The sequence below is a fragment of the Dasypus novemcinctus genome, chromosome 7 (genome assembly GCF_030445035.2).
Source record: "Dasypus novemcinctus isolate mDasNov1 chromosome 7, mDasNov1.1.hap2, whole genome shotgun sequence".
NCBI classification, from domain to species: Eukaryota; Metazoa; Chordata; class Mammalia; order Cingulata; family Dasypodidae; genus Dasypus; species Dasypus novemcinctus.
Window position 1 is genome coordinate 54,957,835 of NC_080679.1, and position 243,793 is coordinate 55,201,627.

Genomic DNA, 243,793 nt, shown 5'->3' on the forward strand with positions numbered 1-243,793 from the left:
GTTTCAAACCACCATAACCACCATCCATGACCAAAATTTTCCCATCATTACAGATAGGAACACTGTACATTTTAAGTTTTAACTTCCTATTCCCTATCCCTGTCCTGTCCTCTGGTAAACTATATTCTAGATTCTAACATTATAAATTCACTCATTCTAATTGTTTCAAAACAGTGAGATCATATAATATTTGTCCTTTTATATCTGCCTTATTTCAACTCAGCATGATGTCTTCAAGATTCATCCATGTAGCCACATGTATCAGGAATTCATTCCTTTTTACTGCTAAATAATATTCAGCAGTAATTTATATAACACATTTATATATATGTATATATATATTGTATTTATATATCACATTTTATTTATCCATTCATCTGTTGATGGACACTTGGGTTGTTTCCTTCTTTTGGCAACTGTGAATAATGCCATTATGAACATTGGTGTGCAAATATTTCTTTGAGGCCCCACTTTCTGGGATTCTATATTGGGGTATGTAGCAGTTTGATATGGTTATGAATTCCAAATATAGATATTGGATTATGTTTGTAATCTGATCTGTACCTGGGCCTGATTGAGTTACAATTAGGGCTTTGATTGGGCTACATTATTAGGGTGTTGAGTCCCCACCTCTTGGTGGGTAGGGACTCACAGATAAAAAGCATGGCAAAAGACAGAGTTGTGGGTTTCTGATGTTGGAGTTTTGATGTTGGAGTTTGATGCTGAAGTCTTAAGCTGGAGTCCCAGGGAAAGAGACAAAGCTGTTTGCCTGATAGTCTACAGCTGACCTTGTGGAGGAAACAGAGGCACTGAGCCCAGAGGAACCCAGAAAGCCTGAACCCTCACAGATATCAGCAGCCATCTTGCTCTAACACGTGGAAATAGACTTTGGTGAGGGAAGTGACTTATGTTTTATGGCCTGGTATCTGTAAGCTCCTACCCCAAATAAATACCCTTTATAATGCCCAACAGATTTCTGGTATTTTGCATCAGCACCCCTTCGGCTGACTAATACAGGGTGTACACCTAGCTGTGAGATGCTTATTCATATGGTAATTCTATATTTAACCTTCTGAGGAACTGCCAAACTGTCTTCCAAAGCAGCTGCATCATTTTACATTGTCACTAATCATGAATGGGTGTTCCTATTTCTTCATATCCTCTCCAACACTTATTTTTCATTTTTTAAAAATAACAGCCATTCTAATGCATGTGAAATGGTATCTTGTTTGGTTTTGATCTGTATTTCCCTGATGGCTAATGATATTGAGCATCTTTTTATGTGCTTGCTGGTCATTTGCATATTTTCGTTGGAAAGATGTCTATTCAAAATTTTTGCCCAGTTTTTAATTGGGTTGTTTGTCTTTTTTCTGTAAAGTTGAAGGATTTATTTATACATTCTATATATTAAGGCTGTATCACATATGTGGTTTCCAAATATCTTCTCTCATTTTGTAGGTTGCTCTTTTACTTTCATGATACAATTCTTTGAGGAACAAAAGCTTTTAATTTTGAATTCCCATTTATCTAGTTTTTTGTTGTTGTTGTTTTCTAATGTTTTGGGTATAGAGTTTAAGAAACCAGTAACTAATACAAGGTCCTGATGATGCTTCCCCATGTTTTCTTCTAGGGGTTTGATTAAAAAACAAAATCATTTGGCCATAAATGTGAGAGTTGAGTTCTGAGCTTTCAGTTCTATTCCATTAGTCTCTTATTTCTGTCCCTGTGCCAGTATCATGCTGTTTTGATTACTATGGATTTGTAATAAATTTCAAGATCTAGAAGTATGAGTCCTCCAAATTTATTCTTGTTTTTCAATATGGCTTTAGCTATTCAGGGACCGTTACCCTTTCACATAAATCTGATGATTGGCTTTTCCATTTATGTAAAGAAAGTTGTTGGAATTTTTATTTGGATTACATTGAATACATAAAATGCTTTGGGTAGGATTGACATCTTAATGGTTTTTAGTCTTCCAGTCTATGACCTGGAATATCTTTCCATTCATTTAGGTCTTCTTTAATTTCTTTTAGTAATGTTTTCTAGTTTTCTATGTATAAGTCCTTTGCATTCTTGGTTAGATTTATTCCAAGATATTTGATTCTTTGAGTTGCTATTGTGAATGGGATTTTTTTTTTTCTTGATTTCTTCTTTCAATTGTTCTTTGCTTGTATATAGAAACACTGCTGTTGGGGTTATTGATCTTGTACTCTGTCACTTTGCTTCTTGTACCCCATCACGTTGCTTTCATTGTGGTTTTAATTTCAGTTCCCTAATTACTAGTGATGTTGAGTATTTTTCTTCATGTGTTTATTTGCTATCCATATGTCTTCTCTGGTGAAACGTTGAAATCTCTTGCATGATATTAATTGTGTTGTTTGTTTTTCATTGTTGAGTTTTGAGACTTCTTTATACATTCTGGATAAAAGTCCTTTGTCAGATATATGATTCATAAATATTTTCTTCAAGTCTGTGCTTTGTCTTTTCATTTTCATAACAGTACCTTTAGCTGAGCAAAAGGTTTTCATTTTGATGATGTCAGATCTATCAATATTTTTTTTTATGGATCAGATTTGTGATGGTGTATTGAAGAAAACCTTTCCTAACACAAGACAACAGTGTTTTTTCCTAGAAATTTTATGTTTTACATTTATTTTATAGTTTTAGGTTTATGTTATGATTGATTTTTATTTAATTTTTCATGTGGTGCAAGGTATAAAGAGAAGTTAATTTTTGCAAAAGGTTATGCAACCTTTCTGTTGAAAAGACTATGCTTTTTTCCCTGAATCACTTTATACATGTGTCAAAATGAGTTGTCCAGGCAAGTCTATATCTGGATCCTCCTTTCCATTCCATTGATCTATTTATCTATCTTTGCACCAATACCATACTCTCTTGATTACTACAGCTTTATAATAAGCCTGGAAATGAGACAGTGTTGGTTCCCTAATTTTGTTCTTTTTCAAAGTTGTTTTGACTATTCTAGGTCCTTTGTGTTACCATATGAATTTTAGAATTGGTTTGTCAATTTCTACAAAAAAAAAGCATGTTGTGATTTTGACTGGGATTGGATTGAATTTACAGATAACTTTGGGAGAATTGACATTTTAACACACTCCAATATTAAGTTTTCCAACCTATGAACACCAGGGTATACCTCAATTTATTCAGATCTTTATTTTTTCTCAGCAATATTTTGTAGTTTGGGTGCAAAGCTTTGCCCACCTTTTGTCAGATTTATCTAAGAATTTCATGTTTTTGACGCTTTGTATATGGTATTGTTTTTTAAACTTCAATTTCTGATTGTTTGATGCAAAGTAGAGAAATAGCATTATAGTTATATGTTGATTCTGTACTCTGAAAATGATAAACTCACCTACTAGTTCCAGAAGCTTTTTGTAGAATCCATTGGGTTTTCTTCATAGATGATCACATTGTCTACGTGGAAAAGACAGTTTTCTTTCTTTCTTTCAAATTCGGATGGCTTCTATTTTCTTTTCTTCTTTAAATCTCCAGTGCAATGTTGAACAGAAGTAATTCTTTATTCAAAATTTAAATTAACATTGTTTTTGTTATTATTATTATTTTTAAAAGCTACCTGGAGCATTGCTAGGAGATCAGAAAAACAAAATTATAAAGAAAACTCCTATGTGTAATGAAAGGGTTATAAGAATGGGGAATTGGCACTTTGTGTCCAAAACGTTCAGCAATTTTCCCAGCTTACTGAATTGTGGGAACTCAGCTTTTCCAGGGAATAAATATGCTATTTTTAACATTTTTATTATACAATTTGTCACAGGCTGTCTCAAGAGAGTATCAAAAATCAGTTTCAAACAGAATCCAACCACAAACACTTCTCCACACGTGACTTGGAACATCTGGCCTTTCCCAGTCTCCTCCATGTCGGGCGGGTACGAGCAGTCTGAATGTGATTCTTACACTCTTGAAATCCTTTGTCATACTTCCCAAAGTGAAAATGAAGTGGGGTGAGAGCCATCATTAAGGTGCTAGTGTTACACAAGCCTGTGACGTGAACCTCCATTTTCCCTCCTTTAAGACTGCAGGCCCTTTCTGAGGGAGTCATGTGCTGCATTCCATGAATATCACTGACTCAGTGATTTATGTGGCATTTTCCCTAATGGTTCAAGATGAAAGCGTTGATCTAGAAAAATTTCAACCAGCAACCTCTAAGCTGAAGAGATCATAATGAGGACAGAATGTATCAAGCAGGAGGTGCAAATTCTTAAAATGTGCAGTGCTGCTATGTTGATCCCACCTTCATACAATGAAGAAAAGACTCATGACTGGAAAAATGAAAAGAGAAAATGTACTTGCTCAATCAGAAGGGATAAAGCAATGAAAGAACAGAAGCGTATCCAAGTGATCTAGTGGGAGGAGAGAATTATGTAAAGGCACCCCAAAAAAGGCTTACCTCCCGTTAAAGCAATTTCAGTGCCTCTGAAAAGTTAGAAATTGAACATTAAAAATTCACTGAGGTTGTTGGCTATCTAAAAAAAGCTATATAGTAAATTCTTCCCTAAAGAGAAGAAATCTTTAATGAAATGAAAACTCCTAAATTATGTTTTCCAAGTACGGGACTCAATACCAATTTTCCTTGAATTGAGGGGTGCCTGTAGAAGATTCTAGTTCCTAAAAGATGTGGAGTCTTCAAAATGATACCTTGGGAGCAGATGTAGCTAAGTGGTTGACTGCCTGCTTCCCATGTATGAGGTCCTGGGTTCAATCTCTGGTACCTTCTAAAAATTAAAAAATTAAAAAAAAAAAAAAAAAGGTAACCATTTACATGGTAGCAAATGCTTGTTGGACACTTTGGCTCACCTGCATTCAGTAGTAAACACACTACACCTCACACTACGCAATTATCACATGAGAATGCACATACCTGGGTGTTCTCAGCAATATTAACGAGACTCATAAGAAAGCATTTACCTCAGCAGGAAACAGATTTTGTCTTTAAAAGGGTTATTATCATAATTGTCACATTCTCCAGTGGATATTTAGCAATCCAAATTCCTCAAACACACCTAGTCTTAAAGGATTTTGTCAATTCTTAAGTGGTAAATTTATTCCTTTGTTTCTATCAAGGTGTTTGTGCATAGTTCTATAACTTTCATTTAATAATTGTTGGGGAGTGTACTATAACAAATTGTCTTATAGCTAAATACAAGTTCCCAGTTTACTTTGATATTGCCAGTTACAGAATGCTTAGTACTAACTTTCAGGTAAAAGGCACCTTATCTTTACCCATTCAATATATGTTTATTGATATGCATTTTGTATTGATACCTATAAGACACATTGTTAGGTATATCAGGGATTATGGAACTTGATGTAAAGTTGAATTTTAAATAAAAAATTTTAATGCAGATAAAATTTTAAAAAGTGTTATTAACAAAGAGTTTGAAAATATTTAAGCAAAACTGATATAAGTAAAATATTTACTCTGATTAAATATATATTTGAATGAATATATGCCATTCTTCTATCATATTAAATCTTTTTTTTTTTTTTTTTTTCATATCATTTTTTTTATTGACTTTGTAATAATATTACATTAAAAATATATATGTGAGGTCCCATTCAACCCCACCCCCCCACCCCACCTCTCCCCCCCCCCCCCCCCAGCAACACTCGTTCCCATCATCATGACACATCCATTGGATTTGGTAAGTACATCTTTGGGCACCTCTGCACCTCATAGTCAATGGTCCACATCATGGCCCATACTCTCCTCCATTCCATCCAGTGGGCCCTGTGAGGATTTACAATGTCCGGTGATTGCCTCTGAAGCACCATCCAGGGCAGCTCCATGTCCCAAAGCCTCCACCTCTCATCTCTGCATGCTCATTGCTTTTTGGCTTTGCCACACTTAGCAATTCTATAAAATAGATGGCAGAGAAGAGAGTGAAAGTTTCAACTTGAGTTAAGTCCAGTTTGGAGACACTGCTACCATAACTTTAACTTCAGACCTTCAACAGCAATGACAATGTCACATGTAGCATTTGTACATATTTTGGTCATAGGAAACAATTTATATTTCCAGGTTAGTGGGAGAGTATTATACACCTTTTAGGTTGTTACACAGACATCACAATATTCCTCTATGTGAGTGTTTGATGGATGACTTAACAAATGAATGAATGAAAAGGAAGCAATAATGCAAGAAGATCAATAAAATTAATTCCACAAAAGCAATATAGTATTTTCATTAGGTGGAGGTTCTTGCAAAATATCTTTTAATTTTAATACCTATTGAGAATTCACGTGACTTGTTGAAGACGTTTTCCCACCAATAGACTTCCAAATACGCAGAGGCAGCACCTGATTCGTTTGCTTTTGCCTTTTGGAAGATGAGAAGCCTGAGGAGGCAGCACTAATATGCATGTCTTGCAGGGTTATTCTCAAGTTTTCCCTCTTGATAATTGTGTTTTTGGGAAAATGAATAGATGAACTATTTATGTCCATTAAGAAAAAAGCAAGGTTTCTAACACTCAGCAATGATTCTTTCAATATTTCTTTGGTTTTGATTGTGCTTGAAATCCTGTTACCACAAGTAGGCTATATTTCAAGAGTCAAGTTCATTGTTAAAGACCATGGATATATGTTCCCATATAAATTGTTGTAAATGATGGTCAAAGCCTATTCGTGTCAAAATAAAGCTGAACCACCTCATAAGTGCAATGGCGCATAGTTGAAAATATTATTATAATATTAGTCATTAAGAGAGAAAAATAAAGTGAAAATAAATATTTCAACTTGAAAGCTGCCACTCAAGAAAAAGTTTTAACTAGAAAAAGTTGAAAAGATAGAATCTTATGTATATTTTCAAGGATTTTAGGGTTCATCATACTGGTTTGTAACGGTAATTCTTGTCATTTAAAATGCTTTTTCTTTTATTTAAATGAGGACAATTTGATCCACTCATTTATTAGAACATAAGCTTGACGAGCCTGGGGACTTAGTTTTATTTGCTATTATATCCCCAGTACCTAGAAAAGTATCTGACATGAAATAGGTGCTCAATAAATATCTATTACATTCATTCATTCAATACTTCAACAACATTTCTTTTTAGGAGGTACTGGAGATTGAACCCAGGACCTCATACATGGGAAGCAAGCGTTCAACCACTTGTGCTACAGCTGTTCCAGCAAATATTTATTGAGTGCCTATCATGTGCCTAGCACTTTAAAGGAGCTGGGATTTATTTATTTATTTTTTTCCAATGAGAAAAATCAACTCACTGAGTTACCTTTTTTTTAGGGAAGAGAGAGAAATTCATCAAAAATTCACAAATGAATGTAAACTTTCAAAGTTGAGTGAGTACTCTAAAGGAAGGGGTTACTTTGCCATGATTTGCACACTTTCTCTCAGATGCTATCAACATGAAAAAGGAATGTAATTCTGAGGAACCCGAGCAGCTAAAGAGTAAGGTGGAAGGAGGTTATAAGAGTGTATACATACAGAAGAGAAAGAGCTTTCCAGACAGGCAGTGATTCCAGCCAAGAAAGCCGAAAGACAGAGACCAAGTATGGAGCCCAGTCCTAGACATCATTCCTAGGTGGGGCTGGGGGTGAAAGGACACGTGGGGAGAAGAAGAGCCAGGACACCAGGTGATGTGTCTACAGGCGTTCCTTGAGGTTGCAATGGTGGGGAGTAGAAAGGCAGGGTGCAACTTTATTCATATATACAGGAGGTTTCATCACTTAGAATGCTTCCACGTTCAGTCTTCCTGAAAAGTCATTTTATGATTTTGACAAATAGCCTTTTTTTTTTAAGGATTTATTTCTCTCTCCTTCCCTGCTCTTGTCCGCTCTCTGTGTCGATTTGCTATGTTCTTCTTTGTCCGTTTGTATTCTCGGCAGCACAAAGAATCAGTTTCTCTTCTTGGTTGTGTCATCTTGCTGCATCAGCTCTTCGTGTGTACAGCGCCACTCCTGGGCAGGTTGTACTTTTCTCATGACTGGCAGCTCAGTGTGGGGCACACTCCTTGTGTGTGGGGCTCCCTTACGCAGGGGACACCCCTGCATGGCATAGCACTCCTTGTGCGTGGCAGCGCTGCGCATAGGCAAACTTATGACATGGGCCAGGAGACCTTGGGTTTGAACCCTGGACCTCCCATATGGTAGGTGGATGCTCTATCAGTTGAATCACGTCCACTTCCCTAGACATATAGCTTTTTTTTTTTAAGATATATTTTTTATTTCTCTCCCCTTCCCCATTTCCCCCCCCCCCCCCCCGCCCCAGTTGTCTGCTGTGTCCATTCACTGTGTGTTCTTCTGTGTCTGCCTTTATTCTTGTTAGTGGCACCCAGAATCTGTATATCTTTTTGTTGCATCATCTTGTTGTGTCAGCTCTCCATGTGTGTAGTGCCATTCCTGGGCAGGCTGCACTTTCTTTCGCTCTGGGCGGCTCTCCTTACGGGGTGCACTCCTTGCATGTGTGGGGCTCCCCTATGCGGGGGGCACTCCTGCATGGCACAGCACTCCTTGCACGCATCAGCACTGCGCATGGACCAGCTCATCACATGGGTTAGGAGGCCCTGGGTTTGCACCATGTGGTAGGTGGATGCCCTATCCATTGGGCTAAATCTGCTTCCTGACAAATAGCTTTTGATTTAATAAAATCATTTATGCATTTTATAATTGAGTTCTAGAAGACTAATTTGAAGGAGAAATGTAAGGATGTAATTGAACACTTTTCATTAATTTGAGTTTTTTAAGGCATCCAGCTCTAACAGTTTCTTTGCCATTGAAGCACTGAAATTCTCAAGCTCTCAACCTTGACCCAGGTGGCCCTGCCTTGCCTGCCACTCTGTTCATACAGCTGAGCTACATCTCTGCCTTCAGGTTGCCATCATTGATTCTCTCATCTCACTCTACTTCCCCACCGATGTGTCGGAATGGTCTAGAAGATGGGTTCTTAACCAGGGGTCCATGGAAAGATTGCAGGGGGGCTGAGCTTTAATTGAAAACTCAAAAAAACATTATTTTTGTGGAGACATGTTGGTGCAGGTGTGATATATTTATGCAATAATACATGGTATAGTGTGGACTTAGTATGATTTTTATTTTGATGTAGCATGTTCTGAGTGCAGTAGATAACAGCCCGCAAAAAAGTTGGTAAGGGTGGCGGAGATGGTTTTATGACACTATGGGAAAACTTGAATTATAAATATTCACCGAAAATGATGGTTTGAACAGATGTTGAACCATGTTGGATTATTATTGGGTATTAAAATTATGGGAAAGTTGTAAAACATAATTTTGAATAATCCTAAAATTTAATTTAAAGACATGCCGACATTAAGTGTCATATAACTATCTGCCATTACATTCTGAGAAGGGGTCTAAGGTTTTTACCTGACTAGCAAAGGCATCTGTGGAACAAAAAAAGGCTAAGAACCCTTGGTCTAGAACACACTGGCCAATCAGACTGACTGATAGAGAGCAATGGAGCATTTTCTTGATGGCATGAAAAGAAGCTACATTTTTCCAGTAGTGGGGGAAGGAATTAGCAATGACCTTGAGGGGCCTGAAGTCTGGAACTTTGATAGGTCAATATGGTGGATACAGTTCAAGCCAGCATCATGGAATTCTATTTTGTTCTTTTGTGTTTTTTATTTTGACCCAAGTGTTAGGAACTTTGAGAGACAGGACATATTGTTTTCAAAGAAGGCAGAAGATGTAGCATCATATTGCAAAATAGTTACAAAAATATTTCCACTGTTTCCTGATAAGATGCAGCCATAGATGAGATCTGCCTGCTTGAAAGATAAGGTTAAATAAAGTTCAAAGAAGTGAGAACATAGCAAGGATTTTTCCTTCTTTTAAAAATGTATATCATGTGCATATGCACACACACAAACACACACACCATCCTCAGAACTGAGAATTCTGGGCACATTTTAGTTTGGAAAACAAATATGGTTTCAAATAATAAAATATATTTGATTATATTAAATATCCATCTGTCAGTCACAAGCGTGGAAATGTTATGCACAGTACTGCTAAATCAAGAAAAGCCATGCATCTAAAATTTAAATGCAAATAAATATCTTAAATATTCTCATATTGAATAAGTGTTAGACACAAAAGGAGTAAGAAGCTATAAAAGGAGTAAGAAGCTATATAGTTAACTTTAGTATCTGAGCCCCAATGTTTAAAGGTGAACAGCAGTAAGCTATTCCCAATAATATTCTTTAATTTAATATTAAATAAAGCATAAATAAAACTCTGCAGATGCAATTATTTCTCTTTTTGGTCCAAAGCACCAGCTGTGTAGGTTAAAGTGCCATTTGGAGTCAGGCAGTTTGCCTATCTCTGCCCTATTAACTGTCATTCATACCAAGTGCTGAAGGACATACTTAAGATGCTAAAACCACTGTCCTCTTACTCCCAACTCCAGTATTTGCAAAAATATTTTCAAAGCTGTTAAGTCGCCACTTTTTTTTAAAGAAAATATATATTTGATCAGATTATTTTAACTTTCTTCTGTAACACATTTTATTAGGGGGCATACAACAGAAGAGGGAAGCAACAGAAAAATTAGTCTCCTTTTTCTTTTAACCACCTGCTATACGGAACACATTTATCAACAACAAAATCTGTCCTTAATGGAATAATACACACATGCCTTTCTTTTACAGATGGCATATTATAAAAAGATTAGCATTTTTGTAAATTTTCCATCTCATTTTACATTTTTATTTCTGATATCATATTTTTATTTTTGGTTTTTCTCTAACTGGGACTGGCTTCAAACATGTCAGCTCCTCCAGAAGTGTAGAACCTGAGGTTGTCACATTGATGAGTGCTGTGCTTAATTCACTTTAAGAGGGACGCTGACTAGCCTGAGTGCAGGGCGGCTAGTGCGGACACCCCCGGGAGAGTACCGTTCTATATTTTTTTTACGATTTATTATTTATTTATTTCTCTCCATTTCCTTGCCCACCCCCCCGCCCCCATCCCCATTGTCTGCTCTGTGTCCATTCGCTGTGTGTGTTCTTCTGTGTCCACTTGTATTCTTGTCTCCCCTATGCGGGGGGCACTGTGTGGCACAGCACTCCTTGTGGGCATCAGCACTGCATGGGCCAGCGCATCACATGGGTTAGGAGGCCCTGGGTTTGAATCTTGAACCTCCCACGTGGTAGGCAGACACCCTATCCGTTGGGCTAAAATGAGGATAGGATGCTGTTGTCATGTTGAAGAGAGTAGACTTCTCTAGAATTGCCTCAGAAGAGAACTAAGGCAAACTATTGAAAGTCGGAGACATTGACATCTTAAATCCAGTGGTTCTTCAAATTTTCATCTGCAACACATTTTATTGTGTGCCATTTAATCTTTGTCAATTTAATTCTTTTTTTTTTTAACTGGCTTTTGAAGCTTTAATATGGATGTGATTTCTGATAGGCTTTTACAAATATTGAAAAAACACAGACTTCAGCTCCTACACTTTGACTTATTGGACTTACTCCACTCAGCTAACATGGAGTTGAAGAAGGTCAACCACCACAACATGGAGCCTAGAGTGTCTACAACTAGAAGCGGGAAGAGTGCATCCAGTACCCATGTGCAATCTAAGCCCTCACTTGACATAGGTGTGCAATGGACACAACCAATCCAATGTCCACAGAGAAAATGTGGAATGAGTGTGGGAACGGTAGCCATGGGGGCTGCTGGGTGTGGGGAACGGGAGGAAGAGATGAGATGTGGAGGCGTTTTCGGGACGTGGAGTTGTCCTGGATAGTGCTTCACGGACAATTACGGGACACTGTAGATCCCCCCAGGGCCCACTGGATGGAACGTGAGAGAGTCTGGGCTATGATGTGGACCATTGACTATGGGGTGCAGTGATGCTCAGAGATGAACTTACCAGGTGCAATGGATGTATCACGATGATGGGAGAGAGTGTTGCTGTGGGGGGAGTGGGGGGGGGCGGTGGGGTTGAATGGGACCTCATATATTTTTTTTAATGTAATTAAAAATAATAATAATAAATAAATATTTAAAAAAAAAAAAAAACAAAAAAAAAAAAAACAAATATTGAAAATAGCTCCCAGATCCTTTTTCTTCTTTTAAGGATCTTTGGAGATTCACATGAGCTACCGGATTTGAGGAGTGCATTTATCATCAATGTTCTGGAGAGAAAAGCATTCACTGACTTCTTAAAATTATAATCAACACCAATAAATTACAAGTCTTGATTATTCCTACATATTTTTTCATAAAAGGCTCGGTATAGTTTTAAAAAGACAAAGTGCATTTTTTTTTTGCATTTAGATAAGCATTTTAAAATATAAGGCAAGACTACAAAGTAGTGTGAGAAGCATTCTTCTACTACTTGTAAACTGGATTAGAAGGCAATCCCTAGAATTCCAGAAATGTTCTGAACAAGTAAAGCATGAATAGAAATACTATCATTTTAATTTTCAATCAGGATAAACTACATTCAACCAGGAATCAAGGGATCTGGGTTCTAGTCACCACCTTGCATGGTATAATTTTAAGTCTCTCAATTCTGGATACCAGAGGCTCCATCATAAAATGAAAGAAATGAAGTGATGTCATCATGAACATCCTTTCCAACTTTGTTGTTTCGTAGTGCCATGAAATCATAGTTATATGCTCCAAGCTGTTTTGGGTCAGGGATTTAAAGCCCTGTAACCAACGTATAGTACTTTTAAAATTTCTACTTCTTTTTTCAAGCCTTGTTCTTAATTTAAAAATACATTTCATATTTTTCTGTGCATTTAAGTCTGTTTTCCTACTCAACAGCCTCTTCATTTTCAGCAATAAAAAAGTTTTTCAAGGATGATTTTTGCATTTCTGGCCTGTCTGTTTTCAGCTTGGTTTTTTAATTTCTCCAAGATCTCCTCTGGAGTTGTGGAAGTCAAAAGCTTCACCACCTTGTCATGAGATTTACCACCCTTATCCAAAACCGCATCACTCTTCCTGGGTTCTAAGACCTTGGAAAGGCACCGACAGAGCTCAGCATTAGCCTCTCCTTCTGAGGGAGGCGCTGCAATAGCTACATTTACGGCTTCAGGTATCAAATCTGTTATAGCATTTTGCTTGGAGCCAGGTTTGGCATGGATGGCTGTGGTGACACAACCTTTAGGATCAACTGCCACAGGACTAGAGGCAGGAAGTGCTTTTACCCTTGTTCGTGCACCAGCTTTCTTAGGCATCTCAACGCCAAAAGGGAGCCCAGCGCTGGTTGGAGTACCGGCTCTCGCCGGGAGGGAAGCCCAGGGAGCCAATTTAATTCTGAGTTACTAATTTTCTATGAGAAATCGTGAGCAAGTTGTCTCAGATACCCCAGGATTGCTTCAGGGCCAAACAGCAAGGCCAATAATGTGGGCTCAAATACAGAACTTTGCATTTGTCCTGAGAAAGTGGGCAGCGGGGAGGGGGTGGGTGGAGGGACAAGGGATTACAGAAATTGAGATGGGCAAGAGGAGTAACAAAGCAAAGTGAGCTTTAGTTAAGGCTTGCCCTTGAAGAACAAAGAACCAGTGTGTGCTGCAGATGCCCTGGGAGGTGTGTTTATAAAATCAGGATTAAGATCTAATGAAGTAGGCTCTAGGAGAAACTTCCAATCTGCTCTAAAATGCTCTCCCTAAAAAATAAGATATTAGGAGGGCAATACAAATCTCTACACATACCATCACTACTTTGTCCATTAGAGGTAATTGGCATTGACTTACTTTAGCCTCATGAAGCTCAATGTTTTCCTGACCGTCCCTAGTAAGTAAGTGGTATGTGTTGCAAGCAGCCACAGTTATTTTCAAACAAAAACAATTAAACAAACAAGACATGATGTGTAAAGTTCTCATACAGACTTAAGTATTTCTGCTTTATATCTAGGCACGATGACATACATTTAAGACAATTTTCCTTAAGAATCAAAATATCTAAAAGCTCTGTCTTTTCTGGTGGTACCTGAAGGTATCTAGTCTTCTTCATTTTGAGACATATTAGAAGATCATAATCAGGAATTTACTAAAAGACCACTGAATTCAGGAAAGGAGAATGTGAAATAATGCTTGTTCTTCCTGACAAGAACCACTCAATTCAAGCAGCTTCACTCTCCCTTGGCAAGTCTATTGGCTCTTCCACAAAAATCAAATCCTTTGGGACTCAAGTTACAATGTTCATGGAGGTGGGGAAGATACAAATGTGTTTCTAAAATGGATGTTCATGCTGTGGGATAGTTTATACCTAAGATATTAAAGATATAATTTAATATAATTAGATATAATTTCTTAATTGGCTTAGGAAAAAACTCCTATAATATCAGAAAGAATGAAGACCAGGAAAAAACTTTAATTGTCCACATCCATGTTACTTTCCTTAGGACTTCGATCGCAAGAGAGAAAGTTTCTGAAACTTCTGCCTGGGTCAGAAGGACTGATAGTAACCAATCTGTTTGTACTGCGTTCTGTCAAGGGAATGGTCCACAGGAGAGGAAGGCAATCCCATAGTTATTATAAAAAGCTATAGTGCTTGAGAAGGGTAGAGGGGAAAAGAAATTGGGTTGTTGTAAATAAATATCTTTGGGGGACAGCAAGCTTGAATACTTAATTTTGTAACTTGAGTGAACAAGCACAACGGAAAACTTCATATTTAAGGTTCCTGGAAGGCTCAGGAAGGACGGAGGGTTAGATATGGAAAGGAAGTTGCATTTCCATCTTCTTTATTTATCAAGCAATTACTATGTGCCTGATAGTGCTAGTTATTGGCTTCTACATTGGGGTCCCATCTTTCCTGCACCTTTTTAAAAATTACAGTATCTTCCATTAATATTCACCACTTAAATGAAAACTCCAGATTCTGGGCATCTTTTCCTAATCTTCATAGAGAAGACTATTATGGGTAGTGGGAAAAAAAACAACAACAGAAGACATGGGTTGCAGTTTAACTCTGCCAGTAACACAAAACCTTGGAAAAATCTTTGGATATCTCTGAGCCCAGATTTGCCTATCTATAAAGTGAAAGGATTAGATTGGTAATTCCTATACTGTGGGAACATAAAGCTGCTTCCATTACTAGAAAATATAATGAAATCCTGAACTGGTTGCCCCAGAGATGTAGTATTCAAAGCCGAGTTTGCTTTGGGAGTAAAGTGACAATAGTGTGACTAATGGTGACTTACAAGCTTTCCGGGATGAGTAAAGCAGTCCCGTATCAATTTTCCTAATTAGCCACATGGGCCCATCAGAAATGGAATCTTTAGACAGGGATATGAATGATGTGTATGCATTTTTATGTATCAAACCGCACTTCTGAAATAAACGCTTTCAAACAAACTTTGCCTATGTGTTGGTGGTTTGGGGGCAGTTCAAGTCACCATACATGCCATCTTCATCTGCTTTTTCCTACTGGAAAGAACAAATTGGTGGGTGGATTTCCTTCCTCTTTAATAATGTTCCATTGACGGCTCCCAAGTGCTTTTCATTTAATGTTACCAGGTCCCATTTCTTTTTCAGCTCCAAGTCTAATTTGTGCTAGGAAGTAAAGACAGCTGTTACCAAACAGCCTCAGAATGATCAGAAAGACTGGATTCCAAATATCGCCATTTCCTGGATTGCTAAATTACTTTGTCAAATTTGTTCATGATAATACCCAGACATGAGAACTCTTTACCCATTTATATTCAATTGTTGCAAAATAGACCTTAAGGTAGGAATAAGTTTTCTCTCCAACTAAGTAAATGGCATTAAGCCGCCTTAAACTAGTAAAACCCTTTTTGAACTTGATTTTTAAAAATGCTGGGCTGGCCTTCTGAATAGAAACATTTGATTTTCATCCACCAGAAAGTATTGGGTAGTTTCATTTGAAGAAAACAGTACTGAGCCCTACATAGTAGATATACTTGTATCTTCTAAGAGCTTCTATTCTAAAAGCCTATCCTTTCAAACTTTAGGGAACTCATTCTCAGGTAATTTTCAGGACTTTATCAAGGAGAATGAGTCTTGATGATTGTGTTGCTTAAATATAACACTATCCCATTTCTAGAAGTTAGTATTTAAGAAATAGCAGAAGGAAAATAGTAGCAAATAAATTATACTTCTGAATAAACAAAGAAGGTGAGTTTGCAATATATCACAGCTCAAAGACTGTAGATCCTGAAGAATGGAGGAAAATTTCAGTTTTCTACAATGCACTGTTTCAACAATTCCTTCCTGTTTCCTGCAGTATAGTACAAACTTATTTCCTATCTGACTTATAGACATGCTAACCTTTCCAGTGAATTATTTTACGGAATATAGAACAAAAACATTAACTATTTTCCTTTGTTTATAAATTGCTCATGAGAAAAAATAATGCATATGCCTTTAGTGCTACAAAAAAAGTTAAAATGTCTTTTCAGTACTGTTATTCCCTGTCAATTAAAATCCCAGTTTCAGGAAAGCTAAACTTGCAGAGATTATTTTACTTTTATTATTTAAAAAAAAATTTTTTTTGATGGTATTGGGGATTGAACTTGGGACCTTGTATGTGGGAAGCAGGCGCTCAACCACTGAGCTAAAACCAGTTAAAATTTTTTAAGAAAGGGCAATTCTAAATTTAACTAGCTCAGAACTGCATGCAAGAGAATGGATTGGGTGGTTACTGGGAAATGATTTAGGGAAAATTGATTTCAATAATAAAAAAGCACAGGAGTACTAGAAGTCAAAGACCCAAATTCTAGCACCATCTGGCCTCATCCATAAACTATGAGTACTGCACAAGATAACCAACTGAAACATTTACAAATTAGAAAAACCCTCAGAAATCATCCACCACAAGAACCAAATCTAAGAGAGGGAAACATGCTGTCGTACCTAAAAAAAGAATTAAATAATTCACATTCACTTATACATGACAGTAAATTCATAAAGGCTTTCTGGAAAATTTGAAATGGGGATGATATAGTACTATGGATAGAAGCCACTGAATCAATGAAAACCCAAAATGTCACATTACATGTCATCAATTTATTTCAAGGAAACATCTAATATTTTCCTCATATGATCCCATTAGGAACATCCATGTACTAATCCCTGTAGTTAAGGGAAAAAGCTGGTTTTATGTTCATATAAAAACTGATGAACTATCACTATTCCAAATACCTGAAAATGCGTATTTATTAGTTTTAATGTTTCTTCCTCTCCTGCCACATTAAATTTATGACCTCTCATTAAACCAAGAGTTATAAACTTCACTTCTTTAAGACTACTTAAACATACTGCAAAGCTACAAAAATTAACAGTTTACCATCAACACAAGGATAGATAAGTAAATCGATGGAATAGAAAATCTAGAAACCATGCAGTAGGATAAGAAAGTATTTTCAATGAAAGGTGCTAGATCCACTGGATATCCATATGGGAGAAAAAAATACAGAATTCTGTCCTCTGACCTTACACAATCCCAAAATTAGATCCCAGGTATCCTGAAGATCTAAATGTGTAAACGTAAAAACAATAAAGCTTCTAAAAGAAAACAGGAGAATATCTTCATAAACTTGGGGAAGTAAACATTTCATGAACAGGAAACAAACAGTACTAGCCATAAAGAAGAAGACTAAAAAACTGGACTACATTAAGATGTAGTCAAAAAACAATGGTAAGAATATATAAAGAACAGCAAAGCAACTAAAATAAAAAAGACAGTCCCAACAGAAAAAGAAAATTGGCAAATACTTGAGCAGGCACTTCACAAATGATATCCAAATAGCCAATACTGAAAAGATGTTCAAGCTCATAAATCATAGAGGGAATTCAAATTAAAGCTAAAATCGGGAGCCCATGTATCTCAGTGGTTGAGCGTCTGCCTCCTACATATGAGGTCCCAGGTTCAATCCCAGGTACCTCCTTAAAAAAAAAAAAAAAAAAAAAGAAATAATAAAGCTAAAATCTCCCAGAAGGACCAATATTTAAAAGCTTGACAACATCAAGTATGGTAAGGATAAAGAGAAACTACAACCTTCATACACTGCTGGTGGGAGTATAAACCGGTACAATTCCTTAGGAAATCAGGGTGGCAGAATCTACTAACTGAACATATTTTTACTCTGTGTCCCAGTAATTCTCTTTCCAGGTATATATCCTGTGAAAAAGTGACATGTACAGACAGGTAAAAGAGAAATTTACAGCCACACTATACGTAAGAGCAAAAAATTACCCAAGTGGCCATCAACAGGAAAATGGACTACAAAACTGTAATATACCTACAAGATGAATATTATGCAGCAGAATGAACAAACTTAAGCTTCATGCAACAATGTGAATGGATTTCACAATATTGAGTGGTAAATGAGTACATGCTATATGATGCCATTTACGTAAAATTAAACATGGGCAAGATTAATATATGGAATTAGAACATGGGATAATAGTTACCTTTGTGGGCAGTTATGACTGGGATGGAGAAGGAGGATTTGAGTCTCGTTTTGGGGGTGCTTCTTGTTTTGGGTGCTAGCATACATAGGTATGTACAACCTTGTAAAAATTGAGAGGTATATTTATGATTTGTGCTCATTTCTGATGTATGCTCTATGTCACTAAACATATTTAAAGGAAAGAATATGCCATATCCATTAATCAGTGGTGCAAGAGTAACAAAAAAAAGAAAGAAAAATAAAGTAGGCAGGGGTAGGGGTGAGATTATAAAGTAAGTGTAACAACAAGGTGGTTCGCATACTAACTAGAAATAGCTGATGTTTCCCCCAGTACTGCCAGATCTTTGGTGAATATGGAATTAAATTCTGTTTCCAGGTCCTTCCTTAAAACACTGAAAAGCTGAGTCTATTTTCCTTGGTTACAAAGTTAGATTTTTGCTGAATTTTATGGAACTGAGAAGAGAGGAACTTGGCCACCAAAACAGTAAGAAAAAAAAAAGTTAATGCAGAAGAGATTATGGCTTGTACTGTACTGTGATTAACTCCAGATTTTGAAATGATCTTCAAACCAAAGAGAATGAGGCAAACATTCCAAGATTTAGAGGAATCAAAATCAAAAGCAATTAATTTTCTACTGTGTGGCTATTGGAATCGAAGTTGTTGAGATCAGCTCGTCAAGAGGCTTCTTAGTGTTTAGGTAACGAAAAATTGGGAAAGAGCACATAATGGAATTATTAAAATGAGATCCAAAGGAGTCTCTCCAATAACAAAACTCTCAACATAAAATCTTCAAATGGACAATGAAACCCCACAGCTGTTTTTCTCACCAGGAGGAAAGAACAAAAGGACTACCCTTTGTTCTCTTCACTTCCACTCCCTGCCTCTAACTGTTGTAGTGAATTTGAGTGATGCAGATTTAACAAAAAATGCCCGCCTTAAAAAGTCTCTTGCAACAATGCATTCTGGTCAAAATTTAATATAAGAATAAAGACACTAAGAAATCTACCAAATCTTTCCCCTGCAAAGTAACTTTATTTTGTAAAGAGTACTTGCTTTTTACTGCACGGACAGATGCAGGACATTATATACCCTGCCATAACCCACTGAATGGACTTGGAGAGAGTGTAAACTACAATGTAAACCCTCTATAATCCATGCTGTGCAGCAGTGCTCCAAAATGTATCCGTCAATTGCAATCTAATGAAAGAAGTTGTTGATGTGGGAAAAGTGGGGGTGTGGGGAGTGGGGAATATGGGAACCTCCTATATTTTTCAATGTAACATTGTGTGATCTATGTATCTTTTCAAAATAAAATATATATATATATGTAAAAAAAAAAAAAGACTACTTGCTTTTGAAGGTTTCAAAGAGCCTAAGAATTACCTTCAGCTATTACATGAAAAATAACATGCAGGGAAAAAAAAACTATTTAGACTAAAAAGATTTTAAACCATGCTTTCATGACCATAATTATACTAAATTACATGCACTTGAGAATTCTAATTCAGCACATTAATTAAAATATGATAAAAAATGATTCATTTTCCCAGATTTCAGCTAAATCCCCAATACTGATGACATGACCACGACTCTCATGATTCTTGGCTTTGGTGCTTTGCCACTACAGGCACAGCCCACTGATGAGCAAAGGTATTAAAACTTGAACTGAAGACCTTACGTTTGAGTTATCCAAAAACACAAAATACAAAACTGTCATCAGTGGGTGAGGAGAAAGTAACTATTCCCATGTTCCTTCCTTGCCCTGTGGAAGACAGAAATCAAAGTCAAGAACAACTTATGTCAACCACACTACACACCTTGGCAACTACCACGAACTAGCTTTTGGTACCCATCACCTATTTATTTTCTTCAAGCACATCTGTTAGTCTAGACCTAGAAGTCACCACAGTGGTTGGGTAACTGATCCGTAGTGTTTGGGGACAGTTTGGACCATGTGGTGAGGCCAGCATGCACAGGAATTCTGGAGAGTGGTAACACAACATACTTGGCTATTATAAGTTGTTTGCTTTCTGTAATAGAGCAACACTACAGCTATCAGTAACTTCTAGCTGGTTATTGGGGTGAGGGAGGAAGAGTACTTGCAGGTCAGGCCAGTGACACACCGCTGCAGAGAAGCTATGGACACTTGGGTGTGCATCAGAATAACCTGCAGGGGAAGTGGATTTGGCCCAACAGTAAGGGCATCCACCTACCACATGGGAGATCCAGGGTTCAAACCCTAGGCCTCCTGACCCATGTGATGAGCTGGCCCATGCGCAGAGCTGATGTGTGCAAGGAGTGCCATGCCACACAGGGGTGTCCCTCGCGTAGGGGAGCCCCACGCGCAAGGAGTACGCCCTGTAAGGAGAGCCGCCCAGCGTGAAAAAAGTGCCACCTGCCCCTGAATGGTGCCGCCCACATGAAGAGCTGACACAATAAGATAACGCAACAAAAAGACAGATTCTGGGTGCCGCTAACAAGAATACGGGCGGACACTGAAGAACACACAGCGAATGGACAGAGAGCACACAACCAGGGGCAGGGGGGCGAGAGAAAAAAAATCTTAAAAGAAAAAAAGGAATAACCTGTAGGACTTGTTAAGATGCAGGTGCCTCTTTATTGTGACACTAAACAAAAGCTCTAGCCATTTTTCTTAATTGTTCTTAAACTTGAATGTGCATGAATCACTTGGAGGTTCTCCTTAAGATGTCTATTTTTAAACTCTATTTCCAGAAATTGTGATTCAGTTGAAAGGACATGTATCCAGTAATCTGCATGTATTTATGTTTGTTTGTTTTTAAAACAAGCCCCCCTTATGATTTTTATGCAGGTTGACTCTCTGTGACATTTTGGGAAATACTGCTCTAATGTGGGTCCGATGGGCCATGGCGGCTCTCTCTTCATTTCTACAGTGGTCAGGTTATCACTGCTCTTTTTCCGTATAGAGGAATGTGTAGGTCTTTCAAATAGAAAACCTATTTAGGCTTCTCTGAGCAGTAGTCAACGCTAAGCACAGGACTGAGAATCAGGGTTTCATATTTGATTTCACAACTGAAAACTTCTAAATAATGTGCTCATTGTTAGTTTGTTACCCATGGAAAAGAAAGCGGGGCATTGCCACCTGCATATGAAGCAGTAAGAGCTCTCTGATTGTGCTGTTCTGGGATGCTCTCCTCCACTGGATGGCTTGGAAAGGTCTAAGGAGGCAAAGCTCACCCTGGCACAGCAGGAAGCTTTCAGCAAACTTTTCCCACCAAGTAAAATCACAACCCATGAAGAATGATTTTCATGATCAAAAATTATTGAATACTCCAGTGCCGAGAAGATAAAACTATTTTACTCTGCTATATCACCTGTAAGTGATGGACATATATGCAAAAATATCATTCCTGGGCAGGCTGCACTTTCTTTCACGCTGGGCGGACATTTAAAACTACTTTGTAGAGCCTTTTAAAATCCTTGCGGAACATAGACCATGAAGTCTGAGGTTAAACGGCTTCTCTAGTAGAGACAAACTTTGGAAAATGTATGTTGAAACCACACTGCTATTGTTGCTAACCATCACAATGGTCTGCAAATAAAGCACCTGGGGAAATTTTAAAAGTAAACCCATGATTGTTCCTACGTGGCTGAGCCCTGAGGTCCAGCAGACAGGAGCCCAACTCCTGCTCTCCAGGTCTTCAGGCCTGCCCTGGACACTAACAAAACGATGATGAGGGACCAACCCATCCCCAAAGCAAGGAGTATCTTCACCTGCCAGCAAAACCACCCATTCCTTTGCACCATAACAGCTACGTCCCTTCTTAGCCCAAAGCAGTCAGAGAGGACATTGCCCCAAATCCCTCAAGATTAAGGAATGAACAAAAATAAGGGGGGAGTTAACTAAAGCAGACTTATTGTTATTGTAGTTACCTTGTGTTAACCGAGCTTTCAACATTGATATAAAAAGTAAATTTTTAAATAATTTTTTAAAAAGTAAACCTATGGAATATTGGAGCCTCTCTATCTTGGATTGAAACTTCCATTTAAGAAACAACCCAATGATCATCAGGAGGGGAATGGTTAAATACATTACAGCACATCCACGCAAAGGGTGACCATACTGCTGCAAAAAGAATGAGAAGTTCTTCGTGATATTCTGCTAAATGAAAAAGGCAAGGTAGGTGGTGGACTTGGCCCAGCGATTAGGGCGTCCGTCTACCATGTGGGAGGTCTGCAGTTCAAACCCCAGGCCTCCTTGACCCGTGTGGAGCTGGCCCATGCGCAGTGCTGATGCACACAAGGAGTGCCATGCCACGCAGGGGTGTCCCCCGTGTAGGGGAGCCCCACACGCAAGGAGTACACCCCTTAAGGAGAGCCGCGCAGTGCGAAAGAAAGTGCAGCCTGCCCAAGAATGGTGCCGCCCACACGGAGAGCTGACACAACAAGATGACGCAGCAAAAAGAAACACAGGTTCCCGTAATGCTGACAACAACAGAAGCAGACAAAGAAGACGACACGGCAAATAGACATAGAGAACAGACAACCGGGGTGGGGGAGAAGGAGAGAGAAATAAATAAATAAATCTTAAAAAAAAAAGAATTAATGTGATTTGCATTTAAAAAAAAGGCAAGATAAAGTATAATGTGTATAAAATAACAGCTTTTGTCTACTAATGAGCATTGGAGATAAGAATCTATATAATTTTTTTTTTGCTCTTGCAAGCATATACATAAAGGAACACAATTAAAGACAATGATTAACTTTGATGTGGTGGGAACTGGGCAGATGGGTAACTGACGGGAGAGAGAAGTTTTATTGTTTACCTTCCAACTTTTTGAATAATGTGAATCAATTACAAATCAAGAGAGTTAAAAAAAAAACAACACTTCTCAAATTCAAATTTCTACTCACCTTATCAGGAGCCATCAGTCTAACACTTCAGGCACATGTTAGAGAAGGAAAACTAAAAAAAGTAATTATACCCTCTACCTGTACCAACAGACAGAAAGGCTTCTAAGAATTTATGTGAGTAACTTTTTTAAAGTACAAATTTAAAAGGAAATCCCCAGAAAATACTTTCAATGATAGTTCTGGTTTATAAAAGATAAATGAAATTCAATTACACAGAGAACATATGTTTGGATTGTAAAGCCTTTCTGTGCAACAATACATTGACGTACAACATAAGAAAATAGCTAGAAATAGAAAAATAGTTATGATCCAGCAAATGGCACCAAATTAGAACAATTTTATTATTTAACATAATACCAATGTATATACATTATCTTCCTAAATAAGAAACAGTTGATTCCAAAATTTAAATGTAGTTTCCAAAATGAACCCTTAGTGTAAATTTGAAAGAAAAAAAAAAGCCCTGTGAATTAACACAAATTTATTTTTAATTCTCAACTAAAATATGCACCCATTACCAATCACCCCCTCATACAAAATGTATATTATAAATAAAACTTTCAAAAAAGATCTTGGATGTTTTATTGCACATTGTACAGAATGTTTGCCACTATCTGAAAAGCCGTCAGCCTTTCACTATACTAGTCTGTTTAAAATATCTATTCATATTTGGGTGAAAACAGGTATCTGCAGATACTAGCATATCTAAGATCCTATCTGATGTTAACTAGAAACAGGAAAATATAATCTTACTGGACTGTTTCTGTCACTTTTTCTAATATAAGAATGACTGTTTTCTACTCTTAAAAGCAATTAATTATAAGAGATCTGAACAAATTTAAACGTCCGTTTTTTTTACTTCAAATAGAAATCACATATAGGGGCAGTTTACCCAGTCATATATTTCTAATCCTTAGTAGGATCAGCCCTTCTTGTAGTATGTATTCTTAAAGACCCTAATTCAGGGTTCCTAACAATGCTATCATTAAGTTACCGCTTGATCGCAACATTTTCAAACCCTCTTAGTCCTACCTAAACCAGCACAAATCAGGCAGAATGTAATGGCCTTAAAAACAAAAGATGGTTCCTAAACAAATTTTCATACCATCTAGCACAGAGCCTACCAAAGAGTAGGCATTCAATAAATATTTGATGAGTAGATGCACTATTTTTTAAGACCATTTCCTATAATTAGATGTATTAATGATTTATGAGTAAAATGTTGATTTCTGGCACATAGATCTAATGTGATGACTAAACAAAGAGCAGAATTGGCATGGCATAGACACTGTTAGGTTCTACAGTCCTGTCCCTGGACAAACCGTACATGTACTTTAAGGGTTAAAACTATTCCAATAATAAAAATTGATTAGTCAAATATTTTTATTTTGCCAAGGGACTCTAACAGTATCTGCCTTTGGCAATTCCCACACATACAATGAACCCCTAATAAAACAAGACTCAAATTGCACTATTACAAAGAAACAAGTCCATGAAAGCAGAGAAGGCGCCAGTTAAGGGACAGCAACTTCAAGGAGACGATTGTTTTTCCTTTTGCACATTGGGACACTCCCATTTTTCTGGTTGCCCTGAATGAACTTCACACATACTTTATCCTGTCTGAACTGTACCAGGAACCTAGGAGAAAAGAATAAAACAAATTAAAGTAATGTGTATATATAATAAATAGCTGATGATCACACTATCACTAACTTTAATTTTTAAAATGGATATTTATCTTGACAAGCATCATACTGTTCCATTAGCACTTCTGTAAGTAGAATTTTATCATCTTATCACTACCGTTTACTTCCAATAGTCATCCTTTAATACTAAGTATACTGACGTTCATTAACTCATATTTCAATAAAAGGCTAATATTTCAATATTTCCCATGAAAAGACAAACACATTACAGTTCAGTTTTTATCTGTTTCTGGGTGGCAAGAAAAAGAAATAAATTGGGGGAGGGTGTCCTATTAAATGATTTAAAAAAACTGAGATAATGAAATAAAGAATTAGAAAAGGAAGGAGTCTTAGAGATGATGATGACCTTTAGATGATGGTTTTTCATATTAATCATTCACACATTTCCTACACAATTTTTACCATATCCATGTACTTTTTAATTGCTCTTTTTAACCTAAACTAATGTACTTCAAAATAGTTGTGACCTGTGCAATAATATTGACAAAATCGCCAGTTTGATATAGTATATTTTTCTAATACATATTAATACATACATATGTAAAAACCCACCAGTTACTATCTAAAACCATCAGTCTCATCCTGTCAGTGGCATATATGGTGTACTGTGGGAAATACTATTCTGGTCCAAATCTTTCCTTTCACAGCTCAGCAGAGGTCAAGTGACAGTCCACAAGAATATTCTCCACATCTTCCTACAACTAACACATCACTTGCTTCCTCCTCTGCTAGATTCTGTGCAGGGCAGCCTGATAAATAAACCGAAGTCCCTGCCCTGCCCATCAGGGAGGTATCATAAGGGAGGAGTTAGAGCAGAGCGCTGAAATCGCACCTGGGTTTTCCCACCTTGAAGCCAATGTTCTTTCTCTCTCCAGCAACGCAATCAGTGTCATGTTACAACGTTCTCAGTACGTTTTTCTGGAAAAGGGTTTGTGAGTAACTAGCATACTAAGTGAGTCAACTTAAACACGCGGCTGATCACATACTGGCTGACAGCAGCAATAAGAACTGCAGCAAAAATCTACACAGCTCTGCTCAGTATGCATTATTCTCAGTTTCAAGGGCTAAAAAGCCCATGTTTTGCAAACATAATCTAGTAGAGTGAAACGTGACAGGTAAGCTTCTAATTCATGTTGTTTTAAAGAGAGAATACTTCTGAGCTTTTAAGCGGGCTGTTTCTTTTCAACCTGAAAGCACTCCAAAAAAAAAAGCTCTAATTACAGACATACATTTATCTATGTGAGGTATCTCTCTGGAATACATGCTTATATCTATGTGCCTCAAAGCAAAAAAGACATCCCTCAAACATACACATTTTAAAAATCAAATACGTACATGTTCTTTTTCAAAGAAAATGCTTAGTGTAATAAATGTGCAGGAACTCCTTTTCCCATTAACTTTAGCATACATTAGCTTTCTGTCTATATTTACAATGCATGATTATGATGCACACTAGAAATAATGGCTAACACATATTGAGTGTTTACCATGTATCATACTGTTTATAGCAATTTACTTATATTAACTCAATTTTAAAACATCGTTTTGAGTTAAGTATTATTATTTGTCTCCATTTTATACAAGAGAAAACTGAAGCATGGTCTACAATGAGGAAGCATGAAATCATCCTAAAGATGACAATAATGTGGAATGTATTATTATTTCACAGTATTAATATCAGTTTTAAGCCACAATAAAAGATACATAGATTAACTGCCTGAATTAAAAATACTCCTAAAAATAACTGTGCAACTTAAATGATATACATACATATGTATGTCCATATATGCATATTTAAAATGCTTAATAGCAATCATTTTCACTAGATTCAAACTTCATTTTCAGAAATGCTTTATATCTTATAGGTTATACTTAAAATGTAATCTATTTACAGATTGAATTAGGTTGGGAGTTTAAGCACAAGGAGTCACATGTCAATTGAGAATATTCCACTCAGTGAATTCAATTCTCACTTCTGCATGGGTAGGTTAAAACTACACTATGGAGTAAACAAGACTTTGACCCTCCTTCCGTAAACTGTGATCCTGTTAATCTACAATGATTAGAAATTGGGTTTGTTGGAGTAATGACATCTACTTCTGAAAAGGATTCACTGAGGAAGGTTTTGGTCACTGAACTGCATGCTGTTTACAACGCTAATGCTATATAACTGGCAGTAAAATGGAGTAAAGCTACTTAAGGGACTGAAAAATCCAGGCACAGGGACCCCTACCCAGGACTTTGAAAAGTTTTGTTTAAATCTGAAATACTCTCTATGGAGATGTATCATCCCTGCCTAATAGCAAGGGGTTATGAAAAAGAGGCTGCAATGGAATCTAGCTCTCCAGGCTTCCTGTGTTAACTGGGAAGGGATTCACAGGGGCCAGGCAAGATTCCACTGGCTATTTTATTTTTATGAGACCAACCACTAATTAGGAACTAGAGAAGGAAACATGTATGGACTGCTTGATAATGTTACCAAATGTTTTTCTTCATGTGGCCAACGTGGAAAACTTCACTCAGACAACCACATTTCCTGAAGGCCCATAGCATCCAGAATATCACATATCTCTGTGTGCCAAGGTGGGGTCCCTGCTGTCAGCCAGGGTACAATTCCCCTCTGCTTTTCCCAGACTGTGTGCCCCAGAACAAAAACGCTGAGAGTGACTGTAGGGGTTCTGTGGTTGACTACATTTGGGAAACATACCACACTCTATCCCCAAGCCCCATCACGAGAGTCACAATATGCACCAAAATTTCTGGGTTCTGAGAAGTGCTATTGTAGAGAAAGATTTTCAGTTTCCAAGTATGCAAAGTGTTTATACATGGAAAATTTTAAAACTTTGCTGAAAGAATTAAAAAAAGATTTAAATACATGGGAGGACATTCCATGCTCATGGATTAGAAGACTAAATATTGTTGTAGCAGTTTGATATTGTTTATAACTTCCAAAAATAGATATTGGATTATGTTTGTAAACTGGTCTGTTCCTCTGGGTGTGTTATAGTGTATTAATTTCTGAGGTTTCACTTTTACTTGATTAAATTATGATTAGGACTTTGATTGGGTCACATCAGAAGGACAATGAGTCCCCACCCTCTTTATGGATGGGGACTCAGAGAGAAAAAACATGGCAGAGGAGAGAGAGGGAGTTACAGTTTTGTGCTGGAACTCCAGGAAGTAAACACACAGAAAAAGAACACAGAGGAAGAGAGACAGCTCCAAGGACAGGACAGAGGCCCTGGGAAAACAGAGAGCCTGATAGTCTACAGCTGACTCTGTGGAGAGAACAGAGCAGCTGAGCCTGGAAAGGATCAAGCCCTGGGGATAGAGAAAAGACTTATGCTGAGATCAGAAGGAACTGAGGCCACAGAGCCTTAGGAGGAAGAGGAAGCCTGAACCCTCACAGAGACTGGCAGCCATCTTGCTCTACCACATGGCAACAGACTTTGGTGAGGGAAGTAACTTATGTTTTATGGCCTTGTGACGGTAAGCTTCTATCCCAAATAAATACCCTTTATGAAAGCCAACAGATTTCTGGTATTTTGCATCAGCACCCCTTTGGCTGACTAATACAACTGTTAAGATGTCAATTCTACCCAAACTGATTTACAGATTCAATGCAAGCTGAATCAAAATTTCAACAGCCTACTCTGCAAAAACGGAAAAGCCAATCATCAAATTTATTTGGATGGGTAAAAGGCCCCAAATAGCCAAAAACATCTTGAAAAAAAATCAAGTTAGAGGACTCACACTTCTTGACTTTAAAACTTATTACAAAGCTACAGTGGTCAAAACCACATGGTACTGGCACAAGGATAAATCTATACATCATGAAATAGACCTCCACATCTATGGCCAATTGATTTTTAACAAGGTTGTCAAGTCCACTCAATTGGGAAAGAATAGTCTCTTCAACAAATGGTGCTGGGAGAACTAGATATCCTATGTACAAGAGTGAAGAAGGGCTGCTATCTCATACCACATATAAAAATTAACTCAAAATGGATCAAAAACCTAAATATAAGAACTGGGACTATAAAAATCCTAGAAGAAAATGTAGGGAACCATCTTCAGGATTTTGGTTTCTTAGACTTTAAACGCAAAACACATGGAACAAAGTTAAAAATAGATAAATGGAACTTCATCAAAATTAAAAACTTTTGTGTACCAAAGGACTTAACACAAAAGAAGAAAAAGACAACCTACTCAGTAGGAGAAAGTATTTGGAAAACACACATCCGATAAGGGTTTATTATCCAGAACATATAAAGAAATCCAACAACTCAGCAATAAAAGGGAAAGTGTAAGGTCCTGTATATTACTAAAAGGAAAGCTAGAAAATGTAACATGGGACTGCACAGCTTAGTGAAACCTCATGTGAAATATGAATATAGGTAATACTGCATATATAATACTGTTTTTCTTTGAAACAGAACAAAGGTATGCTAATGTTATAAGATGTTATAACATTATAACATAACAGGCAAAAATACAACCAAAGCAAAGTATGGACAATAATGTATACTAATATGTTCATAATTTTCCACTAAGGGTTAAAAATAAAAGGTAATATACAAAGTGAAAGGAACTAGACAAAAGTTACTACATATTGTCTGACTCCATCTACACAAAATATAAATGAAAATAAATTAGATGGTCACAGAATAGCAACTATGTATGGCAAGGGAAGGACAGAGAAATTGAGAGGTGATTATTAAGGGAAAGAGTTTTTTGTCTGTTTTTTGTTTATTATTATGAGAGTAAAGAAAATGCCCTAATATTGAATGAAGTGATGAATGCCAACTCTGTGATTATACCAAATATCCTTGATTGTAAACTTTTGATGGTTTGGGATTGCATGTTTTATGAATATGTATCAATGAAATTGATTTTTTTAAAAAGGTAAAAAAAAAAAAAAAAGACAACCCAATTGGAAAATGGACAGACGACTTGAATAGACATTTCTCCAAAGAAGATATAAAAAACACACAAAGGGAAGTGGACATGGCTCAACTGATAGTGTCTGTCTATCATATGGAGAGGTCCAGGGTTCGATCCCCTGGGCCTTCTGACCTGTGTGGTAAGCTAGCCCACGCACAGCACTGCCGCACGCAAGGAGAGCCATGCCACGCAGGGGTGTCCCTGCGTAGCGGTACTCCACGCACAGGGAGTACGCCCCGCAAGGAGAGCTGCCCCTCGTGAAAAAAGCACAGCCCGCCCAGGAATGGCGCCACATACGACACGGAGAACTGATGCAGCAAGATGATGCAACAAAAAAAGAGACGCAGTTTCCCAGTGCTGCCAGATAATGCAAGCAGTCACAGAAGAACACACAGCAAATGGACACAGAGAGTTGACAACAGGGGAGGGGGTGAAGGGGAGAGAAATAAATAAATAATAAATCTTTTTTTAAAAAAAGCACATGAAAAGATGCTATTAGCTATTAGGGGAATGCAAATCAAAACAATAATGAAAAAATATATAATGAAATACCATTTCACACCTACTAGAAAGGCTACTATTGAAAAAAAACAGAAAATTACAAGTGTTGGAGAAAATGTGGAAAGATAGGAAAAATCATTCATTGCTGGTGGGAATGGAAATGGTACAGCCACTGTGAAAGACAGTTTGGCAGTTCCACAGAAAGCTAAGTACAAAATTACCATATGACCTGGCAATCCCACTACTAGGGATATTCCCCAAAATACTGAAAACAGGGACTCAAACAGATACATGCACAATGATGTTCATAGTGACATTATTCACAATTGTCAGAAGATGGAAGCAACCCAAGGGTCAATCAACCAATGAATGGATAAACAAAATGTGGTCTATACATATAATGCAATATTATTTAGGATTAAGAAGGTATGAACCTGAATCTCAGCAGAGTTGCAGCCAATACCTACTCTCTAGTTCACTGGACTTGTTAAAGACAACTAACAAAAGGATGATGATGTCAACACCCATCCCAAAACACAGATTATCTATAACTGTAAGCAAGACATTTCCATCCATCTGCCCTATGGGATCTAAGCCCCTCTTAATCATAAGCACAGTGTGCATCACCATTCCTAAATCCTCAAGACTGAGGAATGAACAAACCTAAGAAGGAAATGCAACAATGGACCAAAGTAGACTTACTAATATTATTATTCTAGTAAAGGAAAAATTTGTAACATTGATATAAAGATGGTGGTCACCAGAGGTTCTGAGGGGAGGGAGAGGGAAGAAAGGTGTAACATGGGGCATTTTGGGGACATTGGAGTTGTTCTGCATGACATTGCAATGACAGATACAGGCCATTATACATTTTGTCAAAACCTGTAAAATTGTGAGGCACAAAGTGTAAAGAGTAAACAACAGACCATGGTTAACAGCAAGGCTTCAATATTTGTCCATCAATTTTAACAAATGTACCACACTAATGATAGATGTTGTTAATGGGGGAAAGTGTGGGAGGGGGAGAGGGAGGGTATCTGGGAATCCCCTATATTTTCAATGTAACTTTTATGTAATCTGAAATTTCTTTAAAAAGAAAAGAAAAACAGGAATGAAGTTCTGATTCATGTGACAACATGGGTGGACCTTGAAGACATTAGGTTGAGTGAAATAAGTCAGACACAAAAAGACAAATATTGTACGATCTCACTGATAGGAAATAATTACAACAAGCAAACTCAGAGTCAGAATCTAGAATACAGGTTACCAGGGGCTGGGTTGGGGGTAAGGAATGGAAAGTTAATGCTTAAATTGTACAGAGTTTCTTTTGGAGTTGACTGTAAAGTTTTGGTAATGAATCATGGTGATGGTAACACAACACTGTGAAAGTAATAATTAACAGCACTTAAATATATATGTGAATGTGGTTAAAAGGGGAAATTTTAGGTCATAAAGATATTACTAGAATGAAAATTGAAAGAAAGGACTGTACAATACAAGGAACCCTACTATAAATGATGGACTACTGTTAATAGTACAATTATAACAATGTGCTACCATCAACTGTAATAAAAGTTCTACAACAATGCAAGGTGTTAGTGGTAGTCTGGCATACAGGAATCCTGTATTTTATGCATTATTGGTCTGTAAACCCACAACTTGTCTAATAATGAAAGGGGAAAAAAAAGTTCTTTCATGAATTATAACAAATGTACCTTACTAATGCAAAGTGTTAATCATAGGGTGGTATATAGGAGCTCTGTATTTTATATATTTTATGTATTTCTGTAAACCTACAGTTTCTCTAAGTAAAACAAAATCCTGAATTAAAAAAAGCTATCACAATGTGAAAAACACAGAAAGTACATGCATACATATGCACAGAAAGAAAGAAGAAAAATTAGCTTGATAAGTGGGGTCAAAACTGCCTATTTTATCTCAATGATCACAGCACTCAGGTGAGGGAGTTTTTAATCTCAAAGGCTTTGAAATTATAGCTCAGTGCTTAGACATTACAAAAGTTTTAAAGAAGCTCTAGGAAATAAAAGGTAAGCCAAGTGAGTATGTAGAAAGTTATTGGTTCTTTACATATACACACACACACACACACACAAAATTGGTTATGAGCAGACTTCAAATTTACTTTTAACCAACACAGGCCCCATTCATAGTTGAAAAGTGTCAAGTGTGCAAAATAAAAGTTCTCTGAAACAAAAGACAAAAAAAACAAAAAGTGAAAAGATGACCTCTTGAAGCAGTCAACTATGAGGCTGTTTTATCCATATACCAAGAAGCATCTGCTTTCTGGATGAGCAAGAATGACAGGAATCAGCAAATCCCACTGGGACTGAAGTCCAGCCTCCTGAATTATGAAAAACTTCCAATAAAGGGAATGTAAAGTTCTAACTGGTCCTAAGAGTTAAAACCTAATTAACTGGAACCCTACCAGTTAATATCTTTCTTCCCAATCACCCTTGTTTCGTGTGAAAGGACTAAATGACAGAAAAATTTTAGTTGAAATAGGAATTTCCGATGTAGAGTACCCAAGAGGCCCAATATCCTGTAACAACATTTACTGGCCAATGAGACTCAAACATGACCCTAAGGCGCTGTAAATCTGAGCACATCAAACAGAGTAAGTTTTGCTTATAAAGGAGAAGGAATGGGTATGACTATTTTAAAAAACAACTTTTAGGAAGGGTTGAAATAGAATAGGCTGGCATGCGAATGGACACAGAGCAGACAACTGGCGTGGGGGAGGGAAGGGGAGAGAAATAAAAAAAGAATAGGTTGGCATGTTCTTAAGTAGAAAATTAACTCATTTACTGAGCAATCTGGTTATGAAATTTTTTACTACATACGCAAAGGAGGATATAAGCAGATAGTAAACAAGCCCTAGGAAGGGAATCAATTATTAATCAACATAGTATCTCAAATTCATCTAATCTCATATTTATAGATTTAATAAATGGGAGGTGCCCCACCTGCATGCAAATAAGCAACCTCTCAAATTAGAATACTAATGTGAAGTAAAAAAGCAAATTTTTCTGTCAACAAAGAATGTTTATTTAATCCACCTATGAAAACAAAAACAAAACTAGTCATATCAAACCTAATCCATCTGAAAAAGAATTCCAGATTTTATCCCACACCGGCCACCCCCAAGTTTTTCTTTCTCAGTGCCTTCTACTGCAGCAAATGGTACCAACATTTGGGCTCGGGTCCCAAACTTTACACTCAGTCTTCTAATAAAAGTTCTCTTGCTTTACTTCCAATTACATTCAGAATCTAACTCCTTTCTCACTAGCTCCCACTTACACCCTAGCCTAAGCCACAATGTCATCCTTACCTGAGACACTTCAGAGTCTCCTAACTACTTTCTCTACTTACGCACTTACCTCCCCATAGTTATTTTTCACGCAGCAGCCAAAGAGATCCTTGAAAAACATAAATCAGATCATGCCACACCCTTGCTCAAAACTTACAGTGGCTTTCCATCATCTCGAGTAAAATCTCAACACCTTAGTTCAGCTATGGGGCTCTACCCGCCCAAGCCCCCGCCTCTCTCTCCAGGCTCTTCTCCTATCATCACCCTTTCATTCAGTCTACCACAAATTTCACTCCATGACAAGTCCTTGGCACTTGCTACCTGCCCACTGCCCTGGAATGGATGACCCCCAGATTCTTACCTGGCTTGTTACCTTACTTGATTCCTGCCTCAACTCAAATGGTACCATATCAAAGAGGCTTCCCCCAACCTCTCTAAAAAATAACATGCTTTCCTCCCCCAATAGCACTTGACACTAACCAAAAGCACACCCTTACTGAACACTTTAATTGTGTACAATTATCTTCCACTAGAATGTAGCTGAAGGCAGGGCTATGCCAGTGTCATTCACTGCCCACCTATCATGTAGAACAAGCCTGGCCCATACTTGGAACTTAATAGATGTATAAGTGAATGAGATCAGACTGCTGAACTAAAATAATAGAGCTAAAAGTGAAAAAGCATATTAAAAAATACACAAACATACTCATCAGAAATTTCAATATTGAGCTTCTGTTTGGTTTGGCTGAGAGTTGTTCGATAGAGCTTGGTGGCCATTTCAATCAGGTGGTCGCTGCTGAAGAGAAAGTCGCCTTTACTGGCTGCTTCTGAGCCCTAAAAAGACAAACCAAGAGTCAAGACTATCATAATTAAGACATCTTAGGAGGCAAATATTCACAGGTTAGGTTGAAAATGTATTTGTAGTCTCTCTGAAACATCAGATATTGGAGTCTATTCTCCTAAGTTACAAAATAATGATGAAAAGTATTAATTCTTCCAACTTGCTCAGAACACTTTGTTCAAGTTACCTAACCCCTTGCTACCCAGATTTGGACCAAAACCCCATTAGCATCACCTGGCAGCTTGTTAGAACCTCAGACCCTAACACAGGCCCACTGAATCCACAACAAGATCCTGGGGTGATTTGTTTGCACGTTCACATTAGAGAAGCACTGACCTAACCTATAACTCATTCTGAAACAGCTATTTTAAAAAGTCCTCAGTATCAATTTATAAAGATGAAATTAGATTACTGGTAATGCAGGGCAGGGGAAGGAATGCTAAGGGGTGTGGAGTTTTTCTTTTTGGAGTAATGAAACTATTTAAAAAAATTTTTGTGGTGATGAATGTAGAACATTGTGATTATATACTTTGGATGGATCGTATGGTATGTGAATATTAATCATTGAAACAGTCAAATAAATAAATAAAGGTGCAAGAATAGGCAGAAATAGCAGCTATACACAGCAGGGGAAACAGACTGAGAGGTGAGGAATTCTCTTGTTTTTTGTTTATTACTATTATTATTGAAATAATGAAAACGCTCTTATAATAATTGAAGTGATGAATGCACAGCTATGTGATTATGCCAAATACCACTGACTGTACATTTTGGATGAATCATATGCTTTATTAATATATATCAATAAAACTGACTTTTTAAAAAATTCCTCAGTGATCTGGTTAAAAACAAGAACACCATCAACAACTTTTCAAAAGAAAATCCTAGCACAGTAGCTCTCAACCTTAACTACTCAAGGGAATCATCTGAGGAGCTTTAAAAAAATATGATGCTTGTGCTCCATTCTGACCAATTCTGGTTTAATGTGCCTGGGATATGGTCTGGGAATCAGCATTTTTAAAAGTTCCAAGTTGTCTCTTTTCTCCATTTTTAAAAACAATTTATTGAAGTATATCATCCATACATGAACATAAACAATGAGTGTATAATAAAAGTTGTAGACTTACAAAACAAACATGCAAAACATCATACAGGGCTCCCATACATCACCCCACCACAAATACCTTGCACTGTTATGAAACATTTGTAACAAATTATGAAAACGCATCATCAAAGTATTACTACTAACTATACTCCATATCATACATTTGGTGTATTTTCCCCCCAACCCAACCTATTATTTTTTTTGTTCATAAATCCTTTATCTAAAGTGTAAAATCAATGGCATTTGGTATAATCATTGAGTTGCACATGCATCACTTTAATCAGTATTAGAGCATTTTCATTACTCTGAAAAAAAAAGAAAAACAAAAAAAAAAATCCATTATACCCACGTGTTAGCACTACTAATTACAAATCCTATGATGTGCTTTCACTATTTCAATTCATTTTCTTTTCATTTCCAAACATTTACAAACAACTTTTTACCAATTCTCACAGATTAAACCTCGGCTTTCCATACTCTTAACCACATTCTTTTCTCTGGTGACTTACATTCTAGCTATTAATTTCATGAGTTCGCTCATTATATTTATTTCATAATAGTGAAACCATACAATATTTGTACTTTTGAGCCTGGTTTGTGCCAGTCAACATAATTTCCTCCAGGTTCATCCATGTTGTCATATGCTTCACAACTTCATTTCTTCTTACAGTTGAATAATATTTCATTGTGTGTGTATATACTAGTTTGTTTATCCATCTGTCAACTGATGGATACCTGGGCTATTTCTATCTTTTGGCAATTGTGAATAATGTTGCTACAATATCAGTGTGCAGATGTCTGTTCCTGTCACTGCTCTCAGTTCTTCTAGGTATATACCTAGTAGCAGTATTGCCAGATCAAATGGTAGATCTATATCTAACTTCCTTAGGAAATGACAAACAGAATTCCACAATGGCTGTAGTATTCTACATTCCCACCAACACTGAATTAGCATTCCTAACTCTCTATATCCTCTTCCACTCTTGTAGTGTTCTGTTTTGTTAATAGTGGCCATTCTAGTAGGTGTGAAATGACATCTCATTGTATTTTTGATTTGCATTTCCCTAAACGCCAGTGGAATATTTTTTCATGTTTCTTTTTCCATTTGTATTTCTTCTTTAGAAAAATGTCTATTCACATCTTTTGCCTACTTAATAATTGGGTCGTGTCTTTTCATTGTTGAGTTGTAGGATCTCTTTATATATCATGGATATAGACTCTTGTCAGATGTGTGATTTCCAAATATTTTCCCTCATTGAGTAGGTTGCTTTTTTACTCTCTTCACAAAGTCCTTTGAGGTGCAGAAATGTTTAATTTTGAGGAGACCCCATTGATCTATTTTTTCTTTTGTTGTTGTTGTGCTTTAGGTGTAAGGTTTAAGAGACCCCCACCTACTACAAAGTCTTGTGGATATTTCCCTATGTTATCTTCTGGGAGTTTTATGGTCCTGGCTTTTATGTTTATGTCTTTGATCCATTTTGAGTTGATTCTTGTATAGGAGTGAGACAGGGGTCCTCTTTCATTCTTTTGGTTACGGATATCCAATTCTCCCAGAACCATTTGTTGAAGAGACTGTTCTATCCCAGAAAAGACTTGGTAGGCTTACTAAAAATCAGTTGACCACAGAAGTGAGGGTCTATTTCTGAATTCTCAATTCGATTTCATTTTGATCAATTTGCCTATCTTTATGCCAGTACCATGCTGTTTTTATAATTAACTTCAAGATGAGGGAGCATGAGTCCTCTGACTTCGCTCTTCTTTTTTAGGATATTTTTGGTATTCAGGACCCCTTTCCCTTCCAAATAAATTTGGTAATTGACATTTTTATTTCTGTAAAGTAGGCTGTTGGAATTTTGATTCGTATTGCATTGAATCTACAAATCAGTTTGGGTAGGACTGACATCTTCATGGTATTTTAGTCCTCCAATCCATGAACATAGAATGCCCTTCCATTTGTTTAGGTCTTCTTTGATTCTTTTAACAGTATTTTGTAATTTTCTGAATACAGATCCTTTACATTCCTGGTTAATTAATTCCTAGATATTTGAGTCTTTTTCTTGCTATTGTAAATGTACTTTTTTTCTTGATTTCCTCCTCAGCTTACTCATTATTAGTGTACAGAAACAGTACTGATTTTTATGTGTTGATCTTGTATCTTGTCACCTAACCCTGCTTAACTCATTTATTAGCTCTAAAAGCTTTGTTGTAGATATTTTGGAATTTTCTAAACATAGGATCATGTCATCTGCAAATAGTGAGAGTTTTACTTCTTTTCCTATTTGGACGCCTTTCGTCTTTTTCTTGCATAATTGCCCTAGCTAGAACTTCTTGCATAATGTAGAATAATTTGTGACAGTGGGCATGCTTGTCTTGTTCCTGATCTTAGAGGAAAGCTTTCAATCTCTCTCCATTGAGTACAGTGTTGGCTATGGGATTTTCATGTATGCCCTTTATTATGTAGAAGAACTATCCTTCCATACTTATCTTTTGAAGTGTTTTTTTTTAACAAGAAAGGATGCTGGATTTTTTTGAGTGCCTTTTCTGTATCAATCAAGATGATCATGTGTATTTTTTCCCTTCAATTTGTTAATGTGGTTATTACCTCAATCGATTTTCTTATGTTGAATCATCCCTGCATATCAGGAATAAAACCATTTGATTGTGATGTATAATTCTTTTTACATGCTGTTGGATTCAGTTTGCAAATATTTTGATGAAAATTTTTGCATCTATGTTCATTAGAGAGATTGGTCTGTAATTTTCTTTTCTAAGTGTCCTGATCTGGGTTTGGTATTAAGGTGATGCTGGCTTCATAAAATGTGCTGGGTAATTTTCCCTCTTCAAATTTTTGGAAGAATTTAAACAGGATTGGTATTAATTCTTCTCCAAATGCTTGGTAGACTTCACCCATGAAGCCATCTGGTCCTGCTTTTCTTTGTTGGGAGATTTTTGATGACTGATTCAATCTCTTTGCTTGTGATGAATTTGCTGAGTTCCTGTATTTCTTGTAAAGTCAAGGTAGGTTGTTTGTACATTTCTAGTAATTTGTCCATTTCATCTAGGTTGTCTAATTTGTTGGCATACAGTTTCTCATAATATCCTCTTATGATTCCTTTTAGAATCAGTCATCATGTCTTCCCTTTAATTCCTGACTTTATTTACTTCCATCTTTTTTTTTCTTTGTTAGTTTTGCTAAGGCTTTGTTGATTTTGTTTATTTTCTTAGAACGAGCTTTTGGCTTTGTTGATTTCTTCTATCATTTAACCCCCCTCAATTTCATTATTTTTGCTCTAATCTTTATTTCTTTCTTTCTGCTTGATTTGGGATGAGTTTGCTGTATTGCATAAGTTTTGATAAGCTGTGCTCTCATTTTCATTCTCTTCAGGATATCTTCTAATTTCTCTTGCAATTTCTTCCTTGACCCACTGATTGCTTAGGAATGTGCTGTTTAACCTCCATATATTTGCAAATCTCCTCCTTTCCCACTGATTAATGATTTCCGGCTTCATTCCATTATGACCAGAGAAGGTGCTTTGTATAATTTCAATCTTAAATTTATTGAGAGCTGTCTTGTGGCCCAACATGTGGTCTATCCTATAGAAAGATCCATGAATACTTGAGAAGAATGTATTACCTACGGACATGGAGTGCAATGTTCTGTATATGTCCATCATTCCAGCTCGCTTATATTGTTCAAGTTCTGTTTCCTTGTTGATCTTCTACTTGTTCTAACTATTGATGTCAGTGGCATGTTGAAGTCTCCAACTAATAGTGTAGAGACGTCTATTTCTCCTTTCAGATTTGCCAGAGTTTGACTCATATATTTTGGGGTACTCTGGTTAGGTACGTAGGTATTTATGACATGTTCTTCCTGGCAAATTGTCCATTTTATTAATATATAATGGCCTTCTATATCTCTTACCATGGTTTTGCATTTTAAGTCTGTTTTGTCTATACCAGTACAGCTACCCACACTCTCTTTTGGTTGGTATTTGCATGGAATATCTTTTTCTAACCTTATCTTTCAGTTTATTTGTAACCTTGGGTCTAAGGTGAGTCTCCTGTAGGTAGCTTATGCATGACTCATGTTTTCTTATCCAATTTGTCAGTCTATATCTTTTTTAAAAATAAGTTCTAATTTTTTATTAATCCATTCAAAAAACATAAAATTACTGTAAACTTTTTAAAAGCATTTCTAAATTTTTCTCTCATTTTCTACATTTAGTCACAGGCCAGTAACAAACTGTTCATAGACAAGCACTGTTCCATGGACCAGGCTTTGAGTAGCAATGGCTTCAACTGAATGCACAATTTGAAAAAAATTTACTGAAGCAAATAAAATTATATCTGGTACAGTGATATAAAACAACAAAAACAAAAAGGTAAGAAACAAGAAATGGGTGAATTTGAATGAGGCCTAACTTTCCATATTCTCATAATAATTTTTGGTGTTGAGTTAGCACAGCAAGTACACATGATCAATGCCAAACAAATGTGCATGCAATCATTCATTAATTCATTCAACATCTTTCTTGAGTACCTACTATGGCCAAGGTCTGTTCTAGGATGTTGGAATGTAATAGTGAATAAGACCTACAGAGCCCCAAGTTTTCTTTCTGATGAGGGAGACATTAAATAAGCAGGAAAATATTAGGTAAGTTCTATAATGAAAACATAGTAGACTGATATGACAGAGACTCTCTGAGGGCATAGGGTGGTAGGGGAGCCCTACTAAGGAGTTGACATTTGAGCTAAGGCTTGAATGACTATAAGGAGGCAAAGAGACCCAGAGGAGGCATAAGGTAGAGCCTACATCTTTTTTTTTTCTAGGTACCAAGAACTGGGCATTCAACCCAGGACCTCAAATATGGAAAGCTGGAACTCAACCACTGAGCCACACATGTTTCCCTAAGTTGGCCTTTTTGCTTATTTTGCTTGTTGTTTGTTTTTCCAGGAGGCACCAGGAACCAAACCTGGGAACTCTCATATGGGAGGCGGCTGCTCAACTGCTTGCACCACATTTGTTCCCCTAAGAGCCTATATCTTTTGGAGAGTCTAATCCATTAACATTTAATGTTATTACTGAAAAGGCATTACTTATTTTAGCCATTTTATCCTTGGGCTTTCCTATGTCTTATCTTATTTTTGTCCATCATTTTACCTTTTTGATTACCCTTTCTGATAGTCTTCACTTTTATACTCTCCTCCAAGTCCCTCTCTTCTCTTTTCTTTTCTGTCTGCAGAACTCCCTTTAGAGTTTCCCGTAGAACTGGATTCTTACTTACAAACTCTCTTAGTTCTGTTTATCTCATCATCATATTTGAAGGACAGTTTTGATGGATAAAGAATTCTTGTCTAGTGATTTTTGTTTCAGTACTTTAATTATAACACTGCCTTCTTGTCTCCATGGTTTCTGAAGAGAAATCTGTAAGTCTTACTGGACATCCCTTGTATGTGATGTTTTGCTTTTCCCTCACTGCTTTCAGAATGTCTTGAAGTAGGTCTATTTGGAATTATTCTAATTGGAATATGTTATGCTTCCTGGACATGTACATTCATGTCTTTCATGAGAGTTGGGCAACTTCTGGCCATTATTTCCTTGAAAACTCTCTCTGCCCCTTTTCCTTTCTTGTCTCTTTCTGGAACTCCTACAAAACGTATGTTGGTGCGCTTCGTGTTATCATTCAGCTCCCTGAGTCCCTGATCAATTTTTTCCATTCCTTTCTCTCTGTTCTTCTCTCTCTTCAATTTCAGTTTTTCTATGTCACTGATTCTTTTTCAATGATTTCAAATCTGCTGTTGTGAGCCTCTACTATATTCTTAACTTTACTTATTGTGTCTTTCATTCCCATAAGCTGATTTTTTTTCTTATCCATGATTCAAATTTTTCTTTATGCTCAGTGTCTTTTTTTAAAAAGACTAATTTATTTATTTCTCCCCACCCCCTCGCTGTTTGCATTTGCTGTGTCTGTTGCGTGCTGGTCTTTTCAGGAGGCACTGGTAACAGAACCCAGGACCTCCCCATGGGGAGCGACTAATCACTTGAGCCAACTCCTCTCCGTGCTTTGTCGTGTCTCTCTTATTTTTCTCCTGTCTACTGTTGCGTCAGCTCGTCACACCTGCCAGTTGTGTCAGTTCGCTATCTTGCTTGTCCTCTTTAAGAGGCACCAGGAACCGAACCTGAACCCTCCCATGTGGTAGGCAGGAGCTCAATCACTTGAACCACATCCACTTCCTTCAGTGTCTTCTTAATGTCCTTTATTTCTTTAGCTATGTTCTCCTTCAACTCCATTATGTGATTAATGAGATTTGTATGAACCTCACTGATTAGCTATTTCAAGTACTGAGTCTTATCTGGAGCTTTGATTTATTCCTTGGCCTGAATCTTATTTTCCTTTTTTTTTCTTTTGTATGGCTTGTAATTTTTTTTTTTTTAAGATTTATTTTTATTTATTTAATTCCCCTCCCCTCCCCCGGTTGTCTGTTTTCTGTGTCTTTTTGCTGCGTCTTGTTTCTTTGTCCGCTTCTGTTATCGTCAGCGGCACGGGAAGTGTGGGCGGCGCCATTCCTCAGCAGGCTGCTCCCTCCTTCGCACTGGGCGGCTCTCCTTATGGGTGCACTCCTTGCGCGTGGGGCTCCCCTACGCGGGGGACACCCCTGTGTGTAGCACGGCACTCCTTGCTCGCATCAGCACTGCGCATGGGCCAGCTCCACACGGGTCAAGGGGGCCCGGGGCTTGAACCGCGGACCTCCCATGTGGTAGACGGACGCCCTAACCACTGGGCCAAAGTCCGTTTCCCGGCTTGTAATTTTTTGTTGATGTCTAGGCATCTGATTCTGATGCTGAGTTTACTCTGATGTTCAATTTCTCTCTCTTGCCTAGGAAATTACTGATAAGTAGCTGTGTGTTACCACTGTTCTTTGACACTTTGTTCAACTTGTTCTAGATATTTAGGATTGCCCGTTTAACTGCTCATGCCTGGGCTAAGGATCCAATAATGGGTTGTGGGCCAGTTTCCAAGGGCTTTGGAGAGTGGGGGAGTAAGGCTACCTGCTTACCTCTTATTTTCCCTTTTCCTGCACTTTTCGCCTCTGCCAGAAGATGGCGCTCTCTCACAGACCTCTTAGCACAGACCCCAGGTGCTAGGGGGGAATACATTCACTGTAACTCCACAGTGGGTGGTGCAGAAACAATGTCCTCAGGGCTGGCCAAGTCTCGGCATACAAACTTTCTCAGAAGCTATTCTCCTCCCTTGGCTGGCTTGGATCCTCCCTCCCTCTGCCTCTTCCGCAACCAGTCTGGGGCAGCAGGGAGGGTGTTTGAGAAGGCAAATTATCTTTAGCTCCCTGCCAGCTCAGTGTAAACAATGTCACAGCCCCACCCGACCCGGAAGTGTGCAACCTCTCCAATGCGGCAGACCAAGTTAGCTGGCCAAAAGCTGAATTTGCTGAAGGCTGTGTCCTTCCCTCTCCCCTTTCTTAGGGAAGAGGATCCCTGCAACCTCCTTAGTCTGCAGCCACTGCACTCCACAGCTGCTACAGTCGCAGGCTGCTATTTGCTCTGTAGGTGGGGGGAGGGGCACCGCCGCTGCTCTTGCAGCTCCACTCATGGGATTTTTCCCACTCATGGGATTTTTCCATGAGACTCTCCCCTTCACTCTTCTGGGTGCTGTCTTGCCTTCCCCTGGTGTCCTCCAGGGCAGCCCTCCAGACAGTCTCCCTTAGGACTTTTTCTGGGAGAGAAATTATCTCTCCACCTCTCTAATCCTACCCCCCTTCCCCCAAATTGTCTTAATGTGTAATCTGGTTTGAGAATCACTGCTCTGGGATCAAATATGTCCCCTTTACCTTAGGCTCCACAGTGGGGGAAACAGACTGAGATAAGTTTGTAAGGCTTTCCTAAGTTTGGAAGCAGCTAGATAGTGGCACTATCAGCTGAATGCATGTACCTAAATATGACTAAAATTTGCTGACTTTTTTTTATTCAATGACTACAGGGTGACAGGTACTGTGTTAAGCATTTTACAGATAGTTTGTCATTTAATCCTCATAACACTATTAAGTAGGTTCTATTGCTATCCCTACTTTAATTATTAGGAAAATAAAGTACACATAGCAAGAGTTAAATGACTTGGCCAAAGTCCAACTCCAGAGCCTCCACTCTTGACTACTCCATTCAAGTCAGGAGGTCCTGATTATTAAACTAAAGACACAGAATATTCAAAAACCTTTAGGCATAGATTGTTAGGCAGTTGTTTTATTGTAATTGCACATTCTTTAATAAAACTTCAAATTAAAGATAAACCAGAAAATACTTACTGAGTTGCTACACAGGAGAAATAACAGGAGGAAGTATAATTTTAAAACACAAATATTCCATGCATTAGACTAAAAAATAACACACATGGCTCATCCTGGTAGGTGCAAAAAGCTCCTTGGTGAAACAGAAAGCCCAATAAACAAGTCAATAAAAGTGATTAACCTTATTCAATTATTGAAAAACCCAAGCTTTGATTTTACATATGGGTTAACATAATCAGTGAGGAGGATAAATAAGTTTCAGGTAATAGAATAAGTCAGATGTAAAAAAAATTAAATCAGTGGTTGTGAGATTGGAAAGATGCAGAAATCTTTCAAATGGTCAAGTCAATAGTTGATCCTTTACCTCTTTGAGGTGGATGGCAAAGAAGCCATCATTTTGTGAGCTCATTGATACCTTGGTCACATCTACCAGGGGAACTTCCGACTTGATCTGTCCAGACTTTTGATCAGCAAGAAGGAGATTATTATTTGTTAAGAGGAAAATCCGGGAAGTACTCTAAAACAGAACAAAACAAAACCAAAAAAACATGGAAACTGAGTGACTCAAAATTACCCTGTGGTAGACTGAATTGTGATCCCAGTTTGGGGATGTTCCTGGTCTTGGTCTGCTTTCTGGTGGGTGTGGACCTATTGTAAGTAAGATCTCTTCAAGATTTTACTTCAGGTAAACTATGGTCCCATTCAGTCAGATTGAACTTTAATCTGGATTACTGGAGAGTTTATAAACAAGAGTGAAAGCCACAAAGAGAGCAGCCAGAACCTGAAAGTCAATGGAATATGGAAGAGAAAGAAGCCAGGAGAGGCCACCAGGTGTGGTGCCAAGTGACAGAAAAGCCAAGGACCAAGGGTCACCAGCAGCCAGCCCTAGAACACCACAGTCTTCTGGGAGAAAGTACCACCCTGATGTTCATAATTTTGAATTTCTCCTAGCCTCAAAACTGCGAGCCAATAAATTCCCATTGTTTAAGCCAAATGATTGCATGGATTTGATTTGGCAGAAGGAAACTAAAACATATCCTAAAATGCTCCATGATTTAAAGCATTAGTTACGTGCAGAAATGCACACTTTATTCCAAAATCTTTCAGAATTCATAATTATGTAAACCAAGAACACACTAAATAACATAGATAATACATTCTAATTCATAAAAATTTCAAAGAACTAGCTAAATTCTACCTAAGCTGAAAAAAAAAAAAAAAAGGCAAATAGCTCCTTTTCAGTTACTAAGGAATATGAAATGAAATTTTTAACATTCAGAAAATTAAGGATGACTATCCCAACTGATAAGCACTTCTCATCAGTCTTCAGGGTTAGGAGTTTTACCTTTCCATTAGCACGGTTAATTTTGTTCACAACTTCAGCAATAATGATCTTTTCTTCAATGGCATCTTTGAGTTTCTTATATTTGGGGTTTTTGTTGATTTCCAGGTAAGCCCCCTGGAATGGTTGCCCAACACTAAAGGAAAAAAAAATCCTGCACATTAGAAAAGATTTCAAATGGAAGTACTATGGGAAAAAGGTAAGAGATCAGTCAGTTCTATGGAATGTCTAACTACTTATTTTAATTTATTTTATATATTTTACACATTAAACTTGTACCTGACCTAAATATAAGTTGGCAATGGAACCATAAGCTTATTTTCAAATGTTTTTTTGATGTGATCATGGCATTTGGTAGGGTTTTTATAAATATCTTACCACATGGAACAATCAGGATGGAAAAAGCTCACAAGACCTACAGCTAAGACTCAAGTGTATGGCATCATGAAGAGGAACTGGCAATTCCTTCAAATCTGTGAATATGGTTGACAGCTGCCCACAGAAGCCTTATTAATACCTTTAAACAATGTGTGGCAATGAAAGAAAGAGCATAAATAATAAAGGTCACCTGCTCCAAATATAAATTTATTTTTCCTGTAGAGAATCAATGAAATCAATAGGTATTATGGGGAAGAATGAATCTAAAGCAACCCATTTAGAAGAAAACTATAGGGCCCTTATATAAAGTAACTAAGGCTATAAATAAGCAAGACAAGAAAGAAAAATCAAATATATCATTCTAAGAAGTGCCTCCAAACGGACAGAATAGGTCAACCTAATGATTCAAATCAGAGCAGTTTTCTTCAAATGAACTAATTCTTGTTAGAGGCACAGTCACCAAGAAACCAAAGTCCCTAAAGACTGGTGGGGCAACCAGTTCAGAGCAGCTTCTTCAAAAACACCAAGAAAAATCTGTTGCTTAGAGGGCTCTAAAAGCTTCCTTTTGAGCTATAAAGTTTTGGTAATTTGAAAATACAACTTTAAATGCTTGAGTTGTGGGCAGGAAAGAAAAATCCATGTAGGTGGTCAGTTTTACTCAGTTCCCATGACATAGAAGGCCAAGTCCCATAAGGGCGGCCCCTTTACAAAGTGGTGGGAGGCTAAATTATTCCACTTCTCTCCCTGCTGTAGGGTTAGCATACTATCATCCCTGATAAAACTACCCAAAAAGAACTGGGCTTGAAGTTAACTTTGTTGTTACTGGTGTTCATATTCAAATGTTTTTTTTAATAATAAAAAGGGCTAAGAGACTTTTGTTTCCTCAAAAATGGATTTTTCTTCCTCCATTTTCTGAAGAGTCATTTCCAGGAAATGCTAATTAGAAAGGTCACTCTCTAATTTAATAATGTATAAAGAAAAAGTTGACAAAAATTAGTTGCTAAAAAAGGCATACAGACTATTGTTTAATACGCTTTATATAGCAGCAGCATGTGAAGAACTTTGGATTTTGTCACTGTGATTGACCTAGGGGAGTATATGCCACTTCGAGCAGTCAAATCTAGCTAATAACTGAGGAAGCCGAGTAATTTAAAATATTTAAACGAACTGCGCCTAACATATGCATGAACATTAAGTATGTTCGTGTAATCCTTTAAAAGGAAGTGTTTTCAAATGTGCATAAGGACAGAGAGACTATAAACACAACGTAATATGTATAATTATATTAGCATATAATCCATTTTTATTTCTATGCCATTCTTTGGGAGATACTAAACACTGCTGTACATTTGGCTTGAAATTGTACAATATGCTTTTTTTGTAAACATCAGATGGAAAAGGAACAGGGATTCTGGGGGAAAATGCTGAACTTAAGGGATGTAAGAAAATTCACATAAGCAGTCTTTACCAAGGACTTCACTGGTGTTCCTTCTTTTTTTGAGGTCACAGTATCCACAGTAAGAGAAATGAACTTGGGGCACAGGCCACTGAAGTCATGTCCAATGAGTTAGCAGACCAAAGAGCACCACGGACGAGTGCTTAGGAAACACTCAGAAAGTCACAAACTGGTTTACTCTTTTCATTTATCTTACAAATGAGGTTCTGGCCTGGTTTTATAGAGCAGGAAGGATGGAACAGTGGTTACAGGATACTGCCAACGGTAAACTCCCCAGAAAACTAACCAGAATTCACCATGTAAATTTATTATAGCCTATACAATTTTTACTTTAAATGACAACTTCTAATGATTTAGTGTTCAAGCTCATGCCAGTGGAACAAAAGGAATCAAAGCAACCTCATTTCATTTACGTGTGCTATGGAACCATTGCTTAAATGTGTTTATGTGTATATTCACACGCAGGTCACTATAAAATAATTCACAAAATTAAAAATCACATATTACTGTATCAAACTCTACTAAAAATACCTATAAATATATTTGAGAAACTTGTAAAATATTGGCTTTTATGGGTAAAACAAAGCCACCATACCTAGATGGGTATAAAGCCTTCTTGTCTTTGAAGAGTTCACTGGCTTCTAGTTTCTCTTCATAAATAAGTTTCTGTTGGTCTGTGAACTGGTCCCTGTATTTTTTGCACTTAAAGATATGGGAAGAAAAAATAAGTCATTTATTTAAATAAATTACTTATTCTTAGATATGCTAAGCCAATTTAACAGCAACAAGACGAAGAGTGAATATGTATAAAGCATCCATTTCCAAGTCCAAAAGAGGAATGATGAAACATTTTTACTTTATTAAACTTGGGATGCACCTTCACTTCTAAAAGCCTGCCACAGGGAAGCAGATTCGGCTCAAGAGATAGGGTGTCCGCCTACCACATGGGAGGTCCAGGGTTCAAACCCAGGGCCTCCTTACCCATGTGGTGAGCTGGCCCACGTCCGGTGCGGATGCACGCAAGGAGTGCTGTGCCATGCAGGGGTGTCCCCCATGTAAGGGAGCCCCACGCACAAGGAGTGCACCCTGTAAGGAGAGACACCCCCCGCAAGAAAAAGTGCAGCCTGCCCAGGGGTGGTGCTGCACACACAGAGAGCTGACACAACAAGATGATGCAATGAAAAGACACACAGATTCCCAGTGCCACTGACAAGAATATAAGCAGACACAGAACACACAGCGAATGGACAAAGCAAAACAACTGGCAGGGGAAGGGGGGAAGGGGAGAGAAATGAATAAAAATAAATAAATCTTAAAAAAAAAAAAAAGCCTGCGACAGGCCCTGCAAGGAGGACCATGTCCTCCGCCTCTAATATCAGTCCTCAGAGATCCTCTAGTTCTATGGCTGTCACACTTTTTAATAGCAATATACAGCAAGAAAAATATTGGATATCGCAACCCAGTGCATACATGTACACACACAAATGACAAAAGCGTCACAAAACAATGCTTCTCCTTTCTACATGTGGTTATTTGCTACTTTCTATTCTGTACACATGTATTTCATTTTAAAATGCTGGCCATAATCAACTCAATTAATTTCAGGACCCACAAATGCATTATGATCTGTCATTTGAAAAAAAAAAAAAAAGGCTCCAAATTCCCCCTACCCTATTTTGCAATGTGGACAGTGTGAGTTCTCCCCTCACACAGCTCTGAGACTGCCCCGTAAGGAGATGTGAGTTATGGGTGAGGTAGGACCAGCTGATTTTAGAGGTCTCCCACAAATTCAGTAGAGGTGTGGCTGAGAACCACTGGAATAACTGTATAAAGGGATGTTAGCACTGCTGCCCACCCTTTTCCATGGAAAGGCTACCTTCAGGAATAAGCAGTCCTCTCTTCCCCACCCTCAATTCAAGGGAAGAAAGGGTGGGATTCGGGAGTCAGGGGACAGCAGGGGCAGAGTGGACCCCAGACATTAGCAGCTCCCCGATGTTATTTCCGGAAGTTTTTATGTCAGACTTAGAGAATTCCTTAGTATCCTTGAAACTTGACCAAATAACAACTGTCACCCTTTCAAAAGGCAAGGCAGGTAAATCTCACCAAGCCGACTCACCAAATTACCGAACAGAACTCAGGATTTATTTCTGTATATTGTGCTGGTACCATTCATTACACTAATTAGTGATAACGTCACTGTATACATATGTGATTCTGATATAAGGAGCATGCCCACACTGCTAGGCAGGGAAAAGCCTCCAGAGGACGTATCTATTGATCATTTATTTACTACTATGAGGCCTCCAATTGGTTAATCCAATAACTGTATATATTTAACACTCCATCTTATCAACTGATTAAGTTACTAAAATGAAGTCCATACAATTATGCTATGTGTCCCACACTGGGCTGACAGCCTGGTTTACCTTTCTATGAGAAAACTAATTTACAAACTGTGCCTTTTTTTTTTTTAATTATTTATTTATTTTTTTTAAAAATCACATTAATTTTTAAAAAATTATTTATTTATTTCTGTGCTCTTATATAACATTGGCTGAGTTAATATAGAAGGCAACACAAAACAGATTTTCAGCCTCCCTTTAATTCAAGTAGAGGCAATTGTAACATCTTTTGGGGACTCTAAAGCCCTTTTTCCCCAGTCTGTCAAAAGTGTGTGTTTACATCTATGTGTGTGTCCTTTTAATAAATCTTACAAAGTAAACTCATACAATTTGTAGGATTTAACTACATGTGGAGAGGTTCACATTTGATGATTTATTTCTATCTCCTGTAGTATTCCTTGAGATGTGGTCCATAACAAGAACAAACAAACAAACAAAAAGCTGAACTGAACTACTTGAGAGCAGCTGGAATCTGAAAGGGAAAGACAATGCAACTGTGCACTCTTTCCAAACACTGACAAGAGCACACCCATATAGAGAATATCTAACTGCTTCAGGATTTCTCAGAGAAAGCCAAGTATTGTGCATGCTTCAAAAATATTAAAGTTCTTAAGCAATTCTCTTAGAGGCTAGAGGAAGAATGCATTAAAAATCTGTTTCTATGTAATACTCCTTGAACACTCAAAAAACACAGTAAGGAGTCTGAAAAAATGTAACAAGATGTTTTCTACCCTCCATAGGTGAAAAATCCTTTTTAGCTCCTTGTGAGTAGAATCCAAGAATAGGTAAGGTCTTGAGGGCCAATTCTTGTCTATTGGAGACAAGGAGGGCATCTTATTTTTCATTTCCAAGAAGTACTTTTGTACCTGTGTTGAGTTTGACAGAAAATATGTCATTAGTAAAATGCACAAGAATATACATTGTTTTACATATACCATGATCAAACAAACCAGTCTTTAGTGGAATCTAGCCAGCTTTAGTCCTTAAAACTTTGTACTTTTATTATCCCCATTTAACAGATGATGAAATGAGGCTCACAGAAATTAAAGTCACTTGCTCAAGGTCACAAATCTAGTATGTGGCATAACAGGCTGGCTCTAGAGTTTGCACTCTTCACCGCTCAAAGACAGAGGAACCCCAGGATCCACCCTTGCTCTCACTCAACCCTCTACCCTCTATCTAGTTTGTCAACCTTGCTCTGCCACAGTTCAGGGCAGGTTAACAGGGCAAGGCCCATGCTTTCTGAGGTTTGCTTTCCCCAAAGCAGACTCACTCTGTCAAATAAAATAAAGATTTTATTATTAATCATATATGGGCCATTAATAACTGAATGCAAATCTTCTTGAATTTTGGGGAAGCTGATAAAAAGGTTCCTCTCAGTATGACAGTTATGATGATTTAATCATTACAAAATGTCATATTTTATTGAGTTGATGCTATTAAGGAGTTAATCCAATAATCCTATTTAGCCATACATATCAAGCGTAAAGTTACTTACAATTCTCTGAAGCGTAAACTCATAAATTTTCTTTCCAGCATTGGCTCTGAAGAATTTTCTGTATTCCCTACGTACCTTTAAAAAGAAGCAGCAGATGATACTGGTTAACATACAAAGCATTTGTCCATGAATATGATACTCCTCCATTAAGGATCAAATATATGGAACAAGTAAATTTACAAGTGTCCTTTATGGATGTAATAAAATAATAGAAGTATACGCAGGCAGTGGATCTTAAGAGAAAAAGAAATTAAGAAATGTAAAGTAATAATACTAGAAAGTTTTGATGTTTTAAATCCTCTTATTAATTTTTAAGCAGGCTGATGATTTGATGATAAACATTTTATAGGCATAGATAAAGCTCTTTGGCATATACTTCAGAAAAATTATATAAGGTAATTTTCCCTTCAAACTGTTATTAAAATGCAAGACAAAAAGTCTGAACAGCAGTTTCTAAAAGCCTTGCATATAAAGATAGGACTTTAGTATTGCACACTGAGAACTGAATGTGGCTAAAAATAAGGATGTAAAAAGAAGCTTTTAAACTACCATTATCCCTCAGTTAATTGCATTAATTTTTGTCTTATCTCTACTCCTACCAAACTTTATACTTAACTGCTAGCTTAGCACTTAAAACATCATATCATAGTTTTTGTTTACATATTTTTCTTCGCTACATTGTAATGTTTACTTTGTATCCTAATATCTAACACATAACAGGAACTAAACGAGGTGTCTTCTGAATCAATGAATGATGGGGTTAAATTTTGGAATTGAGGGAAAATATTTAAAACATTTTCTACTATCCAGATAAAAGTGGGAGAGTCAGCATTGAACAAAATATTAACCTGTTTGAATAATTCAGACATTGTATACCTTTTATTTTTTGTCTTCAGCTTTCTGGGTTTAACTGCATATGTTCAATATATTTCCACATTATGGGTTGTAAGCTAGCAACTAACCAAATTCGGTTTGTAGATCAATGTTTTTACATGCATATTTAAAAATTAACAACCTCACATAAGAATTCAGATGCATATTTCTTTTTAAATTCTTTAAGATCTATCAAAAGTGATCCCCAATTCTATGAAACAAAGGCTGGGTGGGAGCGGGTAGCTGTGGGCAACATGAGGGTTCCAAACTGTTAGAGTGCGGGGCTCCCAATCCACCTTCCATCTGCTGCTCCCCTCATCTGTGCAACCTGCTTGTTCCCTCTGGGCATTTGAACCCCAGACCCATTTTCTACGCCTGGGAATGATTAATTGCACGGTGCCACACACCCTATAGGCAGCTTTTCCTTTTATGATATTCTATGTTGCTGATGATCATTTTTCCTGTAGCCGTGGTGATGTTAGATTCATACAAATTTCAAATCTCAAACAAACACCATAAGGTTAGAAAGGACAAGATGAAGAAAAATGGTACCTATGCATTGGCTTCCATTTACTTCTCTCCTGAAATTATAATAGCTTAGGAAAGCAGACAAGTTAGAATGAGCTCACATGAAAACACATCCTGAAAAATATACTCCTGAGTCCTGATATATTTAGTTGAACCTCATTATAACTGAGCTCATTGCAATGTGCTTTCTGATATGCCACAAGACAAGTCATTTGTCCTGAAATACAGTTGCATATAGCAAAAGCCTGGTCTCAACATGCTGTCAAATAAAACGGGTGTTCGTTGTAGGTGCCGAGAGTTCTAAATGGGTCCACTGAACTTTGTAATCATTTCCAACATGAAGAATCATATGATTTCAAAGGGCAAAACTATTCATACCAACATAACTCTATTTTGGAAAAAAGCACAAAGCGATTATATTCTTAGACTTCAAAGGAGTTTAATCTTATTTTACAACAACAATAATGGTATCATTTAAAAATACTTGTTTTGTTGGAAACTGGAAAAAAAAGGAGAGACAGTTATGTCTAGGGTAAACCCAAATGATTTCAGCTAAAGCAACCTTTATCTACAAACTGAATTTGTGAATTTGGTTTGCAGGTTGCCAGTGCATACCCCTAATGTAGAAATATTTTCAAATCATTTGCAACTAAACCCAGATATCACTGGTAGAAATCATAATAGAGGAAAAATATTCACTCTGTGTTGTTTTCTCCTTTCTCTTATGAAAATTAGAAAGTAAATTAGAAATGAGAATAAAAATAGAATAAAATATTAGTTCTGTTCAACCTTTTTAAAAAAACAGTATAGAACTAGTTCAAAATTATTCACATAGAACATTCAGATTTAAATTCCTCCTTAATTAGTTCAAAAATTACTTGATGAATAGTTACTATAACCAAAAAGGAAAATTTGCTAAAAGTTTATAGGTTAAACTTTCAGTGAAAAATGCAGATTGTTCAAAGCAGAGTTTAGAGCTATTTCTAATGGTTTTTCAGATTTAGGGTCAATGGTTTCTCAGATAATATTAAAATATTTAGAATAAGATCAAATGCTATAGTATTAAACTAAAAGTAATGAAGAGGAATAGCATCAAAAAGGGGCTTAATTATTCCAAATAGGAAATACGGATGGCATACAGATTGTGATTAGCTACTGAACATTAGGAAGACAAAATCCTTATATTGTTTAAAGGTCAGTCTAGAAGTTTTCCAGGGCTCGTAATCCATATCTACAGATGTATATCCTTGTCTTAAAGTAGTAAGCAGGCTATTGAAGTAAACCTTGCAATAAATCACAAGACATTTAAATTTAAAGTACTCTTTAACCAGAATGATCCACTGATGACTGACTGCAGTTCGCTAAAATCTGTAAATTTACTGATGCAAAACACTTTAGTTTCTCTGCTGAATAATTAGAACGTTGGCTGCTTTGAGAAAAGCTCTACTCCAGAAGCTATCATTGGAGCAGATGAGGCTGACAGAGGCTGGTCACTGTAAATCGTGGGTCAGGTTTTTAGTTTTTGCTTTTGTTTTTTTGTTTTGCATTTAATGAGAGAAGTTGTGGATTTACAAAACAATCATGCACAAAACACAGGATTCCCATATACCTCCCCACCTTGCATTGGTGTGGAACATTTGGTATAATTGATAATAGCACACTTTCATAATTGTACTATTAATTAAAATCCATGTTAGTTTAACTCAGGGTTTCTTGTTGGTGTAGTGTAGTTTCATGGATTTTTCTTTATTATTATTCTTTTACCATTTATACAATCTAACATTTCAGTGGGTCAGTTTTTAGCTCAACTATTAAAACCTGTCTCGTGTTTTGAATAACAAAAATCACTGTACTCATAAAGATAACACGAAACAGAACTTGGATAACAAACTACCTTGCATAAGTAAGCCTCGTTGGTATTACTGTATTATTTTAAACTATTATTTAAAGAATTACACCAAAATAAAATCAGAAAATAGTATTGTACAGGTATATTCTCAAAAAGAAACAAAATTAGGCAAGATGTCATCCTAAAAGACTTGGCAGACCATTAGCAAGCATAACCAATAGTTTTCCCGGTGTTAGTAGGTGCTAGGCTTTATTGAGTTCACCCTGGACAGAAAGAAGTGGTTGAGAAAGTACCTTCAGTCCAAGCCAGTAAGCCCAAATGACAGCAACTGCATGCTTACGCCTAGCCTCCTCCTTCAAGCGTTTCAATTCCCTTCGAGCCTAGAATGTTTTAGATGGTAAATAAAAGAGACAGCCCAAATGCGGAAAGCATAAATGACCAGAAAAAGATACCCCGCCAAACAGAAGAGCCATTTTATGAACAAGGATTTCAGAATGATAGAGGACCAGTGCATAATCATTTACACCCAAAGAACCAGCACCGGTCTGGTGCAATCCCTTCATTTTCAGTGGAATGAGATTCTGTTCCAGAGGAGGGTAATCTGTGTGGAAGCTGAGGTCATTCACTCTCTCTTGCTTCCATTCTTTCCCTTTTTCTCCCCTGATCTCTCTCCTTTCTCCACACTCACTCCTGCATCAAAGCGTTAGAACTGTGGGTGGCACCTAATGCTATCAGTAGACTAGGCTTTGCTGCCAGCATGCAGGGCTAAGGAGGCTGCAGATCCCTGTTAGAGTTCATTAACTTGAAAAGGTAACAAGACAAGTCTTGTGATCAACCATTAAAAAAACTAGGAGGAATAAAGGTTGCTTATCTCAAGTTCAAACAAAAAAACCTCAAAAAATTTCTTTCTGCTTAAAAATTAGAAGCAGTGTGTAAAAGTTAAACCAAATAACTAAGGCCCCAAACAGTGAAATATACTGAATATTGATGCAAGACACAAAGGAAAATAATGTTTAAAAACTAATCTTGGCAAATTAACAGTATCAAAAATGAAAGAGGTCTTCTTACTATAGATCCTACAGACACAGAAAAAAATTAATATTGGGGAAAAATTAATCTTAGCCATGCTATTTTAAAAGAAAAATAGACTGGCATTGATTTTTAATTTACATTATAGTACCGAGACTGGGAAGTGAGCTCACTCAATGAAGAATTCCCAGAAATAACTGACTAGACAAGTCCCTTCTGCTTCTGCTCTGACAGGCTTTCCTCAGTTTACTAAAGGAACCAGATTGCTCTTCAGGTTTTCAGGCAAAACACAAATGAACAACTCTGGTTAGTGTCTGGCGAACTAAGTTCTTCATGCAGGCAAAAGCTGACTTTTCTCATTTCTCTCACAAGATGGGCTTAAAACGTTGACAAGGTAGATGTAAAAATATATGACTATCTTTCTAACTGGAATACACATTTTTAGCAGAGATGACCTTTGATTTTTCTAAGTAACAAAAATATCTAAATTCCCATCCCTTGGGGTATGGGAAATGTTTCCAGGGACCATGACTATGGCTGGGGATTAGCGAGTGTATTTCAGGGGGCCTTTGTTTCTGAAAACAAACAGCTGAGGCTGAAATTCCTGGAATTCTTCAGTGGCAATTATAGCTAGCTTTGCATGAACATGGTCTTCTGGTAAATCACAGATGATAATTCTTTTCATACACAATATTTTATAATAATCAATAGCTGCCACAGTGAGCCTAAAAGAACAATTTCATTCACGGGTTAATTTTTTAAGGCATGCGTTAAAGGCATTTCCATTGTCAACAGATTGTGGAAGACTGATTGGAGCACAACCTTTAACATTCCCAAACCACCACCCTCAGAAAAATACCTTTAGAAACCACCAACAGACATTAGGAAAAAAAAGAAAGAACTCAAACATGCACAATACTTAAGAATTAAAAAACAAAACTATGCTACTGCCCTATTAGTAAGCAATTAGTCTTTTCTCCTACACATGCATATGCTTCCTCCGTGCGCTACTGCCACTAACGCCTTCAGGTTTATTAAATCTGGCTGCTAGGACATGCACCAGTGTGAGTCGGTATTAACTACTGTCATAAACCCTCTAATATACTTGAGCTAAGGCTCCATTACTGCGCAATTCCAGGATGGAGTGATGGGACGTGTGCATCAAGTACCTTAGATCCAAGCCAGTAAGCCCAAATAACTGCAATAGCATGTTTATTCCTAGCCTCCTCCTTCAGCCGTCTCAGTTCCCTTCGCGCCTGTGATGCATTTGAAAAGGAGTTACAGAAAAGTTTAAGGTAGGAAAGGAAAACTGCTGGTACCCAATGGAGAAAGAAAAAGAAAGACACGGATCACCACCAAACAGTAAACGCCAAAGCGTGTGCCGCCACCACCCCGCACCAAAATGCTGGCAAGAGCGAGAGGCAAATGCGTGCTCAGTAGCTTAAGCCAGTGAAGCATTTTCTGCCCCTGCACAGGAGGGTCTGTTGCTCCATGGCACGTCATTCCCACCCCGGCAGTCCTCAGGGCTCTGGCCTACCTGGGTCCCGTGCCAATACGCTGCGATGGTGGTGGCTGCTTCCCTACAGCGCTTCTGATGCTTCAGTTCCCGCAGGATTTTTCGAGCCTAAGGTGCATATACACAAAAAAACTAAGTTAAAAAAAAAAAACATGGAATTCATGGTAACTTGAAAAAATACCTTCAGAGATGATAGCCATAATACTCATTCTCAAACAATTCAAAAATAAATAGCCGGGGAAGCGGATTTGGCTCAACGGATAGAGCATCTACTGACCACATGGGAGGTCCAAGGCTCAAACCCAGGGCCTCCTGACCCATGTGGTGAGCTGGCCCATGCGCAGTGCTGATGTGCGCAAGGAGTGCCCTGCCATACAGGGGTGTCCCCTGTGTAGGGGAGCCCCCCACACAAGGAGTGCACCCCATAAGGAGAGTGGCCCCACATGAAAAAAGTGCATCCTGCCCAGGAATGGCACCACACACACACAAGAGCTGATGCAGCAAGATGACACAACAAAAAGAGACACAGGTTCCTGGTGCCACTGACAAGAATACAAGAGGGCACAGAAAAACACACAGCGAATGGACAGAGAGAGCAGACAACTGGAGGGGGGGGAGAGAAATAAAAATAAATAAATAGGCGGCAGACTTGGCCCAGTAGTTAGGGTGTCCATCTACCACATGGGAGGTCCGCGGTTCAAACCCCAGGCCTCCTTGACCCATGTGGAGCTGGCCCATGCGCAGTGCTGATGATGCGCACAAGGAATGCCGTGCCATGCAGGGGTGTCCCAGCATATGGGAGCCCAATGCACAAGGAATGCACCCCGTAAGGAGAGCCGCCCATTGCGAAAGAAAGTGCAGCCTGCCCAGGAATGGTGCCGCATACACAGAGAGCTGACACAACAAGATGACGCAACAAAGAGAAACACAAATTCCTGTGCCGCTGACAACAACAGAAGTGGACAAAGAAAACCCAGCAAACAGACACAGAGAACAGACAACCCAGGTGAGGGGAGAGAAATAAATAAATAAATAAATAAATAGCCGGGAAGCAGACGTGGCTCAAGCAGTTGGGCACCCGCCTACCACATGGGAGCTCCCGGGTTTGGCCCTGGTGCCTTCTAAAGACAAGCAAGACAGTGAGCTGATGCAATGGACTGGTGTAGTGAGCTGCCACAACAAGATGCCGCAACAAGATGACACAATGGAAAGACCCAACAAGGAAACACAATTAGAGACACAACAAGCAGGGAGTGGGGGTGGCTCAAGCCATTGGGTGCCTCCCTCCCACATGGGAGTCCTGGGTTTGGTTCCTAGTGCCTTTCTAAAAAGAAGACAAGCACACAACACACAGACAGAGAGAGCAGACAGCAAATGCAAATACTCAGTGGGTGGGGTGGGGGTGGGGGTGGGGATAAATAAAAAAATAAATCTTTTAAAAGTAAATAAATAAATAGCCTAGGGGAGTGGATATAGCTCAAGTAGTTGAGCACCCACTTTCCACGTATGAGGTCCTGAGTTCAATGCATGGCACCTCCAAAAAAAAAAGCCTTAAAAAGAAGGAAAAGGGGAAGTTGTTTAGCCCAAAACTGACTAAGACATGGTCAAGGAGGACAGTGGCCACCATCCTAGACTAGGCCAGGAGGCTCCTGCCCTGACATGTGACTGGAAAAAACTGACCAGCATGATGTGAGCTGGTGCACATCAGGGAGGGGGAACAGACCATTCTCAGAATGAGGTGTGTGGATCTCCAGTGACCTAAGGCCTTTTTTATCACTTTTATGATCACAGGAACATAACTGTAGCTATACTTTCTATTTAAGAGATTTCAAAAATTTTGCTAGAATAAATTATCTCACTTTTTCCAGTAGCTGCTTCTTTCCAGTAGCTGCCGTGCATTTGTGGGGGTAGGAGGACTCTGTGTTTGCGAGTGTGTGCCCAGCCTCTCAAGTCTCTAGACTACTGGAGAGGAGTGGGCCCTAGGCCTAGTATCTACAGGCAGCAATTTCACATCCTGTGTACTCTGATCTGCATTTTGCAATTTGCTGTGGGAAAACTACCAAGCCCTTGGGTTGCCCACAGGCCTAGACTGTGGCCCGGGGGTCCAGGCCTGAGAACTACCATAAACTATCTCCTCTGATCCAACTTACTCCACAAAACCTCCTAACAAGAAAGCTGTCAGAACATGCCCTACAGTCTTTCTGACCTGGAAAAGAGGTCAGTCAATGGCAGATGATCAATATTTTGGGCTTTACAAATCATCCGGTTTCTATCACAACCATCCAACTCTGCTGTTGCAGCGCTAACACAGCCACAGACCACTTGCAAAATAAATGAGTGTGGCTGTGTTCCAATGCAACTTTATGGACAGTGAAATGTGAATTTGGTATAATTTTTGCATATGAAATAATATTATACTTGTTTTAAATAATACGTTTAAAAGATAAAAACCACTCTTAGCTCATGGTCTGAACACAAACAAGCAGCAGGCTGGATTTGGCCCTCGGGCCATGATTAGCTGACCCCTGAACCAGGTCACCCGCTGCGACGCCGTCTAGAATTGGCCAGTGCTCAGGATCTTTCAAGCCTCACGGGGCAGCCCTGCAGACGGTCACCAGGAAGCTATGGAAGGGCTCTGGGCTTTGGCAGGATCTGCTGAGGCCATGGCTGTGAGACAGCCTTCTGGGCTACGACTTCCTTAGCAAATATGGGGGAAGACAATACTGAAATCATGTACACTATTATTTCAAGGACTTCCTGCTTGGAGAACAAAGCTCTTACAAGAAAGCCAGTTAGAGGAAGCAGCCAAGACTTGGTCACCAGGGCCGCAGCTGAGCCCATAATATTTATTCTTCCCACCTGACTGTTTACAGGGGAGGCAGGAAGGGGGACCCTTTCCACACAGGATGAGCCTGAAGGCATCATTCATTGTGAGGAATCTAAAAACCCCAAATCATTATAAGGCGTACTTCTTTTGAACTCACCTTCCAACCCCGGATATAAGACTGAATTACCAAGGCAGAACTCTTTATCTTTTGATACCGCTTTTGTTGCTGTAAGATAAAAAGGGAAGATATTAGCATTCTATTTCGGTATCTGTAATTCAGGTACATTGCAAAGTGCACTGCAAGGATTGGGAAAGGTGTTTTTCTTCAGTTAGTGCAGTGAATGGATCATCCACACTCCTGAAAACCAAAAAAGAAACCAAAATAGCAAGCAGTCCAGAATTGTTATGGTTAATCTGAAGTATGCTTCAATGTGCAAGTTTATATTGATCAAATAAATATTTATTTATTGAGCTCCTACTTTGCATAAAGCTCTTTAATAGAACCTAAGGATACAGACTTGAATCTCACAGACTCCTGCCCTCAGAGGCTTGCAATGCACACAAGTCAGCAGTGTAAAGAATAAACAGTGTCCTAGGAGAGATGGAGAATGTGGCTGGGGTGCCCAAGGAGCAGAGGTTGGCTTCCAGGTGGGGCAGGGAGGCTCAAAGCAGAAGGCTCTGGGCTGAGCTTGGCTCAGGAAGCTCAATGCCCAGAAGCCTTTTCTACTTCTAAGTCTAATGCCTCAAAGAGTTGAGTTGTTGGGACACCATTCTAGAAAACTGAGCTGTATTTAGGATGGAATATACACTAGAACATGGGCATCTCTGATGAAAATTCACAGCATCTTCGGAAGTTTGCTCATTCAGCTCCTTTATTGTGGGGGGAGAGGTGCATTCCAGAAAAATCAGAGATGACAGTGGGTGACGCTATTAACAGACGGACACTAGGAAGAGAGGATGCCAGGGAGAAAGATAGAGAGAATCCTGACAGCATGAACAAGGCACTCACCTTCTCCAGTCTCAGTTTCATCATCTGTCAGAGGAGGAGTTGGAAAATCTCTAAGATTCCCCACAGAGTAATATTCCATGCTTGTAAGAATGAACTTTATCTACAAATACCTGACATCACTTCTGACGTCCATTAGTACCTCTGCCTTTTTTTCAATTTCCTAAATGACTTGAGAATAACTATATCTCACTTTAAAATTCTTTTCAAGAAGCCTTGACATATCACAGAATATGGGAGAATTTAAAATTAATCAGTAACTGAAAGTGAGCATTTAGAAAATTTCTGAGTTATTGTGTTGAGGGAAATATTGACTTTAGTTAATTATTGGCTTGGATAACATGTATTACCTGAGACATTTCATTCACATTCTGAAACATACATAACACAAGAGCAAACTCAATTTCTCTAAAAATTGGGCTGTTTTTATTCTGCAAATTCATATTGCTCAGAACTCCTACCATCATGAACTAATGACATATTCTATGGTGACTTAGCTTTTATCTAGGGATAACTAAAAGCTCTACATTGGGAGGGGTCTGCAAATAGAACTTGCTGTTCTTGGCTCTTTGCATTGCCTCTTCCTTCTCATACTTGTAATGAAATGGCCCCTTCTGTAAGATCTTTCTTGACCATCCTGTCTAAAGTCATACCCTATCCTTGGATGATTATTTCTCTCAGTTCTCTATTTCCTTCCTAGCACTTACTACAGTCTATAATTGTTCTGGTTATTTGCTTAAGTGCATTTTACTCCGCACCAGACATAAACTCCAGGAAGTCAGGAAATAGGTTGTTTTGTTCACCTTGCTATCCCCAGAATAGATGGTTCCAACTTATTTGTAGAATCCAAGATAGATGAGTTCAGTACATTTCCAATGTGGATTTTTCTTAATGACTTCACAATAAGAAATGATAAAAAGGGCTCCTCAGGACTGGTTATTTGTTGGTTTTCCCTTTCTCATGCCAACAGAAAGTAGAGCATTATGAATTTGTAGAAAAGTCAAATAAAATTGCTAGCCCACAGAAGAGAATTCATTGCAACCAGGCCAGGTGATAACAGAGAAACCTCACCCGGTGTCTTTGCAGAACACATTATGAATGAATGCATCACTAGCATGGCTGGACAAGTAACTAGAGAAAGCAATTTTAAAGGTGCTCTATTAAAGGATCAAAGGGAGCTGACGTGGCACAAGAGATTGAGCACCTCTCTCCCACTCCAGAAGGTCCCAGGATCAGTTCCCGGAGCCACCTATGAGAATACAAGCTGACACAGAAGAACACACAGTGAATGGACATAGAAAACAGACCATGGAGGGAGGGGGAAGAAATAAATTTTGAAAAATCTTTAAAAAAAAAAAACAAAAACACCACCATAAAAGATCAAGCAATTTTTTTAGCTTAATCATTTAAGTAGCTAAATTTCCCAAACTTGGAAATAATGCTAAAATGTAATACATGAGAATGGATCAACATAAACTATGCCCCAATTATAAACTGCCAGATAGTAAAACCTTCCTGTGGCTGGAAAAGAGGAAGAATACTCTCAAGGAGATTTGACTGAAAATATAATTTCCTAACTCACTCTAATGAACTAAGTATTTGGAAGCAGTGTCTTTATCACTATGACTCGTTTGGTGAGAACACAACCAAAGTTATAGCTCACTTAGAGGCAAACCTTTAGGTTTCCCTCAAACCTGTGGTATACCTACAACATCTACAATCAAGTAAGAAAGGAACTTCCAAATCAATTAAGCAAACATACTTAAAAAATATATTTTTCAGTAATAATGGAATTTATTCCCATAATTAATAGGGCCAGATATTGGAAGACTAAAGGAAATCCAACCCTTTAACCAAAACCAGAATTCTATTAAAACAAGGTGTTAGCTTTCTGGATTTAAATGCTGGTACAATAAATTGAGAACAACTGCTTATTTTAGAAATCCATAGTCAAAAGTGTGAAATGACAGGGAAGTGAATTTGGGCCTCCTGACCTGTGTGGTGAGCTGGCCTTAGTGCAGTGCTGATGCACGCAACGAGTGCCGTGCCACACGGGGGTGTCCCCCACATAGGGGAGCCCCACACACAAGGAGTGAGCCCTGTAAGGAGAGTGTGAAATAAGTGCAGCCCACCCAGGAGTGGTGCCACACACATGGAGAGCTGACACAGCTAGATGATGCAACAAAAAAGAGACACAGATTCCTGGTGCCACTGACAAGAATGCAAGTGGGCACACAGAAGAACACAGTGAATGGACATAGAGAGCTGACAACTGAGGGAGAGGGGGAAGAGGAGAGAAAGAAATAAAAATAAATCTTAAGAAAAAAAAGTGAAATGACATTCTCTGTCCCAATCTGATGACCAAATTAAAGACATAAATTCCCCACTACAAATACCCACATCAGTGGAAGGCAGTATGGTATGACAGCTAAACCTGAGCTTGGAAGTTGTTCTGATCCAAATCCCAGCTCTGTCACTTAGTAGCTATGTGATCAGGCACATGGTATTCAGCTGCCACAGTTTTCTTATCTTTAAAAAGGGGATCATAAGCATACCCATTCTCATGAGGTTCTTGGGAGGACTAACCATGTAAAAATTACTGACATGGAAAGTCCATAATAAATGTGAGCAAATCAGCATCGTTATTACAGATTAAAGATGACTAAGGCTCCTACCGCATATCTCCTGTACCAGGCAGCAATCACAATTTGGCTTTTTTTCAGTAGCAGGAAGTGTGTGCGGCATTTCCACCCCCGATATATCTTCTGAATGAGAGTAGCCAAGTCCTCTAGCCGTTGCTTCCTCAAGTCTTCTAACTTGAATAACTATTAAGAAAACAATAGATGGACTTACCAAAAACATGCACAAAACTCTAGGCATACACAAAAGTAATTCTCAAGAGTTAATGTAATAAAGCTGGTGTCAATCAAAATGAGAAAAATTTGAATAATTATCTTAATTAAAGATGATATGGATAACATCCATGAGCAAACTATTTTGATGAATTCATGAACTGTCCCCCATTTGGATTCCAGTGATTCACAACTGATAAATCAGAGAAGGGCTAAACCGAGCATTAATTATTGAAAAGGACATGCTGGCCAAGTTTCTCTCATAAACAACGTAAACATTTTCAAATTCCCCAAATTTCCAAACTATCAATCAGCTGCTATATGTATTATACTACATATTAATCTATTCATTAATAAAAAGCTCCTTTAGAGTTCTCACAGGTAGAATTTAAAGTGTTCTTGTTAACTTTTAAAACATATTACTCTGAGTACCTTCACGTACCACTAAATAATAGGGCTATACTTCCTGAAATTATTGTATATTTCTGATATTATAAATACAGATTGACTTTACCTCCCAGTTCCTATGAATTAGGGAGGGTTTTATTGTATATGAGTAGTTGCTTTATGATTTCTTAAGTGCTGTATAAGTTATCAGATCAAAGACCTGCTGTTTCATTACAAATATACATGTTCTTCCACTATTTGACCTATCTCCTTGGACATATGAAAATAAACTTAAGAGTGTAGAATTCTTCGTAGCATCTCAGATAATGTTATAAAGTTAAACATCATTTAAAAACTTGCCTATATGATTACAACTTAAGACCAGAGTGTAAAGTTTTTGATTACATACTGTTCTTGGGTTTCGGATGAATATTTTTGATCTACCAAAGGAATATTCTTCCACAGGAATCTCTAACTCACTAAAAAGAACCTCCACACCAGATCTATAAAAATAAACAAAAACACAAACAGTTTGTTTTCTGAATTACAAAAATAGCATATATTCTCTTAAGCCACGATATCAAGTTCTCAGTGATATAAAAAAAGAATTCCCAAGTAGAATTGCTCTTTCAGTAAGCATCCTTCTATCAAGACTTAGTTCTACAAATTAAATCAAATTCAGTAAATGCTAAAAACGTAAATTTGGGTTCAGAACAATGTATTCTAAGAAAATGTGGTATTAAAGCCAATTGCTTGATTTCATTAGTAGAGGCAACACTTGTATCAAATATACCAGGAACCAAGTACCAACCACGGCCAGAGGGTGTGTAGGGAACTCATGTCTACTTTGAGCCCACTCAATTAATTCTTAAAAATATTTTAAATTTTGCCCCTGGCCTTTGGGAGTGTGGGTTCTGCCCAAGAGAGCACTAAGTACCAGACCAATAAGGTTCTAAGAAATGCAGGCCGTAGGTGGCCACAGAAAGGCCACAACTTGGCTTGGTCCACACTTCTCCACCCTGAACTCCAGTTTTAACACCAGTCTTTAAATCTCATGATGGTGATGGTAGCACAGTATTGGGAATAATGCCACAGAATGGTATGCTTGGGAGTGGTTAAGGAGGGAAATTTTATGTTGTATTTATGTTTTCACAATTAAAAAAAACCAAACAAGTAACTAAAATGGCAATTACAATTAAATGCAAAACATAATCCTGGACTAAATCTAAGAATGGAGAAAACGCCTGAAAGGCATTTTCAGTTGGGACAGCTGAAAAATTTGGAATATGGACTGAACGCTTCATATTTCAATGTTAAATTTCTTTAACTTGATAGCTGTATTAAGGCAGTTGTGTGAGTACGTGTCCTTATTCTCAGGAAATGTACATGAAGTTTTAAGCATTAGAGGTGCATGACATAGCCAACATATTCTCAGATGTTTAGAAGATAGGTAGGTAGGTAGAGAGCTAGAGAAAGGATGATGGGGGTACGCTGGAGTTATATGTATTGCCTCTGTATAATTTTTACAACTTTCCCATAAGTTTGAAATTATTTCAAAATTAAAAGTTAAAAACAAAAACAATACTAAATCTTGCCCCACCAACCTGTGGTCTAGGTGCCAGGCAAGGAGGAATACATGTTCTGAGTATTATGGTACATGTTTATCATTAAACTCAGGAAATTTAGGAGGGGGGATTGAAATAGCACCCAGACCCTATATCATTTGAATTATGAGTCAGAGAGCACACCCTATACTGGAGCTCCTATGTCTCATTATAATGCAGGCTGAGGGTGCAATACTGGATGGATGTTCCTGTGAAAGGCCAGGATGTGAGGCAACACCGGCACGGGCCACGTTGGCCCTCTGAGGATTCGGCAGAGTGCTTCTGTGCCCAAAGAGCGGGGGAAAGGTCACTGCACAAGCCAAGGTCTGCCTTCTCTGCTGCAGCAGCCTGCCCACCAGAACACAGTTCTGTCTACCTGTGGAGAGCCCACTGGGGCTGCACTACTGGAGGGCCCTAGCAGAGGGTCCAAGGTTCTGTCTGTGACCAGACAGCTATGTGCAATTCAGGGTAGACAAGAGGAAGCTGTCTGGCCTCGGGTTCAAGTCATAGTCTCCAATCCAGCTGACTAGTAATACAGCTGACCCTGCAGCCATATCTGCTCCTATATCTAGTGGAAATTGGTTCAGGCCTGGTCAAAGAGTGGGCTCCCAACCCACAGACTCTTTCTGGGTCTTATTCTCCATGTAAGAAGTGAAAAGTGGGTAGTAATCCAAGAGCCTCTAACCTTCTAGAGTTAATCTCTTCCTATTCACTTGCCACAGGCTTATTTTAAAAATTCTATTGACTCCAAGTTCCAAATGTAGATTTGATAAGCCCTATTTTGACCTTATAGAAAATCCAGAACTCTTAATTAATGAAAAATTAGTACAAAATGGTATTTTAAAGGAAGAATATCCAAAACAGAGGTAACAGTAATTTTTCATAGAATTCTAATTTTGTCTAATAGCATGAAAAAAAACATGCTATTTTTATGCTTTAACAATTCATTTTTAAATACAGTCAATGAATTTCTTACCTTGCTGGTCCTTTCCAATGAGGCCACGTTTGTTTACAAAGCATTTTGTATCTCTCTAGGCAAGGTCCATAGGCCTGCCTGAAGGCATAGCCTGCCCTCCTCACACGGACATTCTCCAAAAGACCCAGGTACCTGACCTGATGACAAACCAGAGCCTCGTTGAAGATGTGGGCGGCTTTTTTATCATTTGGCTTGATACACCTAAAAAATTACAAAGATTTTTAGGTTTTAAACTTTGTCTCTGGGGAAGGGAGAGGAGAAGGATATAGAGTTCAACCATGTGGGGACTGATATCACCAACCATGTTCTTAATGGAACCCTACAAAAATCCTGGACATTCAAAATTCAGTGAGCTGACACGACTGATAAGATATGCCACTGTGCCAGAACAGTGACACACATTCTGACTCCACGTGGAGAGGACACCCACAGAAGCTTGTTTCAGACCCTCCCAGACTTCACCCTAGGTGTCTCTTCTTCTGGCTTCTTATTGGTATCCCTGTACTATAATAAAACTATAACCATAAGTATGACCCTTTCAGTGATCTCTAATTCTAGAGAATTATCAAACCTTGGGGGAGGAGGGAGTGGGGTAGTAGGAACCTGGAAATTTGTAGCCAGTTTATCAGAAGTGCAGGTTGTCTGGGCCCCCAAACTTGCAACTAGCACCTGAAGACCAATCTCACAGAGAACTGTCTTATCCTGTGGAGGCTGGCCTATGCTAGGGAGCTGGAGTCAGAACTGAGTGGAACTGAAGTGAGTTAATGTGGTATTTGCAGTTGGTGTCAGAAATTGAAGTTAACTTTTACACAAACCAATCGCAAAAATGTTCTTCACTCTAGTTTTCTCATAACAATTTTCCAAGACAACTATAGAAGGAAGTATATATATGAAGCATATATATGAAATCCGACCCATTCTATTATCTAGTTTACCAAATACACGCATCTCAAACTCTAATCCTAGTTGGTCTCAACTGAGCCTTAAGATAGTTCTGGCTAAAATGCCCCAGAGGTAGAAAACCAGACTGGATGATCTTAAGGGGGATTTTCCTATAGCCTTGAAAAAATATCTCTATTGTTTCAGGATCATTATTTTCTCAGGACCTATATACAACTCTCACTGGAAAGAAAGGTGCATGTTTCACAACACCAAAGTTGTAACTAAAGCCTCACTTGTTTCAGGGCGGTGCTCTAAGTTAATATTAATATAGTAAGAATCCAAAATGAATGCAACAAGACTTTTCTGCAAAACTCTGACCAGAAAAAAAGTTGCATTTTGATTTTTAACTTGTCACCTAAAAAAGAAAAAAAAACTAAACATAGAAAGTTGAGAACCCCTATGCACAAACCACACAGCCTCATTAATTATCTCCTCCCATCTCCCACCACACTCCTCCCCGCCCTAATCCCCAACTTTTTTTTTTTAATTCCTTATTTTTGTGGTAGGAAATTGCATGGATTACACTCAGATTTGAGCTAACAGGGAAATGGTCTAAAATGCCCTCCCATTTTGAAATGTCTAAGAATTTTATGTGCCAGAAATACCTAATGTAGTTGGGGTTCTTGGTCTGTAGGTTCTTCATCAGAGTGGCCACGGAAGCCTTGAACTGGGATCCAGCTGTGGGAGGTCTTTTCAGGTTGATCTTGGCAGGGTTCCCCTCAGGGAACAGAGACTTGATGAGGGAGTGGCCCGCCTTCCACATGGCCTGGGACAGGTCTCGGTAGAGAAGGTCATTGTTTTTGTCAACAAATCCTTCCACCTGGTACAGCACCTATGAGCAGCACAGGGAACTCAATGCTGGCGTACTGCCTCCCACAATGTCAAGTGACTGTTATAGGAAATATCTCAAGACTTTCTACGCTTTAGCCTCTCCTTTCTCCATCAAAAAAACCCCAACCTATGAGTCACACTTACTGAACTCATATCCAAATTTAAATTCCATCTGTCTAAATCACAGAAGCATTCAAAAATAAATTCTATTACCCTTCAGGATTTGCAAGAATAGATTGCAAAAATGTTATAACATTTTCAAAGGATTTTAGATTTTTTTTTGGTGTTTGAGCATATTTTTGAGGTTTTACTTTTAATTTTTAGTCCATGTATGTCAACTCTAGTCAGTTAAAAAGTAGACAGGGGGAACTAGAAATAACACTGATAACTGCATAGACATTCTAGAGTAAATTGATCAGAAGAGTATTTTAATAATATAGGAGAATGAAAACAAATTTTGAAATTAAAGGTAATTCAAATAACATACACTTTATTTTTATAATACACATAATTAAAATTTTTTTCTCTTTGAAGTTATCTTATAGTGAGGTAAGTATTAACCATAATGAAAATCTTTTAGGATTCTAAAAATTATCTGTTGTCGAAATGACAAAAGTTAATTTCCCCAAATATTTAGCAAATGCAAAAGTGACTTTTGAAAGGGTAGATATTTCTCCCAATGTCATTTCAAAACCTCAAACTAAGAATTCATCAGTTTAGTTAAGTGACATGTGCTTTTGAAACTTTATTTTCACTTCCAGGAAGATGGTGGAGTACAAAGACACAGGACTCTCTTCTCTCTCAGACAAATAGCTAGAAGACAAGCAGAAATGGCAGGAAAAAAAATCTTCTAGGGTTTAAGACACCAGAGGAGGGTTGAGCACAGAAGAGAGAAGGGCAACAGAAAAGAATTGCAACCGCAAAAATGAGTTAAGAGTGGCAGCTACTGGTATACTCCTCCACTCTACTTGAATCCTTAGGTCTCCAGCCTGGCAGCTACAGACAAAGGGAGCCCCAGGGATCCATCTCCCCAGGAAATGGGAGAGAGATGGGCATGGCCTAAGGCTGACTCAGCTTTTGACCCACAAATTCAGTGAGCTGTGTCACACAAGCCCTGGGTGGGGCCACACCACTGTTAGCCTGGGGAGCCAGCAAGGGACTAAAGAGATCACCCTCTAAATCTCGCGCTCTAGCGACTGGGACTGGTTGATGAAGACGCAGTGGAGAGTGGTAAAAGGAGGGGGCTGCCAGCCAAGGTTGGAGAACTGAGTCTGAGAAAGTGTGAATCAACCTAAGGCTCTTAGATTTCAGGCAGGGATGCTCTTTCACATGGATCCAGTCCATGTTGCAGCAAACGTACTCCAACCAGGCTTTAAACCGAGGGGGCTGCCAAAAAGCGACATCTACTAGCGGACCAAGGAAGTGTACATGAGTACATTAAACGTAAATCAGAGAGGCATTTTCTGACCTTTACAGCCTCCCTTCCCAAGGCCCTTAAATGTGGATCTAAAACCCATTACTGGGTCCAGGGCCCAGATTTGAGGACCTAATGGGGACAATTCTAAGGAACCTGATCAGGTTAAGCCAAGAATCAAAGAACAGCAGTGGCAGTAACACACAACCTCCTGCCACTGAATCCCTCCGAAAGACAAAGACAAAGAAACTGAGCATCAGAGTAAACTCACCATCTTAATCAGATCACTAGACATCAGCAAAAAGTTACAAGCCATACTAAGAAAATGTAAGAAATGTAAGAAACTCCCTAATCAAAAGACATAGGTTGACAGAATGGATTTTAAAAATGAGCCATTTATATGCTGCCTCCAAGACACTCACCTTCGATGCAGGAATACAAACCAGCTGAAAGTGAAAGGCTGGAAAAAGATACTTCATGCAAATAGTAACCAAAAAGAGCAGGGGTAACTACACAAAATCGGACAAAAGAGACTTTAAATGCACAAAAGCTATAAGAGATAGGAAGGCCATTATAGATTAATAAAAGGGACGCTCCATCAGAAAAAATAACAGACATAAATATCTATGCATCTAACCAGGGTGCCCCAAAACATGAGGCAAACTCTGGCAAAACTGAATGGAGAAATAGGTATCTCTACAATAAGAGTAAGAAAAACTAGACAGAAGATCAATAAGCAAACAGAGAACGTGAACAATATTATAAATGAGCTAGACCTAGCTGACATATACAGAACACTAAGCCCAAAACTCAGCAGGTTATACATTCTTCTCAAGTGCTCATGGATCTTTCTCCAGGTTAGACCACATGTTATGTCAAAAGGCAGGTCTCAGTAAATACAAAAAGACTGAATTACACAAAGCACCTTCTCAGATCATAATGGGATGAAACTGGAAATCAATAATAGATAGGAAAGAGGCAAAATCACAAAAGTATGGAGGGTAAACTATGCATTCCTAAATAATCAGTGTGTCAAAGAAGAAATTTTAAGTGAAAATAGTAAATATATTGAGATGAATGAAAAAGAGAACAAAACTTATCAAAACTTATGGGATACAGGGAAGGCACTGCTGAAAGGGAAATTTATAGCCCTAAATGCCTATATAAAAAAAGAAGAAAAGATAAGATGAAAGATCTAACTGAACAACTGGAGAAACCAGAAAAAGAACAGCAAGCCAATCCCAAAGCAAGCAGAAAGAAATAATAAAGATTAGAGCAGAAATAAAAGAAATTGAGGGAAAAAAGTTAGAGAAAATCAACAAAAACAAAAGCTGGTTCTTTCAAAAGATCAATAAATTTGACAAATCCTTAGGGAGACTAACAGAGAAAAAAAAGAGAAATGATGCAAATAAATAAAATCAGAAATAAAAGAGATGAAGTTAGGACTGACCCCACAGAAATAAAAAGGACCATAAGAGGATATTATGAGAAACTGTATGCTAACAAACTAGACAACCTGGATGAAATGGACAAATTCCTAGAAATGCACAAACTACCTACACTGACACTACAAGAAATACAAGAACTTAACAAACCAATCACATTTATTGAATCCATCATCACAAATCCCCCAACAAAGAAAAGTCGAGGACCATATGGCTTCACAGGTGAATTCTACCAAGCATTTGGAGAAGAATTAACACCAATCCTGTTTAAACTCTTTCAAAAAATTGAAGAGGAGGGAAAATTACCTAACATATTTTATGAAGCCAACATCACGCTAACACCAAAGCCAGATCAAGATACTACAAGGAAAGAAAATTACAGACCAATCTCTCTAATGAACATAGAGGCAAAAATTCTCAACAAAATACTCGCAAATAGAATCCAACGACATATCAAAAGACTTACAGCAAGCCAATGCCCATGCAAGTAAGTCATGCAGCAAGATGATGACGCAACAAAAGAGAGACAAAGGGGAGAGGCAAGGCGAGGTGCAACAGAAACCAGGAACTGAGGTGGCACAAGTGACAGGGAACCTCTCTCTACATCAGAGGTCCCAGTATCAAAACCTGGTGAATCCTAGAGAAGAAAAGCGAAAAGAGAAGACAAAAAGAGAAACAGGTACAGAAGATCACACAGTGAATGGACACAGCAAAAAAAAGAAAAAAAAAAAAGAAAAAATAGCAGGGCAGGGGAAAGGGGGAGGAAAAGAGGGGAGGGGATGGGAAAGACTTGTACACCACAACCAAAAAGGATTTATTCTTGGTATGCAAGGCTGGCTCAACATAAGAAAATCAATTAAGGTAATACACCACATTAACAAATTGAAGGAAAGAAATTATGATCATCTCGATAGATACAGAAAAGGCATTCAACAAAATCCAGCATCCTTTCTTGATAAAAACACTTCAAAAGACAGGAACAGAAGCAAAATTCCTCAATACGATAAAGGGCATATATGAAAAACCCACAGCCAACATCATACTAAAAAGGACGAGATCAAAAGCTTTCCCTCTAAGATCAGGAACAAGACAAGGATGCCCACTGTCACCATTGTTATTCAACATTGTGCTACAAATTCTAACTAGAGCAATTAGACAAGAAACTAAATAAATAAATAAAAGGCATCCAGAGAGGAAAAGAAGGAGTAAAACTCTATTTGCAGATGACATGATCCTTTACTTAAAAAGCAAAGTGGAAGGATACAAGATCAACATGCAAAAATCAGTAATGTTTCTGGACACTAGTGTTGAACAATCAGAGAAGGAAATCAGGGAGAAAATTCCATTGACAATAACAACAAAAAAAACTCAAATACCTAGCAATCAATTTAACCAAAGATGCACAGGACCTATATGCAGAAACCTATAAAACAATGCTAAAAGAAATCAGTGAAGACATAAACAAATGGAAAGACATTCCGTGTTCATGGACCGGAAGACTAAATATCATGATGTCAATCCCATCCAATCTGATTTATAGATCTAATGCAATACCAAGCAAAATTCCAACAGCCTACCTTACATACATATACCAGGCAATTACCAAATTTATTTGAAATGGAAAGCACACACGAATAGCCAAAAGCATTCTAAAAAAAGAAAAGCAATGTGGGAGCAATTTCACTGCCTGACCTTCAAACCTATTACAAAGCTACAGTGGTCAAAACAGCATGGTATTGACATAAAGATAGACATGTCACTTGGTGGAATAGAATTGACAGTCCAGAAATAAACCCTCAACTCTATGGCCAACTGGTTTTCGGCTAACCTACCAAAGCCATGTTAATGGGACAAAACAGTCTCTTCAACAAACGGTGCTGGGAGACCTAGATAACCATTACCAAAAGAATGAAAAAGGACCCCTATCTCACTCCCTACGCAAGAATGAATTCAAAATGGATCAAAGACCTAAATATAGAAAGGCAGGACCATAAAACTACTAGAAGAAAATGCAGAGAAACATATTAAAGACTTTATGGTAGGTGGTGGTTTCTTGGATCTTATACCCAAAGTGTAGGAAAGCTGAGGGCTAATTTGTGCAGAGCTGATAAAAAGGATATGTGTTAAACTTTGGAGATGAATGGAAAAAGTAAAAGTACTGCATGGTGTTTGTAACTAGCAGTGCTATTATATGGGAATGACAGTGATTTAAAGGGAAAGTCTAAAGTCATATATATTACTAAAAGGAAAGCTAAAAATGTAACATGGGAATGTATAGCATAGTAAAACCTCATGTGAAATACGATTATGGGTAATATTGCATATATAAGACTGTTTTTCTTTGAAACTGAACTAATATATGTTGATACTACAGGATGTTAGCATTAGACAAAAAAACAAAAACAAAACATTATGCTGGGTGAAGGAACCAGACACAAAGTGCTACATATTGTATATTCCATTTATAGGAAATATAAATACAGATCAATTTATAAAGCTGAAATTAGATTAGTGGTCATGTAAGGCTGAGGAAGGATAACGAGATTGAGAGGTGACCACTAAGTTGTATGGGGTTTTTCTTTTTGGAGTAATGAAATTGTTTTAAAATTTTTTTGTGGTGATGAATGCACAACATTGCCAATGATTATACAATTTGGCTAGATCATATGGTATGTGAATATATCTCAATAAAACTTCTCAAAAATAAATAAATAAATGTGAAAGAACAGCCAAGAATAGTAGCTATGAATGGCAAGGGAAGCATAGAGAGATTGGTAGGTGAAGAATTTTCTTGTTTGTCTGCTTTTTATACTATTATTATTGAAATAATGAAAATGCTCTAATAATGATTGAATGAACAATTATGTGATTATACCAAATACCCCTGACTGTACACTTATTGCTTTTATGACTCCTAATTTTCACTGGCAAATCTCTTTATTAGTGTTTTTTTAAAAGCAAACCAATTTTACTGATACATATTAATAAAGCATACAATCCATCCAAAGTACATAATCAATGGTACTTTGAATAATCACATACTCGTGCATTCAACAATTAAATCATTAGAGCATTCCTTTATTAGTGCTTTTTTTTTAAAGATTTTTTATTTATTTCTCTCCCCTTCCCCGCACCCCCAGTTGTCTGCTATCTATGTCCATTCGCCGTGTGTTCTTCTGTGTCCACTTGTGTCAGCGGCACCCAGAATCCATGTCTCGTTTTGTTGCGTCATCTTGCTGCATCAGATCTCTGTGTGTGTGGTGCTGGTGGGCAGGCTGCACTTTCTTTCGCGCTGGGCAGCTCTCCTTATAGGACACACTCCTTGCTCATGGGGCTCCCCTACACGGGGGACATCCCTGCGTAGCACAGGACTCCTTGCGTGCATCAGCACTGTGCGTGGGCCAGCTCATCACACAGATCAGGAAGCCCTGGGTTTGAACTGTGGACCTCCCATGTGGCAGTTGGGCCAAATTTGCCCAACTATCCGTTGGGCCAAATTTGCTTCCCTTTATTAGTGTTTATAACTCTTTTTTTTTTTGTTTTAATAGGATAGCTTTGTGCTTTTTAAAAATAATAAAATCTAATTTTTAAACGTATTTGGCCAGTGGTAAAACCACTGGGCGTTGCACTTGGTTCTCAGACTTAATATGATTTTATTCAGTGTGGTCCAGAATCTATTTCTATTGGACCCATGTGTCAGTCCCATGATTTAACTATTCAGCCCCTCAACTTGTCCTCACATGTTAGCACTGGTTAAAATGCCCATCTCTGAGGCAGTCTCCCAAGCAGGCGTGACCGCAGGCCTGCCTCAGTGCTCACAGCCCTCCCATACCTTGCCAGCGTAATGCTGAATCCTGAAACAGCTGTGAGGCAGAGACGTGTCGTTGAGGAACCGGGAGCACTTGCTCATCCTGCTCTCAAAGTGCTGGTGCGTGGCGCAGACTTGGTTTAGCTTTTCTAAGAAGGTCTCATCAGTGACCGTGCCAGGCCTCAGACACTCTTCATCCAGCATGGCCAGGATTCCATTGGTGTTCTGGGAGAAAGGAAATAAAAAAGGTTCCCTTCCTTTCTCACTGTATTGTTTTAATAATCGCTCCTACTTAGTCCATCAAACACAATCAACTTAGTCATAAACAAATTCCGTTCAGTTAAAACAAAAAGCAGAGGGACAAAACAAGTAACAAAAGGCTGCAGAAGTCACCCCTCTTCCATTGTGTTCCAGTGTGTGTGGGTGGGCATGTGTCTGTACCAGTCTCTCCCACTCCTTCCCCTCATGGCACAGGACTCAGGAGTCACCTTAGTCTCCTTACTCAGCTGATAACTGCAATTCATATTGTTTGCAAAACGCACAAGAGACCTGCAAGGAATCTAAAAGTCAAAATGTAATGTGATAACGCAGTCTCTATAGCATGTTGTTAAAGTCAGTATTTGATTTATAGCTTGGGAAGGAAATTGGTTTCCAGATGTTGCCAAAATTGCTCACGTGTTCAAAATAGAGTTTATTTTCTGGAGGAAAAAAAAAGTGCTGTAACTTGGGATGCTGCATTTCACGATCAATGTAATCAAACCGTTTTAAGATTATCTGTTTAGAATAAAATTCTGGTTCCATATAAAATTTCTAAATTGATGTTAAACATGAGTAGATATTTGTTTGTTGTGTATTCAGAGCCATTGATGATATTTACCCCAAGAGCAGTCAGCCATAAACTGACAGAAATCGGTAATCTCCTGCCTTCGTAAATAAGGGTGGTCGTACCCTGGGTTGTCCCTACAGGCCATGTTCATGGCTGGCTCATGTTTCCAGTCCAAAGAGAAAGAGTCATCCTCAGTGAGGATCAACTCCACCCACTTCCACCAAAGCTAGGCTCCTGCCCTCACAGGGTCACAACATCCTCTGACCAGCATTTATTCATTCCAGGCTAACCCTGGGGAAGCTGGACTCTCAGGAATCAAGTGTGTTCATAAGAGTCCCAGAATAAACATTATTGTTAAGTGATGCTGGAAGGAAACATTTCCTTTATGTACCCAGGTTCCCCAGTGAACATGAGTTCCTTCAATCATATTTGCAAAGGGATTTTTTGCTGAGATAGTGTAGTTAAATCAAGCACATTACTGTTATTGTTGTTGTTGCTGTTTTCCCTTAAAGGGAAGTAATTACATGCCATGCTGTATTTGTGGGGGAAAAGGGCTAGTCAGGAATTCTGAATGTTAAAAGTTCCATAGCAAATTAACTTGATCACAAAATTTAGAATAGAGTTCTGAATTGCTTAGGTGGATATCAGTGTTTATATTCTAATTATTCTTCAGATTTTTCAAAACCAAGTTTATTGAAAAACAGCGATGTTTTTTGAATAGTTTTAAATGCTTGACTTAATCAAAGGTGCAGTTCTCAGGAATACCCTGAATATTGAAAAAGAAATACTGGCTAACTCTCTATTGCCAAAAGAATTTGTGTAGTATGAATAGAAAGTGATTTGCTGTACATTTAAAGACTGTGATTTCATTCCTAAAACCCAACACCCACTCACCACTGAGAGATATAAGGGTTGTGTGACAATAGGGGTTATGCATTGTTTCAAATTACTGTTTTATCAAGGTCAGAAGTCAGTAATTTTAAGCATAAAAACAAAGAGTTTCCTGTTTTCACATACAAATCTGTCTCCCTCCAATTAAGTAATTTACAATAAACTACAGGAAACAATGTAAAAGCAAAAATCTTGGACTCAGAAGAAAATTATCCAGTAGTTTCTCACATATACACACACATACTTGGATCACCTAAAAAATTCCAGGCCCTTGGCCACCTGCAGAGTTCCACTTGAAATATTCCCTGTACAATATACCTTGGTTCTCTGAACCACTTTTGCAGTCCTGCTAAATTCAGTCCAAAAGGTTGTCCTTTTATGCTCAAGTTATCTTAACTTGAACAGAATGTTAAGAGGTCACTAGAGTTTAGAAATGAAATGGGTGACTTGATTTGGCAAAAAGATGGAACAGCTGCTCTGAACGCTGAATGGTACTTGTGCTCCCAGAAGCCATGGATGGGGCCTGGGCTCCAGCCACACCAGAGAGCCTGGTGCATCCATGGGCCTGGCATCCTACAGCCATGAGCTCCAGGACGAGGCAGCAGGATGAGCATGGGGGATCCTGCGTAAGATCCAAAATGTCCAGGTGTCAAGGGCTGTGTTCAAGACTGGCGTCTAATCTCTTAGGACTACCATAAAGTTTCCAGAACTCTGCAGTTTCTTAAAGAAAACTGCTAAAATACAAACACTTCAACATTGAATAATGAATTGTGGTACCAACATCCTTTTTCCCCCAGAAAACCGCACCTACGTACTCACATTTTCTATTAGGTCACAAATGATAGCATTATTGAAGTAGTCAATGTGAGTCCATTCTATGTCCTAGAACAAAACAAAACAAAATCAAATTCCACATCATGATGCCAACATACCACTATTCAAAAAATACTTTGCCCATCCCATCAGTATTTTACTTCCTCTCTCTTTTATTTCCTTTACAGAATCAGTGTGCAAATGCTATCTTCTGGTTCCCCAAACTTTCCAAATGCAGCATCTACCACTGACATGATCTGATTGAAATGAATGCCCTTGAACTGCTCTGAGACAGCCTCCCATTCCACTCTCCCATCTGTAGCTATTTCCCATGCACTTCACTGGCCCTGGGCCAAACATTTACTCAACAGGCCATTGGGTCAAAATCACTTTGTGTATATTTACAATGTTTATAAGGAAATAAGTCAGAACATGATCCCAAGAATCTAAGGGCTAGATTTTTCTGTTCTTAATTATGTATTAATAAGAAAAAATTAATTTTAGAGTCATTCCTATGGATAAAAACAAGTCGAGATTGTTTAGATATTCTTAAACTTAATAATCATAGGGTAGTAAACTATTTCAAGTGTAAAAAGAGCCCAGTGCTAAAATAAAGTATTTTTAACCTAAGAAAAATCATAAAAACCTATCAGCAGATTCTTATACTAGCTATGGAGCAAAACCTGTAAGGCCAAATGCAAGCATTCTGTCTGCTTACACTTTGTCTACAAGAGTAAACACTTATTTTTCTTCTGAGAGGAAGAAATTTAATTCATACAGCAAGCTAGGGATCTTCCTATATACTCTCAGAAGTGTTTTAAACAATCTCTACTAACTGTTTTAAGTTACAAATGAAAGTTCGAGCATTCTAGGTTTGATGAGAAGACAGGAAGAGAATGAATCTTGCTTTTAAGATGTTTCTGTTTCCAAAAGATGCCAGACAAGCATAAAATATTCCTAAGGCATAATGATCATTCTAAAAAAAAGGTGAAATATTTGATTTAGTATTAGATAAACGGGTTGTTTTATTAAGTTACTGGGGCTAACAGTCCCATTAGAAAAATCTATAATGAGATAAAAGGATTCAGTATCTTAATGGCTTAAAATGACATTATAGAAAACAAAGAAAAATAGAAAATGCCCTAACTAAAATATTGAGCAAATAAATGAAAAGGAAAACAAAAATATAGAGACAATAAAATAATCTGCCCTTTTATTTTTTGAAAAAGTAACCTCATCTTTGGAAAAAGACCAGCTATTTAAAAAATGAAAGAGTAAAAACCAAGTTAAGTATTTTACAATTAAGGATGAAGAGACTTTACGAACATTATTTGGTTATCGCTAAATTACATTAAATGAGATAATCCATATTATTGTACTCAGTACAATGCCTGCCATATAGTATGCACTCAACAGACGTTAGCTATTTTGTTATAAAATTTTAGAATATCCATGTTTTTCAGCATTAAGCAGTCTCAAATGAGTTTCAAATTTACATATAGTAATATAGACTTTTTTGGCATTGAATTCTCTAAGTTTTGGCAAATGCAAAATGTCATGTAATCACAGCCTCCATCAGCCCCCGGAAGTCCCTCAGTCTGTCCCTCTGCAGGCAAACCCTCCCCCTTCTGATCCTCTGGTAACGACCAACTGTTCTGTTGCTATTGTTTTGCCTTTTCCAGAATGATACACAAATGGAATTGCACAGTACATGGCCATTTGAACCTGGCTTCCTTCACACAGCAGAATGCATTTGCAATTCATCCATACTGTATGTATCAATTGTCCATTCCTCCTTATTGTTGAGAGGTATTCCATTGTATGGATGTACTACAGTTGTTTGTCCATCTGCCTCAAACTAGTTTCTAGGTAAGCCATTATTTAATATAATCACACTGGATTCCAATCAGAACAGACTCAGTCAACTATTATTTACTGAGTACCTACTATATGTTCACTGTGTTTTCTGGGCACGAGGAGCACAAAGCAAAGAAAATTCCAGTTAGTTTGGATGTCATACCAAACACATTTTACAAAGATGCAATATTGTTACACTTTAATACACATGAAGTTAGGGACATGTTTATATAGTGTTCTGAAAAATCACTTTTTAGAAGTGTTTGAGCATTACCTCCCGTATATACTCCTCTTGCTCTTCTTTAAGAGTAAGTTCAATGAAGATTTGTTGCAGCTTTTCATTACAATAATTAATAATAAACTGCTCAAAGCTGTTGTCCTGAAAAAAAAAAGAAAATAGCCTTATAAACCATGCCAACAGCTCTCCCATAACAAAGACACTCTGACATCTCAATCAACAAGAAACATCACATACTGTCTTTCGGGTTTAACTGTGGCCCAGCACATAGCTCCTAGGACAGAGGCTTGCACATCGCAGGCACTTGAGAAATGATTCATGAGTAAGTGACTGAACGAAGTATACACAAATTACACAGCTTTTAATTGAAAGACGGAGAATTTTAGTTGACAAAGAGACACACCACGTTTTGTTGCTGCTGCTGTTGCTGTTGGTGTTTAAGAAATGGTGAGACTCACAATCTCCGTCACCTGCGTTCTTCTTCTGACCTTAGGTGAAACTTCAGAGCTCAAAAAACCTTCCTGACCTTTATTGTTCCCCGACCTCTATCCCACCACAGGGTCAGACCTCCCCCATCATGGCTCTGGCATACCAGAACTTTTTAGTCATGTTTCATGTGTGTATGTGTGCACACTGGACTGTATACACCTTAAGGCGAAGGCTGCCATGGCTCTCATGTTCACACAGTATTCCTCTGCCTTCAGAACACCTAGCACCTAGCCAGGACTCATCATGTTTCTAAAGAATAAACAAATAAATGAAATTCCTACAAAATGGAGACCCAAAGGAACAAGCACACTGAAATCCTCTCCCTAGCCAGAAACAATCTCTCTCTTCTCAGAAGGCCCACAACATTTTATCCCTCTTTTGATGTTCAGGAGTATCCACTTCATGTTCTAGCTATCCACTATGACCTCTCAGAAGGAAGATCCAGACCAAAATCCTTTCTGAATAATCTGCAGAGCTTCATGAATTGCTGTACATATCGAGGGCACAAAATGCACATCTGCTGAATGAATACACTTCACCAAGAACCCCACCTGTCAGGAAGAGGTAAAACTGGCACTAAATTTTATGTTATTTTCACTTCTACCTCCTGTCTTTGCAAAGAGGTGGTGGTGGTGAGAGTGAGGGAAGGGGTGACTCCACCACGCATCCACTTGGCTCTTCTCCCACCAGAGCAGTCAGTCCTGGTCTAATGACCCAAAATAGTGGAAGTGAAGCCCTTGGCTCCCTGGGACGTACGTAACAACTGGCCTTTCAGTTCCTCCATAACTGATGAAAGGGAACCAGTCACAGAGTTCTTTGAAAGGTGACAGAAAAATTGACTTTGGTCCTACCTAAGACAAATTTGAAAATGGCACTTACGATGCAGCATTTGACCATATTCTTCCCCGGAAGTCAGCTAAGGATTTCTAACCACCAGCAGTGAACTGAACAAAGGAAATTTTAACTCTAAATCATAAATGACACAAATACTCTATCCCTGACTGATCTTGTTAATGCTAACTTTAGTCAAGGATAAAAGTGTTTTATAAAAAATCCTTAAGGTTATTACTAAAGAGGTAAACATTTATTTTCAATACTTTCAACAAATAGACTGTTAGATGTAAAGGGCATTCCCTGATATCATTTCCACACAGGACTGTAAAAGCTATGTGATCCAATTCTCAGGGCCTGGCAATTTTAATTAATTAGGAGCAGAAGTCAATCTGGTATAGATGACTTATTATTACTATTATTATTATTATTACTACCATTATAATCAACATAAGGTCATTGAGAAAATCTGGTTGTCTTGGTTTGTTAAAATATACCCTTATATACTTATACTATTAAACTTACACAACTATATAAATGAAAATCTTATAAATTAAAACTTTAGTGGTTTACATGAACAGATCTTTATCCCAGAAAACAACGGATTCACAATGTAAATCCTTTCTGTTATTTGATAAGTTTGTGCCCATGGAAATATTTAAACAAAATTATGTTTTATATCTTCACATGGCAACTAATGAGGAAAAGGACAGGGAAGCAACTAATTTCCTGAGACACGTCACATGGTGAGGAACAGCTGGAAAACACTTCTAAAACAGGACTATGAAATACACACGAGCAGATTAGAAACCAGAGGCGAAGCTTCACATTTACAAATTCAGGATTACGCTAGAGCTAAAATACATTTGCCCTTGACTTTAAAAAATTCTTGTATGAATCCTCTATTTTGTATCCACACAATTAATCAACAGCCATTTACTGCAAAACTCACACAGCTGGAGAAGCTATTAACACAGGAGCATGCAATAGACGGGCACTGCAAACCATTCATACTTACTGCATTCTGGCGCAAAAAGGGACAGATTACACAAAATGCAGTCAGTTCTTGATTAGCAATAAACTTCTAAAAGTAAACACTTAGTGATGGTTATCCATTATTGCAAGTGATAGTTTAACATTCAGGCTTTATCTTTGATTGGCATGAAACTGTACATCAGGACGTGTCTAATCAATTCAAAAGATAGGGCACAATACCTACATGAATTGCAGTTCTTTTGGATTAGAGCTGTTCAGAATAAAAAGAGTTTGACTGAAATTATGACATGCTAGATAACTTGACTGAAGCCCTAACACTTCATAAACGAATACTTCTAATTCTAAATTCTCAAGAAAAATAAAATGTGTATGGCACACATGAAAGGCCCACAAACACCCAAAGAAAACTCAGTGGCAAGGGCAGTTCACAGGTCACTGAAACCGTGAAGGGACTATGCAAGGAGCACCTCCCCTTCCCACCGTGGTGACCCACCCACAGACCGTACAGGCAAGATGGGGTTCTCCTGAAGATGGCCTAAGAACAGAAATTTGACTCTCCAATTTTATTCTGCTGGTCATAAATAAATTTAAAAAATAGAATAGTACAATCATTAGTGCAGAAATCAACTTACTTCCCCAACAGAAATATCTCAGCCTCTACAGCAAACACAACTTCACAGCCTCAAAAATATGTTATGTATTGCTAAGGCAATAATAATTGCTGAAACTGAAGGTTAAAGGTGTACATTTCTTGTGACTAAAGTTTTTGACATTGTTCAATTTTTGGAGAAATGGGATTTCACAAATCATTGAAAATAATTTGTAGAAATTAAGGAAAAACAAATGGCAAAGAATCATGGAACGGCCTGGTAATAGAATCATGTAGCTGCAACGTGTTGTATCCAACACATGACTACTTTTCCCCACTTAGACAGGTATTAAACAATAGCAGGTTTTCAACGTGGGTCCCCCTCACCCTTACAAAAGAGCTAAATTGAGTCTAGAAGTCATCACGTGAACGTGAAGGCCTCAAAGCACCTTTATATTTGGACGCCTTTTGGCATGTCAGCTGGCACCTCACCCACGCGTCAGTCCCATTAATCAAAATCTCCAAAGGGGCAAGTGGGCAGAAGCTCACGCTCATGAGTGACTCATCTCCTTTTCAGAGTTCTACACAAGTGTCACGTGTGGAATTTTTCTCCATTGTCTCACTAACATTAATCCCTAGACTGAGGCATAAAACCAAAAATTTTGGGAGCACCTTCAAACAAGTACATTCAGGAGATACTATTATACAATCTCCATGAATAAAGCTCAGAACAGCCCCCACTTCCCTAGACTGCTCTAGAGAACACAGGTAAAGCGCAAAGCATCTGAGCTCTACTATACTGTTTACACACTATATATAAACTGTAGATGGTAACAGTGAGCACTTACTATATTTCTACATATCTATTATGTCGAAATTAAAACCCTAGGGTTTCTTGTAAAAATTCTAAAGTTGTGAGTTCACCCTTTCAACATAAAAAAAAACAACAACAGAAAATCACACTTCCAACAGAGTTCATAATGAGTTTATACTCGTAAGTATCAATTTTGAACTTTCCATGTGGAATGATTTTGAAAGATGCATCAAGAATATTGGTCTACATTTATAATTTTCCCGGGCAACAGAGAAGTCCCATGAAATCTACTACTCCTTAAAGCTAACAGATTAGAAAAGTCCAGGGTATATAATTCCTTAAAGCCAACAGATTAGAAAGTCCAGGGTATATGTTTTAAATTGTGCTGTTAGTCCTAGCATAAACTTTTTTGGGAAAAGGCCTCTGAGCAAAAATGCAACCCCTCAATTATAATGCTATTTCTGTAAAAATTGTAATGCATTTAACCACAACCTAGTTTTTAAAATCACAAGGTCAGGGAAGCGGACTTGGCCCAGTGGTTAGGGTGTCGGTCTACCACATGGGAGGTCCGCGGTTCAAACCCAGGGCCTCCTTGACCCATGAGGAGCTGGCCCATGTGCAGTGCTGATACATGTAAGGAGTGCCCTGCCACGCAGGGGTGTCCCTGTGTAGGGGAGCCCCACGCGCAAGGAGTGCACCCCGTAAGGAGAGCCGCTCAGCACGAAAGAAAGTGCAGCCTACCTAAGAATGGCACTGCCCACACAGAGAGCTGACACAACATGATGACGCAAAAAAAAGAAACACAGATTCCCCTGCTGCTGACAACAACAGAAGCGGACGAAGAAGATGACGCAGCACATAGACACAAAGAACAGACAACTGGGGTGGGGGGAAGGGGAGAGAAATAAATAAATAAACAAATCTTTTAATAAATAAATAAATAAAATAAAATCACAAAGTGAAGAAATAGGTTCCAAATTAAGAACTGCTTGTTTCACAAAGTAAACAATAAAAAAAAAATCCTCAAAATGTGAGAAAAGCATTTAACATTTAATAGTCTCTTGTTTAGACATTCACAAATTAAATGACTAGTGTAGTAAAAGTTTAAAACACTTACGTTTAATAATATTTTTCTTCTAGGTATATACTTATATATGATCAATTCTAAGAAAAACAGTTGTTACAGTGCTGTGAAATATTTTAAAATATTTAGATTTAAAAGTGCAAAATAAAGGTAAGAGTAATGGTATATAAAGAACCGTATTAATTCTCCCTATTTTCATCTTTAAATCTGCTTTAGATTGTCTCTTTCCTCTTGCCCAACTATTAAATTGTTTTATTAGGAATAATCATTGCATCTGGCCTTTCATACTCTTACTGTATATGGATGCTCTCAGAGAGGTTAGTTAGTGAGGCATGCAGGATTCAAAATAACTGGCACTTTACCTATATGAAGCCAACTGGAGCATATGAAAAGTGAAATATTCAGGCACTGCTGCCATGCTTTGGTCTACATTTAGAGTTTCCCACTAAACTACCTGCCTATTTTAACATCTACCAGATAAAGACTTAAAGACAAGCTGAATAAATTTAGGTTGTTGAATTCAACTTCATTTTTTCTTTTACTTAAAAATAGCATTTGTTCTTTTATGGAGTTACCACAAAATTTCTCAGAGATCAAAGGTCGTGTTTCCAGCAATGACAAATTCAAAACCAAATTGTGTGGCACTGAAGTGCGTGGCTTTTAAATTTCTTCCTTTGGAAAGCTGGACTTATATTCTACCAGGCTTGGTGACCAGCAATCCCTGTCCCCAAACTTTAATTTGCTTCACCTTATTTTTGGTGTCACTGTTTCACTAATCTGTTTTTACAAACTGTCATAAGATCACATGTGGCCAGCAAGGCAGAGCTTATTCATCCGGCTGGTGCTGGAATGTTCTGTGGTCATTCATGTGTCATCACCCCATGGTTTGATGTATCAGTTTCCCTCTCCCGTTCAGAGGCAGACCAAAGTGAATGAAAGGTTTTCACCCGCTCAGCTGAAAAATGTTTTAATGGGAACTGTTAGTAGCATCGTGAGGCAGAATTAGAGACATTAAAAAATGTTCTGGACCTTCGCTGTCTGATTTTTAAAGTGATGGACCTTCTAAAGACAGAACTCGTAATTCCTACAGAGAATTTTAGCTGAACAACAAAGGCAGAATTATATCTACACTGTATTGGTTCATTTTCACTTGCATGGAAAATATCATCATAGAAAATATTGATGTAGATGATATTTTCTTAAATCAAGCTCTGACCACTTGTACTTCAGCCAGTGGGACTTTTAAGGTCTTAACTATCTGGTGTGCTGGTGTCAACACTCTGGGCTTCCTTACATTTCCACCCATTCTCATTTCACTCAGACTCCAAGATAATGTAGGATGGCATCTGGGGTAATGTATGTAAATAAATTAAAAGAAAAAAATCTTTCTAATTTTGTATCTAAGAGCAAAAAGCAGGTAAGAGTGAAAGTACCCATCAAATCTCAACTCTGACTTCCCCAAAAATAACTTAGGACATAGGTTATTAAAAATAAATATTTTGGGAGCGATTAATCTGAGAAGGTTTAGACAGGAAATTGGGGAGAACAATTAATTATAAAGAAAAGCAAATCTTAATTCTCTCAAGGAATACAAAAGAAAGAAAAACATTTGCTGCATGGAGAAGGAAAATTAATTTTTAATGATTTTATGGTCAATGTAAGATTGACATATGACTGGCTAGACTTGCCCTTGGCTGAATGTTCTGTTTAAAAAGGGTAAAAATGTAAGCTGTTTAGTTTTAAGTATTTAATATATACACAGATTAGATTTAGGTATAGAAGAACAGTAGGTGAGGTAGGATGTTTTACAGGGGAATTTTGGACAGCAGTCAAACATTGTCCATCCAGATATGTTTGGAATTTAAAGCTCACTCTGGAGAAGATTGTCTCCTAGTCTCAATATTAAAAAATACTGTGTCAGGGCTCTACCCCCAAAGATTCTATTTAATTGGTTTGGGAAGCAGTGTAGGCATCTGCCTTTTCAAGAGCTCCCCAGGTGATACTGATGTGCAGCTGGGTTTGAGAAATACAGCACTAGAGTATTCCTCAGAAGGAAGGAAAAGCATTTAGAAATATAATGTAGGCATTTTCATAACCTAATGACCACAAATGGAACAGTATTAAGAAAAATGATTTAACCTGATGGCAAAAAGCAGGTTGAAAAAATCAAACTTGGAAAGAAACTTGAATTAATCATACATGAAAAATATTGCTGGATTATGGAAGGGTTATTTCATCCAGTGAGCGCCAATTTAAAGGATGTTTTCACCAGGAACTTTCAACTTCTGTTCTGCTTATGTTTGTAGCAAACACACTTTAAAAAGATAATCCATTTTCCTAATTAGACCATCCTACCAGGTAAGATGTATCCTCAGCAGGCAAAAGGTCCTCAGACTTAAAGCCAAGACTATAAGCTCCGTGTGGGCAAGGGACATCGTCTTGTTTATCACTGCCATCTGGTTTATATTAGGAACTCCATAAATATGTGAAACGACGCCCTCACATACAGAGTTGAACTGCACGTGGGATACAACTCAGCTCCCTATGAGTGCTGTGAGGGTCTCTTTTCCCATGGCTAATTAGATGTTTTGTTTTTTTTTTTAAGATTTATTTTTATTTATTTCTCTCGCCTCCCCCCCCGTTGTCTGTTTTCTGTGTCCATTTTGCTGCATGTTCTTCTTTTGTCTGCTTCTGTTGTTGTCAGCGGCACGGGAATCTGTGTCTCTTTTTGTTGCGTCACTTTTTGTTGTGTCATCTTGCTGTGTCAGTTCTCCATGTGTGTGGCACCATTCCTGTGCAGGCTGCACTTTTTTTCGCGCTGGGCGGCTCTACTTACGGGGAGCTCTCCTTGCACGTGGGGCTCCCCTATGCGGGGACATCCCTGCGTGGCACGGCATTCCTTGTGTACATCAGCACTGCGCATGGGCCAGCTCCACAAGGGTCAAGGAGGCCCGGGGTTTGAACCGCGGACCTCCCATGTGGTAGACGGACGCCCTAACCACTGGGCCAAGCCGCTTCCCTAATTAGATCTTAAGACATACTAGAAGGCAAAGCTAAGCGGATGTACCATCATAACCCCATCATCCTACAAAAATAAAAAGTGTCCATGTATTGTGATATTAACATTAGTGTGGCAGTGAGAGATTATTTATGGATTCCAAAAAGAGAGATTATGTTTATAAACTGCTCTGTTCTTCTGGGTATGATACCCTTTGATTTTATTAGATTGACCTGAGATGTCTTTGATTAAATTTTGTTAAGATTAGGGCTTTGATTCGAGCAGTAGGCTATAATTCAGGTTAAGTCCCTGCCCCCAAGGTGGGCTATATAAACGGACACTCACTCAAGAAAACACACAGAAGAAAATACACAAGAAAAGAGAAAGAGCTCCATAGATGCCAGAGGAGAGAACTTGGTCTTGACACGGAAGAGGAGTGAACGTTGATCCTGTAGCCTTTGGAAAAGATGAGTCATTTGCCTGATAGTTGCAGCCAAAGAGAACAGAGCAGCTGAGCAGCTAAGGCCCAAGAGACCCGACAGAGACTGCCCACCATCTTGCTTCAACACGTGGCAAGTGACTTTGGTGAGAAACCAACCTTGAGCTGGACTCTTTATGGCCTGCTAACTGTAAGCTTTTATCCCAAATAAATACCCTTTATAAAATGCAACAAATTTCTGGTACTTTGCAGTACTCTGCATCGGCACCCCTTTGGCTGACTAATACAATTAGCATTCTGCCCATTGGCTCAAGGATCAATAAATCTCTTTCTGGCAAAATAATAATAAAATAAAATCAGCTCTAGTTTCTTTCATTTTAGAGATATAACTGAAATATGTATCATTTTCTTCTAACTTTCTCGTGAAATCTCTGCTTACCATCCATCCTCCTCATTGAAACCATTTCAGTTTGGATCAGCAATGTTCAAGGTAGGAAGCTTTTTACCCTGCCAACTATTAAGAATGACTTTGACATTCTGCCTACTTAGTGACAGTGGCCTGAAGTATTGCTAGAAAGGTATTATTTTCAGCCAGCAATTTCTGAGTATATCCAAGTTACTCTCCTGTCTCACAAATAAATCTCAGAATTCATCCCCTTACAAGAAGCAACTAGGGCTTTGCTTTGCGGAGTGTGCTAAAGAGTCACCAGTATAAGCAGCCATGGAGGTCAAGGACCATGTAACCAGTGCACGTGGGAGATGGCAGCCAGCACAGTGCCCCCCTCACCCCCTCAGCTGCCAGCACACAAACCAGCTCTGGGAAGGCTGCCATGCTGGTCTAGAGGTTGGAGTGATCATAATGGAGGAAAATTAGGTGGAGTCTGACTCATCACAGCATTAGAGTGTTTCTTTTTTCCACATATTGGAAGCCCTGCAAGTTTGGAGAGAAAGGTGAGGAAACTGCCCTGGCCTCAACCCTAGTTGAAATTTTAGGAAGTCTGGGATTTAGGTACTAAGTCCACCACTTAGTAGCCATGTAATGTTGCGGGGGGTATTTGACCCATGAAAGCCTCACTTTCTCATCTGTTAAATGGGAATAATAGCAGCGACTTCATACAGTTGTTGTGAAAGCTAAATCAGAAAATACAGATAACACTTACACCATGCTTCATACCCTCAAACATCAAATATTATTCACCTCTAGCTCTTTAATATTGAACATGATCAAGCAGGGAGATCGTACTGTTACAAACAATGAATGACATTTTTATAAAAACGCATCTGTTAGAAAGGCCTGGTTTAGCTAAAAGGAATAGTCTGAGACAAAAGCTAATTGCTAATTTGAAGAGCCTCCACCTTGGGCAGCTAAAGATTTTTCTGTAATTCTATGAGTGTGATTTTTTTGGAATATGTAAATTCTTTGGGTGGTCATTCTGTGAAGGAACTGTTACTTAAAGGAATTCACAAATCAATAATTATTGGGGGGAGGAAGCGGAATTTAGAAAGAAGAAGTCTAATTTACTCATTTTTCCAAACTAAACTAAAATACCATTTCTAAAACTGAGAATAAGTTTTTTAAAGGGTCTTTAAAATGGCTTCTAAATGTCAAAGTTTAAAAGGGGTAAACAGGAAATTCTAATAAGTGTATAATTATTAACTACTTAATTTGTAGCAAGCATGAAGTCTTTTTTAAAAACCTCATTGTGAAATTTGGCAGAAATCACTTCCACCTTCATAGCAGCATTCACAATGCAAGATGAATGAATGAGACCTTGATGAGACCCTACAAATCATCTAATCAGACGCTCCCTCCCTGAGTCCTGGAGAGGTAAAGGATCAGCTCTGGACAGTCCCTGACCAGCGTCCCGTTCCTGGCTTTTTAATGGCACCAACCTTAGCCTCAAACAACCTGCAAAGGAATGCAAGGCCCACAGGCATAAAATCCAGGTAGCTTATTAGAACTTCCACACCAACAACAAAAAAACAAAAATTTTAAAAATTTAAAAAATAAAAACAAAAGCAAACCAGCAAAAGAACTTCCACAGGAAGACTTCTGAACCTGAAATTTCAAGAATCAAGTACTCAAACAAGAAGTTCTTTTAAATGGCACTGTCTCCAAAATGCTGTCTCTAGGCATTTACACATACGCGCAACCAAATTTCGTTACATCTGCGAAAAGTTATTTGTAGATTCCAAGTTATAGTTCCTCAGGTAAATGTTGTCTACAGATAACTTCCAGATGCTCCACTTTAATAAATGTGGTACAGAGTAAAAAAAAATCTTACCTCAAAAATTTCAAAGCCATAAATGTCCAAAACACCCATGACCTTTCTCACTTTCGTTTGGGCCTTAAAAAAAAGTTTCAAATTAACTGATTTAGGCATGAAATACAGTATGAAATAAAGCACATCAAGGAACACAGATATAATATTACAAATTAATTGCATTTCTTTACTGGAAGAATAACTGTATTTCAGTGTGTTTTTTTTCAAACTTATGAGATAGGATATTGGTATAGAATCTTCCAGAAATTGTAGTAAGTGATTTAAAGGAGGCATTAGTGATGCTTAATTATTAAAAAATGATCACTGAATCTTACAACAGTCAGGGCCTTTCATAATCACCTAGCCCAATATCCTCATTTTATTAAAGAACATATAATTACCTAAAGAAGTAAAGGGACTTTTCAGCCAAATGTATAAAACTAGTTAGCAGATGAGCCAGAACCAGGAGCTGGGATGTCTTCAAACAGCATTAAACTATTTATCATGGATATATTTTGTACTACACATGGCAAAATGAAATAAATAAAATCCCTGACAAATTTCAATCCAATGCAAAGCAAACACTTTTTAAAGAATAATATTTATAAACGATAACCAACTCTCTGATTATAAACTAAACTTTCTTTAATTTATTATTTATGAATACCATGAATTGCAACAAATTTACTTCATAATGGAGAATCGGTACCTTAATGCTTTCATTGATTCGATTTACCAACCATGAAAACAACCTGCTGTAGAGATTTTTAGCCAGAGCATCACGGGCATAATAAGCCTATTAAAAAGAAAAAGGAAAACTCAATATAACAATTACCATAATCCTTAATTTCAATGAAATTATGACAGGCACTTCAGAAAATATTTAAGATTTTTTAATTTCAAATTTCTTTTCAGAATCAGTTTTTACTATACTCTGGAGCAATCAGGCCCTTAAGAGAATTAAGCAACTTGTTTATACCCAGTTATTATTCTTTTTGGGATCCCAGGAAACTAATTAGAAGTAATATAAATGTTTTTTCCACAAGGATATTTGTTTCAGTGTTATAGGACAGAGAAAAATCAGGGGCAATTTACTGGCAATTTACAATATGGGAATAGTTAAAAAAAAATGAAAGGGAAGTTACAGTCATAATAGAATGATGGTTATGAAAGTGAGGTAATGGCATGGAAAATGACTGCTATGAGAAAATAAGAAATTATATATAGTTAGTACAATGGCAACTACTTTTATAATGCCCCTACATACAAGAAAGGAAACTGAAAGGAAATACATTAAATGGCTTGAGTGATAAAAAATTTCCACAATGAATTCTTATAATTTATATAATAAAAATAAAATCCTCTTATTTGCTTACCTTTTTTTTCCTAAGGAGGTACCAGAGATTGAACCCGGGACCTTGTACTTGGGAAGTAGGCACTTAAACCACTGAGCTACACCACTCCCCAATTTGCTTACTTTTAAAGCTGTACAGAACCACCTGATAAAGGAGAGAGGAAGGTGTATATCCTCTATGACTCTGACTGAGAATCCAAAGGCTAGAGAAATGTAGGTTTGATCAGGAAAACCTAACAGCCCTTAAATGTGATGGATGCCCAGTGCTAGAGCAAGTAGCTGCTAATGAGATGTTTATTATCAGCCCTCCTGGGTGTTATAGAGATGGATGTCAGCAGCCTAAGAAGGAACTGGCCTCAGCAGGAGGCCGGTAAGGTTACACCCTGACCGTAAGTATGTATTTTGTTGCTTAGAAGCAGAGAGTTGGTTGTTGCTGTTAGAGTACACCATTACATTTTTATTTTATAAAGAGCATGACTTGTTAAGATTATGCTGCAGTAATTTTTTCATATTTATTTTTAATGAACTGTAAATAATTTAATAACATGCTCTTTCCCTGGCAATATATCACACCTCAGGCGTCACCTGCATCAGACACCCAAACCTTCCTCCATAAGTCTCTGACAGCTACTCCAATCAGGGTTGGAAAATACATCATGAAATTAGCAAAAAAACAAAATTGTACTGTACAGTTCTGCATTAAAAAGGTGGAGGGCAATGATTCCACAGTAGAAAATGCATGAAAAGTGCTGAAACATAGAAAGAAGTCAAAATATAGTTTGGATACACAGCCTTTCTCCTATACCTTTCTTCTCATTTTTCCTTTCTTGAATAAATGCTCAGAACAGTACCTGGCATATAGCAAGTCTATAGATATATTTATGTTATGACTTTTGAAGTATCCTTTCCTTCTACAGCTTCCTCACAGACCTACATAAACCTTTCATAATCCTTCCCCCTTTCTTCTTCTAAGTTCAAGTTATCTCAAAACACCGTATATTTGTACAGAGATCCTTTCTCATCTTAACGTCTTCCAACTTTTTTAGTTGTGAACTATTTGGTTCCAACAAACCCCCATTTCAACATAAAATTGAATTAATATCAACAACTTATTCTGGTAAACTATTCAAGTTTTTTTAAAGTGCATTTACAGCCAATATTAACCTTCTTTGCTGCTTTCTAACAAATATTTATTCCAGGGCTTAAAGTCAAAAGCTTCTGGGGACTGTCTGATAGAAATGAATAGTGAGGCCTGTAGGGGCTAGAGGATGCATTTCAGGTAAAAGGCACTCAAATTCAAAACTAAACAAAACAAACAAACAAAACAAAACATACCTGTCATCAAATAAAGAATGCTCACTGAGCTGTAACTGGCCCTAAGAGCTGCCAATTTGTCATCTTTGCCTTCTTGAGTCTGGTTTATACCACCTAATCTCCAGGGTAATAGCCTGTAAACCAACAAGCGCAGGGACTTTTATTCCCATTTAAAAATCCCTAACAAGGTGCTCAGAAATGAGGGAATGCCACCAATCCCCACCTCTGATTCCAAGCACTACATGAAAAGACTCTACATTTCTGAGGCTGTGTGAGGCTCCCTGAGGAAAAACCCTGGTGGAATATGCTTCAGAGATTATTGGTATCAGGCAGTACCTGTTAGGCAAGGTGGAGATACAAGAGATGCTTCTGACAAGGTGCTCAGGAGATCAAGCTAACAGAACTGAGGTGCGAAACAATGGGAGACAAGGGAGCTCAGGAAGGGAGAGTCAGGGGCGCCCATATTCAAGGAAGGTCTCCTGGATGAGGTGCAATGAGGTGAGGATGATTCCAACAGGCAGAAGAAAAGAGTCAAACAGCATGTGAAGATGAGGGGCAAGCAGGAGCAAAGGTACCAGGTAAAAGTAAGTCAGCGTTTAGAAAATGAGCAGGAAATAAACTCGGTCAGATAAGCAGGGGAAGGTCAGATTACAGAGGGCCTTGGAAGCCAGGGAGAAAGTATGCAGTAGAAGCTGAACCAGGACATAAACTCTACCTTGAGTCTCCATTATTTCAATATTAGTCATCATATCTGAGGAAAGATCTAAATGCCTTGGAGAAAATGAGGCATAGGGGAATAAAGACGATACTGGGCCAAGAACTGAGGCTATGAGGAAAAACTAATAAAAGAAACTACTTCTCACTGGAATCAAAACCCTCCAGGTAATAAGATAAGATCAGCAAAACTAGATATTCTTGAACACTAACTACATTAAAAAAAAACTGTATTGAAGATTGCAAGCCAAATTCCTTGATGCCAGAAAAAAAAGGTGGAAAAATTTTACCCAGTGACGCAAGGTGACTAAAATCAGCTTAAAAAGTAAGAGGCACATAGGCCTCTTATCTGTAGACGATAATTAAAAAGCAAGGGTAAAATACAAAAGGAAAAAAGGAAAAGAAAATATGTGGTCACTCCTAAAAACAGGTGTTTTCATCACATCACTACATACTTTATTCCCACTGGGTACTGAAAACGTCCAAACTCAGCATGCCCTTCAAGATGTGATCTCAAAGTGTGGCCCTCAAACAGCAACATCAGCATCACTTCTGAACTTTAGAAATGCAGAGTCTTCAGCCCTATCCCAGACCAACACACTCAAGCACTCTGGATGTGAGACCGGCAAACTATGCACTGAAGAAGCCCGACGGTTGTGATACACGCTCAAGTCCAAGAACACTGTGGCAGACTTTCCCACCCTCTGACTCCAACTTAACCTTTCCAGCCACATCCCTTTGAATCTCCTTCACATATTTTAAGGTGTAGCCAAGACTAATTAATCCTTTTCCTCATAGATATTCCAAATCTGAACTTTCTAACTGTTTTCTCATTTTAAAATGCCTTTTCCGCAACTCTTTTTCTGATTCCTTCAAGAGTGCCCGGGAAACCACTTTCTCGGGCAAGTATTCCTTACAGGGCTTGGACTGAGTGGGCTCTCAACCAAAATTTTCTAGATTAAGTAAGTCATGGACTATCTGACCTTAAAAGAGTAAGGTTGACATGGGCAGATAAGATGGCAGAAGCAGTCATCTAGGAGGAAGGACAGAGAGTCATAGCAAGAATAGGACTGCTACAACTCAAATTTACATATACATTAGGTTATATTTTTCCAGAGATAAAATAACTGATTTTAAAATAAGAAAACAGGGGGACAGATGGGGCTCTGGCAGCTGACTGCGTGGGAGGTCACTGGTTTGATCCCGGTGCCTCCTAAGGGAAGATGGCGGGCTGGTGCAGCAGCAGGCATGGCAAGCTGACACAACAGGAGACACAAGAGGAAAAGAACATAACGGGAGATGCGGCAGAACGGGAAGCAGGCGGTGCCTCCTGGAGAGGATGGCGAGCTGACACAGTGGGCGGGGAGAGCTGACACAGCAGTATGATGCAATGGGAGACGTGAGGAGGAAAAACAGAATGAGAGGCACAGCTGGGCAGGCGACAGAGGTGGCTCAAGCAATCAGATACCTCCCTCCCACACAGGAGATCCCGGTTCGCTCCTGGTGCCTCCTAAAGAAACTTTGCTGAAGAAAACAGCAAAGTGGTGGGAAGAAATAGATAAAATAAATCTTTAAAAAAATAAATATGTCCATGTGGGAGGAGTGGGGGGATGTGGGGTGTGGGGAGTGGGGGGGGGTGTGGAGTGGAGTATATGGGAACCTCTTATATTTTTTAATGTTAACATTTTATTTTGTGTGATTTATGTATCTTTAAAAAATGACAATAAAAAAGGAATTAATTAATTAATAAGCCAAAGTTGAATGAAAGCTAAAGACAAATAGGCATTCTTGGGTTGGGTTAGTACATCACACTAACCCACTCCCACCCCAAAGTATGGTTTTCCTCTAGTCTTCCTCATCTCAGACAATGTCCCAGTTACCCAAGTCAAAATCTCAGTGTCATCTTTGACTTCTCTTTTCCTCATATTACACACTCAGTGTATCAAAATATCCTGTCAGTTCCTCCCCAAAACAAATGTCTCTTCTTTATGTGCCCACCCTCTTCCAAGCCACAATCCATTAGTCTCTGCTTCTACTCTTGCCTCTTTATAATCTATTCACCACACAGCAGCCAAAATAATCCTTGAAAAGCATCTACCAGATCACATCACTCCCTGCTCTCTATGGCATTAATTGGGACTTATTTTCTTATCACTATGTCTTGGATTCCTTCATGTATGCATTTAAGTTTAAGTTATAACTATTAACCTCAGATGACCCTCTGTGATGTTCAGGAATCTTTAATCCATCCACTCTCATATATTACTATTTCACAACTCTCCTCTCTCCATAAAACTCCAGTGCCTTAACTGGTCCATTTGTGTGTGTGTGTGCCCTTTAAAAGAGTCCACCTTTAAATGCAATACAATTTTTTTATCTTAAAAAAAAAAAAGTCCATCTACTTGTAGACTTCCTCCCTTCCCATTCTCTCTCAAATCTATTAAAACTAGGCTTTTGTCTGCATCACTCCACCCTAAGAGCTCTTGTTGAGGCTACCAGTGATCTTCACATCACTGAATCTAATGGCCACTTCTCATCTCTTCCTTGGCCAGTCTACATTTAATTACAGTTTCTCTCACTCTTTCTTGGAACCCTTTCTTCTCTTCTGGCTTTCTCTTCTTCCCTCCACTTCTCAACTTTACTCCTTATCTTCCCCTCTCTAAAGGTAAGATTTGCCCAGGAATCAGTCAGCAGATCTCTGCCTTCTCTGTCCACACTTCCTTCCTAAGTCATCTCAACAGCTTCATGGCTTTTAATGCCAGGTGTAGGCTGATAAGTAACAATTCTATAACAATTCTATATCTCCAGCCAACGCTCTCTAAACTCCTTAGACACGCTGCTCAACATCTCTACTTGGATTCTAATATGTATCTCAAACTGAAAATAACAGGAATCAAACTCCTGATTTCACCCCGACAAACTGGCTTCACCCACTGTCTTACACAAATCAGGAAATGGCAACTAGATTTTTTTGTCAGTTGTTTCGACCAAAATGTTGGAGTCATTCTTAACTCTTCTTTTTCTGTCATTCCACATACCCAAGCCATCAGAAAATCTTGTTGCTTCTACCTTCAGAATATATCCAGAATCTGACCACTTCTCACTGATGCCACAGCTAGCCCCTAATTTGAGCCCTCCTCATCTCTCACCTAGGAGGGTGCACATTTACTTACAGTTCCTGTTTTTACACCCTCCTCCCCCAGCCCGGTGACCCACTGAAATACAAGTCAGATAATGTCACTTTTCTGTTCAAAAGCTTCTGATAGGTCCCTACCTCACTTGGCCTCTCCTTACCCTCTCCCCAGAATCCTGGGTCCCTCTTCTTATGCTCTACTTTTTCTCTTTGTCCACTGCATTTACGACCTGCTAACTTGCTATATATATATATATGTACATAATTTACCTATTTATTGTGTCTATTGTTTACTGTCTGTCATCCCTAACACCCTTTCTCCCCCTCTAGGGCCCCAAGAATTTTAAGCTCCAGGAGGGCAGGAATCTTAATCTGTAGTTTACTGCTGTGTCTAGAACAATGTCTGGGAAACAGTATGTAAATTAAGATAACAGTACACAAATTAAAATTTTTCTTTTCATTTCTAGAAAAATACCATAGACTTTTTAAAAACCCTCTTCCGTATTATACTGTAGTTCACCCACCTGAGCCACGTTCAGTGTAGTTGAAACTTTCTCCTGCTTGGCCTCAACTGTTCGGAAGCTGAAGGCTCGCTCTAGAACTGACTGATCAATGCCGGTCAACTCACAGATTTCTTTTAACTCTGGTGGGGGGTGGGGGACACACACACAAAATTAGGACTTATGTTGTTCTAACAGTTTTGTTTTATGACATGCATATTCAAACTGAACAGTATAAAATGCATAAATCAAGAGTTAAAACATAGCCAAAATTGTATTTCCGCTCAGTTTCACTAGAAAGCTTTTTCAAATCAACGAAAGCAAAAGTTTATTTTCTATATTAAAAACTGGGCAGAGGTTCAAAGCAAGTTTGCTAAACAAAGTGGATTCTTTACTGACATACCATTTTTATCTTTGATTTTGCTTTCATCTAAGCCATTCACTCGAGATTCGGGCTTGAACTCGATGTTCCCCAGTTTCAACACTGCTGCCACCACCTCCAATACAGACTCAGTCTCATGATCCATAAAGCCCACAATCTGCATGGCATTCTAGGAAAAAAACAGAAAAAGGCACTAGTTTTCTTTCTGTTGTTCTTTTATTTGTTTAATGAATTATAGTACCAATTTATTTCTAAACAAAAGACTAAAAAGACAACTTTGTGAAAGGTAAACCTGTTAACAGACCTGGCAGCACCAATGTGGAGTTAAATCTTGGACCGTGTTTCTTTTTTTTAAGATCTATTTTATTTATTTCTCCCCCGCCCCCTTGTCTGCTCTGTGTTCATTCGCCATTCACCGTGTGTTCTTCTGTGTCTGCTTGTATCATCAGGCGGCACTGGGAAACTGCATCTCTTTTGTGTTGCGTCAGCAATCCATGTGTGCGGTGCGACTCCTAGGCAGGCCGTGCTTTTTTCACGCGGGGTGGCTCTCCTTCCGGGGCATACTCCTTGCGTATGGGGCTCCTCTACATGGGGGCATCCCTACATGGCCCCGCACTCCTTGCACGCAGCAGCACTGAACATGGGCCAACTCACCACTGTACCATGATTTCAATTTATCATTCAAGGAGTCCTAGAGGCCCTCCCATGCTGCGGCAGAGGGCACCCCACAAAGAAGAAGGCAGAAGAAGAGGCTGAGGGCTGAATTCTGAGTTCCTTTCCCCAGTTCAACCACAGCAGCACAGTGCGTATAATGTTATTTTTATACTGGGGTTCTGCTGCTAAAAACAAAACCAAATAAAAAGCTTTCACAACTCCCTACAAACAAAACCTCTTTTTACATATAAGATAATTCAACAGTTTGCAAAGGTGAAATGCTTAGTCCAAGGCACTATGCATACAAGAAGTTTTCATTCATTCATAAATTTTTATTGAATGTCAATCATGTGCCAGGCAAAATGGTAACAGAATTGTTCTTGATAATCTAAAGCTTCTTTAAAAATAAAATTAAAAAATAAAATTAAAAAAAGAATTGTTCTTGAACTCAAGGCTTAAAACAAAATCATGGGAGCTGATATGGCTCAGTAGTTGAGCACCAGTTTCGCACATAGGAGGTCCCAGGTTCAATCACCAGCCGCAGTATCTCAATAAAAAAAAAAACCATGTTCAGGAATCAACAGACTATTTCTGTAATGAGGATGTTTATACAGGTTTTTTTAAATGACATACTCTGAGAGATTCTTTCTTGTTAAGAAGAACTTGGCTTGTTTCTTTTTTTGGTAAGAAAGATACGTAGCATTGGGACTAACCTAAGTTTTTTTGTTCTGGAAGAATTCAAATATATGCAAAAGTAGAGAGAACAGGGAAAGAAGCCATGTATCTCTTTCATTCAGCCTCAACCCAATTAATTGATGCCAATCTTGTTTTATTTCTATTCCAACCTACTCACCCTCCTCCCTACCACCATAGCTGTCTCTGTAGAGACAGTACATCCCAGTTACCATATCATGTCATAATAAGAGTACATTTTAAAGTGCCATGTAAATGCCAAAAACAGAATATTATTTTAAATCATTTCCTTTCTAATGAGCATGGAATGCTAAGCATTCTGATTTGTACATGATTTTTCTAAAACTGCATTACAGTATGGTTGTCTCACAAACAGTTTTGATTTAACATGATCCCACAGCAGTTTTCACACTTAGAAATTAAGTACTGAACTTCAACAATGAAAACATTTGAAATTTAAACACAGCATTAAGAGAGTCAAACCCCAGGATAATCTAAATGCTCCTTTCAATAAATGGCAAAAAACATGCTCTAGTAAAGGATAGCATTTTAAAACATTGTATGAATTGTGAGCTACTAAACAAAACAAAACCAAAAGAAATACAATAAATTCTTGTATAATTATAAATCCTTAGGGAACATGAGTTATACTTGAAAAGAAAACTCAGAATTATTACCAATTCCAGGTTAGCCCGTTTTAAAGTATAATAAAGGCATTGCATCTTACCCTAACAGTTCTGAAATTTGCAGCATCATCCACTCCATTAACTTTGGCAGAGTCCAGACTCAAGTAGTTATATCTGCTGAAATCCCGCTCAAGTTTAAGCTTATCTATTGAATTACACATACAAATAATGAGTTGCTTCGATAAATGCAATCAACTTTCCTATCACGTTCCTTTAACTATCCAGATAAAACAACTTTCATATTATGTATGGAATCAAACAGAACAAAAATTGATACCCCAGTATCAAAAAGAGCATTTTTCAAAAATCACCTTTACTACCATTGTACATAATTAAAACCTGTGTTTTTACATTTATTTTTATTGGGTAAGGCACTTCCCATATTTTTATAACATGAAATATATTCAGTGTACTATTTCATTATGACATTTGATATCTGCCCAGCAATTCCCCCCGAAATTGGCACTGGATTGTCTCCAGTTTCTAATAATAAACATAGGACAACAATAAATCTCTTCATACAAATTGTTTTTTGGATTCTTTTGAATTATTTTGTTGGGATATATTCTGAGAAGCAGAGTGATGGGCTGAAAGGTTCTGATTATCCTACAATCCTTATTTTAGATTGCCGATTGAAGGCCTCACTTTGAGTGAAACCCACAACCTCTCGGTAGACCAGTACCTGACAACTCTTCCAGCTTTATCTTTTTTAATAACTTTTGCTAATCTATGTATGATGGATAACTCACTGCTGATTTAATTTAAATTTCTTGATTATGATTAGTCCCTCCCCCAATATTTAGATTAATTTAGCCTGTGTAAGATGTATGTTATATAATCTAGTGAGATACAAGGATATCAAATAAATGCCAGGGGGGCGGGTAAGAGCAAACACACCCCTTCTCCACGTCAATCAGAGTCATGGAAGAATCCTAAGAAGTAAGGGTAAATACATATGGGACACTTTTAAATAAAATGCTTTGGAAACAAAGACTTACTGAGGAGCTCCTCTGAGGCACCAGAGAGCAGTTGATAGAACACATGAAAGTTTCTTTCACCTCTTGGCTGCTTAACAACGCGAGATTTCTCTAAAAGATCTAAAGGGGAAAATAAATGCAATAGAGTATTTCACTTTCAAATCTACCATGCTTCTTTTATTCCCCTTCTCGTCTTTTGCATTTTCTATTTTGTGTTAAATAAAAGAAACAAACTAAATTTTCAGTTCTACTTTCAGAAAGAAGAAAAACTCTAAAGTCTCCAAAGTATACAAACCAGATTCTTTATAAACCGTGAAGATGCAAAAAAGACACATTTGACAAGCTGATTAAAGTTAACACAGTTTTTACATATAGATATTCCCTTGGTTTTATATCATGTGATACTGTTTTTCAAAATGTAGCATTACATTTTGTAATGTACCTAACCAAGGAAATGCAGCCATTCAGTTATGAATCAACTTCATAATTATAACAATAAAAAATAAGTTAACTTCTGGTTGACCAAGATGGTGGCATACGATGCTCCAGGGTGCCATCCCCCCAGGGAATCTTTGAACAGCTAGCAAAAATCAGCAGAGCTATCTTCCTCAAAATTCTGGAAAACAGTTCATGGATTTCAGTACCTGGGTGAGTGCTGAATCAAGAAAACATAGCTTAAAATCCATGCCCTTCTTTGACTTATTGGACTTACTCCACTCAGCTAACATGGAGTTGAAGAAGGTCAACCACCACAACATGGAGCCTAGAGTGTCTACAACTAGAAGCAGGAAGAGTGCATCCAGTACCCATGTGGAATCTAAGCCCTCACTTGACATAGGTGTGCAATGGACACAACCAATCCAATGTCCACAGAGGAAATGTGAAATGGGTGTGGGAACGGTAGCCATGGGGGCTGCTGGGTGTGGGGAACGGGAGGAAGAGATGAGATGTGGAGGCGTTTTCGGAACGTGGAGTTGTCCTGGATAGTGCTTCACGGACAATTACGGGACACTGTAGATCCCCCCAGGGCCCACTGGATGGAACGTGAGAGAGTCTGGGCTATGATGTGGACCATTGACTATGGGGTGCAGTGATGCTCAGAGATGAACTTACCAGGTGCAATGGATGTATCACGATGATGGGAGAGAGTGTTGCTGTGGGGGGTGTGGGGGGCGGGGGCGGTGGGGTTGAATGGGACCTCATATATATTTTTTAATGTAATTAAAAATAATAATAATAAATAAATATTAAAAAAAAAAAAAAAAAAAAAATCCATGCCCTTGATGGCCCTGCTCGCACCCCTTTACCAGGGTAGTGTCCTGCAGGGCTGCGCTCCTATTGTGTGCCCTAGCTCTGTTCCTGAAGAACCCTATGCACATAGTGGGGTGCCCAATGTCCAATGTCCTGCCAATCTATCAGGTGGCAGCATGGAAATCTGAACCAGGAAACCCCTCCTGCTCCCAATACTTGCCCTGCTGGCAGAAGCAGCTGACAGAGAGCTAAAGAAGCAATTAAGTCAAAGTGGCCTAGGGCAAAGGATTACCTGATTTAAATCATACAACAGACTCTGGGGGAGAAGAAAGAGGAAACCTTTCAATTTTTGTAAAAGGAGGAATTCCTAAGGATGCAAGCACAAACACAGAACAAGACATAGACTTCAGACAGAATGAAAGGATCCTACACTGTACTTTCTCCTCAGGCTGATCTTCTTGATAGGAGGGTTAGAACTAAAGCTAATTTGCAAAGATCCTGAAAGGTGATTTTTGCTTTGGCTTCTTTCTTTTTATTTTTTTACACTTTTTTAAAGTAAAGTTAATAGCTCACAAAGAACATTACATTAAAAAATGTAAAAGGTTTCCATATAACCCACTCTCCACCCCCCACCCCCATCATTTTCGAAAAATGTATTTTCATTAAAAAACATAAGAGGTTCCCATATACTCCCCACCCCTCCACACCAACAACCTCCCCCATCACTGCAGCACACTCATCACACTCCGTGAACACATCCTGGAGCACTGCTGCACCACATGGATAATAGTTTACATTGTAGTTTATACTCTCCCCCAGTACTTTCAGTGGGTTATGGCAGGATATACAAAGTCCAGCATCTGGCCCTGCAACATCATCCAGGACAACTCAAAGCCCCCAAAATGCCCCCCCATCACAGCGCCTCCTCCCTCTCAGCAACTACAGTGGCCACTTTCTCCACCTCAATGCTACAATTTCTTCTATTACTAGTCACAACAGTTTTATAGGAGAATATCAGTAAGTCCACTCTAATCCATATTTTATTCCTCCATTCTGTGGACCCTGGGATGGTGATGTCCACTCCACCTCTAGATCAAGAGGGAGCTTTGATTCCACCTGGATGATGGATGCAATTCTGCTTGAAGTTGTAGGCACTCTTGATTCCCTGGTACGGTGGCTGACCATCTTCACTTCCCTGTTAGTTGACCTGGTTAAGTCCAATGAACCAGAGAGTAAGAGTTGCAACTCTGCTGAGGCTCAGGGCCCAGCTGGCACATAGCAAGTCCAGAGATTCAAGTCCCCTGTGTATACACCTTCCCTAGCGCCAACCACAGGTTCAGTAAAAGTGACCAAAAAAGGTATGTGTAGAAAGGTCACATCTGAGTCCAGCTCCATCACACTCAGGAGCACAAATTCCAAAGTAGGGTCCTCTGATATGGCACAGAACTCTAAATCCATCTGCCATGACCATACAGCCTTCAGGAGAACCAGTACCTAGGGTTGTATCTACTCTGGCTGTTTTCTGGGATCCTGCTTAGGTGTGCATAAGTGCAACGCCTCTGATGACTTCCCGACTCTTTTTTGAAGACTCTTAGCCATATAAACTGATTTGTTTTTGCCATTTTCCCCTTTTATTCAAGGTCAAAAAGCAGTTTTTAAGACATGATATTACATGTAGGCTGAGATATTCTGCTGGTCTGAGTTGACCCTTTTATTCAAGGTCTCTTTCTAGTATCATCACCAGTTAGTGATTGGTAGTAATCTCTCGGCACCAGGGAGGCTCATCCCTGGGAGTCATGTCCCATGCTGGGGGGAAGGTAATGCATTTACATGCTGAGTTTGGCTTAGAGAGTGGCCGCATTTGGCAAGATGGAGGCTCTCAGGAGGTAACTCTCAGGAACCCTGCAGCAACAGGCCCAGTTCATATTTCTGGCACACAGGCTCATAAGCATAGTAATCAGTATCAAGGGCTCATTATTGGACCATCCTTCCTTGTTGGTCTTTGCCGTTGGACTTGGGGGATTATTGCTGTTGCACTGGGGAATGTGACAGAGCTCCCCTGTGTAGGAACTCAACACTCTCAGTTGACATTTTTAACTGTAACTACTATGAAAATACCCAACATATATCAGAACATTTCCCCTATATACTTGCCCTAGAGAACTCCCTCCCACCCATGTGCCCCCCATCAATAATACCCCACACCAGTGTTCCTCCCCTGCCATAGTTGAACCTCTTTGTGATCCAAAACTTCTTCAATGAAGCCTAAAATATTGCCAAATTCAATTAACAGGAAATTGAAATATAGTGATGGGTTTAAAGTTTAGAAATAGAATACATGTTAATTTAGAAATACTAAAATAAAGTAAAAATAATGGTTTGTTTCTGTTACATCCTGACAATCAAGAAAATCTCTGTCTTATCACTATCTGAATACCAATTTAAGGAATAGACAGCTCAGGGACCAAATCCCAGAGTTAACAGTTTAAAACATGAAAAAAATGTATAGTGTGCAACAAAAGATCACAAAGCAAAGAAACAGGAGGGAAGCAGATTTGGTTCAATGGATAGGGCATCCACCTACCACATGGGAGGTCCAGGGTTCAAACCCAAGGCCTCCTGGCCCATGTGATGAGCTGGCCCACGTGCAGTGCTGATGCATGCAAGGAGTGCTGTGCCATGCAAGGGTATCCCCCATGTAAGGGAGCCCCATGCACAAGGAGTGTGCCCCTCAAGGAGAGCCGCCCAGCACAAAAAAAAGTGCAGCCTGCCCAGGAGTTGCACCGCACACATGGAGAGCTAATGCAGCAAGATGACACAACAAAGAGACACAGATTCCCAGTGCTGCTGACAAGAATATAAGCGGACACAGAAGAACACACAACAAATGGACACGGAGAGCAGACAAGTGGAGGGGGGAGGGGAAGGGTAAAGAAATAAATAAAAAAATAAATCTTTAAAAACAAAAACAAAGAAACAGAAATGATGGCCCCTGGAAGGAACAAGATGAAAATCCAGAAACCGTCAATGAAGAATGCCCAACTTTGAACATACCAAAGACTTAAAAAAAATTATCCGCAACATGTTCAAGGAAATGAAGGAAAATACTGGGAAAGAACCAAAGGCTATCAGGAAAACAATGCACAAACAATATGAAAATTTCAATACAAAGATAGATAATATAGGAACTGAACAGAAATACTGGCATTGAAGACCACAGTAACTGAAATGAAAAATTGCTTAGAATTTCAAATGCGAACTGGAGATTGCAGAAGAACGAATAAGTCAAGTTGAAGATAAGGCTAGTGAAATGATTCTGGCTGAAAAACAGAAAGTAAAAAGAATGCAAAGAAGTAAAGAGAGCCTTAGGGAACCTGAGGGATACTCTCAAGTTACCAATATATGCATTATGGGGAGTCCCAGAAGGAGAAGAAAGAAACAAAGAGGCAGAAGGAATATTCACAGAAATACTGGAAGAAAATATCTCAATTTTAACAAATTACATGGACACATACAAGCACCTCGATGATCCCCATACAGGATAATTAGAAGAGAACCATATGCCTAGGCACACAGTAGCCAAACTTTTGAATGCCAAGGACAAGGAAAAAGTTTTGAAAGCTGCAAGGGAGAACATGTTGTGACAAGGTAACTCCAAGAGGGAGTTTGTCACCATGAGACCTGCCATACAAGCAATCCTAAAAGGAGTTCTTCAGATGGAAAGGAAAGGATACCAGACAATGGATGGAAGCAGAATAAAAAAATAAAGGTTTCTGGAAAAGGTGATCATTTACATAATTATAAATGCCAGTACTATTGTATTATAATTTTTGTTATACAACTCCATTTTTTACTTCTAACAGTTTCTAAAATGAAAGTGCATTAAAAAGTAATGACAAAGCTATGGTTTTGGTCATATAATGCACAAAGCTATAATAATCGTAACAAGTACAATAGAAAAGGTAGAGGAACAGAGGGTTATAGGAACAGTGTTCGTGTATCTTACTGACAGTATCAAATCAAAAGTGATTGTTATAAATTTAAGTTGTTAAATTTAAATTCAATGGTAACCACCAAGAAAATATTTGAAAAATATATACTTTAGGAAATAAGAACTCAAAATGGTACACTACAAAAGTCAAATAAATATGAAAGTAGGCATTAATGGAAGAATCAAGTAACAAAAAAGTATATGACCTACAAAGACCAAATAGCAAAAGGAAAGAAAAAATCCTGCATTATCAGTAGGTACTTTAAATGTATATGGAGGGAAGAGTGCATGTAGCTCAGTGCTTGAGAGTCTGCTCCTCCTGTATAAGGTCCAAGGTTAAATCCCCAGTACCTCATAAAAAAAAAAAAAAAACCAAACTCTCATTGTGGAGCGGTTGTAGCTCAGTGGTTGTGCGCCTGCTTCCCATGAATAAGGTACCTCCTTAAAAAAAATAACCTATCAAGTCATTTCTTGAGAAGGGACTATGGCTCAAGTGGTTGAGCACCTGCCTCCCACATGGGAGGTCCTGCATTCAGTTCCCAGTGCCTCCCGGAAAAAAAAACAACAACAAGCAAAACAAAAGAAAAAAAAAAACAACTCAGGGAAGCAGATTTGGCTCAGTGGTTGAGCGCTGGCTTCCCATATATGAGGTCCTAGGTTTAATCCCTGGCCCTCAGTACCTGAAAAAAATTAATAAACGTAAATGAGCAAAATCCCCAAACAAAAGGCAGAGGTTGGCAGAACCTCTAAAAAAGCATGACCTAACTATATGTTGTTTACAAGAAATTCATATTAATTTCAAAGACGTAACTAGGCAGAAAATAAAAGGATAGAAAAATATGTACCATGCAAATAGTAACCAAAAGAGAGCTGGGGTAGCAATACTAATCAGATAAAATAGACTTTAAGTCAAAAACCCTTACAAGGGACAAAAAAGGTCACTATATACTGATAAAGGTGTCAACTGAATGAGAAGATACAGCAATTATAAATATAAATGTACCTAATGGCATAACCCCAAAACATATGAAGCAATAATTGATACAATTGAAGGGAGAAATAGAAAGTCTACATTAATAGTAGGAGACTTGTACACAACCACTTTCAATAATGCACAGAACATTTAGACAGAATATCAATAAGGAAACAGGATGCTTGAACGATACTCTAAACCAGCACAACCTAATCAACAGCTATAGAACACTTCACAGCCTAATATATTTGGGTCACCCAAGGACTTCTCGTTCATTAAACCTACACCCTTTCTACCTGGTCTCCTCTTTAAATGCTCTTGTGAATACAGAAATATAAACTGAAAATTTCAGTGACCATTTTGAGAGAGACTGCACATTCCCAAGAGATTCTCAGACTGCCGATGTGCATACAGAATAGAGAATAAATAGGTAACTCGACGCAGCATGAGTTTATTTACCTTGGGGTCCTAAGAGTATTAACAGTTTTAGAAAAGAGAACCCACAGGGTGTTGGCAGATTCTTCACTGAGAAGCTAATTCTTACAGGAAATTCTTCAAGCCTAGAAGAAAGTAACTTGACTACACGAAAGATATAAACAAATGCTACAGTTTACTTAATCAATTCATGCACAAACTCCTTCAATCAACTCACTTATTCCCCAACCATCACGTGCCAGGAACTATTTGGGAATGAGCCCAGCAACAACTGCAAACAGGAAGATCTTCCTCTTGGCCTGCAAGAAAGAGTCACACATGCTCCAGGTTGCTCCCGCGACCCAAACTAACGGCAGCAACTCTTTTCAAGGCACAACGCCAAGGCCCTAGTGAGTGAGGAGGCGCTGGGGATGGGAAAGGCAAAGTAACCACGTGCTTTCCACCTGTCAAAGCCCAGGAACCCAGGTTCTTTCCTTAGCCACACCTCACAGCATGGGCAAGCTGCTGTCCTCTCACTGCATGGTGGTACTTTACTAATGACGAGAAAGAATTGTTTGGTGGCTCACTTACATTCACATTCGAACCAGCAAACAGTGGGACTGTAAGACATGAAACCTGTGACAGGGCTACACTGTGCAAAAGCAATGAACTGGCCAGCCTAATGTCTGGCTCTATTTGAACAAACGTTTGCAATGGCAAATGCAGACACTGCAGTGGCTGAAACATCCACCAAGTTAAAGAGTAATATTCACTTGTACACACTGTGGAGAGAAAAGTTGGCCAAATGTAATTCTTTTTTTTTTTTTTTTAATTAATTATTTATTTATTTTTAAATTACATTATGAAAAATATGAGGTCCCATTCAAGCCCACCGCCCCCGCCCCCCACTCCCCCCACAGCAACACTCTCTCCCATCATCATGACACATCCATTGCACCTGGTAAGTTCATCTCTGAGCATCACTGCACCCCATAGTCAATGGTCCACATCACAGCCCAGACTCTCTCACGTTCCATCCAGTGGGCCCTGGGGGGATCTATAATGTCCCGTAATTGTCCGTGAAGCACTATCCAGGACAACTCCACATCCCGAAAACGCCTCCACATCTCATCTCTTCCTCCCGTTCCCCACATCCAGCAGCCCCCATGGCTACCGTTCCCACACCCATTCCACATTTTCTCTGTGGACACTGGATTGGTTGTGTCCATTGCACATCTATGTCAAGTGAGGGCTTAGATTCCACATGGGTACTGGATGCACTCCTCCCGCTTCCAGTTGTAGACACTCTAGGCTCCATGTTGTGGTGGTTGACCTTCTTCAACTCCATGTTAGCTGAGTGGAGTAAGTCCAATAAATCAAAGTGTAGGAGCTGAAGTCTGTTGAGGCTCTGGGCCTAGGTGTCATAGAATCAGTCCAGAGATTCAAATCCCCTACATATATCTTAAACCCAGCACCAACTACAATTCCAATAAAGTAGCATGCAAGTCTTGTGAAAAGAGATCCCCTCTGAGTCCAATTCCATCACGCAGAAACACCAGCTCCAAAGAAGGGCTATCTGTCATGGCAGTGAACCCCTTCTGCCATGACCATAGAACCCGTGGGTCTCTTTATCCCTCAAAAGAACCAATACCTGGGGTTGTATCTACCTTATCTGTCTCTTAGACTCTGTTCAGTTGTACATAGGGGTATTCCTTCTGACAACCTCCAGACTCTTTTTTAGAGACTCACAGCCTTATAATCTCATTTCTCCTTTCCATTTCCCCCTTACATTAGGTCAAACAGCTTCCCGAAGTCATGTTATTATATGTAGACAGGTATATTCTGCTGTTCCGCATTGAATCTTTAATTCAAGGTCATTTTCTAGTTGCTTCTTCAGCTGGTATGTGGTAGTGATCCCTCGGTGCCAGGGAGGCTCATCCCCGGGTGTCGTGTCCCATGCTGGGGGGAATGCATCGCATCTACACGCTGAGTTTGGCTGTGAGAGTGGCCACATTTGAGTAACATGAAGGCTGTCAGGAGGAAACCCCCAGGCACAATGCTACTCTAGGCCTTGTTCTTATTGCAGGTGTATAGGCTCAAAAGTGTAACCATTAGTATCACGAGCCCACTGTTGGGCCCTCCTTCCTTCCTGGTTCTTGCCGTTGCACCTGGAGGATTGCCGCTGCTCTCCCAGGGCCCACAACAGTGACCCCCCGGCCAGGAGCCCAGTACCCCCCCAGCTGTTGTTTTTGTTTCCACTATGAGTATATATAGACATTACCATATACCCTGGGCATATGCCCTGTATAACTCCCTGTCAACCATATATATCCTGTCAATAACATCCCATATCAGTATTCCTCCGCTGCCATTGTTGAATCACTCCAAATGTAATTCTTGAACCACATACTGATACAATCCATGAGGAAGACCATATTCAAATGAAATATGAATTACTTAGTGTGTTAGAAAGGAAAGTTGCAAAGGGGAAGAAGAAAGGCAACTTTTACTGACCTTCCACTATGCATTCCATGCTTTGTATTTGTTATCTTATTCTACTCTGTCCTCTGGGTCAACACAGTCCTCAGAGGTAGGTTTTATAACCTCTTATCTTCTAGATAAGAAAAGGCTGCTCTCAACTCAGCTAGTAGGTGATAGAGACAGAATTCAAAGCTTCCGACTACCAGAGTACCATGCTTATACTCTAATTTTCCAGCAAAGTCCTTTAATACTTAGAAATGTTACCTTTTATGAAATATAGGACTTCATTCAAGCACTTCAACCACAAAAGGAGGAACCTTTTATTACAGAGCAGGTTTTATCATTTAAATGTTTATTCTATTACCCCAAAGCCTCCTATTTAGGTTTCTTTATTTCTTCTTTTTTTTTTAAGATTTATTTTTTATTTATTTCTCTCTTCCCCCCCTCTCCTCCCCGAGTTGTCTGCTCTCTGTGTCCATTCACTGTGTGTTCTTCTGTGACCACTTCTATCCTTATCAGCAGCACCGGGAATCTGTGTTTGTTTTTGTTGAGTCATCACGTTGTGTCAGCTCTCCATGCGTGTGGTGTCATTCCTGGGCAGGCTGCACTTTCTTTGGCGCTGGGCGGCTCTCCTTAATGGAAGCACTCCTTGTGCGTGGGGCTCCCCTACGCGGGGACACCCCTGCATGGCAGGGCACTCCCTGTGTGCATCAGCACTGAGCATGGGCCAGCTCCACACAGGTCAGTGAGGCCCGGGGTTTGAAGTACGGACCTCCCATGTGGTAGGCGGACGCCCTATCCATTGGACCAAGTCCGCTTCCCTATTTAGGCTTCTTTATGACTCTTCTTGTAAATTATCAGCTTCCAGGTAGAAAAGCAATCAGGAAAAGTTTGCCCCAAAGTAATTGCTAATGCTTAGAAACATTCCCTGTTTTTTATGTGCATGCATCAACATAATCTGGCATGAAGCCATATCAAATAATTACTAAAAGTACAGAACATAAATTCAATTCACTAAACAGACTCATCAGCTGACCATTTTAATTTACTTAAAAGTGCCCCAGAATTCAGTCAAAGTAGAAAACTGGCAAGGACTTCTCTTCTGTCACTGCTGAGTCTTTGCTAACAAGAGCTAGTAAAAAAGAGGATAGGAGATGTCAGATATTTAGTACACAAAAGCATGTAAGAAGTCTCCAGATAGTCCAATTGTCCAATCAGCTACAGTCCCCTCTCAAGATCAATAAGTTATAAAGAAAGGGATGTACTTATTAAGCCACTCTAAAGGGGAAAGAGTAAATGAGCAGGGACAGAAAAATTCTGGAATCAAAACTTCTCCACTTAGCCCACCATGCCACTACCACCTATTATCAGAAAAAAGTAGATCATTGTGTAGAACCTTTCTTAGTTTTGACTATTATCAGCTAGTCCAGGATATGCACCTGTGCTTGCCCTAGGACAATCTCTCCAAGGCACAAGGCCTGAGAAAAGGAAACGTGCATTTTTACATCTATGGAGAAGGAAGTCTATTAATAGTCAAAAGGATTAAAAGAACAAATAGGAGTTGGGAAGGAAAAAAAAATCACATTACTTTTGGACATAACAAAGAAAGGTTTAGATAGTACTATGAAAAAAAGTTTATTTTATGTTTACTCTCTCCTCCTGAAAAACAGAAGTTGTTCAAGTTCCTGATTAAGGCTTAGAAAAGGATCACCTTTAAAAAAAAGGGTCATCTTTGTCTCAGTTTTGCCAGAGAAGACAGAATGACAGTGGCAACCTGGAGCAATGATTCTAAACACCAAGCAACCCACAGAGAACCTGAGCCATTTTGATAGATGAACATTACGAGAAAAGTGTCTGAGGGGCATTTTGGCTCTTCCAATTGATTTAGGTCTCTTCATTAAAGCAAAAGTATACATTAAATGATGATTATGTGGCTGTATTCTCTTAACTACAACTTATCTACTTTTTGTCCCTGGAACCCTAAAAAAAAAAAAAAAGCACCAAACAACCAGTGAGTGACTGGGCATAACCAATGGTAGTTTCTGTGGAAAACCCTATGAAATTATGTCTACATGTATGCTGAGAGATGTATTTTCAAATTAATTCTATACTTTTGCTGGAAATAGACAACATAACACACAATACTGAAAATGAGGAAGTGTCACTAATGACGAAACTCTTAAAATTGAAAAGTTGTAGCAAGTCTCCTTAGAAAACTTTTACTGTGTATGTGCACATGTGAAAGCACACGTGACCGCCCCCCCACAGGCTCTCTACTAGCCCTGGGCTCACACAGAGCTCCATTTACTTGCTGGTTCCAGCGCTTGAGTGAGCTAAAACATCTACCATTCATGACATTACAATTCTTCCCCATCCCCCACACCCACCCCCACTGCACTATTTTAATTTTAATAAACCAACTTAAAGTTTTAACTCAAAAGTCAGTATCCTGGAATTACAAAATTAACACTAAAGATAGCAGGCATGTTGCATGAAAAGTTCCGAAAGGGTTTCCAGGGTTTGCATATGGAAAATTAATTTGAGTTTTAAAGCACTAAGAAAAGTTGGCTTATTATCTACATAATGAATCACTGTTTATTTTTTGAATTAGGAGTTGGTCACATACATACAGTACATGTGTATTTTCACAACAGATTTTTTAAAATATAAATTTAATGTTTATCTGGTAACTGAAAATCTATTCATGAATGTAATAATATCTGAATCTAAGGCTCCAGGCCCAACCCTGAAAAAAAATTAATACCTTGTACTTAATATTTCATTATTAGACATATTATCCTAATAAGCACAGACTTCCAGATTCATGCCTTAATTCTAAGGTTAATTTAGAAATATCTGAGCATCTGTTTTTCCCATATTTATATATTGTCTTGTTTCATAATAAACATAGTCTTCTTTCATGGTAAACACATTTTTGTAAAGGAAAGAAACCCAAAGTAAAATCAAGACAAAGGAAAGCATCTACTTTCATATATAGTTACACATTTCAGAGCATCAGAATTGCTTTTCTGAAATTTCTGTTTTATTACTACAGACTCTTCACAATCAGTGGTTGATTATTTCTGTCTACTTGAAAAAGTAAAAAATCAAAATGCTAAAAAGCAACTGGTTTCGAAAAGTGTCCAGTTCATAACATGAAATCCAAAATCCTTAACTACAAATGTTAAATATTAAGAGACCAAAAAACATCGACAAAGTGGGAACATTAATCTCACATCAACCAAGCATCTGGATGTACTCCCCTATTTTATCTTCTCTATAGAAGCAAATGTTTCCCATTTTCTGTTTTAGTAGCGTCTCTTTGTTAATGACACTAACCTTACATAGCTCTGAATCAAGTTCGATACTAAATTTTATAGCATACCTTCTTTAGAAAGAGAAAGAGCTTTGTTTTCTCCTTCTGGATACACAACTGGCTGAGGTTATCTTGGGCCCGTTTCAGGGTGATAACTACAGCCAACAATGATCTATGCTTTTGCTGGGCTGTTGTTGGGAAAGGCTGCAAAATATATTTCCGCAAAATGGCAAACCTTGTCTTCTTTTCTAGACACAAGAAGCTAACTTTTGGCTAGAGTTCTCTTGCAGAGAACATGAATGTTTTTACCCATGCTTTACACCCGCTAAGCCAGTAGGCAGCGACTGTCAGTGACCACCTATGAGTCAGTCCTCTCTACAGGACGAAATTTCCTGTTCTTACCACTAATGTATTCCTTTCCTCTCCAATGCAAAGGATACACTGAAATACCAGGGTGTTTCCACTACCGCAAATTTCAGTATAATTTCATTGTGGGAACAAATGGCAACAAACACCACAAGAAACCCATTCATTAAGATATGTTCATCTTAATTGGAAAGAACGGAGTGTTAATATTTATTCTCCATGGATACTGTAAGAAGCAAGGGAAAGGAAGATATGTCTGTTTAGAACTGAAACATCGAAATTTAAAACCTATTTTCTAATTCTTAGAATAAAGTAATCCTTAATTATTTTCCTAGAGTCCCCAAGAGTAATATGAATTGGTTTATTCCAGAAAGTTTGACAGGAAGTTCTATAATCAAAACATCTGTAAACCTACCCTCATTTAAAAAATAGTGTATTAAGAAGTTTTATAACTATGGTTAATTTGTCTTTTAAAAAGAAAACACTGAAGATGCATGAATTTCTTTCAGAATAAAAATGAGGCACACCTTTTCCTATACAGTTCTATCATTTGCCATACATTTTTGAAAAGAGCTGGCGTTAACAAGTCTGGCACGTTACAATCATTTGCCTTTGGTTACATATATATTTGCTCGAATGCTTTGCCTACAAATTTAGCATATGAAACCATTTAACCCTATAATATGGGTAATATTGCATTTATAAGACTGTTTTTCTTTGAAACTGAACAAATGTATGTTAATGCTACAAGATGTTAATATTAGAAAAAAACAATAACATTATGCTAAGTGAAAGAAACCAGACACAAAGAACTACATATCATAGGATTCCATTTATATGAAATGTAGATATAAATCAATTTATAAAGATTAAATTTGATTAGTAGTTATGTAGGGGTAGGGAAGGTATGCTAAGGGGTGTAGAGTTTTTCTTTTTGGAATAATGAAATAATTCTAAAATTTTATGTCATGATGAATGCACAATATTGTGAATATACTAAAAGCCACTGATTAAACACTTTAGATAGATCATGTGGTATGTGAATATATCTCAATAAAACTGCATTAAAATTAAATTCAATAAATAGATAGATAGATAGATAGATAGATAAATAAATAAAATTAAATGAAATAAGCAAGAACAGCCAAAAATAGTAGCTTCGTACAGCAGGGGAAGCATAGACAGACTGAGAGGCGATGAATCTTTTATTTGCTTGTCTGTTTTTTTTTTATTATTATTGAGTAATGAAAATGCTCCAATAATTAAAGTGATGAATGCAAAACTATGTGATTATTCCAAATATAACTGATTGTATACTTTGGATGGATTATATGCTTTATTAATATGTATCAATAAAATTGATTTGTTAAAAAAAAACTATTTGATCCAAGTATCACTAGCTCATCCAATTCCATTTCATATTAAAACTTGCTCTGCAAGACTTTTCTTGAATAATTATATGTTTTTGCAAAAATGACTAACTCCAATGCATGGCACAAAAAAGTGCGTAATCAGCACTAAACTAAAATGGAAAATTCAACTACTAAAAAAAAAAACCACAGAATACTGGAAATGGGAAGAACCACAGAATTCACCCAATTCAATTCTGGTTGAATTGTTTGAAAAATGAGTAAACTGTAGCCCTAAAGGGCCTAGAAATCATGACTAAAAAGCTAAAAACAAACAAACAGCACAGTTTGCCCAAATCACTTAAAATACTAATTTTCATGAAGCAGGTGTAGTTCAACGGTTCAGCACATGCTTCACATGTATGAGGTCCTGGGCTCAATGCCACTTCCTATATATAAAAAAAAACAAACAAACTAATTTTCAAATGGCATTCCCCTGAACCTAGGGCTCATCAGGAAGATTTCAGGGACCACTTGGGAGTTCAGGGGTTCTGAGCTACACATCTCCTCTTCAATGAGATCAGGTCTCCTTTTACCTGTTTCATATTTAGGAGTTCAGTATAAATTTCATTTGAAGGAATTCAACTACTTTAACAAGTCTGAAAAACACTGCTTTGGATTATGCAGTCAACTTTGCCTTTCTTTCTTTTCTAGTCCAAACCAGATTTTTTCATGCTAACAATCCCAATAGCATCACAGAGTAGTGAGGAGGTTTAGGGGTAGTGGGAGGGTCAGGGCTATGGGCCTCAAAAAACAAGGGACACAAGAGGAAAATCGGGGCATGCAGTGCTCCATTAGGAGATGCACATACCCTGAGCCTTCATCTTACATTTTCTGAACTAACCAACCAAGAAATCAACACAAGCAGAGACATCAGGGTAGAGCCACGCACACAGTGGCTCAGAAACATTGACAACAGTGCTCTACTTGTAACAGGTATTGATAATCTCATGTAGCACTCTCATGCCCACTCTAGAAAACTCTGGATCTGGGATTGTGTTTCACCCAACATTGTTCTTCTTTTCACCTTCGACAGAAAACGTTTCATTTCTACACTCACAAATCATGACCACAGGAGGCAAATACATATTTCTATCTAATATGTATATCACATTTCAATTATCAAAATATACTGGGAGAAAAAAATTCTCACAATAAAATTTTAAGTACAGGCCCACTCGTTTTATTTGATAAAGTTTACTCCAAAAAGTTATTAAACTGAGATCAACAATCTGTATTTCTTAAAAATCACAGCATAAACGTTTAGTTAACAAAAATAATCCTTAAAGGATCTTTTCATATCCTGGATTGGCTTAGAAACCTATAAAACATAAAATACAGTTGGACTGATACTTCTTTCTTCAGCGGACTTGTAAAAAATTTTTGAGAGGTAAGGATTTTAAGGATCTTGAAAAATATTTATGAATTACATTATAAAACAAAACAATCTGAAATACAAAGGTTAAAGTCAAAGTAAAAGAAAAGGAAGATCTTATTAAACCTTATCTCTTTAAGATACATATAAAATATTCTATTATAAATATATATTTTATTATTCTGAACTTCTTTAAAAGGATTCAAAATACTCACAGTTGCTTATCACTCCTCCCAGTGGATCTCCCTTAAAGTCAAATTCAATGTCCATATACTTGCCCTGCCAAAGAGAGACACTGTGAGTTTTCAAATTCACCTCAAAATACTCTTCCCCAGAGAAAAGCATACTAAGCCTTTATTTGTATGCATTTATTTACATGTAATTAAGAAAGGTACAGTTTACATAACCATGATGCAAAATAGTATACCTCCATAAATAATTCATACTGAATATCCCATTAGTTCAAAACCAATATATCCTGTTGCTAATGTAAGAAGAGAGCTTTCCAGCCATCATGTGACTTTTCCATTTCAGATATGTTTCAAACTTTTCAAGGGTGTGTGTATTCAACTCAAGAATAAAAACAGGGGAAATGATAGGTAGTTCTTGTATATTGGCTGGGAAGATAAACTATTTCATTTTTATAGGTGAAATACATTTGACGCTACAGCTGGCAACTCCAAACATATTGTATAATGAATGAAATGGAACACTCAAGTTCTCTTTTTATATCTAAATTAACTGCATGATCATGTAGCATGACCAGCTCAGAATCAAAGACTGATCTATTACTCTCATTGGCTTTTTACCTAGATTATAAAGCAATACACAACCCAGCTTCGTATTTCACTTTATAGACAGGGTCTTAAATACACAGAAAGAAACCAGAGTTTCATATGGTGAGTTTTAAAGAATTGGTCTTTGATCTCCTACTTAAAGATTAACAACTAACCCTGACAGATGTTTCTCATTTGGAAAAGGGTGTGTTGATGTAACAAATAAAAAGTCCTTGGTGGTGTTTCATGTCCTATCTTGATAATAAACAGATAGATGGTTTGTAAATAATTCTCCCCAAGAATTCCTTTAGCTCCATCTAATTCACAAAATAATGGTTTTGGGGGAAGAAACATGAGCACATGGCACTCAGTCAACAATGCAAGTTTTGTCTTTTTATTAGCTCATTCATTCTTCCTCACTTTCTTCTTTTTCACTGCCCTTTAAGCCATCATTTATTCATTCAGCAAATGTCCTTAAAGCACTTCCTAGATACTGAAGTAGGCATAACAGAAAGCACAGCTTCTGCCCTTAAGAAGCTCATAGTCTAGTGGGGCAATCAACAAGACAGGTAAACAGGACATTACAGAGTAGGAGGATACATCCCACAGTGGATTACAGTGCTATGAGAAGGGACAAAGAGACAGCAGGAAAGATATCCCTAAGGAAGCCTGTCCCTGGTTAAATCCAAAGTATCAGGAGAAGTTAACCAAGCAAGGAGATGGGAGAGCAGGAAGAAGCAAGCATAAGAATTGACAGCCGAGATGATGGTGCTTGGGGAAATGAGGCTGGAGAGGGAAGCTGGAACACATCATGACTTGAAGACAGTCTCCTGACAACAATGTGATTAGAAGTTCCTAAACGAGGAATGTCATGATCAGATCTGCCTACCTGTAAGATGACTCTGGCTATAGCATGGAGAATGTACTAGGAAGCAGCAAGACCAAATGTATTTGACAGGAGGTGGCTGCAATAATTAGTGGAGAAATGTTGGTGACTTTAATTAAGAGTAGCAAAAGAGAAAAGCCAACAGATTTGGGAGCTATGCAGAGTCACAATGACAGGGCCTGGTTGGACATGGGCGGTAAGAGAGGAGGGGATAAAGGCTAAAAAGTGCAGGGACGTGGCCCAGGCTACTGACTGGATGGTGATAACTCTGTGAAGGTGGGGGCCATAGGAGTGGGAAGGAGTGGAGAAACAGTAACTTACAAGGGTCAGAGGCTGACCATTTAAGACAGCAGAGTGTTGATGCAAGGTAGTCCCTGGGCACAGGAGACCGTGGGATGGCCAGCACAGGAAGAGGGGTTAATGTGAGACAGTGGTTGAGTGCCTGAAAGGGGGGTGTGCCTGCAGGCACATGTCCAGGTGAGGCATCTGGAAGCAGTCAATTCAGTGTGAGGGCCTGTATCATCATCATCATCATCATTATTTTTTCTGGGAGGTAGGGGTACTATCATTGGCTGAGATGAAAGGTGGAAGTCTGAGGAAGGTAGAATAACCATGGCAGAGAAAGGAAAAGGAAGCCCAACTAGGAATAAGCAAACTCTTGGCCAATACAGAATTCAGTTGACCATCTGAATGGCAAAGTTCCCAATCAATATCCTGATGATTCTCCAAAAGACTGGTTCTGATCACATCACTAGTCTACTCAGAAATAACCAGCGATGTCCCCCTGACTACAGAATAAAGTCTGAGACCCTGAACCTGATGCTGAAGGCCCCCCAGGTGGTGATCATGCCCATCTTTCCTGCCTTTTGGTCCACGGCTCTGTCGGTGGATGCAGATCCACCCTGGATGCCTCTCCGGGCTTCCTCATCTGTAAGTCAGCTCCTCCTGCTCTCCATCCAATTCTAGCTAGCACACTTAAACCTCACGGGCCCACTCAGGCCTGTTTCCTGTCTCAGATTCCTCCAGCTCTTCTTTTTCGGAACGTCATAAGGCTTCATTTGCACCTCTTATGGGGCATTACTATTTTAACACTTGTGTCAGCACTCTTTTTAGACATGTCTGATTTTCTCGACTGTCTGTAAGTTTCTCGAAAGTAGATACTTGTTATGAATAGATACTTTCTGAGCGGCTATGACGGTGCCAGGCACTGTTCCAGCTACTGAGGCTACCACTGAAATCTGTTCTGATGGCCCCTACTCTCTAGGGCCAGTGAACATGGAAACAAGAGAAGTGAATACAATAACTCAGAGAATAATACGTGCCTGAAGAAAATAATAACAGGATGAAGTCACAGTGGTCCAGGAAAGGCCTCTTGGACTAATCCTTGAGCTGAGACCTAAACAACAGGACACCTGTCATGCAAAAATCTGGGGAAAGAGCTCATCGTGCAGAAGGAACCACAACTGCAAAAGCCGAAGGTCAGAAGCCCTTGGTTTATCTAACACTCAGGAAGGCTGAGGCAGAGTGAGAGTCAGGTCAAGGAGGCCAGATAAGTCAGGGTGGGATGTCAGCTTCTGCAGGTTAACCATGCACAACTCTAACATGGCAGAGTCTGTCAGGCTGCCCAGGAAGGAGATCCAAAGTTCATTCTGGGTTAACCAGTCAAGCATCATCGAAGGAATGGCCATTTCCCTGCTGTGCCAATATACAGTACATGGACCACAAGTAACTTTAAGTATATTATAGTCCTAATATAAAATTCTAACATGGATTTGGGTATATCATTGATCAAGTCACAGACTACAAGGCAGAAAAATTAACTGGGCACAAGATAATTTAGCCTATAAGCAGTATTACTCTCATAGCCTAAAATGCTTATTATAATAGGATTCCTCTGAAGCAAAAGCACTTCCTTACACCTGCAAGCAGGAGAATTGCCTCCATCATCCCTGTGGAATCTAAGCCACCTCTCAATATAGAGGAGGAGTGGACATCACCATCCCAGGGCCCACAGAATGGAGGAATAAAATATGGATTAGAGTGGACTCACTGATATTCTACTATAAAACTTTTGTGACTACTAATAGAAGAAACTGTATCATTAACGGGAAGAAAGTGGCCACAGTAGTTGCTGAGGACAGGGAGTGGGAAGAAAAGATGTGATGTGGGGGCATTTTTGGGACTTTGGAATTGTCCTAAATGACACTGCAGGGTCAGATGCTGGACATTATATATTGTGCCATAACCCACTGAATGTTTGGGGGAGAGTGTGAACTACTGAGTAAACTATTATCCATGTGGGTGGGGGGGAAAGCACTTCCTAAGCCATTAAGTAGATTTCAAATATATCCCTGTGCAGTGATGACCCTCTGAGCTGTTTTCTGCATTTTTATGGTCTATATGCTAAATACGTTTGCTACAACAACAAAAAAATGTATGTGTGTAGAATTTGCAAACAGCTAAAATAAAATCTGTCACATAATGAACTTTGATCTATTGGAATTACTTCTTTCTGCTCATACTTCACTTCTAATTCTATTTATGTAATAAGATTAGTCATGTCACCATAACAGGAAAAGGCATGGATCAGATCAGTTATAACTACTTACGAGGCTAATAGGATGAAAAAAATTCACAGCCTTGGCATTAGAAACCTTAGTTGTCTACTTTCTAAGTTATTAAAATTATCTCCACCTGTGGTCATTCTCGTACCTTAAGCAGTGGATAACCCTAGTGATGAAAGAAAAAAGGGACTAGTAGAAGATGAGAGAGGGAGAAGACGGGAAGTATCTCTAGTCTGGAGGCACAAAAGATGATCAGAAATGGTTTCCAGCGGCACACGTAATGTATGACTGCTCTTTTGTTGTGAGAAGGCAGCTCATTATAGGGGAAATTATTTTTTATTATAAAAAATTTAAAAATTCATTAAACTATCAAAAGAGAGTACAGATTTCAAACCACCACCATCTCACTCAACATGTTTTCCCCAGCTGCATCCAGGAAATGCTTGTCTTAAGTAAAGACCTGGGGCATGAAAGGGCAGGACACAGCTGGAGAGGTCCAAACAGGCCAATGTATAACACACAGAATAGAGAGTGAGGCTGTAAAGGTGGAACAGATCAGCTTTCCATTAGTGGCATTCATGATTTCTAACTCAACCAAGCTCAGAAAAGGAAATGAAAGATGGACTGGGGAAAGGAGGGAGAAGAAAAGAAAAATGACCTGTCACTTCAAGAAGAATGAAAAAGGAAAATTTCAAAAAGGAAAAAATAATCCTTATAGTTCTTCCAGTATCTCAAAAGAGATGGAGCTCTTTCTTAAGAAATTTTAAACATCTACAGATTGTTTAAACACACATAAGCTAAATATCAGTGTTAACACTTACACTATACAAATACTTACAAATCTAGAGGAGTTGTCATTCCTTACAGTTTTGGCATTTCCAAAAGCTAATAAGAAAAAAACAGAGGCAGGGTTAAAACTGACTGAAAAATCATTCTGAGCAGAAACATAAAGCAAATATTTGACATCTAGAAATTCTGGAAAATACATCTTGTAGCAAGGACATTTCTGACCAAATTTTCCATAGAAATACACTTCAGAGGTCTTTATTTAATAAGTTGCTAGAGCTTCCAGATATTTATAAATTCAAAGAAAGACAGAAAGGGTCATTCCCATGATTCATGGTATCATTACTGTAAACTTTTTAAGTTCCTGAATAATTCAGATGAAAATAAGTTTTTAAATTAGAGTTAACTAATAATCAACACATCAGCTCTTTTTCTTGTTCCTCACTGTGCCCTATTCACTCCTGCATAATTCTTTTAAGGTTGCCATTTTAAATGGGTTTCTTCTGCTGCAAATGGCTTCATACAATGGTTGGTGGCAGCCTCTAAGATCTCTTCCAGTTTGAAAGTTCTGTGAGTTTAGAAGCTGAAGGACCCCCAAATCCTGGCCTTTGCTGCTGCCTCAGCTTCTCAGTCTCTCTAGTCAGGCAGAAAGAACAGAAGGGACAAGCCAAACCTCACCAATAGTGCAGATACACCAGAATCACATACTCTTCGTAGGCCCAGTTGTTTATCATCCTCCATTACCCAACATTCTTGTTGCACAAAATGAATTTGAAGCTGGAGTTGCATCACTTTAAAGACAAATGTCTAACAGTCTCAAGCCCAGTCTAAAATCTCTAGCTTCAAAACAACTGAAAACAGTTCTCTCTGGAAAATGATGCATTTTGTCTGCGTCTGTGTCTGTATGTGTGTGAAGAAATCCTTCTCTCATTAATGCTTTAATTCATGGGGAAAACAGATGGAACTAAAGGAGAAGGAATGTATAGCGGCCAAAACTCTGAAACTAGCTGGTGGGGTATATCTGTGGCCCAGAGAGGACCCCAAAACAAAACACTGTGATTCATTACCATCCAAACTAAAAGTAATAATGACATTTACATTCACACAGGGATTCCTTCCAAGAAGTTCATGATTCACCTACATCCCTTCAATTCACAAGACATCTCCCATCTAGAGAATGGGGGCAACCAGGAGGTCACAGTCGATTCCTTGCCATGAGAATTGTTTGTCAGAGTCCACTCTCAGTGAGCCAGTCCTCGGAAGGTGGTTCAGTGCACGGCAGCAGGGTCACTGGCTGGTTAGGCAAATTGTCCATTATGTTAATCTAGAATCTTTCTATTCACCATCCTTATAAGGAGTCCAGGAAAAGTCATGTGGTGCTTGTAGGCACCAAGGAAGTCATGTGGACATCTTGTTCCCCATCCCTTTGGAGAAATAATGGAAAAATATTGCTGACCACTCTCCCATTTAAAAATGTAGTAAATGTTGCCAGATTTTTCCATCATATTACAAGCTACATGGTGCAAGTCAGGACCTCTGAAAGCATCTTCCAATACCTTCCTGGCTTCTTCTTGCAAATGCTATATTTGTTCAGCTATGACTGTAAGCTTTTTGGTGGCATTTGTCCAGATGAATTTATCAGCCTCACCAGGCTGTCCTAACACCCAAATGAACTAATGAACACCACCTTAAACCTTTTGGATTTAAACCATTGATTTAGTGGCCAGTGAGCAAGACCTCTATGCTTGTCCATCATTATCATCACTAAATAAAGTAGTTTCAGAGACTGTTTAATACCATCAAAAGTCTTACGCTACTTGATGACATTTCCAGATCATGGACACATGACATGAGAAACTTAAAATTGTTTAATTAATTTTAAAATAAATCGATTTCATTTTTAAATAAATCTACCACTTTCAGTGTGGTAATTATATAACTCTTATACAGAAAGAATAAGAGATCTGGAAAGTAAAACTATTTCCAATTTGCTAAAAATGCTACCTAGTTTAATTAGTTTATGTCCATCAGATCTAAGTGAAACTTTCCAGAAAATCAAATTGGCACATAGCACAAAATACAAGTCTGCTCCAATCTTCAATGCAAGGAGAGGGAATCTCCTACTGGGCTCCCTTTTAAATGAGGTCACAGGGGAGCCACATGGTTGGCACTGCCCCAGGCCCAGAAGGGTCCTATTTAACACAAGTAATATTAGAGAGTCATAAGGTAAAAGGATCATTTCACCAAGCCTGTGTGCGAGGCAGGGGCAAATGAATATGGGCCATGAACACAAGACTAAGTAGAACAAATGCAATTCTCTCCTGTAACTGGAGAGGATCCTTGTTGGATATTGTAGAAGCTAAGCAGAGATTCTCAAACTTTAATTCGCCAATCACCTGAGGATCATGTTAAAATGCAGGTTATGATTCAGTGTGTCTGGGAAGGGACATGAGGTTCTTTATTTCTACCAAGCCCCTAGATGACGCTGTTACTGGGCTCCACAGAGCAGACACACTTTAGTTAGCAAGGACTTAAAAGTACGTGAGCAGAAGTGAGCCTGGAATAAGAGGTCAGGCATCAAATCCCTGAAAGCCTCCATAAATTCTTTAAATTAAACAGGGAGAAGAGGTTAGAATAACAGGGGCTCAAATGGGATGTATGGGCTAAAAGCTGACCCATGTTTTGACAGCATCACCTGACCAAGGAGTGGAGGTGTGAATTAACTGATATTCAGTAGCCCAACCTGATGTGGTATATTTCACATTAGCTGGCTTGTGTTTTTGATAAAAATATTTGGCTTAAGCTCATTTAACACAAAATTCACAACTCAGCACAGGGAAAGTTCTTTGCATTAGAGATCTGGTTTGGGATGGGTATGGTTTGGTAGATCCACGACACCAAATTCTCTCTTCAACAGAAAGTAAACTGAGATGGTATGGTGAGTGAGGAAACCCACAGGCTGGAAATACTCAAACACATGCTTGCTCAAGAGGTTCACATCCTTATCCCATGTCCACCATCGGCTAAAAGGCTTTAATAAATGTATCCTTAGTAACAGTGACCTAGCTGCCACAAAAACCATGACATTGTTAGTGTTTTCAGAGCCTAGGTGGGTATGAACATGGAGTGCTGAACAGTTAATGAATTTACACAGCCCCAAAGTCCAGCTTAAGATGCTGATGCATATAAAACATAGTTTATTGTGACTTGAAGGTCAGAAGCCTATGAAAGAATTGCTTCAAAAAAACTTTATTCAGGTCACCATTTTCAGGCCATAAACTATCTTTTCATCTAACAAATTGCAGTTGCATATTACTAAACACTGACATCTTTTATTGTGAGCCACAGAATCAAAAACAAGTGTTCCATTTACAGAACAGTTGAGACACATTCCTCAATTGTTTTTCTAAGTTCATTGTTCTAAATGTTCATTTACAGTAGCAGCTCTAGTTAAAAAGTAAAGCATTCCCATAAAAGATAATATATGCCCACGATAGACATTTCTTCCATTTCCCGCACTAGAGCCTAGTTTCAAATACCACTGAATAAAGAGCCAGATTCTAATCACAGATGCAAGCTATAGCATTCCACAGTGCTTCTCCTTTAGATCACAGCATTCTTAAAATAAGCATACTCAGAAACACAGCACACCTATAGCACCCTAATTTAAAAGACAGTAAACAAAAAGTCAAAGCCTGGAACAATAATATAAAGACTTGGTATTTTCTATAATAGCTTCTTTGTTACTTAAGGTACTAACAGGGAAGAAAGATCATTAACAACAGATAGATGATTTGGCATTTGTTTCTCAGAATTTTAAAGTATTTTTACAACTATTATTTCACTATTGGGGGCCTATGGATGCATGGGACCTCCTTGGAATAAAACAGGGAAACTGAGGCAGGAAGGTTTGTATCAAGATCAGAGCACTTGCTCAGGCTTCAGGAGCTCTCCCAGGCATCCCGGAAAGGGGAGGAGGGGCTGGGCCTGAGTATCAGAGACAATGGGCAGGGTTCTGTCCTTCCCACATGGCCATGTGTTCTACCCCTGCTCCGCCAAGGCACCTCTGCTTTAATCTGTGTTAAACGTTGACCACCCATGACTTTGACCAAAAGGTTGAACCAAACTGTTCCTCAAGCCCAGTAATTCTAACCAGGGCCAAGTCTGAATCCCCCAGGGGATATCTGGCAATATCCGGAAGCATGACTGTCACAACTGGGGAGGAGCGAGGGCTGCCAATGGCATCCAGTGGGTAGAGGCCAGAATGCTGCTTAACATCCGACAAGGCTCAGGAGAGCCCCCACAAGAAAGAATGATCCGGCCCACAATATCAACAGTGCCACGGTCAGATGACCTCACTTTACCCCCAACAACAGAGCTAACTGACATTGAGGACATTCTGTACAATATGAAGGTGACTTTATGGCTCACCATCAATAAGGAGAGGATTTCTTTCCTGTTAGCAACATAAGGATGGTTTAAGCCATTCCCCATGGCATCAAGGGAACTCATCTTGCTTTGTTTTCTCATGGCCAACCAGAGAATTTGTGACCTCTACAGTCAGGTTTAGGCTGCTTTTGTGGCCCTGAAAACACTGGCCCTGAAGTGGTTCTCTGGCATAGCCTTGGTTTCCCTGGCAACAGAAATAACTAGTCCCAGGCTTTACCCTGAATGATAAAATATAATAGCACTACACTCAAGTTGCACTTTGCCCCTAAGTTTTTCTCAAATGCCAAATCAAATGTGAATATCAACTGATTATTTTTAAAGCAACATTTAAGTAATTTATATAAAAACTGAGAGGGGGGAAAAGTAATTGTAAAAAGGAAAAGCTCCTTCTACATGAAGAAACGGTTCCCTCCTCTCAGCACCTGAATCCAAGGGTTCCTAGGGTACAGGTTTGGCTCTGCAGGGCTTGTCCAGATTTCTCTTCTTTCTGCCTCCCTCCCTGCACACCGGGCACTATAATTGCCCTGAAGATTGGATTCCTGTTTGTGTCACCCACCTAATGTGCACAGAAAATCCTACCTTCCAGGACGGGGTTAGACTGTAAAAGCTGTTCTTTCACTTGATTAACTTCTGCTCCTTTTCCACAAACAGCTGCTACGTAGGACATAACAAGCTTACTGGCCTCTGTGGAAGAAAACAAGCCATATTAAGAAATTAATTAGAAATTTAAAAGATCTTTTGGGAAGGGGAAGACCTTCTAGGAGTATTATCAAATTCCATTATTCCTGGGAGTTAATAATGTTTCAGAGGCTTTTTAAAAGCTTTGTACTTTCTACTCAATGAAAACTCGGATCCTAATAGGCACTGAGCTTGAAGGTTATTGCTGGGTGGTTTAAAAAATTGCTAGATAACAATCAACTAAATTGAACAAATATATTCTTAAAACAATCATTCCTTTATACAATTACTATATGAAATGCAGATCATTCAATACAAGAAATAACTTGAAAATCTGAATATCTTTACAAATGGAACTTAAAGTTTGAATCACTTTTCCTTAAAAATGTTTTCTAAACTAAACTTGTTTGTCTACAACTAGACCAAATTAATTATTCTTTCAATTTGATTTAAAAACTAAGCAGCTAATACAAGGATTTGATAATAAGAAACACAGGCCCTCGGGGCATGGTGGTTTTCACAGGCCTCACACTAGTCCCCCTGTAACATGTAGGCTGCTAAAGAAGCCGGCAACCCCAGGCACACAGATAATTCTTGGCTCTAACTGGTGAGCTGAACAGAATGTTTTGGGTGGTTTTATCATTCCCATCAGTTCTGTGTCCCCTCTCTCGGCATCTGCCTCCTGGAACCTGTTGCTTTTAACACTGAATTCCCAACAGTGTTGACAGATACACAGGGGGAAATGGAGTCCAGAGTCAAATGAATTTGGGGCCACAGTGAGTTAGATGGAATGAAACAGGTTTTCTTACGAAAGGACTTCTTAGAGCCTTTACTATGACCGATGCAACGTGGAACTCTGGAAAAGGGTACAGAGTGCTGCACTTATTTAGCCATGCAATCTGTTTTTCATGGGGCTGTGCTGCTTCTAATGTTCTATCATCAGACCCTGCAAAGTGCTCAACTATTAAATGAAAGCAGAATAAAATGTACTCCCTTGTCGGAGCAGTTAAGGTGAGGACACAAATCTCCCCACACCTTGCTTTGCTCCAGTCCTTGCTCTGGTGGCACTGTCTAAGGGCAGGATGGCATTCCCCAGGTGTGAGAGATCGTTCCTATGCCTTTCTAGGTAAATGGGGCTATCTCAACGGTGCTGCTTCCCATGGGGTGGCATGCAGGTGGCTTTCAGCTCCACTACCCCAAGTTAAGGAACTCACAAATGAACAACAGGATTGCCATTTTGGTCACATTGCCCAACCGTGCATTAGGACTTTTAAGCAACCAAAAGTGTTGACTAACAGGGGCAGCTGAGCACTAAGAGCCCGCGGAGGTCACCTAAAGTTCTCAAGTCCTAAGATGACTGCTTTAGGAGTACTAATTAACATGGCACAGAGGAAGTCAGTGATCCCATAGAGCTTTGAACTGTGATGAGAGCTTGGGTACTTCTGCAAAGGCTGGACATTAGGTCTCCCTCCAATTTGCTTTCTATGTAATGAACATGACACCAAAAAGGGTTCTATGTTTCCTATGGTTGATTTCTGCTGTCTCTTTTAATTAAAGACTGTAACTGAGAAACGACAGCCTTTTCATCTTTGCAATACCCTTCCTCCACAGGGGATTGTCCCATAACACATCCTCCATTGTTTAAAGTTCCTGAACTACATTTCCTTTGTTCTCAAAGTTTAACTATATCAAGACTGGTAAATTATAGGTACAGAATCCTGTTGCTTACCTGGCCTCACTTACGGACAAAGAGTTTATAGGATACTACATTTCACTTGACTTCTTGGTGCCACATTTCCCTCTATCCATGAGTCCAAGCTGGAACTCCTGTGGTCACTCTGGGATGCCTCCTTTCTAGGCTCTCTGACATTAAAGTTCTGGTGGGGCTGCCCTCCCAGCAAGTTCCTGGCATCCTGCACTTTCTGCTCTGGGCCAGCTCTCCCATAATTCCAACTCTGCACTCTGGCATCTGAAGCAACTCACCTCCAGGCCTTCTTTGTCATTTTCCCTCTATCTTAGCAGCATTCTTTGTTCCCCACCCTTACATACACTCTCACATACACCACGTACATTCTTCTTTCTTGACATGAGTCTCTCTTCCATCTTCTACCCATCAGAATATTAGGAGACCAAAACTTCACATTGTATAGGCAAAATAACTGGCTTAGGCAGTGGCAAATAAATATACATATTTAAGGTAAGAAGACAAGCTCCCTTTTAGGTAAACTGAAACATTACATCTAAAGTCCAAGCCAGGTTATTTTGTTTATTTTGGTGATTATGGACCTCACTGTAGCCAAACCTTACACTTCAGATATATAGCCACACTAGCCTCTCTGGAAATTCTGTTCTGGTCCAGGATGTACTCAAGAAATGTCTCAGGGAAAAAATCAACCAAGACTGAGAATCTTTTGGTGGCAGGTAGACTTGGCTTCACTTCTCAGAGACCAAAAAAGCCAGGATGAGACAGCATCAGGTCCTCTTAGGGGCAGACCTGGTCTCCAAAATTGGCACCAGAAACAGCTCTCTTGGAATCTAGAGCTTACATCACCTGACTGTTAAAAACTGTACACTAGCTCACAATACCTGCTGGGATATAAAGATAGATGAACCTAAACTGAATTTAAGAAATATTTTTATTATTAACTTTCAAATTTACTTAAGCAACTCAAAATTTTCAAATACAGTTCAAGGATACTTTACTTATTTCCAAACTGTTAAAAAGCTTCTATGTTGGATTGGGAAAAGTGGACATAATGGACAAAGGGTGTGGGGAAAGGCAGGAAGAGATGAGAGGTGGAGGCGTCTTCGGGACATGGAGCTGCCCTGGATGGTGCTTCAGAGGTAATCACCGGACGTTGTAAATCCTCACAGGGCCCACTTGATGGAATAGAGGAGAGTATGGGCCATGATGTGAACCAATGTATATGAGGTGCAGAGGTGCCCAGAGATGTACTTACCGAGTCCAGTGGATGTGTCATGATGATGGGAACGAGTGTTGTTGGGGGGGGGGGAGAGGGGGGGTGGGGGGGTGGGGTTGAATGGGACCTCACATATATATTTTTAATGTAATATTATTACAAAGTCAATAAAAAATAAAAAAATTAAAAAAAAAAAAAAGCTTCTATGTTCATATTCTTAAATATCTTCAGGAATTCTGTGCTTGAGTTTGTTTTAGTAATTCATTTTTTTTTTTTTTTAAAGATTTATTTATTTATTTAATTTCCCCCCCTCCCCTGGTTGTCTGTTCTTGGTGTCTGTTTGCTGCGTCTTGTTTCTTTGTCCGCTTCTGTTGTCGTCAGCGGCACGGGAAATGTGGGCGGCGCCATTCCTGGGCAGGCTGTTCCCTCTTTTCACGCTGGGTGGCTTTCCTCACGGGCGCACTCCTTGCGCGTGGGGCTCCCCCACGCGGGGGACACCCTTGCGTGGCACAGCACTCCTTGCGTGCATCAGCACTGCGCATGGCCAGCTCCACACGGGTCAAGGAGGCCCAGGGTTTGAACCACGGACCTCCCATATGGTAGACGGACGCCCTAACCACTGGGCCAAAGTCCGTTTCCCTAGTAATTCATTTTTGGAAGCTGGGATTAAAGGTAATTTTCTCCAAGTAAAGTCTCAAGGTCTAAAACAGACAACTCCAATAACTTTTTTTCCTGAAATACCTGATCTTTAAAACTCAGGTATTGCAGGAGGTATTAAAAAAAAAAAAAAAAGTCAACTAGTAAGCATGAGTTGTAAGGTCCAACACTGTTTAGGGGACTGTTTTCATTTCTAATATTTTACCCTGCTAGAAACAGGAAATAATAATTATTTCATAAGACTTTCTGTTTCACTTCCTTTTTGCTCATCTGTGCTAAAGTTCAAATAAATTTGGGTAATATTCTAATATTTAGATATCCAAATCAATCATTAGGTAATAACTTCTATGAATGAAAAATATATTTCTGAAGGGAATCGAGGGTTGAATATCATCTTCCGTATTTCAAAGTCTGGTATCTGAATTATTTTAACTGTTATAGGGACGAAATAAACACGACCTTGATAAATCACAGCATGAACTACAATTGTTTACCAAAGCAATACTTTTGGGTAAAACTATGAATACATCAATCCATTAATTGCAATATCAATGAAAATGCCTTTCATGCATGCTGTAAAAATATTTTTAAAATGATTACAGTTGAGACAAAAAAGTATATTCTTCATGTGTACACAAACTTTTGAAAAGCATGATCATCTTTAGGCATAAGGATATTGGCATTTAAAAATGGAAAAATGTAAGAGCATTGCTTACAATTAATTCTTGGTTAATCTTTTTCTCTAACTCACAGCTACTTTACATATGTAAATTTATGTGTACATATGTTTGAATGTAACTTGGATCCTAAAAATCATCAATAGCCAATATAAAGTCTTAAAGGAAACTATGATATTGGGGTCAAAATCTCTTCTCAGAAAATGAAAGAACAGATAGCGTTTAAGATATATTCTACGCTAATGGAAAAATGGTCTGTGACAAAATACTTCATGACTAACTGGATCAGAACTCATTTCTACAAAGAACAGAAAGGGGTTACAGACAATAGTTTATGATTCTGGAGATTTAAAATTCCTGAAAAGGGAAGCATAATAAGCACTTTTACTTTGTATTCTCTGGTATCTTGCACTGTCTTGTGTGATATATAATATGTATCATTATGTAATTATGACATAATCATATAATTATATAAAGTTATATAAAATAATAATATATTCTATACTTTTTACAAAGGAGCATTGTGAATGAGCAGGAGGTAAATGAGAAAGGGGAAAATCCAAGCATTTAATGAAAGACATTTAGGACCATGGGAACAAAAGGCTGGGAATCACACTGCAAAGATATTAAAACCTAAGCATATTACATGTGCAGAGTCCAGCTGGATTCAATCACTGTCAAGAAAAAAAAAAGATATGAAAATAAGGCAACGTGCGTCTAATAAATTTATCCAGAAGTAAGAGATAGTGATACTTTTATTTAGAGCTTCCTGCTCATTAGGTCATAGAAATCTCACATATCATATATAGAGCAAGGCATTTATACAAGCACGTGCATGCGCACTGACCCATTTCTTTAGAGGTACCTGTTACATCATGTCATGTGTTTCATATATCATATATAGAGCAAGGTAGTTATACAAATACACATGTACATGTGCATGTGCTGGTATATTTATCTACCTCTACACCTATCTCTTTGGTTAAGATGCCTGAGTATTTCTGGCAGCTCAGTGGCCTGAAAAAGTAAGACTGCAGAAATGAACAAGGCTATGTATTTCTGTACAATGATGCAAGTGCTGCCGCTTAGAAAAAAGTTAACAGTCCTGAGTCTGCACTGCTGCAGCAATAATCCAGATAGATCTGACATTGATGTTTAGCCTACAGTAAGTTGGTAACATCTGTGTCACTGACAGAGTAGGAAAACCATCACAGATGTAAAGATGTACAAGGTCATGTGGGGTTCAGAACCAAAGATCTTAATAACCAAAGCAATTTTCGTAACTCTCGTAGCAGATGACTGTAGAGTTCCTAGAAACTGATGCAACAGTAAAATTAGAAACCAAATAATTCATAATGTTTTTTTATGTCAAGATCATCTTCTCAGGTCCACAGATTTATTCTGATGTCCTTGGAAAAATGTAGTCTGATAGTTCCCTTATGTTCTGCCTCCCTGCCCCCAGCAGGGTTTGAATGGTTCTCCACAAATAATTTGTATTCACAGTAATGAATTGTGAGTTCACTGCCCAGAAATATACTTGGGCACTTTTATGAGGCATGATAAATTTTTTATTTAGCACAGCAGTAATGAATTAAATAGAACCTCAAAGGACTCAAAGAGTTCATGCCGCTCCCAAAGTGCCCAAGACCACAGCTGAAGAGCATCTTCAATGTTTTAAGACTAATAACATCAGCATGTGCCAAGGGAGTTTATGACCTAGTTAAATTAATTACTTCTTACAAAATAAACCCTTGATTCTACATGATGGTTCTATATAAGTTATTAAAATTTCTTACTCAGGACAGACACTGTATGTAAGGGATATAACCATATGTAAGGTATATAGCCATTCCAGGCCCCCAATAAATTTTACTTTTTTTTTTTCTTTCATTTATTTACTAACATACAATTTTTAATATCTATATGTATTTAGAAGCAATTTTAGTGAATAAGATGATTTGACATTTCAAAAATGGCCCAGCATCCCTTTTCATCTCCAAATTGCTCATGCTACTACGCTGCAATCTCTATTGTTTGCAATTATTTCATTTTCCCATCAGTAATCTCCATAAAACAGAGACTTTTAACAGCACAGAAATTTCTAGGCTTTACTCTACTTTACAGTCTACTGACAATTAAAATGATAATAAAATTTGAAGCAAATTTGAAGCTACTGTTTTCAAAAAGAAAGAAAAGTAGAAAAATGTAAGAAAGAGTGAGTAAAGCACTGTGTATTTCCGTGGGTACCAAGGAAGGGGTCACAGGTCAGCAGCTATACAGATGTGTAGCTAAAGTGGGCACTGAAAAGCAGGAACTCTCAGGAGTAGAATTCACCTAGCAGTACTCAGAGTTTTAGTGATAATGGGCAGCTGAAGCACTGAAGACTATAGTTCATTGAGACCTGGGAGGTATGGTGACCAAAAACCAAATCAATTCCAGGACCTTCTAGGGCGGTGCTACTCGGTGCGGTCTGAGGACTGGCTATTGAAACTAAAGTAAAAAATAAATAAGACTTGAATTTTCTATGTCTCTTTTTATTTCATTTTCCAAGTAATTTATTTTTATTGTATGTAAAGTATCAATCAGCAACAGATGGCATGTGTGGTGGGGGGACAGATGGACATTACGCTTTACCACAGAAGGTGACAAGAAACACTGCTCCAGGGTGTCTATGGTACCTTCCTCCAGCCTTCTACCAGAAGTAGCAACTAATCTTGTGACTGGAATGACCCTACCAGAGGGAAAGGCAAGTCCTTCAAAGCAGCTGTCCATTCTCCCGCTTCTGACAAAGTACAAAGGGATCCCAGGAAGGATTAAACCCAGGGAAGATGATAGGGGAAAAAAGGTTTCAAGTGGTGATTGGCGAGCTGAAACCAATAAAATAAGCTATTGAGAAATTATAAAGAGAAAACTAAAGAAGAATGAACTCTATGCCACTAGATTTCTAAAGAGGAATGAGTCCCCCCACCCCACCCCCAGAATAAATGGCAACCTCTGCAATAACACCAGCTAACGCCTTGCAGTTTTTCAATAAGAGAGATACATGAGCCCACCAACAGATGGAATTTTCCTCCAGGAGGAAGTTGTGTGGTTAATGCTCTGAGAAGAAGGTCACGTAACAACATGGCTAATTAGTAGAAGTGCTGTCTTTCTGGAACATATATTCCAGAGGAGAAGAAGATTTGGCCAACACCAATCAAACCAGTGACTACAACCCACTTCTGCTGACTCAGTTAGGAACAAATTGATACAATCATAATATCCACAAAAAATATATCTTTAGTCATGAATAAGGTTGAGTAAAATATTAAAGACCTTATAGGCTTAGGAATATTTTCATCTCTGCTTCCAACTGAATACATAGAAAGGAAGATATATGACTAGGTGGGCTTGTAGATAATAGTCAAACAGGACTAGGGGGAGGGTGGGGTTAAGATAAACCATTAATACAAACGTCTTGAGACAAAGCACAGAGTTAATGTGTCTGCCACCATTTTCATTGGTTAACCTAGGGACAAAATATACTGCTGCTAAGAATTTAATTCTGTTTCATATGAAAGAACTGGTCAATGGTGAGAAAGGGAGAGGAATTTTGCCCCAAAATGCCCATATTCAAAGATTTCATGGATTTCAGAGCAAATATAGCTAAGAAGCCATACCCAGAGAGTCAGTTAAATGGTCTAAAAAGAGATGGGAAATTCTTAATATATGAAACACTGTCCATATATTAATACAATGGACAGCAGGCCTTATAATGAAAAATAACAAGAGCTACCATTATTGAAGGTGAGTAAAGCATAAGAGGAAGGTGAAGAAGTGGGTACAAGCTAAATCATGCAGAACCTTCTATGACAGGTTCACTGATCTGCTTTTATTTTAAGTACAATGGAAACAAAGGATTTTAAACAGGCCAGGGTGTGATCCGCTTTTCATATTTAGAAGATCACTCTAGTGTCTGTGAAAAAGGATTGCAGGCAGACAGACGGGGAGAGACTGGTTAGACACTGCTACAAATAGTCTCTAAAAGAGATAGTTGTTAGTGGTTTGGACTAGAGTCTCTATGTAGACAAAAAGAAAATGAAGAAAGGAAGAAGCAGCCTGGTAGAGATTTATTCTGGAGGTAGAACTAACAGGAGTGAAAAATGGATTAGATGTAGGAGATGTAGGAAAGGAAGAAATCAAGGACGGGCCTTACATTTCTAGCTTGACTGATTAGGTTGACTGGTGATCCCATTTACTGTGACTGGGAATTTTGGTTATGGGGTAAGTGGGTGAAGAGAGAAACCAATTCAGTTTTGGATATGCTAAGGTTCAGGTGTCTATGAGACACCCAAGAGCAGATCTCAAGGAGGCAGTAGATACAGAAGTTGGGAGATCATACAAGAGGACTTGACTGCAGGTATAAACTTAGGAGGCAATACCATAATCAGAGAACAGATGAAACTACCTAAAGAGAGAATACAGAAAGAGGAGGAAAGATGACCCAAACTAAGCATAACAATAAATTAAGTTACAAGAGGATAGACATATCTTTTAACTAAGACTGGGCAGTTTTCATGCGATCAGTCTTTGACCGCTATGGTTCAGTATTTCTGTTAGCTATTTAAATAGAACCATGGAGCAGGTGTCTCAGATTAGAGGAAGATTTTAATCATTTAAATAAGAAGTGATTACCTACTGTGTGACAGGCATTAACCTAGGTTGCAGAGACACAAAGATGAAGAGAATATAATCCCTGTCTTCAAAAGCCACTCGCAGCAAAGTGAAGGGCTCGCCAACAAGGACAATGGGCATAACAGCACTCAAGGAGAACCATTTCAAGGTCAGGAGAGCAGTGTGGGATAGTGGATCAATGTGAGGACTAAAGAGCTTTTGATCTGTGTTAAAAATTCCAGTTCTGACACTCATTGTATAAGTTTATACATGTAATCTTTCTATGGCTACATTTTTGCATCAGAAAAATGAAGCTATCAAGACTAACACTTATGAAAACCTCGTGATATGCTTAGCATGATGCCTGGCACAGCTACTATTGTTATTACCCACTGGGATGACAGTGATACTAAGGGAAGGGGGTAGAGTCATATCTGTTGATTTTTCAAGAGGTTCTAAAAATGAACAAAAATTAATAAAAAGAAAAGGCCCTACATGGTAAGTTTAAAATAATTTTGTTGAACAATACTAGATTATGAAGATCTGACTTATCAGAAGTTCATGAATAAAACACCTCTGATATCCTGTGAGTATGACAATATGAGTCAACACATGTGCTTTATTAATAAAACCTAGTGTCCACATGAAGCAGGGTAATAGTTCCACCTGAAGTATTCTGTTTATTTCTTGGCAAGTCTATGAAGAATACTGTCAAGATAGGATGTTACCAGAATATTGTAACTATGACAATGAGAGATTTGGGAACACAATCCAATCCTCCCGTTATATGCTCTTATAAGGGCCCTGTATTTTCCCATAACTACACATAATGTTTTACATATAAACTGTACATCTACATGCATTCCTAATTATGCATATTTATAGTGTATAGCTATTGTTTATCTCCCCTCCTAGGTTGTAAACTTGTTAAGGGCAGAATGGTACCTGGCTCACCAATGTACCTAATATTTAGTATAGTATCTTTGACCTGGCAGGTTCTCAGTAATTATTTCCTAGATAAATGAATGCATATCACATGAGAAATTTTTGAAGAAAGGGGATTTTTAGCTCTAAGGGAGATACGGTGGTTTTCTTCAAATAACTGAGTGACTGTCCTGTAGAAGATAAAGCAGACTAACTTGGTTAGGTTCCAGAATTAGGGCCTATGAGCAGAGGCTGAATTCACCAGTAGGTCAGAACAAACTTTAGTCAGCTAAACCTGTACAACAAATTCAGTGGGCAGCCTTACAAAGTGGTGAGCCTTCCATCACTACAAAAGGGGAGTGGGCTGTCCCATGAGGAGGACTGTAGATAAGATGGTCTCTAAAAAACCCCTTCCAACTATATGAGACTGAGCTTTCTGTTACTTAAGATTCCTGCATACCAGTCCCTTTTCTTCCATTTCCAACCACCTCAAGCCTAGAACCTGCCCAGTCCTACAATGAAATGGTACACTGTGTTTCCAAAGGGCTCTGGGAAAGAGCTAAACACATATATCTAGTCACTATTCCTTAAGTTGCTACACTGGAGGAGAAGGGAGGAATATTCCTACAAAAAGTAGAGGAAGGAACAGATGTAGAAATAAAAATCATTTCAAAGCAGATTCATAAAACAAAAACATTTTACAGATGAAAACATTATGAAAATACAATCTCTCTATTCTCTTTCTCCATCTCCTCATCAGTGTCATCAAATAAAGTCACTGACAACAGCAGTTTTAACCTTTCCAGCTTGAACTCACAGAGAATGCAGCTCTTTTGAATCTTTTCCAGGTAGCTGGACACCATGTGTAAAATCACTTCCTCACTCAGGACCATCAATCACACAAATTCCTTTTATCAAAAGCACAAGGGAAAAAAAAAGCATAACCTGTCATTTTGAGGGTGCTGGCCTGCTGTCTAAAAAATATGTACAAAAATCTCACTTCTTTGGGCACTTTTCTGGAGTGAAATTAAGCATTTTCCTGGTGCCTTTCCTCACTTTTTAGCAGAGACCTCCTAAGGCTCAAATGAGGTGGCATTCCTTAGAGAAGTAGGTAAGAGCCCACAGGCCTTGGTGTGGTAGAGGAAAGGTCAAAGACCTGGCAGCACCCAGGAACCGCACTAGAAAAGATCTAGAATCCACCACTAGCCTCCTGTGTGGGTTGGAAACCTTTGATAGGTGTCTTGTCTCTTCATGTGTGAGACAGGCAAGTCCTTCCCACTGGACATTTCATGATCCGAATCAGTGACCTCCCCTCAAGGAGCCCTTTCAGTGACCCCAGGAGGCTTCGTGCCATGAGGCCCTGCCTGTCCTCGTGGCTGTCGTCATTCTGTGCAGCCTTTAACTTCTAAAGAGGGGAAAGCAAGGCTGCCCAGTGGTGGCTTTACCTGTTTTTCCTGCTCCGCTTTCCCCAGTAATGAGAATACACTGGTCTTTATCTTGATCTCGCAGGGATCTGTATGCTTCATCTGACAGGGCAAAGCTGCAGGGGACAAGGGAAGAAAAAGTCCTTGAAATTCAGCTCCTTGTTATGTATTTATGAGATGTAACTACCAGTTATTTACACAGCCAATCTGATATGCTTTAGATACCAGGCTGAGACATTACATTTTATTTCCTCCATATTCTTTAAATGAACAAATACATCCATGCTTTGTGGACCCTGCTATTTTTCCCCAATGCTTTCTGGTTTTTAGGCAGAGGGCAAGAACAAAGGCCAAAACATCTGGAGATGGAGGGGAAGATGAGGAGTAATGCTGCGGGAATGCAAAGCCTAAGGAATGGATGGGGGAGCAATGGGCTAGAGAAGTAGGTGGGCAGTCTCCAAATTAAGAAGAACAGAGCTGACAGGGAGCCACTCTGCAGGGCTGACAACAGGGGAGTGGCGGGAACAGATAGTAATCACACCTAATAATAGCAGCATTTACTATGTACCAGCACTGCCCTCAAGCCCTTTATAATTCAATCATTTTAAATCTTACAACAAAACTACAAAGAAGGAACCACCATTAATCTTATCTATGGAGGATGAATCTGCGCCCAGGTGACCTGGCCAGGTCACGGTTACTCAGTGGAGTCAGAACCAGCCCCTGCTCTAGATGCCTGGGCACCCAGAGAGCTCATTAGAGAGACCTAGATCGGGGAGACTGGTGCCGGGCTGGAGTACAGTGTTTAAATCTGACCAACCAGAACACAGAGGTTCTGTGGCTCTAATCAAGGACTTTGGCTTTTCTTCAGAACCATTAATATTGACAACTGACTGAGCACCTTCAATGTGACAGGAGCTGAGTGAGGTTTTATACGCATAATCGGATCTGATCCTCAAAACAGCTCTGCGAAGTAAATTTGCCTCCTTACAGGAAAATGATCAGGCAGACTGGGAGGTGACATGGAAGGGGAGGGTGACATTCGCATCCCCAGGAGAGTTATAACCTGATCCCAGAAACACTGTGTATGGCATTTCCCCCCTCTCATCATGTGATCTTGCAATTACTTGTGAACATAACGTAACATCCAGTGGGAATAACTGTGGGGTTCTTGAGTGCAGCCAGTGCAGGTTCATTTTGAGGTTTCACATCAATGAGTCCAATGCCTTGCACATACTTAGGTATACTCTAAATGCATTTGTTGAATGAATGTACAGATAAAAGACAAAGACAGAAAAAGAAATGAAAATGCTTCATGGCAGAAGGGTTTTTTGATTAGTAAGTTGTTTAGCTTGTTTATCTGAACGGCATATGCTGATCTCTTTCCATCGAGCACATCTTCCTCTCCTTCAAATCCCTTTCAACCATTCTCCACATACCCAAAGCCTTGCTTGCCCTGCGGATCACACCCTGGCCTCATCCTTCTCTCGTATTTTGTGACTGCCAGGTAGAAGCACGCCTTCCCCTCTGCGCCATTAAGGAACCAGCCAGGGGAAAGAACAGGGAATATGGAGGCAGGGAACACTTGGATGGAAAGAGTGCCTGGGCCTCAGAGCCACAACTCACCACCCATGTGTCATCCTGGCTGAACTCTGGCTTCTTCAAATTGGGGACTGTACCTACATATCTTAGCTCAGAGTTTTAAAAGACGCTGAAAATGATGTATAAATGTTCAGAAACCTTTTGTATTGTATTAGAATTAGTTATCCACACATCATCTTATTCCCTAACAAAGTGTAAGCTCCTCCCGTGCAGAGACTTTCACAGGGCCACAAACATAAGAGGTAATCAATACCGGATTATGAATGAATGAGTGAATGAATGAACGAATGATTCCCTCCAAGTATTGACAAAGTCACTATTTGAGTGAGCACCATGAAGAGGTAAACATTAGGAAATCGATCTCTTTGATGGTCTTCAGGCACAGAAGGAAATTATTGCTTAGATTTTGTATTATCCTTCCTCCCCTCCTACCTCCTGACAAGTTAAGAGATAGCACTAACATTATAATTATTAGTAAGGAATCCAGGAAAATGCATTTCAGCAAATACAAATTAACTTTTCCAACTATACATATGCACAGGGCTCTTCACGGATTGTTTATTAGAGGCCTCTTTCCCATGTTCCCAGAAGAGCAAGTTAGCTTTATTTTTTTTTTATTTTTCTTTTATTTTCAAAGAAGCTTTAGATTATATAAATGATATATCGAAAATATAGGGGAATTCCCATATACCCCACCCTCACCCCCACCCCCACTTTTCCCCACCATGCAAGACAGCTTTATATTTACACTATTACTAGATCCAAAATGACATAAAATTATTTGAACCACTTATGACTATACGCACATACACACAAGGAAGGCGGACCCTGCAAAGGATTTATTTCAAGTCAAAACACCTAAGTTGAACACTTGTTTTTCCTTATTTATCTAGACCCTTTTTGTTCCATGGACCTCTCTGCCAGTCACATGAAAACCACGGACCCCTTCTCAGAATGTAGTGGCCAATAGTTTTATGAAACTCACTAGTGCCAGGTCTAACAACCACTGTAATTTCAAAGTATGGATGAGTGTAAGTGATTTTTCAAGGTATGCAACAACTGTAATGTGATATGAAATGAATACTACTATAATTTACTGCATACATTCATAAGTGAAGGCTTGTTAGAAGTCAGAGAAAATGAAGATAATAAGTTGATTTTTTTTTTTTTTCAATTCAAGCTCACAGAACCCCTGAAATCTTTCCACGGACCCCTTGGGGATCCATGGACCTCTAGCTAAGAACCCCTGATCTAGACAGAAATAGTTCACTGCTGTTGCCAAAGGTTGGGCCTGATTAATCTAATGGGGGGTACAATTTTAACATAAAATTAAGACTTAAGAGGGGCATTTATTTCTTCAGGACCATAGAGAGCCACTGATTTCAAACTGACATGTAAATTTACCAATTAAAGTACTTCACCACTGAGAAACTTAACTTGTACTAGCAGCGCACCCATTTCAAGCACAGTATAAATGTTGCCGTGCTTATTTCTTAAACACACAGATCCTGATTCCACTTTTGCTAAAAATGACAATAAGGGAGGGCCCTGAAGAACACCAGTCATCCTCACAATATTGTTCCTCTTTCTCTCTGGCAATATTAGCATGTACCCATCACCAAGGCCAGCATTTATGACTACAAAGTGCAACCACATGCCAATCTTCCAAACCACTCTATAATTAGGGAAACTAAATAAATCTTTAGAGAAGTTTTTAGTTAAAAACAGTTGTGACCCATATGCTTCACATTATTTTGTGAGCATGTCAGCATTGTTATTTACCACACACACAAAAATGAACGGTTTATTATCATATAATGACGATAACGTAAGAGGTAAGCATAAGTTTTGGGCCCACCACATCAAGGGCCTGGCTTCACCCACTGCTTCTGTCCTCTATTTGAGCTACAAGAATAGGGACAGCCTGACACTTTAGTGCAGTCTCCCCCTCATTTCCAGATCAGCTAACTGGCTCTTCGTTTAGAGCCAAACCTTCCCCTGCACCAAGTGTGTTTGCTGCACATTTCCTAACAGCTGTATCTATCGCTTTTGGGTTTTAGAAGTTTGGTTGGGACTCATCTGTTATTTTCTGTCAGGGTGGAATGCTGGGTTGCATGTTCAAAATTATCTAGGTGGTATTTATGTTCCTCCTCTGTCTTATTTACGTTCAGAATGTTAATCTCCAAAGTGGTTCTGCTTTCATGGGCATCAGGGGGCACTGGCAGAGCTCCTCTTCCCTAAACTCCATGCTCTCCACGCTCCCATTTCTTTCTTTCCTTCTTTTTAAGATTCATTTATTTTATTTATTTCTTCCCAGCCCCCTTGTTGTTTGCCCTTGCTGTGTCTGTTCATCTCCCTTGTTTCTTTTTAGGAGGCACTGGGAGCTTAACCCAGGACCTCCAATATGGGAGTAAGGTGCCTAATTGTTTGAGCCACCTCCGCTCCCTGCTTTGTTGTATCTCTCATTGTTTTTCCTCTTGTTGCGCCATCTTATCACGTCAGCTTGTTGCACCTGTCCATGGCATCAGCTTGCTGTCTTCTTTAGGAGGCACTGGGAACCTTTGCCCTCCACTTTGTTGTGTCTCTCATTACATTCCCTCTTCTTGTGTGTCTTGTGTCAGCTCGTCACACTGGCCCATTGTGCCAGCCCACTGTCTTCTTTAGGAGGGACCGGGATTTAAACCAGCGACCTCCCATGTGGTAGATGGGAGCCCAGTCACCTGAGCCACATGCGCTTCCCCCTCCCATTTCCTTTCTAAGTTTGTTCCACCTAAAGTGCAAAGCAGAAAAGACTCCCAAATATATCTCCTCCACCACCTAAAGCTCATGCTTTTCCAAGCATACCCCTATTTTTCAATTTCTCTAGTGCTTCCCATATGAGTTACTTGAGAAATCACTTTCTGAATTAAGTCTAAGCCATTCTAATGACTTTTAATGTGTCACCTTCATTAGCCAAAGTATTTAAAACAAGAAAATTCGGATGAGACATCTTTCCTGAATTTAGATAACTCTTACTACCTTCTTATTACATTTCCTTTTTTTCAAAAGTTCTCTAAATGGGGGAAGCAGATATGGCTCAAGCGATTGGGCTCCCATCTATCATATGGAAAGTCCAGGGTTCAATACCCAGGGCCTCCTGGTGAAGGCAAGCTGGCCCACGCAGAGTGCTGGCCCACGTAGAAAGCTGGCACAGCAAGATGATGCAATAAAAAGAGACACAGAGGAGAGACAATAAGAGATGCGGCAGACCAGGGAACTGAGGTGGCACAAGAGAATGAGCACCTCTCTCCCACTCCGGAAGGTCCCAGGATCGGTTCCCAGAGCCGCCTAATGAGAATACAAGCAGACACAGAAGAACATACAGCGAATGGACACAGAGAGCAGATAACTGGGCTGGGCGGCAAATGGGAAGTAAATACATCTTTTGAAAAGTTCCCTAAATGGTGCATCCTTTCATTTAATCTCAAATCTTAAGGTACTTCCATCTCACGCAGGGAAAATTTCTCTTCTGAATTCAACTCTCTTAAAATAGCTCAGTCTCAAAATTCTCATCTACAACTTCGAACCACTTCTTTCATTTCTAGCTCTGGCTCAGCATTAAAAACTGGGTGTTTCTCAAACTAAATGACCAGAAAAAAGAGTGTTTAAATTTTTTTTCTAAACTCCAAGTGCTCTCCAATTTCAAACTTCAATTTGAACACAATTAAGGGCTTGGGTTCCATGAGAAAGAAATAGAGGAGAAGGAAAGGGGAAATGGGAAATACATTTGCTCATTTTTGCGCAATAATCTTGAGGTTTTTATTGCTGTTGTTTTAAGGAGAGGCACAATATTGATTTCATATTCTCAATTCAGAAAACATTTGACCACTAGAAATAAATCACCTTGTTAAATTAATGTTATTCCCTTCCACCAAATATTCATCCCATCCCATCTTAAGAAAAAAACTTCAGAGAAAATGAGTCTTTACAGTTACTTATACTTTTACCCCAGGAAGTTTTACTGAATTCTTGTATTATGCCAATACAAGCATGATAAATTAACATATTTACACAACAGTTATGCCCCATAACCACAACACTGCTAAGCATTCCTAACAATAAGGACCTTAGAACAAGAGAAGATAGAAAACAGAAGTAGACCATTCGTCAAAGTAAACAGCAATGGACAAAAAATACACTATGAAGTAAAAAGGAAGGAATGTGAAAACAAACAGAGGATTAGACTAGGGGGAGATAGAAGGTAAATGGACCTAAATGGATACAATTTTACATAAAATGAAACAACATTAACTCTATGTAGATGGTAAGTTAAGGATATATATCACTAGAGCAACCATTAAAATAACACAAAGAGGTATAGCTAAGAAGAACTAACTGAAAAATAAAAATGGAATTCTAAACCCAAATAAGCCAAAAGAAGGCAAGAAATGAAGAACAAAAACAGAAGGGATAAAAAGAAAATAAATATTTAAATGGTAGACCCAAATCCAACCATATTACATTAAATGTTAATGGGCAGGGAAGCAGACGTGGCTCAACTGAGAAGAGTGTTCACCTACCATATGGAGGGTCCAGGGTTTAATACCCAGGGCCTCCTGACCTGTGTGGTGAGCTGGCCCACACACGGTGCTGCCGCGCACAAGGAGTGCCATGCCACGCAGGGGCGCCCCCATGTAGGGGTGCCCCACGAGCAAGGAGTGCGCCCCGCAAGAAAAGCTGCCCTGCATGAGAAAAGCGCAGCCCATCCAGGAGTGGCGCCGCACACATGGAGAGATGACACAGTAAGATGACACAACGAAAAAGAGATGCAGTTTCCCGGTGCCACCTGACAATGCACGTGGACGCAGAAGAACACACAGTAAATGGACACAAAGAGCAGACAATGGGGCAGGGGAAAGGGGAGAGAAATAAATAAAATAAATCTTAAAAAAAAATAAGTTAATGGACAAAATATTCCCATCAAAAGACAGGGAATATTAGAATGGCTATAAAAGCAAGATACTACTATACACTATCCACAAGAATCATCTTAAAAATGTGAAGTCATAGATAGGTTAATAGGAAATAGACGGGAAAAAATACACCATGCAAAAACAATAGGTTTAAAAAAAACTGAAATTGCATTTTTCTCTATATATATATCTAAACTCAAAGGAGTCTCTAGCTGCCATCCCAATGGAAGAACGATGTTATGTCATGGCATGACAGGTAGCAAAGTTCAGGTGAGCCTTAATTATCTTAAAAATGGGCTACAACCATTTTTCTAAGAATGTTAGAGCAACACAATTTTCTAAGTTCATATACATTCATACAAACTAAATATAGTAACCCCTATTGCCTTCTTTTGCCTACTTAATTGGAAAAAGTTTGTTTTTTTTTTTAAACAAATCAACTTTATTGATACATAATAAAGCACATATCCATCCAAGGTGTACAATCTCTGGTATTTGGTATAATCACATAGTTGTGCATTCATCACTTCAATCATTATTATAGCACTTTTATTATTCCAATAATAATAATAGTAACAATAAAAAAACAGACAAAACTCATCACCTCTCAATCTCTATTTTCCCTGCCATACATAGCCGCTATGCTGTTTCTGTCTCTCTAGTTCATCTGTATTTATATTTTGTAAAACCAGTCTTATAAATACAATATTACCAGATTCATATTTCACATCAGGTTTCACTATGTTACACAGTCCCATATTACATCTTCTAGCTTTAATTCTAGGGATATACATATCAAAAGACTGATTTTTTTTAGCAACAAACACAGAAATAATCTCATCAGGGATGAATCAGTTCAAGATGATATCTGTTCTGGAATGGCAACAGTAAAAGCATCAAAAAAGCTCAAAAGTCAGGTTTTAAAATAGGACATGACAAACAGACACACAAAATTTCTGCTTCCTTTAGAATTATACTGGATTTCAAAAAACAGACCCCACAGTATTCAGTATTTTTGTGAAATTCTGTAGATTACCTGGGTCACAAGAATATGTTTTAGGCGGCAGACTTGGCCCAGTGGTCAGGGCGTCTGCCTACCACATGGGAGGTCTGTGGTTCAAACCCCGAGCCTCCTTGACCCGTGTGGAGCTGGCCCATGCGCAGTACTGATACGCGCAAGGAGTGCCCTGCCCAGGAATGGTGCCACACACATGGAGAGCTGACACAGCAAGATGATACAACAAAAAGAAACACAGATTCCTATGCCGCTGACAACAACAGAAGTGGACAAAGAAGAAGACACAGCAAACAGACACAGAGAACAGACAACCCAGGTGGGGGGGAGGGGAGAGAAAGAAATAAATATATCTTTTTAAAAAATGCGTTTTAATCTTGACAGTCAAATGTAACCACATAAGGTACAAAATCACAGTATTTGAATGTTTCTTATATATATATATAATGGTTTATTACAGTATATATGTATGATTATACATATAATGGTCCATATGTCTTATAATGTCTTTTTAAGGAAGGAGAGAAATCCCTGCATGAAAGGGTCATTAGACAAGATAATTCCTTTACTTCAGCATTAGAATTTACAAGCAAAGCTCTTTATTTCAAAAGTTCACTTGCTAGTACAGAAAATAATCTAAAATAAACAGCAAGGAACACTTAGGGAGTAGCCTTCTTCCAAGATTTTAGAAAACTTATTTGAAATCCTCTGGTGATGAAGAAACTTGGGAGAACAGCTAAATTCTTTCAACCTCACAGACATAATCATTATCAAAATCAAGCTTGCCCAACCCAAGGTTGGATGGTTAAGGCATAAGTACCTTCATTCTCTGGAGACCGATCTGAATGTGGACTAGGCCAGGAGGTGACATTTTCTAAAGGTGGAATGCAAAAGCCAGGTATTGGAGACAAGAGTTGGGAAGCAGATAAGAGGTTTAAAGAGAGACTAAATTATTCCAGGAAGGAAAAGAACTGGAGTTGAGATATGAAAGCAGTTAGGAGGAAACATCTGCATTCAAGGCCTGGAAGCTGTTAATTGGGAATTTAATGGTAATTCCTTGTGCTGCTGAGAACTTCCTTCTGAAAACGGATCTTTAAAGAAAACAGTACTCAGAAATGCCCTACACACCAAACACCATAGGGGGAGAACTCTCTCCAGTCACAGTGGCAGCATCCTGCCTGGATTTGGCAAATGGTCCAAAGCAAAGCTACTTCCACTTCTTTATCAGTCTCTGCTGCTATGGGTTCTTACCTCACGAACTAGCAGAAGTGTGAATCACTTCTACTATCTTGGATCAGTTCCTTCATAAATAAAATGGAAGCGTATGTGAGGGCACATTCGCAAGGGTAGGGTTCCCATCTGAATTCACGGGTGCCCATGAGATACAAGACATTGTACTCACTGAGGATTCTGAGGAAAGATGATTAATGGAAATCTGTCCACTCGATGCTTAAATTCTAACAGGAAAACACGCTAAGTCTCACAATAACAGGGAAGAGGGGTCTCCCAAAAAAGATGATAATAAACACACAGGCAAACTCTTAAATGTACTCAGAAAAGGAAAAGATGGCTTTACTGAGAGGGGCATGTCATGGAAAGTTGCAAAATCTAAACCCCAAGGCATGTGCAAAGTTCCCACAAAGGGAGGTTGGGAGGAAGCCAAGAGCAAGGAGGAAATTATGTTATTTCCTCTATCCAGAATTTAACAAAACACACCTGATTTGGGGGAAAGAACAAATAGACAATCAGGGCTCTTCATTCAAGTTCAGTAAGTCCTCTAAGTATTTTTGGTATCTCTTTTAAGAAAAGAATTTTAATGATCATCTTTTATGACCAGATTCGTAAAAATAATTACATAGTCATAGTCTACAAGAATCGCCTTTCCTGCTTAAAGAAAATACAATTTAAACAAATTCCAAACACAACTGTCTCAAAAGTTTTTGGCAAAATGCATTACACCAATTAATTTAATAATCGATTTTTATGACTTGATTACAGGCAACTAAATCCTGGAAACATTTGTCACAAGAAAAGTTACTCCAAAGACCTGCCTAAGTAAACCTTAGGATTTTATGTAGAACTTAATGTTTCCCTCATTAAAGTAAAAGCAGTGATTTCAAAAGTTCTCAAAATTCTAAGGTATTTTGCACGTATAGATGTTCCCTACTCATTCAAAGCCTACACAAACGCCATCTCCTGTACCACTTTTTGTGTCTAACCTTTGTCTAACTTGGAAATATACATTCTAAGGAAGGTCCTTCATGTACAACATAAATAGTGAGATAGTTCAGTAAAACTAACTTTTCATGTTTACAACATTCATATGTTAGCCACTCTGTGTCATCGAACATTTACAGCCCAGGAGTGCCTGCTATATACACATGACATGATATCGAAGTCACAGCTTCCCTCTAGAAGGGTAAGACACAGGGACTGTCACACACAGGAAGGAAATTGCTGTGCACCTTACACTTTATGGTGTACTCCAGAAGGTCAGAGAAATCTGGCTGCGGGTATCATAGAGGGCATCAGGAGATGGCATTGGAATTGCAACCCCAAGTATACATTGCTTTGGTTTCCACCAAAAAATGAACAGAAGAGAGGGAGTATGCAAGTAATGCAAAGGACAGGACCAGAGAAGGTTATTTATTCCTTCAAGGTTTGCTGTGCTTTAAGTCTTACCTGGCTGTAGTAAAGATAAAAATCAGATATTTATAAAGCATCCTACATAGCCCCTAAAATGTAGCGAGTGCTCAACAGAGGACTGAAAGTCGGTGGGTTAAATTTGCCTGTTTACCTTATAGAATCAAGGACACAAATTTATGTACATTTTAGAGAGTGAGATCCCCAGCCATTTTACAGTATGGACACAAAATGCAATAAAATCAACAAAATGTGTATTATATGCCTGATTATAAAGAGATACACACATACATACACAGACCACTGGATAAATACAAAGGAATCACTGAATTTGCACATGTTATTATGAAGAAAGCTTAGCAAAATAATAATAATAAAGATGATAATAATACTAAGCCTTTCTGGCTAACACTAAATTCCTATCAAGATACTATAAGGGGGAAACGGACTTGGCCCAGTGGTTACAGCGTCCGTCTACCACATGGGAGGTCCGCGGTTCAAACCCTGGGCCTCCTTGACAAGTGTGGAGCTGGCCCATGCACAGTGCTGATGCGCACAAGGAGTGCCCTGCCACACAGGGGTGACCCCGCGTAGGGGAGCCCCACGTGCAAGGAGCGCACCCTGTAAGGAGAGCCGCCCAGGGAGAAAGAAAGTGCAGCCTGCCCAGGAATAGCGCCGCCCACACTTCCCGTGCCGCTGACGACAACAGAAGCGGACTAAGAAACAAGACACAGCAAAAAGACACAGAGAACAGACAACCGGGGGAGGGGAGGGGAATTAAATAAATAAATAAATCTTTAAAAAAAAAAAAAGATACTATAAGGGAAGAAATACTTTGAAATAATTTTAGGAGAATTCTGTATTCATTTATTCAATAAACATTCCTTAAGCCCCCTCTATTTGCCAGGGAGAATGTAAAGCAGAGGAATACAAAGGACGTTTTTCCCATCCTCGTGCTCAGCTCAGGAAAATCAAGTATTATCAAACTAGATAATAATTTAACCATTTGAGGACAAGTCATTTGTCTGTGGCTTACCCAGAAAAAGGGGGAGGTTTGGGGGGGGGAGAAAACAAAGACAGGAAAAGAAAAGGAAAAATTAAAACAAAACACAACATTTCCCTGACACATTAGAGGGATATGGGATCAAGGAAAAAAAGAACACAAGGTGTTGTTTCTTTAATTAAAATTTTGTTTCTCTTTCATCCAGGCATTCAATACCTTTCAAATCCACCCCTTCCTCTCTACCACCAGTTTTGTCATTGCCTTAGATGAACTCCTCTTTTTGGGTCTGAGTTTCAGTAGCCTCTTAATGGGGATTTCTATATCCAAACAACACATTTTCACAAGTCATCTTGACAAAACAGTGTCAAAGTATAGTGTTGTGGGCTTTTTTTCCCTTCATTCCTAAACCTCTCTGCGTTGCAGCTAGCTCTTTTAACAATTGTACTTGCTTTTATCCATTTCTGTAACAAAGTGTTTTCCCTCAAATTTGTTAGAACTCAAAGCAAGGGTATTATTAGTCCTGTCCCCAAAACTATGGTTATAAAGGAGTATTCTGATTTTAGGTATCATGTATTTAGTTTGCTTAGGTACCTGAGAGAAATCTTGGAAGCATCTCAGGATATCTGAGACAGTCTGGACTGGCCCAGAGGGGGGGCCCCCCCCCCGCCCCCCTGCCACCACCACCACAGGTATAATATAGGCCGGCCTCTTTAAATAAAGTTTGCAAATTCAAGACATAGACAAAATGTAGTAACCTTTCCTCTACATTTCCAAATAGAAAACAAAAAAGTTCTGTTAGTACATAGCCAAATCCATTTCTTAATTTTATAAAGAAAAAAGTGACTTTAAGGGGGAAATCAGAGGGTTGTGATTCAGCCCACTGAGCTAGAAGCCCCCTCGGAGAATGAGCAGACTCTGCTCTTGGAGTAAGTGACAGTCCTCTCTCACAAGTAAGTGTGGTCAACACCAGATGACTTCTTAATTTGGGTGTGTCTTCCAGATGGTTCTCATACCCACTCCCTCCTTTACCTGAATTCCTGCTCCCACCCTAGGGAAGGAGCTTCAACTCCTCTCTGAATTTCTAGCCTGTCAGCCTCCCCTGCAGATCTTGGACTTGCCAGCCCCCACAATCACGTGATACAATTCCTTAATAAATCTACTAATATACACACATATAATGCTCCTGGTTCTATTTCTGTGGAGAACCTTTACTGATACCCCGCCTCAGTGCCTAGCACAGTGCCTGACACATGGCCGTATGATCAGCATACATTTGTCAAGTGAATCTTAACACTGTCTTTTTCCCTATTCAAGAAAGAACTTGACCAACAAACCTGGTCAAAATTAATATACAATTTGTTTTTTAAAAAATTAATATACGGCATTTTCAGTCTATATTTGTCAACCACTATAAATAATCAAATGAAAGGAAAATCAAAAGATATTTTATTTTAGAATGCTTATGTAGGTGCATATTCACCTGTTTACAAAGAATAAATTCTATGGGTTTAAAATACTTAAAGGGAAATGGGGCTATTTTTATACTTTCTAGTTGAAATTCTTCATGTAGGTTATTTTTAGGATCGAGCAATTCAGCAATTCTCCCTAATACTAGTCTATATAAACTGTATTGGCAAATAATCACCTAAAATTTTCTGCTTTAAAAAGGCAGGTCTTTTGTGTGATCTATGTACCTTAAAAAAAAAAAAAAAGATAATAAAAAATAAATAAATAAAAAGGCAGGTGTCCTAGCCACATTCTAGGACCTTGTTAGGGCAAAAGGTTTTGAATTAGGAGAAAGAGGCCATTGGTCCTCTCTATGGCTGGCTAGCGTGAATATCCTGTTCTTACCCTTCGACCTTCCAGCTGATACAACATGTCTTCTCAAAGAAAAAAAAGAATGGTCACTTCTCTAGGTTGCCCTTAAGCAAATTATCACTTTTCAAATTAACTTTCTTAAGTTCTATAACCAATATCAAGCACCTACAATCTGCCAGGAACTGTGCCCAGCATCAGACAATGTGAAGATGAAAAGAGGTCTGTCCCTGCTCAAGTTCAAGCCTCTCCCTCTACCACAGCCTCTTTAAGGCTCTTTAAGCCTCACCCATCACAGTCCCCTTCTGCCCCCCCTCAGTGTGCACAGCTCCACCAAAAGACCTCAAAAAACCTCCATCCTTGAAGATGGCACGGTTTCCCTGTTCCAGCATTTATGTTCTTCGGAATGGGTATCTGCACCAAGAAAATCACTGAGACTTGCAGAGGTAGGGCACTCAAAATATTTGCTGGCTGAATGAACCAATAAATCTCCAAAGACCTCACAAGTAACATCTTTTATAATTTAAACGGCTAGGACTAGAAAAACTGTACTAACAAACCTGTTCTTCACTGTGTGCCCTTCCTGCCACTAAGATCTGACATGCTGCTGAATCCAATCAATTCAGGGGCACAGATTAGAATGACGCAGGCGAACTTCACTGGAACTTTCTATCTGCCCGCTGCAAGCTTAGTGACAGAGAAGAAAATCTACTAAGATCTGGAATGAAGCCACTTCTCTCAGAATTATAAACATTTACTGAAGGAAGACTTCCCTGCAATTTGTATAAATAGTCACTCAAATAAGGAATACTGATTCCTAGAAATACTCTGTTCTGCTGGTTCCCAACCTCATTGATTAAAGTTAATTAAGAAAGGAAAAAAAGATACACACACACACATATCTTTCCATATATACTTATATCTACCTTGACTAGATAATATCAATCTCTGCAATAATTCCCCAGCCTCAAAGACTGAGAACCACTGCTATACTCTACATATTTGTCTAATCACCACCATAAACTAGTTCTATTTAGAGAATTTCATATTTGTCATATGCTTATAGCCCACATCTCTACGGAAAAGAGGGGGCCATCTATTCAAACAAGTGTGGGTTTGGTCTCACAATTTTCATGAAATGATGACAGCCCAACCTATTTCTTTAATTTAATTTTAAAACTAAGGTTCTGTCTTTTGTTGGCAACAAGAGTATGTGTACTCTAGGCCTTTATCAAAGAATACAACCCCCAGTTGTCTGCAGACCACCTTTAATTCAAAACCCAGTTATAGGAACAAAAAAATAAACAAGCATACAAAGCTCTCACACAGTATCACCTGAGGAAGAAATGGAATATACCTATTCCTTGTATTTTTGTATCAAGTCAAACCATCAATAAGCTGGGGTTCCTGTATCAGTGGTTCTTAACCTGGATGTACAATGGAATCACCCAGGGAGCTGATGTCTTGGCCGCAACCCCTCTGCCCACCCATCCTCTACAGATTCTGATGAAGCCTGGGGTGTTTCTACTGAACAGCCACATTGAAAACCATTGATTTATATGGTTGCTTTAGTCTCTTATAGAATTGCTTTTCTAAAATTGTGCTCTGACAAGTTATGTCCTCTGCCTCCACTTAGAGACATAAGAAGCAGCTATGTAAAATTCACAGGGCTATTTTCTGCAGGGACGTTTTGGAAGGTGTTGCTCATCACAACATCCTTCACATCTTAAATCCTATGAGAGAAATCCCTTTTAAACCTAACTGGTGGGAAGCAGATGTGACTCAAGCGATTGAGCTCTTGCCTACTACATGGAAGTTGCTGAGTTCATTCCCCATGCCTCCTGGAGGAGATGAGCAAGACAGCGAGCTGGCCCAACAGGCAGCCCCAGCGAGCTGATGCAACAAGATGACGCAGCTAGGAGACACACAGAGGAAAGACAATAATAAGAGACATGACAAAGCAGGGAGCTGAGGTGGCTCAAGCTATTGAGTGCCTCTCTTCCACATGGTTCCTGGTGCCTCCTAAAGAGAAGACAAGCAGACGCAGAGGGCACACAGCAATGGACACAGAGAACAGACAGCGAGCACAAAACAAAGAGGTGGAGATTAATAAATAAAATAAATCTTAAAAAAAAAAAAAACCTAACTGGCAACAAAAAGTTTGCTTCTCTTAAGCAACTCATGTGCTTTGATCTTTACATGAAAAAATCATCATATAACTGCTTTGAATACAAGGAAATAAAGAGTCTAAGTCTAATAACCACAGAGGATCTCATGGTATTAATTTTCATTTGGGTCTCATCTATTTTCTTTTTTTTTCTTTGCTCTGACTTTCTACAACCTAATTCATTTTATTATATTGACTGTAAAATAGTACGCTGCCTTTAGTCAATTTTGAATGTGGGGGGATATCATACCAGTCACATCCCTCACACAGTTTTGAACTTTTATAAAAGACCAAATAATGAAATTGGAATGACTGAAATCCATGCATACATGAATAGCTCTTTTTTGGGGGGATGGGGTAGAAAGAAGGAGGGGCAGGGAATGAAAGACATATGGACGGATGGCAGATGACAGATCTGCCTTACAATATATGATTCCCTTGATAAACAGCGCTAAGAAAAACAATTTCCCCACAAATTTTCATTTATTCACTTCCAAATGTAACATTCAAAACTATTCACAAATCTAGGGAAATATGCACTATGTAAACAGGTGCAGTAGGTTCACCACAATAAAAAGGCAACAATTTAAAATCCATGGCATCACTGTGTCAAAAAATAAGTTCAAAAGGCCACTGCCTGGCCTCATGTTATGAAAACAGGAATTCTTAATGTGGACTATGGAGATGAATTCTATATTCTATCCAAATTACCTGCAAATCCCCAATTCTATGCTCTATCCCTAATCTATACCCAACAACCTCAACCTCCCCCAGCTCCACCCCACAGCAAAAATCCAATATTCTTCTTCTTTCTTAACAATTACAAGAGGATTCTTCTCGTAATGCATTTGTGATATCAAAAAAGAGGCATATGTTTAGTTGTAAAATGTATTATTCCATTCATTAAGATCTCAAGTAGAAATAAACCAAATCTTGGTTACCAGCAACTCAAAAATGGTTAATACTTATTTCTGAGGAGTAATATCTGTAAAGAGATTTGAAAAGTATGTTTTACTTTTAATGCGAATAAGGCCTCTCAAGTAAGGTGATAGAAGAGTCTGTCACAAGTGCCCAGTTAACAATGAAGATGGAAAAAGACAAAACCGACAAAACCAGGTTAATAATCTAGATGTGATAACCAAACTACAATTACTCTGATGTAGACAATGATCTCAGATTAAGGAATGAATAGTCCCTATAAAAGTGCCATTACTTGTTTACTCACTAACAAAGAATAAAGTTTCTAATGATTTTTTCCCAAAAATGTATATTTCTTAAATAGAAGAATCACATACCCAAAGAATTTTAGAGTTGAAAAAACCCTTAGAGTTAAATGTTTCCCATTCCCAAGTTCCATGTTGACCTTCACAACTTAAAACTCCCACCAATAACTGCAGTAACAGCACAAGTTAATCTATGAGTATTTATCTGTAACAGTATCATTAGACTTTACCAAGTCTTATACATGGACAACCTACTGATTTCTGCTATTACAAATACAAATATAGGAAGCTATCTCCTATATTTAAAAATGTATATACCATTAGAAGTTGTTCTTTCTTCTTTTCTTTTTTTTTTTTTTCTTTCTTTTTTTCTTTTTTTGCAGAATCACTGGATAGATGGCAAGTGTGGCAATTTGAGATTATTTATGAATCTTATGAATTTGGTACCAGGAGTGGGGTAAAACCTGATGAAATTACCAAAAATGCTAGAATGATTTTATAAATGGGTAAAGGGTATTTTTGGAGGAATTGTGAGATGCTTGGTCAAAAGGCCTAGATTGCTTTGAAGAGACTGTTGGTAGGATTAAGGAGCCTAAAGTTATTTCTGATAAGGCCTTAGAAGGAAATGGTAAAACTATCACTGCAAACTGGAGGAAAGGCAATCTGTGTTTTAAAGTTGCAGAGAACTTAGCAAGATTGACTCCTGATGTTAAATGGAAGGCAGAATTTGAAAATGGCAAGCCTGGACATTTCACTCAAGAGCTTTCCAAAGTAAACTTGAAGCACGCAGCCTGGCTTCTTCTTGCAGCTTATAGCAAAATGTGAGAGGAAGGAGTTAAGCTGAAAACTGAATTGCTGGACACAAAGAAACCAGAAACTGATTCCAGAAATTCCAAGCCTTTGGAAAGTAAGCTCCCAGATGACAGTGCCCTATTTGAAAAATTAAATAAACTTGGAACTTATAAGTCAGGATTGAAAATGCAGTTACCCAGGAAATACTTGTGGGAAGTCTTACTGTCTGATGGCTTGGACCCCTGCTTCCTGCATGCTAAACCAACAAGCTTTCTGTGAGAACTGTATGAACAAAACCCTGTCAGTCTGGACTAAAAGGGACATGTTGGGGAGAGATGAAAGGAAGGAAAAACAGCTTTAAGAGGAAAACCATGGAAGCTGAGGTCTGGAATTAAGACATCTCCTTGGACCAAGAGAGGGTCCCCACCTATGTGTGCAGAGAGGGTGAGTTTGCCCTGGCATGTGAAGAGGGTGGATGTTCCAGCACTTGTTCAGGGCAAGTTTGGCGGCCCCAGGCTACAGAGAGGGTGGAGTGCATTCTCCAGTGGTTGGGGAGTTAGGTCATCACCCCACTTCTGTGAAGAGAGTGGGTCTGTTCCCCATAGATTAGAGAAGGCCAGGTTGCCACCTCCTGCTCTGGGGAGGGTGGATCTGAGTCCAGAGACTAGGGAGAATGCTGCTACCACCTCACTGTTATTAGGGCATTGAGACTGTATATGCCAGAGATTGGAGAAAGTGTGGCCATTACCCCAGTATTCTTAGAGGATGAGGTCTGGAGCTGGGTCACCACCCAGATGCTTGATGAGGATGGAACCAAGAAAATGGCCGTTGGGCAAGCCTGTGGAAAGGGTGGGTGCCCATGAGGGCCCAAGAAGGAAAAGAAACCATCATCTTAGGAATGACTCTCGGACTTTTAAATCTAAAGGAGCGTGCCCAGAAGGTTTGCAGAACTGTTGGGGACCTATGCACGTTTCCCTCCCAAATTCCCCTTGTGTAATGCAAATTTTTATCCTATGTCTGTCCCTCTGTATGCTGGAAGCAGGTAACCTGTTTCATAGGTTTCATAGTTCTACAATCTGACGGGACTTTGCCCTAAGACAAATTGTATTCCTATAAGTGATTACGATGTGATTTTGTACTTAGCATTGCTACTGAAAGGATTTAAGTTTTTCTGAATGTTTTTTGGGGATTTAGAGGGTAGAGTGTGGCAGTTTGAAATTATTTCTGAAGCCCAAAAAGAGAAAGATTATGTTTGTAAACTCATCTATTCTGGGTGTGATACCCTTTGATTATATTGGATTCAGTTGAGGGGCCTTGATTAAATTGTTAAAATAAGTGCTTTGATTTGACCACATCAGTAAGATGTGACTCAGGTTGAGTCCTCACTCCTTGGTGGGCCTATATAAACAGACACTCACTCAAGAAGACAAAAGGAGGGGGAGAGAACTTTGTCATTTTTGATCCTGCAGCTTGGGGAGAGATGGACCATTTGCCTGATGGTTTAGAATGGACCTTGGGAAGACAGCCAAAACTGATATAGGAAGCCCTGAAAGACAAGCCCTAACCAGGAGAGAGAGGGTACCGGAAGCCCAGAGTGACAGGAGAGACCAGGCAGAGATCAGTGACCATCTTGCTTCAACTGTGGCAACTAACCGGTGAGAAAGCAACCTTGAGTTGCACTCTTTATGGCCTTGTAACTGTCAGCTTTTACTCCAAATAAACAGCCTTTATAAAAGCCAACAACAACAGAAACAAAGAAAAAAAAAAAAAAATATATATATATATATATAAAAGCCAACCGATTTCTGGTACTTTGTATTGGTACCCCTTTGGCAGACTAATACAGCAAGCTAAGTTATCCAAGTCTTTACAGTTTAGTTTTATATCAGATATTTTTGAACATGTGATTAAATATTTTTACTCAACTTAAATTATATTTACTAGACCACCTAACATATACTAACCACTGTTCTAGGTACAGTGAACACAGAGGAGGGATGGTGAGAGCAACAGACAATAAATGAAATGAAGTAAGCAAGTATACAGTATGTTAAGCAAGTATACAGTATGTTAGGAGGTCATAAAAAAGAGGAAAATAAAGCAGATGGAGTGCTGGAGAGGGCAAAGGAGGACAGGAGCCTGCAATTTTTACAAAAGATGACAACAGAAGGACCCTCTAAGAAGGTAACTCACAAACGGCTTATGTAATCTTTTTCTTTAAAAAACTTTGCCTGGAAAGAAAAAAAAAATTTTTTTAATAATAATTTTTTTAAAACTTGCATGGAAACTGCAAGACAGGACACAACTTGGGTTGCTACCTGAATCTGTGCTACCCTAATTGCAATTCTAAGACCCCAAATAAATTCCTCTGTTACCCTGAAAGAAAAAAAAAAAGGCAACATTTGAGCAAAGACTTGAAGGAGGTGAGGGAGAAGCCTTGTGGATATAGATGGGGTGTGGAGGGGAGGGGCTGCAGGCAGAGGAAGAGAAAGTGCAAAACTCTTGACAGCAAGGGTGTCCCCGGCTTAAAGGCTAAACAGAACCATATTTTAACTATCTATACTACTTCAATCCTCTACTTAATGCCCTAAAAGAGCTGACAACTCTTTTTAACTAGCACCTTTAGGAACATCAACCAACAAATAATAATAGTGACAATGAGCAAGATATTGCATTTGGAACTCTAGTATCAAAGAAATTAGAAAATTAGACTCGTGCAGAAATCATGTAAGAAGATAATTAGCTTTTTAATTCATGTATGTATAGGATGTGTAAACTGGCACTTGCTTTTTGTATCTAATAAAACTGTATAGTTTTATTGTAAAATAAAACAAGTATACTTTTCCAATTAAGAGGATGCCAGAAAAGTGAATAAAGGCTATACTGCAAGGATTTTTGCAAAGTGCTCAGTCATGACCAAAATTAACAAGAGAATAAATTTCGAAGTAGAATTCAAAAGTAACATCATCTAGATAACATAAGATGAAAAGAAAGCGTGATATTTCATTCTTTATTATAAGTAAAGGGATATGTTTAGGTTTTCCCACCATGACAATTAACATTTTTGTCTTAATTAAAATGTCCTGGTCAAAAGTAATGTTAAAATTCTGTAATCTTTTCTAAAAAAATTTAATATTTCTTCACCTTCAATTATCAACATCATCCATATTTGGAAAAAGAATTTAACGAAAATTGTCCTTAAACACAATGGACTTTTATTTAGTTGAATCCAAAAAAATGAACACTTCACTGGCTTAAGTTTCAAAGCTAGTTAGAAATATTTTGCCACAATGCCCAGTATGTGAATATGTGAATGGATACAGACGAGAGCAGCATCTAATTTTCTAAAATTTCCAACAGACATATTGGTTCCCAGGAAATCAATAATATGAGAATTATACCTATCATAGATCTATTGCCATAAACTATCAAAGCATTTAAACACATCTTCAAATAAGCACATACTAATGGCTACTTCTCTAAACAAACAGCAACTAAATATGACACTACTAAAGGCATTTGGTCATAATAAACAAGTAAGTCATCAGTTTCTGTACTCAACAGAAGTGTGAAAGAAAAGGGACATTAATGGAGACATGAAAAATGGGTGAACAGTTTTATTCTGATGGTTGAAAATGCAAAGAAAATTAAAATGGAAATGTGCAAATGCACCATAATTACAGTCATTATAAGGAAAAAAAATTTTGAAAATAAGAGGACTTATTTTCCTTCTAAATTATACAACTGAACATATTATGTTTACATTCACACCAAAGCTTGCTTTATATGGTACCCACGAGTTTAATTACCAAGCAATTTAACAGCCCTACAGAAATGAACAGAGGATTCTAGCCAACAGGAGATCCATCATATGAAATAATCAGTAAATCCCATTCCACTAACCCTGTCCTGGGCACATGGGATGACTATTTTCCAGCTTCCTTTGCAGTGAGGCTGGGCCCATGTAACTGCACACTGGCCAATAAACAAGGCCTGCATGCCTCACCTTCCATAGCAACCTTGAAAGCCTTGTATTCCAGACGTTACAGCTACAAAATAGAAGCAGCCTGGATATCGAAGTCACGACTTAGAGGAAAAGCCTCTGAGGAAAGCTACCTTACCCCATCAGACTGTATCATCAGTGAGAAGCACACCTTTGTGTGTATGCCTTGAGATGTGAATTTGTTATCCAGATAATCTACCTTATTCTGACAAATGCATCTCTTATACTCCTTTACTAGATCTCAAACATATTTAGACTATAACCTTGAGTTTTATTTAGGACATGAGGCAATTCTGTTAGCAACCAGCCCAGAACATATGAAGGTGGAAAACAAATTATTTCCTGAGTATCTATCATGTACCTAACACTAGGCCTCCAAAGAAGGTGCAGGTATCCCAGGGCACACCAAGATGAGCCGCTGAGTATGGATATATAATATTAAAACTTCTATTTCTGTTTCTTTACTCATTTTTTTAATGCCCCTTCTTGTTTATGTTTTATAACATTCACAATGCATTTGGGTAGATTACCTGAAGTATAGGTAACCAAACCAGGATTTTGAGACCACTCACTTTGAGGACACAAATGAGGGTAATGCATAGTCCCTGCTCAAAAGATGCTACTTTTGTAGATGTCAAACAATGACATCTTAAATAGGAAACAATGAAATATATAAGATAGTATACAATAAAATGCTATATAAATGTGATACAACACATGATATGAAAAATATGTGCTAGGACTACCAAGACAGTCTTTCGTGATGAGACTTCAAAATGGAGGTGTGAAAAAAAAGCTTTTTTTTAAAAAAGAAGGTGCTACCCCGGGTTCATCTTCAAAGATGAGAAGGATTAGAATATGTGGAGAAAGTAGAATCAGCCTAACAGAATGAAAACATTGTGTTTAGAAATGAAGAGAAATGAAAAGAAACTGGGTGAAGCAAGAAAAGGTCAAATGAAGGACAGCTTACAATGACTAATAGCTACAAATTTATTCAGACTCAACTTTTCTATTTTCACAACACAAATTTTTCATTTAAGATTTAGTTTAATTGCAAAAGTTCTATCCAAGATCAGTATCATATATAAATAAAAATTAAAGTTAAAGTTCCTAAATATAGAAAATGATAAAGAAAAGATTTTCAAGTTTTTGCCACCTAAATTCTGCCTGCAAAACTAAGTATGGGGAAGCGGACTTGGCCCAGTGGTTAGGGCGTCTGTCTACCATATGGGAGGTCCACGGTTCAAACCCCGGGCCTCTTTGACCCATGTGGAGCTGGCCCATGCAAAGTGCTGATGTGTGCAAGGAGTGCCCTGCCACACAGGAGTGTCTCCCGCATAGGGGAGCCCCATGCGCAAGGAATGCGTCCCATAAGGAGAGCCGTCCAGCACGAAAGAAAGTGCAGCCTGCCCAAGAATGGCGCTGCACACACGGAGAGCTGACACAACAATATGACGCAACAAAAAGAAACACAGATTCCCGTGCCACTGACAACAACAGAAGCGGACAAAGAAGAACACACAGCAAATAGACACAGAGAAGAGACAACTGGGGCGGGGGTGGGGGCAAGGGGAGAGAAATAAATAAATAAATCTTTTAAAAAATAAACAAAAAACTAAGTATGGCATTCACAGTCATAGATATGACACTTTTATAATTACATTTCTCTGGCCTAAGACGGGATAATGCCATTCTTAATATCCCTGTTCTCATCCACACTGCTTTTACATGAATAAAAGGTGCATACACCTCTGCTGTTGATAATGTCCGTGGCAGTTTTAAATACACATAGCTACATACCTATGGGAAACGGCTGTGGTTCAATCAGTTGGATTCCTGTCTACCATATGGGAAGCCCTGGGTTCGCGCCCTGGGGCATCCTTGTGAAGGCAGGCTCACCTGCATGCCACCGAGAGCCCGCCCATAAGCGCCACAGAGAGCTGACTCGGTAAGGTAACACAACAACCAAAAAAAAGGGAGACAAGTAAAAACACAGAAGAGCGCGCAGTAAATAGACACAGAGAGCAGACAACAAGCAAGCCACAAGGGAGGAGGGGGAATAAATAAAAATAAATACAGACACACAGAAGAAATGCACAGCAAATGGACACAGAAGAGCAGACCGCAAGCAAGTTGCAAGCGGTGGGGCGGGGGATAAAATATATATATATACATATACATAGCTGTGCATGTGTGAGTGTGTTTTTTGACAGTAACTGCTTAAAAACTAGAAGTTTGTAAAGAAATATTTAAGAGCCCTTAGCAACCCATACTTCACGGAAACATTGAAGAAGAACGTAGGAATAGATCCCTCCACTGAGATCTAAGGCCTTAAATAGGTTGTAACCTAAAAAAAATACTTGTATGTGTTTCGCCAAGGTAGAAGGCCATGATGCAAACCATCCAAATCTTCCCTCCAGTTGCTTTCTAACTTTTTTGTTGTTGTTAAGATGGGCTGAATGAAAAGATTAGCAGAAAAGTTTATACTCTCACTTACTCTACTGCTAGGTTTATGGAATTGACCTAAGCCATCTATAAAACTTAGGTCAGGCTTATATTGTGGAAGAATCTACGATTTAAAATGAAGCTGCCCAAATTGTGGATACTTCTTTCTGGCCTCAAGCTGATGACCCAAGCATCCCAACTTTGAATGCTGATATCTAAAAGGGAGGGCTTCATAGTCAAGGAATCTGCATGTTTTGCAGAAGTCAAAAAATGTTGAAAGTCAGTATATTTTGTATCAAATGTTCTTCTTTGATTTGTGGATGTCTCCTGAATAACATTATTCACCAATGGTAACCAGAGGTTTTGTCATAAAACATAGTAAGTATAAACATTTGTTTTTACTTATAAAAGTCATTTCAACATTCATCCATTCACCACTCATTCATTAAACCACTGTATTTATATACACATACATTTAGGCATGTTTAACATTCTGAAAATTTTTTCCAGTTGTTGACTGAAAATCAAAGATGACAATTTTTCCAGACACACAAATTTGTAATTTCAAGTAGTGTCCTTATCTCAAACTCTATTACTGTGGAGTAAAGCTAACCTTTGTAATTCTTCAACCCTTCCACTGATTCAAGTTGACTGATATATGAATGCTTGATTTATTAAAAATTAAATAAATAATAAAAAGTTCTATAATAGTTACCATCCCCGCTCAACCACTTTTTCCCCTTCCTAGTATCCTGGAACATTGAACCATAGCCAAACTGGTCTTTTGCTTTACCGTCTATACACTTAGCTATGATACTACCACAGCCACTCATTTCAAGAATTCCTTCTTCAAGAGTCAATGAAGGCACATATTCAGAATGTCTGGATTCACCAAATTTTTCTGCCCTTCCAATTTATTCCCTGCCCCAGCACCTATTATATCAAAATGACTTGTTTACATAGCCATTTTCCCCCAATTAGACTGGAAGATCTTTGAAGACAAAGATTTTTGTCTTCTACGCATAGTTTCTAAGAAAGAGTAGGCCCCAAATTCATTCATTCACTTACTCTCTCAACAAATACTTACGGAGTGGCTGCTATGTGTCAGATATTGTTCTAGCTGCTGTGCATACATGGATTTGTGAAATAAACAATACCCCTGCTCTCATGGAGATGACATCCATGGTGGTTTGGCACTGTCCGTACCCCAGAAAAACATGTTATTAAATCTGTGGGTGTAAAGCCATGGTAAATAGGATCTTTAAATGAGTTTACTTCAGTTAAGTCTTACCTACCTCTTTCAGGATGGGAATTAATCCTATTGCTGAAGTCCTTTATAAAAAGGATGAATACAGAGAGAGAGAGAGAGAAAATAAGCCATCAAAGCAAAAAGCTGAAAGCAATGGAAACCAAAAGCGAAGGGGAGATGAGCAGACACTGCCATACGCCTTGCCATGTGGCAGAGGAGCCAAGGATGACTAGCAGCTGGTCTTCAGGAAATATGCATCGCCTGATGATGCTGTGATTTGGACATTTTCTTGGCCTCAAAACTGCAAGCTAATAAATCCCTTCATTTGAGCCAACCCATTTCATGGTATATGCCTTGAGAAGCCTAGGAAACTGAAGCAACATTTTAATGAAGAAGACAATAAAGAAATCAATAAATGAACACATAGTGAAATGTCACATAATGACAAATGTCATGAAGAAAAGTAAAGTAGTCAAAGGAGATAATGAGGAAGTGGAATATGGATTGCAATTTGAGGTCATATAGCCAGAGAAGGCTTCTCTGAAGATTTAACACTTTCCTGGCTTAAGTGAGAGAAAAGTCGGCTCCTATCTGCAGTAAGAGTGGTGCAGAGAGAGTGTTTAGCACATTACAAGTCCAGCAAAGAGGCAGTGACTGAAGCAAGGGGGTAAGAAGTAAGAAACAAGGTCGGGGAGATGGCCAGCACCCAGATCCAGGGAGCCTTGTAGGAAACACAGGAGCCACTAGACATTTGGGGGCAGCAAAGAAAAACAATCTGAGGGCACCTTTAAGAAAGCCCGCTCCAGCCAGCAGCCATAACATATGTGCAGAAAAGATGGGTGAGGGGTGAAGGGTAGGAGGAGGAGATAACAGTGGAGTAGAAACAGGGATGTCAGGTAGGAGGCTTCCACCATCGTCTAAGAGAGACAGGGCCATGGCTTGGACCAGCACGGTGCAGTGGAGGGGACGGGAAGCAGTTATACCCCGATATACAAAAGCACAGCCAGCAAGACTAGATGGTGAATTGAATGTGAGATGGGAGGAAAAGAAAAGTTTTTGCTGTGCGTAACCAAAGGTTATTGTGGTCATGTGTTATTTTTCCACGTATATCTGTAAAAGTTTTCAATCATGTCTCAGGAAAGGCTTTAAGATAAGTGAAGAAGAAAGAAAAAAAAAGGTTAGTGTTACCCAGACTGAGATGGGAAAGAGAAGTGGGAGTGGCTATTTCAGAAGTGGACTTTGGGGCATGTTAAAAGTTTGGAATGCCTCTCAGACATCCAAGGAGATGCTGAATAGTTGAATGTCGCTAAATATCTGGAATTTGAGGGGGAAGGGAGGAGGGCCTGGGCTGGACACTAAAACTGGGAGGCATTAACATAATACAGGGTATTTAAAGCCCAGATGGGCTCATCTATGTTGTGCCTGTAAGAGGAGAAAAAGAAAAGAACCCAGAGCCAAGTACTTGGACACATCAATATTTAGGGGCTGAGAAAAAGAGAGGCATCCAGTGGTGGCTGGAGATGGAGTAGCTCAAGGATGTGGGTGAAAACTAGGAAAGTGTAGAGACCAGAAAATCAGACTTACAAAAGGGCTTCAGGGAGGAATTGGTCACATCGTCAAATGTTAATGATTGTTTTAGTTCGCTAGGCTGCCGAAAGCAGATACTATAAAATGGGTTGTCTTTTAACAGTGGGAATTTATTAGCTTACAGGCTTACATTTTCAAAGTTGAAAAAAAAAAGTCCAAATCAAGACATCATCAGGCGATGTGTTCTCCCTGAAGAGCTGCTGCTGGCAATGCTTGACTCCTCTGCCACAGAGCTAGGCACAGGGCAGTGTCTGCTAGCGGCTCTCTGTATTTATCCTATTTATAGAAAGGACTCCAGTAAGAGGATTAAGACCCACCTTGGGCCATGCCTTAACTGAAGTAACCTCATCAAAATATCCTACTTAAAATAGGTTAACACCCACGGGGATGGATGAGCTTTAAGAACACGACTTTCTGGTGTACAAACAGTAACAAACCACAATGCTAATCAAAGAAAAATGAAGATTCAAACTTAACCACTGGGTTTGCCTACAGGGAGGTCACAGATGATTTTTGAAAAGAACAGTTTTAGTGGACTGGGGGTGGGTGAATAAGAGTCTCTAATAAAGGGAAACAAATGGTGGGGTAGCTAGGGATGTGGAATCAAGAGAAACACTATACTGTGCACGGTGATGGGAATGGGTGATGGAATGAAAAAGGCAGATAATGCAAGGAGGAGATAATATGGGAGTGATGTCCTCGAGGACACCAAGATGTGTTAGAAGGGATCCAGGGCTCATAGGGAAGGACTGCCTTCCATGGGAGCTGGATAGCTGAGCCTTCATAACACTCAGGTATTTACCAAACTGAACTGTTGAACTGCCCTTACAATTTTCTTGGAAAAAGGAAGCCCACTAAATTCATGTTACTAGAACATCATACAGAAAGTCCCAAGTTAACTTGGCTCCAGGAAACTAGCAGTCATATATTTCATGACAAGCTTCCTATACCGTAAGAAAAATGTATACACACACCCACATTTCCTCTTAGGCTATGGGGAGAATAAAACAAATAGGAGGTAGGGGACAATGGGAACTGATGACAGGAGACACTGTGTCAGAGTTGAAGTTTCAAGAAAACACAGGAGAGGAGAGGTAGCACACAAGGCTGGATTTTTCAGGTGTTTTCCTAAACCTTAAACACCTGAAGAAGTTCAACTCAATGCAACAAAGAGCCAGTGACTTAAGAGCCATGAAAACTAAACATGCATAAATAATTACTTTAAATTTAAAACAGCAAGATGGTTAATTCATACATGAAAGAGGATTCTAATTTTACTTACAACTTCTCAGACGCACACTTATATAAACCATAAATGATGAGTGATTAGTGACTGAACACGAGTAGAAGGAATCCAGTATTGGATATGTAAGCCTAAATACTCTCTTCCCTAAGTTTACAGGCCACTCTGTGGCCACACTGAGAATTAGGGAACATGGAGATGCCAGGAAGGAAGCCCCCCCATTCCAAATCTAGGCATCCTTTTTCCAAGAAATATCTAAGGATAGTTTAGCAGTTGGATACAATTAGCCTCTGAAATGTACCCCCATTCGCAGATGTTAAGCTTCTGTTTGTCCCTTGTAGCCCAATTATTGCAAAAGCCTAACTGATCCCTAAAGCTCATTCTCCTTGAGTTCCTCTTCCTCTCTGCTCACAGAATACTCCAAATCTCAAGGATGATCTTCTCTCTCCTGCCTACTGAAAATCACAAATTCCTTATCACACAAGCCCTTTGTAATCCACGTCCTGTCTTCCTCTCCCCAGTTTACACTCACTTTCCAACCTTATGGAACAGCATGAATTTAGATTCCCGACATGCCAGGTTGTTATATTCTGTCTCCCTATTGGGGATTAAATTATGCACCCAAGAAACATTTGTTCTTCATCTAAGTCCATTCCTGCAGGTATGAACCCATTGTATACAAGTAAAATCTCTTACAGATGTCACTTTGGCTAAAATGTGGCCCAATTACACCAGGCTGGGCTTTAATCCAGGTTACTGGAGTCCTTTATACATAAAACCTTTTGTTAAGACAACCTACTGTGTGCTATTTGCTTCAGCAGCTAGGAAACTAAGACACTCCTCTTCAGACAGAACACACTTGCCCTTTCCCTCAGTCTCTAATATTCTTTTTGCAGCACTTCACAGGCGCACTCTCTTACCCATTCAGGTTCTTACTGAATTATCACCATCTCACTAAGGCATTCCCCGGCCATCCTACTTAAAACAGTAAACCACTCCACACAGTCCTTTCCCGCCTTCCCAGATTTATGTTTCCCCAACACATTCACGATCATCTAATAGACCAATTATTTTATTTCTTGTTTTTTGTTTCTCACACTGCTAGAACTTAAATCCAATGAGGGCCAAGATTTTTCCCATTTTATTCTGTTGCAAATTCTCAGAACAGTATCCCCAGAGCCTACCTGGTACATGGTGGACACTTAAATAACATCTGCTGAATGAATGAATCCATGCTATTACCTCTGAATGAAAAATTATTTATTGGGTCTAGGAATAGGCAGCAAACTCATCTCAAGACCCCAACTGTAGCAGGACTGATCTCCATGATGCTCCCATAGTATTTTAACTCCAGTAAACATACCGTTTACTGTCCACAGTCAGACCCTTCTATGAGTGCCAGGGGGTCACCAGTAATATTTATTCTGGTCAACAGGCTTAACTGGGTCTGTCCATGGCAAACCAGGACATGTGGCTGCCCTACATATGCTTGTTGTTCATAGCAGTTATCTCCCTTCTGGAATTATTTATACATTGGTCTGTCTTTCCCATGAGGCTGTAAATCCTTAGGACAAATTCATCTTTGCATCCCCAGCACCTCACACATACTGAGGGTACTTAATCATGTTTAGAGAACAAATGAAACATCACCTCCACTTGGGGCTAGACTGATAGGCTGGAGCAGGGAGGAAAACACACACTGGACAGTGGAGACTGGCAGCAAGACCCCTTTCTGGGACTGGTGTATGGGGCCTGTTACCATTTGAAGTGGGTTTCTGCCCTTCTGACAGCCCTGACCCCAAGCCCCAAACCCTGGTTCCCATAGAGCTGTGCATGGCTGAATTATTTTCTATTAAGCCTGACTTTGCTGGTGTCTCCAGACTTGATCAGGGCCATTTTCTGCCAACTCTGTTCAGACAAACTCCCCCATCTTTCACTCTATCTACACCAAGACCCATTGTCTCAGAAACCCCAGCAACAGACCATGGCAATGATTCTTATTTAAACCACAAACTGGGTGGGGCCAGTAGCCTCCTCCACCCTCCCTAAATACACCCTTTCTGGATAGGTCTTCTTCAGCAGAGTTCCAACTGACTCATGTAGTTCTTTTCGTGAGTGGATGAAGTATTAGACTAATCCTTTTCCGAGCAGAGGCCTCAAGTGCCACTCCTTTGGATGAAATGGATGTTTTCCAGAACTTTGTAAAATTTCCCAGTACCCATCAAAGGACCGCCATCATTCTGGCAGAAAGCAATTTATTTTGCTAAGCACCAAACTTTTCCCTTAGGATTATTTCATTGAAATTATCGTATATGCTGGTGTGAATGTATACTTGGCTTTACAAACACCTTTTTCAAAATCCTTTTTTTTTCAGGTTTGATATGTGCATTTTGTGAGATGTGATATAATTTCTAGTTAAGGATCTAGATACTAGGGTTCTGAGGCTTCCCAGACATTATCAGAAGCACTTTTCATTAAAAATTGCATTCTCACATTACAACCATTTTCAGATAAAAACATTAGGATGACATAGATCCAACCTTCCCACTCTCATTTAAAAAGACTGATCATCTGAAAAAGAAATTAGTGGTCTCTTTCTGCCAAAAAGGGTATGATTTGGGTGCATATAAACATAAATTGTACATTCTGAAAGAAATTATTTTCAAAATAGCTTCAGTAAAGCAATATACTGAGTCCAAAAGCGTGAGAGTCAAGGGCAGTAAGTTCGGTTTTGGAGCACTTACAAAAGCTGATTATATATGTAAGGTCCCAGACATGCATCCTGCCATGGTCCTAACCCTCAAAAAGCTTAAAATTTAGCAGCTGCCCTTTACCACGGCATCGCCATTATATACTAACATGAATCTGGTCTCTCCAAGTCAAGACACTTTCTTTAGCCAGGATTTTCCAGAATCAGACAAATATCCACCAAGACTGAAAATACACAGTGACTGTATTCTGCTTATCTTGACTGTCATAAGTAAAAGAAAAAGAGCAATTTTAGCTATTTTCAATATGGCAGCATGACATAGAAGATGTTAAGATATTTAAGCTGGAGACAAAGAGCTCTGATTCTCTCCTGCAAAAGTTACTATGTAAACTAGAGATTTAAGCAGAAGCAAACTCTTTCAGACCACAATCTAACACTTATTGCCTTAAAATACCTTAGAGATTGTGGATCAAGGGCATTTTTAAGAATACAGGTTAAAATTCATTATTTTCTTTTAAAAAGTTTCCCTTCCTCCACTCCCTTCTTCCCTCCCACCCCCCTAACTGACAGCTCAAACAATTTTTGATCTCTGAATATTTTAGTTTGAGTATTGTCTTGTCTCCATGCAGACAGGACGATTTTATCTCTTTTGTTCACTGCGGTATCCCCAGTGCCTGAAACAGCATCTTGGCCCATGCTAAGTACTCAACAAATATTTGCTCAGTAAATGAATAACTTTTCTAAAGCAGCAAGTAGAAGGAATGCTAGATGAAGAAACATAAAACCACTTTCTGCCAGTGTTTTTTTGTGAAGTACTGGATCAATTAGAGATTCAAATATTCCAAAAGTGAAATGAGAGAAATAATACCAAAACTTCAGCAAAATCCCATCAACATACACACACTTGGAGAAAGTATTTTCACACCCAGTTATCAAAAAATAAAAATAAAAATAAAAAAACCCCAATAAGAATTTAGGATCTCACTGTCATCATAAAAATTCTCAAACTCTTTATCTGGCTCACCTTGAATGGATTAAAATGTTAACAGTATTAACGAGGATTAAAAACACACAAGCAGTCTAGCAACTTCACACAATGGGCAACAGTTTGGCATAAAATCAGAGGTCAAAGGTTCCGTGGAGATAGAGGATCCATGAGTGGACAACTGACATGCACACTCTCTGAATCCTTCCTGCAACTACTTTCCCACTCTTAGGTGAGAGCAACCAGAAATGTTTAAAACCTTAAGCTTTTTTTCCCCTCAGTTTTAAAACTTGTGAAATTTTTCATTTACTAAAACAGAAAGATTGTTTGCTTCAAATAGTCCTTGTAATGCCTAAGGTGTTACGGTCACATCATATCTTAATCTGAGGATACATTCAGCTCCTTGCTGGGACATGACCACCAGGAGGGGTTGTTGGCAAGTGCCACAATGTACTCCTCCAGGTGGCAGGTTGTCTACTGTAACTTCACACAATCAGATGAAAAATCCTCTACGTCAGGAACAAACTGAAACTTCAAAACTGTCTAGGGTTCAACTTACAGTTGAAGAGCAGCCTAAAAATATTAAGGCTTAATTTTTCATAAAGAGCAAAAAGTTCTCATTATATTGCATAAAGTTTTGAAATGTCCTACTAAGAATAGTTTAATTTCTTTGAATTGTCAGATAATGAGATAGCACAAGTAAAATGTAATGAAAAAATCATTATTTACAACTTCTTTCATTCTAGTTATTGAGCTCTCAAGAAAAAAGCACTGAAAGAGCCACAAAAATGTGTAGGATAAAGTTCCTGACCTATAGAAGCATCTATTTCATTAAAGAGGAGGACAAGGAAACACAAACAGCCATGATGTATAAGATTGTACAAGTGGTTCTGATCATTCAGAGGCAGGACAGGTCACATGTGGGTTATGCTGGGGCTCACTGAGCCTTTTTAAGACAAGAAACTAGCCTAGATTTGAACAACAGAGATGGGGTGGAAGAGGTAGAAAAGAAAAGAAGGCAGAAAAGACACCAATGGCCAGGAGGACTCAAGAGGTTCAATAAAGGTGTGCAATGGGGGTTGTGGGCAGAGAGTCAAGCTAGGGCTGGACCACGAAGAGCCTTAAACACCAAGCCAGAGAATTTGGAGTTGCAGCCCACGAAGGTTTCTGGAAATGGGAGTAACATCATCTGATTTGGGGAAGTAACAAGCCTGATGGTAACAAACTGTATCAACTGCTGCAAGGTCAAAAGTCAAATTACTCAACAAAAGGTCAGTGTATTATCTAGAGTGTACTACCACCTTATTATTCCAATTAAGTGGAAGGAGATTAAATAGTTCAATTATTTCCCCCATCTGTCCCCATTATTCTTTCCTATCTATGAGGGTTTGGCGATTTTTGAAGCAGTGCTCAAGGAATCCAGTTACTGAGTTGCCTGCAATGTACAATATTAAAGTCTTCCATGGGATATATAAAGGAATTCCTCACCTTCAAAAAATTTAAAAATCGCACTGGAAAGACACACCTTCCATAATTGGAGAAGCAAGTCATGCAGTCCTTACCACAGGGCTGGAACAGTCATTTCCCTGGGGATACTACTCAGTGACATCATACTCAAAGGTGTGGCTCAAAAAAAAGGGGACAGGAATACAGAGAAGAAAGGGTATGAAAATAGAGGAGTTTAACTGAGTTGTTTGATGTTTGGGTGACTGAAAGGCTCACAAATGACAATATGAAACTATTTTTGAAAATGAATACAGGTAAGAAATCCCTGTTTATTTTCATTTTATTCATTTGTACACTTCCACCATCTAAAAGTCATGAACTCACATGGAATGTAAATATTTTCTAATTGTCTGAAATGTAAAGAAAGATAAGCTCCAGACACCTTTAAAAACATGAGTTATACAAAAAATATTTGCGTACTTTTATAGACTAACAATGAAAAACAGCTCAAAATGAACTTTCCCAGTGTTATTTTTCAGTCATTCAAAGAGAAAACAAGTTTCTAGTGGTATAAACTGGGAGAATCCTTTCAACACCTCTTAAACACATCACTGAAGAACTCACCTTAAAAGAGCAGGCCAAGGAAAATCGCAGGCATTGTGAAGGAATTATTTATACTAACAAGTAACCTTCTTCAGACTAACTTTAAAGAAGGTGAAATCACTGGCCTATTACATGCATCTGGTGAATAACGTCCACAGAAATTACAAAGTGAAGGTATTATTTAATCCTTTTACTCAAATACCATTACACAGAGCAATCCTTGGGATCCTTCCTCCACCAGCAAGACTATGAAAATACGGGCTCTCTATAATAACAAACAATGCACATTCCTGTTTTATTTGCAAAAATAATTTGCAACAGCTGCTATTTACACAAAAGTTCTAACAGAAAATACTTTACATACGGAACCCAAATATTCCAGAACTTAAAGAGTCTGACACAAAATGAAGTATTCTTTTTATTTTATTTAAAATAAGGCATAACACTTAACTTCTACATTCCTTTATCTGATTTTTAAAAAATGAAACGGACAAAAACATTTTCCTAGAAGACAGCTGGACACATCTGTCAGCTACACATCTCCAGAGTGAAACAGAAACTTAATGCTTTAATACCATACTTACATATGAGGACTCAACTCATAAAAATTTCTATTCCTGTAATCTTCCACTTTCTCCGGTGAATAAATGGGCAGTGACCGGTATGGGTTAACGGATATAACCACACTTCCAATGTATGTCTGTAAAAGAAAGATTAAAATACCCATTAGTACACAGGATGTATAATAACATCTTATATTTGGTGTTACGTAGTTCCATCCTTTCAAAACAACACTAGTTCTACTGCTTGACCATTCACCTTATACTTTTCAAGAAAGCTATGTATCTCTGAAGACAGATGGTCTATAATATTTACTCATTTTGCTGGTAAATGGAAAACCTAGATTCATACATTTAAAATACTTTTCAAAATGAATCTGATAGATGAATTTATGATCCTGGATAAGAGCTCTCCAAAGCTCTGTCATACTTGACAAAAACTGGCACATGGGCCAAATTTCATCACCAGCCACTGATCATTTTGAGAGCTATGCTATCCGAGATTCCAGTTAGAGCTGCTGTTTCCTTCTTTTCTCATCTTTATCCTTCTGTTTCAGTCAATTCTAGGTCAGGGTTTCCCCCCCCCCCCCCATCCCCACCCATACCCAGTGAATAGGGTCTTTATTTTGGCACTCCCCTTATCTTTGTCAATCTCTACAGTGAGCTCAGACCACATACATTTCAACACCAGAGCCACACTTATCCCAAGTGTTCAAAAGACATAATTTCATATTATACTATAACCCATCTTAGCAACTCCATCTTACCTTCCAATTTCCAAGTTAAAAAGATAGGAGGGGGAAAAAGATGCCAACAAAAACATTTTAAAAAATAAAAAGATTCAAGAAAGAAACAAGGGAAAAAAGTTACCTCCAACTTCCCCCACTTTTCCAATGTCATCCAACCAAAGACGGTACATTTAGAGTGGCAAGTTTTTCCAATATTGCCACCATAGGAATAAAGAAGATTCTCATATCTTTCTAGAAAATTTAACAGACTAGAAACCAAAAGAACAGGAAAATGTACTACTGATATAGATAGATAGATAGATAGATAGATAGATAGATAGATAGATAGATACATACATACATACATACATACGTACATACATACGTACATACATACGTACATACGTACATATTTTTTTTACATGGGTAGCAATGGTTTTAATTATAAGAGACTTTCCCCCCACCTAGAAAGCTGAACAGGTCATTTTTATACATAATTCATCCCTTAAGAATATAACCATATAAAGAGTTGGGCAAAACTGCTGTTGCAAAAGAAAATATTCAGTCCCCACACAATTTTTGCATTTATTTAGTGATATAGAATGTCACTAGGACCCAATTATTTTGACCTGACAAAGGGGGGTCACCCCAAGATTCCTAATTCAATTTTCACAAGACTTTCCCAAGAAGTTTCCTGGTGACCCTCACACTCCAACCCACCTAAGCATGTCTGAATAGCTACTAATATATTAGGAATTAGTAACATTGGTAGATATGAAAACGTAATGGTTAGTTACTCCTTTAACATTTGTTGATTATAAGATCAACCTTCTTTAGGTGAAAAAATACTTAGAATCTTTATCCTTCTTTAGGGCATTTCTTAAATGCAATAATTCAAAAACGAAATTTTGCTGTTAGCAGGGAAACCAATTACTAAGTTGCTCTTTAAAACCAAACTTTACAGTGGCTAAACTCTTGATAAAAATCTGCCTCGGTAGCAATCTTGCAAAGAAAACAAACTCTGTCGACTCAAATCCAAAACTGAGAACACACTAATTTGCACACTTAAGTTGTCACAAAGTTGCACACAAATGAGGCCATCCTAAACCATCTAGCCCCAGGTAAGCCACCAATGACTGAAGCCACAGGGGAGACCCAGAGAAGAAACACCCAGCTGAACTCAGCCTAAACTGCTGTCCCAGAGAATTGTGAGGGAAGGAGTGGTTGTTGTTTTTAATTTTGGGTGTGGTTTTTTACACCGTGACAAAAAAACACATAAAAACTGACATACGTACATAGCTCAACAAGTCAGAAAGGGGTAGGCCTTACCAATTTAAATAAGTAAGCATTGAAGAAACTGTGCCATCTCTCTATTCACTTAATATATATAATTTGGATATGTATTCTGTGCCCTTGAAGTCCTAGTAAGTCTGTCCTCCAGTATCACTCCTGCCCTTGCTTTTTAGTGTTTCTTCCTTGAAGGGTCTATGTGCATCAAAGATTTATTAATAAATATTCCCACTTGTGCCACAAGAATAACTCAAATGTTCACAAGCACAACCATCCTCGTAACGTTCCTGAGAGCAGCTAACTGGGGTTTAAAATTCTACTCTAGTTTTAGGCAGCGACTCATTCTACATGGTACAATTAATTGCTGCACCAGATTAAACGTCCTTTTTGGGGATAAGTACAACAGTGACCAGATAATTCATTTTTATATCAATTAATATGAGAACTCATGAATGATATATCCTGTTATTTTTTAAAAAAACAAACTGTATAAAGTTGATATTTTCTTATTGTATTATGCCCTCAAAAGAATAATAAATTCTTAAGTAACAATTGGAATCAAGGAGTTGGAGATCGAAGGGGAGGGAAGGGGAGGGAAGGAAAGGGAAGGGAGGAAGGGACAGAAAATAAGAGGTATATCCTACACCCCACACCAACAGCAGCTCAGGACCTATTCCAGAGCTCGGATGGTGCCAGGGCCTAGAGAGCCCATGAAAGGCCTCCGGAAGGCGGTTTCACTCCCACCAGGCCACCAGACCACTTCTGTGGCTGAGCTCACACTTGAAGCTGGTCCCAATGTACCAAAGGACTTGCAGAAAAACTGCTATAAAGCCCAGAGGGTATTCTATTGGCCTGATCACATGGAAAAGAACTCCTCCCACATAATGGCCAGAACTACTTCCCAATTAGGTTCTACCTACTTTAGGATTCTTTCTATCCTTCTGCCTTTCAACAAGGAAATACCTTCTCCAACAGAGAATCTGACTCTCATTACCCTTAATGAACTAAGGAACTCAACCAGTTTATAGATCTGCTCAGTGTAACCGCCTTCCCAAACACCCCAGCCATTTCCTGGTCACCACCTGCATGCTCCCTTTCCCGGCAGCCCCGAAGCCCTCAGGTGTGTCCACCACACACCAACACGACAGTGTACAGCTCTCTTTCCCCCCTCACTCTCCCTGTCCTCCGACCCCTGGGAAGGAAAGAGGAAGGGAAGAAGGGAAGAGAAAAGGAAAGAAAGAGAAGATATCTCTACCTTTCTATATACGGCACATTTGATTAGCAAGTTTCTCTCTTTCATGTCTGAAAAGCAAACATTAAATTAAGAATGTATAAACATTCCTAAGTCAAAACAACCTTTGTCTTCATAGTTCAGATATCTCTAGCATTCCAGAACAGATGCTTTGTGACTAATCAAATAATACTTGAAGTATTTCTATTGTGATTACAGGGAGAACTTAACTCTTTTCTGAAGGGTACTCATCAACCAACCTCAACTCTTCAGACCCCAATCTAGAACCCAGAAGAACGGCCCTGAGTAATCAATCCATATAACCTAAAGACCATGAATTTTACTCGATAAGGGAGTCCTTCCAGAGAGCTTAGATGTAAAATGACAGAGGAGGAAGTTTTACAAATTGCACCCTCCAACAGAGAAATGGAAGAACTAGAAAAAGAGACTGGAATTAACTAGGAGGTAACCCTAGAACAGAGGAGCCATTTAGAACAACTACAGGAGACCAGGGAGAGCAAAAGGCTGCCGAGAGTGCAGCTTTCATAAGTGAAAGCACGAACCCGTGGCCAGTGCTCACCATCCAGGCCTGCGGCAGTGGCTGTACCAACAGCTGCAGCTGCAGCAACATGGTCTGATACCAGAGACAGCCAGCTGGGCCCAGTGCTGAAGAGAAAATCTCCTCTACAACTTGGGGTTGAGGTTCGAGGTCGGCCCGGGGAATCTGTGAGGGACCAGTGCAGAAGCTGGCCTAAGTTCCAGCCTCTGAGAGCTGCGCGTCCAGCCTCCCGCCAGCTTCCACGTGGACATAAAGAGGTAGTGCACCTTCTTCGGCTGTTTTTTTTTCTCTTCATACCTCCCTTAGGTGTGCTGGCTTTACTGGTCTGGCAGACCCCCAAGGGCACAGAAGCTCTGGCCTCATACTGGAATCTACCAGGCCTTAAAGACCCCATGCACCTTTTTGTTGGTTGGGTTTCTTCTTTCTCTCCCATGTTGCTGAGACCCCGAGAGCTCAGCACAAATCTGGCCTTGGTTTCTCAGAAGCAGTGAATTCTAGCCTTACTCCAGCTTCTAATAGGGATATAGAAAGCCAGTGCATCTTTTTCTTTCTCTTTGTTTTGGCTGGTTGGTTTTACGTTGCTCTGTGTTATATTTTTGGATCTGGCAGATCCTTGAGGGACAAGCAGAGATGTTGGTCTAGGTGTTGGTTCCCACCGGCACATAACAAGAGACTTGTTACATGTACACTTCATTACTTTTTTCCTTGTTTTGTTTGTGTGTGCAGGGGGAGTTGTTTTGTCTGTTTCTTAATATTTTGTTCTGGGAAACGGACTTTGGCCCAGTGGTTAGGGCGTCCATCTACCATATGGGAGGTCTGCGGTTCAAACCCCGGACCTCCTTGACCCGTGTGGAGCTGGCCATGCGCAGTGCTGATGCGCGCAAGGAGTGCCGTGCCACGCAAGGGTGTCCCCCGCGTGGGGGAGCCCCACGCGCAAGGAGTGCGCCCGTGAGGAAAGCCGCCCAGCGTGAAAAGAAAGAGCAGCCTGCCCAGGAATGGCGCCGCCCACACTTCCCGTGCCACTGACGACAACAGAAGCGGACAAAGAAACAAGACGCAGCAAATAGACATCAAGAACAGACAACCAGGGGAGGGGGGGAATTAAATAAATAAATAAATCTTAAAAAAAAAAAAAAAAAATATTTTGTTCTTTTTTTTTAACCCTTTCTCCCTTTCCTTTATTTTTCCCCCTTTTTCTTTCTTTTTTCCTTTTTTTTTTTTTCCTTGCTCTTAGCCTGACACACTGAAGAGTGGGAGAACTAGATTTCCAGAGCAGTCACAACATAATGCTCAGAATGTCCAATTAGCAACAGGAAAATTAAAAAACATAGAAAGAAACAGGAAAATATTGCTGTTGCAAAGTACCAGAAATGGGCTGGTTTTTATAAAGGGGGTTTATTTGGGGTAAAAGCTTACAGTTCCAAGGCCGTGAAAAGTTCAACTCAAGGCACCATAAAAGGTGCTTTCTCATCAAAGTCAGCTGCCATGTGGTGAAGCAAGATGGTCACCGATCTCTGCCATCTTTCTACAGCTGTAGGCAAACCTGGCATAGGGCTTCTCTCTTACAGGGCCTCCTCTCTCAGTCTCAGTGGCTCTACTTTCTTCTTGAGTTCATCTGTAAGCTATCAAGCATATGGGTCATTTCTCTGTGGACCTCAGCTCTTTGAGCTTCTCTGGGGCTTGTCTCCTTACCACAGCTTACCACAGCTAAGCCACAGCTTAGCTCTGGGCAAAACTGGAGATGTCCTCTCTGGTCATTGCCAGATCAGATATGGCAGCTTCCTTTATCTGTGTCTGTGTCCTCTCTCTCTCTCTCTCTCTCTCTCTGTCTCTGTGTCTCTGACCCAAGCTGCCTCAAGCCTCAGTCCAATCAAAATGGTCCAGTCAGAGGCAAAAAGAATCTGATGAAAAATATTCCAGAGGAAGTGCAATCCCTGAAATTATTAATCACACAAATCTTATACTCTCATAAATAGAATCAATGAACTAAAGGCAAATATGGACAAGGAACTAAAAAAAAAAAAAAAAAAATCAGAAAAGCATATATGAGGAAAATGAGAATTTTAAAAATGAGGTAGAAATTATAAAGAAGAACTAAGTGGAAATTCTGGAACTCAAAAGTATAATAACTCAAGTGAAAAATTCAAAAGAGGGGTTCAAGAGAAGACTGGAGGAGAGAGAAGAAAGGCTTAACAAACTGAAAGACAAAACAATTGAAACTGGGCAGGCTGAGGCACAGAAAGAAAAAAGAATGAAAATTTTAAAATGAACACAGCCCGGGGAATCTGTGGGACACCATCAGGCATACTCATTTATGCATTATAGGAGTCTCAGAAAGAGAAGAGAGAGATAGGACCAGAAAAATATATGAAGAAATAACAGCAGAAAACTTCCCAAATCTGATGAAAGATATGAATATACAACTCCAAGATGCTCAACAATTGCCAAGCAGGATGAACCAAAAGAAGATCTACACTGAGACACATCATGATCAAACTGTTCAGTGTCAAGGACAAGACAGACTCTTCAAAACAGCAAGAAAAGGAAGGCAGGGCACAGTCAGATGACATCACAAGGCATTTCTTCCCACACAGCCCAGGGAGCACATCCCTGGCCAGGATGGGTCAGGCATCTTTTGCTTCTGGGCTATTTGTGAACTGAGGGGAAGTGGGTGAAACCAGGACTCCCAGATCCTCTATGTCAGAGGTTCTTAACCTTTTTTGTTCCATGGACCCTTTGCCAGTCAGATCAAAACCAGAGACTCCTTACTAAGTCCACACTATACTCTGTATTATTTAATAAATATGTCACACCCATACCAACACATTCCCATGAGAATAATGTTGTTTTCTTTTTATTTTCAATTCAAGCTCACAGACCCCCTGAAATCTTTCCATGGACCCCTGGTTAAGAACCTCTGCTCTGTGGGCTCCCAGTGGTACCTGGTCTCAGAAGAGATGCAAAAGCAACAAGGCCTGGAACCTGAGCCACGGTGCTAGGATGAGGAACAGTGCTTTCCACGCTCATGTAAGAAAGGCACAGAAAACCGGAGTCTTTCATCTAGGCTGAGGGAGCAATCTCAGGACTGTGGGCCTGCCCAATAACAAGATTGAGAGCCTACCACCCATGGTGATAGGGAAGTTCACTTTGCTGAAGAGCCTCTCCCTGAACAACAACAAAATGACTGTTCTGTCTGATGAGTTATGCAACCTGAAAAAACTAGAGATACTATGCCTAACCTACAATCACCTGATGGAGTTGCCATCTTCATTTGAGCAACTCTCTCCCCTCAAGACCCTGACGCTCTCTGGGAACCAACTCCAAACACTACCATCCCAACTTTGTAGCCTGTGGCAGCTGGATGTCATGGATCTAAGAACCAGATTTGGAGTACACCTGACATAGTGGGGGAGCTGCAGGTCATTGAACTCAACCTCAATCAGAACCAGATGTCTCAGATCTCAGTGAATCTATCTTGCTGTCCTTGCCTCAAGTTCTTCACCTAGAAGAGAACTGTCTTGAGCTCAGCATGCTTCCACAAAGTACCCTCAGTGATTCCCAGATGTCTGCTTGCTGTGAAAGGCAAACTTTTTGAAATAAAGAATCTTCAAGAACTAGAAGGCTATGATAAGTACATGGAAAGGTTTACAGCCATCAAGAAGTTTGCATGATATTCTCCAGGAGTATGGGAAACTTATAGGACATTTACTTGGAACCTCTGTTGCAACGTGGCTGAATCAAAAGTTACTGTCATTGTCAAGGATATCTGCAATAAGGAGGTGGTACTCCAGGAGATATTTCACTCAATAATCTTTTTCCTTTTCAGAGCTCACCACAAATAAGCTAAAAGGGATAAACTAGAAAAAGACCTCCATTTTGAGCCATGGATAGAGCACTGGACAATGCTGATCTTTAAAAACATTATTAGTTTGGATTGTTGAAACCATTTGCTAGTTGCTATTTACATGGTGAGGGGGTTGCTGCCTGGTAGCAGAATAGCTTTTAATTTCACATTCAGTTTCAATGTGTGAGTGTTCACAGAGTCAACTGTTATTCTACCTCTATGTTAATACTTTATATTTTTATGAAATTCAAATAGTTTCTGACAGGCTGCTATAGTTCATCTAAGGATTTATGGTTTTATTCCAGTCTATCAGTTCAATTGTAGTGTTTATCCTTGGAGTTTAGGACGTATATGGTCTTGATTAAAAGGGTCTTTTCAGAGAAGCACCAACACAACACTAAGAGATGAGCCCTAAGGTTACAGTAGCAAATTCTTCACTATTTCAGGTGCCTTACTGGTAGAGGTCTCTTGATGAGCTAAAACCACATATGCAACACTTGTAAGATAAAAGGAATTTTAATAATCAAGATATCCCTGAAGCTGTTACAAATAATGTCTTATTTCTGTAACCGTTTTCCTATATAATTCTACTGATCAAATTATCTATCAAGAAACCACTGTTACAAAATTTTAAAACAACCTATGTTTATCAACTTTTTTACTCTGGCAGAGAGAACATACTAAATAAAGAATTTCAATGGAAAAAAAAAATAGCAAGAGAAGCAATATGTCATATATAAGGATCCTTAATAAGATTAACATCTGATTTCTCAATAGAAACCATAAAAGCCAGAAGGCTATGGGAGGGCATATTTAAAGCGCTGAAAAAAATAAACTGTTATCTAAGAATAATAAACCTGGCAAGGTTGTCCTTCAAAAATGGGGAAGAAATTAAGACATTTCGAAACAAACAAAACCTGAGGGAGTTCATTATCTGCCTTACAGGAACTGTGAAAGGGAGTCCTACTTGATGAAAGGAAGGACAATAGACAGTATCTAGATGTTGTATGAGATCTCCAGTAACAACACGGGTAAATATAAAATTGCATTTTTCATTTGTAATGCTGTCTTTTACTTCTTATAAGACTTAAAATTCAAATGCTTAAAAAACAAGTGTATACTAGGTACAAAATGCAAGAAGATGTAATTTGTGATAAGAGCAACAGAAAATGGAGGGAAGAAGGGAAATAGGCACCATGTATAACTATTGAAGTCAAGCTGGAATCAACACAAACTAAACTGTAATAGATTTAGTATGCTAAATGCAATCCTCTTGGTAACCATAAAGAAAATACCTAAAGAATCTATACAAAGGAAGGATAAGTGATTCAAACTGGCTCTTTATTTTAAAAAAAATCTAAACAAAAAGGAAAGCAAAATTAAGGAAAGGAGGGACCAAAAATATATAAGACATAAAAACAGCAAGCATACGGCAGAAGTATATCAATACATATTCTTTTCAAGTGCACACAGATCATTCTCTAGGACAGACCAGAGTTTAGGGCACAAGTCTGAATAAATTTTAAAATACCGAAATCATAATGAAGCTAGAAATCAATAGCAGAAGAAAAACTGGCAAATTTACAAATATTTGGAAATTAAACAGCACACTCTTAAACAGCCAATGTGTTAAAGAAGACATTACAAGAGAAGTTAGAAAATATTTACAGACAAATTAAAACAAAAGATATAACATACCAAAACTTACAGGGATGCTACAAAAGCAGTGCTCAGAGGGAAATTTATAGCTATGAATTCCTATATTAAAAAAGAAAGATGTCAAATTAATAACCTAACTTTACATCTTGAGGAATCAGAAAAAGAAGAGCCAAGTAAGCCCAAAGTTATAGCAGAACAGAAATAATATTAGAGTGGACACAAATGAAATCAAGAACAGAAAAACAACTGACAATAACAAAACAAAAAGAAACTTCTTCAAAAATAAAAATCAATAGACAAAGAAAAGAGAAAAGCAAATAACTAAAATCAGAAAGAAAATGATGAAATAACTACTTGTCTTACAGAAATAAAAAAAGGATTATAAGAGAATATTATGAACAACTATACGCCAACAAAGTAGGTAATCTAGAAGAAATGGAAAAAATTCCTAGAAATACATCAATTACCAAAATTGACACAAGAAGAAACAAAAAGTTTAAAAATCAACAAACCTATAACAAGTACACAGAGACTGAATAATCAAAACCTTCCATCAAAAGTTCAGGATATAATGGCTTCACTGGTAAATTCCAACAAACATTTATTTAATACCAATTTTTCTCAAACTCCCAAAGAACTCTGTTACCAAAGCCTGCTAATGGCATCACAAGAAAAGAAAATTTCAGGCCAATTTTCCTTACAAATATAGATGCAAAAATCCTTATAAAAATACCAGCAAACTGAATCTAACAGCATATTAAAAATATTATACGTCATGGCCAAGTAAGATTCATCCCAGAAATGGAAGAGTGGTTCTACATTCAAAAAACAATCAATGTAATACACCATGTAAATAGATGGTAAGGAAGAAAAAAAAATGTGATTATTTCAATAGATGCTGAAAAGGCATTTGACAAAATCCAGACACCTTTTCTTGATTAAAAACACTCAGAGAAGGAAGGATAGAATGGAACTCTGTCATCCCTGTAAAAGTCATTTTATGAAAAGCCCACAGTCAATATTGCATTCAATGGTGAAAGACATAAAACTTTTCCCCTAAAATCAGGAACAAGGCAAGGATGCCCAGTTTCACCATGGCTACTCAGTATTGTATCAGAAGTTTTTGCCAGAGCAATTAGGCAAGGAAAAGAAGTAAAAGGTGTCCAAAGTGGAAAGGAAGAAATAAAACTACTCTATGCACAGACTTTATAGTCTTAAGATATAGAAAATCCAAAGGAACCACAGGAAATAACTACTAGAGCTAATGATCGCAGCAAAGTGGCAGGGTACAAAATCAATACTACATAAATTACGTTCCTTTGTACTAACAATGAACATCCAATCTCCAAAGAGGAAATTAAGATAACTCCATTTACAACAGCATCATTTGCCAAAGGGCTGCCCATACAGAGGAACCAGAAATGGGATGGCTTTAATAAAGGGGACCTATTTTGGCGTAAAAGCTTACAGTTCCAAGGTCATGCATGAGAAGTCCAAATCAGGGCACCATAAGAGGTACTTTCTCACCAAAGTCAGCTACCACACAGCAAAGTAAGATGGCCACCGATCTCTGCCAAGGTCTCTGCCTTCCTGCAGTGACAGGAACACCTAGCATAGAACTTCCTTATTTATGCATCTCAATTATATGGAACTGTATGTAATGCCCATTCCTCAAAGATGGCATTAGTATATGTACACAGAAAGTTACATATAATAGTTTCACACCTTTTATATCATAATTCTTCTCAGGGTAAAACTAAGATCTCTAGAGGGCCTGAGAATAATTCAATTCTTCCATATAAAGTTTAAAATAATATTATAACTAAACCATAAAATACATGTAAGGAAATCCTACAATGACCTGCTTTCACCATGACTATTCTGAGGCTTTCTCTGAAATATCAAATTCTTCTGAAACATATTTTTGAACCCAGGGCTCTAAGCAGGCATCCCTTCTGCCTATAAAACAGCTTATTTTCTTCAGAACAAAAAAAAATTCTTTTTTTTTTGTTTGTTTGCTTGTTTGTTTTTTTAGGAGGCACCAGGGACCAAACCCGGGACTTACCATAGTGTGGGAAGTAGGCACTCAACCTTAGCCACATCCATTTCCTCAGAATAAATTTTTTTTTGTTAGGTACTGGGGCCAGGGATTGAACTCCGGACCTCATAAGTGGGAAACTGGCACTCAACCACTGAGCCACATCAGCTCCCCTGAGTTGGTTTTTTCATTTGTCTGCTTCTCTGTTTTTTGTTTTTAGGTGGCAGAACCTCCCACGTGGGAAGCAGGCACTTAACTGCTTGAGTCGCATCTGCTTCCCCAGAATGAATTTTAGTTCTTTGTTTACATGTCTCTGGAGCTTCTTAAAAACTCATCCACAGACTCACTAAAATGCTGGCATATAATATACACTTAAGTACCTTTTGAACTAAACTTCTCCTAAATCCCCATTAAATAGGTATGTATGAATTCTCTGTCTTAATATTCATGATAATGAAGCACAAAGAAGTTAAGGGGTATGAACACATTATCTGGCAAAAGTGGAATTAAGACAAGGAGCCAAGAATCTATTCTCTTTTCATTAAAGCATACAATTCATGCTTTCTATCAAGCCTGGGAAGTTTTGGCAAAAAAAAAAAAAAAAAAAAAGAGAGAGAAAGAAAAATGGCGAAGAGGAATGTCTAATCATGGGAAACTCCTTTTGTACAATGCCTTACAGCAGGGTCTTCAACCTTTGTCTAATAAAGAGTTACTCTGCTCAGCAAAAGCCTTTCGTCTGACCAGTGGGTAATGCTGAAATCCTTTTGCCACCAGGAATAAGCAAAAAGGGAAAAAAGGAAAAGCTCTTCTAACTTTCTAGCTACAGGGGAAATTTTCATCTCAACCAAAAAGATTTTTGTGAATTGTTTTTCCCAGCACACAAAGTTGTACCTGTATCATGAAGAAATGCAAGGTGTTTTATCATAAGAAGTTAACTAGGAAAGTGGCATTATAACAGGCAATAGTTACTTAAATATCTTACTTAACATTAATTGTTTAGTCTAAATGACATCTAAGAAATATTAAAGAATGTGTAAGAGTTCTCTAAGTCCAAGTCTCCAAGTCATGTTACTTTCACCTCTAAAGGAATGAGTTGAAATCCAAGATGGGCTAGTAGTCAGTAAAAATAACATTTTCCCTTGCCAGACTGAGTTTAGGCTACAGACATATAACAAACAAGCAACAAATTTATCAAGGGCCTTCATTATGCAAAACATCATGTTAGGTAAAGTGAGAAAAATAAGGCATTCCCATAGTTTGTGTCCCTGAAGAGCTTCCAGTACAGCTTAGGAGGCAAGACTTTATACAGTGAAACATAAAGCTTAAGAGCTAACTATTCTAGACACTAAGAAGGATGAAATAGAATTTAAGCAATTCTTTAAGTCACTAATCTTACTATCCTATTGTCTAAATGAGTGCTTTGGGTTTAGATGAAGGAAAGGTCACTGTGAATGGTAGAGATCTGAGAAAGCTTCAGGGAAAATGGTGGACTTGAGCAGGTCCTAGAAAGATAGGTATGATTTGCAGAAAGCAATGCTCCCCCAAAGAGTGATATAGGAGATTATTTTAGGTGACAGTTAAACCTCTCTTTTAAAAATTTAAATAAAATAAGTGTTTCATTTAAAGTGTATTTTTAAAAAGTATGATGCAGTAGTTTGAAACTGTATGTACACCAGAAGAGCATGTTCTTACAATTAATTCATTTCTGTAGGTGTGGACCCATTGTGAACAGCATCTTTTGATGAGACTACTTCAGTTAAGGTGTGAGCCACCACATTCAGATGGGTCTTAATCCTCTAACTGGAGTCCTTTATAAATGGGATGAATATATATATATAGAGAGAAAAAGGCATGGAAGCAAGAAGCTGAAAGCAAGGAAACCAGGAAGAGAAGGAAGAGACCAGAAGACACCACCATGTGCCTTGCCATGTGGCAGAGGACCCAAGGATTGCTGGTAGCCAGTCTTAGGGAAAAAAGCATCTTCTTGATGATGGCCTGATTTGGACATATTTCTCAGCCTCAAAACTGTAAGCTAATAAATTCCCACTTTTAAAAGCCAACCATTTTATGGTATCTGCTTTCAGCAGTCTAACAAACTAAAACATATGATTTGCACACCAAACCCTTGATTTCACAGATCTTTATACTTAGAACAAGGCTAAATAGCTAGCATTGTTAGTCAATAGTTGATTAAATGAAAAAACACTAAGTAAAATCGTATAGGTGACACTCACATGAAAAACATTAAGATGTATGGAAATGACTGAAATGTGGGAAATAACGGCTAGAGAATTCGGGGAGGGCAAAAAACTTAGAGGAAAAAAAGCCCACCCAACCACATTTGAAAGAACAGGACTAGAACAGTTTGGCTAGAGCAAAGCCAAAATCTACAAAGCAAGACTGGAATCAAATTGCATAGTGCCTTGAATGTCAGTGTTCAGAATCTGAGCTTCAGGCTGAGAGCAGTTTTCAAGTGAAAGTCAGTGCATGTATGAGGGGTTTAGATGATGAAATTGTCTCTAAACTTGGAGAATAACACCACCAACAATGAAAATAGTCAAGTGAAAAAGAGGGAAAAGAAAGAGTTCAATTGTAAGACTGAAGTGATACAGAGTCCTCCAAACATATTACCAGTGCAAGTAGTTAGAAGAGGAAAGGCTGGAACTCAACAGAACAATCAAGGCACAGATCTGAAAGTCATCCACATATAAAGGATAACTAAGGCAAGAGTCAGAGGGTCCTGGGCTTGTCTTGAAAATTAGACAAAGTAAGAGAGTTGGCCAAAGGAAAAGACAGCAAAGTAGACCAGAGAACTGATCATCAAAGAAAGAACAACGGAGAGAACAAAGAGTTTTGAGTAAGCGGAGTCACTGGGCATTATCAACAGCTGCAGAACAGACAAGGAACCCACGGGGACAAGGACAGATGATCTGGAAATAAGCAGGTCAACTGGGCAGCTAATGGAAACAGTGGAAGTAAACACCCAACTAGGAGTAAATAAAAAGTAAAAAGAAAACAACAATAATAAGTATTAATAACTTGTGTTAGGCAGATAAAAACAGATATCATACAAGATCTTAGCCAAAAGGTGGAGAAGCAATGTAAATTACTTGTTTTAAATCTGGCACCAAAAAAGAAGTCAAGAAAAGGACTTTAGCTGGAGATAGAAGAGTCATTTCTAGATTAGTTTGAGAATCAGCATATTCCAATTTAGCCAGTTCTTACTTTAATAACAAAAAAGTAGCAATAGGGAGGAGAGGTTAGAAAAATTAGGTTATTCAGCATTCAAATTGGTCAGAACAAATCAAGAATGAATAAGCTATTGAGAGGTAGCAAACTGGAAAACCTTGCCAGATAATCTGGACCCTAGACATATACAATATTACAAATATTTCTGAGGCATTATAATATGGTATAGCACTGAGTCTTAGCAAAGAGCTCAAAACCTTAAGTCAATATGACCCGGGTTCAAATTCAGCCAGGACCCCTACCAATTATGTGAATTCAGGCACATAATTTCTTCAAGCCCTAGTGTCTTCATCTGTACAAGGGAAATTAAGCTAACCTTCCTCATCGAATTCTCAAGATTAAATGAGATTGTGTGCAAAGGATTAAGCATAGCACAGACACACAGCAAGCATTCCATAAATATTAACTATTATGACTATATAAAATCACAATTTGGTTCTATTGGAATGTATTAGCCACTATAAATAACCAAATCATGCCTTAAAAGCCTACATAAAAGATGTACTACCTCAGCGAAATTTACCCATGAGTCTTATAATGCCAAAATCTTGAAGACTCTTATGACAGGTCTTTGTATACAGGGAATTAAAGAGTTCTTAGATGAACCCACAAGGAACGTCTCAATCAATGCAACTAATATTAAAAGTCTAGAATATGGAAAAAATAACTATTCAAGACAAGCCGGCAGGAATCTTCAGAAATGACTAACACAGTGTTCACTTCATGACAAGGAATCTATCCTCTTGCTGGGTCTAGGACCCTGGGAATTTGATCACAAGACATAAAGGCATTATGTTCAGTGGTTTTAATTAGACATCTGAAAAATTTCCCAAATTCTCTTAAAGAGGGCCTTTGTCTTAATTCACCACTTTGATTGTTACTTAAACATAGTATAAAATTGTGCAAAACTGCCTCAGTGACAATTACAAGGGTAAAAATCAATAAGAGATTTAGGTTTTTATTTGGGTCTTAATCTAAATAAATGTCACATTCCAGTCTAAGAAACATATTTGGGGTACATATGCAATTTATACACATATATTACCAACACTAATACTCTAATAGTAACAGCCAAAAGTTAGTAAAACTTTACATTGTGCTCCGTACTACATTACCTAATTCATTATATCCTTGTAACAAGTCTATAAGTACAATTATTATCTCTTTTTTTCTATTTTTTTTAAGGAGGTACCGGGGATTGAACCTGGGACCTCGTACATGGGAAGCAGGCACTCAAACCACTGAGCTACACCCGCTCCATTATTATTATCCCTATTTTTACAAAGGAAGAAACTGAGGGCACAGGAGGTTTTAAATAACTTTCCCAAGGAAGGTCCTACAATTAGTGTGTGGCCGAAGTGGGGTATAATATCAAGGCTCTGCATCAAAGTCTGTGACAAGACAGAGAACTGTGATTTGGTCAGGTTCTTCCAGCTGGCAAAGAAATGTTCTCAAGTCAAGTAATAAAAGTTTTACTGGAATCATAATGAACTCACCCAGGAACCCTTGAGAAGCCAATCACCGAGTTTCAGGAAAAGCTGGGGCCTGAGGGTAACTCTAGATCCAAGGCGCTCTGAGGCCTGAGGCAACACGCTTGTGTGAAGATTTCCTTTCCAGTGCTCACACCCTGTCCATTCTTCTGGGTATGCTCCTAATTGGTTTCTCATTTTCCACTCCACAGCTGCTCTACTACTTTGAAGGCTCTTCCTTTTAGTTTGTGCCCACAATGTCCCATGATAGCCTCTCTCAGCACCATCACTGCCAGCATCTGCTTCCACTGATATTTTTATTTTTTCAGGATTTCTTAATTCAATTTTTGAGGAATAGAATCTGGCCCAGTTCATCTTTCTACCTATGCCGTGCCTTAAACCACTAGCCTTAGATCAGGAGCCCACACATCGGCCAGGGGTCAGGCTATGCCAACCATGGCCACTGCTAGTCTCGTCCAAGACATATCTAAACTACCATCATGCTATAATCTTTTATTCTTGTGCTGCCAATCATTTCAGACTAGGAATTAAGGAACTATATATAAGTCCTGTGCCACGCTGAAATGCTGGCTTAAAATATCACCCAGGGCAACCTTTATTCTGGAGCAGGATAATACAACACTGTCATTCCTTCATTGAGATAAACTGTAATGCAATGAGGACTTTCCAAATACGTACCATTATCCAGACCAAAGAAAACTCTCTTAACTAAGGTACAGAGTGGTCCTAGGTTGTAGGTAGACAACTTGCTGTAAGTCTTAAAAATAATATTGTGTGGTTAACTGAAAGGAGTAGTACAGAAAAAATGAATGTGTAAAAGGGAGGCCTAAATTGGTCACGTGGCCCTTATGCTGACCTGCTCCCCCCGACTCCTATGCCTTGTCCTCATCAAAGTGAAGGACTATGTGCAGCTGTCAATCACCTGCCAAAGAGAACCTTCTCCCAAGCTCTTGTCCCACCTTCCAGAGCGGGAGGGGGGAATCATCTTCCAGGTGCTATCACTTTCCTTTGGCCCATTACCACCATGTAAATGATAACCTATGACCTCAGAACTGAACACGCTTGTTCCATATCACTGCACTAAGGGTGTTAACTCAATGCATGGCAGGACTACCGATTATCATTTCAGTATCTATCCAAGTTGTTTTGAGACTGCTTAGTTTCAAACCTACACATTTTTCATCATCATACCCAATTATTTCCAACAGCACTGCACAGTTGAACAGGTTTTCATATTAGTTTTAACATTTGATCCTCAAAGCATTTGTGTAAGTCAACAGGATATTTTTAAGAGCACGCTCTCTAGATACAGACTGCCTGGGTGTGAATCCCTGCTCCATCACCTACTAGCTGTGTGACCCTGGACAAGTTACTTAGCCTCTCTGAATCTTAGTTTCTTCATATTTAAAAGGCAAGATAATTTTAAAATCTACAGCTCATAGAACTCTAATAAGAATTAAATGAACTAATAAAGTGCTTAGAACAACACCTGGTACACAACAAGGGCTGAATAAATGTTGGTTGTTATTTTAGCAATGAGAAAACAGAGGCTCCAAGAAGATAAGGAACTAGCCAAGATCACACAGCCAATAAGTGGCAAAGCCAGAACTGGAGGGAGCTTAGTCCCCACACACTGCCTCCAAACAAGGACACCTCTGCAGACCTGACATGAGGCCTTATTTCCAACACCAACTTCAGGTATAACTTCATCCAGATTATTTAACATATTACAATATCTTATAAATACTTCCAGTAGTCTAAATAATACAGCGCCTGTGTGATGAAATAATTCTCAAGGCTTAGGAAACAAACACATAAGTGTGTGTGAACCTTGAAAGTTCTACAAGGAAGAAAATTTTCCAGTCGCCAAAGGTTACAAGAGAACTTGCAAATGTTGAAACTGGCAAGTTGTTACCAAAAATGACTGTTTTGAAAAGTATTGTAATGCTGTCCAAATGACAAACTGTGCTCAGAAATTAGACACAACATTTCTCTGAAGACTCATGATTTGCTATTTTTCACCAACTTTATCTACCCTTCTAGTGCTGTGTCTCCATTCCAAACACCAAAGTCATACTATTGAAACCACAAACCACGTGCTCTGTTTACCTGAGCGGTCCACCTGTGCAGTGAGCTGAGGGCTGCTCCCAGCGAACCACACACGCGTAATCAAGCCCAGGCATTTACTTTACCAGGTCGGGGACCTCCGTCTCTTCCCCACTCCATCTAGGTGCAATCAGAGGTAGCCTGAAAGACTGTTCTTTTGCTCAAACCTTACTGAGTCTAAGCTCTCCGGATAAAGGCCCACTCATTTAGAGGAAGAAGACCCTCCTTCTGGTTCCAACTCTAGAACAAGAACTTCGTTTTTAATCAAATGAACGTAATTGGTAAGATTACGCACCATGCTACTAACCACTATCACTTCTGGGGAATGGGAGTGGAGTAGAGGGTATCGAGTGAAGAGAACTACTTTTTACTGAAACACATGCCTGTACAGTTTTGAATTCCTTTTTCAAAAGCATGTATTACTTTTGTAATTTTAAGAATATAAAGACTCTTAAGGAATTTTTAAAATCTTGCAGAGCAGGTAGATACCAGGAAGAGCATTAGATTGGACAGCTGAACTCGGGGCCTGCCCTCTGCCAACAACCATGTGAGCTGGGAAAAGGATCGCGCCTCAGGACACCACAGCCCCGGCCATCACCCTGATGCAGCCTGCTGACACCCCGGCCAGGGGACCTAGGTGGGCCAAGCCCTGATCCTGCCCCACAGAGGCAGTGAGATAATAAATGCATGGTGGTTTAAGCTGCTAATTTAAGCTGTAAGAGAAAACGAACGCGCTGATTATACCAGATTCCCAGGAATTTGTACCCGTGAGGTACAGAATTCATATGTATAAATGAAGAGTGCTTTTGAAGCTTCAAATAACTATAGAAATGTTACCTAATATTATTTTGATTTACTTTGCAATACTTTCAACAAGATAATCACACTTATCCTTGAGTATCTTTCTTGAAATTACCTGATACCATCAGGGATCCTAACTCTAGAGTAACTTCTCAAAAAATCAAGACAATATGTACTTGACTTTTGAAGCAGTAATTCTTATGACTATAATTTGTTTAACACAAAATCCTAAAATTGGACTAATTGGCACCTCTATATCTGGATTATCCCCACACTGACAATTCAGATTGAAAACAAACTAAATTTACATGTCAACACCAAAAATACCTATTGTCCGAAAACAGACACGTTGGTTCTTTAGTTTCCAGATTTTCCCTGGGCCTTGCTCTTGCCTAAATTGCACCTTTCCTGTTCCTGAACAGAACCACAGTCCTGACCAGTCACCCTAAAAACAGAACCATGTCTGGCTGGGTCTCAGCTCTGCCGTCTCCTACATTACAACAAAAATCCACCTGAAATCTTGCCACCATTCCATCTGGCCTGGCTGCAGGGGAGGGGAGGCCAGATGAAGATTTGACAAAGGACAGAAGAGACAGAATGTCACAACAAGCATTTCCCTGCCACTGACCCCACGAATGACCAATGACCAACGGCACGTCCTGCAGCTGGTCCCAGCTTCAACTAAACTCGGCCAAAAAGGAAGAAAAAAAGCCAAACGTGGCCTCTGACCCTGGATGTTTCTCCATCAGACCAACTTCTCCCCCTGTTTCATCTCACCTTATCCTTTCCATCCCTGCTCAATAGCCCACGGCCCTATTTTATCTCACCTGATCCTGGTCCACTCCTACTCAATAGCACAAGGCCCTTACATCAATGCCTGGGAATGTCCCAGATTTAGACACCATTACATTCTGCCTGGCGACAAACAGGGCTATGAACCAGTTTGGTGCTTTTCAAACAAGAACAGCAGCTATTCCTGCAGCATCTGTTTCACTCAAAGAAGGGCTGGAAGGAGCATATTAGATTAAAACAAACCCATATGCATTACAATAGGGAAAAAAACCTTCGTTGCCATAAGGTTTCCTTAAAGCAGACTGATTTCAACTGTGTCTCCAGAATCGTTCCCTCTTCTCTGCTATTTAGTTCTCCAGGAGAAAAGTTTGAAAAGGACGCCACTGTATGCACTTGGAGCCCAGGACTTGGGTGATGAAAGATCCCCACGGGGCACTTCCGTTAGTGTAGTGTGAGCACCAACCAACCAGCTCATTACAGAATTCCCTATCAGACCTGTGGGTTTACATTGGTGGCCTCCTCAGCATCCAATACCTTTTTCCCCTTCCTAACACATGGACATGTAGGGTTGGGTATCCAATCCTCTCCCACACAGCCCATCTACTTAGAAAAAAGTTGGCCCAACCCCAATTCTAGGAGGATACATCATTTTTTAAAGCCACTGTGCTCATTCCAGTCTCCTGGCCACAGTCACTGGTTTGACATGACTCTCAGGACTCTTACTTGGAACACTAGGACAGAAGCATTCTCTCTGCTTCTACGCAGCGTGGTATATGTGTGCAAAGCCTGGAATGTTGCAGCTGCTTTGCCAAGATGAAGCCTCAGAATGAAGACAATATCCATGGAAAGGCAGTGCACATGCACAGAAAGAAACAAGTCCTTGGTGAAGCCATGAAATCAAACCAGCTCTGAAAGCTAAACTACTTCTGACCTTTTATACATACAAGTGAATAAATCTCCTTTTATATTTAAGCCAGGTAGGGTTGGATACCTGTTACTTGCAATAAACACATCCTAACACAACCTGACAGTCCTGGCTAGCTCCAAAAAGGCTCACCCTACCCAGACCTACAGGTTCAACACGTCAGGAACATGAGAGAAACACTAGGATCAGTAGGGGTTGAAAATGCTCTAGAGAGTTGAAAACTCACATCCAGAGGCCCAGTGATCCCTCGTGAGCGCTCCATACAGGCTGGGACTCTTTCTTATTTCTAGATATTCAGTTGGAAGACAGAATGGAAGCATAGGATCACCTGACCCAGCACAGAAAGCTGCGGAGGCTGTGGGTGTACCCAGAGTTCAAAGGCTTTGGCCAAGGGCGCATCCATTCGGTGGCCCCTTATCAGTCATTGCTTCTTAACATATAAATTCAGTATGATATCTAATATGCAAGCCTGATGGTGATCCTCAGTGATCACCCACTTTAACATCATAAGACAAAGCTATGAAAGCACAAAAGGGAAGGAAAGGAAGGAAGAGAAGGAATGGGAAGGAAAGGAAGGAATGGGAAAGAAAAGGAAGGAAAGGGAAAGAAAGAGAAGGAAGAAAGGAAGACCTACACCTTGTAGGGAATTTATTTTCTGGGAAAGAATTAAAAAGCAAAGTGAAGTACAAAATATACATATTACTCTACAACCTGCTAGTTTCTGCTTAAAATAGAAAATGCTCAGCATCCAATATGAAGTGTTTTTAAAATTATGAAATGAAGGCACACATCTCATGGAAATGGTAGTTCTACAGCATCATGGAAAACGTTAATTGACATGAGTATCTGGAAGCAGAAATCAATTTTATGCTTTTGTTTTACAGCAGAAAGAGTATACTTAAAATAGTTTAAAAAATAAAATTATGTATGGCTAAAGCCCAGACATTTTGTCTGCTAAAGACTCATGAATGCTAAGGCTCAGCATTTTATTAAAAAGGAAATTGTTTTCTTTTTAGTGGCCACAACAAATCAGGTATTTGAATGCATTTAATGTTCTACCGTCCCTCATATTTTCAATTCATCTAAATGTGAATTGTGCTACTTAGAGCCAAAAGGAAAACTGATCAGCAATGTTACTTACGATATAATTGGTTCCTCCTATCTCCATCTCAATGGCCAATGTTTAAAGTATGTGTTTTATTTGATATCAGACCATATTTTCAATTAAAGCTGTCCAACCATCAGGCTTTCCCACCCTGAAAGTCAAACCATTATAATCTGAAGGAAAGTGACACCAGGCCTCATGGCCAAACCAAACAATATGACTTCCCTGCTTTGCAAGAGGGTTTTATAACTTTTCCATTTGAATCAGCATTTTAAAAACCACATCTCTGACCTGTAACCACACCACAGTTTAGTAGCCAGTTATCAAATTAATAGTCGAAAAGCAGTATTAACATATCTCATGCTTCCATCAACTTTCTCCCACTTCCAACAATACAGATCAAGAAGGAAGATAAGATCGATTCCCACACGATGTCAATTATTTCAAAAAGAAATTACCCAAAGTTATTCTTGAACCATGATTGCCTATCTGGAAAGGAAAGCTACATGTGACATAAATAACAGAGATTTGCATATAACTTTTTAAAATACCTTATTCCACAAAAGTTATAATTGGTCCTACTTGTATCAGTTACAATCTTCCCTTTTGTTTATTTATGTTTCCTCCTACTACTCCCACATGGATAGAGAGGTATGAAGCATGCCCTAAAAATCCAATTCTTCTCCACCAGCACAAAAAAAATTTTTTAAGGAAGAAGGAGAACTAACTCAGAAGTGAGGTAGAACCTATTAAAACTACTTTCATCAAATCAATTCTCTCTCCCTCTCAGCTGCTTGAACATGGAATCTATGACCCATTTTCTTGGTTTAATTAACAACATAACTCTCCCTCCACAGATGCAAAGTATTGTGCCTTATGCAAATTCTTGAAAAGCTGCATATAAATGTATTTTGACTCATGTTTTAAATATACTTGGGGAACTTGATAATTAAAGTAACACCAGGTACTCAATCCTTTAAAATAATTTTTATGACATAAAAATGTATACATTTACACAGTCTCAATTTTGTATGCAACATTCTACTTTCATATGGCAGATATGGTAGACTGAATTATGTACTCCAACGCAGACAGGTTCTTAATATTAATCCCATTTCTGTGGGTATGAACCCATTATATATATATAGGACCATTTGAAGATATTATTTTTAGTTAAAGTATGATCAACTGAAGTAGGGGGACCTTAATCCGGGAGCCAGAGTCAGCAAAGGCCACAGGGAGAGATAGGAAGTCAGCAATAACCCAGAAGAGAAAGGACATCTGCAGTTGACAGGAAAACCAGCAATACCAAAGATTGCTGGCAAGCCAGCACCAGAACAACCTTCAGGGAGAAGCAAGCCTTGCCGATATCTAGATTTTAGACTTCTTCTAGCCTCAAAACTGAGAGCCAATACATTTCCGTTCTTTAAGCCAACCCATTGTGAGGTTATTTGCAACAGTAGCTCAGGCAAATCAAGAAAGCAGGACATGACTATTCCCAAATCTCCAGAGACCAGATACATATTCTTATCTGGTAATTTACTCCTGCCCCTACTAACTACAAATGTCAAAATGTCCTTTTTGACAGTTCACTGCCTTGCAATTTTAATTTTTAAAGTTTTAATCAACAGCATCTTCTCAATGATTAGACTTTGCTTACCTTATGAAGGCATCCAGGAAGATCCCTATGGATTTCAAAAGTCCTTCTAAACATATTTCCTACATAGGGCAGGAACTAATCTACTTGCTTTGGAATGCCCTCAGTATCCAGTACAATACGCTGCATACAGTCTGACTTGACTCTACTCAATATTACACATTGGCCAAATCAGCAAACACTTAAATCTCTTTCTGAGGTATAAGTGTAAACAAAAACCTCTGGATTCTAACAAACAGAAAAAAGAGAGAAGAATCTGAGGAAGAAAAGCCTGCAGTTCTCAGCTACAAAAGACTACATCTAAACTCCACAGATGACCTTCAGAGTATACTCACATATATTTCATTATGGTCAAAACGTTTCTTGAGGTTATTGATGAAGGTCTCCTCACTGAGGGGCTCTAAAAGAACCATATCTCCAACTCCGATCATATTGTCCAAAAGTGACGTTTTCACCTCCATTTTGGCCATAGTTTCTTGCTGTAGAAGAGAAAAAGAAGTCAGGATAAATGAGCAAAATTATTTCAGATGGTCTCTTATCTCCATTAGAGAAATGAAACACTGACAGGTCCAAATGGCCCTCACCTGCCTCACAAAATGTCATAACCTCCCCCCTCACCACCCACATCAGGAGTCACTGACATGGCTGCAGTCACTGCCAAGGTGCCGAGTCCCATTTGCCCATCTGCTGGCATAAAGGAACCTCCTGCACATCCTCCCAAAGTTCACCTACAAAAAGCGCCACCAGGAAACCATGGGTTCTGTTTTCTTTCTTAAACCAGCCCCTCTACCCAACTAGAAGTGGCTCACTTTTTTGTGTCTCAGTGCTAGACTTGAACCTGTATGAACCTGCATTCCCCAGGATTTTGTCCTCCCAGTATTCCATGATGAAATTCAGAATGCATTCCTAAGAAATAATGTTATGAAAGCAATGATACTAACATTTATTATTTGTCACATCTCAGACACTCTACCAAGAACTTTACACGTATTAATTAATTTAATATGCACACTAAGTAGGAGATTAAGATAAAGAAATTGAAGCTCAGCGAGATTAAGAAATGTTTTTGATGTAACATACTTAAGAGTGTGTTACACTTTGTGTTGAGGAATTCAGTCACCACTTATAACACTACATCTGTGGGGGCAAACTTAAAACTAACTTATAAAGAAAAGAACACTTATAAATTGGAAGTTACCTATATAGTGTGACCTGCCAGGAGTGACCTCAATGTTCATTCTCTTTCGACATTCATGCCATTATAACAGCAAAATAAAATTACCATGACATGAACAAACCAAAAATATTACAGCTTCCCTTTGGCTCAGTGTGAAAACCTAAAAAGTAGAAAAAGGCATACTACAAAGGCAGCATTCTACTCCTACTACCAGTGTATATGGTAGCCACCCAACCAACCAATAGAGAAAATTAAATCCCCAAGGCTTCAGAATGGACAGTAGTAAAGAGTACCAAAATTTGTTCATATTGTTAACATAAGCACATAATAAAGTGCACATTTATGTATTACCTTTTCTAACGTTTTAGTGTTGCAGAACTAAACTTATCTGGGCAATTCCCCCTAAATGTATCCAATGCCAAAGTCAGCTTTATATAATTTCAGTCTGCCAACACTGACTAACTTCAGTATACTAATAAATATATTAAATTACATGAAGTATATCCATACTACTAAGGGATAAGTACATTTGATTCTTTACATTAGCAGTCATGGAGGCATACAATGTCTTATAAAGGTTGATCTGCTTGCTTAAGTCTCAACAATTTAAATAAATGCCCTCCTATTCTAGTCTAGAATATAGTAGGTCTCTTAGAGGCAATAAAAACTACAATCAGTTGGGTTGCTTTAAATAGAACTAGGAAGGATATTTTAGTGTCCTAGGCATCTTAAGCAAATGTCATGAAATGGTTCAGCTTAAACAATGGGAATTTATTTGCTCATGGTTTTTGCGGCATCATCAAGACGACGTTTTCTCTCCCCCAAACTGGCATTCTGGGGCTGGTTGCCTTCAATCTTTGGTCCTTAGTTTGTCACATGTCAAAGCATATGGCCGCCTCTTCTGGTCTCTCCCTTCCCTTCCCAGTTCCTTTAATTTCAGCTTCTAATTGCTTCCTCTGTGGCCTTTCCCTTTCTTTGTCTGAATTTCATACTCTTACAAAAAGACTCCGGTAATCGGATTAAGACCCATCCTGATTGAGGCTGGTCACACATTAACTGAAGCCACCTCATCAAAATGTCCTGCTTACAATGGGTTCACACCCACAGGAATAGATTAACTTTAAGAACGATTTTCTGGGAGGATATAGAGCTCCAAACCACCACCAAGGACTAGCAATTAAGTAATTATTTGCTATTAATTACTAATAAATTATATGAATCCATGAATACATTCTTTATTTCTGTCCAGATTTAAATAATAATAACAATAAATTAAAGAAGAGGATATCTCCTTTGGCTCTGAAGAGCCAAAAAAGAGAAGCTAAGATGAAACTATGAGGTTCTCCCATAAATAAAATCAACTGCATAAGAAAGTATTTAATATTTAAAAGAAGATAATAGAGCAATTTTTAAATAACATATATTTTTTTATTAATGCCAACCATACCTGGAAGAGAGTCCCAGATTTCACTAAAACCTAATAGCAGCCCTAAGAATGTTTTCATGCATTTTGAAGTAGGCCAGGCTGTGTTTCAGAACAAAATAGACTGGGTGGGCACTTGTCATTCTCTAGAAATGCAGCAGAAGCTAAGGATACCTCTGGTCCAATGCCAAAGTCTTCAAAAGACTTGCACAGGAAAGAGAAAGTGAGTGCCCAACCTTTGTCATGATAAATTAACATTTAAATCAAATTTCAAGTTCTCAGACTCAGTATAATGCTAAAAGCACTCTTGTTGAGATGCATTACATATAATTTGGCAGATGAGGGAAGGTTTAAGGATTAAGAGGAAGTCAATCTGAGAAGGGTTTCAAAAATAACCACCTTAAACCAGCAATTTAAATTAACCAAAGAGGTTGAATGAGAACTCTTCACCCCTGGAGTGGATTACTGTATATAAAGTTATTTACAGAAACAGATGCAGAAAGACAACAGGGCTTTCCTGTAGGTAGCAATAATTAAGCAGCCTATCTTTCTCTGTAATTAAGCCTATATCACCATCATTCAACAACAAAGCAATCCAAACTGAAAAGTGATCCCAAAATCCATTTAAGCCATTCAAGCACAGTTTTTGTTTTGTATGTTGTTTTTTTACCATCTAAGTAGCTTGGGGGAAGAAACTGGGATACCTTCTCCTTCATTATCAAGATAATGAAGAGACACCTAGAAGATGGTACGGGATACTTCCATATTTTCCTACAAATGGATTGCTTTCCCATATTTGACCACCATCGCCACAGTCTTGGTTTGTTCCACTTTGTCATCCCAGTGAACTTAGTATATTTGCTACACTAAAAGGAAGTGATTTGTGCCTCCTCTGAAGGAGCTATGCTTACTGTGACACTTTGATGTTGGGTGAACCCCAAAAGATCATTCCTTAGTGCTAATGCATTCCTGTATGTGTAAACCTATTGTAAATGGTGATTAAATTACCTCAGTTAAGAGTCTTTGATTAGACTGTATGACCCAGTGTGGGTCTTAATCCTCTTACTGGAGTCCTTTATAAATGGAAGAATTAAAAAGCCACAGATACAGAAAAAAAGCTGCAGAGACAGAGAGGAACCCAGAAGCTGGCAGAGAAAAAGCCCCGAGAATACAGGAAGCCACTTTAGCCAGAAGCGAAGAGCAACAAGGCCTGGAGAAGAAGGGAGAGATGAGCTCGGCGAGAAAGCATCTCTGATAATGCCTTGATTTGGACACATTTGCAGATCTCAGAACTTTAAACTTAATAAATCCCACTGTAAAAACTCGTTCATTTCTGGTATACTACTCCCTGCAGCTATTAGTAAACTAAAACACTTACCATGGTTACAAATTTCAGAATCATCTGCTAACTGAATATTTACATAAGCCACAAGGATTCATATGGGATTCTCAGGAGAATTAAATAAGAATATATAGGGAAATGGACTTGGCCCAACAGATAGGGCGCCCACCTATCACATGGGAGGTCCGCAGTTCAAACCCCCGGCCTCCTTGACCCGTGTGGAGCTGGCCCATGTGCAGTGCTAATGTGCGCAAGGAGTGCCCTGCCACGCAGGGATGTCCCCACCTAGGGGAGCCCCACACGTAAGGAGTGCACCCTGTAAGGAGAGCCACCCAGCGCGAAAGAAAGTGCAGCCTGCCCAGGAATGGCGCCGCACACACGGAGAGCTGACACAACAAGATAACACAACAAAAAGAAACACAGATTCCCGTGCCGCTGATAGGAATAGAAGTGGTCACAGAAGAACACACAGCAAATAGACACAGAGAGCAGACAACCGGGGAGGGGGTGGGCAGGAAGGGGAGAAAAATAAATAAATTTTTAAAAAATATATATATATAGAAAGCACTGAGGATCCTTTTTGGTTAACAAAGGACCTATGTTCACCCTTCCCAGGAGCCCCCATGGGAATCACTGTGGGTCTGGGAAAGCTGACCCCACCCCATGCTCCAGGAGTGTAACATGTGATCCAGGCTAAGGCAATCCACACATTGTCACCTACTAGCCACAGTGAATGGTTCAGGGCTGGGCATTGACTGAGCCTTGGAATATTGGAACAAAGGTTCTTTCCACCTCTGGATGGTGTGACTTGCTGACATGATATCTGGAACTACTACAGCTATCTCTGCTTTCATGGCTAGTCTGAGGAGAAAGACAACCCACGGGGGAGGGCAGGGCATGAAAATAACAAAATTGGTGCTGTAGCCCTGATGACATCACCCATCTCTGGATTCAATTGCACTTGAAGGCCGCCCCATATCTCTATTAATTAATTCTCTATTGTTGAAGCTGTTTGAGTTGTATTTCCTATTATTTGCAACAGAAAACATCTTACCTAATAATAGTACCAGGAAGTGGAGTGTTACAAGTAACACCCTGAAAAGCACAGAGTTGCTAAGGCCTCAGAGTGGGCAGCATGAGGACCTACAGTCTTGGACTGGCAAGATGATCATCTTTGATATTTAATAGTGAAACAGCAGATTAAACCATAGTCTGCTGTGCCTTGGGACTCGGACCTTCTAACCGAGACGCTAGGGAATTTCAGAGAAATTCAGGATGCCAGAGTCATTCATTAGGCTAATTCTAAAGGTCTACAAGAAAAGACAAGCTCGCTGTAAAACAGGCCTCTGTGAAAGGCCGGAGGGAAAACATTTTGCCTGCAATCCAAGTTGACTGTGAGGCCAATGACCTGGGACTGATAAAGTTAGTGCTGGCAGAGGTATAGAGAAGAAAGAAGAGTTGTGGCCTCCCCAAGTACCACCTGTTCTGCGTTCCGCAGCCTGGGAAAAGGGATACGTACTCCCACCATGAAGACTTAGCATTTTAGAATTAGAGGCACAACCCCACTTTATTGCTTCTTAGACTTCTTACTGTTCCCAGGTGGATTCTACTAAACCAATTGCTAAGGCAGTCTGCAGGGTACCAAGGCCAGATCCAATTTCAGGAGACAAATTCTCTGACCAGGTTCTAAGTCCAAAACTTTGGAAACAGGCAATATCTCTAAGTTTTGATTACTAGTCCATGGAAGCAAATAAACCTTAAAAGTTAACTACAAAGAAGCAGGTGTAGCTCAGTGATTGAGCTCCTGCTTTACATGTATGAGGTCCTGGGTTCAATCCCCAGTACCTCCTGGGGGGGAAGGAGGGGAAAACAACTATAATTTTTTTCAGGAGCTATACTGCTAAAGAAGTTTGGCTAACAGTGGTTTGTGATTGCTTGATCCTTAAGGCAATAAATCTCAAGATCTTCCAACTCATAAAGGCAGAAAAAGAGCTACTAAAGCACTGCAGTCCCAAAAAAAGACACCTCCTTCCCCAATGTTCATCTCTGATGTGGCCACAGAAGAAAAATGGACAAAGGAAATGAGACCTTCCCAGAGAAGAACATTTCCAAGGAGACAGTGACAGAATTTTCACCCATCCAGGGGACGGCTGCATTATGCTAAGTGGAGGTATTTTCTTTTCCTATACAAGAGTATGGTAGGAAGAGAATATGTGAATGCCAAAGGGGAGAGCCATAATAGACCCTCATTATTTTGAGAGGAAGACACTATCCAGTGTATACAACCCTGTTCCTATTTGTACCTAATCTTTTCAGGGAGTCCCCAGTTGTATATAAACTTGTAATAGTGCCCACTTCCCATTAGAGAATACACATAGGAGAGATCCTCTTGCCCTCCACCCCAGGGCACGCAGGAGGTGGGAACATAACTTATAGGGTGCTAGATACTCCCAGGACTTTGGATTTTGGGTGATGATGGAAAGCAAGTGGTGAGGATGGAGGTTATACTCATCGGCCACAGCAGCCTGAAAGCAGGTGGTTCCTGTGGCATGGCTTCTGCTATCTGCTACGGATCCTGGTGCCCAGCCGTCCAGCCTTTCCTTGGTTCCTGCCCATCTTCCAAGTCCGTATCCTTCCCACTCTTTCAGCCTCTACCATTCTGTGTCTCTGAATTCATCCTTCGTTGAAAGCAACCAGTCTCCTTAACTGACATGAACATTAAGTGTAGAGCCTACCTTATAATAAGCAGCATACCACTGATAGCTCTTTATTATTATGTAATACCTAATCTTTTCTCCCTAACTCAATGAAAGCAATCTACAAAATACAATTGCCTGAGCCTGGACAGGTTAGGGGAGCTGTTGGAGAAGTCACAAAGGAGCCTGGGGGAAGAGTGCCTCTATCTAATGGTACTGATTTAGCTCAACCACCAGCCCAGAAATTAGTGCCAGGAACTCCAGGACTGCCCTAGCTCTTTCCAGCTGTTTGTCCACCCAAGAAAAATAAAATACACGATTGGAATAATTTTCCCCTGAACTCTCATCTCAAAAAAAAAAACAACTTTCCAAATGGCTATCTATATTTCAGTGTACACTAATTTATTTCCTAGCATGATCTGCAGTGTTGATATTGTTTAAAATATTGCAAGTATCATTTCAGAAATTCCTCAAAATCCAAAAGCAGTGTAAACATCCTACAGCATCTTAAAAAGGCCACCTGTAACCTAACATTTAAATATAACTAGTCTACTCCAATCACCAACCTTCAATTACAAGCCAACTCCCCATTACCATCATCAGTGCTAAGGGGATACCAAGACCAGCATTTCCCAAGCCATTAGCTTCCCTTCCCTACCCCACTCCCCGCCCCAGAATCCTACAACAAACAAATGCTATGTGAAATGTGTGGTCACTGCGCTATTCCAAATCAAAACAGCAACTGTAAAGCTATTCCAAATTAATATTAACTAAGAAAGGATACACCATAAACTGCACTAAAGCATCTGGCAGTCCCCCCATTGAAACTGGTTTTCATAGTACCAGAGATGAGAACAAATGTGTATTTTAAGTTGAAACTGTTTTACTGCAGAATCTGAAAGAACATTCACAAATCAGAGCTGAGGTTGCAATGATTGACAAGAATTAATATTAAATCACTTACATAATTTTAAATCTTAAGGGACTTCTAAAGCAAAGGGTGGGCAGCCACTTAGAGGAAAACTAAATGAAAGTATTAATAGTTTAGTGCCTTGGTAATTGTAAATGAGGGCATTTTAAAACACATCTATCATAATGCCAGTAGCTATTTACATCAGAGACAGCATCTACAGCACCTAAACTTAATAGCAATGGTTCTTTATCCAAATCCACTGCACGCATTAACCTCCCTGTAGGGTGGTCATGTATGCATGATAGCACTTTCCCCAGAAGCATAGGGCACAGCCTCTTGCACATGGTAGGCATTTAGTGAAATACAAAGGGAAAAGGGGGGTGTAAATTTACAATTGACAATACAACAATGCACATTCTCACAGCTGCCATCAGTTGGTTCAATCACATCAGACCAGAAGGCAAGATAATGACTGCAGCTTCAAGCCACTTTGATTCTTCATATAAAAACATAACATTATAAACAAAGGAAACAGAATTGAGCCACGTGGCTCCCAATGAAATCATTAATGTTTTTAGGAATAACATGAGAAACATGTTTAATAAGAAAACGGGGCCAATGTGATGAGATTTCACAAAGTCTCAGCAAATCCTGATGGCAAAACAAAAGCAAAAGAGTGGCCGGGTCCACAGGATGTGGTTCAGTACTTAATATAATGAGCTAAGTGACTGAGAAAAACTGGAATTTCCTTCCCTGTAGATCTTTAAAGTAGTAACAAATCTCATCTCTCTGAAAGAGCTGGGATGAATTTTCCATACAATTCAGTTCAACCACCATTTACAGTATTGAGTTTCATTGTGTTCTGTTCCTGGCATTGTGTTAAACAATCACAGCACCTCCCGTTTTCTAGAAGGGGAAGCATAGAAGCTCAAGTCCAGCAAGAGAGTAGAGACAAGAAAACAGGCCATTCAGGAAATTGTAAATGAACTTTCTTAATTATTAAAAGAGATATGCATTCATTGTAGGGAAAAAAAATTCAGAAAATTCAGATGAGGGGGAAAAAATAAAATAAACCCAATATGCACACCCTCATCCTTTGCTCTAAATCCTTTTGAATTATTAGAATCCTTTTGAAATCTGGTTTTTATAAGCCAACACAACAGCCATCAGTTCTGACTATAAATTTTAATAAATATATCTGCCTCATGGTAGGAATGTGAACTAGATCAGAAGTATATAGCTATGGGAAGCGGACTTGGTCCAGTGGTTAGGGCGTCCGTCTACCACACAGGAGGTCCGCAGTTCAAACCCCGGGCCTCCTTGACCCGTCTGAGCTGGCCCATGCGCAGTGCTGATGCGTGCAAGGAGTGCCCTGCCACGCAGGGTGTCCCCCGTGTCAGGGAGCCCCACGCGCAAGGAGTGTGCCCCGTAAGGAGAGCTGCCCAGCACGAAAGAAAGTGCATCCTGCCCAGGAATGGCGCCACACACACGGAGAGCTGACACAACAAGATGACACAACAAAAAGAGACACAGATTCCCGTGCGGCTGACAACAACAGAAGCAGACAAAGAAGAACACCAGGGTGAGGGTGGGGGGATAAAAAAATAAATAAATCTTTTTTTTTTTAAAAAAAAAGAAGTATATAGCGACTTTGTGGGGCTACACCAATCATACCCTCACCACTTTTCACCTGAGCCAGACTGAACAGTCATCAGCCCCTTTATTCTTACATTCCCCCTACTGCTAAATTAGCAATCCTCATTACCTGCCCATTGACCAAATCTGTGCTAGACTGTGTCTAACATGTCTCGAACCTGTACCTTTTACCATCTCACTTCAAAAGAACCGAAAAGTCATACCCAAAAAAACACCTAACAAAAAATTTTTAAAAATAAAAACACCTCTTATTTCTCCTAAATTCCATAGTAAAAATTGACCTGATTTCTCTTTTTTTTTTTGCGTCTCCACCACCCTGACCCCATATCCAACCTGTCTTATAGATTGTATCACCTTAGTTACTCTCATGAATGTACCAGCTTGAGCATTTATCATTTCTCACCCGTAAGGCAACAGCCTTCTAAGTGGTCTCTCTGCCTTGTCCCGCAACTACAGTCCCAAAAACCACCTTCTCCTTCCCCCACCCACACACCACACTGTTCCCAAATCGCCTTTCTAGAAAAAAGAAAAATCACAATCTGATCACAGATTTCATCCTGCTTCAAATTCTTCAATGATTTTCCAATGCCCTTAGACCAAAATATTCAAATTCCTAAAGCAGAAAACACAAGACTCCAGCCCTGGCTTGCCTTCCTCCTTAGTCTCATTTCTCCCTGGGGAAGACTGTAGCACCCTCAGCTCAACCTCACATAACACCAAGCCCTATTCTTACTTGTATATATGCCTGCTCTGCCCTGGCTGCTTCTATTCATTCCAAAAGTCTCAAAAGACATTCTGGATCCTCTGGTTCCTTTAGAGAACCTAAACCTGCTCTGGAAGAGGCGATCTCAACCACAGGAGTAGGCTCTTATAGCCACCAACCTCCCCATCATGAGACTGCACCTTCAATCAGGCCATCACTAAATGGACTGTGAGTGTACAGTGGCCCCAACAATGCCAGCTTTCAAAGATCTGGAATTGGGTCTCAGCGACTAGAGCCAGGTGGCTGTAAGCACTAGATGGGAAGTTCAAGTAGTTCCCAAGGGGTATCCTTGCAGTGCTCCTTCAAAGGAAGCCTGCCTAGGAGAGGAATGAAGCACAAGTGCAGAGAGAAGCAGAGATTACACACCACATGGGGGAGAGGGAAATGCTGCCTTAGATCCTAAGAGTGATTCCAGTTCTACGCCCTCAAGAGGTTCAGCTGAACTTCGTGTCTTAAATAAATGCCTCTTGATAACACAGTGTGAGTAACCATTCCCTGCAGGCAGCCATGCTCTGAGCAAGCCAGCTTAACTCCATTGCAACTGTTAGTTTGCTGGTCTACTCCTCCCCTGGAGAAGGCAGTTTGAGTTCTCAATGTATAAAGGTTCCACTGCCTGGCAGTGGCTGGCACATAGGAATGTACATTACAGAGGTACAGCCTATTCTTTCTCCCAGGATTATTTCTATCATCTCTACCCTTGCCATCCAGGTCACAAACCAGCAAAGGATAATCAGAGACCTCAGATACCCCAAGAACATACATCTTCAAGAAACACTCTAGTTAGAAGCCAAAGGACACAAGAAGCCCTATTTCAAGGCATCTCCAGCATTTACCAACCTAAAGAATAACCAGAATGGAAACTAGATTCTTGAAAACAATTTACTCAAGCAGCTTGGTTCTCAAGGGAGGTGGGGCTGGCAAGTCACAAAGAACAAGGTAGGGAGCTCTACAAATTCCCCAGAGTATATGAGAAAGTGCGCTTTAAAATGCTTTCTGTGAAAAGGCTCCCAGGTGACACTGATTTTCATTCCTATCAGCATACTTCCTTAGAGAAATTTTTGGGTGTGTCTATTCATGGCATTTACTTCACAAATATATAGTTATCTGATTTTCCAATATTTTATTCCACTGTTACAGCCACTATATATTAAGGTTTTTTTTCCCATTCTCTGTAAAGCTTTCTGCTAAGAACATTTAATGGATTGCTAGTTGGAGGACTTTTGTTAGAATGGAATCTTATTAGGGAAGAAAGAGGCACTCTACTGGGCAATTTCCATGAAGTATGTTGTTGCCTGTGTTCAAACTCCACATAATTAATACAAAGGACACTAAGATACTGGGCAATGAGGAAATCAAACAATTTGAACAGGGAGTGGGTCTTAATCCTATTACTGGAGTCCTCAACAAGCAGAATGAAACTCAGATAGGGAGACAGAAAGCCAATGGGAAGAAGAGCTGAAGATCAAAAGACCTCAGAAGAGAAAGAAGAGGCCAAGAGAGGCCACCATGTGCACTACCGTGTGACAGAGAAGCTAAGGACCAAGGATCACCAGCAGCCAGCACCAGAATGTCAGCCCTAGGAAACTAAAACACATATACAAGCCAATGGATGTCCATATACCAAGAGCCTGACTCCAATAGTAAAAAGCTCCATGAAGGGGAGGGGCAATAAATTCAACATTCCAGTTTATCTAAGAGTTAACACCCAGAGGATGCCTCTGCACAAGCAGTGGATGTTCCAGGAAACACCAAGCAAAAGGTTTGTTTCTGTCTGGGTATAGAGAAGCTGGCCTTATCAACAACAGCCATCAAGGAGGAGTTAGGCCATCCTCACTCCCTGGCACTGGCCAGTTATTAAAGATTTGAAAAATGTTATCTAGAACTTTACAATTTATAAATGTCAGGGAAAGAAAAAAGTTTTCCAGCTGTAGAAAGTGAGTTTAGTAAATATACGATATTAGCCAGACTAAATAGAGGGCTTTTTGAGTTAAAATGAGCAGTGGCTGGAAGGTTTTAGATTTCTAGCTACAAAATATCTAAGTGCCTTTCTTTATAATTAAAGAGCAAGGAGACAGACCTTGGCATCCCAGGCAAAACCTTCTTTAAGGCCCAGGAGGTTAATCATCTAGTTTTTGGAAGAGCAGGCCAGGGTGAAGCTTTCCTGACTGGTCTGAGAGTGATCTTTCACATTTATTATCACACATGCATCCTTCAATCTAATTTCTAAAAGCATGGTTGGACAACCTCTTTTTTTTCCCCCCAAAGAAAAGCTTGACTTCTACATTTGAAAAATTACTCTCTACAAAATGTTTATTAGCAGTCATTTACCACAACTGAGAATTCTCTTTTGTTCCACACCATTATGATATGGCACAGGCTCTGCAACCACAGACCCAGGATCAAATCCAAGGCAATTCATCTTCGCTATTCAAATTTCTGGTCTGAAATAGAGATGACAACATCCATTCCATAGGATTATCGTGCAGACTAGCTGAGAAAGCAAAACTCCAAGGACCTAGGAGTATCTCCCTACATGTTAATTCCTTCCCTCCCAATTCCCATTCCTTTTTCTCACTCTGAAGAGTCCATAAACTCTCTGTCTTGCCTTCTGTCAGGTATGCCCAAGTAAATAAACTAGAGAGCCGCCTCGTTTGCAGTAGATCCGCCATGGAGTTCAGTACCCTGAGGAGGCAACCAGCTAACATCATGTTCCAGCCATTTCCCCAAGAAGTGCCAAAGAGTCATGGCAGGAACAACTGACAAAAGGCAGCGTGGCTTCAGAGAAATGACACACTGCTCCCCATAAGACTAGATCAGAAAACCCTCCACCCTTCACTCCACCATTGCCTCACAGTCCCTTCTCACCTGCCACAACCGAAGAAGGTCCAGAATAGGCAGCAAGCTGCCGGGGCCTTAGGCAGGAAACTGTGGTTCAGGCTACACAATTTGCACTGGATCTTAATGAGAATTAATGAGCTCATGTCTGAAAAGGGCTAAGAGTTCCTGACAGACAAGGTAGCCAAAAATTACAAAGCCCTGTTATAACCAGAAATACAAACTCAGATGCAGGTGGGACGTGCTAATTATAACCCACAGACTTCTCAACCTGTTCCCTCAAGGCAGTTAAAAAAAAATTACAACAAGTAGAATGTGTTTAAGTTGGCAAACCTAAGCCCTTGGAACCCTGAGGTGAGTATAAAACTTCTCAAATATAACTGGCACACCCGACAGATCCATTTGTTCATGGCCCATGCACAGATGGCAAGTGACTACCCCACCAGATGAATGGGCTTGCTAATCACGTGATCCCCGCCTCACCTCACATTTCTAATATCCTCTTCACCAAAGTCCTCCTGCTCCTTACCAACCGCCCCTGCTTAAACACCACTGGGTGTTCCCCCTTTCCTGTTCTCTTTATACTTGATGAGACCATCCAACGCTCAGGATACTTCCTCATTATAATTATTAAGAGCAGTGATTTGTGTTTAGTACGCACTCACACAGGGCTTCCTGAGCCCCTCAGTTTTGGGAGTCTACGCAGATCAGTTCAAGATGACTGGCTATAAATAAAAGACATAAAATGGCCCAGGATCCAGATTATACACTTGGATAGATTGCATGATATGTGAATATAAAACTCAATAAAACTGCTTTAACAAACAAACAAAAAAACCCAGGATCCACCAGAGCACAACTACCTTCTTTAAAAAAAAAAGGGGGGGGGGGGAAATGGCTCCTTCCCCTCTTGTAGGCTCTCTTCAGTGACAATGGAGGAATATGTACTTAATTTGGGGCCCTCTTCTTGTTCCCTGGGATAAGGAAGGGAACTGCTACCCTCCAACTTCAGTTTCCTCACAAAGCTGTCAAATACCTCATCTCCTAATATTCTGTCCAGCTTCCAACATTGTCGCCTCAACAAAAAAGGCTCAACTCTGGAAAGTCTGAACTTCTTCATTTGGGAGTGAGCTTGCAGCCTGGGCCTGGTTTTAAAGAATGCTAAAAACCAAAAAGCCAGTGAATGCTAGTCCACAAGAGTCTTTCTCAATGATATTTATTCAGAGGTAGAGGAAAAGCAGAAATCTTTATTCTGACCTCACCATAAAACAAATTAGGGACTTAACTATATACAGCACCAAATCAAGCACAAAATCAACAGGACCATCATAAGAAGAGGCATTGAGGCGTGTGTGATGTCTTTTCTGCACATTTATAATAACATGGTTAGCTGCAAAATGGCACTGGGTGTTCTAATAAATTTAGTTATGAAAACAAAAGCGGGTCTAAGGATGATAACATTTAAAACCTATAAAGTAAAGGACAAGAAAAACATGCATTAATCAACAGTACATCTTCAGGAATGCCTTAATACTTGTGGTTAAGAAAAAATTTTTTAGAATAATAAAAATTCAGAAGCTTCCTCAAGCAATTATCCACTAAAATAAAGTCCAATAAACTATGTAAACAGAGGGAGAGATATTTATACATTTACAGTAGGGTTTCGTGAATGTTTATTAGTTGAGACCTGATCAAACAAAAATAGCTACAATGTTCCAAAAAATGCACTGATAATGTAAACTAAAAAGACAAACCACTTTGTCATTTAAAAAGAATTTTTAGAGAAAATAGCTAAATCACAGTGGGTTACTTCACCTAAATTGACTGAAATCAACAATCATATTTGGAAGTATTTTCTGGGTCAAATTGTTTCCAGTTTTTCTAATGTTTAAAGCATTACCAAATTTAAAATCAAATTCACCATAATTCTTACATGTCTCTACATATATTCAGAAGTATTCGTGAAGAACTAAAAGACATACAATACACAACAAATGAACCTACACAGTCTATCATAATTAAGATATTTTAAGTCACAGACTAAAACGTTTACTAAAAAGTGTTGACTTAAATTCGAATAATAATTCTGCTAATTTCCAAAAGTTCTGTAAGATATAGCAGTTATTTCATATATTTGCATTAAGAAACCTATGCCAGTGGCTCGCTCTCTCTCTCTCTCTCTCACATACACTCACACACACACTTTTCTTTTCCTTGACCATACACACCACGCACTTAACTTTTAAGGCTAGACAAAAATCAATTTGTAAGTTGATCAGCTTGACAGAGTACAGAGCCATGCAATAACTTTGCCCAAGGAAATCTTTGTAAGAAATGAAATATTCGATAGTGAACTACATCATATAAGCCTGAAGTTTATTTCCCTCTATAAATAGTTTATCAAAATAGGAATTTAAAGACACATCATATTGTCAATCATCGAGCTAAAAGGCATGAAAATGTAAAAATTAAAATCCTATCCTTAAAACAAGTCTCTAGATGACAGATATAGATTAGATACATATGAAAAATAAAGAGTTCTCTTTATGACATAATGGCAAGGCCCAGTTTAGAAATTAAAACTGCTTACCAACTCTTGTTCTCCATTGTTTTTTCCACCGTTAACTGGCACTTTAGCATTCAATAAATATGAAAGGGAGCGCACACTAAGTACAACAAATATTTTGCACACAGATAAGAAGGGAAGAAAGGTCAATGTCCTGTGCTAGGAGGAGGCGGTCTCAACTTCCATCCAGAATGGTGTTATATAAGAACTAAAACAAGCACTCACATAGGGCAGATGAGTCACCTCAAAATGAGGAACATAAAGGAAAAAAATTTACTATTCTCATTGTATAGAAGGATCTGAGAACACAGTGCTAAAGAGGTGAACCTTGACCTTGGCATTGACCTTGCTGGATAAGTAGGATGTAGTTAAGCGGAAAAGAGAACTCTAAGCAAGAAGTACAAAGCCTGTTCAGCAGACAGGGACCAGGCAGAAGAGTTGCAGAAGACAGCTGGTACAGGGTCCTGGTGAGCCATGAAGCTGGGAGGAAAGGTAAGCAGGGCTAGACTGGGCATCAGAGCTTAGGAGCTTTCAGTTAGCATAGCAGGGTAGGTGGGGAGAGAGGTGAGGTAAGAGCTACACAGCCTAGTATGTAATGTCTGTGCTATAATCACTATGATTTCCGTACAGCAAGAGGGCACCAAACGTGACTGACAGTCATTGGTGACAGTCTGATGAAAAAAAAAATTGAGGACAGACAGCCATTGTATACAGACAATAGGGAACCACCAAAAATATTTTGAGCAGTTTAGCAACAACACAAGTTTCAGAGGAAATTTAATCAAGAGATATAGCCTTAATTCGTTGCAAGAGTGACTAGAAGCATGAAACAGGACTGTTCTGTGCAGCTGTTCAGTCTGTGTACTGTATAAAGATGGCCAGGAAGGGGTGAAACAGGGACTGAAATCAAGTCGAGCTCCTGTTGGGGGAGCCTTTTCCTAACTGCACAAAGGAACTATACAAGCCAGCAGCAGCCCCGGCAGGGAAGCCAACTGGGGACCATATCTAGAAGTTCAGGGATAAGAACTAAGGTGGTGCTAATGGAAAAGCGACAGGAGGAGAAGAGGAAGAGAAATCACAGATTAATCTATTACAAAAGAGGGTGGTGCAGGGGACTAATTTGATGGGAGGGTACAAGAGAGATAGGAGGGTCAAAGAATAAAGTAAAGGTCCCTTACCCAAGTGCATAGGGATTGACTGGTTGGGTTGAAAACAAAGTCAGTTAAAGCTGGAAGTTGTAAAAATAAAAAATTTTAAAAAGATACATATTTAAACCTATTTTTTAAGACTTATTCCCCCCCCCCCCATTGTCTGCTCTCTGTGTCCATTCACTGTGTGTTCTTCTATGTCCGCTTGCATTCTCAGAGACACCAGGAATCTGTGTCTCTTTTCGTTGCATCTTCTTGCTGTGTCAGCTTTCCATGTGTGCAGTGCCACTCCTGGGTGGGCTGCGCTTCTTTCACGCAGGGTGGCTCAATGTGGGGCACACTCCTTGCACATGGGGCTCCGCTATGCGGGGGACGCCTCCATTTGGCATGGCACTCCTTGTGCCCAGCAGCACCACGCGTGGGCCAGCTCACCACACAGATCAGGAGGCCCTGGGTTCGAACCCTGGACCTCCTATATGGTAGGGGGATGCTTTATCAGTCGAGCCACGTCCGCTTCCCTAAACCTATTTAACATTAAGCCCTATAAACATACATTTATTTGCCAAACGAATGGGGGCTTTTATTTGAGTATGTCTACTGACTTTAGCACTGAGGGGTCTTTTTCTTTTATAAATCATGTTCCAGGCATCCTCCTCCAGGTTCAATTTCATTAAAGAAAGGACTCCTGGGAAACAAGGTATGGTTAGACAGCGTTACACTACCCAACTACTCAACACCGCTTCTTTCTTCAGGAGGTGCTTACTTCCCCACCTGGTTCAATGCAGTAAGGCCAGCTTGGGCTTCCCGGCGCAGCCTTTCCCTCGGCAGCAGCAACCAGGAGTGCTCCAGAGGGTGCTGCCTCCAGACTGGGTCTTGGAGTGAGGATGACAAGCACCGGGCACAGAACCACCACCAGAGCCTCAACAGACACAAAGTGGAAATGGACCAGACACTGACTGCTTCGGGACACGGAGATGCTCAGGTTTCACATTCACAGCTTCACCTCCCCACACTGAATACTGACAATGTTAATGAGAATGCCTTTAGACTTTGATGATTCTCCAAATACTTTATAGTTATCTCAGTCACTCCTAAATCGATTGCAAGCATTTTAAAAAACTTACTCTCATAAGGTGTTTTCCAAAGCATGCTGATGAATTTTTAGAGAAACATCAATTCTTTTTACTCACAGTTAAAATTATAATATTAATCTAAAATAATAAGTACGGCTGGCATAAAAGGTTTGGGAATAAACTCATGCGTCTGGATAAGCACGCATCTCAACTGGTGGGAACAGAAACTCAGAGCACACTACAAGGTAGTCAGCCCCCTGCCTTGAACATTTAGTATGTTACAGGAATCAGTTGATCTTTTTTACAGAGGAAAAGGGTAGTACTGACTAATCCATCAAATCTGGAAGTCACTCAGCTCATACTAGTATCTACAGCTTTGAGACAAGATGATTTAAGAATATCATATCACCAAGTTAGAAGTCTGGTTGGTTTTTGAAAACTGCATCCTATTTATTCGATCCCAAATGTATAGTCAGAATTACTTTACTCATTTTAAAAAGCACAAAAACAGCACTTCAAAACCAAAACCATAAAGTCAAGAGAACAATGGCACATGTCATTTCATAACCTGGCTCTTAAAGACAGTAAGAATAAACAACAAAGTTACTATTAAAAACTAAATTTAAGCTTCATAATTTAAAATCACATCCTTTTTTAAAACTGTCAACAGAGAAAAATGTTCCTCTCAAAGGGAATTTTACACTCTTTAGACGAGCAAAGATTGCCCAGCAGAAACTGGGAGCTTCTATTCTAGGTAGCCAAAGAGTAAATCTATTCATAACTTAATATATGATTTTATGCTTTTAGAAATCTGATATTCAGCCACTTTATGAAAATTATTTTTATATAGAACTGATATTGATATATTTCAATAGACTATTGAGAGAAACACTACGTAAACACATTCGTACCAGAAAACCATTTAAACAGTTTATCATATACTCACATGTCAACTCTGACCCCTTCACCACCACCATGCATGCAAAGCCTCCCTTCTCATCATCAGCTATGATAACCTTTACCTTCATATAAAGTGAATTGCAAGGAAAAAGAAAAAAAGAGAAAAAAAGCACATCTGGGGAAAAACACAGCAATACTAACCAAAACAATTTCCCCCCCAGCTCTACTGGGATAATTACCACTCAGTCTTACTTTAATCAAGGTAGGCTCCTGAAAAAAAATGAACCCAAAACCAAAGTTTGGAAAGAAAAACATTAATTTGCTCAAGATGAAGTAAACTCAAATATAAATTCTTACTGCATTGTGCCCTAAATCCATGTTCGTATCATATTGGGTTTTTTAAACTGTTAGCTGATAGCCTCAATAAGAGCAATTGCAAGGACAGGATTATAAAATGGTTTAGTCTTATTCAATCAAATTTACTACAGAGTTAATCTAACACAAAATTTTTTGCCTGGGAGAGCAAACACTATGCTACAAGAGACCAAGTTAAGGATGAGGAGCTGGAAACCAATAAACTTGATTGAAGACAGGTAGATGAACTTGATTCAAGGAAGGAAAGGGACCAAGATCCGGACCTTGGAGAACCTGGGTTCTTAAGGGACCAGAAGGAAAAGGAAATGAGGTACAGTCGGTGATGGAGAATGAGACCAGAAGAGCTCAGGTCACTGAAGCTGGGAGAGGAGAGTGTGAGGAGAAGCAGATGGTCAGCAGAGGGGAAGAGGGGGCAGCGTAGGCAAGGAAGGAGACAAGAGGATTGCTGGGCTTAGAGTCCACCCTACAACCCCTTCTAGCAACTGCCCACCTCCGTCCTCTTTCCTCCACCACTAAGGTTCCTGATATGGTTTACCTCTGGCGCTGCCATCCTTACTCAGCTTCCATCACTTGGCACATGCCATTGAAACAGCCTCAAATAAAATGTCACCCACCTGTTGCCCACTGCACTTCCTCCTCCTCGAAACTCTCTCCTGCTGCAACTTCTGTGCAGCCATTTCCTCCTGGCTGTCCTCCCAAGCCTTCAGCCACTCCTTATTTCCTCAGTGGGTTCTCCTTCCACTTGCCACAGAATAGTGTGCCTCAGAGTTCAATCATCCAAGTTCCTCTCTTTTCACGTCTCCCTCTAAGCCATCCTAACAACATCCACCCATGCTGATGGTCCCTCCAGGGGGTCTCAGGGGGCCCTTCATTTTCAACTGTCTGCTGAATCTCACTTGCTGCCGGGACTCCCACATTCCAAAGTGAACCCATTGCCATCACCCCCAACTTGCTTCCTCTTTGTGTCCAGGCTGTGCCAGTAGCACTACCATTCTCTCCATCACATAGGCCAGAAACTTGGGAGTCATTCCAGACTCCAACTCCCTCCCCACTTTGATCTAGTCACTATATCCATCCCATCAATTAAAGAGGGGTACATCAAGGGATTCACAATCTTTGACCCCATAACCGCATTTTCAATGTCTATTGTCAGGAAACCATCCAAGTATGGAAAAGGCTGTAGGAAAAACAATGTTCATCTCAGTGCTATTTACAACAGAGCAACAGAAGCTACCCAATGCCCAGTCATAAAGAGATGTTTCAGAAAATTATGGTACTCAATGGAAACAATATACAACTATAAAATGTATTACAAAACCTATGCAGTGACATAGTAAAATATAGGTACTCTGATTGCATTCATATTTAAAAACATACACATCAAAAAAAAAAAGCTTGGAAAGGAATATATACAAATGACTATAGTTGATACTTTAGGGTAGTAGGCTCATGAGCATTTTTTTAAAAGATTTTTTCATTTATTTCTCTCCCCTCCCCCCAGTTGTCTCCTCTCTGTGTCCATTCGCTGTGTGTTCTTCTGTGTCTGCTTGTATTCTTGTCAGTGGCACTGGGAATCTGTGTCTCTTTTTGCTGCGTCATCTTGCTATGTCAGTTTGCTGTGTCAGTGTGTGCAGCACTACTCCTGGGCAGGCTGCGCCTTTTTTTTTGGCACCGGGTGGCTCTCCTTATGGGGTGCACTCCTTGAGAGTGGGGCTCCCCTATGCAGGAGACACCCCTGCATGGCACAGCACTCCCTGCACACATCAGCACTGTGCGTGAGCCAGCTCACTACGTGTGTCAGTAGGCCCTGAGTTTGAACCCTGGACCTCCCATGTGGTAGGTGGACACTGTCAGTTGAGCCAAATCCACTTCCCTCATGAGCATTTTTTTTTGTCTTTTTTATTTTTATTTATTTATTTTTTAAATTATTTATTTATTTTTAAAAATTACATTAAAAAAATATGAGGTCCCATTCAACCCCACCGCCCCCACCCCCCACTCCCCCCACAGCAACATGCTCATGAGCATTTTTTAAAGCTCCATTTTCTAAACTTTGTTTTGCTCTTAAGACGAATCTCTGGTACAAAATAGCAAAAAGAGAATTTTAGTAATCTTGGACTTTCTGAATTGCTTGGTTTCAGGATAAATGGGAATTTACTACTGAATTCCTGTTTCCCTTCAGCTGCCATTCTACATCCCTGCCACATCTGGTGCAATATTCAATACAAACTCCCATAAAATAAAGTTTCCCCCTAATCCTATTATACTTGTAGCCTTCAGCATGAGATCCTAAAAATTGATTAATTCTTTCAAGAAATATAACTGGACATATAAACAGCTGCACAACTGCAGAACTGGGATCGCAACATCTGCCACGGTTATTAACTGTTCTAGTAAGAAAAGATCACCATGCACAAGCTGCTGCCAAGAGAGCAACTGTAAAGCTGGACGCTAAATCACAGAGAAGGTGAAGTCACCTATATATCAAACGTCTGACAGCCAGCTAAGGTAAGGGCATTTTCTCTATCCGAGGAGTAGAAAAGTCGTCAAGTATTCTATCCAAGAGCCCAAGGTAAGAACAGTTCACCTTTAAGGACATAAAACGGTTCGAATTTCCTTTAACATTTTACCTATAGCTTTTTTTTTTTTAATTGGCAAAAAATGCCAAGTGTTAAGGCTCAGTTGACAGTTTTACGTATTTCTTCAGCATTCATGTCTCTATCCTTGGCAAGTCTCAGCTAAATCCACTGTTTACTGTTTTATCCTCCTCCATGGTTTTAGTGTTTATGAAAGAAACAGACAATAGTCATAAACGTAGTAAAAGGTCATACCAACACCTCTGTAGCTCTACAGATCTACTATCCTACTAAAAAGTGGTATATACTTTTTCTAATGCAAAGAATTCTATAAATCTTTTGGAAAAGCAAATACTAAATCTTAAGATTATACCCATTGCATAAATCCAGATTTTAATCTAAAATCTCCTTATAGCAAAGAATTATCATAAATATTTATGTTACATTCAAATTATGCATTTATACTTGGAGATGAAAAACACCAAAAACTGGAAGAGGATATGGGAAAGTATCACCTTTCTTCCATTTTATTTAAATATTCTCAACTAGACTTATATCCCACAGAGCTATCTCACTGAAATTAGCAATATTTCTCAGGTACGCAGTGCTTCCACTAGTGCCAGGTAATATTACTTAAACACATAATACCTTCTTTGAAATCTGGGTCAGTATTTTTTTGACATACAGGATGTCACTGCTTAAGAATAAATTTCTTCACATCAAAGAAACTTTGCAGGAAAGCACATTTTCCACTCACAATTATACACTAAAATAACAAGAAAGGAAAGCAGGAAAGCTTACTGAGCTTTTCATGAAAGTAATTAAAAACAATTGGCTTTTGAGGAAATTTGTCAGATTTGGCATAGTTTTCTTTGTAAAAAATCTACTTGGTAATTTTCCAGAATTCTGTTCTTTTAGTTTAGAAAAGTTCAAAAATTTTGACTCATTCCAAAATGGTAGCCACAGAGATAACCCCAGGCAAAAGAGGGAAAGGGGGAAAATTTAACTTCAGCATTCCCTTAATCTTCACTTCCTTTCAGCCTCCCAATCTCACAGGATTCCTTGTTCCTTTAGGAGACCACAGACCCACAGAGTTCATAAATAAGGAAATAAGTAAGCAAGTAAATAAAGAAAATCTAGGTGTGAGTAAATAAAAGACAACTTAGCTTAGATTTTTGAGGGTAAAAAGTTACATTTAACTAATTTTACAATTAAAAATACAAAAAAAATTTATTCAATACTACGAATTGAAGAAAAGTGAGCATCATTTCTGCATAAGCTGGTAAAGGAGAAAGATAGGGGATTTAAAGGAGTGACTTTTCCAGGGGAAGGGGTATAATCAGAGAATGAAAGAGTGAAATAACACAGGACCAGCTCAAGAAGAAACGAAAAGGGCAAACAATGACAGGAAAGTACACATTTCAAGAAATGGTTTCTGAAAGAGAATCATCCTCATCTTAGGACTTTAAGGATGCTTCTGCTAAGAATTTTTAAATACCAGTGCACTTCTGCAATTATAGGCATAAATGGGAAAGTACTTAACCTGTGAGCCTTCGCGCCCTCCTTAGGCAACCACTCCCGCAAGTGCCAGCCTGACCTTTCTTTTTTCATATGATTTTAGTAGTAGCAGTATAAAAGTAACATAACCAAATCATAAAAATTTAGAAAATAAGAAGTAAAAGGGACCCTAATTCACTACCCTAACATATCATTGTTATTTTCATCTATTTCTCTGCCGTTTTTCCTCCTAAATGTTTTAAAGGAATAGCTGGAGTCCTGTATTAAATCATAAATTATACACACTGCTTGGATTCTGACAGATTTCAGAATCTGATGAGGTGAGGAGGGGAACTCCAGGAGTCCATTTTCAGGAAAGACTGAGTAGGAGCTAGCAACTAACAGTCACTCTGCATGCTTACTCTGTGCCTGATACCATTCTAAGGATTACATGCATGCTAACTCATTTAGCCCTGTCTATAACCCGAAGAAGGCTCTATAGTACTTGCATTTTGCTGAAGAGAAAACTGAGACATAGACAGACTGACAGATTAAGCTACATACCCAAGGACACTGAGCAACTAAGGGGAGGGGTCAAATTTGAAAACCAATATTCTCTCCTGGGCCCAGCCCATTAACTGCACCACATTACCTCTCACTGGGGGCAGGACTCACCTCAGTGCAAGAGAAAATCCAGTATCAAGCCAGAAAGAGCAGGTGGAAAGAGGTGTGGAACTCAGACTAGACCCAGCCCATCCTCCTCCCAACCGATCTCCTACCCACCCCATTGTCACACCTGAGCCCTCTGTGTGTGGAAAGCATTGGGGAAAGGCTGGGAAGAGGCTGAGACAGTGGAAGAGCCCTTGCCCTGCTCTGTGGGCGGCCCTCTCAAGGCTCCTGGCAAAGGAAAAAAGAAAAGAAACAAAAAGACCCTGGCAGAAAGGACAGAGAGGTTCTTCTTCACCTGGGAGCAAGGACCCAGGCCATTAGTGGAAAGCCCAGGAGGAAATTGCTCAACAGGACAATAACACGTCCAAAAGATGCCAGTTCCCAGTAGAAATGGCAGTGGTGGCACTCAAAATGGTGGAGCAGGATTTGGGGGCGGGCAGCAGCCCTGTTCAAGCCACAGCACTGAGGCATGTCTCACTTAACTCTGGAAGCTTCACTGTGGTGTAAGAGAACACACTGACCAAAAATAAATATTTTCTTGTCTTGATACTTGATAATTTAAACACGATTAAATACCACTATTATGATGATTTGCGAAGAAGTAATAAAAACTTGATGTAAGACTTAGATTCCCCTCTCCTCACCTTTCTTATTCTCATAGCCTCCTGTTCTCCTTTTCACAATTCATAAACATGTATTTGTCAGTGTTGATTTCTGCAATATCTCCCTCTCCTCACACTCCACGAGAACAGAAACCACATCTGCTCTGTTCACCATGAAAGATTCAGTGCTTAGTCCAGGGCCCAGCACCTCCTAGGCACCCAAACATTTGTTGAATGAATATATGAAAGTATTAAATAACTAAAAGTCATCCCCTCCCTTACCTCTAAAAGCAATTTACTTAACCTTAAAATCACAATGAATTGTGACATTTCCAATCAGTTTAAGTTACTTCGTGTTCTATTAGAAAAGCCACACGACTTTAGGCTCCCATATTAAAACTGGCTTATATGTGAACTCAATCAATCAAGAATCATTTACAAAGAAGTACAAAATCAATGACATTCTTGCACACCAGCACCACTAATTAAAAAATATTAAAGAATTTCATTCACAGTGACCACAAAAAACCATGAAGCACCTCAGCACAAATCTAACAAAAGCTATGAAAGAGTTTTAAACAGAAAACTATAAAATTTCATTGAAGAACATTTTTTAAAAAACCTAAGTAAACAGAGAAATATACCAGGTTTGTGGGTGGAAAGCTATGAAACCATGAAGTTGGCAATTCTCACACTGAATTTCTATATAAATGCAACACAATTCCAGTAATACAAAATTAAAATAAGCCAAACGTTTGGAGAATATATGTGCAAGTTAACCTGTGTGGAGGGAGAGTGAAGAATGGGATATGTGTGCGATGCAATGCAGAACGTTTTATTAGAAGAAAAAAATCTGACACAAATATAGAAAATGGCAATTTGTGAAAATTCCAGCAATTTAACTATTATGGGTGTTCGTTTCGCTACTTTCTGTACTTCATTGTCTGTTTCAAGTATTTCCTTTTTTTTTTTAATATATGAAACAATAAGTACTGCAAGTTCAGGAGACAAGAGCATCATTAAGTCTGAGGAAAATGCTAGAGAGAGGTAAGAACAGAGCTGGGTTGTGAAGAATGTGTCAATGAGAAAAGTGGTGAGAGGCTTCCTGGGTGAAGGAAAGATGCCGAGAGCAACAAAGTGAAAAAGAATAAATATCTTTGAAAGTAAAACTAAATGCAGCTCATACAGAATGTATATTCCCAACAAAAGCTAGGTGGCAATGGATCTGGAAATGGTACAAATGGAGTTACTACAGCAGTGTTAGCTACAAAATGATTCCTCTACCCCCTCCCCAAAAAAGTGGTACAACAGTCATATAAGTTGGGACACCTGAATACTTTTCTCCTTCTTAGAGATTCACATGTATAGTCACAAATAAAGATTATGAGAAGGCTTTCTGCAAAGAAACTTATTTAAAACGTTGCCTTGCCCAGCAATTCCAACACTTACTTGGCCAAGGAACCCTTTTTTTCACTAACACCTCCTACATTTATGGGGTTTTCCCCCAAGCCTACTAACTTTTCGTGGAACAACCCACTTTGTGAAATTCTGTGCTCTGTAACACAGCCTTGTTAAAATTCTGAATTGGAATGTGGGATTAAGGATTCAAAAAAGAAAAGGACAACGTACAAGAGAACCATCAACCACACACAGTGACTGACTAGAGGTAAAGGTTACAGAAAATAGAGAAGCACACCATGCATCTGAAATCCAAAATCAAGATGACAAGAGAATGCTATCGGCACAAATAGCAAAGTCAAAAGAGGGTCAACTATTAAGAAAGAGGTAATCAGCTTGGATTTAGATGGGTTTGGGGTTTCAATAACATAGTCCCCAAAGAATAAAACTGAGCAGGAAGTAAAAAGACTTGGGGTCAAGTTCCCAGATCCGTCCCTGGCTAACTTTATGAGCCAGAGCAGGTCTCATTGACAATGAAGGGATTACAGCAATGACCTCCGCAGCCCTTTCAACTTTAAAATCCTACCATTATAAAAAATGGGAATTTGGCATCGAAATACCAATGTACTCAAGTTCTATCTTTTAAAAAGGTGTGAAATATACAGAACCTAAGATAAAAATAAACAATTTGAGATTAATTTAAACATATGGATGAAAGATTTTCAGAGATTATGCAATTATGGATGTTTAAGAGATATGCCTGAATCTACCTTGATGTCAGCCTTAAAGACTTCTTCTACCTTGATGTCAGCCTTAAAGACTTCTTCACATCAAAGAGTCTTTAGCAGGAAGCAGACTTGGCCCAGTGATTAGGGCATCCATCTACCACATGGGAGGTCTGCAGTTCAAACCCTAGGCCTCCTTGACCCGTGTGGAGCTGGCCCATGTGCAGTGCTGATGTGCACAAGGAGCGCCCTGCCACGCAGGGGTGTCCCCCGTATAGGGGAGCCCCACGCGCAAGGAGTGCGCCGGTAAGGAGAGCCGCCCAGCGCGAAAGAAAGTGCAGCCTGCCCAGGAATGGCGCCATCCACACGGAGAGCCGACGCAGCAAGATGACACAACACAAAGAGACACAGATTCCCGGTGCCGCTGACAACAACAGAAGCGGACAAAGAACACGCAGCAAATGAACACAGAGAACAGACAACTGGGGGGAGCGGGGAAGGGAGAGAAATAAAAATAAATAATTTTAAAAAAGGAGTCTTTAGCTCTACCACCACCCCTACTGTCACAAAATACTAAAGTAAACAAACCTAGCATCTGACCCAATGTGGCAGTTCATATCCTTTTATGCATACCTCTCAACAGCCTGAAAACCTCAGGCAAGCCAGAATTTTTCCTAGCTCATTTACATCAAGTAGATATAAAAACTTGTTCTACCTATTATGACTGTAAACAGACTGCATGACAAATGCAAAGATAAAATAGCCATGCAAATTGGCAGAAGCCCAGTGTTTGTAAGAAATCAGACTTTTCCTAAAAGTATTTAGGCAAAAGCTCTAAAATAAATGAAAGCGGCAATTCTTTTCAAGCTCTTTTAAGTGAAAAAATGATCAGCTAGGAACCAATCCTATTTGCAATCTATACACTGCAAATAGCACCTTAGGGCATAATAAAGAATGTAAAAGAAAGCAGTGCTGAGGGATGATAGAGAAGGTAAATGTAACTGGGGCAAGCAGGAATTTTGCAATCATGGTTTTAGGTTTTGTTTTTTGCTGTTGTTTTTTTTATTTTTTTTTGGTTCAAGTACGCAAACCTGAAACCAGTAAAAATGAGTAGACAATGATATGTACACAAAAACAGACAATAATCTGTTCTACAGTCTTTTCAGTTCAATTTTTCTAAAAAAAAACTCCTTAAGGATGCTAAATCCTTTTTTTCCCAACAAATTTTAAAACAGACAATTTTGAAATGTACTTTCACTTTATGACAGTAAAATTAAGCCATTGAAAGCACCTTGAATCCATTGAGAATCCACAGAGAAGTGGAAAGTCCTGGAAGGCAGCGATCAGGTCTCCTCTGGGGCCTCTGGGCTATCAAGGAAAGTCAGGCACCAGGTATTTTTAGCAGCTCAGTGTTGTTGCTTATCTGATAAGTAAGGGAAGAAAGCCAATTTTCACGTCTCTCCAGACCTCAATTTCTAAAACTGCCTATCTTAGGAGAGTATAAATTCCATCCCAAATTTCTGATTACCCATTTTGCTCAAAGTATAAGCCCCAGCTTTGCAATGGTGCCCACGTTTATTACTTCATTTGCATACATCAGACCATGAGCTCCAACTAGAGGCCAGCACAGTACTTACTGCTCATTAATAGACTGATCAGAGGAACTCCTTGAAAGCTCCCAAACAGCAATCTAATCCCCTGCGGAGAGGTCTATGACAACAGCAGAAAGGCATGACCAGGAGCAGGTAAGAAATACCGCCAGGCAGGGACTGGCTCCTCAGCTTCTCACTAGCAGGCTCTCCTCATCTGGGGGCAGAATAACTGTAAGAGAGGACAGCCACGCCCAGGAGAAATTAGGAAGCAAATCAACCAATTCTCCCAGCTCTGGACTAGCCAAGGACACCTACTTGGGGAACCCTCACTCCAGGAAAGGAGTGGCAAAGGAAACAAGCCAGGCTGAAGGGAGACTCTCAGAGTGGGCTCTCCTTCTCACTCAGTGAAACCCCAGGCAACTTGACCAGAGCCAGGCTTGAAAATCGCCCCAAGCTTCAACAGTACTCGCCCCACTGCTTGCACCACTAGGGAGCAACTGGTGCGTTCTGGAAAGCACGCCGTCTTCTCAGCTTGATCTCTACCAGCCCTGTGCCACCGGGCAGATAACTCAATTTCCTCACCTACATTTATCTCCTACTGAGGAATAGTGATGAGGATTTGATCAACCCCTATGGAAAGTACCCATCACATGCCAGATACAAAGTAAGCCCCCAATACTTACTAAAGAGTCATGTGAATATCATATATCGAAAGAGCAATGATTCATTCACTTGGGAAAATCTTTGGCATTTCTTGTCAAGAGCCTTTAAAAATGCAAATATGGCAAAGCCTACTTAACAGCTTTAGGGGGGTTGAATTCACAGCCACAATGAACACAAGATGTGGAGGGGATGCACGGAAGGCAGAGAAAAGAGAGGAAAAAGACACCAAGGACATGCCATAAAACAGTCCCAAACATGTTATTAAAAACCTGCTATAGCAGAGCGGGGGTAGCTCAGTCATTTAGCAACTGCCTCACATGTATGAGGTCCCAGGTTCAATCCTCAAGAGCTCCTAAAAAAACAACCTCCTATGTTCTCAATGCCCAAAATGCCTATGTTCTCCTCCACTCTCTGGTCAGGCAGAGAATTCACCAGAATGATGATTCCTAACATCCCAACCAATCTAACCTTCAGAGTCAAATATTCAGAGACCTAATCCCTTCACATGATCAGAGGCTGGAAAATAAAACAAGGGCAGAGAAGAAATCGACACTGGTGCTCAGTTTCCTTCCACTTTCTGGCTTTTTTTTTCTTGGCAGTATATGTGGCCATGGTCACCACAGCTGTCACAGTCATTTTCCTCATTTCACCACATCCACTCTCTGGGCAAAAGGATCTGGCCCTCTAAGTCTTTTAAAACACAGTGGATTTCCTTTATTGCTTTTTAAAGAAGTCTAATGCACTGCCTTCAGATGTGTTCTAAATAAAATATGAATGATGATGAATGCACCGACAACTGAAAAGACAATGTACCAAAGGTTGTGAATGTGATGTGGTTGGGCATCCTTGCCCTGCCCAGGCTGCTTCTCAGCTAGTTAGAACTAGCTTACCTTTTAGAACTCAGCTGACCACGTATCTGCCCCGCCCCCCAGAGGCTAGCAATTAAAATATCCAGGGTAGAATGCAAAATAAGCTTTCTGTACTTTCTGCATGATTTTTCTGTAAACCTGCAACTGCACTACTAAAAAAGAAGCAAAGAGAAAAAAATATCCAGTGGAGGAGAGTATTAAATGGCATGAGGAGACAAAAGGTACCACAAATTGTGTTGTGTCCTAGCTTGAATAAGTAAACAAGGGCAGAAATTTCCGTTTTCAGTCTTATCTTAGAAACAAAACAACAACAAAATATAGAGAGAGCCTTTTCCATTTGCCCACAAGCACGCAGAAACCCATAAACAGTTCTTTTTTTTTTTTAAGATTTATTTTTTCTCTCTCCTTTGCCCCTTTGTCTGCTCTCTCTGTCCATTCATCTGCTTGCATTATCAGGCGGCACTGGGAAACTGCATTTCTTTTTGTTGCATCATCTTGCTGCATCAGCTCTGTGTGTGCAGTGCTATTCCTGGGCAGGCTAGGCTTTTTTCACACGGGGTGGCTCTCTTTGCAGGGCTCACTCCTTGCGTGTGGGTACCCCTACACAGAGGCACACCTGCATGCCACGGCACTCCTTGCGCATGGGCCAGCTTACCACACAGGTCAGGAGGCCCTGGGTATTGACCCCTGGACGCTCCATATGGTAGGCGGACACTCTACCAGTTGAGCCACATCCACTTCCCAATTTTTTTTTTTTTAAAGATACATAGATCACACACGTTTTTGTTTTTGTTTTATTCATAAACAATGCTTGATGCCAAGCATTAACAATCCATTCCACTCCTGCACTTGGTAGCCACCTTTGGGTCAAGGCCGGCTGCCTCTTTGCCTCCTGCCTGTCACACTCTCCATTCCATCCCACGGCCAGATACCACTTCTGCTCCCTTTTCATGTTGACATCTAACCTAGTTCACTTCCCCTGTGGGGAAAAGATGAGCACAAAAATCATATGGAATGTGTTCCCACAGAGCTCAGAAATTTTGATGATCTCAGAGGATATTGTTAAAAAAAAGACCCTTGACACTTCCCCAAGGAAGAATGTCTTCTGTAAAAAGCTACTGCCAGGACAAAAAGCATGTGCTGGGAAAAATCTATGGCCTGCTGCTGCGTATGTTTCCAATTCTAATGTCCCACTTCCTCTTTATAATCGCATTCCTTCCCTCCTTATTTCTCTTTTGAAAGGACAATCAGGCATAGGCTCTGAGTTAAGAAGCAAAGCGCAGTGTTCTATTATAAGCTGTAAGATAAAAAGGGCTTAAAATAGATTTCAATAAATATAAAATGTTTGCATATTATGTAAGATCTACTCCATTCCATTTTTAAATGATTCAAAAAAGAATTTATTTTTCAATGTTGGCAGTCTAACTTTTTAAAAATAAAGTTTCATTCACTTAAAACTTATTCACACAGGCTATCACACCACATATAGCTTTTTTTAACAATATACTTTTAAGAGTTGTAGTATCATTAATCTGGCCTTCCAAACCAGATGAATTCTAATCCCTACCACACCATGTACTAGTTATGTAACCTTGGACAAGTCACTTAACTTCTGTGACTATCAGTCCTCATATCTGAAAAATAAGAAAACATCTGGTCTGCCCATCTCACAGTGGTTCTGAAAGAATAATTACAATAATACATGCAAAAGTTGACATCTGCAAAGAGCTAATTAAACAAATTGTTGTCAATCGTAGTATTAAAAGATATCATATCCTATGATAAAAAATAATTTTTTAAAAAAGATACCATATCATACCGTGTGCTAATTAAAGAGTACAGACTTCGGAATCAGATGGACTGAAGTTCAAATCTCACCTCTGCAACTTACTAGTTACCTCATACAAGTAAAGTGTAAAAGGACAGTTACTTAGCTTCTCTAGGCCTCAGTTTCATCAACTGTAAAATGGAGATAATACACACCTTATCGAGATGTTCTGAGGATCAACACAGTAATTATGTAAAATCTTTTGCACAGTTTAAGCACTTACTAGACGATACCCATAATTATTGTTAGGCTATTTAAAATCTAAAAGCTCAGTTACTAAAGAGAATGGAAGGGAAAAGAGAGAAGATTCACCCAAAATGAGGACAAATACTAAAACATAACCTGGATGCTATATTCGAAAGATCCGTTCTTAGCCAACTACCTCCCCACCCCCAACCAAATTTCCCTACTTAGGTGTAGACTCCTTCCCTAAAATTGTCTGATGCTACTCACTGCTTTGCATAGTTGTGTAACAACCAGGGACTCCATCTCTAACTCCAGGCTTGACAAAGTGATGATTCATTGACTTCGAATGAAGGGGACACAGCCTGTTGGTAGCCTTCTCGCCCAAGTGGACATGGGGACCGTCAGAAACCAGAACACCAGCTATTTAAGAGGCTCCCATGTGAGTTTCTTGGGTCATGTCCTTAAGCTTTGCATTTCATTAATGTGTATTCCAATGAGTATTTGAGAAGAATCCAATTATGTTGTTTTTTACAAAACAATTCACAATATAAATGAGAAGTCCAAAATAATAAAACAACCATAACAAAAAGGTCATCCTCTGTTAGCTGCCCGTGGCACATTTACCAGGCAGTGTATCTGTTATAACGACAAACAGCTTAATGGTTGGACAATGTCCCACTTGAACTTCACATTGTAATGGCTCCTGAGGACAAGTTCCCCACTGCTTTCCAGCCTGGCCTGAAAATGTGACCACATCCCCCATGAAGAAAAGGCAAACTCTCAGCAGCGGCGTGTACAGCTCTTTTCCATTACCACTTAGTGGGCAGGAAACATTTTTTTCCAGAAGTAAGCTCCTGATTTGCTTGCCTTCTAAAGTTAAAATGCTTCCAATCTGGGTTCATCTTAAAGTGAATGGCCAAAGGGTGGTTTAAAAGTGGACACTCAGGCTTGTCAATGGGGCAGCACTAAACCATTTCCCAACGCTGTCTTCAGCAAGAGAGATAACAGGATGTCTCCTAAACTATCACCACTGTAATTCTAACTTTCAGCACGACTTTGGGATCCTTCCACCAGTGTCCCATAGGCACAAACCATGAATGCCTGGAAATGTCAGCCTCCTCCAAACAGTTTTGCTTGGAAAACGCCATTCAAAAAACACTTATCATTCAATCCCCCAAGGGCTCCCAAGGTCAGCCAATCCTCTTCGGTTTCCTGATTCAAATCTAGGAAAGGGTCCCTTAACAAATGCCAAGCATATTATATTTAATTCTACCTCCCCCTCAAACAAATCCCATTCGCCATAATGGAAAGTGGTTTCTTTTTTATTCCAGACGCTCCACATGGGAAGAATGAAAGTACAAAACACTTGAAAAGCACTGGCTCCTCAACTCGTAAAACCTAAAGGTTTCTGTGTGATGTGTTTTCTGGAAAAGACTGTAAAAGGGTTTTTCAACTCAGCATTACACAATCTAAATCACTTATTTAGCAATGTCTAATTTTCTGGTGGTTTCCCCCAAAACATTCCTGGAAAATTGTTATGCTATTACAATGGAGAAAATCATTTTATGTCAAAATTTGATTCTATAAAATTTGCCTTCTACCATTTGAACCCGTCTCCACTGGCTACACACAGGACCCACAGGAACACACATACATACAAATACACTGATTCATAGCAAATAAATAAATAAAAATCTTTCGTTTTTCACAAGATCTGATTTCAGCAAACTTAACACTGGTAACTCCTAGAACTCAAGGAAGCACACAACTTGTTGCAGCAATAAACGTTCTGCCGTGGCCTGAACAAAGCACAACAAACAAGCTCCAGAAACGCAAACGGCCCTTGGACAAAAATGTTGTGTGCTTATAATCTACTCCCCAGAGCACTCTCATCATCCCCTCCCCAATCCTCAAACTGGCCCCAGCACCCGGAGGGCTCCTGTCCCTAAAGTGGTTTCCATTCCAGCCCCGCCCCCTCCCCTCCCTCTCCAGGACAAGAATCAATCTCATCCCGGGCAGGAAACGAGACCCAGGACAGCCCCCTCCTTTGCGGCTGAACAAAGGAGAGAACAGCTGCACGCGCCGAGGGCCCCGTCAGGTTTTCTGCCCTTTCTCCCTGACGCTGCCGGGGCACGCCGCACCTGAACCCCACTCCCCAGGACACCCCTTTGTTCTTCCTCCTCTTTCCTTCCCCGAGGAGGAAACGCCAAACCCTTCCACAGAATCAGGGGGCCAGGAAACAGCTGTGGGCTAGGGGGATGGCGGGGATGCGGGTGAACGAGAGCAAAATCTGGATTCGACTTTTCCTACAGGTATGAGGGCAACAGTGCAAAGTAAGAGCAACTTAGTTTACAAGCCCTCCGTCTCTCCCACGCTCCCCCCGAAGTCTCTGCCGAGCCACCACCACCCTCCACGACCTCCAGCGCGTGCGGGTTCTTGCCCCAGAGCCGCCTCGCCCCGAGAAGTACCGCAGACCCCGTGGACCCGCGCCCAGGGGACGCAGCGGAGCCACGGGGACCCCGGGCACAAAGGCGCGGGACGTCCGCTCCATTGCCCCTCGCGGGCCGTGGCCGGACCCCGCGGGAAAGGCAAGGGACGGAAGGAAAGCGTTCGCGCTACCTCGCAGGGCGCCACACCGCCTCCCCGTCGACCTCCCTGTCCTGGCGCTCCGGATCGCGGGCCCCGACCCGAGGCTGCGGAGCTGTCGTCGCGACCCGGGTGATGCTCCCGCCGGCGGCTGCTCGGAGGTAGCTGTCCCGCGGCTGCCGGCCGTTTGCGCGCGCCGCGCTGCGACACCGCCTCCTCGCGCCGCGGCTGGGGCTCGGCTGCGCGCCCGGCTGCAGAGCTCAGCGGCTGCACAGTGCTCGGCAGCGGCGGGAGGCGCCCGGCCACTCCCCTCTCCCGGGCAGGCAGAGGGGCCGGGCCGAGGGGCGGGGGCGGCGACCTTGCCGCCTGGGATTCGCCCCTCTTCGCGCCGGCAGGAGCGGGAGTCGCGGCCTCCGGAGCCGACTCACCTCCCGCCGCACGGTGCCGGCTTCGCAGCGCCCCCAAGTGAGCGCCGACGGCAGCCTCCGCACTTCACAGTCTAGGTCCGACCCTGCACACCTCCGAGGGCGAGGAATGGAAAAGAAAGGGAAGGAGGGGCGTCCCTCCCAGCCCCCAAGGAAGGCCGCGTCCGCCGACTATTTTTGTTCCCGAATTCACTAACATCCAGTGAAAAATATAACAGTTCGGGTGGGGGAGAGCTGAGCGGTCAGGGCTGAAAACTGGAAACCAGCCTGGGGGCGAATGCTGCAAAGAGTGTGTTCTCACTTTTTCCTCCTCCCCTAGATAAAAAGTTTGGATACCCAAGAATTTCAGACTATACTAATTTAACGGAAAGAAAAAAAATGTATACTGAATGGCAAAATGTGCCTTCACTTCCAAAATTGCTGGTATATATTTAACTCATATAATCTCACATTACGCTAAGTAGACACTGGCCAATTCTCTATTATAGATAAATAAGAGATAGTATAAAAGAAATTTTGAATACACATATATGTCTGAATATAAAGTATTAGCTAGCTTTGCGTGATGATCTTTGGTGGGGTGTTAATCTACGGGTTATTTAGGCATATTCCAGGGGCAAGAGAATCAGGACCACAGCTTTTCACTCCAGCCAGGTTCTTACCTTACTGTAGAATTTTGAACAAGCCACGTAACCCAGGTCCCAGTTTCCTCATCCCGGAGGAGGGAAGACTGCTCATTCAAACTTACTCACAGGGGAGAGGTGAGGATTACTTGGCTAAGGTGTTAAAAGTACTGTAGGCACAATAGGTATTACTCATGGTCCTAACTACTTTATCCTATAACGAAATAAATTGCCATAAATGGGGCCAGGTTGAAGTGGGTAGACCCATATCTGTAAACTGTCACTAAAATGAAGTGAACCAAAGAATTCAGGCCATATATAGTAACTCTGTTCCTGCAGGAGTTAGAACCACAGGCCCTGGCGTTTGTCAAGTGCCACCGATGGAGTTTAGGAAGGTTGCACTTCCCCAGACCATATCTACTTGGAATGCACCATCTTTGTTGTCACCAGCAGCATTAGTGCAGATCTGCAGAAGACATAATAGTCTAAACTAATCTATGTCGGGTGCCAGGGACCATTCTTTTACTTGTTTAATCCTCACAAAAACCTGTAAGGTAAGTTAATGCTCATTATGCCTATTAGCAGGTGAAGAAAGCCAAGAACAGGGAGCTCTCCCAGCTAATAAGTAGCTATGGTCTTAAGACATATCCACAAATTCCTCAGCTCTCCTCCCATCAAGAAGGGGAGTCCGATTGCCCTCCTCTGGAATATGGGCTGGACTTTGTGATGCAGTCTCAGGAACTGAATGCAGCTGAAGTGATGCTATGTGACTTCTGAGCCAAGGTTATAAAAGGAGATACAGTTTCCCCTTGGCTCTCTCCCAGGACACTCACCCTGGGAACCCAGCCGCCATGCCAGGAGGAAGCTCAGGCCACATGGAAAACCATGTGTCCTTGTTCTGGCTGACAGCACCAGCTGAGGGCCCAGCCCACAGCCAGCTCAACATGTGAGTTAGTGAGTCTTTAAGATGACTCCAGCCCCAGCCACTGACTGACCACATCACATGAGAGACGCAGGGAGAAAATAACTTAGCCGAGCTCAGTCACCAGAAGCATGAGAGATAACAATAAAAATAGATTGGCTTCAGAGTGGTCCTTACATAGCAACAGACATCCTGAAGTTTGGCAGAGCTGGGATTTGAACCCAGGCAGCCAGACTCCACTATCACTACCACAAACCACTAAGCACACTACTATGACCTTAATAACCTAGCGTAATGAAAACGCTGGTGAACCCAGCCTCCACAGCAGACAACATATGGACCTGCTATTTGAAGACATGTTTCAGACCCACTTCTCTATTTTACCCATCTGATTTTAGGTTCCAAAGTTTCTGCTTATAGCAGTTTGGCAGTAATGGTCTCTGCTGTCCAATCCAGCTTTTCAAAAATAGCAAAGATTCAGATGGCAGGTTCACAAAGACAAAATGTAAATAAATAGTTTGAAGAGTGGGGGAATTATGTAACCTTTTGATCTTGGAAGATGGCCAAGTTTTAGTAAAAAGTATGTTTGGTGCAAAAATGTGTGGCTATTGAGAGAGCTGCTAGCACAGAGGTTCTTACCAGGGGGTCCGTGGAAAGATTTCAGAAGGTTCATGAGCTTAAATTGAAAATTCAAAAAAACATTATTCTTGGGGAGACATGTTGGTGCAACTGTGATGTATTTATATGTTTATTAAATAATACACAGTATAGTATGTGTATTATTTAATATATATATAGTATGATTTTTATTTTGATGTAGCGCATTCTAAATACAGTGGATAACTGCCTGCAAAAACGTTGATAAGGATGGCAGAGATGATTTTATGATGCCGTGGGAAAACTTGCACTTCTAAATCTTTGCCGAAAATGACCTTTGAACAGATGTTGAACCTTGTTAGGTTATCAGGTATTGAAATTAAGGGAAAGTTGTAAAACATAATTTTCAATAATCTTAAAATTTTATTTAAAGACATGCCAATGTTGAGTGTTGTAGCAGTTTGATATTATTGATGAATTTCAAAAAGAAATATTAGATTATGTTTGTAAACTGATCCTTTCCTCTGGCCATATTAGATTATATTGGATTCATAGGTTTACTTGATTAAGTAGTTATGTAAACCTTTTGTGCCAGTAGGGCATTGAGTACCCACCCTTTCATGGGTGAGGACTCAGATAAAAGGCATGGCAAAGGAGAGAGCTGGGGGGTTTTTGATGTTGGAGTTTGATGCTGAAGCCTTAAGCTGGAGCCCAGGAAGACAGGACCCTGAACCCAGAGAGAAACAAGACCCTGGAAGGAGGAACCCAGGAAGCCTGAACCCTCACAGAAATCAGCAGACATCTTGCTCCAAAACATGGAAACAGACTTTGGTTAGAGAAGTAACGTGTGCTTTCTGGCCTGGTGTCTGTAAGCTCCTACCCCAAATAAATGCCCTTTATAAAAACCAACCGATTTCGGGGATTTTGCATCAGCACCTCTTTGGCTGACTAATACAAATGTGATAACACTATCTGCCGCTATATTCTGAGAAAGGGTCCGTGGTTTTCACCTATCTGGCAAGGGTCTGTGGAACAAAAAAGATTGAGTGCCTGTGCTAGCAGGAAGGATTTGGAACACCTGGTTCTCAATAAAGCTATAGGGAACCTAGTTCTGTAGGAAAAGTTCACCACCAGCAAGCTGAAACATGCTACAGCACCGTAAAATTTTTAGTATAAATCATGAAGGAAAAACCAGGGCCAAAGTAAAGGTATTCTTGTACCTAAACTGAAGGACATTTGATAACTATGTCAGTCTTCAGGTTGGGCATTTAACTTTGTCCAGCTCTTACCTTTCTTCCTCCCTAGCAGAGGGAAATGAAGATCTAGCAGAGGGAAATGAAGATCTGGAAAAATGCAAACAGAATTCTTGACAGACCTAGCATAGCGGGGGCACTTGATGATTTCTCTCAGTTTTTCAGCAAGTTCAGAAACAGATGTTAGAAACCAGTGAATTTATACTAATAAGCACAAAGAAAATGAACCAAGAAGCTATCAAAAATGTTTCTAGAGCAAAATCATTCTCTTTAAAAATACCTAGTTTAACCTAGTTTTCATAAATCTCAAAAATCCAAACTCTAAAAGATATGTCATGAGGTTTTAAAATACTTTTACCTTCCTGGTCATTCTTTTCCAAAGTCGATCAATCAAAAACCTTTGAATTTGAGAAGAGCAGATTAAAGTTGTTGATTAAATAGTTGTCAAGAACAGATAATAAATCCCTCAACTACAAATGCATTTTTACTTTCTCAGCCTATTTGTTGGAAATAGGATGTATGTAGAAGCACAAAGACTATTAAGATTTTAGGGAAGGGGACTTGGCCCAGTGGTTAGAGCGTCCATCTACCACATGGGAGGTCCACGGTTCAAACCCTGGGCCTCCTTGACCCGTGTGGAGCTGGCACATGCGCAGTGCTGATGCGTGCAAGGAGTGCTGTGCCATGCAGGGGTGTCCCCGCCTAGGGGAGCCCCACGCGCAAGGAGTCTGCCCTGTAAGGAGAGCAGCCCAGCACGAAAGAAAGTGCAACCTGCCTAAGAATGGCGCTGCCCACAAGGAGAAATGACACAACAAGATGATGCAGCAAAAAGAAACACAGAATCCCATGCCGCTGACAACAACAGAAGCGGACAAAGAAGATGCAGCAAATAGACACAGAGAACAAACAACCGGGGTGGGTATGCAGGGGGGAGGGGAGAGAAATAAATAAATAAATAAATCTTAAAAAAAAAAAAGATTTTAGAGTGAAAAACATAAATTATCAAATTGCAGGAGTAAAAGAATATAAGTAGGTATGTTTTTACCTCAAAGAAAACACCCAATAATTCAAATTAAAACAAATGAAATCTTGCCATCCTGTGGAAAGTATGGAAATAAATGCCTATCTGTGTGTGCCCCAGCAAGAGAATTAACTCTAAGCATTTAGGTTTTTGTTGCTGTTGTTTTTCTTCTTAGTTGTTTTTATTTGATAGGATAGAGAAAGCTCTCTTTTGAAAAAAAGAAATGTAACAAATTTGGCAAAGACCAACAAAAGGGTCGTATGACCTGATTCTACCTCATTTTGGTATAGCAAAAGCAACTGTGGGCAGGAAGTGGGTTTTAGATTTTCTCATTGCCCTATCCTCAACTGTCTTAGAACTGGGGCTGGAAGATTCATGGTCTCTGCCCTTAGTTATTTTACATCGTGCTGAGTATATTGAGAGCCCATCTGCATGAATATCCTGTCTTTGTTATTGCCATATTTTCTCTCCTCATTCACTCACCCAAACCCTTAGTTTTCATATACTTTACTCATCCTTTGAGACCAATCCACTCTGAGCTTTACCTGTGTGATATCATGAATGGAATCCTGCTTGTGTTACTCTGGCAACATTTTGACTCCACATCTTAGTACCAGTCATTGGTCTCAGGTTGTGGACTCTTTCCAGTGGTTCTCTTGTAAATGGTAGTCCTCTAGATTAAATGAATATATCAGTGTGGGAAACCCAGGCTTGGAGCAATATGAACAATCCTAGAGAGTTTACTCTACCCTAGAAATTGTTCTAAGTGCTCTGTGTGTTAACCCTCACAACAGCCCAATGAGGTAGACATAAATTATTACTTCATGTTACAGATGATAAAACTGAGACAGAGGAAAGTTAAATTATGGGCCTGAGGTTGCAGAGTAAGAGCAGAGCCATGATATGAATCCAGTCACTCTAGTTTTAGGGCCCAATCTCTTATTTCAAGGCTTCCTCTCACATCATGAGCATGTAACATGCTTTTTTCCTTCTTTTTTCTTTTTTTTTTTTCTTTTGTCTTCTAAAACAAGTACTGTCTCATCTCTTAGTTTCCAGTAGGGCTTCAAATCATGTAAGTACTGCATTAATGTTTCTCGGATAATTTCACATAAAAGAAATTCTTTTTTCACATATTTAAAGAGTGCTTAAAAAAAATGTTTAAAGTATTATTTGAAATTTAGATTAGGTGTTAGTAAAATTATTTTTTTTGGACAGAATGACCTGGAACCACAACATGAAGATTCCACTTTAAATAATTCTTTTTTGTTTAGATTGTATTTATTTATTTATCTATTTATTTCTCTCCCCCCTCTCCCCCTCCGCGGTTGTCTGTTCTCTGTGTCTATTTGCTGCGACGTCTTCTTTGTCCACCTCTGTTGTCAGCGGCATGGGAATCTGTGTTTCTTTTTGTTGCGTCATCTTGTTGTGTCAGCTCTCCATGTGGGCAGCGCCATTCTTAGGCAGGCTGCACTTTCCTTCGTGCTGGGCGGCTCTTCTTATGGGGCACACTCCTTGCGCGTGGGGCTCACTTATGCAGGGGACACCCCTGCATGGCAGGGCACTCCTTGCGCGCATCAGCACTGCGCATGCGCCAGCTCCACACGGGTCAAGGAAGCCTGGGGTTTGAACCACGGACCTCCAATGTGGTAGACGGAGGCCCTAACCACTGGGCCAAGTCCGCTTCCCTGGATAATTCTTATTTGCATTCAGTGGGAAGACCACACAGGTCTTTTTAACTTTCCCTATTGTTTTGTCCCATGCAGATTAAGAACTTGAAGAGAAGCAAAGACTTTAAGAAAGGTACAGCCACATCTGTTCCTGTTAAGCATTTAGGAAGTCCACTGAATTGAAGAATCCCTTTCTTAAAGGTTTAACAAACCTTCCAAAAAGGTGGCATAGAATGGCTAAAATCATGAACCCCAGAGCAAATATGCCACTTACTAGCTGAGTAACCTTGGACAAGTTACTTAAGCAATCTGTACCTCAATTTCATCTGTAAAATAGGAATAATAGTATAACCTACTATACTATTAAGAGAATTAAATGAGTTAATGCCAATTAATAAGTTATGTGTAAATGTCTTTTAATAATGCCTAGTATGTAGGAAGCTTTATAATTGTTTAGTAAATAAATGTAATTTTTAAAATGTCAAACAGAAACAAAAACTTCTATGACATTACAGCATCCAAGACCCAGCAGTGAAAACACAACCCTTGTCTAGGCTTTTAAAAAGCTGTAGATAAATGACAACAAGAATATTAGAGGGTAAAAAGACTGATGGCATTTCTCCCAGTCAGGAAAAGTCACTAAAGCTTTTTGAAAACAGAACTAAAAGAGGTATTTGAAGAGCTCAAAAATGGAATTTGTTATAGGTAGTAGACTATTTGGAAATAAAAAGGAGAGGAGGTTCTTTGTAAAACTATAACTATGTATTTGAGCACTAAAATTCAGCATGTATTAATAATTTTTCCCATCAAAATGCATTTGTCCACAGCTCAGAATCCTGATCCAGCCAATAAATTATACACCCATCAACAGAAAGTTTTAATTGCTGACTTCTTCCCCTGATGTTTTATAATTTAGCATTTTGTCATTTCAACCAGTAAAATAATTGTCTTTTTTATTTTCTTTCAACTTGTAGCATTATGGCAAAACCTTGCTGTTAAACAATAAATCAGTCAGAAAAATGACTAGACTTTTTCCCAGTCTTTTCAAAAAACTATTCTCATTTTCCCAGTGATAACTGGGGAGCCTGTCATCTGGAGGACAGTAAGAAAAAGCAAATATTATGGCAAAGGAAAAATATATTAGCTATCTATACCAAATTAAGAGCAATTTAGCAAACATGTACAGCAGTATTGTTTCTGCTTCAGTTGTGAAAACTGAATGTCCATTTACTTGAGTCTGGTGTATACATTCAATGCAGTTGTTAGCATGTGAAAATGATGATAGAGAAATATAATTGCAATATACAAGCCTTTTAATTTATTAAAAACCAATATGGTATATAATTCAAGTACAGGGACTATTGACTAAATCAAAATTTAACTTGTAAGTATAAACCAAGGTTTAGTAGCAAGGTATTGTTTCAGTAGTAATTTTTTTTTTTTAGGAGGTACTGGGATTGAAACCGGGACCTCATATATGGGAAGCAAGCACTCAACCACTGATCTACAACCACTTCCCTCAGTAGCATTCTTAATCTTGACATCTTCTGTAGAAGATTAGATATTCCACAAGGACAGGGATTTTTGTCATTTTGTTCACTGTTGTGTCCCCAGGTCCTAGGACAGTTCCTGACACATATCAGGTGCATGTGATGCTTAAAACTTATGTGTCAACTTGGCTAAGGTGTGGTATCTAGTTGTTTGACCAAACACTAGTCTAGAGGTTGCTGTGAAGGTATTTTGTAGATGTGATTAACCTCTATAATCAGTTGACCTTAAATAAAGGAGATTACCCTCAATGATATGGATGACCTTTGCCTAAAAGTTGAAGATCTTAAGAACAAAACACTGAAGTTTCCCAAAGAAGAAGAAATTCTGCCTTAAGACTACAACATAAACTTTAGTTTGAATTTCCAGCTTGACAGCCTGCCATACAGATTTGAGACTTGTCGGCCTCTACAATTATGTGAGCCAATTCCTTCAAATAAATCTCTTTATATACGGTATATACATATATCCTTTAGGGTGTGTTTCTCTGGAGAACCTTGACTGATATTCAATAAATATTTATTGAATTAAGGAATTGATTTCATGAACTATGATTATTTAAGGCAAACTGAATAGGCCTATAATTTCAGTCAGCATTTTTTTAACAAATCAGTTTTCTTGATACATTAATAAAGCATAAATCTCTCCAAAATGTACCATCAATGGTATTTGGGATAATCACATATTTGTGCATTCATCACTTCAATCATTCTTAGAGCACTTTCATTACTCCAATAATAATAATAAAAAACAAACAAAACTCATCACCTGTCAGCCTGTTTCCCCTCCTGTACATAGCTGCTATTCTTTTTCCTTTTCTCTATCGTGTTTGTATTTATATTTTGTAAAAACAGTCTTATATATGCAGTATCACCCGTATTCATGTTTTACATGAGGTTTTACTATCTTATACAGTTCCCTGTTACAGTTTTCAGTTTTCCTTCTGGTAATATACCTGACCTTAGACTTACCCTTTTCAACCACACCATGATATGCTTTCAACATTTCTATTCATTTCTAAAAATTTAGAAATAACCTTTTTACCAATTCTGCATAGGTTAACCCTCAGCTTTCCATTCTCTACCCTCCTTCTATTTTCTGGTGACTGATATTAAAACTATTAACTCCATGAGTGTGTGTAAACTCAGTCTGGATTTTCACATATATCTCTGGTCAATTTTAAAGACTTTCCAGAGAGCAAAGCAGAACAAAAGCAGATCTTTGTTAATGGCTTCACAGAGCTACTCTGCTTACATTTTGAATAAAGTTAGAAACACCGTAAAGAGATGAGCACCAAAGCATAGCCCACCTCACTCAGAGGAAGAAATGGAATGCATAGTCAGAGCATTGAAAAGCAACACTCAACTCCCCAAAGCAAGTGTCTCCTGAGAAAAGATGCATAACTTCCTTTTTCATTAAAAACACACTGAAATACAGGGTGTTTCTCCAAAAATTCACTCGTGTCAATATAGTTAAGAGAAGAGAGGAGTTATTTATATCTTAGGCTCTCTTGCCAGACCCCAACCTCACTGGCCCTAAACCCCTCTCAGCAAGGGGCAACTTTTCAAGTTTGCCCCAAATCTTGAGTCCAGATCTATCACAACCTTGAACCTCAGGAGTCTCAAAAGTTTTCCCCTCAGGAACATTGAGTCTGTAAATTCCTTCAGGAATTCCTGCACTCCTGAAGTCTCCTCAGAAGTCTTCTCTACTCCTTGGGCAATTTCTTGCAGGGCTCTGCAAACTTCTACAAGTTCACAGTTTTGTTAAATAGAAAGCATACTTTATAACTTTTCAGTTTCCTGTATGGATCTTTATTAGTCTAAAGCTGTGATCACCACCCGGATTTAGCCTGGACCTGGAAAAAAGAATCTCTTTGTTTCCTGCACACAGGATCTTTGGTCTCTAAACACCTTGGTCTTACTGGGTGATTGGTGGTGTAATTGCTCTAGACATGTGCATGGAAGAACCCCATCCATTCTAGTGCTGTGTGGTCAGACACCACTGCCGCAGGATCAAATAGTGATGTAAAGAGGTGAAAGTTTTCTTCCATCAAGTAAGTCATGACTGTCTACCTCATTCCTATGCCAACCCCTTCATAGGACAGAGCAATGAGCATGATGGTCAGGTCCTATGCCCTTCCAGAATGTAGGATCTAGCTTTGTATGTTTTCAATCTTACTCTCCTGGATAAAACTCTCTTTTTCTTTGTCCTGCAGACAATGAGGACCCTGATCCTGCTCCCAGGCTCCTCAAGTCTCCTCATCCCACCCATCCTGAAGCGTTTCTTCTTAGGCTGTCCCAAGCACTTTTAGATCAGTGATGTGCTGTCTGGGGCCCAATGGCTGCATTGCAATTCAGGGTTTCAATTCTGGGTAACAGATTCAAACACTGCCTTTATGTCCCTCCATTTCAAATATATCTGATTTGGTGGCCAAAAACATATTCATTTACATTCTTCTTTATCAATAAAGTATAAGGTATAGACATACATATTTTTTCCAAGATTCTCAATAAAGTAAAAATTTTTTCTTTTCTTTTTTCAAAGGTATCGGGGATTGAACCTAGGGCTTCGAACATGGGAAGCATGTACTCAACCACTGAGCTACATCTGCTCCCCAAAAGCAAAATATTGAAGAAAGTATTTCAGAGCAGATGAGGCTCAAGCATCTGAGCACCTGCTTCCCACATGGAGGGTCCTGCATTTCATTCCTGGTGCCTTCTAAAAGCAACAACAACAACAACAACAAACAAACCAGAAACAAAACAAACAAAAAAACCAACTCGAGAGCCAATGTGGCTGAGTGCCAGCTTCCCAAATATGAGGTCCTGGGTTCAATCCCTGGCCCCAGTATCTTAAAAAAAAAAAAAAGTATTTTAATTGGCAATAAACTTTAAGCTTTAGGATTTAGAGTATATTCACTTCTTTTTCATACAAGTAATGTCTAACTTTTTGTAATAATAAACATGTATTATTTTTATGATCAGGAAAAATAATAAAGCTATTTTCATTTTAGACCAAAAAAAAAAAATCACCTGTAAAATTTTTTCCTTCCAGAACTGACCATAATGGAAAAAAAAGAAAGATTGCTCATATACTTTTTCTAACACTTTTCTATCAGAACATTTCAGTACTTGGTGATCTTTTCCATCAGGTTATATTAGAATCTGGCAAATTCTGAAAACGAATGCAAGGACCTTGGACTTCTTTATTGCACACTTTCCCAGAAGAGGCCCTTCTTTCCATTTAATAAAATTGTGTGCCCACAGGAAGTGGCAGTGTGAGGACTGGGGTGGGTAATGAGTAGGAGTGCTGGGGAAGTCTTACCATCACTAGCCTCATGGTTGACTGATAGCTACCTCAAAGGAGAATTATGGCTTTGGAGACAATCTGCCACGAGACACATCCAAGATCCTTGGGTCAGTTTGATGTCTTGCCTTAAAGCAAAAGATAGAATAAAATCAAGATTTTAGGTAGAGCTGATAGAGATGGTTGAGGGAGAGGTCTTCAAAAAATGCTTGGCCCATTATATACAAATGAGGAATTAAAATATGGAATCTTCAAATTCCCTATTAGCTATTTTCTAGGCTAGTTGCTAAGCAGAAACCATATTTCCACCTGGTTCCAATTCAATACTTCATCCAAGACTTCTTGACTTTGAAATCAACCCTGGATCTAAAGGTTGTTCCTCAACCCCTCTCACTGTGCTGGAGTGTCCAGGTGAACTCGACATTAGTAGTATCAGTGGGTGGTGGAGCATATCAAAGTCTCGCGGAGTGAATGAACTTACATACTATCCTATAAGTATATTTTTGGGAAAAAATATTTTTATAATATGAACTATTGTATAAAATGAACTATTTTATAATACAATCTATTAAAGATAGAAAAGTATCTACTTGGTGGGTGGAAAATGAGCAGTAATCCCCGAGGAGAAGTTGGGTCTATCTTTTTAAAATTTGGATGTTTATTGAATTTTTATGGCTATTGTAAAAGGAACTGGGTCTTAAAAGCTATTTCTCATCAAACAAGCTTTCTGAAAGCTGTATATATAGTTTCTGTCTTCTTTCTCATCTCTCTGTCATACCCCAACCCTTTGCTCCTATGATTGCATTAAAACAGATCTTGCCAAAGTTCTCAGTTATCTTCCAATTGTCACATCTTAAAGGTGATGTGAGATCTTTGTATCAATTGACCCCTCTGCTACATGCCACACTACTGTCTTCTTAAACCTCTGCGTTTCCTTGGCTTTGCCACTCTCCCTTATTTTCCTTTATCATTTTTGTATCTTTTTCTCAATATTATAGATCATTCCTTTGTCTCTGCCTGTTCTCCTTAAATGCTGGTGCTCCTTTAGGCTCTGTTCTCAACTCTCTCTTCTAACTTCACCCACATCCAAGGCTTCAACTACTGACTCCAAAATTCATATCTCTTAAACTCAAATTCTTTATATTCAAGAGTCTGCTTACCATCTACCTCAAACTCAACTTGTTCAGAATAGAAATTCACAGGCATCTCAGGCACAACATAAGATAAATCATATCTCCACCTTCATTCTTTGTCCTTTATTCCTACTCATGGTAAATGGCACTACCATTTATCCAGTCATCCAAGCTGGAGCCAAGCATCGTTCTAGAATCCTCTCTCTGTGCCATTTTCCTAATCCCATCTCTCTGAGAATTCAATTGCCATTCTTCCTCCTAACTGCCCTTTAGATGCGTGCTCTCTTCTCCATTCTCATTGCTTTTGCTTTCTTATTCTAAAGCATTTGACTTCAGAGTATTCCATAGCATTGAATACTTGAAGCTTGTACTCCCTCTCCAGCTCATCTCTCACCACTCCCCTATTTGGGCCTTTCACACCAACTCATCCCAGTCCCCTAATCTCTTTGGACACTCTACCTTTATCTTTGCACATATGATTGCCACTTCCTATGATGTCTCTCCTTCCTCTTTTCTCTGGCCAACTCTTTCCCATTTAGGAAAACCCCTCCTCTGGGAAGTCTCCTGACCCCCAAGGCAAGAAAAGAGCACTTCCCTGGTGTGTGATCATACCATGACCAAATTGCCCGTTCAATCATCTTTCTTTTACTACACTGCGACAATACTGAGGACATGCCTTATTCATGTCCTTATTCCTGTGTTTAACATAGTTCCTGGAATATAATGGACACTCAATATGCTTATTGAATGAATGAATGATTACCAAGCATTTTCAGTATCTTTTTTCAAGGGTCCTACATAGCTCTTATTGTACTATTTGGAAGACTACCCCTCTACTCTTGTAGTAAATCCTAAAAATTTTCTTGTAATATTCTCTTCTAATAAGCTAAAATATAACCAATAAATTCAAATGTTTAAAATAAAGTCAGTTTTTTCATTTGTAAACAAATCTTTAAATTGACATCACCTATACTTCTGATATACACTCCCATAACTAAAGGATTCTCATTTCTGCAGGAACAGACACAGAAGGCTGAACCCACTCAACTTATCATTAATGTTCCATAATGATTTCTGTCTCTACGTCAGGGCCAATTCATATGTTTTTTCTAATCTCCCTGTCCAAGTCAATTCATTAATGTGTTTAATCCACAAAATTTTAAGCTCCAAAGGAAGATTTATTGGACCACTTTAAATACTCATTTCTTGCTTAAATGGGGTTGAAAGATCACAGTGGCTCAGGATCAATTGCCTTTCATCTCTTCAGTAGTCATTTCATAGCTGAGTACTTCTCAGAGTTATGATGATAAGTCCAGTCCCTGACAAGTCACAGCAAAGTTCAAAAGAATGAGTAAAATTATCTACCCTGGAATCCATATGGGATTTCAGGGACTAATATGCAGCATTTGCCATGACTTACTACAGCATGCAAGTTACACTGGGCCCCAAATCAATCCCAAAACAGAAGTCCTGTGTCATACCTATGCCATAGGTCTTTCACCACAGGAAAGCATCGTGCACATACAGTCAACAAGAACACTCCATAAATCTCTCTCCAGTCACAGAACTTTACATCATGTGGAGCCAGTAAGATGAGGCTTATCTCAAAACAGCAGGAGGAAAGAACTGTTCCGTGTGCACTCTTAACACACTCTTGGAAAAATCTTTTAACACAAATAAAACAAGAAACTATCTGTCTTAGGATGAGTCCAAAATAAGGAAGAATTTCTCCAAATATTGCCTGTCAGTTTCTGTATTTTGAGATTAAATTTATCACTTGAAAGGAAGTAAATGGGAAGATATTATGCAATTTATAAAAGTATAGTTTCATACATAGGTACTTCCAGAGCATCTGGGGTCGACAAATCCACTGGCATTTGTGTCAAAGACTCTGTGTGCATGTGTGTATGCGTGTGTACATCTGTGTGTGAACATGGATACACACATATTTTTCTGGGAGGAAAATTCAGGCCAGTCCTCAGATTCTCCACCAGGTCTTTGATTCACAAAGTGCTGTGAACCACTCTCTATGCAAATATTTCCAGATTTATAAAAGGGATGTGTTGCTGTCAAGTGAAATTCAAGATTATTGAACACAGTGATCAAAAATTACTGGAGTCCTGAAGTAGGGGTACACACTGATGGGGCATGCTCACTCAGATGGGAATAAAAGGGAAAGTCGCTCTCACATGTCACATAAAATTTTGCTATAAAGTCCATACTGAT

The 243,793-nt window shown here is 39.2% G+C and overlaps 1 protein-coding gene and 2 pseudogenes across 7 annotated transcripts; 1 reads left to right on the forward strand and 2 right to left on the reverse strand.

Moving 5' to 3' along the window:
• Positions 1-12,808: 12,808 nt before the first annotated feature.
• LOC101435122 (UPF0235 protein C15orf40 homolog pseudogene) lies at positions 12,809-13,210 on the reverse strand (annotated as a pseudogene).
• A 10,408-nt stretch (positions 13,211-23,618) lies between these two features.
• On the reverse strand, positions 23,619-229,589 carry MYO1B (myosin IB). 7 transcript variants are annotated; one of them, XM_023592571.2, is made up of 31 exons: positions 229,106-229,589; positions 195,350-195,493; positions 171,565-171,680; positions 137,519-137,613; positions 126,143-126,247; positions 121,167-121,213; positions 116,318-116,381; positions 100,548-100,646; positions 99,591-99,694; positions 97,538-97,685; positions 97,159-97,277; positions 90,829-90,915; positions 90,141-90,203; positions 79,652-79,756; positions 77,527-77,589; positions 75,015-75,215; positions 68,098-68,324; positions 66,551-66,751; positions 64,380-64,473; positions 63,407-63,556; positions 59,883-59,951; positions 56,920-57,006; positions 56,552-56,638; positions 54,647-54,733; positions 51,104-51,178; positions 50,337-50,471; positions 47,799-47,905; positions 45,373-45,505; positions 44,392-44,544; positions 34,487-34,614; positions 23,619-24,939 (listed from the first exon to the last, which is right to left on the reverse strand). In XM_023592571.2, the coding sequence occupies exons 2-31, from the start codon at positions 195,482-195,484 to the stop codon at positions 24,816-24,818; spliced, it is 3,408 nt and encodes a 1,135-aa protein (XP_023448339.1). In that variant the 5' UTR covers positions 195,485-195,493; positions 229,106-229,589; the 3' UTR covers positions 23,619-24,815. The 7 variants fall into 7 exon arrangements, with proteins under 7 accessions (XP_023448339.1, XP_023448338.1, XP_058156464.1 ...); XM_023592570.3 differs by lacking the exon at positions 229,106-229,589 and adding an exon at positions 210,410-210,595; XM_058300481.1 differs by lacking the exon at positions 56,552-56,638 and having other exon boundaries at positions 229,106-229,529.
• On the forward strand, positions 178,149-179,175 carry LOC105747378 (leucine-rich repeat-containing protein 57 pseudogene; annotated as a pseudogene).
• Positions 229,590-243,793: the final 14,204 nt, after the last annotated feature.

Excerpts from the sequence above, each read along its gene's own strand:
- MYO1B (XM_023592571.2), bottom strand. The coding sequence starts at position 195,484 with ATGGCCAAAATGGAGGTGAAAACGTCACTTTTGGACAATATGATCGGA. Across the intron at positions 64,474-66,550 it reads CATTGGAAAGGACCAGCAAG|ATCTGGTGTGGAGGTTCTTT; the intron begins GTAAGAAATTCA and ends TTATTTTTATAG. Across the intron at positions 24,940-34,486 it reads AATATTGAAATTTCTGATGA|GTTCCTGGTACAGTTCAGAC; the intron begins GTATGTTTGTGT and ends CTTTTCTCCTAG.